General features: G+C 37.3%; 1 protein-coding gene across 1 annotated transcript; it reads left to right on the top strand.

Moving 5' to 3' along the window:
* Positions 1 to 11846: 11846 nt before the first annotated feature.
* CEP128 (centrosomal protein 128) lies at positions 11847 to 154894 on the top strand. The gene is made up of 24 exons (XM_074824860.1): positions 11847 to 11958; positions 16806 to 16966; positions 18383 to 18469; positions 21867 to 21993; positions 22955 to 23076; positions 25486 to 25577; positions 26316 to 26388; positions 32746 to 32862; positions 43341 to 43427; positions 44895 to 44969; positions 46171 to 46303; positions 48101 to 48261; positions 59303 to 59653; positions 63040 to 63690; positions 67915 to 68079; positions 72149 to 72325; positions 75540 to 75599; positions 77130 to 77322; positions 112231 to 112280; positions 119635 to 119658; positions 134460 to 134537; positions 136554 to 136667; positions 140347 to 140455; positions 145320 to 154894. The coding sequence occupies exons 2-24, from the start codon at positions 16820 to 16822 to the stop codon at positions 145412 to 145414; spliced, it is 3288 nt and encodes a 1095-aa protein (XP_074680961.1). The 5' UTR covers positions 11847 to 11958; positions 16806 to 16819; the 3' UTR covers positions 145415 to 154894.
* The last annotated feature ends 78745 nt before the right edge of the window (positions 154895 to 233639 follow it).

The raw sequence follows: 233639 nt of genomic DNA, 5'->3' as shown, positions 1-233639 counted from the left end.
CCTGTAAAGGCAGTGAAGGTACAACAGATATATACACCGAGTAAAAACTCACTGACTGCAAAGCAGATGCGCACTAAATGTAAAGCAGTTTGAAAAAAGCACAGAGAAATCAAAAGAGTGATTTTGAAAATCACATGATAAAAGAGAGCAAAATGAAGAGGAATAGTAACATTTTCCACGTTATCAGAAAAGATAAAATCCTTTCGCCAAAGATAAAACGGAGAAAAAAAAATCTAACCTTGAGAGTAATAAGGTGGAATTATTGTCACTTGAAGTAGCAATCTACTCCGGTCACTGTTAGGAACATAGGTTTACAATGGACATGGGTTCTCACACTGAAGCAGCCATATCTGTGTCTGACAGACATACTAAAAGCCGAAAAAATCTGGTTAGTGCTCATTTAATTCTGGGTTTCTTCATAAACAAGAGAGACTCTTGCTAAAAACAAATATTTAAAGTAGTGAGAGAAAAAAATGATATATTAGTGTTTAATTCAATGAGGCAGTAAAGAAAGTTCTTTAACACTTTGCCTCAGTTCCTTTAGCTCTTTTTTTTTTTTTTTCCCAACTAAATGTTTTCTCCTTCATGTAGATTTTGTGCAGGTGTAGGTACACAACAAAAAAAAAAATGTCAACAAAATGTCAGCAAAAATGTTTGTAACCTTGGGAGGAGGAAACTTGAAAAAGTAATCTTCTCAGTAAAAAAATGGACTATCACAGTAAAACATTGGATACAGTTCCCCTCTAGCTAGATCAAAGTTATCCAAAAGTTATGAGTGCAACACATGAGATATTATTTTGATATAACTCTTTAAAAGTAACTTAAGTCAGCTCATTAGTATGTGTTTCCGAAATATAATTAATGCCCTCAACATATCTTTTTAAGGTGAGCAAATAATACTATGTCTATAAATACAATACAAATCCTGATCTTGCAGACATGGGTTAGTGGTTAGATCTTGCATAAGTAAGTGAGGAATCCCACCAGAAACATTTATCCTGTTTAGGATAGGGGTATCTTAGGGGTGTCCCAATGAGGGGACAAGCTGAAGCACCTACCACAGAGTGCCCTAGGTAACACCACACTGCACTGCATGGAATTCCCTCGGGGATGCTGGCTGTCCTGTGCCCCACTCAGTCATGTCCTTCTGGCACACTGCTCATATCTGTAAGCATCTGTGGCAGCCCTAAGAGCCACCACCCACCACCACTTTCTGGTGTCCATACCAATCTGACTAAATAAAAATGAAGCTCTAGGCAGATCACTGAATTTCAAGGCCAATGAGCAAAGGACTTGCACACTCCACTGAGTCACAGGCATGGGAAAAGGTGTGACTCAGTGTTGTTAAGTCAGACATGGAGCTCTGTAACTGTTCACCCTTTGGTCAGTGCTAAGGGAGACTCCAGTACCGTGTAAACCAGACCAAGTTGCTGGAGGCTGCTCCCAATGTGTTCAGGCTTGCCTTCTCTGAGAGGTGGGATCATATTCTTTCCCAGCCAAGGACTAATGACAAATTTCATGAAGAAGAAAGCCACACACTAGTGCAGGTTCTGAGGGTGGAAGCACACCTATTTCTGGGCTGCTATCCCATGCTGTCCTGTCCAGTCCCATCCTGTCCCCTGTGGAAGCTAGTCACACTATAACCTGTGTGGCAGTCAGGGTCAGCAAGTGCAACTTTATCACAGTTGCTACAATCCAGAAAACAACCTATTGGTTAGTCTACCCCCTCACTGCTGTCCAAGACATCCAGGGTAATATTTCCTGGCATTCATGAGGTATGGTCTGTCTTCCTGTTTTGGGGACCATAGACAAGACACACATTCTCATCCATCCATCATATCAGTTGTGGGACACAACTGTATCATTTCATAATACTCTTATTAATCTCTGAGGGCAACTCATAAGAATGGGGGCCAAGGTTGTGGTGCAAGCTCAGGGTTCCTTACTGTATGCTCCATACAATCCCACTGATCCTTCCCAGATCTGGAAACAACACCTCAATGCCCACCCATCCTGCAGGGAGGCACTTGCCACGTTCTTCAGGACTTGCCTCCTTATTTCCTCTCATGCTGTTTTGGTTTCCATGATTTATATGGCTATAGCCACATGGCCATAATTTTTAAAAATCAAATGCAGATACATCAGAGACCAAACAAAAACAAAAGTTTAGTGGACATAGGCTTGCCCAAAGGGAGTAATCAGCCACATAATGAACTTCACCTAATGTCCTATGTGTTACAAAATTCAGACAGTGCTACCGCTGCCTACAGGGTTTTCCCAGGATATCAAAATTCTCCACTGGTTTTCTTGTTCTTACTGTCAAAGTTTCCAGTTTGTCCTGGGGACACTGTATGTTGTATCAGCAATAGGACATTAAAATCTCAGTGGCAAAGAAATATTTTGGTTGATACAGGCTGACACAGAGACATACAAAGCCATCTAGCAAAACAAATGTCTCACCAAAGGAATCTCTGTCTTCTTTTGGATCAAGACTCTTAGCTGTCATGAGTCTATTCTACACCTGATTTCCAGGCAATGGGTACAAGCCATACTTGTTTCATCCAGCAAACAACATTGCCTGACACTGTCCAGAGGCAGTTTGTCAACTTTGAGCAGCAGCATTAAAATTCTCTTCCAGCTTAATCTCAGTTTTCTGACAACCAGTCTTGATGACATAATACGACTCGGGAGCACAACAGAGGAGTTTTTACTTTTCACGACATGGCCTGGTTAGCAGGAAAAGACTAGGGATCTCTTCTTTAACAACAGTGCTGCTGGGGTGACTTGTTGCAACCTCTTGTGTGTACTCTCTTGCAATGTCCCTCTCCTCTACTTGTATTCCAACTTCAGCATTACTTTTTATGTATCACTGTGTGTGGACTAAGCAAAGGAATAATAGTTTTATTGATGGGCTGATAAGTAGTCCCAAGATTTGAGGCATTTCAGTGGGTTTTCATAAATCAAATTATATGCATTCTTGTGGTGTACTAAAGGTATCCTTATGTTACTTTACTAATAGACTACCTGCATTAGCTACTCCATAGTAATTGTGTTTCAGGCTCTTAAACTAGAGGAAGGGTAATTTGTTTCATTGCTCTTTTACTGAGGGCAAAGCATTTTGAATTACCTTTTATTTGGTAGGAAAAAGAACATGCACTTAGATATTGGCATTAGCTTTGGCATGTCAACTGCTTTGTGGCAGCAGTGGTAGTCTAGAAAGTGTTAATGGAAGGAATAAATACCTTCCCAGCTATTTCTAAGGGATCAAAAATGGCAACTATAAAAGATTGAAGACTGAAGAAATGGCAAGGCTGATACTGAATTTGCAGATGTTCTGAGCAGAATTAAAAATAAATAAGAACTGCTCAATATATGGTTTCTGGGCTTGAACTCTTAATGAGAGAAGCAAGGGACTCCTCTCATTCAAGGCCTGATAGCCTTGAAGTAAACAGGACAGAACATGTGACTTCAGCCTGGGAAGAGCTCCAGGTCTGGATGCACTGCCTCCTGGGCTTTGAGACTTGGCTTGCATGTTCTGAGCCAGGAACATCAACAGAAAGAGTTTGGGGAGAAGGAGTCTTGCTAATCCATGGCGGCACCGGCTTCACTCTGAAAAGTTACGCTCTAAGCAAGATGATGCTGTTTACATTGTAGTTTCTAGCATGATTAAGGAATTTGCTGGCTAGAAGTCTGCAATCATAGTTTAGTTGTTTCAGTCTGTCCTGGCCAACCTGCCCACCCCAGCACCATGCATCCTCTGCCACAGCTCTGTAGCTCTGGGTCAGCTCAGGCCTGAGCACCCAAACCCATCCTGAGCTATTTAAAAGTTGAATCCATTCCCAGCCTGATTCCTGCAGCCCTGTCTTGCCAACTGGTTTTCCTGGGTAGACTCTGGACCTACGTGGAAGATAGAATGTCTCTGGTCTTTCCAGTCCTGCCTTCTTGATAGACCTTGGACCTACAGTGTAGTCTTGTCTCCATGTGTCCCTTGCTCTTCCTGTCTGGACCCTGGACCTGATTTGATACCTTGCCTTGCTGGAACTGTCAATATCACCAACCCAATCCTGCTGCGATGCTGCAGGACTGTGCTGTTGGCAAGGTCACTGTCTGTGCTGTGGCCGTGCTTGGCTCCCAGCTTGGTGTTCCTCCTAGAGCAGCCTGTCAGGGCTGAGGGCACTGATGAGCCTGACTGCCCCTGCCTGGCCTCCTCTAGGATGTCTCCCACCCTGCCCACAGCCCAGGACCCCAGGTCAGCCCCCAGGGCCATCAGTCCATGCCCCAGCGCTGTCACACTGGGGCTGGTCTCCAGCTCTCCACAACCCTGCCCTGCCTGGCCATGGGGCCTGCTAAGCCAGACCTGACATCCAGGCGGACATCCTGGCTCAGTCTTGGTTGGTCACAATCCCCTGGGAGGTGCCCTGGAGGTAGGGTTGCCCCAGAGCCTCCTGCCTGCCTGGCTCCTGACTGGGCTGGCAGGATGGAATGGGCTGCCAGGCCCTGCCTGCTGCTCCAGAGAGATCCCCTGTGGCTCCATGTGCCTGGCTCTGAGGGAGCCGCTAGCCTTTGGTGCCATGCTCTGGCTTCTCCTAGACACCTTCTGGTCCTTCTGTTCAACATTTTCCGGAACAGGCAGGCAGATGGTGGAACAAAAAGTACATTTGTAAAGCTGCAGATAACCCCAGGCTAGGGAGGTCTGTGAACTCTAGATCAGAATTTGAATTCAGAAGAGAAAAATACAAGTAGCTACATGCAAAAAGACACACCCTGCACAGCAGAAAAATGGGAATATTGTGCAATTATGCCACTTTACTTTGCATTTCTAGAGTTGTCTGGACTACTTTATCTGTCAAGAAAGTAGACAAACTGAGGATTAATCACAGAATAGTAAGGAAAACAGGAGCTTTAGAAACATGACCCGTATTGAAGGAACAATGGAACACAGTTGCTTAGCTTAGTCAAGACCACAAGTATTTTAGGCTGTAAAAAAAGAATAATCAGTAGTTCTGACTACATCATTCTGAAAAGTGATGGCATCTAGCAGCTTAGATGACTGGCAACTTTGTATCCCATGTAGAATATTAATAAACGTTCCTTTTTTATATACTAAAAAATGTTAATGCATTAAAAGTATCACCAACATGTACATCCACAATTATAAACATAATCCTAAGAACAGACATTCAACATCCTGTATGCCGAGGATAGAGAAATGAAGCAGTTTAATCAATTAATATGGCTTATGCTCTGATCGTAATAAATAGGAAAGAAAAATCACTCATAAATCTGCAGTATATTGAAGATTTTTTTTTCCCTTGATGTTTTGTCAAAGACCCTGCAGGTTCCTATTAATTTAAACACGGCAAAAATTGGCAAGCATATTTTTCCACTGTTACAGACACTCCCTCTAGCGACAGCCATGGTCACTCATTTAGTACCTATCATCTCAAGCACAGCAAGGCTCAGAATTCCATTGTTTTGGGGAGGTTTTTTAAAAAGTAGCATTATTCTCATCTGCCAGATTTGATATGGTATCTCGGGTACCTTTGCAACGCTTATATGGTTTATACACAAATCAAATAAACCACAACAGGTTCTAACAAAGAAGCAATTAGCTCTAATTGATGTTCCACATAAACTCCTCAAGGGATTACTAGATATCAACAGTTAAATCTTGTAATAGCTGTATGAGGAGGTGTTCAAACTGGGAAAAACAATTCACTGAAGAGTAGAATAAATACTTGGGTTTTTTTCTGGTTAATCAACATGTTTAGCCATCCTAGACACTGGTAAAATATGCCAGTTCCTACCTGTTTCTATTTCAGTATATGAAATAATCTCCAGTCTGTCAGAAAAAAAATACATTAGACATGCTGTTTTGACACAGTACCACTCATCAGACCAAGTGTTTAAATAGTTACATGAAAGAATGTTATTCTTGGTTATTGAAGATTCATGTCTATATAATCAATTTATCTTTGACTTCAAGAATAGGTAGTTATGGAGTTTTATGGTTATGGGATCTTAAGGAACTCTTGTGCTTCTCCTTTTGCTCTATTTCATGAAAAAGCCATGAAAAAGCTGTGAAAATTGAAATACTCAGTTGGCTGAAGACTAAGTAGGTGGTACTGCTGTGTAAAGCCTTGTAAAGCCCGAGGCTGTCAATTCTCCCTGTGCTCAGGGAGAACAGAAGATGAAACTATGCCTTGGACTTAAGCAATTAGTTAAGAACTATGAAAGCTGTTTTCAAGCACGTATGTTTGTACCCAGAAAGGATTACAGAATCACAGAGTCACAGAATTGTTGAGAATGGAAGGGACCCCTGGAATTCATCTGGCCCAAGCTCTTGATCAAGCAGGGTCACCTAAAGCCAGTTGCCCAGGACTGTGTCCAGATGGCTTTTGATTGTTTCCAAGGATGGAGATTCCACAATATTTTTGTGCAACCTGTGCCAGTGCTTGGTCACCCTCACAACTAAAAAGTGTTTCCTTATGTTCAGATCAAAGTTCCTGTTCAGCTTGTGCTCACTGCCTCTTGTTCTGTCACTGGACACCATCTTCTTTAAACCCTCCCTTCAGGTATTTATATATGTTGATGAGATGCCCCAAGCCTTTTCTTCTCCAGGCTAGACAGCCCCAGCTGTCTCAGCTTTTCCTCATGGGAGAGATTCACCAGTCCCTTAATCATCTTAGTGCCCCTCAGCATGTTAGTAGCTCCCTCAGCATGCATCCCACCAGGGCCCACAGACTTATGCATGTTCAGTTTATTTAAGTATTCTCTAAACCAATCCCCTTCACTAAGGGTGTCTTCCTTTCCTCAGACTTCTTCTGGGGTTTTCTTGCTTCAGACTCTCCCCCTGATCTGTGAGGCTTTGGATTCCTAAAGGCCACTCTTGCAAGCAAAGACTGAGGCAGAGAAGGCATTCAGTACTTCAGACTTTTGCACGCCCTCTGTCACCAGACCCTCTGCTCCCATTTAAGCAGTGGGTCCACATTTTTGCCAGTCTTCCTTTTGCTATTTATGTATAAGTCCTTATAGACTTATACTTACATATAAGTCCCTATAGAAGTCCTTCTTATTGCCATTGACATCCCTTGCCAGATTGGGGCACAGAATAGAAGATAGCTCCTTTATTTATAACTACAAGACCTTTTCTTCCTGTCTACATTTATCCTAAAAAAGCTCTCAGTTTTTTTTTTTTTTTTTTTCCCTCAGGCCTGTGCCTCTTCATCTAAAGGCAGCTTTCTAGTTATCTTTGTATGATTTCATTCTGCTCTGCCTGCACCTCTTGCATAGGCATCTATGCTCAGAAATGACATCCAGCAAAAACTTATCTGCCCTCATAATTCAGATTTCAGACACATCTTGCACTTTTCTTTGACTTGGGTCATGGCACATACCTGCTTTGATATGGAGACCAGTATGTTTAGTAGAGGAGCTTGACTGTTTATTACAACTCATAAATCAAAACTGGCTTTTAAGCTCACTGACTTAGATGACAAGTCATCTAGCCCACAGTGCTTCTCCTTCTTGTGCGTTTATGATACCTGTTCATAAAAGAATCTTTAAGCCAGTTATTTATTTAGGGTTGTCTTATCTTTTCTTTTTGATAGCCTTCTGATAGAAATACCTAACCAATCTCCTGAAAGCCACAAGAATGATGACTTGTCATGGATGGCATGAAAAGATACCACTAGTGACAAATCCAAGAATTAAAAAATTTCAATTTAAACCTAAAAAAAGGAAATATTTAAAAAAAATGTTGTAGTCCTTCTGGATTTTCCACCCTTAAGGTCTGTGTCCTCAGGCTCCCTAGACAATTATTTATATATATAGTAATGTAATGGCTCATAATAATATTTCCTATTTTTAAAAAAACAATGATCTTCCTTAAGTGTATGAGTCAAGGGATACAATAGCATTAATCAAGCAGCATTAGCCTCAAGTAGAAAGACCATGTTGGCCTCTCTAAATGCAAGCACTGTCAAGTGATTGTGTCAACACAGCACTTTAGATAACAGAATGCTGGGGTATATATTTTTGATTTCATATAATAACATGAAAGTGTTTGTAAAGTTAAACAACTTCTTTAGAAGTATGTCTAGTATAGCAGTTTATTATGCATAGTTAAATCATTGATTTCTCATGCATACTCATTCCAAACTGAAGAGATGTTCTGTAGCAATCCTATGCACTTACGTTTAATAACCTTATGACAAAAATACACATAAAGAATTCATCACAATACTGTTCAGCTTCAAAAAAGAGAATTATAGAAATATGAAGATACTTATTAAAAATGCTAAAAGAGGCAGACAAGGGAGTTACTTTGCATGCCTCATGGTGACTATTTAAGGACACCAAACTGCAAGTGCGTACCTAGTAAACAAGGCTTCAGGAAGGGCATAAGAAAGACAGCATTCTTATGGTATGTAAGGTCAGTTATTAAAAGCAAGAAATCATCCTTCAAAAAGTTAATGTCATGTTTTAGGGTAGAACACAAAGTTTTCTTTCAAATGCTAGCAGGCTAAATGTAAAATACAGTAAAATGAGCTTAAAAGCAGTTGAGGGACAACTTGTGAAAAACAAAACCTGATAATCCCTTTTCAAATACAACAAAATAAGGAATGCTGCTAGAGTCTATAAGACTGGTAGATTAATTAACATATAAAAGGAGTATGTAGAGGACATAAATCCATAACCCAAAATGGAATGATGTTTGTTTCTATGCTTACTGCAGAAGAGCTCAGAGAAATTCTCAGTCTGATATTTCTTTGTGGACTGATAAATTCAACTTCAGAAAAATAACCAGTCAAAATCTTATTTACTTGGATGTTGGAATAGCAGAACTAGTGACTGTGGTGTACTTCTCAACCAACACCCTTTTTGTACCAGAAGACTAATTAATATTATGCTAATTTTTAACAGAGGTTCTAAGAAAAATAAAGGAATTTCAGATTCAGAGAATACAGATTACAGATTATAGAATCCAGAACACAGAATGATATAATCCAGAATCAAAGAATACAATTTCAGCTCTGACAGCTGTAGTGGGTACATTAGTAGAAACTATAATAAAGAATAAAATTAATGGATGCATGTATAAATAAGGTCTTTGGAGGAAGAGTCAAACCAGCTTTTTTGAAACTCAGATGTTCCTCATATATTTTGGAAGTCTTCTGAAGCTGTCAACAGAACTTTAGATACAGTTTACTTAGATTCTCAATCAGCCTTTAGCACAGCCTTCAGCAAAGCTCCCTACATTATGCAGCCATAGAGTAGAAAGCAAGCAATTTTTCACACATCCAGAGTAAACTTCCAGAAATTATTGCCAGGAGGTTTGGGAGGCAGACAGGATTATACAAATTTAGGGCCTACAGGCTTGTAAACAGATATCAAAGGGAATAGTCCTCTCACAAATGTTCTCTGACATGACAAATGTGGATGCTGGAGGAAACTACAGAAAGGGTTAGATCACAGAAAGCAGCCAGGTTCACGTGCTCTCTCTAAATATCATCTCCTGCTGTCACTGTTGAATACGGTATGCTGTGCCAAATGGACCAGCAGCGCATTTTTTATGTTCCTATCTAAACATAGTGACAAATACATGCATGCAAATCTTAGCCCTCTTCCTGCTCAAAATGAAAGGTGCAGCTAAAAAACCCGAATGCATCCATCTAGTCTGAAAATCAACATGCACAAGTACCAGGAACAGACTTTACTGAGGTGACAGTTTGTCACACTGGTAAATTAGCAACACACATCAACAACCCTATCACACTTACATGTTCCCTCTCTCATTCCTTGAATTTTGAAGGGAACAGAGGACACCAGAAGTTTGCACTAAATATATTGTGCAAACCCCAGTGAGCTTCAAGTAATTTGTTACCTTACATGGGTGTTCACTGAATCAACTGCGTCTGAAAACATCACTGGCCTGCTGCTTTATTCTCTGTTGGAAGTGGTGGGATCTTGATGGTTTGGATCTTTTTCAACAAAGATATACACAGTCCAGGAGTCTTGGCGTACATGCCTGCCTACATGTTTTCTGTAACAGCCTTCAGTATTTCACTTTTTATACCGAGCAAGCCTCAGCTTGATGAGGATGGGAAAACTATGTATTAGTCAGTGGCATAACCCTTATTTCATATGCATATGTGAAAGTTACAATGACTGTGGTAATGCTGCAGCTGACAATGTAGCTGTGTGCAAAAATTGCTGTATGAAGTTCTGGAAGCATCCGGTTCCTTCTGTTACAACATTAGGCCAATATATACATAAATAGCAAGTACTGTTGGCTGACTAGCTACTTTCACATTCGATATATGCATGGTTAGCATGGTCTTTAGGACCAGCCGTTGTGCCCGGTTTGGCAGTTGCAGGCTTTGGCACCAGCTTCCACTGGAACATTGTGTTGATAGCAAGCCAGATGTGCTCACAGTCAGCATAGATGCAAATACACTTCTCGTATATGCACCAGCCACATCCAGGACACACTCGTTACTCTTCATTCCTTCTGTGATGGCCTGAGAGAGGCTGCTAGGGCAGGAAGAGAAATCTGCTCATGGATGAATTCTGGGAGTCTACAGAGGAGGAGAGGAAATCCCTCAGAGAGCTCAGGAAGATTCAGGGCTTGTCTCCCAGAGATCACCATAAGCAGCCTTATGAGACTGAGCAGAAGCCCTGACTCTCACCCTGCATTTAGACCTGCCAGCACAACCTACCCATGCTGCAGTTTGCAGAGGAAAGGCTGGGGCAATGGTCATCCATTGGAAGACAAGGAAGAATTATTTATTCGCTAATTATTCACTAATGCTTCAGCTCACAGTGACATAAATGATATCATTACATTCCTGTTCTGTGCCTCACCTGCCTTCAGCTCAGATGGGGGTAATGCCTCTTGAGCACGACCACAAATCAAAGACAGCAGCAGAGGCTAGCAGCCATTGCCTGGGCTGTTGCTGAATGCTGCCAGTACGGGGGCCTGGCTCGCTCCTAAAGTGTGGTGTGGTCCTATGGCATGCAAGCATGCCTGCTGCACTAGAGACTTGTGGGTGAGTAAGTGAAACAGGCCTGCGGGTTTGGAACGAAGTAGGCGGTATGGATTGTGAGCCATGCTTTATTACTGCGCTCAAAGGCCAATGACCACTCCCTGGAGTGGACCCCAGAGGCGATACAGACATATCTGTATTAAAAAATACAACCTGCTGTGTTAACCTTGGGCTTGAGTGCTCACTGACAGGTGATTGTCAAGTATTCCAGTGATTTTAGGACTACTGCAAGTTCTGCCCATGTTTCAGAGGCGCAGGTGACATTTCCTGCGCTTGCTGACGGCACTCTTCATCCCTTTTCTCTCTTCATGGCCAGTCAGTGTAGCAGACTGTAATATCTGGACGTTTTCACTGCACACAAAGGCAACAGATACAGTTGTGAAACAGGAATGGAGATGTCTCCCTTGTAAGAAACAACTGCTTAAAGCGCCTCACACACTCCTTTTCCCAGCGGATCCGCCCGGTGCCCCGTCTCCTCAGAACACGTGCTTTGCCAGGGCAACCGCTTTTGTTTCTGCTCTTCACGTTTACTTATCTGTAGTGTTTATAAACGCCAACGTGTATTTTGTGAGGGTTTACCTTTTACAAGCTTTTATAAAGAGCAGCGTAAGTAGGCAACTCACCCCCGCCGCCGTGGCCTCCGCCAGACCAACGGCTGCGGGGCGGGGCGGGGCGGGGTTTGCCGTTACCGATCCTGCGGGCGGGCGCGCACGGGGCTCGGCTCGACTCGGCTCGGCCTCGCCGCCGCAAAGTCTCTTGGGAGTTGAAGTCCTCCTGCGTGCTTTCCCGCGGCGGGCCTGCCGCCGGCGGACTACCTGTCCCGCAGAGCCTTGCGGGGGAGCCCGGCGCCCGGAAGGCGGCTGGGGCAGCTGGTGGCAGGGCGGCTAGTTCAAGTTGCCATAGCGGCGGGGTGAGGAGTGCGGGGGGCTGTTGGGCGTGCCCGGGGAGGGGGTCGGCTTCGCCCCGGGGAGGTGGGGCGTCCTCCCGCGGCTGCTCTGCGGGGAGGGCTGCGGCCGGAGCGGCGTGCGGGAAGGGGCTGCGCTGCCGCTCGGAGCTGGCTGGGTGCGGGGCGCCGCGGGAGGGCGGGCGCTGAGGTGAACGGCGCTGGGTGGCGCGGGCTGCGGCGGCCGCGGGGCTCCTCGCGAACCGCGGCGGCAGCCGGGGCGGCCCGCGGGCCTGGCGGAGGCCCGGCCGTCGGCGTGCTCGGCCCATTTCGGGGGTTGTCCCGCTGCCCCGGGGCTTTCAGGGTCCTGTCCTGGACAAAAGATCCCGGAGGCCCTGAGAGGTGTTAGTAAGCGTCGATACGTGCGCGGCGGGAGGAGGATTCGCAGAGGGCATGAGTTGAGCTTACTTGCTGCGAACAGTAGGAAGGACCGTTTTCTGTGTCGTGGTGCTGAAGAGTGCTGGGAACACGGTGTCACAAGTTGACAATAAAATGTAGTACTGGTGCCTGAAAGCATGATGGTTAAACGTCACTGTGTTGGATCACCTTCCTGGCTTTTTGAAAATTAGAAGCACTGAAGGAAAGGGCCTTTCAGGTGTCACGTTGTTCCTTTCTGGAATGGCTATAGAATTTTTTTATCATGCACAGCCTTAACTGAAAGGCTTCAAACGTGCCTTTAGTACTAAGTTAGTTACCTAGTGATGGATCAGTCTGCATGGAGCTAAACAAATAAAAATACTTGAGAAGTAACCAGCTTGTGTGTACTGAATTCATCTTTTGCTTACTTGAGCTGGAGAACTTGCTGTTGACACTGTCAGCTGTACTTCATGTTTGCTTTACTCTGCAGATCTCTTAACAGGATAGTCATCAGTGAAACTGAAATGCCCTGTTTTCTACAGGGAAGGAAAATACGGAGCATTAATGTCTTTCCTCAGTGCAAGAAAGGTTATAATCTGTTTAGGTAGACTAAAAAGCAGTAAAAGACAAATGATTCTCACTGTCAAGTAGGTTGTGTGATCATGTGCAGAAATCAGACTAAGTTTTTGGAAAAAGTGATAGTAGCTTTTCTTTTTTGTTTAAATTAATAGGCAAATGTGCATACAGAATATTTGTACAAATTTCTCCTTCTTTGTGTTTTTTTTTTTATTAATCTAAAGTGAAACTTCTGTAATTCCTTTAAAGATGAGGATGTTGCTTTATATGAAACAAAACTTCAACTTAAAAGTGCTTATGGTTTCTCTTAGGCAGCTCCTGAGAACAAAGAGGAACTACTTAGCCATAAATAGAAGGGTTTCTTCAGTCAAAATGCCCTCCTTTTGTCTAGCATTTTCTTTTATGCTTACCTTGTTATGAGCCTTTCTTCAGTGCTTTGGCCAATATTTATCTTAATAAGTCTATTTTTGGAGAGCTGAAAACAAACTCATTAATCTTTTCTGCTGAAAATCTTAATTTCCCTTTTGTTTTCTCCAGTGCCATAGCTTTTCAGTAGTTTGGATTGAGACACTTCTCAAGACGATGTTTTCAGCACATAAGTCAACTGCCGTTTTTCATTAATTTCTATCAGTGCCTATCTCTTTTTGTGACATTACAAGTTGCCGTACTTGTTTAACTAGAGGTATATGTAGGGCCATATTCAGGGGCCCACTCTCAAAAGAGTTTGAGAATTTTTTAAGAATTTAGTTCCCAGCAGCTTAGATGCAATAACTAACCTTTGGAATTCTGCTGGTTTATGCCATTTCGTCTGGAAATGAGTTAAAACACTTTCTATTTGAATGTTCTTACATGTCTCATTGTTCTTAATTTCTCTGTCTACTCATGCATCCTCAGAAAGCCCTCTTTCACTAATGTGAAACTGATAATGTCATGATGTTATTTTTAGGCTCTCAACTTCTAGAAAGAAATGTGAATTAAGAATTAAGAGTTAATCCTAATCTTTCACTTGGAGCTGTTTGACTCTCAGACAAGCTATATGAATTGCATAATGTAAGGTTAGTTTTCTAGCTCTCATTGGGTACTTCTGTGCAGTATTCTACATATAGAGTAAATCTAACATATTTTTCTGCCCAGTTTGGAAGGAAAAGATAATTCTCTTCCTATGAAACTGTGAATGGAGTTCTGAAGAATCTAAATTGTCAAAACAACATTTACTATGACTTGTGATTGTTTACTGTGCATTGTGACTGTAAGAATGACAACAGACAAAATATGCTGGTCCATGATTAGATGAGGACTAGATTCCTGTGGATTATCATCTTAGGGCTGAGTTTCTGATCCCTAATAAGGCTGATCTTGTGCTTAATTCTTAGTATGGCCATTAATAGGGTGTTCCCTTTACTTAGTGTCTTAAAGGTATTTTCACAAAATGCTTTGAAACTGAAAACCCTTGTTAAGCTTGGAGGAAATTGATCACTGAATCAGTTGCATATTAGGTTTTGAGTGATTGTGCTTCTTGTCCTGCTTGGTAAGATCAGAAACGTCTTAGCTCAGAGAACTGACACTGCAGTTATAGAAGGAATTCAAAATTACTCTAGAACAGGTGGTGCCAAACTTGTTTGAGAAGTCTCATTTCATGCTTATCAGTGACACCTGTAGTCTGTGTGCTGGAATATGGATGTTGCTGATGTCCATATGAGGTTCTAGTAAAGATCAAGGGGAAAATACAGCTTGATGTAGTAATGTGCAGGACAGAGTAGGCTGTTTGTTTTTTGGTGGGTTTTTTTTGTACTGAATTATGGCAAAAATGAATATTATTCCATGTTGCTGTTTCTACCGGTGTTTTATTTATTTTATTTTTCTCTGCCTTTGAAAATATCCTATATTTCCTCTTTCCCAGTGCGCAGTGTTTATGTTTTCTCAGTCTCATTTAGACTTCATTTCAGCTGACTAGAGTGAGGGGCACTGGAATAGTGAATTCTGGTCCTGGCAATAAAAATGTGTTTTAGTGAGATAAGGGGATTCTGATCACTTCAGAAAATGTAAAGAATATTGGTGCACTTGAGCACAGACTGGGTATGTTGATTTGTTCTTCTTTCGTGTTTGAAAGGTTTCTATCCAAGTCTGGGGGATGCAAATTTACAACCTTTTAAAAATTAAATGTAAGGTTCTGGAAAAACATCAAGTTTCCTCTCTGTAAAATACAATATAAGAATTGAACCTCATCCATGGTTTCTTTGGGAAACTTCAGCTCTAATGGCTAGAAGAATGACAGCTTTACTGTGGCTTTTTTTGTGTTGACTACAGGACCAAAGGGACTTCAAGAGTTTGCCAATCTATTTCCTCTTCCCCATAGCAGGCTCAGACTGTCTCTCCCAACAGGTGCTGTTAACACAGATCTTAATGTGGTGATTCTGTGACTTTTAGGCAAACTGCTGCAGTGTGTAATAGTTTAAGAAAAAATTTCTATCTAACCTTAGAGGGTTGTAATTTTAGTCAGTGACTGTGTGACTTTACTACACTGGTCATAGCTGTCTGTAGCTTTTAATAATTTCTTTTCCCACGTCTGATAATTGTTACCCTATTTTCCCTCTTCTACCTTGCCATTCTTGAGACTCAGCAATCCCCATTTTTTTTTCTTGCAAGCCCTATTTCTTCTGCCTCAAGTAATTTTTGAAATCTAGTCAAGTGAATTGCCCCAGCATCAACATAGTCATCTGGGTTATGACGATAAAAGAAATAATATTTCACAATTTACAATATTACCCTTATTTTTACACCTCGTATGATGTTAGCTTTTTCTTTCTAGAACATGACATTGTTGAATCATATTCTTTCTCTTAACAACTTCTGTTTTCCTTGCTGTATTTGTCCAGTTGGACCAGCAGTGTCAGCTGCGAGCTTAATAAACATATTATATTATGTTATCAGGTCATTTAATGAAAATATACAGTGGATTCACTCTAGGTTCTCACTTGATACCTCTCTCCAATTTGACACAATTTCTGTTAATGGCTCTATGAGTTCTGATACTCAGTTTTGCTTCCATTTTAGGAAAGCTTAATATAGTTAATGTTCCTTTAGATTACTTTTGTGAATGTTGTGTGTGCAAGGTTAAAAAAAAAAAAGTGACCTTTACTGCTTCTGTGGACAAATTTAACTATCTAAAAAATTTAGTTGCTCATTACCAGGTCAATTGATTTGATATCAATGAATACATTGCTTGCTTTTTTTTTTGAGAACAGATCTTTTGTTGGAAACTTCAAATAGTCTATTTCATTTTTTTCCACATATTTAAATTGATTAGTCTATAATGTCTTGGCCACAGCTTTCTTTCCTTTCTCTTCTTTTAAAGACACTGTATTTACCATCTTCCATAATATCTTCAATTCTCCTTGAATCATTAAGATACTGATTCTTAGACTTGCTTCAGACAGTTAAGTATTCTTGGGTTATTTGTCATAGTTGGCCCTGGCCAATCTGAATATAGCTTAGCAGCTGGCGTGAGGCAAAGGGGAATGGTTTGCAGACCAGAACACTTGATAAAGCTCTGATGTCCCTGCTGTTTTGGAGGGGGGAGACTTTGCTCTGGGTTATGGTCCTGAACATTTAGAAGTAGTGAGTGTGCATCTTTTGATTAGTTCTCTCGTAATGGGCTTTGCCTCTTGTGTCTTGGCACTGCTTCATGTGAACAAACATAGTAACTGAGGAGCACCTGGAAGATCTGCTTCAAAAGTACATCCTGCTGACCTGAACCAGGAAGGCTAATGTAAACCTAGTCTGAGTCCATGAAGTTGCTTTGGGAATGTGGTGGAAGTCAGAGACTGTTCAGTTGCAATTAGGATTTAACATTCATTACTTTTTCTGGTCTTCCTGCCTAGGTTTCAAGATACTAATGGCAGATACATCCAGTGATTCAGACAACTTTCTTAGGGGTCAAATAGGAAGGCGGCCACCTTTGAGAGCATCCCACAACAGAGCTTGGAACTATGGTGCTGAAGAAGTTACAGAGAAGATCCATACTTTAGCAAGCACTTTACAGGTTGTTTACAAAATATGGTTTTAAAGTATTTATAGACTCTGCATTTCTGTAACGTGGGGTCAAATTTTCATTTCTGAAGTTGTGGAAAACACTGTACTGATGGGAAACATTGCTTTCTGTGCAAACCAAAAAGGTTTTGTGAAATTGATCATATTACCTTTGATCTGAAAGTATGTGGCTTGTTACACTTTTATACAGCCATTACTTCAGACAGTAATATAATGTTGTTAGAAACAATTATGTGTTTGGTAATACTGTTTATAAAGTTAGCAAACTGAATAATGACAAATAAACATTGTCAGATTCTCACAAGAGGCGTTACATTTTGTAGCACAAAGTTCCAGCCCCATCTTTGTTGTTTTGTACTGTGTAAAATTTCCTAATTCCTGATAAAGTAAATATGTAGGCAGTCAATTCTCTCATGATAGAACTTACAATTAAGATATTTTTCTAGGTGTGAAACAGTACAGTGAGAAGCAGTATTTGTAAACTTGTAAGAGATCCATACCCAAGCAGGAAGAAGTGTTCATCTAATTCCTGCTGCCTCAGTGGAGGCAGTGGAGGAAATCTCTGAATCTGTTTTGCAAGTGAGAGGAGACATTTAGCTATCCTGACACCATTTATTCCTTGAGAAGTCATTCCCATTCTTCTCTAGCTGACAGTTCTGAACGCCTAGAGTGGGTGGGTTTACACATTATCATTTGTGTTGAAGTATTGTTTGGCCAGCAATATTATTTTTTTCTTTTTAATATGTGAGAAGAGAAAAATCTATATGGAAAGCTGAATTTAAGCTTCAAAACTTCTCAGCTGGAAAATAGTCATCAAGCTAGAAAAGAGATGAGTTAAGAATGTAATCTGATTATTTTTTAAAAGGGGTTCCTTGGTATTGTCCTGTTTCTGTCTAACCTCTTCCTAGTTGCTCTTCTGAAATTCTGATTTTAAACTAATTTCTTTTGGCGGACTGCTTTTCAGCAGCTCTGCCATCTGATCCAGCTCTTCATCTGGTCAGAGAGTGCTTGTGCGGAGATCTGACCTGATGTATTGATCTTCAAAAATTTGTTATTCCTCAGTTAACTTAATTCTTTTTAACAGGAAGGTAATGATAAGATTTTTGGATTAAAAACAATTTTCTGCAGAGTGGCAGAAACTTCTAAAACTTTTTATTTGAAGCTGAGGCCTTACTGTTGTACTGTAAATGATAGCGTGTGTTTTTGTGTTTGCTTTTTTTTTTTTTCCTCCTTCCCTATACCTCTTCAGATTCTGGCTACTTGAATACGATTTTGAATACTTAGACGCTTTAAAAAGCACTTGTGTTATCAATTTGCTCTTACAAACCAAGAATAATAAAGACAAGAGTAACGTTTCATTGGGGAGGTTTCTGTTTTGACTTTTCTTCTTCTCAAAATTTTTTTTAAGGATACCAACAGAAATCTAAGACATGTTGACCACTTGCTAGGACAATACAGAGAGTACAACAAGGAACAAACCGAAGCGATAACAACTGTGAGCAACTTTCAGTTTATCTTAACTTCTTAAATCTTTTCTGCTAATAGCATTCATAGCTGAAAACTTGGTAGTAATCGACTGAATATATCAAGAGTTAACTAGATGTCAACAGAAACTTTTCGTATTTATTTGAGCAATCTAAATCAAACTATAGTAATATGTTATATAATGAAACTCTGTCAGGTTTTGTAACTTTGTTACTTTATACTGTTTATAAGCATCAAATAGATTGTTGTATTATGATACTATGCCAAGTACAAGGTGCATAGCTGAAACAGAGTATTGGGGAACATGTTCCTTTTGCATGAATTAAGCGATAAGATAAAAGCTGAATTACAGCAGGGAATGAGACTAATCATATTGGTGTAGGGTTTTTTTCTTGTCATTCTATAACAGTTTCTGAATCTGTTGACCAGCTTTCTCTAAATTACAGAAAGGGTGAAATTCTCATAAATATCAAGCTTCTACAAGTTTGAAAACAGGTCACTAGACAGAGAAAGTAAAACAAATTAGTGCTGGTAGGACAAGAGAGGTTTATAACTTGGTAACAAACAAACTGCAGTCAGTGCTGCCTTGAAACATGCATTTGAGATGTAGGAATATTGCATGTGAGGGTAGAGAGAAAGAGGTAAAACAAATATGTAGCAGGCTTGTTTTCTTCAGGCAGCTTGCTTTCTAAAACAGTATGCACAAGCTCTGTATGGAAGTAATTGGGGATGTTATATGCCTCAATTATTTTTTTTTTTTCTGTTTGAATGCTGTTTCTGTCTTTATAAGCTCTACTTAGGTATTGAATTTGTGGAACCATTTAAGGTTGTCTGTTTTTAACAAATGCTGATAGTAGTTCAACATCATTGTTCTGGAAAGATTTTCTGTTAGGAAACATCAAGGTGAGTGAGACATTACTCAAATTTAGTTTTGACTTAATGTCCATTTTTAGTCATGCTAGGTGGCTTTTGATTATGGTTCAAGTGGAGAAGAAATGTAGAGACTAACCATCTCCTGCTTGAGCTTTAAGTAGTAAAGTCCGCCTTATTAGTAAAGATAGCATGTTTTTCTGAGTTCCTGTTCCCTTTCTGAAGCAGAAGTTTACACTTGCATAGAATACATGTTGTATGTATTTGGTATGTGGGAAGAAGCAGCTGGGATCAGGAAGTAGTGAATCTGTTTTCCTTCTATAATATTTAAGAAAAACTTGAATAAATTTCTCATTTGGATGGTGATGTGATGGTGTTTTTTTCACAATGATAGTCAAGTGTTTCTACCATATTAAAGATTGTTTATCTAAGAATATTTTGCTCCAAATGGGACATGTGTTTAGGTTCTGTCAGTTATGCTGAATATTGTAACATCCAACTTGAATTCTTTGTGATCTTTTCCTTAAAGTCTTTCTTCAGACCATTGTATAACATTTGCATTTATTAATTGGTGACTATTGGACTGCTGAGGAGCTGTTTTCCACTCTAATTTATAAATTAGTCTCACTACCGCACTTTGAGGTGCCTGGTGTCTGCTTGAGAATTAGTGCAAAACTTGCTACATAACTTACAGGGTGAGAAAGTTTTGCTACTCAGAACATTTTCACTGTTGCTAGTGGTGGGAACATTGTATTCTCTTTGTGCTCCAGACCAAGGTTATTCTCCTGTTCCGCTGCTGACTTCATGATTGGGCTGCGTGGTGGGTTTTTTTGTTGTTGTTTTTTTTTGTTTGTTTGTTTTCTCCTCCTGGAGGACAAGAATAGTAGAGAAAGGGTTCCATTCTGCATTTTGGTGTGGGGAGAAGGGAGAGAGAGGGAGGCGAGAATGTTTTGGCGTGGTTTTTTTGCTCATGTGAGTCTTTGGAGAGGTTTAAAAGTAATTAGCCTTTGAGAGAGGGGTTTTTAATTTATTTTTTTCTGATGGCACTGATATTTTTCTCTTTAAATAAATTAAAAAATAAAAATAAAAACAAAAGAAAGAAGAAATGGGAAAGCACCAAAACACTAGGCACTGTTCTGATGGGATTTAAACACCTTATAGATGAGATGTTGAGGAATGGAATTCAGATTGGTGAATATTAAGGGTATTCTATTCAAAGCTGTGTTTTTTAATATCTCTGTTCTAGTGTCACTAGCCTTTCTTCATTCTTTTAATAACTGAATTGTTTTTTAAGAGAATACAAATACCTTAAAATATAAAAATGTTGATAATGTACATTATAACTCAAAAATTTTAAACAACATTTTGGCCATTGTTCTGTTCTAAAGAAACAGACTGAAGTGTAAGGTTGTTAATTCTGGACACTGTCATGGTTCTTTGTTTAAAAAAAACAAAAAAACCAACGCAGTTGTCTGGTTTCATGTAGAAAAGATGAAAATGTGTGCTGTGTAGCTTGGTTTGGCTTTTCTTGCCCTATTAAAGATGCAAGATAAGTCTTTGACAGAGTCAAGTTAGATTTGAAAATTGAGTTATTGCTCTTCTTTCTTTGATCCACTGGCATTTTCATTATTTTTTTTAAGTCTTAGCTTTTTTAATACAAAAGTGATATTTTGTTACATACATGCATTATTGTATCTTTTTCCTTCAAGTAGCCTCTGTCTTTTTGAGAAAGCATTAAGAAATCCTTAAGGTTTTTGGTTTGAGAGTTTCTTAGTGATAATGAAGTTGTTTTAATAATACCATATAATGAAAACATAATACTTTAAAAAGAAACTAAACAAGCATTGAAAGATTCATAAAAGATTTAAAGTAGTGTTTTCTGCTTTGAGAAGAAAATGCTGCCCAAAGATCCAATACAGTGTGTATAATTCTGCAAGAATAAAGCAGCAATTTAATCATTGTGTACAAACTTCTGTTAGGGAGAGGAAAGGTCAACCTTTAGAAACTTATGTTTTGTGGATTGTCAAATAAAGATTTGAGAAAAGCAAGTGGCTAAGAACCAAAGTTAGCAAATGCAATCTACTACTAAAGGTAGGGCTTGATGTAAAGCTGCTTAGTGAAATATGATAGCTGTATGTCAAATTGAGTCCAGGTAGGGCTGGTAAAGAAATTCCAATTAAAAAAATATTTCAAGTTTGTTTTCTGGATTTTGCAGAGCTGCTATTGACCATTGCTGGCAAATAGATCTTATTTTGGCTGTAGGAGACATACTTTTCTTTTGAGTTTTCCTGCTTTGTTGCACCACAGTTTCAAGAGACTTGATATTTGAAGCTGCCAATGTTGGAAACATGTTTTACTATAGTTATGGGAATACGACATACAAGTTATTGAGGAAAAACTGTTATTAATTCATAGCTATACTTGGTTTAAAAATAGTTTTGATTTTCTTAATGACTTTTTAAAAAAAATATTTTACATGCACGTATTTTTTTAATCAGTCTGTGTTCATATTTCAGTAAACTGTAATTTTTCTGCAGTTAAAAGAAACACTGGAACAATCTATAGGTCAGTTAAGGAGCCAACGATTAACCCGAAACTCTGGAATAAGAAGTGCTTCTCTCTCCAGCTTATACCCTAGTGATCTGGATGGTGAAGGAGTGTCAGGTAAAATACTTAAGGTGCCTGAGTATGCTTAAATTATATGATAGAGCTGTTGTACAGAAAAAGGAAATTAAGAAGAATAATGTGTAAAGAGAGTGGTGTGAAAAGTTGGCACTGATTATTTAAAATAAATTAAATTTAGAAATTTGGGAGACCTGCGTTAAGTTATGCGGTTGTTTATTTGGTAAATTCTTACAGCCTTCTGTTACATAGTCTTTTCTGCTGATATACTGAGACATCTAAAGGAAACATGGATTCTTTCAGTAGAGAAAATTCCTTGTCCACTACATGAGTTGTAGGCACATACAAGTTAAAGCTAAATCCAAAAGATATTGTAGCTTCTGAAGCTTGCTTTACAGCAAAAAGGAAAGTTAAATTTTAAATGCATAAGGTTATGTGTGTGTGGATGAAATTATGTAAGGTTTAGTGGAAAAGGAAAAACTGAACCAATGTATAACCTACGGAAAAGTAGTTTTCTCTTGTACATCTCTCTGAAAATTCATTATATTTTGGGAAAAAGTGTATTTGGAAGGAGTATTCCTCCTACAAGTACCAGTTAATGTATTTTAGTAGAAAACTCCAAAACTTTAATTTTTCTAATGTAAAAGCTGTGAAGTACAGTAGTTTGAAGCTATAATAGATCCAGGTGGAGGAAAAACTGTTGCTTGGGCAAATAAAATTTGAGGAAAAAACTACCTATTCCTTGGAGGAACAAAGGGAACCTCTTTCTTACCCATCACATATGTGTATTCCAGAAATATTTAAATTGACGAACAACCCTGGGAAGAGCTAAACAAGAAGTATACCTGTGCATTTTATGTAACTTTAGTAATTGTTTTGTCTGTAATGTGGCCTATAAGGATATCGACAAGATGAAACACTTGCTTTTCATGAAGCAAAATGAAAAATTTCCCATACGAAGTTTTGTCTTCCTACTTATTTTTTTATCTCTTATCTCATAAAGGGAACCGCCACTTCCTGCCTACTTCTCCTCTCAGGGATTATGGAGACTCACAGGGCAATAAACATCGAAGGTCTAGATCTGCAAGTGTTCGATTTGTCAATGAGGCAGATAATTTGGACCAGGTACAGAGCACTAATGGGAGTTGCTTCCCCAAATAGGCAATATGTGGTCACCAGGCTCTTCGCTTTAATATCAAATAAGGTTATTCTGATGATGCAGCTAAGAATGTTTCAGCTATGAAGTGTGCTTTCGGTATTATGTGCCATTCTTCATTAGGCAGTCACCTCAGTGTCACGAAATTTTACGCAAATCTGTCATTATAGAGAAAAAGATGTAGTGATATCAAAAGGAATGTATGAAAATAATCTCAGTACTTTTTAGGCTGTGTATGAGAAAAATAATCTCTGAATAGGTGATTAATGTTCACCTACGTGATGGAATCCAGTGTGGCTATAAAGGGGATTGTTCTGCTTTAGTTAATGGCACGGGGTGTTAGTGGTTTTGCTGTTTACTTCAGTGTAGCCTGGCTTGATTTTGAGTCAGCTAGTTCTCCATCTTAATTCTAGGTCTGACCTGTGAGTGGGATAATTTGACCCCATACCTCAGGCAGATGATGTGAGGAGGAGAGGATGTGTATGGCACTGGTAATTTTCATACCCTTTAACTTGTAGACTCTTCAGAAAAAATAAATTACTTCAATGGATAAGATCATAGGCTTTCTATATCCTACAGATAGAGAGGAGATTTCAGTACCTGTTTTTGCTCTTTCAGAGTGGCTAGACCTGCTTGAGTGAATCCTTCTGTGTGGACTAGTTTGTCCAGGACAGTGACTAATATTAAAGCAGCTGATTGTAAGGTGTTCATGTTGACTTTATTAAATCAGTCCCAATTTCCAAATAATTAATTTTAAACTTAACCACAATACATTCTCTCAGTTGACTTTTTGGGAAGTCTGAGTGCTACAGAAATTCCTGTTTAACCCTGTTTCATTGTCCTTTTGGTCTACTTCTCCCCCCCATTCCTTCATCCCGCAAGGTTAGTGTGGAACATAATCCTCGGAAGGAAATAGTGTTATAGGGAAATCTTTCCTCCTAAGCTTCCAAAAAGTTTGGAACTATTTTAGACTACTTCTAAATATTCTAGAAATATGTTAGAAATTTTATTCAAGTGAGTTTCTGCAATTCCTAGTTTATATTAAGTAACTATGTAAGCAAATAGCTTTTTTCCTAATTTGATTATAATTGCTGGTTTATTCCTTATTCTTGGTTTTCAGTGAATGAAATATGGCTTTACTCAATCATTAACTATTTTGTAAGAAGAGTGTAGTGCTTTGAGGAATGATGAACTAGAAGTAGTCATTGATCATGACCATAGGTAGAAATTGGGGCAGAGATAAAACAGTACTGCTTAACTAAAGCTGTGGCTTTTTCTGCTTTCTGTAACCACAGTCCCTTTATTCCCATTCTGGCTGCTTCTAGCTAAAGGTAATTTTCCAGCTGAATGGGCTTTTAACACATTTGAGTCTCTCTCCTTAGACTGATACATTCTGAAAATATGCTGTGTTTTTCAAAGTCTCTTGGGTCAGGTTGAAAATTCTGGTTAGTCACACAGGGGAGATGGTAGTGTCTGTGTCTGAATGTTGAGGGCAGTCAGCTGGCCTGTGGAAGATCCAGGTTTAAGTCTTGGGCATAGAGCAAAGGGATATTATAAACCAGAGTTTTTCATTATGATGGTCCTGGCCACTGAGCTGTTGACAGCAGTAGGTTGGATTAGAATGGATTAATGGTCAGTTTTTATCCCATGAGGAATAAATGATCTATTACTTTTTTTTATTTGCTCCCTTAAAAACTTTGACTATAAATTAGGGGCCTGATGAATGGGGAAAATGGGAGGTTTTACAGAATAAAATAGATGTGTGTTTTGTTTTTGATCGTTCAGTTATTGTTTTTTTTTTTTTCCCCAAGCTCTGAAAAAAGCATTCTAGTAGAGTATGTGAAGTCTTGGGCAAGGTAAAATAGCTTTCCTCAGTGCTTTGGTAGTTCTTCAATACGTCATAGTGTTCTGCTTGGTCACTTCCAATTTCACATGCCATCTTTTTATAGTAATATATATAGCTGGGCAGAACTTTGTTTCGTTTATACTAGCATTTATTAGCAGAAAATGTGTCTCTCCTGACTTCATCTGTGCAGGTCTTTCAGCTTGCTTTGCATTAGATTAAAAAGATGGTGCAGTGTCAGGTAATTGCTATGAATCATAGAAAAAAACTCATAGTTGGGAAACTTGATTTAGTAAATAATATACTGAAAATTAAACTTCAGTGAGCAAGTGTTGTGAAGGGTTGATTGAAATAGAAGCATGCAAGCCTTGTCCACTCATCCAGGCTCATCTGCAATTCATGGAATTTTTTTGTAGGTTATTTTTATCTGCTTTATTTTAAAAAGTGTGTATGTATATGTATATACATATTTTTGGAATATCACAGAAAAAAGGATTCTTAAGCCTTGGCTTAATTTGTGTACTTTAATTTACAGCTGCATTCTTTCCATCAGTCTCTTCGAGATCTCAGTAGTGAACAAGTTCGCCTAGGAGATGACATCAGTCGGGAGCTTTCAAGAAGAAATCGGTACAAACAGAATATAACTCCATGTGAAGAATAGCGTGAAAAATAATTGTTATGCTTCTAAATAATTCTTAAACTCCTTTATTGTATTTAAAAAAAATTTTTGGGGAGAGTGGGGGATTGCACATCATGTAGATGAAAGTAGTGTTATGAACGTCTTGTTCCATGTCATCTTGTGCAGTATTTATACATGTAAATAACACCCATCAATTCTGATCTGTATAGTACCTGTGTCTTTTCCCCACTTTTTTTAATATATGGAAAAAATGACAAGGACTTGTGAATTTCTTTTATTACAACTTTGCTCCTTATTTGTTCTTGGTACTGGAGTCTTTTGAGGGCAAGCTCTCATGCAGGCCATAATGTTTTTTTAAAGTACATACTGTCTCAACGTATGGTGCTTTGTCTAATAGCAATAGCAGGAATTAATCTGCTAATTCCTAGTAGGAACAAGTAGTGTTCAAAAGGACTGTGTAGATGTGTTCATAATTTTGTACTTGTTGACCTGATACCTAGCCTTTCAAACTAGATGCTCTGTTATCTTCACTTGAGGAAAGGAAATGCTTTTTATCATGAATTTTCCACTTGAGGCTGGTCTCTAATTATGCTAGGAATTTAGAGGCTGTAGAACAAATTGAAGTAGGATAAAAATCCAGGAGAATGTTTCTGGTTAAAATTATCACAGTTGATATTTAGTTTTTGCACTGTAGAATATTGTCTTACCTGTATTTTTCTTTGAAGGACTGATGCTGAATTAAGAAGGACTCTAGAAGAATTGTCTCAAAAGCTCACCGAGTCCCAAAGACAAGAAACGGTGAGTGTGACTAACATGAAAAGATGATTTATATTTAGTAATCTAAGCAGCATGTGGGTTTTTAGTTTAGCGTGTGTGTCGGTAATCAGTACTACATATTAGTACGTATATCTGAACATGATCTTATCTAGGCTACTGTAGGTTGTTATAATGTTACCCTTCCACAGTGAAATCGGCAAGACAAGTTTTTATTTCAGGTACTTGTTTAAACTAAAAATGAGTGTTTTACAGGTGTGTATGTAGTGAATTTTTCTGTTTCAAAATTCAGTCTTGGAGAAAGCTGCTTTTTAACTTTGAACATTGGTTTGAATGCTATCATACTTGAATACTTTTTGAAAGGTTTTCCCATGTTATGATGATGAATGATACTGTTTCCTCTTCCTTCCTGCCTCCCTGTGCTTTTCAGTCCTTACCATCTGTGCAGCATAAAGGGAGGAGTCTCTTTGGGCTGCACTCTTCTCTGAAGGTTTTGTGACAAATGTAACAAAGGAGGCAGGACAGCTATGGTAGTCTTTTTTTGCCTCCTGTATCTGCTGGAAGCAGACTAACTACAGTCTATAACACTTAAATATGAAAGAGATCTGCTGTTGAGATGGAAGTCAAACAGCGTATTGCTGTAGGAACAAGAGAAGTTGAGAATCTCCCCATTAGTTAGGAGGTGAAAATCCTGTAGGTAGTTCTTGATGCATAAGACTTGAGTGTATGCTTCATGTAAGTATTAATGTGGTATTAGTAGCAATGCTGACTTTTCAGAGCGGGTGTTATGTGTCCTTATTTTCCCATAGGTGATTCATCTTGCTCTAAAATTGCATGAATTGGTACTAAATGCTCTGTCAAGAGCTTTAGTGATGTGTTTGTCACCAATAACAATATTGTTGGCACAGACAACTCATTGTCACCAGCAGACAGTGTAAGTTCCTGACTCTAGATGAAGTTGGACAGGAATTCAAGAGACTATAATCTATCAGTACCAGTTATATGCTTGATATGATAGAGTCCATCAGTGGAAGAAGACTTGCCTTGTCAGCCTTTCTACAAAAATATAACAGGCTGTCTTGTTAGAAAGTTAGGTCTGCTTCCTCCTAATAGCCTGGTAGGAAGTTTATCTGATAGAATTCTTGATACTTGCAAAACTTGTTTTTTTTTCTTGCTGTGGCCTGCTTCTCAGTATACTTATTTCTTTTCCTTTTTCACGTACCAGAAAATTAGCAAACTCACTAAGTTTTTACCAATATGGTTCTCAAAAAAAAAAAAAAAAAAAAATAGCTGCTACAGCTGGCAACACTACAACTGTTCAGTGCCTTTGAATGAGAGAAACAAACCTTCCTCCTCAATCCTCCAAAATGCTGGCATCCACTGTCTTTTCATTAATGAAAGAAATAACTAGCTCTCTGTGACCTCCTATAGTAGGATTTCAAGATTTGAAATTGAATGTTACAACTTTTGACCTAAGAGAAACAAAAACTGGGAGATGTGAAATGTAACAAGGAAGCCTTCTGTAGTCTGTTAATGGTAAGGGGAATACCAGAAGAATAAGTCTCTTAGCTGGGAGACAAAATTATCATCCAATAAAGCTATGAAAGCTGAAGTATTTAATGACATTCTTTTAGTGCAAGACACAAATGCTGCAGGAAGCTGCAATGAGATAATTTTCATGTATAGGACTAGTAAGACTTCAGCTGGAATATTCTGCTCATTGCTGATTATTATCTTTAGGAAGAACATTGACCAAATAAAGAGAAGACTGGGAAGAGGAGAGGAAAAAAAGAAAAGGGGGGAGAATAAAGAAAGGCCTCTCATTCAAAGTCTTCCTTGAAAGGTTAAAACAATTGCTGGGGTTCAACTTGCAGAATAAATATGTAGTTAGGAAAGGTCTAGCCATGTATGATGAATGGTCAAAAAGTGAATGTTTAGTGAACAATATTAGAATAGAAAGGCATCTAATGATAATTCTGCACAATACTAGGCTAATCACTTGTGGCTTGAGAGCTTCTTGGTCTGGAATTGATCTCTGTACTTTCTGTACATAGTAATCCCTCTGTGGATTTCTTTTCTGAAACTTTCCTTTCTGAAACTATAACTCTTTGTTATAATTTGCATATCTTTATCATCTTGTCCTACAGCAAGAAGGTCTCCACATTACATGTTGTGAGAGGAGCTGCCACTTTTGTGGTGGTTTGTTATTTTCAGTTGTGGGGAGTGTGTGTGTGTGTGTTTGGTATGTTTTGGTTGGTGTGCTTGGTTGCTTTCTTGTCGTTGCCTTTTTTTTTTTATTGTTGCTTTTTCATCCCTAATTTTCATTGGAGGAGGTTGTTCTGTTTCTTCAGAGGCTTTTCAGAGGATTCCCTTTCTCTTCAGGCTGAAGAATTCTGACATACTTAATCACGCATTGTATCCAGGCAATTCTGCACTACTGAAAAAGCTTAGCAGTAGCAACGTTCTGCACTGCTGCTTTACATGTGCTTTCTGATAGTAGGTGTGGATTCTTTGCCCCTGTTCAACACCTAATGAACTACTGTTATGCTGATGACGCTGGCAGAATGGGTGAGATAAGGTAAATTCAAAAGAGGGGAATTTAGTATGGATGTTAAGAATAAAAATAACTCCAATGGTGAGCATAGCAAAGCATGGGATTAGAGTGCACGTAGAAACTATGGTCTGTTATTGTAAATTTTTGAGATCCTTTAGTACCTGTGTTTAGGAATTCTTCTAATGAGATTATTTAATTTGGAATTGAGTTCTCATTGGTGGAAGTGAGTTGGGTAGGAGGAAATACTTTTTTTCCCTCACAACCTTCTTATGGACAATTGTGCAGGAACTTTTGTCCTTAGTGCCTTTATCACTTTGTTTGGAGTGTTTGTCACCTCCAACATTGCCGTCATTGTATTTGTATTCTATTGTATGATTATTGATGATAAACTGTGAGCTTGAAATTTTAATAATTTGACAAGATGAGTTCATGGTAGAAATATTCTTTTCAGTTCGGTGTCCTTAAGCCTTCATTTCTGTAGGGACATACATCTAAATTCTTACAGCTGTACTGTTCAGTATATTCAGTGCTGTTTGAAAATTGCCTCTATATAGATGTGTGGTGATAAAGGTCTAGTCACTAAGGTGTTCTGACACACTAGTTTAGAATTTATTTTTATTAGAGGTTATGATTCTTAGAGCCTTTTTAATGCTGAATCTGAATAAGAGCCACACAACACAATCAATGCATATTAATTTTACCTTTAAAGGGAGCCTTTTCCAGCTCAGTATAAAAACCAGAGGACATGTGAGGTGCTGACACAGGCACAGTTGGATGCCTGTTTCAAATCAAGCAGAATTCATGGTCTTGTACTTGAGAGTCTATGTGTGGTTTTGGTATGAAGACTGCAGGTTCTACAACTCTATCAGAATATCTTTTTTTATCTAGATGTTTTGTGAGATTTCTTTTATCTTGAAAAGAGTTTGGATGTTTGCTAGAGGAATGTCCATACAGACCTATAAAGAATTGAAAGAATGTTTACTTACTTTATGGTTATATAAGATAGCCCTCTTGGATAGTTTGTGATCTCCTGGTACAGAAGCATGTTCCAAATAGCACATGAAGCTGATCTTTATGCATAAAAAGCAACTACACTGAAGCACAGATTTGTTCAAATTAAGTTGATGCTTAATTGAGATGGTGCCATTAGAAGGTTAGTGTAGGCTGTGTCTGTGGAAAAAGACAGCAGTATCAAGTGAAATGGGTCTCACATGGAGTTAACGTGGTTACGATATCTGAGAGCTAAGGTTATTGTCTGATAAGGAACTGTCCTTCAGAAGATCTGATATAGGGATTTTTAGCACTGCACAGGTGACTTGTAATATATATATCACAGATTATTGTTTGTCATGAGGGAAAAGTTTAGCAATATTTAAAGTCGCATCTGCGAGAAGTTTGCTGTTTTTGTGATTTTAATACTCCTGTTTCAAGTCTGCATTGATAAAATAGGTCATAACAAGAAAGGCAACAAAAATCTGTTGAAGTAGATTTCAGTCAGTAGGACTTGTGCGCTGGAAGTGACAGTGGAAAGCTGAAACACAGGAGAGAAATTCAAGAAGTAGGGTGTTACTTTTTGTAGATTAAGCATCCAGCATCTTCCACAAGATTATATTTAGCTGCATGATTTAAGCCTCACCCTGGTTTTAAACAAGACATTCTATTCTTTGTGTTTAACTGGTGGTGGTGGTGGGGGGAGTTTTTTGATATCCTAATCCATTCTTAGATTTTCCTGCTACCTGAAAGCCATATGCAGAAACACAGCTCTTAGTGTCATGATTATCATTCAGGTAGTCTGTGTTGCTCAAAATGCATCCTTGAAATCACATTCTAATGTGCTGTGAATGCAATAATTTAGTGCTAGCGTTTCATGTCATTATGTAGAACCTCCGTATGCTTTGCACTGTTCTTCAGTGAATCACTTGACTACACTAAGGCTTTTGATAAGATCCAGAGGACAAGATACATACTCTTATGGTAGAAATGTTGTCCTGAGTCAGGATGATAAAGGAAGAGAAGTGAGTTTCAGAGTTTCTTCTGCATGCACTAATTAATGAGTTAACGCTTAATTATTTATAATTTTTCTTTCTTTTTTTTAATCCCCAATGTTGTGTGTCACAGGCTCTGTGACAAACTGAGGAAGGTCAGAAAGGCTATAAAACCAGGGAACATAATTCTTGTGGGAGATGATGTTTACACCAGCGTAGACTGGGTAAATGTTATGTTGGGGGAACTATGTTTTTAGGTGGTGCATTAATTACTTTGTGGAGCAAATAACTTTTTTTTTCTTCTGGAACATTTCTGGTTATTTGTGCATGAATTTTCATCTGTGAAATATTCACCTTGTAACAATGGCCAGAACAAACCTGTGTACTTTAGATATATCTGGAGGAAGGGATGAGAGATATTTCCCAGTTTTCAGCAAAGATATAACAAGTTTAATGACAAAGTGTTATTTTCTTTTCCTGCTACATAATATTGTTGTTTCTGTTAGCTGGAGTATTTTGTGAATTATTAGAAGTAATACTAAGTAGTAGTTGTCAAACCAAATACAAGCATTGTGATATGGTCCTTATTTTTTTATACATTAGTTTTTAGTAAGTAATTATTCTGGATTATGACTGCAGAGTTTTCATAACTTACATGAAAGAGCAAGTTTTGCAGTATGTTTTTGGAACATCTCCTGATGGTTTTAAGAGAAAATACAGAATTCCAAATTGTAAGCTGACTATTCATCTGGCTGTGCAAACAAGAAGTGTTTTCAAACTGATGTATTCTGTTCTTAAAGAAAAAGACTGTTTCATTCTTTAAACTTGATGTACTTGTGAAGCCCGAATATAAATGTAACCTTAATTATGTTTCTCTTGTTACACAACTGTGTTGCTCACGTTAAAATTTTCTATCTGCACATATGCCTAGTGCTAGTAGAAGCGTGCTGAATGGTGAAAATACAAATTGGAACTTGTTTCCCTCCACATACATCAGAAACTAGTAGTTGAATGGTGTTTTAAGTCTTTCTCTTTTTATCTAAATACCATTCAGTAATAGATATATTGCTTTCTAGTGATAGCTTAAAACAATTAGTTTTAAGATTGGGAGGAGGTGATCATTTTCCTTGATAATCTCCAACTGTAACATAAATTTAATTTGCTGACCACAAGAGGGTGCTGTCTGCTAGCAGCTTGAAATGCAAAAATATTCTGATGTTGTAGTGTAAGGTTGAATTGTGTTTAAAATCCAAATTGCTTTAACAAATAACTAGTGTTATTTTTATTAGTTTGTACATGGATTTACAAAATATTAGGGAAGAGTCTTAAACTGATGTGATTATTTTTTGCTATTACAGTCATTCTCATGTACTTAGCTCTTGTTTACTACTTTTCACTTGCAGATTTCTGAGTATGGAAGCGGCAAACGTTGGTCTGTTTTACAGACTGGAGATGTGAAAGAAATGACTCTCCAGAGGTTAATCAGGCCTGTGGCAGAGAAGCTAAGATTTTTGTATTGCAAAATTGTGGTTTCAGGTTAGGCTGCACCAAGCTTGATGTTGAGATATTTAGCAGTTGAGTAGAACCACCACTGTAGAGAAAAATACGCATATACCTAAGGGAAGATGTTACTAGCAAGACAGTCAATTCCCTGCTTGAGTACTTCTGGAGTACTTGCTGCTATAACTCTAGTTATTTTCTATACCATTCTACATCTTAATAAAATAAAAGTTCTCTCTTCTTTCTTCCCTGTACTCTATTTACCTTTTTTGCCGTTGTTATCTTAATATGTGGTAAAAGATGGATTAATTCCCTGCAGGGTGTTTTTTTTTCCTTTTGAAGGTATCAGAACGGGTAGAGAGAAGACTTCAGGAGATAGAACAAGAAATGCGTGCTGAAAGACAGCTTGTAGAAAGGCGTCAGGACCAACTGGGACATATGTCTCTTCAATTACAAGAGGTATGCAAATTAAAACTTCCTGTGTGTTCAGGATTAAGTTAGGAATGTGCTGCATTTGTGACCCTGTACCTGTCAACTGGCAAAAGTGCTCGTATCTTTGGCACATTGTTTTAACTATATCAGTCCAGTTCTTCTTGTTTTGGTGACCAGATGATAACAAGTACAGTCTCTGTTCTTCATGATATTGTCTTGTCTATATTTAGACCTTTTTGGTAACTGGCACAAATATTCTTCAAAAGAACCCACCCCCTATGCCCTCCCTCAAACCCCAAACAAACAAAAACAAGTCATTAGCTGTTTTGTCTCAACTAAAACATTTTGTTTCCTAAAATGTAAACTTTGCTTGCAGTGAGCAGTTTATTTTTAAGTTATTTCAACAAGCAATCAAATGCACTGTAGTGGCCAGAGAGCTTTTCATTCCTTTTCAAAGAGTTTCATTCAACAGTATCTGATGAAGTATAAAATATTGTTTAGGAGACAAATACAAATATTTATATTATGAATTAAAATTGGAGACAGCTAGCAGCTTTTTTTCTGCTTGTTATAAGAAATGTATGACAAATACATCTCTGTTTCTGATTTTACTGCTATTTGGGAAATCTGTGTCTTAACATAGTGTAACACTTTATTTCACTCCCTTTAAGATATGATTTGCAGTGTTATTTCTAACTATGCAATAGAGTACTATAGTTGAGAAGAAATGTGCAATTCCTTATTCTTCACTTTTAATATTGGTGACAGTATACATGCTTTTTGGAAGGCAGTTGTTTTATACTGTGCAGTGATATTGAGGAACCTTAATTTCGATTGACGCTTTGTATTTCATGTAAGGCTAGAGACTCTTCAAAGAGGTCATATTCAAGAAAATGCTTTTTTGATACAGATAAAAAATAATGTTTATCAAAATGCTTGTAGTGCTTCTGTAGTGGTGTCTCTAGGAAGTTTTTTGCTCTGCTCATTCTAAACTTGTAAATGAAACGACAGGGTAAGTCACTGATTTGAGTGTTGTGATCAAAAGAAGGAACCAGGAGATAAGGGAGTCAGTTACTCCAACTTTGTATAAACAATGCACGTCTGGTTAATACTAAAAAGATTGGTAGGAGGGGAACATCCTACCCCAGGAGGCACCACAAGATAGTTGATAGAGAAGAAAATCGGCAGTAAATGGGGAAAAGATAAAGGCGGTGGGGTGATGGGGGGAAGGCTGCGACCACTGACTCATTTTAAGGTGAGGATGATGTGCCCTCCCCCTCTCCTTCAGTTTGTGCAGAAGAATTAAAAGGCACTGTAACTTCTAAATCAAGACATGTTAATCAATGAAGGGCAAAGTGTTAAGAAACTAACATTACAGTAAATGTCTATTTGTGTAGTCTGAAGTGTATAAATACATTGAAGTTCTTTTGTGCAGTGTGCCAGCTTTGTGGAATTACCACCTAGCACCCCACTCTGTCCTGACGTGGAACAAATAAGTACCTCTGCTCTGTGTGTATACTGGTGTATTGCACGCTGGGTAAACGACCCCACTTGTGGGACAACACTAGTATTTCAGAAAGAATTAGTGTTTCGCTTTCCCCCCTGTTGATGTCCGAGTGGGTGAAAAGAACTAGAGTGCTTTATTACAGTTTTCATTGCCCTTTAATATGCCTACGTCCATTTCTAGATTCTTCAGTTGTGCCATTAGTCCAGTAGAGGGATGCTTAATGAAATGAGTTGGTGTCATTTGATAGTCTTATCTGCAGATTGGAACAATCTTTTTTTTTTTATCCTTTTAAAGGGATAATGACTTGGATCTGTAAAGATACATTGACACTGCCATGGTTTCCTTAGAAGGATAACTTGAATTAAACTGAATTAATTCAAATGTATTTCAGAGACTTTCATATGATTAGCTATGTGATCATGAGCCCTCAAGCTGGATACCTTTTTTTCTACTAGCTCATCTCTTGAATTTCTTGCAAAATGAATATGAAACACTAAGTACATCCCTGACCTTTCATTTCCCTAAGATGTCCAGCTGTAGATGAAGACATTTTAATCCTTTCTCTTGCAAATTCTATTTTATTCCATGCATATTTTTGTATATTATTTTCCTGAGGACCCCCTTTCTATTTAAAGGATTTTTAGACACCACTATTCAAACCTTCAAAACTCCTCATTCTTAGTTTGCAGGAAAGCTGAACACCTGTTAGTCTGCTTAGTAAATTTTTACTATTAGGAATTTGCCCAAGCCGAGATTCAGAGCCAGTCCTGACTGGAACAGTCTTATTCTACACGCCATACATTCATAGCTGCTGGTGCTTAGAGGAGAATCGCATTCTTGGTGATTATCTTGACTCTCTCAAGCAGTGGCTCATATCTCCAAATCATCCTTCTGGGTGGCTGATCTCAGTCATGACTCTGGATTTCTTGGACTGGACTCTTGTCACTGTATTTGGAAATTCTAATAAAACATAGATTACCACTATTGCAACGAATTATGGATTTTTCAGGAGCTTCTAATGTTTAACATGAAAAATAGAACCTTATGGTGTCAGATGACAAGTGTAGAAGGGAGCTTCTTTCAATAGGTGTTAGGCAATCTTTCTTTGATTACAGAGGAATATGAAGACAGTATCGCCCTTGAAACACCCTTACACTCCCAGTAGCAACAAACAGTATGTCCTCTTCCTTCTGCTTCTCTCATAGCTGTCTTAACAGCTTGGAGAACATCTTTGTGACAGAGTTGCAACTTTCTACATGCCAGATGTCTTTTTAGACTAATATTGCTAAGGTCCTTAGATCTCAGATTCTTTATTACAAGCTGCTATCCAGCTGTCCCACCTTCCTTCCCCACTGAACATTCATGTTAATTTTTTTTCTTCTCTAGGTAGAAAATGGTCTTGCTTCTGGATGGTGTTTGTATATATCAGGAATGGTTCAAAATCTCTTGAACAGTTGGCTGAGCACTTTAGCTCTCACACAGGCAAAGTGTATCACCTTGTGCCCTACCTTTTGAAAAACACTTGTTTTTGAGAACAAAATAGTCTGGATTCTGTACACGCTGCCTCTTTGTGCACTATCATCCTGAGAGGTTGCGGTGTGGGAAGGCTTTGTGAGGAAAATTACATTGTTATGGAATATAAATTATAGAATAAATAGGAATATGAGAATATCTAAGGAGGCAAAAAGTTTAGAACGGATCTAATCTCAAATTGATAGCAAACAGGAAAAAATGACAACACCAAAACAGTCTGAGAATTGGGTATGGCAGATTTAAGTTTTTGAGCTCCTGACTTTTGATTTTTCATATTTTCTTCTTTGTATGTGGTGTTACAGATGAATGGATTTAGTATGGCAAACCAAATAGAGTGAATAATGTAATTTATGGCTATGAAGTATTTGAAATTTATGAATAGTTTAAAAAGGTTGTTATTTCAACAATGTATTTTCAAGCTGAGTAGTAGTTGGCTTCTTGTTGATTTGTTCATTACTTGTGTTAGTGTAACTGATGTATTTTGCCAAGGTGTTTTTTCTTTTTCTGTACTATAGACAAAATTAAATCTGGCTTTAAAGGTCTTTGAGCAAAGTTGTTAGAAAAACTTAATAGTTTACACCATTTTTTATGATTTTTTAAAAAATATCCTATATTTTAAGTAGGCAATTTCAGCAAAACCTACAAGGTAATTATTTAAAAAAAGAAAAGAAATAAAATTCCTGATAAGAATAATTGGATTTTGTGTAAAATATCTGATGTCATCTAACTTTTTTTCTTACTGATCACCCATCACTTGATGGTAGCATTTGTCGCAAAGATTGCTTGATAAGTGAGAGAATTTTTGAGAACAGAGATTCTCAGAGACTCCAGTGTGGAAGCTTACTTATTTCTTGACTGTTTTACAGTTGAAGTGTGACTATATTGTATATTAAGAACAGCAACCTAAACCCAATATATGACATTGCTGGTTTTCTTCCTTATTGTGAAATATGTTCTTTCATGCTGCATGATACTCAGCTATTGCAGATGCTATTGTCAAGTCTGCAAGAGCTTCATCAGTGCCCTCCTTTGATCTCTCATGGGATATACAGAATGATGCTGGACTGGCTATTGAAAAAGGTGGATCTCTTCATTCAGTACATCCATACAAGTGTGTAGTCACTCAAAGATTCTTAGGGAACATTGTAGATGAAAATACTCTTAATGAACACAAGCAACATAGGGAGAGTTTAGCTGCCTTTTTCTGTAGCTTGGGTTTTTAATCAGCTGTTCTTCTTGTGGTGGATTGATTACGTTTGGCCTGAAGGATCAGGAGTATCAGAAGAAGCAGACAAGATGCTTTCCAGTAAATGAGATGTCCTCCACTGCTGAAGCAGAAACACATTAAGGGGTAAACCTGAGTCAGTAAACTCTAATAAATATCTGTGCTGGTTTTTCTGCGAGAAGGCTTGGAACTGATGATAGCAATTGAGGTTTGATTTTTCTAATTTTCTTTAACGGCACTTGTCTGCAATAATACTACTAACCTCAACAGTGATGGTCTTGTAATTTTTGTGGTCTCCACTCCATTTAGAGGGGAGTGCTTGGGTTCACCCATGTAAATATGCATATGGGCAGTCCCTTAACAACAAAATGTTGCTTGCTTATCATTAACCTGAATTTCTTTGAGGAGTGAGAGCCATTTGCCTAGTTGCCCTTTGTCTTCCATTGCCCATCATCTTCTGTTGTCCTTTTCTTTTAATAATTCTGGGATTTGAGGACTGTGGACATGGTCCTCCATTTATACAAATGCAACATGTTGAACAAGAGGAAAGGGTAGAAATGCCTCCTGCAGATACTGATTAGGAGAGAAAGCTTTTCATCTGAGAGCTTGAAGTGCGTGTGGACAGTATGTACTGAGGAACGTATTGAGAAGTAGTCTTTTAATGTATAATGTTCCTAGGGCATGGTGTGTATCTCTGTAACTTAAGTTGTATGTTAGAAAGAATGTACTTGAATTGCTTTGTGTACTTTTGCATACCCTAGTGAGAATAAAGTAAATAACTAAGTATTTTTCTGCAATTGTTATTTGGATGAAGCATGTTTCTACCTAATTTTTAAGAGCAGCTTTTTACTTTGTTATTGTGTTTCTTGTCCTTTGTAATTTGAATTATGAGTTAGATGGACTCTTAGCTCTGTCAGTAGCCTCAGTCTTGTGGTGATCATTGTGTGTATGTAATGTTCTACTGAAGTGTTTGTCCTCTTATATTTCTCCAAGATGCTTCCCAAGTAATGTTACTGGAACGGAGGGTAAGGTTTCGACTGAGTTCTGAAATCCTGTCACTTAATGTGTCTCTACTGATTTACGAAGAAATGCTATTTAAAGCATTTGTGGCTATTTAATGAGACACTTTTTTCATTAGTTTGCCTGTTATACATTTCAAATCAAACAAAATAAAATTTGACTTTTGGATTTGATCAGCAGTTGCTTTTAGTTAAGAAATCTAGTGAAGCTTAAATGTTACTAGATACTTTTAAGGAAAGTGCAATGCCCATAACTGACCACTACTTGTCAGTGTTTTACCATTTTAAGAGAATCATCTTCCTAAATCTCAATTATTAACTTTTATATTTTCAGGGTCTAACTGAACATGACAATACATTTGTTTCAGTCTCTCTTGCCTGTCTTGTATTTCTGTCTGTCTTTTGTATGATGTCTAAACTTTGTATTGCACTATTATTATAATCATAGACTGATTATTAACCAAGATGATATGTAGTTGTATACTGACCATGAAGAAAGTTTGACATACAAAATTTTGCATCTTTAACATCTAAGTTTGCATTATTATTTTGAGTCTATAGTCTGTATGTGCTGCATGTATGTGGGTAAAAATTATTTTCTTTATATTTTTATGTATCTTTTAACAGTGTGTATTGGTGTGTTTAAACAGCAGTTACTGCAAATTAGAAAACTGCAATTAGCAAACAGAAATTAATGTAAATCCTACATCTTCACTTTCTTGTATATTCCTGATACAAACATGTTTCTAATTAGAAAGCAGAACAAATATGCTCATCTTGCCAGTGCTACTGACATGTATATATGGGTTGCTTTAACAAAATACATTTGTTGTGTAAACTAAAACTATTTTGAGATTCCTCAGTACTTTATTTCGAACATGAAGACACCATCACCTTGTACTGTTTGTTTGCATTTATGCATCCATTTTCTAAAACAAGATCAAGTATCATTCTTAAATGGGCTTTAAACAGCTTTTATATGCATTGGATGGCTTTACTAATTCCTGTGCTTGGCTTCCTGGGTTTTGTTGAAATGAGTCCATGTGATAATGCTTTGCACACTTTAGGTGAACAGAATCATCTTTATAGAACACTTTGAACCCACTGACTGTGGTAAGGCAATGACTATATTTCTGTCTTAAGCTAATAATTTGGGTAGGCCGGAAGCATTTTTTTCCTTTGTGCAACTGGATACTTAGAATATTTGCATTCCACTGCACATGCTGTGAAGTGCAAGAGGCTGGTGGACTTTCAACAGAGTGGGGTAGACTGACGGTCAAAAGCATTATTGAAAATTCTCTTTTTGCATGTCTTTATCTCTGATCTTTTTAGACAAACATAAACTTGATCTGTGCTCTGAGCCATCTGGATGTTTAATGCATCGTTGATACTTGCTCCTTGGCTCTGTGCTATGCCACCTGTGGCTAATGGTTTCTGTTTTGATTGTAGTTTGACTCTGTGTTGGAACATGATCAAGTCTCATACATATCTGTCACTGAAATAGCTAGGCAGTCTGTCTTTAAATGCCTGGCTGATGTGTCTAGGTAGCATACTTGGGCCCATGCTAGCTGCTAATGTAGCAAGTTAGGGAAAGACTTTTCATTCAGATTAGAATGTGGTACACTTCTGCCTTGTTTTAAAATAGAGCATGGGGCTGGTTTGCTTGTGTATTTCTGCTAGTATGAATATAATTCACTGATCAGTCTTGCTTTGAAAGAGCAAATTTCAGTTTGTGGTCTGTGCCTTACTTTCAAATAATCTGGTTTTATTTAAAAAACCAAAACCTAACAAACACCAGAACCCAAACCCTAACAAAAGTTAGTAGGCTTAAATTGCAGTAAAAGTTATGATTTGCTATTGGAAGATTTTCGTAAGTTGGAAAGATTGAGAACTGTTGTTACAGAGGCCTCCGCATAGTTTTCCCCATATATAAGAAAAAATGTCTGTCCAGCAGGGAGTGAATTATTTTAGCTATTTGAAGTTCTGAGGTTCAGTACACTGTATATGGATGAGGTATGTTGAGCCGGGGTATACCAGGTATATTAGTATTCTAATATTGTTTTATGCTAGTGAACTCTAAAAAGGCCTGTAAGAATTGCTCTGCTGGGTTAAATCAAAAGTTTGACCTGTCAGGGACCAGAGCCTGTTTCTGACCACCTATGCAGGCAGTGTAACATCTAGCTGGTGCCCCCCAAAACTGTGCTGTGAACACCTCTTTACATGGAAGTTCTCTGTTTCCTTGTGGCCTCCTCCATGCCTGTCCCCTCCGAGGCCTCATCAGCCTCCTTGTCAGCTTTCTCCTGGCCAACCTGGAGATTAATACTTTCAAGAGGAGGATCTTGGTGGGGGAATCCTAATGACTGTAGGCCTTTTCCTGTTCCTTGGTGCTTCAGCATTGCCAGGTAGAGCTCTCCTGGGCAGCGTCTGCCTGCTGCTTGGGAGACATGAGGGAGGAGCGTGTGTTGGAACTGTTGTCCTTAGTATCCCTTTCCTAGTTCCCATTTTTGACATTTGACTCCCCCAACCCCTTCTTTGGAGACAACAAATGTAATCAAAGAATCAGTTAGATCTTTACTTTTTTTTAAAATTTTCCTTTAACCCTTCCTTTCCCTAGAGAAGCCTTTAGTGGAGGAAAAAAACCCAAGAGTGGCATAAGCTAGTGAGAAAGAATTATTTTAAAAGGAGTACAAGAAGGAGGGAGAATGTAGAATTAACATTCTAGCTGATGTTTGTCTGTGGATGACCAGATGTTTCTGTTACTTAATGACATTTTGAATGGTTAACTGATTGCCTACCTAGCACTTACTGGAAAAATGCATGTTTCTCAGTTGAAGCAGTGCTCATGAGCTATGATTAATTCATTATAACATTGCATTCTTTTTGCAGTATTTTAACTCAGATATATATATATATATATGAACTGGTTTTTTTCTTAGAAATTAAATGGTTATGGGCTATGTTCAAAATATGTGGAAAATAAATCCGAACATCTTATCTGTAGTATTAGTGATAGTAAGGGCTGCCTTTTTATATGAAGTTATTGGTATTTAATAGCCCAAATATCATTCAGTGATCCTGATAAGTTGAAATGGCATATTAATTTCTGTAGTTTCTTCTGAGAATTAGGGATGTAGTACCGAGGCAGAGACATACTTTTTGCTTTCAGTAAGGGAAATATTTGAAAATTTTCCTAGTATTTCTGATTCTAGCCTAGCTTTAACATTTTCCTTATGATGCTGACATCTCTAGCAAAATCTACCCATGAAAACTTGCATTTTTGGTCCTCTATTAATTATTAATTTAGTACCAAATATAAGGTTGGCATAGAGGTGACTGTATATAACAGAGCTTATAATTTTGCTAGTAAAAATGCAGCTCAATTGCAGTTAGTACACCTTATATAGCCTTCGTAGACTGTTCTAAACTGGTACTTCTAGTTATTAAAGAAAACCCAACTTGTGCAGCAATGGCATTAGCTGAAGTGATGATCTTTGATTTTTGTTCACACAGCTTTTTGGGAGTTCTCCCTAGAGTATTTTTGAGTAAAATGGGAGTGTGTCAGGTCTGTGTGCAGTGAGTTTTATAGTTGTCTGGAATAATGGATTTGAATCTGTGCTGAATACTTAGAGAAATATCTTAAATATGTTACGGTCTTACAGTATCTGAATATGAATCAGTAAGATTAAAAGTGTAATTCATTAGGTAGCATAATATTTTCAGTGGCATAGTTATGACAAATATCTTCTACAATCTCAGTTTTTAGTGTAAACTGTTCGAGCAGGAAAGTAGTCCAAGCTATACCAAAATGATTATGTTTCCTGCGTTGAGAATAGAAGACTGAGATAAGTATATAAATCCATTTATTTTCTCCACAAAGCTACTTTTAGAAGCAAAACTTGTAAAGCTGAATGCCTGGCTTCACTGAGCTTGATTAATACCTTGCTTCTGTTTTCATACAGTGAAATCATTCCCCATTATGCAGTGAAGGAAAAATGTTCAAAAACTGAATGAAATTGCACTATTTATAGGGGCAAATTTCAGGGATATTTTTTTAAGGAAATACTCCTTTAAAATACAAAATGAAAATGCTGCTCAGGAAGAAAAGACTGGGAAAAAGACACTTCTTTCTGGACAGGCTATGTGTTTCTGTTCTGTTGTAGTTTTAGCAAGTAATGGTGGAAGGAATAGATGTACTTATGTTTCATGATACTGGGTGAAAGGTGTGTGCTAAGGTCTCTAACTGGCTTGTTGCTAGTATGAAAACCGCTTTGTCATGTTGTGCAGCAAAGAAACAAGATTTATTAACACAGTTACTCAAAATGAAAACCAAAAATTCTATCAGTATGGCTAGTGATCTCTCTCAGCTGGTGTTTCTAAGTGATATTTAAGATGAACCAATGTCATTGTTATGGTTTGAGATACACAACCCAAGTTTGGTTATGTTGCAAATTGTATGTGTCATTAATGTCTGTGATGTCTAATGCATTCCTTTGCCTGTGATTGGCTATATTCTGCAAATGGTGTTGCAGAGGGAAAAGATTTTTGGAATTAATATTCAAGGCAATTTCATTTTTGTAAAATGCTTTAGAAAATGTGTGTTTTTAGATACTTCAGTATCTAAATCCATATGGATTTCTTTTTTTTTTTCAAAGCAGGGCACATTAGTGTCAGTAACTTTTGATCAGGAAAATTTCAATTGATTCTGTCTTAATACTGTGATTCTAAGCATCTGTCCAGATTCAGATAAAAATAACTTTTTCCCTTTTTTGGCTTCCAACACAACCTTATGGTAATGTTTTCCTTACTACAGTGCACTGTATTTCATATCATGCATATTTTATATTAGAGAATATATTCTTTTCATCTGATATGTTCACAGTTTATCTGTAGGGGATTTCTTGAGCTTCTCAGTCCTTCATCTCAAAGTGTTTGGAGTCAGCCTTGAGTGTCGGGAGCTCTATACATCGGAAGGATGTTAGTGCTAGTTTTGACTGTATTTGGCCCTGTTCTGTGCATGGGTGTGTTTATGTATGCGCGGACTTATATTTATTTTTTCATAACAATATACATTGGTTCCACATGAGAATATTAGACATAGACAGAAAGCATTTGTCTAGATCATCTTAAATATATCAGCAGATTCTTTCATTTTAACAGACATACAAAGAAGACTTCTGTAACTTTTATAATGAAGTTCACAATATGTCTTTCCCCTCTAAAGGCTTTAAGGAAGCAAGATGCTAAAGCAGATGAAACAGAAGAACTCATGAAAAATAAACTCGTGAAATATCAAAGTGAAAAGAACCAAGTAAGACTTAATTTTCTTCTTTCTTGTTTGGTTTTAAATAAGTGTGTGGTGTCGTATATTACAGTATATGCTTCCTTTTCAGAGAAACCAGCAGGATGAAGCTTTCTTTACTCTTGTTATCACAAGTGGTTTTTCTGCATCAGAGACAGTGTGAATACAGCTGTGTTGAACTTCTGCCTTTCCTTTAAAGTTCTTTAGTTGTAGTGTTCCTTCTAATGACTCTTCCATCCTGCCAGGCAGACAAGCTTATAACTTTGGGGATTATCCTTGATTTCTTTCTCCGATTTCTCTCTGAATCTATACATAGTCTGCTGTTGCGTATTTGCAGCAGCTCAAAGACGCAGCTTTTCTTCATTCCTACAACTAACACGTGCTAGTTTTGTTGCACCATGGTAATTATTCATTGCTCTTATTGAAATATCTGTTGTGATGTTGCTCTCTTCCTTTTCACAAAAACCAAGATTTCTTACATTTCTGTTCCGGCAGGATGCTAGGGCTGTATTACACTTTCTAGCTTTTTTTCCCTTTTATATTGAGTTTAGCCTTTTTGGCAATACTTTCAAAGTTATACACCTTTATGCTAAACCATTTATGTAGTGTTTTATGTTATGTTACTCTCTCCATTCCATTAATGCTGGTCCTGTTTACTTTGCCCATTTGCCAGTCTCTCAACATCCTCTTTGAGATTATCTCTGCAATAACAATTTCCGCTGTCAAAAACTATATTTATTTCCATGTGGATCCTTGTGATCTTTGAACTATTTATGGCAGAGGTCAGAAAATATTTTGTAGCTTTTGTTTTCTGTTTTTTTCTGAATGGTCATCGGTTTGCTGACTATTTCTGATTAAACATTTTTAAATTCCCTTAATATTATATTTTTAGGAAAAATCCTAGTTGTATGAAATTCTGGGCACTTAAATTTCTCAGTCATCTTGTTTCCAGAGTAATTCAAATATATCTTCTTGCGCAAACAACATAGAAAAAATGTAGAATTTGCCAATTACCAGTTCTACCAATGCATGTCATCTTTAACACTTTTATGAATGAAGTATGGAACAAAGGTGACTTCAGATGTTAAGTCATTGTTAATTTTAATTTGAGTTTAAAAGTATGTTTCAAATCCAGTCTTATCTTCCTTTTAACCTAGAAAAAACTTGCTTTTGTGCTTTTTTGTTTTGGATTATGTATATCACTTTGTATCTTCATGTGATATGGAATACTGTACAAAGTTTGTAGACTGTAAGTTAAATTTTCTTTATGTAATTTAAACAAATATAGCAGGGATTTAGGGCAAATGAAAGTTTGCTTTAGAATTTTGGACAGATAAGAATAATGTGTATATTATACCTTGTTTTAAGTAGATGCTTATGTTGATTAACTTGTGCCAGAACTAAATAGTTAAAATACACTTTTGTACTATGATGCATACATTGCTTTTCTTCCTTCATCATCTTCGGTAACGAAAGCTTGAGCAGGAGTTGGAGCAGTCCCGGAAAAAGTTGAATGAATCAGAAGGCAGTAGAGAAGCTCTTTTGCATCAGGTAACTGCTTTGGTGTGGCATAAATCCTGAAGTCTTCATATTAGGCTATGTCTGAGTCTTTTTGCTTAATCTTCCTATCTCATACTTGGATAACACTGTTTTGGGAAGGGAAGGAGGAGGTACGGAAACACTGGTTTAAGAGTCTAAAATATGTGGACCGAGCCTTGATATACTTCTGCTTTCCAAACTTCTATGTATGTATGTTCATATATAATAATTATACTAGTGGTAGTAGTTATGGTACTTTTTAAGAACATAAACACATTATTTGTAACTGCCCTTCACAGTATGCTTTAGAACAACTTCTATATTAGTAATTATTGTTATACATAGTATTTGCTGTATTGTATATTAACATGTGATAAAAATATATAAAAAACACCTGAAAATCTGTCTGAAGTGTGCTCTAAACAATACCTATTGATGCACATATGATTAGATCTAGAAATTGCAGGAACTAGGATTATAGCTTTAGAAAAGTGTCCTTTCTCCTAAACATTTCTAATCATTCCTTCTTTCGGAGGAGCTGGGGAAAAAGATTGAAATAAATAGGGATGAGGCAATTGGCATACCTTACCTGTTAGCATTAGTTGTTTGACTTCTGTATCTAGTAGAAGTTTGAGTTGTCTGTATTACTGTTCCAAATTTAACTCATTGTGCATAAAATATAGTGCTATATCACATAGTGGTAATAGGAGTTAGAGCTGTTTTCATGCAGTTCAATTTTAGCATGTCATATTAATTTTCCTGTACATAATGTCATCTTTGAAAGTGCTAGACTGTATGTGATAGGAAAAACATAAAAAGCCCCTATGTTTCTTAAGAATAAGTACATTGTATTTTTAATGACTAGAATTTAAATAAAATATTGCTTATTAAATTTGTTTAGATGTTTTCACTAGCAATGCAAAAAGACAATTGCAACATATAAAATGGTAGCATTTTGTTTGGTCTAGAGAAATTAATGCTTGTCTGTGGTCAACATAACAAATGTTTCCATTAATTTTGAATAATCACTTTGTGGCCTATAGTTGGGAAGTAATTTGTCTTTCTGTTTACCATCTGCAGTGCTCTTGAGATTTATTTATAAATATTACTTGTGTATAGTCTTTTTTCTTTTTTTGTAGCATTTAATAAAAGTATGCTATTTACTGTTTCATTCTCTTTCATTAAACATTTGATACTTGTACATGCATTTTAGGTTGAGGATCTTCGTTCTCAACTTTTGAGAGCAGAAGAAGACCGTGTAGAGTTGCAACACCAAATTTCACATGTTGCTATGCACCGCCAGAGCTACCAGGATGTACAAGATGATGACAGGAGAATTAGAACAGGTACAACTCTCATGTTTTGCGCTAGAGGCCTGCAAATTAGTTAGCCTGGACATTAATTCTGTCTTTGAGTTTCGGTCCAGTTATTCTACTGTTTCAACAAAAACATCCATTTAACTCCTCAGCTTTAAGTTGATAAGTACAATAAGTACTGGCATTTATTAAAAAATAAATAACAATGAGAGTTAAAATTTAAAGTACCATCATTTGCATGGTTAAAACAACTGAAGATTATTAGAGACAATTTCAGCGAAGTGGATAGTGTTTCTACAGAAGAAAAACATTTGAAATATTTTTAAATAATAACTTTTCCGAAATACTACACTTCGCTCCATTTGCAGTTTAAATTCTGCCATGTTGAAAATCATAGCAAAAGTCATTTACGTAGCTGGTTAATAAGACTGATGAATTTCTGGTAGAATTTCTAAGGAGTAACAATAAGTTCCAGCGAGGTTAAGAAAATTTTCCAGTATGATGCAGTCAGGGCTTCTTTTTGCAGCATATTAGAATTTTAGAGGTGTAACAATGATATTTAGAAGAAAAATACTTTAAAGAATTTCAAGATGTAATTGCGTATTAAATTACCACTTTAGCAAGGTCTTTGCTACGTTGTTAGTTATCTATCTGTATTTAAACTTTTCAAACGTAATAAGGAGAAAGATAAAGACTTTCTCTAATGCCTTTTTGATTAACACAGAAATGTATTACTCAAGATAATAGAGGAATAGTGGTTCCAAGTCCAGTGTCTCCGTGAATGTTTAATTGGTTTGGTTAATAACGTATTTTTGTATTTTCATACTTCAGCTACTGAATTATCTTGGTTATTAAAATCGGACTCTGACTCCCTGTTTTACAAATCTCATACAGAGCACTGGAAAATGGCTAGATTTTTTATGTGTCTTAGCTTCAGAAATGTAACACAAAAGAGTAATTTTAATAGTTTTTTCTCCAGTCATGCTAATGTATCTGCTTCAAAGTGAATTTATTTGAAACAATGTCTTTCATGTTAATGAAAGCATATTTTAATTTTTCCATTTGTTTTATAATTATAAATCAAAATTGCTGTAAAAATATGAAGAAAATAAAAAATGTACTGGAGCTATTATAGATAATATTTAATTATGATATAATATTATTATATATCACATTATGATATATAATATGTAATAATAATAAGCATGTATATTATTAGATATCATATATAATTTATGCAGTTGTGTTTCTCCTTATTGTGTTTTTTCTGTTTCTTCAAAGATGCATGGGAAGATTACAAATGGAGATTTTCTTTGCCTCTAGTAGTTGTTTATGACTAAAGACCATTGAATTTCTGGCTGAGGAAATTTACAGTTTGCTCTCATCAAGAACTTCTATTGTAGTTGTAGGATTCAGACATAAAACTCTCATAGTGACTTCCAAATCAGGAGGTATTACTCTAGTGGGATAAAATCTTGGCCTTGAAGTTTGTGGCCAAGTTCCATTTACACCAGAACTTCCTCATTGTTTAATCCATCCTATTTTATTTTATTGGGTTTTGGATTCCTCAAAAAAAAAAAAAAAACCCCAACCAAAAAAAAGAGGGGAAAACCCCTGTAAAATGACTAGATAAACAGAAATACTGTCTCATTCAGTGAAAGATTGCTATAGCTATAGCCATTTTTCACAGATACTTTGATCAAAATCGATAGTTGTAGAATAGTCTGAAGTAGAGAAGAAAATTTCTGAAAGAGAAATAAGAATAAAATAATTACCACAAGTTGGTGTTTCCACTGGGCCTATTGTTCTGTTCTTACTATTTCATAGTAGCTGAAAGATATGAGAGAGAGAAGCAAGAACTGGAGAAACATATTTTGGAACTTAAAGCAAAGCTGAGTCATAATGCTGTAATGTCAGAGGTAGAAGAACTGAAGAGATGCATAGAGACTAAGGACAAGGAGAAAGCACAGCTTGTAATGCACATACAGGTAAGTCGGGGGTTTTGGTTTTTGTTTGTTTTGTGTTGTTTTTAATAATTTCCCATATGTTTAAGGTAGGTCATATGCCAGATTAAGGAGTAACCTTTAAAACTAAGATTAACTGTCATGCTATTACTTTATTCTATAAATAACTTTGAAAGGTGATTTGAGTTTGCAGAGGTTTTTCTCTCCCATCTTTTTAATAAACCAAAAAAGATATCTACTGTTGCCCATGGTTTGGATTACTACTTTCCCATGTGCAGAGAAAAAGTGATCTGATTTTATCAACAGTTACCATTAATAATGGTTTCTGGAATTGATTCTATAAATTAGTATTTACTTCCTTATTCCCCATTCCGTCATGCTTCATAACTAAAGTTTAACTCTTAAACAAACTGGGATACCTTGTTCTGTGAGACAGTGCAGTAGAGTAACAAAAATAGATCATAACTGCTCTTTTTTCAGCAATTCGATGCAATATAATAATTATTATATTAATAAGTATTAGTATTCTTATTTCTAGTAAACACTATTTAAAGTGATTCTCTGAGAAGAATAACAGTAATCTCTGACACTGGAATTTTAATTAGAAGACTTTTACCTTGAACATGAAATGAGATCTAAGGAGGCAGTAGTCTTTTTATTTAAGACAGGAGACTCCTGTATTTTTGGATCTTGTCTAGGTTTGTCATTGCTAGTAAGATCCCTGAACAGTAACTGGTTTTTACTGTCTTTCATGAATTTCAGGAGAAATCAGGATATTTTCAAAACCCTGTGTGGGATTTCAGTAGTCAAGTACTTAACACTTGTTTTACTTGTATTGGTGTTTTCAGTAAGCCAGGGGTTTTGCATTTCACATGTATTTTTCTAATGAATGTACTTTTCTTTGAAATGGTCTTGTATCACTTTGGAAATTCAAAAGTAGGAATTTTTTTTGGTCTTTTCATGTATTTACAGGACTATACTGTTCAGTTTACTTCTGCTGCCCTTTTTCCTTGTCAACTTCTGTGCTGATTTAAATCAAACAAATACATCAACTTACATTTGGAAAAAAAAAAAGTCTCAAAATAAGTTCCTACATGCTTTATGAAAATTGGTCATTTGAACAGGTTTGAAAAGACCTAGCGTGCTTCTACAGAGAGTAAGGCAAACAGAACTCATTTCCTGATGCCCATCAGCATTTGTGTTCTAGCTGGCCAATACAACTCCAGACTAATGTGAAACATGCTGGATTTTTTGTTTTGGGGGGCCTGAGAAATTCTAATTACTTCGATGGCAGGAGTTAATGGGATAAAAACCCATAGAAAACCATTTTTTTTTTTTTAAGCTTCTGCTTGTAGAACATGCTTTCTTGAGGGTCAGAATGATGATTCTACTACTAATTTCCTGCTCTGTGAAAATACTGATGGAAGAGTGCTCAGCCGGGGTCATTGTCATTGCTCTGAATTAGAAATCTTTGACTTCCCTGATTATCTGAACAGAAAATACTTTGTACTTCTTATCTGCTTCCCACTGCCATTCTCCTACAGAGGCAGTAACAGGAAAATAGCTACTGTGTTTTTCTTTTAATGAGACATCAAGGAATGCAAGGATGTGAATTTCTAAACTTATGTACTAACAAAGCATTTTGTCAAGCCTGTTCTGACAGCTGCTCCTACCAGATAGTCTGATTCTCAGTTGGAAGTGACCAGTCATGTTTGACTTGAGTGTAATTTATCTTTGGTTAGGGGGGAGGATGTAACTGCACATGCCTCTGGCGTACATGTGATATTAGAAATTCCTTTTGATTTATTTAAATGTCATTGTTTTCAACAATTTGAGTTGTGTGTGGTGAACATGTAGTCCCTGACAGTTGCAGTAAACTCACAATATGATGTAAATTGGAGAGGATGAAAAAGATTATGATCACATTCTTAAACTCATGTTTAGATTTGAGTTCAACCTTAAATTAATTTTTAAATTTAATAGAGAAAATTTGTATTTCAGTTGCTGTACTTTACCTTGGGATGCTTCTGTAAGATCTTGAAATGTATACAACTATCTTTAAATATCTTTTTCTGCATGGAACTATATAGATATGGGGCTGTTATGGCTGACTATTATGACCTGAGAATTGTGGCTAAGAAATAAACAAAGTACACAAATCATAAAGATGCAGTACCCTAGTTTCTCCATAAGCATTTTTAGACTCATGCTTGTGAAATTGTTTGATTTACTAATTACTTCTCATTCTAATTACGTCAAAGTAGTCTTACAGTGCTGTCCAGTAGCATGTACCAGCAGACAATCAGTTTGCTAGAATATTTCAGATTTTCTGAGGGAAAGTTACTGATTTGTTTATTTAAGATTAGAATTCTTCAGTAATATAAGTTTTTCAGTCTTATCCTCATTAAAATTAATTTTATGGGTTTTTCATCCTCTAGAGATGAAACTGTTAGTCAATTATTTTCATTATATGAGCCAATTAAGATATCTGAAAATCAATAAGTAACACTTTTCTAAATTTAAAGAGATCCTCTTACAAAATAAGAGAAAGCAATACCTTTGCAGACCAGCCTATCATCATGTCAGTAGAGTTCAAATGCTGAAATAGTGGTACAGATAGATTTAAAATGTACAGATGCTATTCACTTTGATAAAGCTTCTATCTAAAATCACATATCAACCTGGGAAGAAAAAGGTGTTTTGCTGTATCTTATATTTACATAAAACATTACTTGTCAGAACGAGTAGCAGTTCAAGCTTTGGAAAAATATGGAGGAGGCGTCACTTTACGAAATTGATTTTGTGCAATATACCTTATACTGAATGAATATACTTCTTGACTGATTGACTGCATCTTCGATTATTCAATTCACAGAATTTATGCTTGCATGAAAAATCTAAGCATTCCAGATTTTTGGCAAGAGATGCAGATCAGATTGTGATGAATAAATTTGAGGTCTGCATTCAGGAAAAATTAATAAGAGAAATAATTAGGTGCATAATTTGGATAGCATTGTTGAAAACATTATCAATGACAAGCAGTATTAGAATCTGGTGACTGTGCTGCTGAGACACAGTGCAGAAGAAAGAGAGGAAGGAGAAAAATACATATAGATACACTTTAGGTGGCTAATATAATTAGTGTGGTGGGGTGAAATGTGGCTTTCTGTATTCTTATCAGTATAGAATGTTTGCACATAACTGATATAAGACACTAGTTCTGTAAATTGTAGTACATGAGTGATCCTCACTTGCATTTTAAATGTTCAGAAAAGTTTTAAAGAATGTTGCACTGAAACACTGTGTTTTCTATACCTAGAATAAATTTGCTTACAGTTTGTGGTGATTTTATTTTTAAATTAGGTGTTGAAAATGCAGGTCAAAAGTATGATATGTGTAGTCAAGCTAGGGACTAGAAGTCCAAACTACGTGAGTTACTAGAACTACGTGGCACTCGTGTGTTTAGTGCTTGTGGTGATTAGTTTACACTTCAGATAAATAACTGGGCTCTAACTGGAAACTGTTGGCCTCCTTCTCTGCCTCCATTTTTTTATGAAAGTTGAAAGCTAGATTACATATTGGGATTTTGGATATGTAGAAAACTAGATGCACAACTGTTTTTACTTGGGGCAAATGTTGCATCTGGTTTTGAGTTTGTTAATCACCTCTGTTCTGTGTCACCTCTAGGCAGAGTCTGTCAATTGAAATGTCTGTGGTGGTGTTGCAGTCTGAGTGTTGATACAAACTTTAATCAGTTTTGAAAATAATACTTGCTTTCAGATCTCTAGAGCATTAATATGCTGTACACCAGGATTTAGTAACTAAATGACATTTTTAAGTGTTCTGCAAACATAATTATCTTCTATAAAAATCATCAGATATTAAAGCCAGGAGGAGAGTATTTGATGTTATGTTGGTGGTGAATGAGTCAACATGAGTATTCCGATACCTTTCCCTTGGTTCTGTTAGCAGTGGAACTATGAAAATGCTCAATAAAATCAGTTTAGGAAAAATTGAGACCTAGAATTGTCTTATGTAAAGACTGAGAAGAGACAACGTACCACAATCAAGATTTTCTATAGTAACAGCAGTGCAAAACATCCTAACAATTGCTGTACATATATATACAACATATTTTTAACAGTGAACTGTTCTGAATATCCTGGGTTGCTTCTGTAAGGAGAACCTCCATACTGTTGTATGTCACAGAATATCATCATGCTTCTATTGCATCCAGAGCAGCTCACTGAGTTCTCTGGGTGACTGGCCTTCAGTCACCAAAGGCACTAGATGCTCCTTGGAATCTGGAGTCTTAATCTATGAAGGCACCATTTCTGATCTGCATAGAAATTTTCTTGTAATCACAAGTACTTAGTAATTTGCTATTTGGAAGAGAGACTCAGATGTCCCAGGTATGTGATTTCCCGCTCTCCCCCCCGCCCCCCCCCCCCCAAGTGCAGTCTCCTGGCATTGCTTGTCCTTTCTCTTAGATTATCTCACTCTTGTTTACTACAGTCTCAGCTGAGAAGGAGAAAATTGGATGAATATTTAGGAAAAAAAACCTACAAACAAAACAACAAAAAAGCCTCACATCTCTAAAAATCTCTAAATTTCACATCTCTATATTCCTGTCTCATAGAAATCCTTAAAATATTTACATTTTGAATTACCTAGAAAGATAATTTCAAGACAGGAATGTGAAAATTAGGGTATATTCTGCAAGGTCTAAAATAAGAATCACTCTGCCAAATTCTGCCATAGTAAAAGGGCAACCTGCAAGGCTCAGGAGACAGCCGTATCTGGTGGAACCCCAGTCAATATGTGCACCAACATGGTTGTGACATCGAGCTCATTGTCCAGGCTTCAGTATTACAGAACTGAAGAGGATATCTTCAGACACATTCCACTGGACATGGGCCTGCTGGCAAATTTAAGCACTAAGTTTAAACATGTTCCCAAAACAAAGATGGAGACTGAGATCTGTGATAATTCCAACTTCTCTAGCGCTAGCAGGGCTCGGGGCACTGTAAATCTAAACAGACCCAGGAGCTGGATTAAGGTGTAGTCTGTGGTAAGGACTGATGTTTCTCTTTGACAAGTTCTTTCAAATTCCACAACTCTGGAGACCGAGAGCAACCTTACATGTGTTGTGTTAGGTTTTTCATTTATTTTTCTTTTAGTGACATTTTCTTTTTCTTCTGTTCGTTATGACATTCTAATGAAGGGCAACTTCATTCTCACAGGTAGCACAGTATTTCACCCTCAGTGCTAATGAAGAAAACCCAACTAACCTCCCAAACAAACCAACCAACCAACCAAAAAAAAAAAAATCATGAAAACCCTGTGGTACAACACTTGATTATAATACCAGAATAGATCCTCTCAGTGTCTGACCCAACCCTTATTTGAGTTTCAGCCTGTGCTGAACTCTTTTTCAGTACTGTTCTGGCCATGGCTGCAGTGCATACAAACAGCTTTGCAAAGGAAAACAGTCAAGCTATGTGCCTTACATTAATGATAACATTTTGTGATGTATTGTCTGCATGTGTATTTAATGCCCTTTACAACTGAGATTCTGTGGCTGAGATGAAAACGAGGACTAAAAGGCTGAAGGAAAACTGAGGGTTGAGACTCCTACAAATGTCTGTATACAAATGATATAAAGTATGATGGGGAAACAGGGGAACCTACTTACTCCAGGTGTCATTTTTTTAATATTCAAGACTGACCATATGTGCATTCATAGTAGGATGCAGGTATAAACATTCTATGAAAGATACTTTGTTATTTTAAGAGAAAATAAGTGGCTTTCAAGACTGGAGGTCTTGACAAACTTATGAACAATAGGCACATGGTATTTATGAAAATTTTATATATTAAATCTAATGTTTTTTGAAAATATGCTCAAACTGAAAAATGTGGTGTTGTGAATCTAGCTTAATTATCAATTATTTTTAGTTGTAAAAATTGTTTAGAAAGAAAAATCAAAGCTCAAGTTTATAAGATCATCATTATGAAATGAAACCACAGGGTCATACTTTCACAGACTACCACTGCCAAATACAATGTTCTTCCAAGGACATCAGTATATTTGTATAATTATTTCTTACTATCAAAACAGTCTTAATTCTCATAAGATCAAAATTAGGCATTAAAAATATATAGTAGTGTAACTCGCTTAATGGAGATTTATGTGTTGTATTAACTATTTACTATCTGCTAACAGAACAGTTCCACAAAAACTAGTAATCAGTCATTTTCTGAGCAGTGTTTGTCTGAAGACAGTATCATATTTAGCAAAGTATGGTCTATTGACCCTGCTGATTGTTATTTCCAATCATTAAATGAAAACTGTCCTTTAAGATGGTTCTGATGACCTCTAGATGTTCATTGTTATAAAGGGTTGCTTCAAATCAACCACAGTGTTGGCATGTGTGCAGGCAAGTAATGGCAAATGGCAAAGAGATTACTTGCCTGTAACTGTTCTGTTAGAAATGTTATTTTAAAAATTGTAAACAACCAGCCAGCCTCCTTTTTTCACAGAATGCCTAGAAATTAGGATTGTATGTTGGGATTTTCCAAGGAACCAAAAGGCAAGACCATAATCTTTGGCTTTTTATAGATACTTAAGCTTTGTACATGAACAGGGAGGTTTGAGGTGTGGTCTTAATGATACTGAAGCAAAAAAATGTCTAGCAAATAGTGCTTGTGTATGTCTGTTCCCCCCCCCGTGAATGTATATGCCATACCTAGAAAGAGACTTTCTTCTTTCTGGGAAACCTATCTCTAGGTGTGTAGATGATAAATATGATTTCATACCAGATTTTTTTATTTCTTTATTTTTATGACAACCCATACCTGAGAAGTTGCTTATTTAATGTTTTAAATACCTGTAGAGGAAGCCCTTATAGATCAGACAGAATTTTGACAACTGCATACATGTTAACACACAGATACACATATGTTTATCCTATGTCAAATAGGAATTCAAAAGTATAGGTCAGTACACTTGGGACCCCTGTTATAATGATATAAAAACAGAGAGTATGGAGATCCATTGTTTCTCTATTCCCTTGCTTTACAGGGAAAGCTGCATGAAATGTTGATATGCTGAGCTGCTGTTTTCCAGCTGACTTCAACTGTTTTGGGTCTGTGCTTGCTTAACTTTTCTAAGCAAAGTGCAAGTTATTTGCAAAGATCTCCGATTTTCACAAATTGTAAAAATAAAACAAAAATTCACATTTATATTGGTACATCCATGTCAGAGTTCATTTTTCCTTCTCATGCTAATAGCTTGTGTTGATAAATTAGTTATGCTTCAAGATGAACGTCTAAAATATTCATTTTTTTCATTTTACTGTAAACCAGTAAATTGGAGATTAAGATTTGCTTTTACAAAGTGAAATTAATGTTTACAATTACTTGAACATTGTTTTCTGTGTTTAAGCTTAGACTCCTGTTTCATTAAAACATCTGTGGGAATTGTGTTAATGAAGTGTGTTCTCTGGGGGAATTATACATTTTTTTTAAATGATGCAGAGTTGAATAGTACATCAGTTTAGACTGACATCCTCTATGGTGTCTCCATAAAGACATGAAATGGGAAGTCATAATAGCATGTATAATCATGACTCTGAAGAAATGATAACCCATTTTAGAAAATCTGTGGAAGGGTAAATGTAACATCTCACTGTATTTTATCAGGCTATTTTTGACTTCTGTTACATTCAGAATTTAAATCTTTACCTTTAAAGAAGTAATATAATCTGTTTTCATTTGAATTTAAGCTAATTTTGATAAAATGTTGCTAGTTGCAGCTTGTGAGGTTTTTTGGTTGGTTTTGTCTTATGAATAAAACTTTTTACAAGGTTAGTCCTGGTTGTTTTACCGGATGAGCTTGAAAATGCATGTTTAAATAACAGTGAAGCAGAATATATGTGGGTTTTTTCTAATGTATAGAACTGTAAATCTAGAAAGACTTTCCTGTGTTCTTTTTGCCACCTGTGTAAGATATACTCCTGACTATTCCATAATGTGTTTACCTTTTGTTTTATTATCTATATCTCAGTTGTGCCTAGAGCAGGAATATTCATCCTACAGGTGAGCAACTGATTGTCCAGTGGATAACCCTACTCCTGTTTTGCGTCATGGGTACAAGTAGCAATCTGGACTGATTGTTCTTGTCTGTAGCATCAGTCCGTTCCTGTCTGTATTTTCTGTCAGTACCATGATCTGTCACATGTGTTACAACCTGGACTTGGGAGCCCAGAGTCGTAAAGATTCTGTGATTGCCTTGGGTTAAATTAAGGTGAAACTGTTGTCCCTCAAGTGGAGTCATTTACCTGTTGTGCAATACACCAGTATACACACAGAGCAGAGGTACTTATTTATTCCATGTCTGCACAGAGTGGGGTGCTAGGTGATAATTCCACAAAGCTGGCACACTGCAGAAAAGAACTTCAATGTATTTATACACTTCAGACTACACAAATAGACATTTACTGTAATGACCATTGGTTAGTTTCTTAACACTTTGCCCTTCATTAGTTAACAACATGCCTTGTCTCAATTTAAAGTTGCAGTGTCTTTTAATTAATCTGCGCAAACTCAAGGAGGAGGGACACATCTTCTTGATCTTAAATTGAGTTGGTGGTTGTGGTCTCCCCACCCCTTTGTGCCCTTATCTTTTCCCCAGATACTGTCGATTTTCTTCTCAGACAGCCATCCATCTTGTGGTGCCTCCTGGGGCAGAATGACTCCTATCAGTCTTTTTAAGGTTCACCAGACATGCATTGTTTATACAAAGTTGGAGTAACTTACTCCCTTATCTCCTGGTTCCTTCTTTTGATCACAACCCTTTTAAATCAGTGACTTACCCTGTCATTGTTCTAATTATAAGTTTAGAATGAACAGAGTAGAAATTTTCCCAGAGACATCGAAATGACACCAAACGACCGGTTAAAATGTTTTACTTGAGGTAGAAACAGCTTAAACCTGGAAAAGGGTAATAAGCAATGTGGTCTCTTATAAATCTATAAGAAAGAAAGGAAAGGAAAGAAAAAAAAAGAAGAGAAAGAGAGTCAAAGAAATATGGTCACCAGCCCTGGATCCAGTGTTGTCTCAGATCTGGTAGTCTTGGGTGGTGGGTGCACACACAGCAAAGTCACCTTTTAAGTTCATCTCATCAGCTGATTAGCATAGTAGACAGAGAGGTAGATTTTCCTTGACAGATGAGGAAAGAGGTGGTGTATGGGTTCTGCGGATGCATTGAGGGGGAATGGGGTGCACCAACCCCCTTGTCCAGTTGAGTCGGTAGTTATGCTCACCCTGCTGCCTTTCACTTCTACCCCAGTTCCCACAGATTTTTGTTGACTTCCTGCTTCTTGAGCAATCATCCCAGAAATGCTCACCTTTTATCAGGCCTTATCACCTCTTCAATGGCAAAGTCCTGAAGTCATTAGCAAGGCCTTCATGGTGTCAGGCTACACAATGGAGTCAGAGATTAGTGGTCCTTGTGCTTGATGAGAGACATTTGGTTTCACTCAGTCCAAGTTTTCCCCCCTTTGAGGCTTATCTAAGGAGTTTGACAATACAACCATAAGGGAGTGGGGATGGGCATCATCCGGTATCAGCGCTTCCTTGGGTGGTGGTCTTTAGACTAATCACAAAGGCCACAGCTTGTCCTTGGGGTTTTCTGTGTCGATGAATGTTTGAGACATTACTTTCCTCAGTTCCTTACTACATGCAAGAGTGCACGTGCAGTTGTCTTTCCAGGACAACAATTGCTATCCTGAAAAGTCTGGTACAATCTATTGACTCCCAGGAGGTAATGGTCAGGTTTGGAGGGGGAAAAAAAAAAACCCAACAAACCCACAAAGAAAAACGCAAACAATAAACCCAAGCTACACCCCCCACTCCCACCCCCCTGCAACCTTGTGGAAGGACCTTTGTCTAAACAGTCATTTTATGTGCATCTGTAAAGTCACTTATTCTTTCATAGGCAAAGTATTTTTCTCTTGTCCCTTCTGAATGGCACCCTGTTTATTTCAGACTACACCTCCAATTTGTTTCAGTTGTTCTGAAATCTAATCCTCTTCTCGAAAGTATTTCCATCCCTTGAAGCCTGATAATATCTTTGACTATAGAGCAAGCCTATTAAAATAGTTATTAATAAAAATACTGAATGGTATGAAATCAGTCTTAAATAGGCCTGAAATACAGAATACTAATGTAAAATTCTACATGGTGATCTTAATAAAAATCAGTTTTGCTAGTGAGGGTTCAATACCTGATTTCCAAATATGCCCTTGCAGAAGATAAATGGAGAACATTTTTCCTGACTTGCTTATGAGACTGTCCTGAGAAATATCATCAAATTTGAGATGGGCAGTGCTTGCTATTTTTAAAATATATGGTTTCAGTTTCATTCAGTATTGAAATGCTAACTAATGTTGGCTCTAATAGTTTCAAATATCTTTGCACTTTGTTCTAGAAACATCTACCAAGCTGCTGTATTCTTTATATTCATCGGTGCTTTTCAGAATACCTTTATTCAGCATGTTGCTTCCATGAAAGCAACCAGCATATAAAACTGGGTAACAACTAGCTCATATACTGTAGATTACTTTTGCTATGGCGAATGCTATTCTTTCCTTGCCAATTTTCTTCTTCCTCTCACCTGTTTATATTTACCTCCTTACATCTTCCTATTTGCTTTATTCCATATTTGTTTAGTGGGTAACATATGAGAATCCTGGTCAATGACTCTTCCTCAAACTTAAAATGTAAAAAATAACAAGAACAACCAGAAGAGGAACAAATGCAGAAAGTAAAATAGGTGATAGAGTAACCATGTATTTTATATCTTGTGGTGAAATTCTTTACCACTGCAGAGGGGGAGATTCTCTTGGGCTAACAGGGCTTTCCCTGATAGTCAAGGAGATCTTTTATGCTATTAATATTTTAGACAGAAATGTGATTTAACATCACTGTATGTTGTTTTATAAGGCTTCACATTGTATATCTTTAGAATTGGAATTTTCATATTTTGCTATGATGATTCCAGGTGTTAACATCTGACCTGGAAAACAGGGAGAAGCAGCAGGAAAAAATGCTGAACCAACTAAAGGAGATACAGAGTTGCTACAAGGCTTGTGAGAATGGACGTAGACAAACTGAACTCCAGTCTGCTGAGTTAGCTCAACAGGTTGAAGAGAGTACTAAGGAAGCAGAACGCTACCTCACTGAATTCAAGCATTCAGAGGCACTCAGGCTGGAGGTTGAGAAAAAAAGAGAAGATTTGAAGGTGAGAGCACAGGAAGCCATCCGCCAGTGGAAGCTGAAGTGTAAGAAACTAGATCGTGAGGTGGAGAAACAAAATGAAACGATCAATCAACTGATGGACAAGAACAGTCAGGTAAGATTGACTGGGTGTGGTTTTTTTTGTACTCTTTCCATTTGTTTTGGAAATGAAGATAAGGAGTTTGTTTATGCAAATTGTGACTTAAACCACATTCTGCCTTAAGTTCTGAACCAAATTTTCTGGTGAACTATAACACAGCTAATAGATGGCAATATTTCTTAGCTATTAGAGTTCTGCATTCTCTTCTTTATCCATCATTTATTCCAGTCTCTTCACTTAATCAAAGCTTTCTTCTTGTAAGGAAGAAAGTTTCTCTATGAATGTTGCTTTTACTTTATCTTTTCAATTAACAGTTAACACAACTCAGTTTATTTGTAGTTAATTTTTAAGGGAATAATATGATGTAAAAAATTTTGTAAAATATTTTAGTCACATTAAGTAATAACCCATGTTCAAGTTATGCATTCTCTCATGCAGTGGACAGTGGTCACATCTTTGAAAGTAGGTAGTTACTTTCACCATGTATGTCAGATTGCTAGCAGACCGTAATGCTATATGGACTTTGACATAACTAGCGTATTTTTAATTCCATTCTGTATTTAAGCTTTTCTCAAACTCTAGGCTTAGTAATGCCATCTTGTATTGCCAATAAAAAGACTACAGGTTCTGAAATATTGTAAGGACTGCAACTCAGTTTGGATTTGGTGTTTGGAGACAGAAAAGTAGATTTTTTTTGTTTGAGAATGTGCAGAGATTTTAGCAAAATCTGGAGATTTTAGCAAAAAAGGCACACTCGCCTGCATTTGGGATGAACATGCTGCTAATGCCTACCATGCAGTTCCTAGGTTTGTCCATTCATCTGGATAGAGAATCTGTGTTCCTTATATTTTTGTAACTTCTCTTTTTTAATGCTTTTCATGTATTTTTTTTTCAGCCTCTTCCTTGATTTTTTTCAAGGAAAAAGTTCTGAAAATACAATTTGAAAGCTAATCATGTAACTTTTCTGGGCTTTTCATTTGTCTTTGTCAGTGTGGCAAAATACTTACTCCTTTCTTCCTCCTCCTATAAAGTTTCTCAGGAAAAAACTTTGTGCCTTTTTTTTTTTTTTTTTTGACTTAGGAGAATTCCTTGACTTTTTCTAGTCCCGACACTGCTTTAAAGACAAGCATTCACATCAGCGGTAATGTTGATATTCCCATCTTGGAATAGCAGTAGAAATCATCATTCTGTTTGTAATGAGTCTGTGGGTCCTTGTATTTTCCAGTGGCTGGGTAAGAAGGTGCCTGCTCCTACAGTGGCTGGCTTTTATCTTAAATTGCATTGTCTGCTGGTACAGTCTATCATATTGTATGGCCTACTTTTGTTCTTACAGAGCTTCCCTCACCTCTCTTCACTTATTTCCTAGTGACGTGCATCCAATTTACATTACTAAGTCTGATGGGCTTGGGATGGCTCCATGCCATCCTGTGCTTTGTCCTGCTCAAAGATTGTAGTTTTCAAGGGGAATATGATGTGAAGTATGGAATATCTGTATTCATCCTATGTTGTTCCTGATGCAGTAACCTCTTCTGAGACTGGTAGGAGCACTGCTGAATGTATGAGCATGGTCAGAGCACAGGAGAAGCCACAATGGGTCTAATACCAAGTTGAAATTAATAAACTCTAGCACATATAAGTTGTGATTTCTGGGACTGCTGTTTCTCTCCTGACCTACCTAGCATATTCCTTATTTTTTTATTATTATTTGCTCTATCCATGCTCTAACAATTCATTCCATAGTAATAATCTTGTATTGGTTAGTCCTAGAAGTTGTCTGAGGAAGTAAGTTTTGCAAACATTTAAGACGTTGGTCATCTTTTGCCTAAGTAAATGGAGGTGTTAAGGAAAGGAAGAAAACCTGAATCATTTAGAAATCATGTGTGACTCATAATAGACAAATGAGAAGCAAAAAGTAGAGGAGAGTGAGTTGTGAATAACAAGCAGGAGGAGCCTCAGAAGGCTCTAAAATCACTGTTCATGTAAATGCTGGACAGGTCTTTGTAATGGCAATTGATAGTGCTGTCCACATTGAAATTTTTTCTGTTACGTGAGAGTCCTTGATCTGGATTTTACTTCTTTTTATGTAAGAAATGCATAAAAATGCTAAATGTAGTCACTTTGGTTTAAGCTCTATTTAAGAAATGGTGCCAGTATTTGTTCTTATTTTTAAAATCATCAGCATCTTGCCAACAAGTTCGAGGTAAGTATCCTCCAATAAAGAGATTTTCTTCAGGAGTGACATGGGATATCAAATAAACTGTGTGTTGTTGTGGAGGAGAAATAATGCAAACAATATTTCACATTCTCAGTATAAAGTCATAGACAGTTTCCATATGAAGATATAATCAATCTAGATACAGCATTTGTGATAAGCTTAAGGGAACTAGATGAACATAATTTAACCATCTTTGAAATATACAGATAATTAACATCTGAGACAAAGCTCTATAAAAATAAATAAAGAAAAAGGAGAAATGGCAGTCTGTTGTCTTTGTTTTCTGTTATAGGACTTAAAAGGGTTGATGGCAAATTTTCAAAATTGGATTACAATCATAGCTTGCAATTTTGAGATGTTCCAAATATTTGCAGACATTGAGTGAGCTATAGAAAGACTGCTTAGGTTTCATTCTTTTGGAGTTATTGGAATATTGGACTTTGTGAAAGTCTTGCCTATGTGGTTATCCGTGATATTGGTTGACAGTTGGAATCTCTAACATCTTCTGTCTCTTGGAACTTATTTTTTTTCTATGTATGGGATGTAGAAAACACGTTATACTCAAAGCAAGTTACTTATGATGTTACTTTTTTTTTTTTTTAGCCAAATCATGCAACTAGAATGACAAGACAGTTTTAGGGAGGTTGAAATACTGATATTTTTGGGTACCCCATATCTTTGATTTGTTATTTTTGTATTCTGTTTTGCACTGCTTTTTCTTCATGTAATTACAATTTTTTAAAATTGTTTTTAACCTGCACGCTGTCAACCTTAATTGCCTTTTTGTTTTGGATTATTTCAAGTAATTTTGTTATATCTATAAGAAATGTGTACAGTCTGTGGAATTAGTGGAAACAGTAAAATTCAGTGTAAAATTTATTTAAGCCAATTTAAAGAAACCGGTATTTTATGTGATACATCAGGAAAATCTCGTGTTGTCCCTTTATCATTGTTTTTTTCCTGTAGTAAAAGTTGTCTGTGACTTATAGGTGTACTGTAAGGGCCTTCTTGTTTTAAACAGAATGTTAAAAAATTAAATTATTACTTGAGATAAGTAAGAATCCAGAATGGTGTGTGTAACATGAGTTTAATGAAATGTAGTATTCACAGGCCAAAGTGTGCTAATTGTTCCTTAGACGTTAGGAATGTCTAAGGACATCCTTCCAACCATTTTGTTCTTCCCTAGGCCCTCAAAGAAAAGGATGACCTCAGAAGTCAACTTCTCTCTGCTATACACCAAATAGAAAACCTTCGGAAAGAGCTGAATGATGTGCTTACAAAGAGAGCCCAGCAGGAAGAACTCCTCCACTGCAAGGAGGTAAAGCTGAATGAAATGAAGTCTCACCAGGTATCTCTTGAAGAAGAGATCAAAGAAGTTCAAGGTACTGTAAATAAATTGGAGAATGAGTTGAAAAAGCAAGTCTTTCTACAAAATCAAATGCAAGCTGAAAAAGAACACTTGGAGACAGAACTTGCAACTATTAACTTGATCCATAAAAAAGACCAAGAAAGGCTCTTAGAAATGCAAGCAGATGTAAAAAACTTAAGCTCTGTACGCGCGGAACTAACAAACAGAATAGCAGAAGAGGAGAAAGTAAAAAAGGAATTACATAAGAGCCTCTCAGATCTCCAGAAACAGCAGGAATCTAAGTGCGAAGAGATGACTTCAGCTAACAGGCAGCTGAAGATTGAAAGAGAAGTTCACCAACAGGAGCTGGCAGATCTTAGATCAGAGTTACAAAACGTTAAAAGCAAACATGAACGAAATGTTCAAGAGCTGATGAAACTGCTTAAACAAGAAAAGGATGATGCAGAGGCTCAGATTAGAATGCTGAAGGTACTTATTCTGAAGAATTTCAGTCTCAGACTTCCCCTGCCCACCCTGCCTCCCCCTGCTGCCCCCCCCCCCCCCCCCCCCCCCCCCCATTGTGTGATGAAGGTAATAATGCATGGACTTTAAAACATTTAACACACATTTTATTGCAGGTCATCATAAAAGTTTAAAGTCAGGGTAAGAAAGGTAACAATTTTAGGTCAAAAGCCTTTTTTAGTTCAAAAATAATGAAATAGTTATGCCTGTGATCAGAACAGAAGGAGATCTATGAGGCTGTAGTGTTTTAATATGATTTGATCCTTTCTTCTTCAGCTGTTATTTTTACAATTTTTACAACAGCCCTATTAAAGAACTTGCAGTATTTCAGGGATGATGCATTTTTGTAAATGTTTAAATTGCATGATGTTAAATTGCATGATGGAAATACTGTCATTGTATCTGGAAACATTTTCAGAATGTGAATAATGGTAATGTATAACACTTGTTAAGGTTCATTTTGATAGTACTTTCTATTTCAAGGAGTTTTTAGAATTTCTAATTTCTGTACAATTTCCCAGAAAAGTGACTATATTCATATAGTAAATGATGAAATAGCATTGTATTCATGAAGAAACAAGTTAATGTCTTTAGTTTACATAATTTGCTCCTGATTCAAGGCTACTGCATTGGAAAGAAAATGAGCATTTTAGTGGCTTTAAGTGGCCTGAATAAAATTGAAAAGATAAGTTGAAGTGGTCTAAATTGTACAATTAACTGTCAGTAGTTGTATAAGCTATACGTTGCACTTACATTGAAGTGATTTTGATTACATGGTTAAATATATATGTAAGATAGTATTTTGTATGTCCTAATAATACTAATTTGTATATTCTTATTAATGAATGCAGTAGTTTTCCAGTTAGGCTGTAAATTACCAACATATTTTGAGTGCACTTCTGAAGCACTATAAATATGCTTTCTACTTCAGTCCCATCAAATTAAAAATTTGCTCATGTCAAAATTCTACCAATTTAACCATAAAAAGCTGTAAAATCCTTAATCAAAGCTCAAGTGATTCATGAGGTCTTTCATCATAAGTAATATGAGCATCTTTTTTTCCTCTTTTCTCACAAGTATGCAACTAGTTAAAAATGCATATTTTTCCACACTTGCAGTCATGAATTGATGTTACTTAGAAAAGGATGGTTAGTTATTTAATATATCATTCATGACATAATAATTGAGAATATTTCTTAAGCACTGGAAAACATAGAAAGCATTTAATGAAAATAACAATAAAAAAAATCTAGATGGTTGTTAGTGGAAGGATCATTAAAAATATTTTGGCAGCAGTGCTTAACAATGGGGGCTTAACTTGTAATGTGTCTAACATTATTTAAATGATCTATCCAAATACGTGTTTTCTCTTTGACAATGACATTGAAATTAAGACTGTACATTTAGCATAAAGAGGTGAGGAGGAAAGTGTATTCTGGATGGTAGTAATAAAAAAATGAGTTGATTGTGACTGTGTTCCTTCTATGGAAAGGTCAATTTTACAGTAAGGGCCTCAATATTGGTACTGATTGTTGTACCTAAACAGAATATTTACAAAATTCACTTCCTTCTTTTATTTACAGTGCCATGACTTTTCCAGAATCCTTAATCTAGATACTTTTTTTTACAGCTTTGTGTCTCTGAAACAGAGAAGAGCAAAAGGCTTGAGGGAGATGAATTTTGTAAGATATTAGGTTAGGAAACTTTTTTTAGAAGTACACAGAATGCTAATACACAACATTCTCTTGATTCAAAGACTGTAAGTGCAACAAAATAGATAATCGTATCCATCTGTAGGAAGATCTGATGAGAACATGTCATTGTGCAGGTGATTTGGTTACTTTTTATCTGAACTCATCATTACGTTGCAATTGGGTTTCACTTTTATGGACATACTTTTCTTCCAAATTAAGGTAAACTTCGCATGCATTTTATCAAATTGTATTTAAATATTGTGGCTTTAGGATAGAGTTTAAGGAAATCCAACAGAAAGGGTTTTTTTTTTACCTACTATCGTTTTTTTTCAGGCTGGTAAGTTTTTGTGCCCAGTAACCAATTGTCTTTTACTGTTACAGTAATAATCTTGACCTTATTTATGCCTCAGCCTCATCCAACCTTTGTAACTGCTTTTGGGAAAGAATATACATAACCCTGTCCAAAGGCTGTTAATGTTAAAGTCTTAAAAATATCCGTTGGGAGAGACTCAGGGAGTAAAGGGAAATTTAACTTTAATTTTCTTAAGACCCAGAGCCTTAAAATTAACTAGAGGAGCAATTTTGATGAATTATGTTCAGGAAATCAAGGGTGTGGAGCCCTGTGTTTGCAGAACCAACTGCTTTATAGATTGTAAAAAGTTACTTTTGATCCTTATTGTTCTTCCTTCTCTTGCCTCCTCTGTATGATACTTTCTGCTTCACTCTTGTCTGGCTTTCTGTAGTGCTGCACTGGATTGGAAAATTATAAGGTAGTTAAGGATTTTTTGAGGTAGTAGGGGAGGTACCATAGGAATATTGTAGAGCTACAGTAGAACTCCAGTAGTACTGGAGAAGAATGTAGAATTTTGTACAAGATGTCAGTGTTGCGAAGGATCTTACTGTCTCAGTACTGAGATTCTGGTGCTTAAGCTTTTAATTCTGTTTCTGCTAGAACATCCTAAAGGATTCCCAACCAGTGTCTCAATGTCTTTTTTTTTTTTTTTTTTTGTTATTACTTAAAATGATAGATAAACTAGGCATAGGAAATTAAGTGATTCACTTAGTGGTCTCTAATCAGCTAAGCATTCAGAAGCTCTGAATCTGTCCCCTAATTTTACTACATGCTCTCATTTGCTTTAAAAACATCCTTGTTCTCTTAGAATAATTAAACACAAAATGTCCTCGTGCCTGACAGAATTTTCAAGTATTAATCTTTAATATAAGATTATATAGATATGTATCTATAATATAAAATTGTGTATATATGTGTATTTCTTCTTGAATTGTTTTCTATACATATACCAAGTGGGTGTTCTTGTTTTCCTGAAGATTATCAGATGTGGAAAATGGGTTCAATCCAGATCAGTTAAATTATGGTCACATCTGCCTTATCCATACTGGAAATTAATAAAAATTAACTTTCTCCATTGTGTCTCAAAGGTAATATAAGTGAGGAATTTGGTTTTTGGACTCTCTCGATCTGCATAGACATTATAATATAGTTACCTTTAGCAGGAACTGAAGAGTTGATTTTATAGAATATAGAACTGAATAGTTGATTTTATTCATCGAAAATGTTTTAGGTATTGCAAGCTTGTCCTTGTGTCCATAAGTGCCCTGTGGGTTTAGACCAAAGTTGTTTCTTGGAATTGTTCTTTGGAAGCGTTTTGTACTCTGTTAGCTCTGGTGTCTAAATTGACTTGTAAAACTTCTCTCCTCACCCTTCTTCCCCATAAAAGTTATATTTATAGTGTAATTTGGATAATAGAATTTTTGCTTTTACTGAGGAAGGAATTTACTCTGCAGGTTTATTTTTCTGTGTAACTGCATCCCAGAATTCATCTAATATGAAGCTGGTTTTGAGTAATATGTGTGAAATTTCCTCCTTTGTGTATTTTTTTACATTTTCTATATATTCTAGAGAATTTCTCAAATCTATCAGTTTCAGTCAGTTATCTTTTCCACTGGAAACTGATGTACTTCATTCACTCACCTATTTAGGGCTTTCAAGGCCCTTAAATGTGGGGGTTTTTTTTGTTTTCTCTGCAATGTTTCTGTGAATATAATTAAAACCACACAGTTCTAGAAATTAAAAATACCCAATGTTTGCAGTTATTTCCTTGCAGATATCAATTTAATATTAGGTCCTGAAATGAAATGGTAGTTTTAGACTTTCTAATTCCAAATTATTTCAGTCATGGAAAAGTGGCATAAATACTAGGCTTCTTAAGGTGATGTAAGCTGATGAGTGTAGCAGAGTTGAAATGCAGAATCTGAGACTTACATTTACTGCTTTTAAAATACTGTATGGTTCTACGACTCCGTGATACGTTTTCCATGTTCAGATAAGCGATTGCACTTAATATAACTTAAATGTAAAAAATTAAATAGAATTATCTTTCTGTAATAGTGTTCCACAGATTTGAAAATCTACAGTCTGGAAATGTTTTAAAATAACTCATATAGTGACTGTAATCTATTTTCCCATTACCATCAGGTGGAACTTTTAGAAGAGAAAAACATAGTCAAGACTCAGTGTCGACAACTAGAGAAGATAAAAATTGAGTGTGATAAATTGACAGAAGAATTAACCCAAAATGAAGAAGAAAATATAAAACTCAGGCGGAAATGTGAGTTTGTAAAACAAGAACTGGAGAAAAAGGTAAACTTACATGGTCTTAACCATGATTCATCAGTGTCTCTTGCTGATAAATACCTAAAATAAACAATGAATTATAGGAATAGATGGTGAACTTAAAATACAAAAATATATGTGCGTATTAAGGAATGTACATAGTCATACTGTAGAACACAGTTTCTATATAAATCACAGAAGGCAAAAGTGCTTTGGCTGAGTCATTAATTGTATCCCTCCGAAGATTTGCTAATACTACCTAGGAGCAGAAATATGAATCCTGTTGCCTGCCCTATTTCTAATATAGGTAACTAACAAATATTTAACCAAACATTTCTAGTTTTCTTCACATTTTCTTAAAGTTGCAGTGCAGTTATGAATAATTTGGAGCTAATTTGAAGTAGATAAGCAATGTAAGCACAGTAAAAGAAATTCTAAATAACTTCATGAAAACTATTTTCGGCTTGTATACTTAAAACATGGCAAGTTTTTAAAGACATTCACATCCCTTTTTTGTATTTCTAGAGATGGATGCTGTCTGCCAGCCATTCTCATTGCCTGGTGTTCTGGTTATTAATATTTACTATCAAATATTAATTTTCAGTCTCACAACCTGGAGTTGTCAGCATTTCTTTTCAACAACTCTATTTATCACTACATTTTTGAAGAATTTTATTTGTAACTCCTCTTTCTGATTTCCTGAGTTCTACTTTTCCCACGATTGGTTCTACAGCATTTCTTTTTAATATGTTTTTCTTAACATGAATGTATTTTACATTGTGGTTGTTTTATATCTTAAATTATCTTCCTGCAACATTGTGATTTCAGATAAGTATTTCTGTATGTGGGTGAAGTTCTACATTCTCTAGTGTAAAGCACATATCTGTCAGTACTTAATTCATATTAACATTGAAAATGTTTGTTTCTAATCTTTGACAAACTTGATTTCCTACATTAAAATTCAAGAAAACAAACAAAAAGAATTTATTCATCCTGTGGGAAATGGCCTATAAATTTTTCATGATATGCTCATTTTAAAATATTGGATATTCTAGTCTCTAGCTGGAAGGTTCTTGCTCTTCTATGTCAATTTAGTAATTTCTCATCCTTGTGTAAAGAAAATTTTTGATATAGGCATTTATATTAACACGATACAAGAGGTTTGTTCATTCACTTCACATGGACCACTGAATACTCATCAGATAATTTTTCATTAACTCAGTAGTTTCAAGCTATTTAAATCTGATAAGAGGCCCATGGATATTGTGGATCCTTTGTGGCTTTTCAGGTTTTTTCAATTTAATTTTCAACTTGTATTTTGTTGTTATAAATGAAGTTCACATCACTTAGGTATTGAGCTTAAAATGGCCTTATTTTGAATGTAGGAAAGTAAAGTGATTGTTTAGAAATGCTGTTAGCTGCTTTTGTCATATTGCTTATATTTTCAGCATATACTGTCAGTATGTTTTTAGTCCGAGCCCTGAGAGAAGAATGTTGTGGTGGGTTTTTTGGGTGTTTTGTTTTGTTTTTTTCAAAGTATGAAATGAGAAAATCTTAAACATGGTATTTATCTTAGCTTGTTAAACTAACAGGAAGTGCTTGAAAAGCTCAACTTGTCAGACTAAGAAAAAGTACCTGAAATGAAAATTCAAAATGCATTTTTTCTAGGTTGGGATTTTAGTGCTATAATATCTATTATTAAGGAAATGTGCTTGTAGGAGTGTACATAGTCTTCTGCACTCACTTGTAACTAGCTCCAACCTTACCTAATACTGGGAAGACAGAGTTTTTAGACCAAGATAATCTTTTATTGCTAAGCTGAGAAAGAATGGAGAAGCTTTTAAGGACATGATCCTGTGTTCTCAAGCTTTGAAGGTAAATGCAGATGGAGAGTTCCACTTGATTGTGTTAATCAGTTAACTTAAGAGAATATTTACTATTGTGGTTTTATTGTAGATTGTCAGAAGGGGTGTTAGGATGGGGGAAATGATAATATTACATCTTGAGAAATCTCATACTAGCTGTCATATTGTGATACTGCAGAAGCCTATTGTGTTACAAAAGAATTATCTGTTTCTCTTCCATGTTTTTTTATACTTTTAATGTCAATCTGCCCTTAGTGCAAATACTAATTCAAAGAAATGTAAGTATTAGAGATAGCTTGGATTTTTTTTCATGAAATGTTAAGGTGCAGAGAATAATGGTAAAATTTACTGATTCTTGTCTTTGTTCTGTGCACTTCTGAGTATTAGTGACTTAATTTCTCATGTAGGCTCTGAAAGTAGAATATTGAGGAATTATGGCACATAGAAAATCAAGCAGATGAAAATACTGAGTTATATACTCTTTTAGTCATGGTCTTTGGGAGTGAACTTCAGCATGTGATGGATTGCGTTCAGTGAATAATGAGACAGCATAGAATACTGACACTGGAAGCATATATGTTTCAATCTTATTACCTTCAGAATACTGCTCTAGATCAGAGCTGATATTTCAACTCCTATATGAGTAGTGCAGAAATACTGGAACCTGTGCATATTAAAAATTCTTGTGATTCCTTCAGTTTGAAATAGCTACTGTCTAACTCAAGTATTTTTGTATGAATTAAATGAAAAAATCAGGCTGCTTATCAGCTATGGCTATTTCACATTTGAAGGTCACCTGTATTAAAAAACACCTATATTGCTAATAGATATAACACCTATACATATATATGTATACAACCTCCTGAAAACTTTTCTGTCAGTTTTTCTCTCAAGTAGCAAGTGATAAGACAAGAGGAAATGGCCTCAAGTTGCACCAGGGAGTTTAGATTGGGTATTAGGAAAAATTTCTTCACCAAAAGTGTTCTCAAACATTGGAACAGGTTGCCCAGGGAAGTGGTTGAATCAACATCCCTGCAGGAATTTAAAAGATGTGTAAACATGGCACTTAGGGACATGGTTTAGTGGTGGGCTTGGCAGTGTTAGGTTTATGGTTGGACTCTATGATCACAAGGGTCTTTTCCAACCTAAATGATTCTATGGTTCCATATGTATCCCATTCATAGAACTTGTATGTTAGAAATTACCTAGCTCCACAGTGGTGTCTCATGAGAGCAGTGTATGAAGATTACCAATAAATACAATTAAAACAGTTGTACCGTGTCATTGCAGAGGTCCATAATTAATAAATTTTCAAAATTATTATTCTTGCTTTTCTCACCATTTTCAGTGCATTTGCACATACTAAAATGTGCCTGTTAAAATGTTTAGCTCTGCTGCATTGCATCCTCCTGATCTCAGCAGCAGACAGGTGTGAACCAATTTCACTTCTAACAAGATAGTTTTGTTATATTAATTACAGTGCATAGTTCAATATATTGTATAACAAAACTGCTGCCAGGTTCCATTATATCTATCCCTAGATGTGTTTAAGGGTCGTTTAGATGAGATTTGGGGGTATATGGTATAGGGGAGAAGTTTGTAGAGTAGGGCTGATGGTTGGACTCGATGATCCCAAGGGTCTTTTCCAACCTGAATGATTCTATGATCATAGATGTAAAGGAAGAGAATCTGAATTTTAAAAGGATACATGACATATTTAATGATCTTTCTGACATTGGATGACATAAAATGCTTTCCTCAGTGCTAGTCACTGTCCTATGAGGTATTCTTTGAACACTTTTCCTTTGAGAACACACTGACTGCCAATACAGGTTTCCTTCAGGGATCTCTCTTTGTGATGAGAGAGCAGATGCCTGTAACTGGGTCAGGGAAAAGATAATAAGGGGAGTATTTGTTGTGGGCTCTCTCTCTACTCATGGAAAAGGTTCGTAATAGAATGTCTGGTTTTGACTCTGCAAATAGGCTCTTTGATTGTTGGGTTTGGATTTGGTAGCAGTTTCTTCATAACTGATTTACAGGAGAATAAGGAGAAGCAAGAGAGAAATTTAGGAGTACTATTAGAAGGTATAATTTTCCATGTCAAGGAACTGAATTCAGTGCATGAGTGAGTATAGCGTGATTATAAAATTGAAAGAGATATTGCTAATGATTTATGTTATATTATTAATGCAATAACTTCTCTTTGTTTTGTTTTTCATCTTTCACTCCAGGATAAACAGATAAGCAATGAGGAAGATAATTTGAGAAGGATGGATGAGGCCAGATTGCAGTTTAAAGATCAGCTGCATCACTTAGAAATGGAACAGGAATCCATTCTCACTGTGATAGGAAGCGAAATTGATGCTGCTTGTGAAATTTTTTCTCGGGACTCCATGGAGAAATTCAAAGTAATTCTAAGTTTTATGTATGCTGCATATTTTGTTATTTTATTAATGAATGTTTGTAGCAGAATTCGTATACATTGTTGTCACCTATCACTTAACTGGTGTAGATAACTTATGGGCAGTAGGATTATGGATATTTAGCTGGTACAGATGTACATTATTAGGTATTAGAATGGGATACTGTGAAGATCTGCTCATGTGTTAATTGTTACTGCTTTCTTCTGTCAATTTTTATTGTGAGAAATAGTTCTCCTCTTGTTTGTCTGTGTGAAAGGACCTTACATCAGCCAGAATTTTGAGGCAGGTTTTCCTATGCCTTTGAGGTGGGAAGTCCCCAAGGAAGACCTAAAAGGCTTTTTAAACCTGGGGAAAAATGAAAGAAAGGTTTTAATAAATTTTTAAGTAGAGAAGGAAATGCTAAAAGTGAAAAGAGTTTGTAACCTCCTCTTTTCTGGAGCAGGTCCTTGTACCCAGAAAATTCAAATTCAGTTTTAGGAAACTTGTAGCTTGCTGTAACTTTTTTTCCCACTCTTTTTCTACTACTCCTGCAACTCTTGTCTCCCATTAGCTTTTTCTCCTGAGCATTCTCATTTGCTTCCCAGGGACAGCACCCTCTCTTTCTTGCTCCAGATGATTTTGCATGACTAATCCTCTTAAATAGACATCGTACGCAGCTGAGAAGAAAACAGGCAGTCCAACTCAGCTTGTCTCCATACTCACTGACATTATGGGTATTTATATCACAAGTGTTTGACCTGGTGGCTTTTTAGCCTTAGCTGTAACCATAGAGTACACTCAGATTATGCCTTTTTTGTCTTGCTATTTAAACAGAGCCTGCTTTCTACTCTACAGTTCCTGGTCACTTAACTGGGCTGGGCTGCTCTTGAAATAGAAATTTTTCAGCCTTGACACTGAAAATCCGTTAACATTTTTTCTTTGTTTTATTTTCTATTTTAAGTTTATCTCCTCACCTGTTTTGTTTGAAGGTGTGGAGAGAAGTCACTGTGTTTCAGCCTTATAGTATGGTTGTGCCTTTTTCTCCACTTACCTATGGATATGGAGTTGGGATGTTGCAGCACACAAACGTATGAAAATTCTAAGAAAATCTATTTGACAAACAAGCTTCCTCCTCTGTATCCTTACAGATAAGTCTTTTTTTTTTTAATCAAGACTTTGATCTACTATAGTTGCCAGATTCTTGATCATCGAACCATGCCTTCTTAGACTTACTTTCCACATCCTGAAGACTTCTTGTCTTCTGGATAAAGCTTTGCTGATCCCTGTTTTCACAATTCTCCTTATTTATCCCCTTTAACTGTTTATCACTGGAAAACTTAAAACAGATTTGAATCTGAATTTTTGACTAGACAGCTAATGTGAAAACAAATGTTACACAGTTTTGTGGTGCCTGGTCTGAATTTTTTTTTTAAAAAAGGTAAGAATTTTTCTTTGTTGTATTGTTCCTCAGCCCAGTACTTTAGGTATTTCCAAAGTTTCTAAAAGGTTTCAGCCAAGTTCTTTACGTCAAGAAGTTGTTGCTGCTGCAACGGAGGTGAGCAATGAGGAATTTAATGGGCAAATACTTGTGTTCAGAGAACTTAAATAGGAGGCTTAATCTTCCCTGATGAAAGATGTACTGGATTTGTTATAATCACCGTGTACTGGTGTTCTCAGCACAGAATTCTACATATATTGTTCTGATTTATTTTTCCAATCAGTCCTTTGTTGTAAGAAGTCTTATGCTTGCAATAACTACACTAGTCATGCTTAAACTATAAGCTGAATACTGCCACCTTTGAATGTGGTTGCACAGAATGACGTTTTCTGCCATGGAAGTCACAACTGTCAGGTATGCATTGTTTTGTGAAGTCATGGTCAACATGCCTACTAAAACATTTCTTTTCAGCTGAGTCCTTACGTGATCATATTTTTCATGTAAAACATATGTATGTACATAATTAGATGGTGCTGTTTAGGCACCTTTGGTCTCAGTGTAGTTAATAAAGCCCATATAGTTACCTCTTAAAGCAATATGCTAGGTACAAAAATTATTGGACCAGGACTAAAAGTACATAAAGACTTGCTGAATTGCAAAATGTGGTAAATTCAAAACAAACAAGCTAACAAAGCCCCCACAAACCCTTTAAATTAGAGAAAGGCACAATGTAGTAATCATGAGATAGAACCATATGAGATAAAGGATGAGCTGGACATGAGGTTAATAGTTTACTTGATTTTAAATAGATTTCAGTTGAGAGAGCTGTGTATGAGACTTTTACTTCTGCTTGTGTATCAACTCATAAAGTGGGGGGAAAAAAAGATCCATTATCACTAAGTTTTTAATAAGCAATGTAGAAAACATGTATAGAAGTAATTACAAGCAAGTTTATCATAGTTCAGTTTAAATGCAGAAAAAAGACATATCACGTTGTATGAAGTATTAATGAGGCATTTCAGCAAGAATTTATCTTCTTTTTATCCACTTCGTGAAGATTACAATTGTCTTTTTATGCCTATCAGATATTCAAAGCAAGTGATTTGTCTTTTTCATGAAAACACTGAGACCATCATTGTGAAACATAATTTAAAGTTTCTGGAGATTTATCCTTTTTTACTTTTTGATAAGACATTTATCATGTTACACCTAACATTTCTGTAGATACGCTGATAGCGGTTCAGCGAGTAACAATTGGTTCTGCTAATTCTGGTTTATGTTCATTCACTGTTGTTCTGCAGAATGGAGGAAAAACCAGTTGAATAACTTTAAAATTGGCCTTTTATTAAGAAATAGTAATTTTAAAGTAGAGTCTGATTGTATTATTTGGAAATATTATGATATTTTCAAAAAAGGGCATAGCGTTTCAAACAATATGCACCTTGATGCAGATATATGTTCTGAGGATGTTTGAAACACATCATTTTAGTGATTCTTAGGAGAAAACTATACAGATTCAGAATCCAATTTACTGTAGTTGCAACTTAAGTAAGTTGCACCTTTAAACAAAATTTGTATCAGTGAGTTTGCATAATTTTGCTTTTAGATGTGACTAATTTATGGTTAAATAATTCAATTAAACCATTTACAGATACGATTTCCAAGCTGGATTTTTAGCGAAGAATATTTATTTTATGAATTTCCAGTAAGTGAGAAAGACTTTCCTTTCTGTGTCTAATTCCCGGTTTTATGCCTATTTCTTTCTCCCCTACTATTCCATAGGCAATATCACTTACACCAATGGTGCTGAATGATCCTCATCGCTGGTTAGCAGAAACAAAGGTAATAGTCAAACCTACTGAAATTTTACTGAATAAGCTAATATGCAACATTTATAATCATTCAGTTGAAAGTGTATTTGAAAGACAAAAGGGAAAAAGAAAAATACAAAAGCATTCCTTTGGCAATAATTCTGATATTCCCAGACTGTTATTTCAACTGATGGAATAATTTTCCACATTTTGCTATCAACAAGAAATAGCTGTCTCCATAGCAAAATAAATAACAATGCTGTTTTTACAAAAAATGCATTGAAGTAACTGCAGTGATAGCCTTCAGATCTGGTTCCATTATTTTCAGACAAGAAAAACAGGAGAACTTATTCAGCAGATTAAGTTTTTCTTACAGGGTTATACCAAGGCAAGAAGTTATTTTAAATAGCGATATTGGATTGGATTCTTGGAAAATGAACTATTTTCCTTCCCCCTTTGTCTGAAGCTTTTGAATCCTATAACGTAGGTGCAGACATCCTTGAAAACATCTTCAAAGTGATGACTGGTAACTTTTAACCCTTGTCTTTCATTTTGCAGCTTTCCTCTGACTCATGCACATAAACACATTTCTCATCCAATATCTTTTAAAAGGAGTTTCTCATGATCAAAGTAAATCATGAGAAACTGTGGAAGACGCATTTTTTTCCTGCTCCATGTAAAAAGGTCAAAGCCACAGCAGCACTGACTTAAGGAAAAGATACAGTTGTTTGCCTGTAAGATAATTTAAGGTTATTGATGATTTATGGTCTATGTAAGACTTGTAGACCAAGAAAGACTGTCAGTATAGATAGCTGACACAAGATTGGAATCAAAGGAGAAATGTTACGCAGGAAGTACTGTCTTCATTTAAAAAAGTGATACTGGCATGTTATTAAAAAGACGATTCAAAGAGCATCTAATAACCATTTGTATACATTTCTCACCTAAGTTTCTTTAGCTACTAGAGGGCAGTCTAGAATGAATGACTACTTAAAATCCCCTGCTGTTTTTTCTTTTAAATATGCAATGTAAAAGTAATCCTTTTTATCACTTCTAGATTTACTGTATTGACCATGACTAATCTTATCTATGAACTCTTTTGTTTTTCCTCTGCATGAACCTTAAATATTAACTTTTGCTGACCAGAAAGGATTGACGTTACTTTTTTTAGAATGGTTAAATGCTTTCAAATCTGTCAACATAGAATAGAGAGAGAAAGGTATGCTGAAAGGAAGGAATATCTCTTGGTGTCTGTGTATACGCTAATTTCCATACCTACCCCAGCAAATTCATGCTCCTGAATTAAAAAAAAAAATAAAAAAAATCTGTGTATTACTACTTCACATAAAATTATCAGTTAAAATATACCTGTCTTTTGAGACTCTTTGAAGGTCAATGTATGTCCTCTTAATATATCTGAATGTCCCCTTTTACTATTATTCACTAATAGGTACAAATGAGTAATATGTGACTCCAAAGATAATTTGATCAGTTATCATTTATGTCCTCTTATTTTCATTAGAATTCTTTATTTTTTGTTGTTCCATTGTTTTTAACATAGACTAAGCTTCAGTGGCTGTGCGAGGAAGTAAAGGAGAGAGAAAGTAAGGAAAAAAAGCTGCGATGCTACTTACTGCAGAGCCGAGAACAGCTCAAGCACTTTACACAGATGAAGGAGGCTGAACATCAGTCTCTCTTTAAACAGATAAAAAAGCAAGAAAAACTTCTGGAAGAAGTTCACAGAGAAAAAAGAGGTATGTTGCTGGTTCCATTTTTGTTCATCAAACGGAGGAAGAATTTTAAAATTCTACTAATTATAATTCCTATGGCACATTCAGATGTATTTTGTCAGCTAGTCATTACAAGCTCTAATTTAGTAATGTGCTAGTGATAACCAAGAAAAGTATTTTTGTTTTCCCTTGCTGTCAAAAAAGGCAAATGTAATAGACTGTGTTTCAACCCAGTACAATGGCTGAGTAACACATGAGTTTGCAACATAGGCAGTGGATATAGAAGTTATTTTTCAACTGTACCATCTGAGACATTCCACGACCCGAGCAAAGAGGAATTATACAACAGTCTGAGGCAGCACTGGTATGGCTGCTTTTTTCTGTCAAAATGAAAGTGCCTAAAGCAGTCCCAAGTCCTGTGCAGTTACTCCATTTTGCTTAAATTGTATGTACAAAGAACTTTGAGTTTTCTTCTCAACCCTTTTTCTGTATTGCAAAATGGAGTAAGACAAGCTTTGGTTCTAGTTAAAATTAATGACATTATATATGGAATACCACATAAGCATTGTTTTCTCCCTCTCTTGACATGTAATTCTCACTCTGGTGTGTGATGTGCCAGGCTTGGTGCTAGCATTCATACCATCTGTGTTTGTCATGAAGGGGAAATACTAATCAGATTTCACTGAATGGTGTTAAGTGTTCTGGTAGGAATGGCCCTCGTTGTCCCCAGCCAAAAGCCATTTTTTAGTCTCAACTCAGATACTTGTAGCTTAGTATTTTATAGTTTCTTGAAGACTGACTTTGAGCAGAATGCTTTTAAGAATAGAGAAACATGCTTTTATCATGAGCTTATTCTAGAGTCTCTGGAAGACAGGAAGATCTCAGTCTTCCGTCATTCTGCTTTTCATCTGTGTACAGGCTCATTTATACTGTTACTTGTAACTTAATTAAAAACATTATTTCAATGAAGTGTGTTTTTATAGTAAAACCAGAGCATTATAGCAACCTTGGAACAAAACCAATTTATAGTGCATCTTTATTTTCATCCTTAAAACCAGAGTTTTTTCTGCTGTCAGAAAAAATTACTTTAGTTGTTATAAACAATGTGAGAGTGGATCCTTGTTAAATCCAAACTTAGGTGAAGTGTAAAATTTTGAAGTGTAGGCTTGGTCTTGGTCAGGAGGACTCCATGCATGTTGTTGGTTTGAATCGAGTCACTAACTCTTACAGTCAGTTCATAATTTATTTGTGAAGTTTTATTTTCAAAGGTGTTTCTTATTTACTGTCATTACTTCTTTTAGAAGACAACTTTGCATCTTTACCTTTCTGATGCTTAGAAGCTTCCTTTAATTTCTGAGAGGGGTTTTTTATTAAGTGTAATTGTGCACTGTATACTGACCCATACATGATGGATCTGAGCAAAACCAGAATTGAGTTATCAATGCATGCCTTTGACATGGTTCCGCACAACATCTTTCTCTCAAAATTCAAGAGATATGGATTTGATGGATGGACTATTTGGTGTATAAGGAATTGGCTGGATGGTCACATCCAGAGAGTAGTGGTCGATGGCTCAATGTCCAGATGGAGATCAGTGACGAGTGCTGTCCCTCAGGGGTCTGTATTGGGACCAGTACTGTTTAATATCTTGATCAGTGACATAGACAGTGGGATTGAGTGCACCCTCAGCAGATTTGCAGTCAACACCAAGCTGAGCGGTGCAATTGACACACCTGAGGGACAGGATGCCATCCAGAGGGACCTGGACAAGCTCCAGAAGTGGGCCCATGTGAACCTCATGAGGTTCAACAAGGCCAAGCATATAGTCCTGCACCTGGGGCAATCCCCAGTATCAATACAGGCTGGGGGATGAGGGGATTGAGAGCAGCCTTGCAGAGAAGGATTGGGGGTACTGATGGATAGAAAACTGAATGTGATTCAGCAATGTGCTCTTGCACCCCAGAAAGCCAATCGTATCCTAGGCCGCATCAAAAGAAGTGTGGGCAGGAGACTGAGGGAGCTGTTTCTGCCCCTCTACTCTGCTCTGGTGTGACCCCACCTGGAGTACTGCATCCAGCTCTGAAGCCCTCAGCACAAGAAAGACATGGATCTGTTGAAGCAAGTCCGGGAGGACCACAAAAATGATCAGAGGTCTGGAACAGTTCTCCTGTGAGGACAGGCTGAGAGACTTGGGGTTGTTCATCCTGGAGAAGAGAAGGTTTCAGGAGACCTTATTGAGGCCTTTCAATGCTTAAAAGGGGCTTATAAGACAGATGGGGACAGCCTTTTAGTAGGGCCTGTAACTATAGGACAAGGGGTAATGGTTTTAAACTAAAAGAGGGTAGAATCAGACTAGATACAAGGAAGAAATTTTTTATGAAGAAGGTGGTAAAACACTGGAACAGGTTGCCTGGAGAGATGGTAGATGCCCCATCCCTGGAAACATTCAAGGTCAGGCTGGACGGGGCTCTGAGCAACCTGATCTAGTTGAAGATGTCCCTGCTTGTTGCAGGAGGGTTGGACTAGATGACCTTTAAAGGACCCTTCCAACTCAAACCATTCTATGATATCCCTGTAATAATTGGTGATAACCTTCTGTTCCTAGGTATCATTGTCTAAAAGCATAATGGTGGAATAAAAAGCATAATATAGCTAATGTCGAGAATTCTATAACCAAAAGAACTGGAGCTGGAAGTTTTTATATGAGAGGAGAGGAGGGAGGAAATATTGTATGAGCTTAACTCTTGACATTAAGTCTTAACATTATCTCAAGACCTGCACTGAATGTTTTGAGAACGTTACTTCTCCAGTGCATGCACACATGTGTATGCTTGCTTGTACTCTCCCTCTAAGGTACTGTCCCAGCAAATGAGCAAGTTTCTGAACACATCAGGAAAATGTGGATAGCTGGGAATCATTGAGGTAGAGCTAGAAGGACTGCGATCAAAGGGAAAAGAGATGAAGTCAGTGCATGAGAATGATCACTGAGAAAACAGACTGATTGACTCAGGGTCCAGGAATCAGAATTTCCATATTGAAATAGATTCTTTGTTTCCAACTTTCATATAAAATTTTGTTGGAGTATCTAACTAAGCCTGAAAAAATGCAAGGCTGTGTGGTGAGGAGATTGTATTTTGACATCTATAAATGACTGATGCTAACCTGACCTATGGAGGAGAATAAAGTGCTTCTACTGAAAGTTTGAATGTAGGTAAACCTTGAGAACTATTAACATGCCTTGTGGCTTGATGTAGTCTTATAAATAGGGCTGACTTGTCACCTGGTTTGCATCTTTTTACGTAATATGTTAGACTACTATTTGCATACCTCACTGTGCATTGGTATGATCTTTTGTTTTATTCTATTACCTCAGTTTCCAAAGGAAGGTGTCACCTCACCCATTTTCTTTTCATGTGTTTTCTTTAAAAACTTTGTTCTGGCCTTCATTCAGGACTCAATACTGATAATGAGGAGCTAATTTTTTGTCAGACAGAATAAGTACTCTCTTTAATTGTTTTGTTAGCAATCATTTTGTATTTAGATTGATATAGGCTCTGATTAGATGAGAGCAAACTTTTAAGTAAGTGTAGTTATAGATTCTGGTAGATGAGTTAATTACTGTTGAAAATGGTTTGTGAAATATTGTAAGAAAAGTAATAGCAAAACAACAATAACAAGCAAAAGTGTTCTTGTAAATATTTTATAGAACAATGCAGGTTATTTGCTTTACAAGAATAGTAAGATCCTGTCAAGATTTTCTTACTCCACTTAACTTTGAAAGAGAATATGCTTTGATCTTTCAAGCTTGAATGTTTCTATTGTTAGCCTTCATTTGTTTAAAATGATAGAGCCAAGACCCTGATATAATATTAGTAGTGGTTTAGTGTTCTTATATTTGAATAATTATCTGTTAAGATGATCTCCCTGAGGCCTTATTTGCCTTTTTCAATTTAAGTGCTTAGGAATAAAGCAAACCTTATTTAGTTTTTAGTTCTATTGTACCTAATTTGGTTTAGGCTTTGTGGAAAAATTCACAGCCTGCATTTTAAATTTAAAGCTATAGGCGATGTTATCATGGGAGATTATTAAACTGTAAAGAGTGGTAAAAATTAATGCTATTCACTGAGCACAAAAAGTAGTATGTAATCTCATACCTTCTATTTATAAGAGCCATTCTTTTGTTCCCTATAAATATGCTCAGTTCCATTTGTTACTCAACATACTACAATTTCTGTAATTCTACGTAAATTGTATTCTCTTCTGTCTATTTCTAGAGGCAGATGCTTGTTAAAAGTAGGTAAGAAAAAGGAAATAACAGTTAAATAGTTGCTGAAGTTTTGTATTGTAACACAAAACAGTAAACATGCTTTAAAATTCCACCAAATACAGGAGGAGAAATAGGACTTACAAAAAGATGACAGGATGCTGACAGTGCAGGCCAGTGTTATGTTTAAGGCCTGAGGTCAGGAAAAACGCACATGCTGAGGATCCAGAGCCACATAAGTGTGAATATAGCAGCAGATGAAGATAGGTAACTTACTGCTGTTGGTGGATTTTCCCAAAATATCCTCCTTGCTGTCTTCACTTACAAGTATTCATAAAAGATGAATTTTAATTTTTTTTTTCTGATGTAAACTATTAATGGTAATGGACTTTACTGTTTTATAGGGAAATAGGGAGTCAGGAGTGTTCATAGGTAACTATCAAGCACCTTATTGGCTATTTACACTCCACCTTTTGTTTAATGACATATAATTTGAAACCCAGTCATGTAAGGTGGTGGGGTTTGGGGTTTTTTTTTCTTCTTGGATTTTTGGACACTGCCACTAAAACAGTGTTGGAGGAGAGAAGCAGATACTTCCATTTACAAAGCCAATTAATTATGTACATAATTAAGAGTAGTCTTTGTGTGTGCAAATTTATGATTCACTTCATCACATTCTAATCTGGTTAGATCTGATAGTCAACAGATTTTGTGGATACAGATTGAAGTTATGATTTGGCCTAGTACCAGTGTGTGTATTTAGCTTTAGCTGCTGTGGTGTCAGACGCCTTCCAGCAGGAGGTCCTCTACTCTTAATAGTATTCAAGACTTTAGAACAAGCATTTACTGATTGAGTAATTAGAAAGAGGGAAATAAAATACAACTGATAATTACCACAGGTGATCTGAGCCCAACTTCCTGGTACTTCATTTGGTAAGATAGCTGGTAGTTACCAAATAACTGAAGGATGTAACAAAACACATAATACGGCTGTCATCCGTATAGCAACCAACACGGGACTATGTAGGAAATGACTAATGTAAACATGATGATTAAATATAAGAACTATAAATTAGAGTAAGGAATGTGCTACTCTGAGTGACAAAGGGGTAGATATTGAAAGGGATAGTACTGTTTCATAGATGTTGGTCTGTAGACTCACTTTTCTTCATGAATGAACTTAGTATGAAGAGTATGAATATGATATTCATACTTAGAAAATTTGGTGGCTACTTTGGTGCACAGAGGAAGTGAAATAGCCTTGTGATCATTTAATTTAATTTACTTGATGCCAAGGAAGGGAATTTTATGTATTATTTATTTTTAGCACTTTTAATACCAATTTATAATTTCAAGCCAAAACAGAAATTCATAATAATGTTCACAAACAGCAAACAAAATTTTGAGATCTTTTTATTAATGCACTAAGAAATAGTCAGGTTGACTTGGAATTCAATACCATTCTCTCGTGCCACTGATTTAAATGACAGTGCATGTGACAGTATATGCAAGAATAATGGACTTAAAATCTACCTGTGAATTTAATTGGTTTGTTTCACAGTCATGTCAACATAGATTGTTTTTTAGTTTGAAAAGTATGACATTCATTACACCAAATCAGTTATTTTTTGTAAGCTGGTAAAAGGTAGAGGAGTAATAGACTACATGTCTGTTAATGGGAGTTCTGAGTACTATTATTCACAAAATGATATATTTAAATATTTATAAAGGGATTTTTTATTAAAAAAAAATATTACAAGACAAATTATGGATATTTACAGTTCTTGGACAAATACTCTTACATACTGAATGAATACCCCAGATTTAATTATGATGTAACTAGTAGAATGTAAAAATGTAAATACTTCAATGAATAAATGACTTGGACGTGAAAACTGGAAAAGCTACTTTCCCAAAGGAAAAAAGAAAACATGGCTAATAGCATAAAAGAGGTGTTAAGCCAAAAGGAGAAAGCAATGTATCAAAGTGATAGAAAATTTAAGGAGACAGAATGGTGGTTGGCTTTTGTTACTTAAATGTAAAAAATGGAAGAAGTACTTACAGAATACTACGACACTCAGTAATGAAATTATGGACAAAACCCAGGAATAAAACAAATGAATGCAGAATGGATTTACTGTAATTGGTAAAGAGACCCTTCACTCTTTTATTTTTTTAATGCCAAAGTATACTTGACAATATTACTTAATAAAATGGATTTTCAGTCAAATTTGATGCCAATGGATGAAAGTATTTTCTGTTGCATTTGGAATGATGCAGATTTTAGATGGAACATTTTATCAGAAAGACTGATTCTGTGAATATGCATGGATGTGGTTGACTGTTTCCACCAACACAAGCCACTTGTCTGAGTACTTAGTATAGTCTAAAGATACTCTGTTAATTTAAGTTTGCATAAATCAGGAATTATAAAAACAAAACAGAGAAATTCTTTTTGTTGATTTCAATTTGTTGGATCTGATATTATAGTTCATGGGGTTTTTTGGGAAAGAATAAAAATAGAGACTTATGGTAGATATGCTGAAAGTACATAGAATAAATATTTAAACAGCTTTATTGATGAACATGTTTCAGGAAGTTTTATAGGCTTAAATAGGTCTACTAAAACTCTTAACTATGTAGGTTTTTTGTCTTTTCCCTTCTTCACTGAAGCTTTTGTAAATATCTAGGATATTGTAGGCTTTTGGATCTTCCTTATGAATTTCTGTAGATGTGTTAACATTATCACAGTCTCACCTGTGGTGGTAAACTGGCTGTCTACGTGGTATAATCCTGACAAATACAAGTAAGCTAACATAAAGATTCATGGATGAGAGAATAGTGCAAGAAGGAAAATATGGTAGTGTGGTATAGAGTTTCAGGATTGTTTATAGCATAGCAGAAGTTTCATAGCTCTCTGGTGATGCATCAAGATTGGCTGCGGTTGTCTTCCCTTCTTGATAAGTTGAGAAATATAGAAGTCTAGTAATATTTATAAATACCTAAGAAGAACTGAAGAGGATGTGGGTTCTGATTTCAGGTTTGCAGATTTGTACTTTAGATACAGTTCTCTACTTAACAAGTTATTTATCTATCATGCCACCAAATGGGATATTTCAGTAAGTAAAAACTTAGATAAAAATTTCTTAGATTTCTCCTCTTGAAGTGATTTTTGATCTCATAATCTAATTGATTTTTAACAGCATTGCAGTAAGTATTCAATATTTTAACCCAGTGGACAAAGACCTGAGGAAAGTCTATCTCCGGGCTCTAGAGCCTATCTGAGCTAGTTTCTCTTACCGTCCTCCACAAGTAGACCTGTCCCAGAGAGGGGAAAAGGATCTTGGGGCAGGAGTTAGCTGGGCTCATTGAGAGAGCTTTAAACTAGATTTGAAGGGAGAAGGGGGGAAAACACCAGCCCATCTGAAGTGCATGTATACCAATGCACACAGCATGGGTAACAAACAGGAGGACCTTGAAACCATGATGAAACAGGAAAATTATGATGTTGTGGCTATTACAGAAACATGGTGGGATGTCTCCCATGACTGGAGTGCGCCTGTTGAGGGCTACAAGCTCTTTAGAAGGGACAGACAAGGAAGGAGAGGTGGTGGGGTGGTGCTGTATGTTAGGGACTGTTATGATTGCCTTGAGCACAAGTGTAGCGAAGACAGGGTGGAGTGTCTTTGTGTTAGAATCAGGGGGAAGGCCAACAGGGCAGATGTTGTAGTAGGAGTCTACTATAGGCCACCCACCCAGCACAGAGAGGTGGATGAGATATTCTATAGGTATTTAGGAGAAATTTCACGATCGCTTGCCCTTGTTCTTGTGGGAGACTTTAACTTCCCAGACATCTGCTGGAAATCCAGCACAGCAGAGCGAGACCAGTCCTGGAGATTCCTGGAATGTGTGGGAGATAACATCCTGACACAGCTGGTGAGTGAACCGACCAGAGAAGGTGCCCTGCTGGATCTCCTCTTTGTGAACAGAGAAGGACTGGTGGATGATGTGGCGATCGGAGGACAACTAGGGCACAGCGATCATGAAATAATAGAGTTCTCTCTTCTTAGAGAGGCCAGGAGAGGGCTAAGCAGAACTGACATCCTGGACTTCAAAAGGGCTGACTTTGTCTTGTTTAGGCACCTGCTTGAAAGGATCCCTTGGGAGACGATCCTGAAGGGTATAGGGGTCCAGGAAGGCTGGGCGCTCTTCAAGAAGGAAGTCTTAATGGCTCAGGAACAGGCAGTCCCCAGGTGCTGTAAGAGAAGCCGGCGACAGAGAAGACCCCCCTGGCTGAACAGGGAGCTTTGGCTGCAACTCAGGGAGAAAAGGAAAGTTTACAGCCTTTGGAAGAAGGGACTAGCCACTCACAGTGATTACAAAGAGGCTGTGAGGCTATGCAGGGCAGAAATCAGGAGGTCCAAAGTCCAGCTGGAAATTGATCTGGCTTCAGCAATCAAGGATAACAATAAATGTTTCTATAAGTATGTCAACAGCAAAAGAAAGACCAGGGAGAGTATCCATACCCTGCTGGATGCGGGAGTAAACATGGTAACAAGTGATGAGGAGAAGGCTGAGGTGCTTAATGCCTTCTTTGCCTCAGTCTTTAATAACAAGACTAGTTGTATTGAGGGAATCCAGCCTCCTCAGCCAGAGGACAGAGACTGGGAGAACGACCCCCCCACAATCCAGGAGGAGACAGTTAGTGACCTACTGCATCACATAGACACACACAAGTCTAGGGGACCGGATGGGATACACCCGAGGGTGCTGAAGGAGCTGGCTGGGGTGCTCGCCAAGCCGCTTTCCATCATTTACCAGCAGTCCTGGCTGACCGGGGAGGTCCCGACAGATTGGAAATTGGCCAATGTGACGCCCATCTATAAGAAGGGTTGGAAGGATGATCCAGGAAATTACAGGCCTGTCAGCTTGACGTCGGTGCCTGGGAAGCTGATGGAGCAGCTCATCCTGAGTACCATCATGCAACACATGCGGGACAACCAGATGATCAGGCGCAGTCAGCATGGGTTTATGAAAGGCAGGTCCTGCTTGACAAACCTGATCTCCTTCTACAACAGGGTGACCTGCTTATTGGATGAGGGAAAGGCTGTGGATGTAGTTTACCTCGACTTCAGTAAGGCCTTTGACACCGTTTCCCACAGTATTCTCCTGGCAAAACTGTCTGCTCGAGGCTTGGATGATCGCACGCTTTGCTGGGTAAAAAACTGGCTGGATGGCCGGGCCCAAAGAGTTGTGGTGAACGGAGTTAAATCCAGTTGGCGGCCGGTCACGAGTGGTGTCCCCCAGGGCTCGGTTTTGGGGCCACTCCTGTTTAACATCTTTATTGATGATCTGGACGAGGGGATCGAGTGCACCCTCAGTAAGTTTGCAGACGACACCAAGTTGGGTGGGAGTGTTGATCTGCTCGAGGGTAGGGAGGCTCTGCAGAGAGACCTGGACAGGCTGGAGCGATGGGCTAAGGCCAACTGCAGGAGTTTCAATAAGGCCAAATACCAGGTGCTGCACTTGGGCCACAACAACCCCCAGCAGCGCTACAGGCTTGGGGAGGAGTGGCTGGAGAGCTGCCAGTCAGAGAGGGACCTGGGGGTGTTGATTGACAGCCGGCTGAACATGAGCCAGCAGTGAGCCCAGATGGCCAAGAAGGCCAATGGCATCCTGGCTTGTATCAGAAATAGTGTGGCCAGCAGGGACAGGGAAGTGATCTTACCCCTGTACTCGGCACTGGTGAGGCTGCACCTCGATTACTGTGTTCAGTTTTGGGCCCCTCACTACAAAAAGGACATTGAATTACTCGAGCGTGTCCAAAGAAGGGCAACGAAGCTGGTGAAGGGTCTGGAGCACATGTCGTACGAGGAGCGGCTGAGGGAACTGGGGTTGTTTAGTCTGGAGAAGAGGAGGCTGAGGGGAGATCTCATCGCCCTCTACAACTACCTGCAAGGAGGTTGCAGAGAGCTGGGGATGAGTCTCTTTAACCAAGTAACAAGCGATAGGACAAGAGGTAATGGCCTCAAGTTGTGCCAGGGAAGGTTTAGACTGGATATTAGGAAGCATTTCTTTACAGAACGGGTTGTTAGGCGTTGGAATGGGCTGCCCAGGGCAGTGGTGGAGTCCCCATCCCTGGAGGTGTTTAAGAGTCACATTGACATAGCACTTAGGGATATGGTGTAGTTGGTAACTGTCAACGTTAGGTTAAAGGTTGGACTAGATGATCTTCAAGGTCCTTTCCAACCTAGATGATTCTGTGATTCTGTGAAATAAAAGGTATAGATTCCATCTGGAATCTGCATTCTGGAATCACTGAGCATGCCAAGGTGTTCTTACAGATCTCTTTCCAAATTAGTTTGGATCACAAGGATATTGTTGTTGTTGTTGTTGTTGTTGTTACAGAGAAATGTTTGAAGGTAGGAAAAATACATCTTCCTGAACTACACCCAAAACCTGGCCTAAATTTCTTTCATTTATCCAATTTTGTATGGTCTAGCTAGATTGGGTAGCCTGAAAAGCTTATTATGCAAATCAGTGAAAGTCTATATTTGATCCTGGGAGCACCCATTGGCCTTACAGACCTAGGTTTGCTTTAGTTGCTGTTTGGTTAGGTCAAAACAAAGTATCAGCTCTGTCTCTTCATCAAGAGTAGAACATCAGCCATTTTGGAAAACATTGGTCAAGATGCTTGCTACAATTTCATTATTTTTTTCTTTTTCACAAGGAAAAAATTTCCATTCATATCTAAATCCCTTAAATCTCTTACCATGTCGACTCCCTCTACATTTTGTAATCAAACAGTGTCTCATGCATAAATAATAGTAATTTGTTTTCTCTTTGCTATACGTCTGAGTTCTTAAGTTCTAATCACAAATGTTTTTAGCATTTTATTTTGCCAGCCTTAACTCAGGAGGATAGATTAAACTACTTGGGAGCTATTACCTTGAGACATACCATGTTTATTTCAAAAATATACGTTAACTAGGTGAATAGCATTGACTGTTGAGCTCAGGCCCTGGCCTTATTTATCTGTGTGTTCCTTTCTTGATCTTTCCATCTTTGTATTTGTGAGATTTCACTAGCTTTGGCGGTATTTATCAGTGTGCCAGGGTATTTATAATCTTGAATTTAGTTGTGAAGACAGCTAATTCTGTGTATATATAGTGCAGTTAGAGTAGTGGGTTAAAAGAAAAAGCAACATTAAGCTGTAACAATCTTGTTTATTTGGTTGGTTTTGGTTAAATCCCTTTTATAATATTACAGGTACTGTAATTTTGTTATACTTTTTAGTTGAAGGTGTCAAGAGTGTGGTTTTAGGTAACAGATACTAAATGCTTTAATATTTATCTTCTATACAAAAGTATATTTTTTTCTTTTACGTTAAGGCTCACTTATACTCTGGAAATGAGTAGAAAGAGGAAACTTAGTATAAATAGACTCTGGAACATAGCTCTTCCAAGGAAACCTTTCCTGGAATATATTGAAATGTATAGAAGTTAGACATGGTGTTGTTTAGCAGTGAGACATGGAGTCTGCACAGTTTTTTTGTTTCAGGATAATATACTGCTACTTCAGAGAAGACATGGATAGTCAACAAAGAAATGTTGTTTAGCAAAATAAGACCTGATGTGTTTGTCAAGGCCACATCTATTCTTTTTTTATAAAGCTATGTTAGTAAGGCTACAGTGATGTAAGAAGAGCAGGTGCGTTGCTCTGATATACAGACCTTACACTGATTTCATTTATCTCAAAGATATAATATTCTGCAAACACTGTTTTACGTAAAGTCCTGGGTGATGCAAGCCATATTCTGTACCACTTCTCAGCATGTACATGCTATAATCACACTTAAATTATTAAATTGTTAGAATTGCTCTGATGTAGATTGTACTACTAAGTAAGGCTTTAGAAGGTAATTATTCTAGTCCTGATCTACGATAGATGCTTTTGTCACAATCACAAAGCTGTGCTGGGCAAGTCTGTGGTGTTATGCTTTATGCATTAAGTTTGTCATGCATTCTGTTCTCATTCTAATTACATTCATTGTAATCAGGAGTCAGAAGAGAAAAATATTTTTTGTGCATTATTTTAGATTTGAGGATAGAAAATTGAATTTTGGAAGACTTGGATTTTTAGTTGCTTTTAATGATGTTGTCATCTCTGTTAATCATATGGTTTCATCACATGTGAAGGTAGATCAAGGATATTTTTACAAAGATTTTGTTAAGTGATCTCTGGAACAAGACATCCACTTATTTTAATTTGGGGGGATTTTTTTTGTGTTAGGTTCAGTCAGGATTTTTTGTTTAACTGCTGTGGAAAATGTGGATTCAAAGAGCCTGTTATATTGAAGTAGATTTGAAATGTAGATAATATTTTGGCAAAGCAAATTCTATCTTCCAAATTATATTCCTTTTTTTTTTTTGTAAAGCCAGTAAGTCTAATTTTCGTTTGAGCTAGGAGCACTAAAGCAGAAAGTGTAAAAGTTCAAAATACAGAGACAGTGCAGTACGTTGAGTGCAAATACACTGACACTGAGCAATTTCTGTTGCTTAAATTGAGGAAAAAAGGAAGTAGAAAATTGGGAACCAGTGAAAATAAAAATATTGCAAAATCTTTCTATTATGAACTATTATGTTTAAGTGAAGTATATATACTTTTCTGAATATAACTTTAAGTTTTTTTCTGCCCTTTCAGCTTTGTTACTTTCTTTCCCATGTGTTTTCTTTTTTCGTATATTACCTCATATTGTCTTTGAATGACCACACAGTCCTTTCTGTGGCAGCAAGGAACATCCCAAGGTATTTTAAGGTCATCTCTTATTGAACAGTGAATGGGAACGTCAAGTAGAGTAAATTCTTTTTAAGCATACATAAAGCAAGGAATCTGAAGGGTTTGAAAGAAACTCTCCATAATACTTGTTTTTGATGGTGAACTCCAAAATGCATAAAGCTGAAATATAATTACTATTCAGATAATTAATTTCTTCTTAAGAGTGTTCTTGCCCTTTAAATAGTGTCTGGTTTTTTTAATGTGATGGGGGAAGGAGGAGGGAGGACTTCTATGTTATTTTAAACTTTGCCAAAATGAACCTGCATTCAGAGTCTTGGAGGAATGGAAATAAGCCTAAATCATTTGGAAATCTTACCCTGTGGGTTTTTTTTTTTTGTGTTGGAAAACTGGAAATATCAGTCTGGACATGCATTGCTCTAATTATCTAGTATTTTATGCAACTATTTTTGTTTGCCATTATCTTCTTATGCACTCATAAAAATATGGCTTCCATTGTGAAAAAGTGAAGGTAAGAGATGGGAATAAAATGTAGCTAAGATGTTTTTAAGACTTCCTTTGATTTTTATTTTTTCTTTCTTTCTGAATCACATACTTTAAATGCTTATCTGAAACTTATGGACAGATTTATAGTTTAGAAAGCATGATGTGTCCTTTAAATATTAAATTGCTGAGTTTATAGTGCACACTAACAGTAAGAGACTAAATTTATTAGTTTTACCTCTTGGTTTACCTACACATACTAGAAACTAAATCAAAATTAATAAAAGTAACTTGAGGGATGGGGATTTAAAGTGTGTTAAATACTTAGAATCTATTATTTAATCTTTTCTTCCTGTTGTGAATTAGGACTTTTTTTCTTATACCAGCTCTTTAGCTTGGTATATCTAGGAACTATTGGGTTCTGTTTTTTTTACAGCTGTTGAAGTGATGGCATAGGAGTGTGTATATAATCACAGTTGTACCTTAACAAAGCTCTAACACTGCATAATAAAGAGAATCTTGTAAGCATCTGTACAACTTTATCAGAACTCCTTGACTTATCATGGAAGGCGTTGTCGTGCTTTCAGGTTATATAGTGTTATATAGTGTTTCCATACCAAATTAGTATCACTGATTTACAGCTATTAAAGAACCCCAAACAACAAAAAAATCCAAACCAATACAAGCACTTTAAAGCTTGTGTCCTGAATGTAATACTTTCCCTAGAAGTACATAAAAGACACATGCTATCTGTCACTCAGTCTTCATTAGGTAGAAATAACATTCCCAGGAAACTTTTAATGTTTTAATTTAAGATGCCTGTGTAATTAAATAATATGCTGTCTTAGAAGAAATGAAATTGAACCAAGGGGTCTATGGTCCTCCCACCTATTGCCATAGTCAAACTCATTTTAGTCTAAAATACAGAGGAATCATATTGGGAATTTAAGCAGAATTGAAAAGAAACCTACTATCTAAGATTTTTAATAAAGCTCATGAAATTAGAAATCTTGCATATTGCTATATTATATATTCAGTATTTTTTTTAAATTAGAGCTAATGTTATGTTTTTGACTAAGATTTGTCAGGCTGTATTAGAATATGTATTTCAGTGTAGTTCATTGATATGTTAACAACCTTTATATCCTTTCGGCTGACATGCTATTTAAACTTTTTTTTTCTAAAGTGAGTGCTACTGATAGTGTGTTTGGAGAATTGAAATTTAAGTTCTATTTCACTATCAAAAAATTTCTCACTTTGAGAAGACCTTCAGTCACCAGTAAAACCAACTCTTAATGTTGACTGTATACAACAAAATAGTTTTAAATATATAATAGCCATTACAAGTGAATCCTTGAGAAAAGGAAAACAAGCTGTTGGTTTTTTCTATATAAAGATTAAATTAACTAAATGGTTAATCTGTTTGCATTGTTTTCCTTTTAATGGTTTAAATATAACAAATTACAAGGTTCTAACAAATGTAATAAACATACTATTCTGATTAGCATATTCAGGGTAACAACTGTCTGTATCTGAAATTCAGCTTTTGTTTCCTTTACTACTTTGAGTCTCCTTGGTTTTACTTTTACAAAACAGGAACTGTGATTGGTACTTTCAAGTGCTCTAGAGGTTTTGTAATTAAAAACATTTTTAAGGATTTTGCCTTTTGAGTCAAGCAAGGCAAGCAAATTAACTATATAGTTCATACAGTATCTGTGATTTAGAACAATAACCTATAAATTGTTTTTTCCAAATGACAAATCTGTCTCTAATTTATTAAAAATCCACTTATAATAATGGACACGTATATTTGAATCTTCTTTATTGTGGGCAAAGAGAGTCACAGTATCTTTCTTGTCTGGGTCTATTATGTCTTTAATATAAGGCCATAACATAGTCTTGGGCATGATTTGGATATTTTTGCCTATTTTATAAAGGACTTCAGTTGCCGGTTGTTAAGTACTGTTATTAAACACTGTTGCTGTAAAATATTGTTTTCTTGCTGGACAGACACAATATATGAGTCATAGAGATAATGTGCTTGCTCCTGGTTATGTAAAAATTACAAAAAAAAATTTTTAAAAGTGACCTAAGGATAAAGGTGTGTCTCCTATTTCTCAGTCTAATTTCTTAATTCTAGACTAGCTTTCTATTCTGAGGTATTTTTTTAAAAATACATTCATACTGCAGTACTTATTTTCCAGTATTTGACCAGAACCTTTGTGCAATACTGTATACAGCTAGTATGTAAATCTGTTTAAGAAAAAATATTTAAATGAAAAATTTATTCATTGTGTTAATTCTTGTTTCACAATTCTAACACTTTTAAGTATGATTTTGTTATGGGTTTTTTTGTTTGGTTTTAGTATATCTGGTAAATTGAGATACCTACCACTAGAGGAAGAAACAAAGTACAAAACCAAGAAAACACATTCATGGAAATGTATATTAATGCATACGTATATACTGCTGCCTGGACAAAAAGTTTGTCTTTCTGATTTTAATTACAGTTGATGACTCGGCCGTAAAACATGTACTTTCTTGATTAATTTGTAGCTCTAGGAACAGCATTTTCTGAAAAGAATGTTTCAATGTTGTATGTATGGAAAAATATTTCCATTTGCAAACTCAAATGACCAGACAGTATGACATTTCTTGCAATACACTAAATCAACTGGAAAATCTCAATGAAAGCATTTTATTCTAACGCAATGTGCTTAGAATCCATGGAACGCATTTTTATTACAGAAGAGTTCAAAGGACAGAATTAGCTTAGCCCAATAATGCAAAGATATAACACAAAGATTGTAAAGTTGTCAAAATATTGTTTCAGAATCAGAAACTGAAGGAGTTGACGTTTTAAAAAATGGAAACTTTTTGTCCCTCTGTAGTAATGTATGCTATGAACAACAGTAGCACTTTGTACAGTTGTAGTTATGCCTTTGAAACACATTCTTCAGCACAGTATTTTGGCTCCTATTACCTTGTTAAGAAATGCTGTGACTTTCAAGGAGGTTGAATTTAGAATGTTTCTCTTATATCCATCTTGAGGTGGGACAAAACTAAGTAGGCATTATCATGGACAGTCAACTATATAGTTTGCAAATAAAAGCTTAATTTTGATTCACTTCTTGGGGAAGGCACTGTGGTGGCTTTTAGCTCAACAACGATGGTTTCCAGAGATCTTGAGTGGAAGCACTGTTCTGTAAAGAACTCCATGGCAAGGATGCTGTCAGTAAAATTATGCTTTATACTTTTTAACTATTGCTTAGTGATGAGATGTCTGAAGTAGTATCCCATGAATGTGAAACTTTAAGATCCAAAGGCTGTACTGCTTAGTCTGAATAGAATTCAGTGGAATAGAATCATTATTCTGAATTTTGCCCATCTATCTTCTTCCCTTAGGTTGATTTTTCCTTTTGTTTTGAGGCATTATAAAGATTTATTCCATGTTGAAAAGTGAGATTATCAATTTAAAGAGTTTGTGCCTGAGTTCATTACCACTTTACAATATCATTCCATATTAATTTCTTCTGTTGATTGAGATTGTTAAGAAGTGGAAATAATCTAAAAGAGTAATTCTAAAATTCAAACAATTTTGAAGGAAAAAAATCTACCTTTACTTTTTTTGTTTACAGAAGCAAGCTTAACACTCAGTTTACAGGAAAAAATGTAGGTAATACTTTAGAATATGTAGACTTTATTATTGAATTTGTCTATCAGTCTGCTGTGAATCAATACAAGCATTTAATTTCATGAAGAACTGTTAAACTGAATAGTTTCATTTAGGTCTCTGTCCTTCTATTTTGAGTTTTTGAACACTACCAAGGGTACGTTACCAAATACATCCACAGAATCTAAGAAAAAGGCATAGTGGTAATAGTGTTAGTTAATTAAGAGAAGAGATTGGGGATATTTTGACATAAGTAGGAGAAAAGAATATTTCCTTCAAAAAATAATCTTATTGCCCAAAGAAACTTTTTCATAATTATCACTGGTTTAGAATTTATCAAGAGGAGAAATAGTAAAAAGTCTATAAAACTCACTGTCAGAGGCTAAGAAAGTCTTTTGCCTTTCAAGTCCTTGAATACATGCCCAGATCAAGCTTAAGGAAGGAAGTGGGTTCTGTCATGATCTTACAGCTTTTTGGTGATCCACAGTTTCCCTATCAAGTTCCTAATGAATACTACAAATTGCTGGTTTTACCAGGAGCAGATTTAAATTGACAGAGAACTTAGTTTTTTAAATGCCTTGCTTCTGTCAATGCATGAGATGTGTGATGGAACTTGAAGGAAGTTTGTGTTGCATAGCTTCATGTCATCCTTGTTTTTGAGGAAGAAGGAACTTCCTTCTCCAAGGCTGTTGAGCTGATGCTTTTCAAGTATATTAAAGGGATTATAAGTATGTTGGGCTATGTTTTATTACTAAGGTGGTTTCTCAAGTAAGAGTGGAATGTAAGTATTCTACTATATGCATTCTCATTCTTCTTAAAAGTTGGAGAAATATTAATACTTCATTCTTGGACAGTAAGACTTATGTACACAAACTAGTGATATTCTACCAATGACTTCTCATGTATTGCAGTGAAACACATGCTGCTAGGAAACAACAGAGTAGGATTAAGGTCTGACCTTTAAGGTTGGAATGTTTCTAGCTTATTGCAAAAATATTTCAAGTTTGAAAGGATCAAAATATATCCTTCCCGATATATGTATTTTGTATACAGTATGTATATAGCATAACATCTCCAGGCTGACTTCTGACATTGTGGAAGATTTCATTGTGAGAGGAATAAAAACTGGAAGCCTCCTAAGATTTCTTTTTGGGCTGTTTTAAAAATGGCTGTATTTTAAAATCTGGTAGGTTTACCATACACTGCAACTGGAACTCTTCTTTTGAAGTCTTAAAACACTTCAGATTCTGATTTCTAAAATAGCTTGATTAAATAAAAATAATTCCTTTACAGTCTTGCTGTAATCAACAGATTGTGCATGTTATATGGAAAGAAGTTTTGATTTCCAAAGAGTTGTTTACAATAAAACCAGTCTTATTAGTAATGATGAAAATCTTCATCCTTACTGTGATTAAGAATCAATGGTATGACTGTAGAGGTCATTCAGCTATACGATTATGCATTTTTCACATGCTAACCTGTTGTTATTATCATAAGAATGTGAGTTACTGTAAAATATTTTTAGTTCACAAAGTTAGAATTTCTTATTTCCTTAAACAATACTCTATGGAAATATGATTTAATTTGAACATTTTATTTGTTGTTACTCATCTTGTATAGTTTTTGAAATTAATTTCTCTTTGTTGATTAGGAATTAAATACTGCAAGTTAATAATTATTTGCTAGCTTGTAATAATAAAACTTACATGAGTAATACCATTACAGTAATGGACAGATCCAGGAACCACTCATGCTACATCTGGGTTTGGAAGAAATGTCATTAATCATAGTGTTAGTTCACTGATACAGGTACCAGCTATAATCAGGGCATTTTTACAGAGCTGTATAAGAAGTGTGTGGTCATCAGAAGCTGTGTAGCTTCTTCATCCATCTAAATCACCACTGTGACTGCACAATTTTGTCTCCAGGTCAAGACAAAGCAATGTCAGGTCTCATGTACTTTAAATTTTGTTGTGTGTGTTCTGTTCTCTTCTGATATAGTGCATTTGTAGACTGTCCGCAAGTTGCACATCTGACATTATTCTTTTTCCTGAGCCTTGCTCATAGTCTGGGGCCTGTAAGAGACAACTCTGTTTTCTTGAATGAAGTAAATTAGTTTATAGACTTTGTTTGCACTGTTTCAGCAGAGCAAACAAGATCCAGCTGAAACAGTTTATTCCAGAAGAAGTTCTAATACTGTTGTCCTTCAGCCTAAGTATATCAGTTTGTTAGTACACAAAATACACATCAAGACAGCAGCAGGAGAGATATTTACAAGATACAATAGAATTTCTTTTTCAATGAGAAAAAATCTCAATAATTGATAGAGTTAGTCCCTTGGGAGAAATGAACTTTGGGATTCAAATGTGTATAGGAGAAGCACAGTTGTGTGTTGCACTGTGACATTATACTATGTGTAAAGAATAGGGTTGGAAGAGATGGTGTTAGAAAGCTGGGTATAGTCAAGAGAAATTTAGCATGATTAATTTCAAAGATTAATTTGAAACTGAAAGTTGTCTATGATTTATATTTTATTTTCATTGTTAATTCTGTAGATTGTCATACAGAAAAAAATCTGGTCTTATGTTGACTAAAAGACCTTTTGAAATAAATATGCCAGCAGCAAAAATACAATGCTGCAGCAAAGTGAAATTATACTAGACAAAGGGGAAAAAATTACAGAATCCACAGAAAAGGATACAAACTCTTGAGTAAGAGGCATCCAACAGTTTCTGAAAAGCAAAACCAAATCTTCGGTTATTTCTTGTTTTCTAAAAAAAGTTTAGAACCATATTTTCACAGTGCAAAACATTATTTTAGCACTAGGGCTTAAACCTTTACTTGTAGGCTCAGGACCTTTAGATGCTGTCATTGTGTTTTGTCTTATGCAACATAAACACAAGGGAAGAGAAATTTAGCCATTTATTAAGATTGCTAAAGCGTATAAAAATCTTACATAAATAGTATGAATTTTCAACACTGAGCATACATTCTGAGACTCATTTTCTATAGACAGTTCTCAAGAGGCATGAGCAGATCAATGCACATTTTAACCTATGTCTCATAAAAGTTATACCCTTCAGGGGCATATTCAGTGAAGCACATCTATTTGCTTGGTACCTCTCTGACACTGTTGAGAATTCATTTCCAACCTAGGAGATGATGCCCCAGCCATTAAAAACACTTTCTGGGTTTCTGTTTGTCAATATACTTGATAAGTGTGCTATAAGAGGCATTTTTCATAAAAATCATATCCAACATTTTATCAGCTTTGCAAACTTCAGTTCGTTCCTAATATTTCATTGACTAAACAGACATGCAACTATGATGTAGATAGGTACAAGAATTAGGTGTGTAGGATATACAATGTATTCTCCCATTCACAGTGGCATTTCTGTGGGATTGACAGAGTCATTTTGCCATTTCTTTGCTAAACATTAACTGAATGTCCCTACCTGTAGAAATTATGTAGTGTTGGGGGAATGGGATAAGCAATTCTATAATAAACATAACTCATTTGCAGCTCTTGTAAATCTTATTACGATGTTGGCAATGTCTGTCTGTAACAAATAAAATTTTGTAATACATTTATTATACTGTTCATACTGGATATTAATTTCTTCATGTAATCTCCATTTTGAGACTAATACCCTCTTACCTTTTTACTCAGTGAAAACAACAGTGTAAATTTGGTTTTGTTGTGATCAGTCTCTAGGAATTAGATTGATCAGAAATAAAAAGTCAAGTGTCAGTTCAAAATGACATATACACCACTGCACAAGAGAGCTCCGATGTTGCTATTCAATTTGTTAAATTAGGGAAAATAAATCACAATTTATGCTTATATCCCACGTGCATTAGAAGCAATGGCTAACTTAAATGTTTAATATCACTCTCCTCTTAATATTCTTTTCTATTTTAAACTATAGGAGATACTTTTTCCTCAAAAAAAATGTTTTTCTCTGAAAAAATTACTAGGATCATTATACTGTAGATTTTTGCACATGGCTACAGAGAAGGAATAATAAGTTATTGCATTTAGATATTAGAATTTTCAGAACAGAGTTTTAGATGTTAAGTGAAATGTTGCCAGCCACGGAAAGTTAAAGTTGGTAAGTCTCATTTGTATATCATCAGTTACCATGGGACAGTACAACAACAGGACTGTCCCACCAGAGAAGAAACTCAAAGCCAAACTACAGCTGAGAAAATTAGAAATAAGAGTTACTATTATAGCTTTTTTCATAATTGCCAGCTTACTGTTTCTTGCATATTCCTCTAAAGCATGCGTGGGGAGATGAGGTGCTATATAACTGCTAGTTGCATTATATTGTGGTTTCTAATACTTGTCTAGTTACAAAGAAGGAACTTCTGTAAATTTGGGGAAGTTCTCTGTTTTGCAATGAGACACACGGACTTCTGTGTGCGTGTATGCTTGAAGTAAATGTTTTTTTTGGAAGCTCTTTGGGCCTTGGTGATCCATAGGGCTGCCTAGTAGAATTAAAAGCTCTCTTACAGCATTTATCAAGGACTGAATCCCACAGAGCTATAACTGTTTTGTGTGATTTACTCTTCTGACAGTTTATTAAAATGGCCAAGCTGCTAAAAGATCCCTTTTTTCTGAGATTGGTAGGGAAACTTAATTTCAGGACTAGTATCTTTTAGCTTCATATGTTAGCTGCTGTCCTTTGCTGCAGACTTTGCAAATGGATTGTTTAGCTCTGATCTTCAAACAGCCCAATTAGGAAATACACTTCTAAGCTCCAAAGAATTAATTATCTCAAGTAACAAGTGTCCTTGGCTAGAAAAGCTTTCTCTTTTGCAGCTGATGGCCCCCTTCTGTTTGCCCAGTTACTTCAATTCAAAATGAGTTGTACTAGCTGCTTCAAAAAACTTGGTACCCTTAATCTTTGACCCTTCCTTAGCTGTTAGGTCCAAGATCAGTTCTGTGTATTTTTGTATTAAGATACGCAGCTGCCTTTCAGATGTAGCCAAAAGGAAATTTGCTGATATGCATAAGTATGGTTGGGATGATAAACATCAAAAAAAGAAAAGCCTAGGATATTAAGACAGAGAACTCACTGAAGAAAGTGGCATTCAATTTCCTGTTTTGTCATTTATATATGCCGTACCATAATTTTTACATAGCTGCTATGCCCATAAACATATCAACATAATTTTCTAAAACAAGAAATGACAAATTATCTTTTCGAGCTTGTACTTGGTGAATGAAAACAAATTAAGTTTCAATTTCTTTCTGTGTACTCCTGGAAGATTGTATTTATCATCAGAAAGGAAATGTTTCCCCATTCAGGAGAGAATTGTAACAATTATATATTGTATGCAGTGACAAGACAGAATGTTCAACTGTATTTTTTTGTCTAAAATGTCAACTATTCTGAAGACCTCACTTTGAGAACATTTCTTACTATAATTTGGTTTATATAATGCTGATCTTTATTTTTTTTTCTCTTTCCAGGTTATTTAATGGGGCCTCTAATCAAAACTGGGAGAAAAAGCCATTGGTCAGTTAGCTTGGGTAGATCTGTGCTATAGAGGTGTGATTATAGCTCCATCACACAAATCTAAAATAATGAGTTAGTGGGTCAGATTACAGTTTCCCATTCAATGGAGCCAATTAATGTCACTGCAGACAAAAGGCTAAATTCTTGGTTCTATTTCTCTCCTATATGTGTTACTTGCTCCTTCCCTTGTTTCATGTCTGCTCCTTGTTGCACCCCTCTATAACCAAATTTTACTCAGTATTAGCCACATAGGACTATCTGTGTTTTTTGCCAGGTTCTCATTGTAATGAACTAAATTGTCCCTTGTGGAGGTCCAGGGCCAACATTTTTGCCAGGACAAGTGCACAACCAGAAGCAGGGAGCAGAGATACCTCCATGCCTTTTAACAAATGCAATCTGCAAATGCAGCCTATGATGTGATCTGACATCTGGTGGAACTGGAGCACTTAGTGCTAGCACCATTTCAGCTGGGGTTGCACTAGCTTCTGCATGTGCATGAAGTAGGAGTAGTTGCACAGTCATTAGTACCCAAACTAACTTATTTAAAGGTAACTCCTTTAAGTAAAGAACTTCAGTGTAGTATAGATGTACTGTTAGGGTAAAAGTTTGCTGGCTTCTCAGCCTCTTGTAAAATTTGAAGTGTTTATTCACTAGCAGTGTAGGTTAGACTTTTCTAAAAAGGGAAAAAAAAATCTCTTCTCAAGATTTGTAATAGGAACATTTTTGTGTGCATTTCAGCACTAGTTGTCAATGTTACTGATGCATGAGTAGTCAACACCTATATACATGATAACAGTTGCATCTGGTAGTACAATCAAGTCATTATTGAAACACCATTTAAGGCCTTAGAAGCATGCTTAGTGGTAGTAATTCAGCAAGGATATGGTATCTTCACCTACTTACAACTGAGTGATTCACAGGTCAACAACAGGTTGCTAGATGGCAAGGCAAAAGCTTGAAATACGTTTATTCACATCCCCTGGTCTGGACCTTTATGTGGTGTATAGAAGATCATATTTACCCTGTCACAGATGATAGAATTCTGTACAAACTGTGATTAAATCTATTTAAATAACAGTGGCTACACCTACCCAAAGAGAAGTGTGAAATCATTATGATTGATGCTCTTCAAGATAGTACCAAACCCAAGTATAAGATATGGACTTCCTTTGAAGTGCTGTTGTTTATCTTGACTGATATTTTTCATCTAGGGGAGATTCTGCTTCTCACATGCTGTCAAATTCACATTCATGCAAACCTGTAGAATAAAACTAGTTACCTATCAGACTGTTTTAGAGATGATGTCAATATGGTTTCTAATAATTATTTACTAACTGGATTTACAGCATTTTCAGCTATCACACTTTTGAAACAACGAACATATTCTTTTTAAACCTTTGCAGGAACAGAAATCATGAGTGAGATCAGACTTCCATGAACCAACTGTGTGCTGACCCAAAAAATGTTGTTTAAAAAAAGCTGAAAAAGCCACAGAACCCAAAATGACTAGTAACTGCTGTTTGCTGTTGCAAGTTACTATTCTTCTCTCCTATGCAGTAAACCTGGTAGACCATTGTCAAAGGTCTCTCTTTTAGCACAATGTATTCTATTTGGCCTTTTGTTCAATTATTGCAGCCAATGACTTATTTGTATATTTCAGTTGCCAATGAAGCAGGTTGCTTCCCATTCACACCACCATTTTCATTTTGACTTGTGTTTTCTTTGAGTTTCTTGAATGTCAAAATAATTTCTAAATTCAGTGAATCTCAATGATCTCCTCAATTTTCTTTATTTTTAGGGGTTTTAATCTTATTTTTTTCCTCATAAGAAACTGCATAGTTATAACTGAAAAGACTTCTGTGATTGTAGTCAAGCTGTGCCAGTCTAAGGATAGTGTAAAAGAAGAGTTGGAGTCTTTATATTTTGATAGATAATTCAGCAAATAGTAGCCAAAAGAAAAGCATGGCAATGTGCTCCAAATCAAGTATTTCTTTTCAAATACCAAGTATATGTGTGTTAATGAGTTCTCTTTGGAATATGCATCTTTGATAATAAGCAAGATGAAGTTTGAAACCCCTTTCTCTGGTACTGAAATTCAAATAATGTTTTAATTACTTCATTTAATGGTACTAAGAATTTTGTTTGCTCTGAAGAAAGTTCATCTTGCACTTAAAAAAATTTCTGTCTAAAAGTACTGTGATCCAGAAGCAACAATGACTAGAAGAATTTTACAGTTGTTATTGTTTGATATTTGGATTTTGTGTTGATTGGAACTGTTGAAGTGCAGTTACAGGACAATGTTCCTTAGCTTACATAGGAGGAGGATGTAGGCAGTAACAATGCTGGCTTTTCCCACTATATTCTGTCCGTTTTTCGTCTTTAATTTGAGCATGTTAAATGGAAAAAAAAATACGATATTGACACTTTAGCCTTCTGGTTTATTTAATCACTAGCATCTTTATTTTGACATATATAATTTTACACAGGACATAAAGGTTTCAAGATGCAAGTGTCTCACAATTCTTAGGGGGTTTTTTTTTGTGTTGTTTAAATCATTGATTTGAGGATAGATTCAACCAATGACTGTACGACTTGTTTCTAATCTTCACAGCAACCTTCTAGTTACTGTGGATTTATGGATGTAGTTTTTATAAGAAGATATTTAATTTTTAATCAGGAAATGACAGCATTCTGAAACTTAAAACTGTTTTCAAAACAGCCAAGACTTTAATTAAAAATAATTGAAAAAAAATTAAATTCTGGCAACTGCATTCTTGGTATCTGGTGCATCCCATTACAGTTTTCATGGCAGAAGCCATGCCTTTCAGATAAACTTTTGCTTTACTGGATTAATTTTCCATGTTTTTGTTAAGGTTTTGTTTGTTTTTTTATTATGCCATTCTTTACATCCATAGTTCTTGTTTTCAGATAAGAAAGTTCTTTCTGATTAAATTATTAATTTATTGTGAAATATACGTATTAAAGCAAAATTTTAAGAAATCATTAGTTAGAGGCATATAGAGAACTTTAGCCCATAGTGGTTTTCTCTGTCAGTAGAATCATGGTTTAGTAAAGGCTTCAAATAAGAAAAACTATGGTGGTGTCATCCTGCAGATGAAGCAGATTGAAGTCCATACTGCAAGGACACTCTCTCACATAGGAGATTTAATGCTTCCTGTTGAGGAAAAGTGGCTGCTCAGGATCAAGACAAGTTGGTTGATTAATGAGGCTGCCAAAACCAGAAATACAGGTGGTCTGACTTTATACGTTTTTACTCTTCAGGGAAGAGTTGAGCAAATAATGTTCGGCAAACAGGTTTTCTGTAGCTCTGCAGTTGTGCCTCACCAATTTCTTAGTGCTTCTGTGAGTTAATAGCTACATGCTGCTGTCCCAGCTGTGTTGATTTTGATGTACCATCTCATTAGATTCTAGAGGAGACCCTTGATTCTGTTGTGGCTGGAATTCATCTTACTTATTTGGACACTACTTCAGAGAACAAACAATACCTGGGATACCATCTCTAAATTTATAATAGGGGCAGCTGTGTAGAGAAGACATTCATAGCTCTAGATGACAAGTCTCCATTAAGATTTGCTTTGCCATACAGACAGTTCCTCTTCCAGATACAAAGATGTGTTAGGAAGTCTTCATAAAGATAAGCTAGTACGCATCACTAATGCCTGAAGTGCCACAGTAAGGTCTCTGGATATGATCCACTGCTCCTAGGAGAGCCTCTCTTCAAATAATATGCCATACATACTCGTGTCCCTCTACTGTAAATTCATCTAGCCCTTTCTCCTCTTCCTCATTCTTCCCACCCTGTTTCTCTTCTTATAAATATCCTTCTCATTTGACCTTGCTTTTACTTGAACTTTGTGGTTTTTTCTCTCAATTTATATGCCATGAAGTGTGCAGCTTGACATAAAAGGAGAAAGAATTTTGGAGTAACAGAGGACAATAAAACATTTCAGATTTAAGAAAATTGAATGCCTGTATTGAAAAAATTAAAATTCTGAATGCTGTCAGCCATAGTCTGCTCATTCCAGAAGTGAGATTGTTCTGTGGCTCTTAATATAGAGCACTAGTCTCCAAACTTTTTTGATCACATACCCCTATCAGTAAAAAAATTTGAGGCATGCACCCCTAATATGTGTATTTATTGATTGATAATAAATACACATATAATAAATATACATATATATTGATAATAAATAAATATACACACCTTTTGGAGTGCAATCCTACTGAGCTACAAGACCATTATTCTGTGCCTTGTCACATATTCATAGTGGAACCATCTTTGATTCAGAATAAGACAATGTTTTTATATCACTTCAAGGTTAGCCTTCTGATATGTCCATGTCACTAAGTGTTTCTTACTGAAACTTACAGGAACTTACTAAAGCATTTAGGAAGTTGTTCTTCAGCCATTATTTAACTAGAAACCCTCAGCTGTTTGTAATCCTCTACAGCGTGTCTGCTGGTACACAAGAACATTCAAAGAAAAGCAACGGATTGATTACTTATAGCTGTTCTTAAAGATATGTTAACTATGTATATATTCACAACCCTCCCTCCTACTCCTCCTACAGTAGCTTTCAATTGAGAATCAATACGGTCCAAATATGGCAGACATAGTTTAACATCTCTCTCCCAGCTCATAAGTTAGGCAACTACTAAAACATTATGAAATTTTGTGCTGTTATCACTTTTGCGTTCATAATAATATCTTCTGCATGGATTTCAGTGCACTTTAAGCCTCACATCAGCTCTGTGAAGATGTGGAAATATTTTCTTTAGCCATTTTTAAATGAAGCACAGAAAATTTCCTCAGAAGATACTATCGTGGGTGGCAGAGCCAGGAGTAGAACTAAAAAGTCTTTTTGGAAAAAAAAAAATCTCATTCTTTTGATAAAGGTCTCTCTTTAAAATGTGTAAGCAGCATATTGGAACCTAATAATTTTTTGTTTGGTAATCTTGTGTTTAATCTCATATTCAGACAAACTATTCCTCAAGCATATTTGGACTGTAGAAGGGGTTATAGCAACTCTGCATAGTATCTTGTATTCTTAAACTGTGTATGTGAAATATACACGTATCCAGTCTTGCACTTTTGAATTCAGTGTAAGGTAGATACTGTAATAGTTTTACAGAACAGCTTATTAGGCGTTGGAATGGGCTGCCCAGGGCAGTGGTGGAGTCCCCATCCCTGGAGGTGTTTGAGTTCTGTTGACATAGCACTTGGGGATATGGTGTAGTTGAGAATGGTCAGTGTTAGGTTAATGGTTGGACTAGATGATCTCCAAGGTCTTTTCCAACCTAGATGATTCTGTGAGTTCAGGTAATGGTAAGTACAGAGGGGGTTATAGAACTGATGATGAGAATTTAGGACAGCTTCTTAGGAAAAATGAAAAGTTAGAAAAGGTTTTCTAAATGAAGTGTGGGAGATAGTTCACTTCTGTGTATCTGCATCACATACAAATTGAAGTGAAAAGGAAATAAGAGAAATAATGGTGTGAAACATAAGGAAGAATTATTGAAGTAAGTAAATTAGAAGCAAGACTTATACATTTAAGGAAGTCTGACAGTCCAGAGATGTTTAAAACAAAAGGAAGCATTTTTTTTTACACAGTATATGCTTCAATTATAGAAACTCATTGTTGCAAAATGTTCTGGCATCCGAAACAACAAATAGGTTCAATGAAGAAATAATTAAGTTCATGGAAGTCTGATGGATCATGGATGCTCCAGATGCAGTCCTTGTTTTTTTGGGTTTTTTTGGGGTTTTTTAGGAATTGCCTCAGCTGCTCAATGCTGTAAGCTACCATTAGAGTAAATAACACTACCTTTTTTCTATCCTCGTGTCTTAATATCCACTCATGCTTACTGTCTGAAGCGGGATGTAGTACCCAATGATTTTTAGGTCTCACCCAGTAAGATGCCGCTAATTTGTAAAAGTCATGAGCATGAGTATGACTTGAATAGAAAATTATCTGCGAATCTTAAGTTGCACTTATCTGTCATCCCTCACACCCCCAAAGAAGTACATTTCCCTTCTATATATTATCCTTTTCCCAGAAGTGATTAACTTCTTTGCAAATAAGGAAATACAGATCAGGCCAGCACTGGAAATGTGAACATTTAAAAATTGCGCTACAAAACATCAAACCTACCTAAGCCTCACGGAATAGAAAGAAGACACAGTATGTTCTGTTTCCTGCATAGCAATAAGTCTCTTAGGGAATCTGAACAGTGAACTCTTTCCTTCTCTCTTAGCTTCAGATGCCTTTTTTCTATTCTCTGTTATGATTGTGGGTGCTGCTTCAGGTTAATGCAAATAAATGCACCACCCTGGGTTTAAGAATCTGCTTTGAAGTATCAAGAGAATTAATTCATTCTAAAAAAATCAAAATTTTATGTAAAGTATATTCTTTTGAAATATTGACTATGTTACTAACTAATAAATTGCCTGAATTCATAAAGGCAAAGAATACGGTAAAAGGGAATCTCTTTTTAAATGGTATTCCTTTGAGTTTGGATGTCTTTTTACATGTGGATGAGAAAACTATTGATTTAGATACAGATAAACAGCTGTTTCAGTCTTGGTGGTGATGAGCACTGCATTGACTGCAGTAGTGGAAGCTTTAAAGATAGTGGAATGTGCTCAATGTTAATATAGTCATTTGCTAATGGACTAGAAAGCTATAATCAGTATTAAAAATCACTTGAGACTTTTTATGTTTAGCAGAAGCTTCAAATAATAATAATAATAATAATAAAAAAGTAGTGGCTATTGAGTTTGGCCATGAAAACTACTAACCATCTGAATACAATTCCAAAAAACCCCCAACTTTTGAGATTTCTCCTGGCTTTATCTATCACTAAACCTATGAATAGGGTGGGGAGGAGAACTAGCAGGATAGAAATATTCTATATCTTAGAGATACTACATGTTGTGTTCAAGTCAAACAGTATCACCTTTGTCTTCAGAGATTTATTGATTTTTTTTTTTGCTTGGTAATACATAAACACATTCTGAAATGCTCATAGTTTATGGGTCTTGTTCTGCACTAGCAAAAATTAAGGTTATAAGAAATACCTATTTCTCTAGAGCTCTTTTAAGATAATAACATGTTTATGTAGAAATTCCCTTAATAGTTTACATGTGTGGCAAGTACTTTTTCAATTAGAGTAGTTTGAATCCGGTCCCTGTACTGTTTTGCATCTCAATTGTTTTAGTGCCAGGGTGATTTGTGGTGTCTGGCCTGACTGTACAAAGGTCCAGTCTCATTGAAACATCTTTTAGTATTGACTGTTTCTGGACTGTGACTGCTGTCACAGTACTGTGAGGCCATTCACCAAAATCATGCTAATACAGGTACAGGCTGAAATCGCAGTTGTTCTGTCTTTACTAGCCAGGAATATATCTATTCTGAAACATTTTGCTTAAACTGGTTCAGTTAGAAACAGCTTATTTCACGCCCCAAAATAGGGCCTTCATGTCAGATTCATTGCATGAAGGGAAAAACTTCTAAGTGGTATAACATGATCAAACTTTGCTTTGTAGGCATGTGCAAGATAAGTAATTTCTAGCTGAAACTAGTTTATTCAGCTGCTTGAAAATTCCTTCAGACTTGATGGAAACTGGCTTGGCTGCCCTGTGCATTTAAAGGAATGCTGCAGTATCTGTTCAGCAGCTTTGTGGGAAACACATCCAAATGGTGATTGAAAGCCGTGGGATGAGTATTTGAAGTGAGAATGATAGGAAAGACTTGAAATAAATATACTGCAAGTTTTGATCAAAGGAAATTTAAAGATAAGATGATCAGGGTGTCCAATTAAGTGATTGATTTCTCAAGAGTTTGCCAGATACTTGTGTAACATAAAAACTAAATTTCTAGGGTTGCAAACTTTGGGAAATCAGAAATAGTTTTGCTAAGGTAGAACTGAAAGACCTGACTTGGGTTTTGGAGAAGAACTGTTCTTAGCTTGATGCAAAAAATATGTTGACACTTTCCTCCAAACTGTCATTCTTTTTTGGCTTTTAATAACCTGGATTTCTTGTTTTAATGCCACATAGTAGCAGTATTTTGTGTGCTGTGCGAGTTGCTACATAGTTTCCTGTGTGATCAGCAGCTGCTTTGGAGGGGCGAGAGTCTTGAGTCAAATCTGCTGGCAGTTTACAGGTATCTTGGATAGTTTACAGCATATTAGCTATGTATGCAGAACTGAATTGAAGTGCAAATGTCAACTTCAGAGTAATCTGAATCACATTTTAGGGGTTTTGACTACATGACTAGGTATCTGTGACTATAAGAACTGATTTTGTGTAGAGTTCTGTATTTGTGCATTCCCCTATGCTAGAAGTTGTGAATTAGCAGGTACCAAATTTAAGTTCTTAGTGGTGAACATACAAATCTGGTATTGATCCAATTTGTTGCCTTTTCTCTGGCACTTCAGTCTTCCCAGAGAATGTGAAGCAGATCGTGGTCTATCATTATCTTCAGTGTCTTAAAATGGGAGGTCATGCAGTGTTTAAAATCCAGTTCCTACTTAATAATGAATGAAGGTTGTTCAGTGTTCTTTCTGAAATAAATCTTGATTTTTAATTCAAATTCCGGGGAACTTCCTTGCTCCAGGTAATATAAAGTCAGTGTCCTGTTTCCCAGCTTTGTTACTCCCAGCACAGAGGTAAAGGATTTGGACTGCTTTTTAACATTCTAGCTGTTGTTACGTTAATAGATCAGCTAGGATGAATAAGGTAGTACAGTTGTGTTTTACTCATTCCAATCAATAAATATCAGCTCCTAAATCTCTTTTCTGATACTTTTCACCAGCAGTGAAAATTACAACTGGTGTTTGTGTGTGTAGAAAGTCTATGTGAATAACTGCATACATTTTTTCCTGACTTATCTGAGAGTTTGATGGAATAGAAAATCTTCATCTCCAGGTTAATATTTCACTATTTTTCAACATACTATGTTGTTTCAGTTTCGGGCAAACTCCAAAAGATAATGATTCTTATGGAATATTTTAAATCATAACCTGTATAGATCCTGGAAGTTTGATCAGATAAGTCTAAGCCACTGTGGTATAACTGCAAGGACACTCAGTTGGTGTTCACTGATGCATAGCTAAATAAGATATAAACCTTAGACGATTTGGAGTTTAACCACTGTAAATAAATTATTTTTTTTAAACTACACAAAAGTATGATCCCTAGTTTTGCAGACATTCTGAACTTGCTGTTTATTTTGAATGGTATTAAACAACTCAAACATATTTGATTTTTTTTTGAATAGTTTTAACTTATAGCTCATTATAGGATTGCAAGCTTCATATGGAGCTAAAAATAAAAAAAGGAAATATGTTGATGAATATATTTCTAAAAGTAATTTATCTTGTCTTTTTCTATGTATTATTCATCTTTTGGGAAGAGCCATCAATGCCTGAAGGTGCATTTATGGTGTTTTTTCATTAATGCTGATTCTTCTAGACAATGTGTAAATTGATGTGTTCTGTAACCCATGAGAATAATGATATATTACTTTGAAAAAAACCCAAGAACCCTGTGGTTACATTAGGCCTGAAAGATGATCATAGCAGGATTGTTCACAAATGTAGAAACTCATGCCACTGTGCAACTTCCTTTTGGAAAGAAAAGTTATAATCAGAGAAACTCGGACGCTGTTTACAGGATGAAAGGAGCCTCCACTAGGCCTAGTGATCATCTTTACTGTGTTACAGACACAATGCATTCTCTATCTTAAATTTATTATAACACTATTTTCTGGCACTGAATATATAAAGCATGCTTGCACAAGAACTTAAATATGGGAAGTGTTTTACAAATTATAAAACAAATCAACAGAACTTTTTGGACCAAGTAAGCAAAGTTATTCTGGCATTATAAATAGCAATGTTTAAAAGAATAATGCAATATGCTGTATTTTTATGGGACTTCTTGTATAGCTGTTTAGTATGTATTGCTTTAATATTCTTTTTCTTTGGAGAAAACATGCTATTATTTATAGATGGAGTACTAAATGGAATCATCAGTTTAAATGCAGAACTTCTTTCTTTAATATATGATCATAGAGGATGTCTCTGTAAAGTAGGTATATATTGTCAGTTAAATAACAGCAATACCTACCTGCCCTTCTGCGGACACAGTTTTATGAAGCATCCTGCAGCGCAGCCAATTTAGGTAGTGGTACAATAAAGTAAATGGATTCTAGATATTCCTAATTTCAGATGCAGAACTTTCAAATCTGGAGACTGTTAGCAGAAATTAGCTCAACTTACCTTACATTTATAAAAGGCCTTTGAATAGAACCTTGTAACAACTTCCTTTTCACTTAGACCAATCATGTCTACAACCGAATCTCAAATATTGCATTAGAATGAAAATAGAGTGAAGTATAAGAATCATTTTTTGTCAGATGGAACATGGGGAAGAATCTTTCATTTCCCATCCCTTTCTCATAGATTTATTCCTCTTTCCTCGTTTTGTTTTTTTTTTTTTTTTTTATATAAGCTAGGATTACAATACAAATTTTTACCAACTCAGTTACAATAGTGGAATATACCCAAAGAAAACATACAGGGCAGCCACTTTCCAAACCTAAATTCTTACACTAACTAATGTTGATGGCAGCATATTTAGCTACCATAATTTATGTGGCAGTTGAGTCAACATACTGGAAAGTATACGAAAGAATAGTCCTGAAAAACATGAATGTGTGAAAAGAAAATGAAGAAACAGTCATTTTATTAATTTTAAGAAAGGATTTGAAAAACTGCGTAGAAGATAGGAAGAAAGAACAGCAAGTCAATCTCTTTGCTTATGAAAGAAATAAGTAAAATTTTGTACATGTTACCTACATCAATTTTAAAGGACTCGTTCCTGAAAATAAGTCTCAAATAGTCTCCATGCAGTCAGAAATAGATAATGAACTATGAGAAAAGAGGTAACAGGTTAGGGTGCTCACAAGGAGGCTTCATAAGTAGAGAAAGAAAAGTAAAGCATTAGAGAAATAAAGGAAAGAAGGCAAATTCATATCAGTAGAATATTTTAAGTAGTTTCTATTGTAAATCACTGAAGCTAATCTTTAATCACTGAACTATGCATTTGTCAGTAATCTTTATTTCTTAAGGTACTTTTAGTTAGCTGTGCTGTACTTGGAGAATTAACAGTCAGAATTCAGTCCTGTGAGGTTGTCAAGGCAACTTCATAATCTCATAACTCTCCTAATTGCTAGCAATCTGGAGCATATCTGGATTCAAAGTTGGTCTCTGGCTTAGTTAAAGCAGTGCTTTTCTCATGCAAAACTCATGAGTGAAGTCCTGATAGTTAAAATGGTAATAAGACTGCAGCATGTGTTCTGTTTTTCCTGCTCTCTGTGAGGTTATAACTTTAAGGTTTTACAGAATTCTGAATATGATGCAATTGATCAAAAACATAATTTTAATCATTAAAATATGTGAATGAAATAAAATTTAAAAGCAACTCATGTGACATAGTCCAGAGAACTCAAATAGAAATTAATTTCTAACATGAAATGTTACATATGTGCATGTATGTGCCAATGTATATAATTGTCACACAAGTGAATACAATATATTAGGATTTTATAGTGTAAAGACTATAAAAAATCTTTTCTAATGTATTTGTTACAATGAACTGGCTATTTCTGTTACCAAAATGGTTCAATTATAGTGACAGAAGGCAGTTCTTGTGATAATAGTCAAAATTCTCTGCATTCATTTCCCCAGGTTACTAGGTTGTTAAAAAAATAACCCTCAGTAACTTTTCATATATAATTGCATAGCTTTGATGATCTACTTCTGTTTTAATCAATTTTCAGAGTGAAACACTTTTTTTTTCATTTAATTCTAAAAATGCACAAAAAGATTGATTTTAAGCATGGGCAAGTTTTTCTGTAAATTTGAATGCTTTTTTTCCCTTCATTCAAACTGTTTCCTTGTGGCTGTTCTTCAGTCACCTCAACAGCCCATGCTTGGAAACAATCATATCACTGACAAATTTCATCAATTACTTTAATCAGCTGAAAAGGAATGTTGTGAAAGCTGTAAAACAAAAAACTCACTTGACTGTTTTATACAGTACTACTTCCATCAGACCATGAGACAGGAAGTTGAATTTACAAGTTCTATTTTTCATTTTACAGAGCTACTAGAGAAGACCCTCAGAAGAGAGGAAGAAATGGGAGCTCTCCAGGTATACTTTCTATTTAATTAACTAGATACACTTTTTGTCACCCTTAAAATTACTAAGTTGTATTACAACATTACAATTTTCTGAATTCCCTGGTATCTTAAATTCAGCTTTGGAAATACAGGCAAATACAGATCTGCTAGCTAGTAATATTCACTGTTGAGTTTCTGCCCACCAATTAAGTTGCACATTAGAGAAGATTAAAGTAGTCAGTGTTCTCATATGAGTCCATCAGTGAAAAGAATGCTGCTTTTAAGTCACACTATATACTGAAGTTGTTCTGTTATGTTATACTGCTGGCTTCACTGTAACAGTATGTGAATAGGGGCAGGGCAAATCTGCACTCAGAACTGCAAAAATGTTTTATATTCTACTTCATTGGTTGGGATAGATTTTTCTGGGCTGTGTTGCTTTCTTCTGTATCTCCAAATAAAACTAAAAGTAAAATATTTTAAGTATGTATTTTAAATCTCTGAAACATTAAATGTCCGTAATCACCTTCCTGAAGAAGAAGAGACCAGTTGATGTATGCTAGGACTCGATACAATACAGTAAATCCTCATTGTATGTCATCTAGCAGTAAAGCTGTTTGTGCTAAGCACTTTAAATTTGCACTTAGAAAGTAAGATTTACCCTAGGCTCAATTCTGGAATAGTATTTAAGCATTACAGTCAAAGAAAACATACTCCTTTGAAAAGAAAATGGATAGGAAAGCAAAACCAAGCGGGAATGTCTAAATTGTAAGGCTTGGGAGTTTATTAGGGCGGATAGTGTATGTATTCTTTAGAATACAAAAGGGAAAAAAAGAAAATTTTATCTATAAATTACATCAAACAATACCAAACATGAATATAAAAAAGTTTATACAATATGAAGAGTGTATCAATGAAGCGACATTCTATAAGTGTACTGGAATCAGAACATTTATGAGGGAATTCCTTCTGGAAACTGTGATAAGGTACATGGAAAATAAGGAGGTGATTGGTGACAGCCAACATGGCTTCACTAAGGACAAATCATGCCTGACAAATTTGGTGGCCTTCTGCAATGGGGTTATAACACTGGTGAATAAGGGAGGAGCAACTGACATCATCTACCTGGACGTGAGCAAAGCTTTTGACACTGTCCTGCGTGACATCCTTGTCTCTAAATTGAAGAGACAAGGATTTGACACATGGACCACTCAGTGGATAAGGAATTGGCTGGATGGTCACACTCAAAGAGTTGTGGTCAACAGCTCAATGTTGAAGTGGAGAGCAGTGATGAGTGGTGTTCCTCAGGGGTTGGTGTTGGGACCGACGCTGTTTAACATCTTTATTGGTGACATGGGCAGTGGGATTGAATGCGCTTTTGGCAAGTTTGCTGATGACACCAAAGTGTGTGGTGCAGTTGACACACTGGAGGGAAGGGATGTGCCATCCAGAGGGACCCTGACAGGCTGGAGAGGTGGGCCTGTGCAAACCTCATGAAATTCAACAAGGCCAAGTGCAAGGTCCTGCACATGGGTCAGGGCAATCCCATGTACAAATACAGGCTGGGCGAAGAGTGGATTGAGAGCAGCCCTGCAGAGAAGGACTTGGGATTAGTAGTGGATGGAAAACTGAATATAAGCTGGCAATGTGTGCCAGTCCAGAAGGCCAACTGTATCCTGGGCTGCACCAAGAGAAGTGTGGCCAGCAGGACAAGGGAAGTGATTCTTCCCCTCTACTCTGCTCTTGTGAGACCCCACCTGCAGTGCTGTGTTCAGCTCTGGGGCTCCCAACATAAGAAGGACATGGACCTGTTGGAGCAGGTCCAGAGAAGGGCCACGAAGATGATCGGGGGCTGGAGCACCTCCCTCATGAGAACAGTCTGAGAGAGTTGGGGCTGTTCAGCCTAGAGAAGAGAAGGCTCTGGGGAGACCTTATAGTGGCCTTCCAGTACTTAAAGGGGGCTACAAGAAAGATGGGGAGGGACACTTTATCAGGGAGTGTAGTGATACGACGAGGGGCAATGGTTTTAAACTGAAAGAGGGTAGATTTAGATTAGATATAGGGAAGAATTTCTTCACTGTGAAGGTGGTGACACACTGGAACAGGTTGCCCAGAGGGGTTGTGGATGTCCCCTCCCTGGAAGTGTTTGAAGCCAGGTTGGACGGGGCTTTGAGCAACCTGGTCTAGTGGAAGGTGTCCCTACCCATAGCAGGGGGGTTGGAGCTAGATGATCTTTAAGGTCCTTTCCAACCCAAACCGTTCTATGATTCTGTGAATTAATGAAGATAAGGCTGTTAAGGAAAATAAGATTATGTATTGACCTGAGTTTTGACCATAGGAGTTTGAAGATAAGCCTTCTCTTTTCATATAGTAAATAGAAGGCATTTTGAGGGCTAGAGGTATCAAAGAGTTAGTGTAGAAACAGTTTGATCCATTAAGGATAGACAAATTGCAAGACCCAAAAGTTACACAACACACCAATCCAGCTGTTTCCTGTTCAAACAAAAATCTTGGCCTAGCTTTCTGGCAGCTCAAGTTCAACAAGGCTGAGAGCTTGTCTGCGCAAGCAGTTTACACAGGTGCATATCTAGTTACATCAATGTAAAAAGATCTCCTTTCATGTGAAGCAATTCTGCATCTGCTTTCATGTGAAGCTCTGTAGTTGACAAATTGTTGTAATGATGTTACTTCTGATTGAATGAGGAGTGGTTTTGTACTGCAGAAAGTTGCATCATAATGGTGTCTTGTGTACATATGTGCTTGCCTGTATTTCTGATGGTCTGTCGAGTTCCTGACTGAAATGCTTTATGCCCTTCCCTAAGTGGTGGTTCTGATCAAGTGTGTGACTTGTAGTGATGTGACTGTTATTTTTGTATTCAAATGCTTGATAGCAGTTTTTTGCTCCTTCAGATGCCCATGGCTTCAGTCAAAGTACTCAGCAAAAACATCTATTATTTTTCTAGATAGTATTATATCCAGCTTAGTCAGTAAGTCAATGTTTCAAAATGTTCCCAGTCTGGGATCCTCTGTTCTTGTAACATTGTATTCCAAACTTGCAGTGGCTGAATATGTACAGCTTTGTTAGCAAATAGATATAAAAACAAACTCGTGTCATCATGACTGAATCTCCCTAAGCTGTCACATCTCAACATATAAAGCATAGGAAGTAAGAGGAAAGTGAGTTCCTTTAAATATGACATTTCCCAGAGCTGAAACTGGCACTCCTATCCTTTTGTTAACCAGGTGACATGGAATATTTGTTTCTTCTCAGCCCCAGTTCAGCAAAGCATGTGTATAGTTGGTTAAAGTATGAATACTTTTGTTGAAGTAGATTCCTAGAAGGTAATTGTTTGTCAAATTAAGGATCACTAGCAAATAAAATAGTACTCTTTGCCCCCAAGGCCTACAGTCCTTGGATAGGATTCCTCTGATATTAAGTCCTACTCAGTCCTTGGTTCAGTAGACAATAGGTCATGTTGATTGTTGTTACTTTTTGTCTACAATTCCTGGGGTCCTGTTTTGGTAAGTATCTTCATATATACAGAAAATTATGTGTGGTAAGTCAACCCTTGATGCGTTTTGTTTGCAGTCTAAACACACCGTATGTGTAAAGTATATTCAGCAAACAAGCAGATAGAAATATTGTACATTTTAGACTATGGACAGACAATTGAAAGCAATCAAGTTGTTATGGCTGAAGGAGTTATTTCTTGTTACTTGAGCCGTGAACACTAACCATAGTCTTAGAAAAGCTGGAGACATGAAGAAATCTTCTGTGAGAAATCAGTGTACTGCTGTGGGCAAATGATGACTGGGGATACCATGAGGTTCTTTGCCATGTCTCTGCATCAAGTAACAAGAATATTCCCCAGAGCTAAGGATGTATGTTTTATTATGCTTTTAGTTTTCTCATTTTTTGAGGGGAGACAAAGAGCACCTTTTGTTAAAAATAATTTGAATGAAGTACAATTAGTGCTTCTACAATGCTGTCAGCTGAAAACCACAAAGGACAGAAAGAAAAAAACAGTTTTATGAGGATTGTTCCTGGAAATACTGGGCTAGTAGTTTTCATGTGTTCCTCTGGTCAGGGAATGTGTTGGACTGCAACTAGCATGACAAAGACAAAATAATACTTTAAGTAGACAGCGGGCATCCTTATAGCTACATCGTTCTATGTGAATCTGACTCAGGATGGAAACTGTATGTACTATACGCAGTTCCTTGATACAGGGTGTTTTGGGAGCTAGGAGGCTGATGCTTTGGGTGACATCACTGTATTCTTGGTTTTTCATTTTGAACTTGTTGCATACTTTTGACTAGAGTTTCTATGTTATACATAAATTTATATATGAAAGTTTTAGATATGTTCTAGATAATATCTATGTTCTCATTACACATACACTTGTTTTTGGTTGTTACATGTGCGCTCATACTCATTGTAAGACAATTTTAGCTTGTGCGGAGTCTAGATCACATATATATATATATATAACCTCACTTCTTAATCCTTTGGAAGAAAAAAGGCTCTGATTATAAGGTTTTCACCTTGCCTTTTGTGAAAACTGTTCCATGGTACAAAAGATTCCATTCATGAAAATAATATGCTATGCATGATAATTGCAATATTCAACTGTATGGATGTTCTCTGGGAAAACATTTGCAAGCCATTTTCCTTTGCTTTGAAATTAGTGACATGCTAATATAAATTTAAAAATTAAGTATAAAATACAGAATCTTAATTTGAAAGTATAAATATATTGATAATGTATAAATTATCCATGGTAAATTTCCTAATACATTACATGCTAGTCTTCAGAAAATTATGTGCTGAGACTGTAAAAGCTTATTCAGAGTTTAGAATTTGACAACTAGATCATGTGCCTTCTTTAATACATGAGTCATTTTGAAGAAATTTATATCTGAATTGCTGTTCACTATCACCACACATTTGAGATGTGTAAATCCCATCTTTTTTTATAGCAATGAGTTTGGGGTTTGTTGCAGAATCTCTACATAAATATGAGTGTTTGTAACAGCCACTGCAATTTTGTGGAGGAAGAAGCATCTCAAAAGAAATATTTTTGAGTTTTTCATTTTTTGTCATAAGTTTGTTCTGAAGTACTAAAATACTTAGTCTGTATCTCAGACCTGCTTCCAAGAAAGAATACTACAGTATTTAATACACTACCTTTCTGAGAAAAAAGTTTTAGTGAAATTCAGTAAACTCTTGCTTTTGCAATGTTGTAGTTGGAATCTCCAACTACCATGCATTGTGATGGGCACTAAGCAAGCCTATCTTCATAGACAAGTCAAAGTTAAATTTTCTAGAACCTCATATTCTAGATTTACTGATAAGAAACTAAAACAGATGAAATAAATCTATAGGAAATCTGAGACATGTATCTGAGTTTCTTGATTCCCCACTCAGGGATAAAATCATCCTCCATTTAAAAAAAAAAAAGTTTACATTTTTGTCTATTTTTTTAAAAACCCGCTACTTTGAAAGAGTCCTGTAAATGAAAGTGATGAGTGCATTTTTTTTCCTCTCTATACATTTGTTTTATTATTTTTCATTGGTTTATACACAGGAAGTTTTGAACCACTGTGTGTGCAGTTCCAACATCAGCCAGTTTAGTGACATCCACTACTGGCAGTATATTAGCATTTTTTTAAACAGTTGTATTTTGATAGTGTACTAGATTTACATCAGACTTGTTTATGTGTGCATTCCTGATTTCACTTTGAATATTTCCTTGTACATACTTTCCTGAACAATCTTGCTTGGTTTTTCTGTACATCTTCAAAACCAATTAGTCTGTTCCATTCTGTACATCTTCAAAACCAATTAGTCTGTTCCAGATGCTATTTTATTTATTTTTTTTAGCTTCAACTGATGTAGTTATTTTTCCTACAGTATATTGTCTCACTTTCTGCCAGTGGTTTAGAATTGTAATCAAAGGTGCAACTATTGTAAGCAACTGATGAAAGCTAACATTTGCACCCCAAACATCACTCAGTGAATGAGCTTTAAACATTTCACTAGGGTGAACTGTATTTTCTTCAAAAGGTTATACGAATAAAAGTTAGCCCTTTAGTAATCCAAGGGACACTGGTTTTCACAAATATGTAAATACACACACTATGTAAATACTGGTTTTACACAGATACAAACACCTGTTCAGTCAGTAAACATAACCATAATTTTAAAGTTTTTTTAAGACTGTAATAAGTCTAGAAGAATCTTTGTAACTCATTTCTCCCTGGTCTTAAAAAAAAAAAAGAAAAATACTTTTGCATTCTTGCAAATGGCAAGAGCTGTTTCTGGCTCCCAAATTCTTCCATTGGTCTAAGAAATTTTTGTTGTACCTGTTGCTTCAAAAATAGTGAAGTCAGTTCAGATTTGTCTAACTGTCTTTGGATGCTACAGGAATAAATCCAGATTATTACAATCATTTTTACCTGTTGGAGGGGATAGAACTGGAAAAGTATAAGGATTCTTAGGGAAAAAAACCCCCAAACAATCAACAACAAACATACCACCTCTCTCCCATACTTTTAAAAACATAGTATCTGAGCAAGGTAAAAGTTCCTGTAGTGTCTTAATGGTCAGGTACTCTAAATGTGGGCTCACCTAAACACTTAAATGTGTGTTTTTTCAGATTACTTAAAATTATCATACCTAGTCAAGACATAGTGCCAGAGTGTACATGATCTTTATTTTACTAGCTTAATATTTTTCTTAAAGATACTTTTAAATGGAAATGGAATGTTAAAATATATACACTAATTTTATAAATTCTGGGTTCTCTATTTTGTACTGGATTAAAACTGATACAGGCTAATTTTATTTGCATTTTATTTTTGTCTGACATTAGACTTTGATGTCATCTTGTTATTAATAAAACATTCTTCAGAGCTATTTCTGGATAACAGAAGAATGATATGGAATTTACTTTTTAGTTGTCTAATACCTAAAAGAAAACTAAACCAGATGCTAATGTGACACGAACTCCAAAACATGCTAAATTTACAGGCACAGATGATCAAAACAAAAACCGAAGAACTTTGGGATACATAGAGGTAAAATCAATAATATTGAAATCTAATGGTATTATTTGAAAAAAAATCAGGGAGTAAATTTTTTCAAATCCTTTCTTACCTTGTTACTGGGAAGTTTCTTTTCTTTGGAACAAATTTCTAAGTGAGACAGTATGATAAATGGGTCAGAGGTCCAGTTAAGTACAGCAGTTCTTATTCAGTGAGATTTTTACAAAATACCATACGTACGACCAAAAAAAGCCAAAATTAATCCTTTTCATCATTGTTCAACTTACGCTGCATTTATATTCTTTACTTTCTAATGGCATCTTGTATCTTATTTTTAGGAACGTATTATGGCCTTAGAAGTGGTAAGTTTCTTAAATTATTTTCCAAACGAATCACAATGACACTGCTGATAATTTTTCTAAATTATGAAAAATATTATTTTTATGTGTTTTTATAAAAAAGGTTGTAGTTCTGAATTTTTAACTGCCGTTTTACTTTTAAGAGAAGATGTGATAATTTTACACTGCACTTTCTGTGTAGGTTTTTGCTACAGTATTTGATCACCAGTTATATGAAATACAGTGTGATGTTGGAGTTTTTCTGGACAGTTCAATCCTCATCCTATCCCTGGGAAGAGAAATGTTGTAAATTTGAGCCATACAAAGGATGTTATTTTTCTACTGCTAACACTTCTAATGGTCGAGTTCCACATGCTAGATCTAATCATTTCAGTGACTGTTACATGTGCTTTTTACATGCTTACACAGGGAGGTGCAGACAGAATCAGTTCATCTGCCTACATCAACACTGCAACTAAAAGCATGAAGGAATACCATTTTAATGATTAATTATACATCATTTAATAAGATACAAAGTTGGAAGGATGAAAGCCTTCATGCATGTACATGCCATGAATGCAGCTGGATTATCCAGATGTCCCAAGCTAGTAGATGTATCAGGTGGAATGGCTGGGATGGATCTCAACTTGCCCTAGCATTTCTGAACCATGCTTCTTTCCTTTTATGTAAGAATGTCCAGTAGCACATCACACAATAGTATGTATCAGGCCCATGGTTTCTATTCACTGGAAATCCAGAAAATTTCACTTAAAGAAACCAATACTGAGACAATATCAAGGCCTCAAATAAATTTTTTTTAAATTTGCTTGTGCAAATTATTATTTTATCCTTCCTGATTGTCTGTGCATCTCTGAAAACAGCTTCCGCTTTCAAAAAATATATTTAAAATATATTCAATATGTTTTAAAAAGCTTGCATTCACATATAAAAGGCCCTTTATAGATCAGAGTGCAGTGCTGGAACTCCTGCCTTGTGGGAGTAGGGAGCTAATGCTCAAATTCAGTGTCCTGGCACTTCCCATAGTGCTGTGTGAGTGTAAAATGTTGCCAGAACATTAGTTCTGTTCAGGAGCATCTCTTATTCATGGTTTGCTTGCATGACAACCAGTCAGGCATGTATCCACTGCCATCCTTTTCTCACAAACCATGTGTTAAACTGCCTGCAAATGCCTTGTCCTTTATGCTCCCAGAGCCATTTGACACAGGCAGAGGGTAATTGCTTGCAAATAGCACGTCATGCAAATTCAATCCATATTTTGCGACAACGTTTGTGTCCAGCTTTTCTGGAGCCTTTATATTTTTAATCTTTTCTACTTTAAGAAGGAAGATTTGCAAGTTATTGTTCAGGTAGAAGAGGAAGATGATTATTATCATCAATAAAATACAATTTTCTTTCTTAATGCAAGTTGGGAGGTAACACCTGAAAGCAAATTTGTGATGCCGAATCCTAGAGCTTGAAATCAATCACTGCTTTTGTTATTGCTGACATTGGAATATGTGTAATGTTAAGCCCTGAGGTTGCAGGCGAGAAAAGTATAGTCATCACTAAGGCTGTCAAATGCTCCCAAGGTGCTCATTTTACTTTTGCCATAAAGTTCCTCTACAATGTCAGGCAAATCACTTAAACTAATCTTTTCACATACTGTTAGTAACTTTGCGTTCCTCACTTTCTGGGTATCTGAATTTGTGACTTTTGAGGCCTGATTTTCAGAAATGCAAAGTTTTAGTAATAGCTAAATTCAGTGGAAGCTTCAGCTATATATATTGCTAAGTGTAGTCAAAAGTCCGATGTTAGGTAGCTGATAGTGAATACTTTAAAATAATAAGTGGTTTTGACCTTTATATCTCTGCTCCAGTTCCGAGGATGATAGTGTTCTTTCTCCTCCCCCTCTTCTTAAAAAGAAAATACGCACAGAGTAATACACGGTGTGAATATGTCAGGATGATAGAAAAGCCCTTGAGGAAAAGAATGAATAAGGCTTGCTGTTTAAGGGATCCTTAAGAATCCTTATATTTATGGAGTGTATGTCTAGATAGCTGTATATCTATGCAGCTTTTGTAACAATGAGGACATAATAGTTATGGTACTCATATATTTGTACATTCATCATCTGTTATTTGAGTGCTCAGAGTGCAACATCAGGAAAGTACAACCAGTCACGTAGTTTGTGATTTGTGTCAGGTTATAGAGAATGAAAATGGAATAGAGACATAAGGTATTAAATTCAAATTCAAACAGAATCCTTAGAGAAAAAAAAATGTAAGTTGTGTAGAAAAATCATTTTCTTAGGAGAATATTGGAAGAAAGGTGTCATTTCATGAGATTTGCAAAGGGCAAGATACAGAAAGGGGCAAGAGAAGGAAAAGCCAGAACACAAACATATACAAGCTATACAAAATACATAGGAAAGCATCAAGTCTCCAGAGCTGTTTTTAAACTGTGAGACCATGGGATGGCTGGGTTAGGAATCTCATCTGCATTTTCTTCCACAGCATTCTTATTCTGCTTAATACTAGGAAGAAATTGCTCTGCACAGGAATAGGTGAAGTTTAGTGCAGAACTGTATGAGATTTAACACAGGTGTGAAGCCTCTTGCAGCCACTTTTTAAATTGTTTCTACCCTGCGCATACCTTTTTAAGCAACAGAAAAGACATGTACATCTAACAGTAAATGCATTTTTAAAATTTTTAGATTAAGATTTCGACCTAAACAAACCATTTTATGCAATGACCTGAAAAATGTGTACATGTATATATTTGAGAGATATATTTGGTAGCCCACTCTCCTCCCTTTCTCTATAATCTACTAACTTCTGCCTCCTACACTTGCCAGTAAAATTGTAGTAGCCATGTGATGAACTTGGGAACTTAGGCAAAAAAAAAAAAAAAAGGGAAAGAAATGTTACAGGAACCTAGCATATTCTTTTCAGAGCTCTGAGTAAATAAACTTTCCAGGCCTAGCTTAATCTAGCTCAGTGATTTGTGAGTTTCAGCAAACTAGGGAGGTCTCTTGCATCATCTTTGAGCCCTATTAGCTCCTTCTCCTTAAAAGGAGCTGAAGAACCAAGGTGTATTCTGGAATAATCCTTCAACTCGTGGGAAGTGCCAGGGGAGTAACAAGTACAGGCAAAACTAAGGTTTTGAGTGCCTAGAGATTATGTGTTTTGTTTGGCTCTGTTTTTGGTTTAATACTGTTTAATAAAGTGAATTTAATTATTATATAGCTATTAACAAGTAGTTTTCCCGATTACTTTATTAATCAATTATGTAGTCTGAAGTTTTGCCAGAATTAATACAATTTATCTATAAATAAGGTGAGTTAGTTTATACTTGAGTGTAGCTTAGTTCTTACATACAGGATTTGACTTTATATTATTTAGAGAAAGGTGTATGATTTTCTTGGGAAAAAGTCTATCATTCTCAGATATAGCTACAGGGGGAAGTGTATCCAATTCTCATGAAGATGTCAGGGTGCATTTATAAGCGTACACTGCTATGATGCCGTGCTTGTGACTTTAGTGGGCTTCTATAAACTACATCACATTCTTTGTGAGCATAAACCGCAAGTCAGATTCCTCTGCTTTAGTAGTACTAGATTGACATAAAAGGCTGGGAATTTTAATTTGAAATCAGCCACGTCCTGAAGCTGTTCTAGTGAACATATGCATTCTCTATCCTTTGATCAATAAGACAGCTTGCTGCTTTCAGTAGAGAACCCAGAATTGAGGTTAGCACTTGTTTAGAATACTTGGATCAGACTTTTCTGGACATGATTCAACTTTTTGTTACAATGTCATAAATCTAGGTTAACTCCAGTAATGCTGTAAGTATTCTGCAAAATTGTTATTTAATATGAATTTCCTTTCCACTATGAACACTTAAGTATTTTCTTGTAACTCATATTTTATGTTAATGAAAGTAAGGTTCTGAATACCAGTAAAACAAATACCTGTCTGCACACAGACAACAATGTAAAAGCTGTTAGATTCTTCTACTGTAGTAGCAGGCTCAAATTTGCATAGATTTTATGATTTGTCACCCATTTTAAAGGAAGAATTGGAAGGGTGACAATGCCCCATGCATTTCAGAGAAAGATTATGTGCATCCATTTTAGGGTGCGCTCGCTGTCTGTGTCTCCCAATGTGCTTTCTATCAATAAGTAAATTTTGCTGTTAGCTTTTGAGATTATTTAATGATTGTCATACTTTGTATGTATGAATGTTTAGGAAATCCTGAATCTAAGGGTTAATGCTTTCTTCTACCCTTGGTTTGCTTCTGTAGTATCTTGCCAAAACTACCATTACATCAAAGGCCTTCTGGTCCTCCCAGAACACAGCCATTCTTTGATCTTCTAAAAATGACCGGGAGAGGAGCAGCAGTCTGAGATCCTCTGTCCTGCCTGCCTCGCCCTTTCCTTTCCTTTCATCCGTGAGCCAGTGTGTCACTTCCCTTCACTGGGGGTGGAGAACTTTCCCAAGGTTCTCCAAGTCCTTTCTCTGCTCAATCCCACCAAGTAACTTCTGCCACCTGATGGTGCTTGCAGCCAGCTGTTTTGTTTTCTCATGAAGCTCACCTCCTCTTCACTTCTTCCTTGATGTTGTCTTCTGCCTCTACATATATATTGCTCTTGTTGAATACCCTGCTACTTATACATCCTCTGCCCCCTACTATTTGGTGCTTTACTACTACTTTTAGTTTTTTGTTACTACAGCCACTTCTAGTTTTCTTCCACCAACATTTTGATGTTTTTCTCTGTTAAGAGAATGATTTTTTTTTTTAAACAATTGCCTTTCTCTCCCATTCATACTTATTTCTCACTTCCTGGCTAATTGTGGGGTTTAGAGTGGGAACCAAAAATTCTGAAATAAACAGATTTATAAGATTCTACACAACTTTTCTAATTTATGGATTTCATTTAAGGCTTTGTACTTGCACAAAGTCCACAAACTAAACATACATTTACTAAACATACATTTTTACTGGCAGATGAAAGTCAACAAAGAACCTCAGGCCTCTTAAGTAGAACCACACCCTGTGTAAAAGAAGAGCATATGATGTGTTAATCTAGTGCTGGTGGTAGAAGTGGACAATGCATAGTTTTACAGATGTTAACAGGTGACATTTCTAATGTCACCTCTTTAATCCCCCTTCCCATAAAAACTGTTATATAACATTATTTTTAAATTGCTCTCTATTAAAAATGTTCTTCACTATTTTGTAAAAATGAGTTACTAAATTAATGTAAGAAATAAAATAACATATTGTTACAAGAAAATATATACTTGCATTGAGACTTTGAATACTAAATTTGCAGATAAGCGTGATCAAGAATATCTTATTATGTATTTGTTAAAGCATATTTAAAATATTGGCCTGAGAATTTATTGCCTGTAAATGACAGGTTACAAAATGTAGGTAACTCTGTAAACTTTATTAACCTGCTCTTTGTTTGGCGGTCAGGATGGCAGTTTATATTTATTTTTTGACAAAGAATCATGATCCATGTCTAATGACTTGGTCTAATAACCTCATAGTTTCTCCAACAGTGATATCAGTAATATGATACATTACAGAATGACAAAATGGTTGAGGTTGGAAGGGACCTCTACAGGTCATCTGGTCCAACCCCCCTGGCTCAAGCAGGGTCACCTAGAGCCAGTTGCCCAGGACTGTGTCCAGAGGGCTTTTGGATATTTCAAAGGATGAGAATTCCACAACCTTCTTGGGCAACCTGTGCCAGTGCCTAGTCACCCTCACAGTGAAAAAGTGTTTCCTATGTTCAGATGGAACCTCCAGTGTTTCAGTCGGTGCATTGCCACTTGTCCTGGCACTGAGCACCACTGGAAAGAGCCTGGCTCCCTCTTCTTTACGCTCTTCAGGTATTTTTACACATTGATGAGATCTCCTTGAGCCTTCTTGCCTTCAGGCTAAACAATCCCAGCTCTCTCAGTCTTTCCTCACGGGACAGATGCTCCAGTCTTTTAAAGAATGTTAGTTGCCCTTTGCTGGACTGTATCCCATATGTGTCTCTTGTGCTGGGGAACCCAGAACTGGACCCAGGACTCCAGATGTGTCTCACCAGGGCTGACTAGGGGAGAAGGATCACCTCCCTTGACCTGCTGGTAACACTCCTTCTAATGCAACCCTTACATTAGCTAAGTAGAAAGCTCCTTTCAGTATTGTGAAGATGTGTTCCACATGTTGCAAATATTGAACATTTTTGCCAGATTTTAATAAACCAAAATCCTCTCAGTTTTCCATTAGAGAAAGTAAAAATCTCAGGATAAATCTTTATTACAAAACACTGTAACTCTTTAGATATCTTAAGTTATTGCTCTTAGTTTAACTAGAAGTAGTAATATACGGTGGTCTTCACTTTCATTTTTTTGAACATAGTATGTATATGTATGTAAATATGATTTTAAAGAGAGATCCTATGTGTTCCAGCCACAAGATTCTCGTTAGAAATGTTGGCCTTTCATCTGTGGAATGTGTATTTGAGTTCTTCCACAAAACAGATGATGCTTATAACTTGATAAGTAAGACATAGATACATGTGGTATAGCATGCTTTTCTTGTTTGCTTTATATATCACAAAACAAGTTAAAATTATGTTTGACGGCAGACTATTGACTAAAATGTTTCTACTGTGCTGCTAGGACCTTCATTATATTTAAATATTTTATATTTGATCAAATTATAACCTTAGGAACACAGACATCAGTTACACCTATTGATGCTACCATAGATTACTTCCTTTCCTCTCACAGTTGTGCATCTTTTGATTAAAATGGGGAAATCTGTAGGCCAAGTTCCTAATTTTTTTCCTACTCCGACACTGATTTGCTGTGAATCCTTGGTTAAATCACATCTCTTTGTATTTAAATTTTTCTCAGCTGTAAAACTGAATAATATTTTTTCTTTCCCATGTGAAGGCTGGGTTAATTGAATTTTCGTAATGCTTTCTGGAAGTCTTGATGAAATACTGTTAGCATACAAAACATTAACATAAGTTACATGTCAAGACTTTTAGCCAGGAAAGCTCCAGAAAGTTGTAGATAGCATTCATGAATGAATGACAAGGAAGCCTTTATACCTTTTAAGAATGTGTGCCCACTGACATTGCTGTACTGTACACACTCTGCCTCTTATTTTTTTTTAGTTTTCAGTAATTATGTCTGGATGTTATTGATCAAAATCTTAGTGAGCAATATAGACTCTCAAAAACTAGTCCTGTGGACCCCCAATAGTACTCGGGCCACTAGCTGATGATTCACAGAGAGCTGGCTTGTCAAAAGACCGCACTGTCTCCTCCACATTTCCAGCTGCTAGTATGAATCAAACAACTAAACATTCATTAAATACTTTCCTAATATTTTTCCGTGTCAATTACCGTAGTTACCACAGGGATGTTATGTGTTCATGAATGAGAGAAGAGATGGTCCATGTCATTGCAAACAGGAAAGGAAGCATCAATGAAGCTTTCAAGTAAAATGTGGTCCACCCCATGCAAAAACGTCTGGAGTCTAAATTAAAAGTTCATTTGTTTTGATATTGGCAATGTTTTATTAACAAAGGTCTTTTGTTTTTTGTTAGTATAAGTGTAGTTTGTGCTCAAAAAACTGTCTTACTAGTTAAAACTGTTGAAACAATGTAGTATAGAAAAAAAGGCAATTGAACTTGCATGTTGTGTAGCTTGATAAATTTATATGTGTCGCCTATCTTTGTAAAGGTAAATTGATTTTTGATGTGCTGAAATCAAACAATGGTGTAGTTGGAGTAATGGTATACATGGAATACAAAGATACAAAATACATTCTTTGTTTTCTCTTAAAGTTCCCTCTATACATACAACGTTCTAGGTCACAGAATGTCCTGGCTATCATGGAATTTGCCTGGCAGATGAAAGTCAACAAAGAACCTCAGGCCTCTTAAGTAGAACCACACCCTGTGTAAAAGAAGAGCATATGATGTGTTAATCTAGTGCTGGTGGTAGAAGTGGACAATGCATAGTTTTACAGATGTTAACAGGGAAAGCAAAGGATACCTTTATATATGCTGGGTGCATCCTATTCTTGCTATTTAAGTATTCAACACGCTAAGGCCATTTAAAAATAAGTCATCATAGGTCACCTTTATCATTACATCTTTCATCTGAATTGTGAGTAACTGCCTGCTGACATGCATTGCAGTGAGTTAAAACTACAGTTGCATTTAATCTTTTTATGGGTATTCTTTGGGGATTAGCTAACTGTTACTTAAGTCAGCTCTAATTTTCAAAAATATCTGTGCAATATAGGTAGCCATTTGTTTTTACCTACCTCAGAAAAGAAAGGAGCACTGTACTTGAAAGTCAATTAAGTTTGGTTTCTGGTTTATGTTTATGTGTTTTCAGTATATCAACTATAAAGGCAAATGTTAGGAGGACTATATACAAACCTGCTTTGATTTATTTGCATTTAGCATTGCAGCTTTGAGACTAAAAATAAAATGTGTATCTGATTTTGATTTGGATCTGTCCCTTGAGATAAGTGTGAAACTGCCTATCACCAAGAATAGATCAATATAGGAAGATTAACTGTTCACATGCAGTTTAAACATCAAAGTGTTTGTATGAAGTCATGGAAAATGAGTAATTTGTTTTATCATTCTCTGTGAAAACATAGAACACCCCTTTTCAAAGTAAATAATCTTTATTTTAAAAACAGAAAGATTAATAGCACTCACTCTATGGAAGAGACTGCTGTTAAGTAAAATACTAGTTGTACTGACTGAAGCAGTGTTAATGGTGCTTCTCCTTATCAGTACCATCAGTGCACTGTATCAGTACCTTCTGTTCCCTGTTAAACAATGAGCAGACAGATGTGATTGCTCTTTTTAGGATTATTTGTATGCATTATGGCATACAGCTTTCTGATTTCTGGGAAAAAAGTTAACAGTACTTAATTGCCCTCTATGTCAGGTGCTTCTATCATCCTTTTTCACGTTTTATCTGTGCAGCTAAATCCATCTCTTTTAATAGAATAGAGTGTAGTCATTAATGATACAAGTATAACATTTGATCAACACTGAGGAAGTTGCTGTACATTTCATTAAATTACCAGACCAATTCTGTGGGCCATCACCTTTCCCTCCCATTCTTCAACCTATTCTTTTGTTGCTGCCTTCTTTATGGAATTTCCCCTAACAAACTTGGCTTTTTTCTTTTCCTGTTTTTATTTGCACATCACTACCATTCTTTTCATTGCTTTTATGAAAAAGGCATACATTTCTGTCCCTGAAAATGTTAGCGTGTGAGTTATCCTATTCAAATGACCTCACAGACTGCTCAGAAGGCTGTGAGAATTTTAGAATATAAAAGGAACCATTCTGGTTAAGACCAAAGGTCAATCTAGCCTGGCTATAGACATCACAACAATGGCCAAAATAAAATGCTTTGGGAAGAGTGTATGAACAGGACTGACGTATATTTTGTTTCCCACTCATTCATTCTGATTCCAGCTATTCAAATCTCTGAAACTTCCAGACTTAGATGTAGTTTCTACAAATTTGGAACCCTTCCATGGTCTTTCTCATTCATAAACTTGCACAGTTTCCTGCTTAAACCCATATAAAATTTTCTGTCTTTGTGACTTCTGATTTTGGGTAAATTGGTCATTTCTTCCCTCAGGCATCTGTCTTCCTAGCTGAAGAGTTCTGTTTTTTTCGAGTCACTGTATTTAATAATTTCTCACGTGGAAACAGCGCTCCATGACTTTAATCATTCTTCTTGCTCTTCTCTGACCTTTCCCTGTTTCTGTTCTGAAAGAGGTCCACAGCTGCACTCAGTAGTCAAGATGCAAGCATGCTGTGAATTCATACTTGGGAATAATTATGTTCTCTGGCTTTTTTTTTTCCTTTGCTGATTATATCCAGCCTTGATTTTGCTTTTCTGATTGATATTGAGCACTGAGTTAGCAAGTTCTTGGAAATATGTATCATTACCCTATGGTCTACTTCCTGAGCAGTAATGGTTAGCTTAGAGCCCATCATTTTGTGTGTGAAGTTAGGTTTAAATTTCAGAAATCCAAGTAGCCTATATCATCCTTTATCCACATGATTCTCAGTGAAACCAAAAAGCCAAAGACTGAGTATGTGTATAACCTGACCCTTGAGGAGAACAGATGATGAGCATCTTCCTTTACACCATTTACAGACAGTGATGACATAAGGTCTTGGCACTGAAATTTAGAGAAAGAATTGAAAAATGGAATGGCTTAAAGCATGGGCTTACACTTAGGGCCTGAGTTCCTTTTATACTGAGAACAGATCACAGGTAGTCTTTATTAAAATGAGGAAAAGAAAAGCAGAAATCTTTGTAGTTGGAAAAAAAAAATGCTGTTAAGTTAAATATACTTTAGAGCATGCTGAAGAACCACTACATTAAATGTGTCCTGTAACCCAGGCAACTTTATTTCAACTCTGTGTGACATCTCAAATGTACATTTTTCTGCAGTTCATAAGTAGAATACCTTAGCAAAATTTGTTAGGTAATATATAATATAAGCTTAAAATATTTATGGTTTAATTTGGTGGTGGACCAAGAAGAGAGATTGAGGGCTGTTACAGTTTTGGGGTTATTTCCTGTGAGGAAGGATTTTATTTCTGAAGGAGTAGGGAAGTTGTTGGTGTTCAAAGTAAAAAACTTCGTGGACATGTCCATCAGATCTGTGTGATATTAGGATGACTGCTCAACATTAGGATTTAGTATTTTATTTCACATATAGTCAAATTTGGATTGCTTAGGGTCTCTTGTCTCATTTCCCAGCCTTAGAATATATTTCCCAGCCTTAGAAATGCACATGCAGGCTAGTACCAAGGGCTACTCTGGGAAGAAGCAGGAAACGCTGCATCGCATCATAAATTAATGGAGTGGAAAATCAATGCTTTGATGAACATAAGGCCATTGTAAATGAAGCCTGAAATATGAATGAATACTGCTTTATTGTGGTAAAAGTGAAATGGTTGATTCTTACAAGAGGAAAATATTAGAGATTGATAGATACCTCTAGGCAATTTTACTTTCCAGTGGAGATGTATAGTACCATTTGAAAAAGAAAAAGAAGGTATTTTATAGCTATAAAAACATTTCTATATTATGATCTGTGAAAAAAGCTTTAAACGCAATATGTAGGTTTCCTGCCTGATTGAATCCTGAAAGTATGAAGAAGAATCCATTTTACACGTTCATTATTAATATATGACTGCAGGTTCTAGAATTCTTTTCTGGTAAAGAACCAGATATGTTAGGAAGAATAATTTTTTTTTCTCCTTATAAAATCTTTTTAGGTGAATTTTGAAAGTAAAAAAACCTGCTTGCAATTAAGTTATACATTAAAATACGAGACTTCTTATGAAGATAATACAATAAATTTAGTTTTGGTCCAAACACAGCTAGCTAAGTGTGAAGCTTACTTAAATTCCTTTCTCATGCAACAGGTGAGAAATAAAGAAGTACTGTATTCTTGTTAGAAGAAATAACCTCTGTTAATTCTTATTTTGAGGTTTGCAAATCTGATTTGCCCTACTTTATTCACTGGAAGACAGCACAAGTATGCACCTTTCTGCCCTTCCAGGCTTTTTCCAGCATTTGCTGTGGTCAGTTGTCAACATCGCAGTTAAGGACTTTTTTATACTGGGTGTCCTCAGTGCTGCCCATTTCAGGAAATGATTTACCTATCTTTCAGACATAACTTCATATATTTAGTCTTGTATAATTCCTGTACATTTTAAGAAATGCAAACAAAATTCTTTGTTTTACTCTATTTCGCTTTTGACAGTTCTTCCTGTACTTCTTGAAATCTAAAATATCCTTCCTTGCTGGTCAATCCTTTTACCCCATTTTATAGTCTTCTTACTCTTTTTGTTGTTCTTGAAGCAACAATTCATCCAACCCTCCCACAAAATTCTTTCCCCCTACCTGTGATGATGGAGTTGTTACTGTTCTAGCACCTTTGACTGTGATGTTCTCTGCTGTGTGAAGAGTAGAAATTACCCTGGAAAAAAGGGTCAGATTAGGAATTCCAGAATATTTTTCCCCTACTGCATCTTGCATTCCTACTACAGAATGTAACAGTGGGATGAGCATGCCCTTTTTTAGCTAAGCATGTACTCTAAGGGTAAAAGTTTATTCCTAGAGGGTGGGAGATATTGTTTGAACCTCATTAGTCTCAGAAGGAAAAAGAACGCACATATCTGGAAAACTGATTTAACCAGGTGGTTGTTTTATAGAAATAGGTCCTGATATCATCAGCATATTAACTGTCAGTACAAATTTTTCCTGATTAGAGAAATACTTTTACATACATAATATTTTTGTATACATATCATTACAGAAACAGAAAAAACAGTCTCACATCCACTACCTAATTTATTTTATTGGGACTGAATATTGGTTACAAGTTCAGTCCTGTGAGATGCAAATGAATCCCATTATTTATGAAACTTGACCTTCATTTGTTAGGGAAAGCATATTTGTTACAGTCTTAAAAACTGAATGTTTGGAACTGCTAGGAAAGAAGCAGACAACAAGACAGACATCATTACTTCTAAATTGGTGGTGTGTCTGCACTTAAGCTACTCTGTTCAGTTCTGGCTCTCCACTCCTCACTTCTCCATTTTAAGAAACACAGAACTAGAGAGGCTACACAAGACATGAGAATGATCAAAAGCATGAAACTTCTTCCATGTGAGGAACAACTAAATACACTAAGACTCTTCATCCTGAAAAAGATCTGAATGGGAAAGATTGCAAGAGGTCTGTAAAATGAGAAGTTGCAGAGAGAAGATGAATAGAGATTGGTTGTACACTCTCTCTTATAGTAAAACAATGAGAGAGCATGTAATTAAGTTAGGAAGTGGTTCATTCACAGCTTTTCATATATTATGTTACTGTAATCTTTTCATATATTATTGTAATTTGCAATATTGCTTATAAATTATAGGAGCAATGGCTTGTTTAGTTCATTGGGCAGGTAACTGCTTGTCTATATAATTAATAGCAGCATGTAGGAAAAAAGATCTGTGGTCACTAGATAGTTGTAGCCATATAAACAGTAATTTTAATAATACTGCTGTTAATGTATGATAATATATAAATATGTAATCTTTGTATATTGCTTTATATACACTATATATTTCCTATAATGCTGTTTAATATATTTCTAAGTTAATGTACCTAGTACATTGATATACAATATATAATATCCATTCTATTTGTAATGTGATCAATATTATTTAAAAATATTAATATAACAATATTGATATTATCTAAGCTGCCTGCTCACATGAGTGTTTATTTCATTGCTGTCTCTCCCATTTAATTTTTTAATAAAGTTTTATGTGATTGATTTTTAACTAAAGAAGTATACTTATGAGCTACACTGTTAAAGAATCGCATTTTTCTCTAAAGAATGAGCTTACATGGATATACGCTTGTTTTATAACAATGAAGCCTGTAGACAGTTCCTTCAGTGCTAATCATTGGTAAAGTATTTTTGTAGTTTGTGAATACTAATGATGTTTCATGGTTTATTATACCCAGCATAGTATACCATTATAGTCTTGACTCATTGGGTTGCTTTTGAAGATTGTCAGGGAGTTTTATGTGATACAAAACACAGCTTTTCGGAGTAGACTGCCCTTGTGCTGAGAGGTTCCCACTGATTTTTCTTATCCTGGAGTGATTGAGTTTTAGTCTTCTCAGGTCTTAAGTCTGGGATCTAAATGGGATGTTTTTCATGTTGGTCAGATCGAGACTTTCCAAGACTAGAAACAGAGCTTTTCTCGTTAAGGGCAAGTTAACTCAGTTTGCACAGATTTTACAGCATAACAATATTTGACTTCAGGATTGATTAATTTTATTTGTTGTATAGATTTTTTCTTTAAAGTGCCAGGGCAGTAATATGGTTAATGAAGCCATCATTGGTAGATTGCATAATTAGGCTAACAGCATCTTATCCAAGGAAGTGTGATTTATAGAATTGTGGAAGGAATACCAACTGTTCAGAAAGTACAAACAGTACTGTTTCTGCTTGCTCTTCAGCAAATAATAGAAGGGCAGCATTTGAGAAGCTACAGGGGCATCTGGCTTATGGGGCGTGACTACTCTTTGTGCATAACCAACCAACTTCACCTGTGCACAAAACCCCAAGCATGATACCTATTTTCTTCTGTTCTTTGCATCTTGCTATAGACTACATTTTTTGTGTCATGGGTGTGGATCTGAAATCTTGTTGTTGACTCCAACCCTAACTCTCCCTAGAGTGGTAATTCATTTTTTCAGCAGTACATACCATATGTCTAAGCCAAAAATATGAAATTTGATTGCTCTATATTTAACTAAGTACTAACTGCACATATTTGTATTTAAAAAAAAAAAAAAGGATGTTTCTGTTATGTGTTTAACTACAAAGATATAAACATTGAGTACAGATTTATGTTTTTGTTAAATGCACTTTACTCTCTGAAGTGCAATAAAGGAAAATTTCATTCTGAAGGCTACATAAACTCTAAAATTGTAAATAAGTACTGTTCTGCTCAATAGATTGGTAACTATTCATGGAGATTCAAATTAAGGAAACTGTGCTGTGTGTTTTATTTTATCCTCCTTTTTCCTTAACAGCCTGTTTACTGTTGACCTGTTTAATTTACAAACACATACATACCTCTAAACCTGTTTCCATAGATGTAATAGGTTTTTAATGTTTGAGGGGGCTGAAAGAATTGATTATTTTTTATGTTTTATCTTGTGTTCTGTTCTTTAGAGTACTCGAGTAGCTTTAGACCATCTGGAGTCTGTTCCTGAGAAACTGGGCCTTTTAGAAGATTTCAAAGATACTGGAGTGAGAAAGATTTCATTTGACTCTTTCAGTAGTTCTAAAATATTTTGGTTAACTACTGTCCTCTCCATATGTATAGATAAATTCGTTAATAAGATATTTAAAATTACACGTGTACATATTATACAGACAAAAACATACAGAAGTTTGATTTCATGTTTATACAGTTTTTTTTTTAAGGTTATAAATTTAGTCCTAATTAGTAACACTGCTGAGGTCCTCCATAATGTAAACAAACATTGATAACTGGGCATAATAGGTCAAGTCCTAATTACTGGTTCGGTATATTTGTATTGAGTGGTGTATTCTGATATTACTTGTTAAAAAATGAAATTTTTGTAATGAAATAAATTAGGCCAGTTATTTTAATGTTTAAAGTAATGAGTGAAAATAAGTGTGCTTTACAGCTTTTTGTTGTTGTTTTGACAGAATGCCAATAATTGTCACTTATTTTCCCAGTATCACTATGAAATCAAGGTGTGTTTGTTTGGACTTAGAGTGACATATTGACAGTAGTGGTGGAGTACTGTCAAGAGTGATAAACCTCAAATTATCTTATCAAAATCTTCAGTGGCTAAGTAGCTAAACCACTATGTTGTTATTACTTTCCATACGTGAAGTTGGTGATTTACTAAAAAAGAATTTTGAACCTCATTGCACAATATAAATTTTAAATCAGTATTAAATCACAGCTCAACATATGCGTAATAATTTGCATTTTATTTGCTATATAGAATTTCTCATCCTGAGGTAATCATAAACATTTCAAAGCATACTTGTTTGGGACATTATTTATTCTTAAGTGTTCTTGCATGACATCATGTGTTAATAATTGTATACTGTTTTATTGCTGTCATCATCAACAGAGTTAGGCACACAAACGCTGATTGAAATGTTTCGGTTTTTTAAAGAAAAATGTTGTTGAGATGTATAGTTTTAATTTCACATTCGAAGTATCCCCAGAAGAGCTTTTTGCTCTGACAATGGTTGACATTTGCCTTCTGTTTCTGATGCTTCTGCACTGCTAAAGGAAAAATTCTGCTCTCAGCTAGGGAAAGCAGAAGCTTGAATGTGGGGTTTCTATAATCACCTTCACACTTGCAGTCTCTTGCTTAATATTGCTATGAAATGACATTGCCATTTTCTGCTTTGCTGTAGTTATCACTTAAGCAGCATTTGTGAGATTGGAACCCAAATTCTTTGGTTTAATTTGAGCTCTGTGCTTCTCCCTGATGCTTTGTTTTTTAAAGACTGTTTTCTTAAGATGAGTCCCTACCAACAACTGTGTGTTGTTCAGTAAATAATTTATTATTCAAGACAGCTAAGCTTTATACCTTAGTTGTGAGAATGATGTCAGTTTGGAGTTTCATTAATTCTTCTATTTGAAAATAATACATTGGAATTTTTTGTACTCCAGCATAATTTACTCTCAAGTGGTATGCATGAATGAAGTATTTCAAAGCCTTTCATTGCTTTCCACTGCTAGCAAGTTCTATCCTCAATGTTTTCATAGGAAGGGAGAAGGAAAGAGAAAGTAAATCTTTGATAATGCCTCACAAGTTGTCTCATAGTTGTATTCATTCAAGTGAATCTTTAGCTAGTTCAGTGAGAAGTGTTACATTTTCTTATTTGAAAATATTTAGTCCATATCCTTAGAACACTTTTCTTTCCAAGTGCTTGTTTCTACAGTATTGTAATTAATTTTTCATCATTACAGAGTTTCTTTGTTAGAAGGTATGATATCACTGAATTTTGGAAAGAGTTAGAAGAAATCGTTCATCAGTTAAGGATGAGGCCATTCACATTTTAACCTATTTTCATTTTAACATTACTTTTCTGTACAGAATATTCTACTTTCATATGGCCCTTGTATTTCAACCTCTGAAAGTTAGTGATTATTCATTCTTGCTGTACTGAAAATCCTTGATGTGATGATAGCTGTGTTTACAATAGCCAGCCAACATTTATTAACTGATTTTCACATTACGAAATCGTTTAGATCTTTCAATGCATTTCTAGGAGTCCCATTGCCGAAGGGAGATGATTGAGGAAAGGTATACAAAGTATAAAGAAATAGTGAGTTCTCTACAACAACAGCTGGAAAATTCAAAACAAAGAGTCCAACAATTCAAGGTATGTGTGTGTACTGCACTTTTGTTTCCTGATTACTTTCAGTCAGCAACATGAGCTTGTTTGATGTATTAACTCTTAGTACAACCACAGACTAAAATCACACATGAATGGTTCTGTTTTATGTAGCTGCCATGGCTGATGTAAAATTTGATGACAGAAGTATTGTCTTCATTATAAACTGCCATGGATACTTTCCAAAAATCTTTAAAATTTCACAGAAAAGTGTCTAACCATGTCTTACTACTCTGAAGTGTTTACCAGTTTTGTCAAATTGCTGTCTACAGCATTTTTTTGATTGCTTTGCTCAATTTTCCCTTGTCCTTTCATGTAAAAGATAAATATAGAAACCTGTTTCTTCTGTTAAAAGGATGATTAATTTGTAGATGGTATCTAGTGATTTTTCAGTAGTTGATCTTTGCATTCTTTACAAAAGATACTGTATGATGTCTATTTCATACATAAACGAAATCCAAGCAAACAGAGGGGAAGTGATTTGCTAAAGGTCACTCAGCAGACTGATAGCAGTGCTAAGCATAATTTCCTAACTCCCTGCAATACAAATACAATGCTCTTGTTTAGAAACATTGCCTGTAATGAGTTCACTTTTCCAATTGTTAACACACTTACTTTCTCTTCATATTAACTTGTTCATTGTCATTTCACTTCTCACTGCACATGTCATTGTGATAGCAGCTTATTTTGGCAGAACTACAATTTCTTATGGATGTGGTTGAAGTAAGTGAAATAAATGATCAGAACTGAAAAATTCTGCTACTTATCACAATCAAATCAAGATTCTTTGGCACTGAATCTTACCAGTGTCTCTAAGCAGTTGAGCTCAAAATCTAGGATCGTATACCATGTATCAAAATACTTTAAGCTGTTTGTGTTCCCCACCTCCTCCACAGAGGTATTCCTCCTGTAAAATGAGGACATGCTTACCAGTAGGTCTTTTAAAAAGTGGAAAAAGTAAAATAAATAGAGTATTTTAGCTTAGTAAGTTGCTGTTGTAAGTAGGCAGCATTAAACTACTTAAAAAAGCTATCTTGCTCTTCTGTAAGAAAGAATTGAAAGGAAGAAACAGGGCAGGTTCACTTTCAGTCTGTTGCTAACGATAATCTTCAGTTTTCTGAATTTCTCTGGCCTTCATACAAGAGTTACTAATTCAGTAGCCATAGAAATTTGGAAAACATTGAAAAGCTAAGTGGAATGCAATCAGCTGACAGTAGAATATAATATTGCACTAAGCTGACTGAACTTACAGAGCTCGCATGATTTGAACTCTATATTCAGAATCCAGTATAAAGCTGATTCCAAAACAATATTTCCTCTTTCTTTAGACAACAGAGAGCATTTAATGGCTTCCATTTAGTCAGGCCTAATTGGGTTTTTGCATGACATACAGTACTTTTTTCTGTCACAGCTGTTACAAATAGAACAGAATGTTCGAAAACAAGTAACAGACGGGTGCTAATCTGATTTCAGTGATCAGGCTAGCTTAGTCTAAAAAAACCTTTTCTAATGCTTGCCTTTCTTACCCTCCCTTGGAACTAACTCAAATGCATTGTTGTTTAATTTTTTTTTATTTTACTATTTGTCAGTTGGGAATCTCTAAATTGATGGCTGGAAGAGCGTAGGCTTGAGGACATCAAAGTCCATTCTTTATGATAGTTTTGATTCTTGCTCTGTACACAACATAGTGCTTCTTCTATACAAAGTAGACAGATATTTGGTAGGTGATAAGCAAATGCATGTTTTAAAAAAGGGAGTTCTGGTAAATTTTTTACAAAGATCATTTTAGATAGACTAATTCCAAAAGTAATTTTTTCTCCTCTGTTATGCTCTTCTTTCTAGCCTTTCTTGTAATAGACTTTTTTTCAGTTTGCTTGCCAACATTAATCTCAGACAGGCATTATCTAATCCTGTGTCCTAGCCTCTTTTCATTTTAAGGAGCAAAACTGAAATAACAGTTGAATGTTCCCCTAGAAACAGTTAATTTTCTTCCTTTCTTATGATTTCATTTGTCCCCACTGAATCTTCCTACTCCTCTGTAGTCTTGCAAGATGACTGTAAAATACCTGTTGCTTAGAAGTCCTGGAAAATCATACTTGCTATTTGTATGTGCTAAAATGTAAGATTTCCGGTAATGAAGGAGGCCAGAGGCTGGCAGAATACCATCAAGTACAACAGTTGCAATTTTTCAACTAAGAAAGGGGTGAGGCATAGTAGATAAAGAAAAAAATGGGGAAAAGAAGGTAAATATAATGTATAAAAGTAAAATAAATAACAGATAAATACCAACCAAAGCAAAACCAAGAGAGAAAGCTAGAGGAAAATTAATGATAAATATTATGACGGATAGATACAAATATTTTAGGACAGTTTCCCTGCCACAAACAACGGACCATCTAATCAAACACAGCATACAGATGTGATTGTAAATGATGCACATGAGAAAAGTTAAAATTCCTGTAAAGTGAAAATAATTTTGTATTGCAGATGCTTGTAGAAGCACCTTGCTTGTTTAAAAGCTCTGTTCTAAGGGCGCATTTCTGAAAGCAGACTGAAAAGGCTAAAACTTTTTTTATTCTTTAGAAGTTGTTATTGTGCTATGTACACTTTCTATATTAAGTCTCTCATCATCACATAAAGGGATTGATATGTATAATTCCCATTAGTCTTAATAGAAGTAAATCCCTCTTCATTGATGGGACAAAAGCTCATTGTATCTCAAAATGAATGTTGAATTTTTGTTTTCTGTTTAGTTTCCAAATCTTAGTATCAGCATGAATGATAAATTGCACAATGTTTTAACAAAATTCACTGGGGATGTTTATGATAAGAATTCAGGAGCAAAATTTAGTGTTTTATGAACTGATGCATTTGTGCATTATTATGTCTTATCATTTCAAGAAACTGAGTAATTTGGATACCAAGCCAAGCTTTTAATCTTATTTTAGAAGGTATTGCAACTGGGGACTACTTGCTGCAGTGCTAATAAAAATTTATCGAGATTTTTAAATGGCCCTTTTCATCAAGCCTTTTTAAAATTATTATCCTTTTTTAACTTATAGACCAAATGACTTTACTCACCCAAAAGCTACACTGTATAGGTCTAGCCATAAATAGTAACATTGTACTTCAGACTTTATTTAATGGTTTAACAAAAAAAATGGAAAAGCAACTTCAGGTATTTTGATATGTGAATCAATGAAGTTTGAGTTTCCTCAGTGGCAGGGAAAGTGGATTTTTTTTATTACTACTTACTTGTGGAGATTCAGTGAATTAATGTGGACCATTCATTGATGAGGAATTCATCATTCACTGATATCTGCCCTGCCACTATGCTTTATCCTGAACTATGGATGTGATGGAAACAAGAAAGGGAGCATTTTTACAACTTATTGTAGTGACAGAAACTTGCAAATCTCCCAGTGCTTTTCTGAAGGAAAAGCAGATTTTGCAGAGATTTTGTAATGATGAAATGGGCATGAAATTCATAAGTAAATTAATTTGAATCTAACTGCAACAGTGAGAATTCTGAGAACTCAAATCAGTATTTTTCAGCATGTGTGAAATGACAGCATATACCTGTATGTGTGCTACTGTATGTTTTGTGTTAAAGTTTACAGCTGCTTGATATTAACAGATACACATTATTTTTATTTGTCTGCCATAGGATGTGAAAATGGATACTGAAATTTCTGATATAGAATTGACTGTTCCCTCTTCTAGTTGGCGAACTCAGAACAGCTTTCTGTCCAGCTCACTGCTCTCAGATTCAGGTTGTAAGTATTGTTTCACAGAAAAAATCTACAAGTAATGTATTTTCCTCTTTCAAAGCTGTTTTACTTGGGAGAGCAAGACACTACTTTTTGACAAAAACAATGCTAGAACCATCTTAAGAGTCCTCCTGTGTTTTAGTTTTAGATACTGGATGGATGCCTTTGTCTAGGAAGTACTTCATTACATCCCACTGATAGTTGTTTGGGTTTTTTTAACTGGGACATAAAATATATTCTGTTTGTCATCCAAACTTACGCCAAAAAGAAAGTGCTGCACTTGGATTCTGAGTCTCTGCATGAAGAATCTGAGCTGTGTAAAAGCTGTGTATCTTTCCAGGGACCAGAGAGACGTCCTCAGTCAAGGATTCTTTCCCAGATCTTTCATTTGTACCAATTAGTCTCATGCTTGTGTAGCAGTTCAACAGTGGAAGTTGAATTCACTAATTCTGCTTTTACTTCAATAGTTGTTTTTAATTATTCTTTCTATCCCTTAGTGCATATATAACTTGTGGTCATGCAAAGTCACAGGATTTCTGATACAGCTAGGAACTGCTCAGTAAAGGATAGGACATATTAGATCTTTATCTGGTACAGTCACACCTTTGCATGAGTGTCAAAACTAATGAAGTTTTTTAAGGGTTTTTTTTTAGCATATCAGCACGTGGGTATCAGAATACTTTTCTTCAGAAGAATATCACCTTCCATTTCTTTTCAATAGCCCGTTTGTGTACTAGGAACATATTCAGTAAGTTGCATTCTGTGTAATGGAAAGTCCTATTTCAGGCTTCATTGCACTTTCAAACCTTTGCATCTTAGAATGAGTGCTGCAGTACATTACTGCTCACCAGTAAGTCCTGAGCTGATCTGATGAGGTTAAAGATAATTGGTTTCTTTTTCTTTCAGAATCTGTGGGTTGTGATTAACATCTTTTTGCAGAGCATACTGAATAACAATAGTGGGAATAAAGCATAAGAGCAAATGCCCCCATCTCATCTGTATTTCAGGAACAGTTTCCCCTGACTCAGAGTTCTTTTTCCATTTTCCCTAACCTCATCCCTGTCAGTGTCTTTCAAGTCAAAGTACGGCTCAGCCTGTTGGGGTATAGAAAAGAAATAACCTATACCTTGGAGGCATGTTGGACTACATGACCTCCAGTGGTCCCTTCCAACCTCAACAACTCTGTGATTCCACTGCAAAAACTTGCTGAAATTTAAAGATGCAGCATAAATGTTCCTAAAATATTACAATATATTTATATTGCTTAGCCTGAATGGAACTTGCTAGGACTTTGTTACTTTAGTACTTTTTAATCAATTTTAGGCAGTTGTCAGAGAAATAGGATCCATGTAATCTGAATACCAATCTGATGAACTAGTTCTGGGTATTTATTCTCTGATTCAACCGGTTTTTACCAGCACTAAGCTTTCTGGAGGTAAAAAAAATAAGTGATGAATGAAAGATGTTGATTCACTGTTGATAATTATGAAATATCTGCAAAGTTTTCAGCATTTGAGGAAGGCTCCTTTTGAAATCATGTTCAGGCATGGCTGACGGGCTTCTTTTGTTTTTCTTGCTTAAAACTTTTAGAAAGGTATTTTCCACATCATAAATTAAGCTGATCTTCATATTTTCCAAATCCCAGAATGGTTCTGAGGGTTTTTTTAGTTTTGTTCTTTTGCCCAGATGGTAAAGAGCTATTTTTAAAAATATTTTTTTTAAAAAGGCAAAAAAATAAGAAAACAGTGAATTTTTTTCACTTTTTCCTATTTGTTTTTAAGGGAAAGGAACTGGATACAAAAGTCTTTAGAGTTTTAGTTTCTTACTTGTATTCTATGAAAATCCGTTAGTTAAATTTTCTGAGGCTAAAACAGAGAAGTAGGCAAAGAATATTTTTCCAATCCTTGCTTTGATTTGACTCTGATAGAATGAAGGTGGTGTTCTTAATGTCTCACTTTGCTGTTTCTTTTCCCCTAAGAGTTAGTGCTATTATATGTTCTTTATGCTTAGTAAGCAAGTACGAGAGCAAGTCAGGTGCCTGTTGAAGATGCCTGATGTCATTTTAGATGGCCTAGAATATGCTTCTAGCTGTCATTCCAGGAAGGCACAGGTCTCCCATCGGTCCTATCACATCTTTCGCTGCCCTTTGCAGATGTCTGTGGTAGCTTATGGCACTAAGGCGTGTGAATTACTCCATAGACCTTGGTTAGTGACTGAATGTTTTACTCTTATGTTGAACTTAATCTCCACCAGTCAAATGTGTATTTTGAAGTTGTTGCTATAGTTCTCAAGGACAGTAAAAATTCTGCAGCGGTATTAACAGTAAGGAGTTTTTCTTGTAATTGCCAGTGAGTGGCAGATCAGCGACTTCAGTCATGTTAGTCACATAAATGCCATGAACTTTTAATTTCAGTAGTGATATCAATTAGTTATAATTTGAGACTTTGACAGCAAGGTATGATTTGAGGTCTTTTGCTCCCAAATCTCCTGTAGCTTTTAATAAATCTACCTATAAATGTCATCACCTATTTTGTGTGATTAATTTATCTCATTACTTCTTCAAAAACAGAAGAATGGACTTTCTTTTTCATTTACCTTTTGAGCAATTTGCAAGCCTTTGTGATTTAATGTTTCCCCATTCCATCACTCTTAAATTCCCAAAACTTTATAGATTATAGAGTCAATAAGTAGTACTAGAAGGTCTCTTCCCAATATGGGGGTCTTAGACTTGTAGAGAGCACCAGGGTGGAGAGCAGACATGTTGTTATATCACAAATTTTATCAAATAATTTAATTTATCTGCAAGGGGGATCCTGGGATTCAAGTTTAAAATTAGTTGAAGAAAGAGGAGAAAAAATTATGAAAAAAATAAATACGGGAACAACAGTCTGCTTCAATATATATATATTTAGTAAAAAGTTGCCAATTGCAGCGGTCAGTTAAAAGGAAAGGTAATTAATATTAACATTATTCTTTTATGTCTGGTCTTCATGCTTCTGATATAATTTCTACAATTAGCTTTTCCATAGCAAACTATTTTAAAGATGCTGTAGGAATTAGCTTTTATTTTGGTACCCATTTTCTTAGAAGAAGTTTAAGTGAGAAAATATATATGAGAAAGCATTCATTAGACATGGTTTCCAGTCTGTATTATTATCAGACCAAAACAGTTGGTCTAAAAAGTCACTACTGGTTGTTATCTAAAGAATAATCCTCAGAAATTGTTTTTCATGGTGACTGTATTTTTCTTTAATTCTGTATTACAAAGGTCCCTAGAGTTACACATGCTTTGCATTAGCTTTGTGAATTGGGTCTTGCCTTTCTCTTTGTACAGTTCATCACTTCAAGGTTTTAACGTGGATGGGGTCCCAGAAGCCATATGGCTTTCAGGCTTTCTATTGTTGTTGGGAATTTATGTTCCAGGGCTTCATAAGCTGTGACTTTATGGAGAAGAAAATAGCCACCATTTTTTGCAACTTCTGTAGCTAGGATCACAGTCTTCCCCGGCCGTTTGTCTCTGGTGATACACAACACTCTTGTGTCAACATGGTATACAGTAGGAATGATATAACAGTTAAATAAAAATAAGTTGTCCTGAATGTTGATTTTATTGTCATAACAATTAACTCCTGCAATGTATGCTGATGTCTGTCTTTATCCCTCTATGTATAGTTTTTCATAAGTTCTAAGACTGTTTGTATTGACATTTATAAATAATTAAAAGTAAAAAGATATTGTAACATCATGATGCTGTGGGACACCATTCTAGAACAAAACCTTCTAAGGCTGCTCAGGGATAGGACCATGGAATGATTGGAAACTTGACATCATCACTTTGAAAAATGCAAATTGATTTAGTTTAGCAATGAATTTTCTTTATGATTTTTCACTTTACTTTGAATACTGACCACAGGAGGTACTACTGAAATAGCATACAATGGCATAGTTTTGGACCAAACTTTATGCTGAAAAAATGATAACTCACTGCTTTACTAATGTCCCAAACGCAGTGATTTCATTCTCCTTCTGAAAGTGAAAACATCTCACTTCTCCTAATCAGACTGTGAAGACTTGCTTCCTATTAAATAACTTTTGATTGTATACTGCCACAATTTTAGTAGACTATTAAAAAATTGCACTCCGGGTATTTATTACAAACAATCAGGAAGGACCACTTTTCTTACACACATAAGATATAAGGAAGACCATTAGAAGAAGGGTGTGTTGTATAAGCCGATATCCACTTTCTTCCCCTTAATTTCTGCCTTTTGTTGATTAATTGCTAGATGTTTGGATATTTAGATTTTTTTCCTCCAGCACTTTGTCATAAGATGTTCTGTCAATTCATATTGTCTAGATTTTGATGCAATATAATGCATTTAGAAATTAGTGTTATGTATGCACCCTGCTGTGAAGATATATACACAGTATGGCATCCTATGAACACCTGTTCAGTGTCACTTGTTGACTTTAGTCCATGCTATTGGTAAAGATATTCCTTGGGGAATTTTCTGAGTGGTTTGTTTTGTCTTACTTAAACAAAAATACTGGGAAACTATGGAAAAAAATGGAAAATAAATGTTAGTGGAATTATCAAATTTTTTAAAATGCAGTTTGCATTTCTTCTGTATAAGAAAGGTCTTGACTATGCCTGTATTATATAGTATTAAAATTTGTTTCTTTAGAAAAATAAGTCAGTTTTTCAATTCATAGCGTTATGAATATTGAATATTTGTTAATATCATATTGCTTCCTGTGTAAACTATGTTTCATTGATAAACATTGTTCATAAACATTGATGGTCAGTCAGCAAAATGTATGTGTTTCTCTGAAGGTGTTTAATTACTTTTTTTGTCTGACTTATTTCTAGCACTTACGAAAAGAATGGTTCCTTTTGATACAAGTGCCACCAAGGAAGATTCCATTAGTGAAATGAAGCTGCAAGCAGAAAGTGGGAAGCAGTAACATTTTACAAAAACACACCAGTTTTCTCTGTGGTAAATTCCATTCCCCTCCTTTTCAGGTTTGAACAGTAGTAATTCCATCTACTATAGGAGTGATGCAACCTTAGTGATTCAGCTATTGCCAAACACGTAAATGAAAGAGCACCAAGAGTGAGTCTAGTGAACTCTTGTGATAATTTCTGTAATCTGTACACCAAAGGTTTTCTGGCATTATGCTGTTCTCTTGTATTGGTTTCTGCAGTCCTCCTAAACTAATTTTATGGTATTCCTGAAATATTATGAAATGAAAAACCAATGACATTAATCTTTGCTATGAGTATATTTACCCGTGTACAGGAATTGTTCTAACATTTGGGTTTTTATAACATTTAGTAACATTATTAATAATGAAAAAGTATTCAGAAATTACCTTTGTATTAATATTTATTATGAGAGTCATTATACAGTGTTGTGCAGGCACATTTGTGATTTTAGGTTCTTCAGTTTGCAACAATCTTTTAAGAAAAAAGTGATAAATATTAAACAAAACCAAATTTCCTCAAAATTAGTGGAAATTCATATAATGATTTCAGGTTCAGTATATATCTGTTATAAGCTGTTCAGAATTATTCTTCTGGCCAGAAAGTTTTATCAGATGACCTCTGGTAAGGCCCTTAATGGCACCTGAATCTCACCCATCTCTATTAAGCATGTTGAAGGGCACTGCTATGTGGCTGTGAAAAGTTTAATAGCAGGGTTTCATGATCATTTATTTATTCTGTTTTGTTCTCTATTAGAAGAGATGTGTCATATTGATTTTAAAATGTTATGGAAATACAATATTGCACAGGTATATTTGTTCAGGTATCTGTATTCTAAACAAATTGGATACAATTCTGTGTTACTGTGGTCTCAAACAGCACATCACAGCAGAATTTTCTGCTGTCAAAAGAAATACAAGTGTTTCTGGTTCTTGTTTTGTTCTCCTCTCTAGTGCTTCTGGTTGAATCACTACTAACGTGCCTTAAAAAAACCTGCCAAATCTATCAGAGTACTGTAGCAACATGAACACCATTGAAACCATTTTGTTTTGTAGGCTCCTTTCATATTTAGGAAGCCTACTTCTCCGAAACAGTCCTTTTTTATCACTCTAGGTGTCTCAGGCATAATTTGCAAGTCACTATGTGCCACCTGAAAATGGGACCTTTTCTTTTTTCTTTTTTTCTTCATTTTTTAAATTTTCTGAAGTGTTCTGCAGTCCCAGTAGGTTCTCTGGACCTACTTGACAATGCCCTTGTATTCATCCTGTTTCAAACAATACTTCTTTCTGAGAACATCAAAATCAGACAAGGAAATGAGAAAAATTTTGAATTCATTTTTCTTTCATTTTCTATACACTTATATTACTTAAAATTGTAAAAATTTCTAATTTGGTTTAAAAAGTTTTCTTTACCTTTTGTATATGTATAATGTTATGCATTGTAGTACTGGCATTGGCTTTTTGCAGACTTCTGGCACATCTACTCATTCAGAAGGTCAAGAAAGCAAAACAGGCACATCCATCTCGTGATCTCAACAGCAGTGACAGGGCCAAGACAAAAACAAATTAACTTCTACTCTGGAGAAGGCAGGACAAATAGAAACCTGTTTGTTTCATGGTCTACAAAGAGTGTGGATGTCATGAAGCAATGTTTAGCTCAAGCCACAGTTATTATAAACTAAACTTACTTTAAGTGTATCCAACATTTGTAATTTATTTTTTTAATTAGATCAGAGCACAGCTGGAAATATGGTGTTTAAAATATTTTAGCTAGTTTGCCTGGTGAAACATTAAAAAATTGGAAAATAAAATGTCAACAGCTTGCAGACTTTATGGTACCTACAAATTATGGCTAAAAGTATGGAAATGTCATTTTAAAATATATTACAAATCGGTAAATCATGCTCCCAAAACACCTCATGTTGTAATGAGGTCTGATGCATGGATTGCTGATGGATAAATATATGCCCAACCCACTTTACTGAAGTTAAAACCATTTTTGAGATAAAGTGCCTGTTGGTAAATGAATGGAGCTTTAAGAATCTCAGCTGAGAAGTAATACACAGAAAAATAATATCCTCTCTTTTTCCTAAGGAATTTGTAAAAATCAGAAATCTGGTATGTTTCCTTAAAACAGCATCCCTACTGCTTTATAGTGTTAGAAAGCTAAGGATAAGCAGTCTGAACTCCCTCATTATTACATCAAGTATTGAATCCATTTTTGTACAATGCAGGACAGAAATGTCTACTAGATGAATAATTTTGGCTTTAAGTCTTTAAATATGCTCAGTGCTTAGTATATTTGCCTTTGGCCATGTGACTGAGGTTTCAGCAGAGTTTTATATCCTTTTTAAAAATTTTCTAAAAAGGCTGGAAGAACAGAAGGGAAGAAGTCAAACCACAAAAAAAGAGAGGAATTTTTAATGAGTAGGCTTACAGACTCCAAAGCCAGGAAATTCTTTCTTAAATTTACCCTCTTGGCATGGCAGTCCAGATAGCATGTAATATTTGTCTGTCTTCCACCTTTGATAGAGGTTCATATTACAAAGTGAATTTTATTTCGTTTTTACTGAGGGCTAAAGTTCCGTTCATGACATTATGTGAAACTGTCCCTTTGTGGTTAAAGAAATAATATTTTTTCCATATTGGCCTGAAATAATATTCCTCTGACCAGTTTCAGTTTTTAAAGTAGAAAAACAGATAATTTTTTAATAAAACATTTTGTATATTTCAGATCTTAAAAATTGCTGTCCCTTCTGGCAATCAGATTTTTTTAATACTTTAACTCTTTAATGACCTGTTCTTCAATTCTTGCCCAAAGCAGTAGTTTTCAATAACCAAAAAATGTGGTATCACACCTGAAAATGGTGGTTTGTTTCTTTGTTCTGTTCAGCATCTGGTAAATCAGGCAACTTTGTATGTATGTACTAAGTGCGTACACATTTAACAAGCTAATATCAGGTGTCCATGTTTTTTTAATGCTGTCCTGAAATAGTCATTCAATATTGTGTTTTCAGAAATGCACCGGCCCTTTATTTCAGCATCAAATAATTGTCACTTGAATAACCTTTAAATTATATTGCCCTTCAGTTCCTTAATGTTTTACAGCAGACTTAAGAGTACTTATTTTTAATGACTTTTGAGATGGTATTTACTAAATATTCAAAATAATTTATTTTTATTATGTAATTATGTCAACCTAAGAAGAAACGTTAATATAAAAATAAAACTTAGACCAGGATAAAAAAATAAATTTTACAGTGTAAAACAAAGCAATTTTCTTACATTTACTTCTCTAATTTTTGATGGAAGCCAGTTTTCAGTGATGGTGAAAGTACTTCTTGGATATTCAAACCTCAGCCACATTTTTACTAGCTATCCCACCAAAATAAATAAAGAAGATATATTAAAATTCCTTAGAACAAAGAAAATACTATTTAAAAATCCACCTTTGAGCTAAGGAATCTGCATATCGGTTCATCTCTGGCTTACAAGGCATATTCTGTGCACTGAATGGATTTTTCATGAATGAAAGTGCCAATATTACCCCGAAAGTAAACAAGTAGGTATTTTTGTAACACTGATACCGTTTTTATGGCTAAAAATTAGTAGTATGAAACCTGAATACATTCTCATATCTACAACATGCAGAAAAATTTATTAATGAGTTTATGTGGCACTCACTGCTTGTTACAGTCGAATTTTACCATGGCTCTGTTAAACTCTTCTTGTTCAAAGTGTTAGTAATATATTTATCACTCTCTAAACCCTGTCGTCACCTCACGGAAGTAATTGATACTGAAGTTAATGTGAGCTGCACGCCAATATCTGGGGATGCAGCCTTGTCAAAAATGGATGTGCAGGAGGACATCACACAAAATCCTGTATTTTTGATCTAGTTGTAGAGTTTAGAAGCAGATGTAGAGAAAAACTAGAAGGAATGGAAATCTGCTCATGCTTAAATTAAAATTCCAAACCACTTTTATTCTTGGTGTCTTAATTTAAAAACTGCTTTAGAGCTAGTATTTACATCTAATAAAAGTGATCCCTAAATAAGATTCCATCTTGGATAATTTTTTTTTTCACATGTTAACATACTTTCTACTCTAGCACAACTCATCTCAACTCTTTGCTGTAAGCATGCCTAGGCTGTTGTATGAACGGTTTTGTTTTTCTATGTAAAGAACTAAATTAGATTTTAGATCTGAAGAACATTTTAGTGCTGTATACAGAAGTACAGCAGAGCAGATCTGATAACCTCAGTCTTTCAGAAATCTGTAAACCAATGCCTCTGTTGACAACAATGTTGACAACAAAAATGAGATTGCTGTGGTTAAAATACAGCAGCATCCAACGTTTATCATTTGTGCTAACAACAATAGCTCTCATGTTGCTAAAGCTAAAGTTGCACATCTGCCATTTCTCAGGCTATAAGGATGAGATTTTGTTTTCTCTTGCCTTGATAGTGGCAAAATCTGCAATATCATGAGCGTTAAGAAAATACGCAGTGATGATATTTTTAAAATTTCTAGTAATTTTAATTAGGTACCTACTTGGTGCTATTTGGAACTAAATATTTTTGGAACCTGATTGTTAACATGTTTTCATTAAAGTATTACATTTAAATACAAGAGCTGCATAAAGATCTCTTTTAGGATAATTCTGCTATCATTATTTAGGGACATGGCTCCTTAATAGGTGTTTTGCTTGAATAAGTACAGCAATTGTTGCTGAGTTGTCTGTTATTTTCATCTGTCTTCAGACCAGAGTTGTTTTGCTCTTAGACTGCTTTTCTCATCTGGCATCTACAGTGCTGTAGTATGTCAGAAGCCATACCATCATTTCTTCACTTAGCAATGTTAATAATTTTGGTAGTTGATATGCCTAGGGAATGACATTAATTTTGAAGGCAGTTGTTTCTTGTAACATAATCTCTTTTCATATAAATTCTGCCACTCTTATTTGCTTACTAAAATAAAACCTACTTGATAAACTGACTAATATCAGAACACATGCTGCCTAATTTTAAAGGTTATCCCACAGGCAAAAGTAAATGTGTCTTACTACATTTGTCTAGATTTTCTAAATGCTACCATTCATTCTACTATCAGTTTGTAGAGGAAAATAGTAAAGGATAGACTTTGCTGTAATAACCCTGAAATATTATTGATTCCAGACGGAAGAAGAGACTACAACTAATTTAGGAGATATAAGTAAGTGCTTAGTCTAGAACCTAAGACACCTCGTATTGCAAAGTATATTTCTTCAGTATGTCAATATCCAGTTGCCCTCAGTAGAAACAGTTGCTGACATCTAAAATATTTCTGGGAAGTGATATTGAAATTTGCTAAAGAAAATCATGGAATCATAGAATCATTTAGTTTGGAAAAGAACTTTAAGATCATCAAGTCCAACCAATCACACAGTATCATTCTGCAAATGCGGATTTCTGTGTCACTCATTATTAAAGAAGCATTGAACTGGGAAGTCAGCCCAATTTACGTTCTGGCATTAGGCTCTTCACAGAAACCACCAGTGACCCAGTTTTGTACTTAGTGTGGAAAACGATGAAGATGAGCTGTGTTTTACTGCTGGCTAAGAGAACAGTTTGCATCTGTGGCATAAGCTATTTTGTGTATGGAGCTCAATGAGTGCACCGTTTCTAATGAGGCTTTCACTGCTGGGTGCACCACTGACAACACAATCTCATCCAAACAGCTGCAACCATGAAGACATCATGTAGCTGGCAGAATTTTTGTTACATAGAATGTCAGTAAGTCCATCAGAAACCATGGAGTTTTTTGTTTTGTTTTCACTAGAGAGGTCTCCAGTGCAGTCAAAAAGCTAGAGAATGCAGAAACCTTAGTCAGTGAGTTATATCAGCAGTGAGGCTCTCTAGCCACACAATGTGAATGTTAGCCTGTTGTCCATTGATTGATTAGAGGTCTGTAAGTTAACAAAAGACTAATCAACAAAGTTTTTAAAAAGTGGGACAAATTAATCTTATTTGGTAGACAAAAAATCTCTGTGAAAATGGAAAAATTAAGTATCAGAGTCATGAAAAACTTCATTTTTCCAGAATACGAGTAATTTCTTAAACTTCACTAGAGTGACAGCCTCTTACAGACTGTTTTTGAAGGCCCTGAATATATTAATCAACAGACATCAATCCCACTTCATGTCATCTCTTATTGTGAGAGACTTGCTTGCTTTGATTTGACTTAACTGTGTCCCATACTTTGGGAAATTCTGTTATGTGCACTGAATCTCAGACTTGTAATACTTCCACTGGTGATAGCTGATGTGCTACGTATGGAGTGCTGGCTGGTACAATGTATTTTAACAAATAGATCAGATGTTCAAATTTCAGCCTTGCTATCACATTATCAGAAGAAAGTGACAAATAGATAAGTATTTAGACTGTAGGTAAGAGTGTCCATTCAGTGTATTACTGTGATTTTGCAGGTGAATCACTTCTGAAGCTGAAATTTCTATATGCAATTATCAGCAAATGCTGATTTTTTAAAATTTTTTCTTTCCCTGGAGAGTGTGAGAAAAAATATGTTAGTCACACTTGAGTTCTGGCACATGTTTTGTCATTTATGCTGCCAGTTTCTATTTAATTCGGGGATAACTAAAAAAGCAGCTAATTCTGATAACTCATTACAAGCACTCCTAATTTAGTTAGTTGATGAATAAGTCATTTGCCTCCAGAACTTTTGTTTTCATGTAATTTGAATAAAATACAGTGGTTTTTACATTTAGTATTCTAAAACTGGAACAAAGTCAGTCTTGAGATCTAGCATTTAGGTTGGAAAATTCTAAAACTAAGATTGCCCAGGTGTCTTATCCGTGTGACACTGAACATATTACATAACATCTCCTGGTCAACTATTGCCACTGCAGTACATTGTAAAGTGACCTTAAAGAATCTGCAGAATTTCAATGAATTACACAGATGCAGGATGTCTCTGCACTGGTGTGAAGTCTGAAATGTCGGTTTAATACCTGTAAACCTTGTTGTACCTGTTAATGTAATGGAAATAGCCATACTGGAATGAAATTCCTCAATGTGCAATTATTTCCTGACATAAAGTCCTTGAAAGACCTTTGCCAGTAGTTAAGAAGGAGTCCAGCTCCTGATTTAATATAAAAGGCTGCCTGACCACATTCCCATATAAGCTCAACTCTCAGCAGGTTATTAGGGACATCTGTGTGAAAAAATGTGTGTCTTTTCTTTGTTACATTTTCATCTTATTTATCCTTTCTCACGAGTTTGATTCTGTGTCTAGGTATAGACATGCTGTTACTTTTCATTCCTGTAAAATGCACCAGGGAAGGCAGCGTGTTGAAGCTGACATTGCTGTAGTAACCAAAACTATTGAAATTTCCTTCAAACTTGATTTCTGAAATGTAAAGGTGTGTTCAGACTTTTAATAGATATGTAGATGTCATGTATAGTCCTGTTCACATAATTACATATCTTTCTTGTAGACATAGACGTGCATAAACATGTTCGTCCACTGTAAAACTTCACTGGTCAAAAAGAAAATTAATCCTTTGTGCTTGGAAATTCTGACTATGCTAAAGCTAACAGAAGCCTTGTCTCTGATATTGGTGGAGTTACAATTTCATGATGAATTTGAGAAAAGGAGAGAGAAGTATTTTCTCAACCTACTTTTTCATTGCATTTTGGAGGTGTGCAAGTCTACAATATGTGCTGGTCTGGTAAGCAAGTAATACTGAAAAATCCATGATCTTATAAAAATAATTTCATAGCAAACTGTAAACATTTGGAATAATTTGGGACTATGGCATTTTTCTATTTCAGGATTTTGAGTTCATTTGGACTCTTGTATAAGTACTTTTATTTTTCAAAAAGACTAAAATAAATTTAGTTATATAATGAAAACCACTGTACTTCTAAATGCCATCAATACAAGCTTAGGAAATTTGCAAAATTTGGAAATATTACAGCTCTTTGTTCCACTCTAATGTGGGCTGTTGTGGCTTTTTCAAAATAATTAAACCTTCTCAAAGGAGAGATACTTCATCTGTTAAAGTGTATCAATTGTGTTTCACACTCACCACTAAATGTTTTGTTTCACATCAGTTTTTCAGCAAAATCTAGCAAGTCATTAAGTACATAAAATGGGAATTTTCTTATGTGTAGGCAGAAGCTAATTATACCTTACATCTAAATACCATCACTATTAATAATTTTTTTAAAAAACCCAAAAACCTCACAAAATAAAACCAGTTTTGACTATATGTTAGCCATTCTCTGATAAATCTTTATTTTTGTCCTATGATATTTTTTGTTCCAAGATAGCTTCCCAAGGTGTTTGCTTTCCAGTTTTTCCGTTATCTGTGGGGGGAAAAAACCCAACTTAGCCATCTTGAGAATTACATAATGAATTAAAAAAAATACAGAATCATAAAATCATAAAATCATTTAGGTTGGAAAAGACCCTTAAGATCATCAAGTTCAACCAAACTACTGCTTGACTTATTACTTACTGTGAATTGCATGGATGCACATAAAACTAAGTCTCCAGTTTGCATTTTCAGAACACCTCTTGCAGGTTTAGGAACAAAGCATTGTAGAAGTATAACAGAAACAGCTTGTTACCATGTTATTCCAAAGCACAGATCCTCATCAACCTGTGAAGTCTGTGGAACTCACTTACACACATGAGGTCTCACTCATGCGTCACACCAGCACACCAGTTTTATTGTTGTATGGCTGCATTGACTTCAGAATGCCTATGCCTGATTTATACCAGTATGAAGCCAGAATCAAATCTCATGTATTAAGCATAAGTACCAATCAGAATATGAAGTACTGAGATCGTGCCAAAGTGTATGAAAGCTGTCTGTTGTGCTATGAGTATGTTGCTGCAAACTGATAGCTTCACACAGAATCAGCAGGTATGTTTAAGTCTGGTTAAGGGTCTACCTGGAAAGTTCATATGTTAATTTAATGTCAACATTTGTACCAACTTTCTGTAATCAGAACATAAAATGTTAGCCAATGAGGCAGTACTAAAATATCAAACTTCATTATTTTTTGCTGGCTTGGGACTTACTCCAAGCTATTCCTGAAAGCAAGGTCTCAAGTGTTTATCACATCTCAGGAGACAGTACCTTTGCAGGATCAAAGTTGCTAGCTGTACTCATAATTTAAAGTGTAACTTGAAACGTTGTCATTTTTGTAAGCTAACAAAATAAATTATTTTTCCAAGCAGTGAATAGCATCTGTATTCATTTGTCTAACACTGCCAAACTTTTGTAAAGACCTGTTTTATGTAATTGATCTTTTTGTTTTGTGTGAAATATAGGTGTGTGATGTGGATTTATGTTGTCCAATTTTGCTTGTAACTTGCCTCTAAGAACAACAATATGATCTCAGATTTTTTCTTTGTTTTCTTTCTTCTACTATAAAGTTTCTTTAAAAATTAAGACGATAGTTTTGTGGTGAGAATCAGTAATTATCTTTGAAAATGTGTGTTTAAAACACTTATTTAGGTAAAAGATTTGTTTACCACTGTGGACCAAAGAATAAATCTGGCAAGGTACTGTAGTGTTAAAATATAGGGGTGGGTCTTTACATTGGCTATACATCACTGAGTGTTTCCAGAGGTGTCCTTCAATGGGATAAGGCTGTTGTGCCTATAGCCTTTTATAGGGTGTGAACGAGATTCATTTGTCTGAACTTGGGTTTGGACAGAACACATGCCTCCATCTAAATGAACCTTCCTCTGTAGTCAACAGAGTACCTGGGATCTGTGGCATCATTCATCTCACCCCAAAGCAAACACCCAGAGTTTCATCAAATGAATTACAGCAAACCACTCTAACTATATTGACTAGATCTCCACTGACTAAAATGGGAAACCAGACAGCTACCTTAGATGCATATGCCAGCATTATAGGCACAACTCAGGTGGAGTTCACCATGTCCACCCGCAGGGTGGGGTCTGTCCATGTCTGCATCATCTGGATTCCAGGGTAAGTTCTTTATGACCTTAAATAAAAGACACCACTGGAGTCTGTGGAACAGGATGCAGTTAAACATGCAAAGAGATTGAGCCATCACAGTATTTAATGGAACAAAAATCATTGTTGCTGGAAAGTTCAACAGAGCTAAACTTCTGTGGAAGCATTTCATGGAAAAGCAAAGCCTTGCACTATTTTTTAAAATACAAAGTGATAAAAAAAAAAAAATATGCATTGCATTGCTCCATATAAAGAAGTTTTCTTCTGGTTTCTCACGACGAGATGGCCAAACTACAGTTTCTTTCTATTCTGAGAAATAATAATGTAATAATTCTACTAATTCAGTTCTCCTCAATTATGTATTCCCTTGCCTTTTGGCATTAAGAAGTTTTGCACATCTCTTACATAGTTTTGTGATCTGCAGTTGTTTTATGACAAGCATCTTTTTCCCTTCTCAGACCACTTTTTCCCTGACCTTAGTGTCTGCAGAGTTGTTTCTCTCACATATTCTCACTCCTCTCTTCCAGCTGCTGTTGCTCAGCAGTTTTTTCCCTTTCTTAAATATGTTATCCCAGAGACACTACCACCATCGCTGATGGGCTCAGCCTTGGCCAGCAGTGGGTCCATCTTGGAGCCAGCTCGCATTGGCTCTATGGGATGTGGGGGAAGCTTCTAGCAGTTTCTTACAGAAGCCACCCCTGTGGCACCCTCGCTACCAAAACCTTGCCATGCAAACCCAATGCACATCAGTATGTTGGTTCTAATTTTAACTGTAAAACTAAGGTCAGTAAGGTTGAAAAAACAGCTGATACCTGACAGTATCCTGTAGCTATGTCAACAGAAATCATGAACTTAGAAATTTTCATACGCACAAGCAGTACGTGAATATGAGTAGTCACTGATCCCACAGCATCGGGGACAAATTTTACTGTGAATGTTTTATATTTTATTGGAGCAGATATTTTACAGAAATATATTTTGAATATGTTCTTGCATTAAAGACATTTGAAAGGAACATTTAGTAACTGACATTAACTAATTATATCTTTTCATTGGATATAAAAAAGTGATCTTTGGCTCCAGCTACTGCTAGCCCACTGGTATTCCCATTTTCTGGGCTTTTAAGGGTGGTCTAAAATATATTAAGTTTTAGTAAGTAATAGCTCTCAGCAGGGATTATTTAAAAAAAAAAAAAAAAACAAAAAAAAAGCATAAGGGTTTTGGCCATCACTTTTCTTGATAACTTCTCAAAAGTTTTTGCCAGCTTCCATGATTTAACCTGGAAGTTCTGGCCAAATTCCAATTTAATTTGTTACATACACTTTTTCTACCCTCTGTCATTTCACTGGAATATGGAATTTTTTCTTCATATCAGTGTTGCATTTTTTGCACAACTGTTCTCTGTGGGAGGAAGGATAAATTAGTCCAAAAGTGATCAGGGCAGGGAAATGCAGCAGGAACCTGAGCGATATGCACTTACAGCTGTCCTACAGTCTATACACCTGACATAGGAATGTAACTTTCCTGTGTCTCTCAGAACTGATTTCTGAAGCACAGGGCTCTTGATGTGCTTGTAAATCTATAATTTTAATATAACAATATAATATACACAATCTCAAAATCTATAATTGTATCTTTTGGTCCACATTTTTAAATAACATTGCTTATGTATAAATTATATGGTCTTAACAGAGATAACAATGTGGAGAAGGAGCTTGAGGGTATTCATGGAATCATAAAAGAGTTTGGGTTGGAAGGGACCTTTAAATGTCATCCAGTCAGCTCCAGTGTAGGTAAGCCCGCACTGGGGGGGAATCGCGGCAAAAGGGACCGGCAAGGAGCTTTTCTGGGGGGCTTTTGAATCTTTTGGAGCCAGGAAGGCAGCCAGCCGGCTCTAAGGAGGCTGGCAGGCCGGTGGGGGCAGCTGAGGCAGCGGGGCGGAGGGCGGAGCCAAGGGCCGGTGGCGCCAGTTCTGAACGAGCTGTCACCACACCGGCGGTCACTGCCGAGGAGCCCAGCTCACACCCGCCCTCGGTAACGAGCGGGGTGGGCTCTGCCGGGATAGCGTGGGCGGAACCAGCACCACCCACCCTTGGTCAGGTGATAAGAACCCTGTGGGAGGGCAGCGACTGCTCACAGAGCTCAGGGTGGTCGGGTAGTGCTGGGCTGTGGGTGCCCCGAGGCAGTGTGAAGGGCAGGGGCTGAGCCTCTGCCACGGCACAAGGTACGTTCGGTCCCTTCAAGCCCAAGTGCTGGAGAGAGGGGAGGGAAGGAACAGCACTGCAGGCACGTGAGAGCACAGTGTGTGGGAAACAGCACACAGGGATTGGTTCCCCTCTGGCCAGAGAGAAGAGCATGGTCACAACATGGCTGAGAGGCAGAGTGGTGAGGCATGTGGGAACCTAGAGAGAGGTCCCACACAAACAGGCGGCCGTGCAGGTCTCTGCCTGCCGAGAGTGCCTGAGCCTGGCACTGGAACCGGAGGGAGTCAGAGACACCGTTTGTGTGCGGGATTATCAAGTAAACGATCTGCTCAGGCAGGTGGTTGAACTGAGGGAGGAGGTAGAAAGGTTGAGAACAATCAGAGAGTGTGAAAACGAGATTGACTGGTGGAGCCACACTCAGAGCAAAGGCAGCAGGTAGAGGCCACACAAGAAATACATGACTCCCTCCCCTCCTCTCACCAGGCAGAAGGAGGGCATGTGGGGGACAGGGGGTAATGGAGTCAGGTCCTTCCTTGGAAAGGCAAGCGAAAACCTTCTTGGCCCCCCTCACCTTCCCAGTTGTCATTATACAATAGGTATGAGGCTTTGGAACTAGACAGTCAGCCAAATGAAGGTGGAAATGAGGACCCATCTGGTGAGTCATCCACAGCTTGTCCCTCAGCCCCACGACTTGCGACTTCTTCAAGTAAGGAGAGTAATTGTAGTGGGTGACTCTGTTCTGAGGGGTACGGAGAGGCCCACATGTCGACCAGACCCATACCATAGAGAGGTCTCCTGCCTCCCTGGGGCTTGGGTTAGAGATATTAAAAGGAAGGTCACTGCTCTGGTGCGGCCCTGTGATTACTACCCCTTGGTGGTTATCCAGGCAGGTAACGATGAGGTGGTAGAGAGAAATCTTAAGTCATTCAAAAAGGACTTCAAGGCACTGGGGTGGCTACTTGAAGGCTCAGGAGCTCAGGTCGTGTTTTCATCAATCCCTCAAGTGGAAGGGAAAACCACTGAAAGAGGGTGGAAAACATATCTGATTAACATGTGCCACTGTCAGAATTTTGGGTTCTTTGATCATGGCAAGGTTTATAAGGCACCTGGTCTGCTGGTGACAAATGAGACAGGTGGGATGCAGCTGTCCCAGAGGGGGGAAAGCATTCTGGGGCAGGAGTTAGCAGGGCTTATTGACAGGGCTTTAAACTAGATATGAGGGGGGAGGGAGTGATAACTGGGCCTGTTAGGAACAAGCTCGAGGGAAGCATGCCAAAGCTTGAAGGATGGTGGACTGGTGAGGGCTCTCCTTCTGCCACTTCATTTGAGAGAAGGGAAAGATGTTTAGGAACTGTGGAAGCACCTGAGAAGGGTCTGGTAGGAAATAGGGCCCACACTCACAAAAAGGTGTTGGATTCATTAGCTCATCTCAAGTGCATCTATACCAATGCACACAGTATGAAGCTTTCTATAAACAGTTGGGAGAAATCTCACGGTCACTTGCCATTGTTCTTGTGGGGAATTTAACCTCCCGGGTATCTGCTGGGATCACAGCACAGCAGAGAGGGAACAATCCAGGAGGTTCCTGGAATGTGTGGAGGATAACTTCCTCACACAGCTGGTGAGTGAGCTGACCAGGGAAGGTGCCCTCCTGGATCTGCTTCTGGTGAACAGGGAAGAGCTTGTGGGGGAAGTAAAGGTTGGAGACTGTCTAGGGTGCAGTGATCATGAGATGATTGAGTTTTCGATCCTTGGAGAAACAAAGAGAGGGGTTAGTAAAACTGCCACCTTAGACTTCTGGGGGGCAAACTTTGACCTGTTCCAAAGACTGATTAACAAAATCCCTTGTGAGGCTGCCTTGAAGGATATGGGAGTCCAGGAAGGCTGGACATACTTCAAGAGAGAAGTCGTAAAGGCACAGGAGCAGGCTGTTCCCGCATGTCAAAAAACAAGCAGGCGGGGAAGGAGACCGGCCTGGCTAAACAGGGACCTTTGGCTGGATCTCAAGAACAAAAGGAGAATCTATTGCCTTTGGAAGAGGGGCCAGGTCTCTCATGAAGACTATAAAGATGTAGTGAAGTTATGCAGGGAGAGCATTAGGAGAGCCAAAGCGCAGCTAGAGCTCAACTTGGCTACAGCTGTTAAGGATAATAAAAAATGTTTCTATAAATTTGTTAACAGCAAAAGGAGGATTAGGGAAAATCTCCCTCCTTTACTGGATGCAGAGGGAAACATGGTAACTAAGGATGAGGAAAAGGCTGAGGTGCTCAACGCCTACTTTGCCTCAGTCTTTAGCAGTGGAACTGGCTGTTCCCTGGACACCCAGTCTCTTGAGCTGGGAGATGGGGAGGGGAAGCAGATTGAGGTCAGCACAGTTGAAGAGGAGGTGGTCAGAGACCTGCTACACCACTTGGATGCACACAAGTCTGTGGGACCGGATGGGTTACACCCAAGGGTGCTGAAAGAGTTGGCAGATGTGCTCGCCAAGCCGCTTTCCATGATTTACCTGAAGTCATGGCTAACTGGGGAGGTCCCATTGGACTGGAGGGTGGCAAATGTGACACCCATCTACAAGAAAGGCAGAAAGGAGCATCCAGGAAACTATAGACCTGTCAGTCTGACCTCGGTGCCAGGGAAGGTCATGGAGCAGGTCATCTCGGGTGCCATTACAAGTCATATAATGGACAACCAGGGGATCAGGCCTAGTCAGCATGGGTTTATGAAAGGCAGGTCCTGCCTGACAAACCTGATCTCCTTCTACGACAGGGTGACCCGCTTATTGGATGAGGGAAAGGCTGTGGATGTTGTTTACCTTGACTTTAGCAAGGCCTTTGACACCATTTCCCTCAACATTCTCCTGGTGAAACTGGCTGCTCATGCCTTGGATGGGCACACGCTTTGCTGGGTAAAAAACTGTCTGGATGGCCGGGCCCAAAGAGTTGTGGTGAACGGAGTTAAATCCGGTTGGTGGCCGGTCACAAGTGGTGTCCCCCAGGGCTTGGTTTTGGGGCCACTCCTGTTTAACATCTTTATTGATGATCTAGACGAGGGGACTGAGTGCACCCTCAGTAAGTTGCAGATGACACCAAGTTGAGTGGGAGTGTTGATCTGCTCGAGGGTAGGGAGGCTCTGCAGAGAGACCTGGACAGGCTGGAGCGATGGGCTAAGGCCAACTGTAGGAGTTTCAATAAGGCCAAATGCCAGGTGCTGCACTTGGGCCACAACAACCCCCAGCAGCGCTACAGGCTGGGGGAGGAGTGGCTGGAGAGCTGCCAGTCAGAAAGGGACCTGGTAGTGTTGATTGACAGCTGGCTGAACACGAGTCAGCAGTGTGCCCAGGTGGCCAAGAAGGCAAATGGTGTCCTGGCTTGTATCAGAAATAGTGTGGCCAGCAGGGACAGGGAAGTGATCTTACCCCTGTACTCGGCACTGGTGAGGCCGCACCTTGATTACTGTGTTCAGTTTTGGGCCCCTCACTACAAAAAGGACATTGAATTACTCGAGCGTGTCCAGAGAAGGGCAACGAAGCTGGTGAAGGATCTGGAGCACATGTTGTACGAGGAGCGGCTGAGGGAACTGGGGTTGTTTAGTCTGGAGAAGAGGAGGCTGAGGGGAGACCTCATCACCCTCTACAACTACCTGAAGGGAGGTTGCAGAGAGCTGGGGATGAGTCTCTTTAACCAAGTAACAAGCGATAGGGCAAGAGGTAATGGCCTCAAGTTGTGCCAGGGAAGGTTTAGATTGGATATTAGGAAGTCCATTAGGAATGGGCTGCCCAGGGCAGTGGTGGAGTCCCCATCCCTGGAGGTGTTTAAGAGGGTTGACATAGCGCTGAGGGATATGGTGTAGTTGAGAACGGTCAGTGTTAGGTTAATGGTTGGCCTAGATGATCTTCAAGGTCTTTTCCAACCTAGATGATTCTGTGTGATTCTGTGATAGTCCAACCCTCCCCTGCAATGAGCAGGGACATCTTCAGCTAGATCAGGTTTCTCAGAGCCCCGTCCAGCCTGACCTTGAATGTTTCCAGGGATGAGGCATCTACCATCCCTCTGGGCAACATGTTACAGTGTTTTACTGCCCTTATTGTAAAAAATTTCTTCCTTATATCTAGTCTGAATGTATCCTCTTTCAGTTTAAAACCATTACCCCTCATCCTATTGTTACAGGCCCTACTAAAAAGTCCCTCCCCATCTTTCCTGTAGCCCCCTTTAGGTACTGGAAGGCTGCTATAAGGTCTCCCCAGAGTCTTCTCCAGGCTGAACAACCCCATCTCTCTCAGCCTGTCCTCACAGGAGAGGTGCTCCAGACCTCTGATCATTTTCATGGCCTCCTCTGGACTTGCTCCAACAGGTTCCTGTGCTGAGAGCATCAGAGCTGGACACAGTACTCCAGGTTAGGTCTCACCAGAGCAGAGCAGAGGAACAGAATTAGCTCCCTCAACCTGCTGGCCACGCTTCTTTTGATGCAGCCCAGGTTGCAGTTGGCTTTCTGTGGTGCAAGTGTACACTGCTGACTCACATTCAGTTTTCCATCCACTAGTATCAAGTCCTTCTCCACAGGGCTGCTCTCAATCCATTCATCACCCAGCCTCTATTTGTATGTGGGATTGCCTTGACCCATGTGCAGGACCTTGCACTTGGCCTTGTTGAGCCTCATGATGTTCACATGGGCCCACTTCTGGAGCTTGTCCACGTCCCTCTGAATGGCATCCTGTCCCTCAGGTGTGTCAACTGCACCACACAGCTTGGTGTTGTCTGCAAATTTGCTGAGGGTGCACTCGATCCCACTGTCCATGTAATTCATGAAGTTATTAAACAGTACCGGTCCCAATATGGACCCCTGAGGGGCACCACTTGTCACTGATCTCCATCTGGACATCGAGCCATTGACCACTACCCCCTGGATGTGATCATCCAACCAATTCCTCATCCACCGAATCCATCCATCAAATCCATATCTCTCCAATTTTGAGGGAAGTATGTTGTGGGGGACCATGTCAGAGGCTTTACAGAAGTCCAGATAGATGACAATCTGTAGATTGTCCACTGATGTTGTCTCTCCATCATAGAAGGCCACTTGGTTAGTCAGGCAAGACTTTCCTTTGGTGAAGCCATGCTGGATGTCTCAAATCATGTCCCTCTCCTTCACGTGCCTTAGCATAGCTTCTAGGAGGATTTGCTCCATGATCTTCCCAGGCACCCAGAGGTAAGGCTGACAGGTTGATAGTTCCCAGGGTCCTCCTTTCTACCCTCATTAAAAATGGGTGCAATGTTTTCCTTTTTCCAATCATCGGGGACTTCACCTGACTGTCATGACTTTTCAAATATCATGGAGAGTGTCTTGGCATCTACATCAGCCAATTCCCTCAGGACTCCGGGATGCATCTTGTCCCTCAGACTTACATATGTTTAGGTTCCTCAGGTGGTCACAAACCTGATCTTCTCTTATAGTGTGAGGGACTTTTCTCCCCCAGTCCCTGTCTTGCTGTCCATCTACTCGAGAGGTGTGGGAAGAGAGGCTGTCAGTGAAGACTGAGGCAAAAAAGTTGTTGAGTACCTAGCCTTCTCCTTGTCTGTTGTTACCAGTTTGCCAGCTGTGTTCATCAGGGAGGTACACTTTCTTTGACCTTCCTTTTCTAGCTAACATACTTGTAGAAGCCCTTCTTATTTTATTTTGCATCCCTTGCCAAGTTCAGTTCCAGCTGCACCTTGCTCTTCCTGACCCCATCCCTACACAACTGGGCAACATCCCTGTACTCTTTCCAGGATACTTGTCCCTGCTTCCACTGCCTGTCCATTTTCTTCTTGCTCTGTAGTTTGACCAGCAGGTCTTGGCTTATCCATGCCAGTCTCTTGCCTTCCCCTCCTGATTTCTTACACATGGGGATTGAGAGCTCTTGCGCTCTATGGAAAGTGTCCTTAGAGATCTGCCAGCTCTGTTCTGCTCCCTTGTCCCTGATGGCAGTTTCCCAGAGAGTCCTATTGACTAACTCCTTGAACAGCTAGAATTTTGCTTTCCTAGAATTCAGGGTCCTGACTTTACTCTTTGCTTGACCATGTCCCTCAGGACTGCAAACTCCACCAGTGCATGATCACTGCAGCCCAGGCTGCCTCCTATCTTGATGTCTCTGATTAGCTCACTTGCGTTGGTGGCCAACAGGTCAACTAATGCATTCCCTCTATTAGGACTGTCTATTACCTGGTTTAAGAAGTTATTCTCAATTAATTCCAAAAGTCTCCTAGATTTTTTCCAGCAGGTGTTGGGGTGGTTGAAGTCCCCCAGCAAGATGAGAGCCTGTAAGCACAATGCCTCCTGTAGCTGGAGTAAGAAGGCTTCATCAATAGGCTGCCCTTAATCCGGCAGCCTGTAGTAGATACCAACCACAAGGTTCCCTTTGTTGTCTTAGTCTCTAATTCTTACCCATAGGCTTTCAACCTGCTCATGGCTATTCTTCAGAGACAACTCTTTACATTCTATCCATTTCTTGATTTTTAGAGGTGTCACCTTAATTCCTTTGAGATATTTCACTGGTGTTTCCTTGTTGGCTCCTATTACCTCAGGACACCCTGGCTCATCTCTGTAAGATTTCAGGTGTGTTCTAGCGTACCCAGCATGCCTCAGAGCAACAGACTGAGGGCCCTTGCTAGCACCCTGTCCCTCAAACCTTGGTGTGTCATCCCATGGCTTGTCACAGGTGAGGCCAATATTATCCCCTTCCTCCTTCAAGTCTAGTTTAAAGTTCTGTCAATCATCCCCGCTAGCTCACAAGCAAAGACCCTCTTCCCCCTTTGAGAAAGATGAATCCCATCCAATGCCATACTTACCATGTAGACCACCCCATTATCAAAAAAACACAAATTCTGGCAGTGACATCAGCCACAGAATATTGCAGTTCCATTGTAAGGCACAGAGCCATAGGAAACCTGGCTTCATTAATTCCAGACCTGCTTGGATTTCTTACACCATTTTCCCTAAGATGAATTTGTAGTTGGTAATGTGTGAGTATGAACATGTTTTCAAGTGGTTCTAAAGAGTCAGAAAAAACCACTACCCAAATGAACTATTATTTTCAAAATCTTCCCACTGCTTCTGGGAGTCAAATTTCAAGTACAAATCCATTTTGCTTTGGTTTGGTTTTTTTGTTCGTTTGATGTAATGTATGTTGGCTGGTATTTTTACCTTGCAGTGGAACAAAGAGCTGCTTCAACTCTAAGATACTGGGTTTTTCCAGATTTTTTTGAAGAAGTAAAAATAATTTTAAGAAACTTGTTATATGTGTCTCCTATATACACTGTAACTTCTAAAATATTGTACATTTACTTTGCTTTTATAATTTTCTTAGTGATATTTATTTCCAATGTTTTTTATTTCCATCTGCAGCTTCCACTCAACATGGTGAAAGCAAAGCAGTTACATTAAATTTTAAAATGTTTTTTAAGGTCAGCGCTTAGTTGAAGTCACAGGTACTCCAGAGAGAACATGATGGAATTTTGCTGGCACTTTTATAATAAAGAGTTACAGAAAGAATAATAGTCTTAGGAATTGACAGTAAAAAAAAATGCCAGGAACATCCTATTATATGGGGTTTACATTACTAAACTACTTAGGAGCTGGGATTCCATTGTACTAAATATCACAAAAAGAAGAAAACTTACTGCAGGTGCCTTTAAAAAGCTTTAAAAAGTAGAAATGTATATGCAAACTTTGTATGAGTTTGTTTCAACTCATCTTTCCTAAAGAATGGTTATAGAATTCTCCCTCAAGTCAATAGGTATGGAAGAAAGGTATTTCAGAGCTACTGGAAATTTTGTATGGGGATCAGCATTAATTGGGGCAGTCTTGTATTGGTGTCCTGTAGCATGGTGTTATGGCCTAGTGCACTGCCCCAAAGTAATGAGGCATCTCTTCGTTGCTTTTGAAGGAGGTACCAGTCTACAGCTGCTAATGGAGACTTCAGCTTGAGCTGCATCCTCTGACAATAGAGCTCTCATGATGGAAGACAGTACACTACAGGCTCCTTCACAAGCGAAAACAGTAAGTTTATTCTAGTCTACTTTTGGATACCTTGAGAATATGTGATCTTAAGGTAGAATCGAAAAAGAGGTATGGAAAAGGCTGCCTGAAGATCACTGCTGGAAGCACTGATGGATCTCCAGGATGGCTATAAGGACAAGTCAATCAACATCTCTGATGCACTTGGCTATGAACCCTGTTACAGCTCAAACAGGATTTTTCAGTGCGTGAGGAAGGTAGGTTGTGTGTGGGTGGGAAAATTGGTTTCACGGGGATTTTAGTGGTAGTCTCAGGAAAATGCATTTGTTGTGTCCTCAGATAGAAGTTCCAGCTGACCCTAGGTCAGTAATGTGGACCTCACCTTGTGCTTGTTTTATAAGTCAGGAACCCACTGAACTGTAAAGTGGTGTTTCTTCCTGGCCTGGCCCTGTGTACCTCCCAGTGCCTTCAATTCAAATAGGTACTAAACCAGAGTACAAGATTGGGTCTACAAAAGAGTCCCAAGAACTGTGGAATAAGAACAATAGTCAATGCTGAAAATTAAAATTTGGATTTTATCTCAGGAGCTGAGAATTCTGAAACAGTCTGTCTACAGCAATGCACAAGCCAGTTAATAGTCAAATTTATGGTAACTTCCAAACAGGCAATGATATATATATATAGCGCTGAATCTAGCATAGACTGCTGCAACCAACAACAGTGATAGAGATGAGTGCTACTTATGATTTCCTTACAGTCCCTTGGAACAAACTATACTTTGCTGAGATGGTTCCAAAAATTCTCCCCATATCTACCCTGTCTAGAAAAGCAGTGTTATTTCTTTTAATTTACTGTAAACTCCATTTTGTGGTAGAGATAGAATAAACTCATCCTTTAGGACATCTACTGAATACAGACATAACAAAATTTACCAGGATAAATCAAGTCAGGAGAATAGGTTTTTCAGATTTTATGGCCAGGTTTTTGGTAATTTTTTCAGAGTTCCTGAGAGTTGCTCTCTTGGCATCTCATCTGTTGATCTTACCCTCAGGGCACATGCAACTTTCCATTTCCTAAATCTTTTTGCCTTGTAAACCCCATGCAATGGGTCACATTTGCTTTATTTGTTTGAGTTTATACGTCATGTTTCTTTAAAAAGAGATTGATGGGGTCAGGAACCTTTGGAGAAAGGCAGGAAGATGACTTCTCCCCAAGGAGTAGCTGAATGTGCTTAGGCAGAGAAGTTTTCAGTATGTGGAGTGGGGCACATGGAGTGGGAGAGCTCAGCAAGAGGTGAAAATAGCACATTGCAGAGAGAAGGAGGGAACAGACACACAGCCAAGCCTGAGAGATGATGGAAAGAAACATTCCAGGGGAGTTAGGAGGGACTGTGTATCATTTGCTGCATCTCAGAAAACCACCATGTTGCTGGTCTGAGACCAGTCCTGGAAGAAAGGACTCATTTGTGGGCAGGAGGACATTTTAGAGATGCTTTTAATTTTACTCTGTTTTACCTAAATATTTTAATATTTCCCTTTTTTTGGAAAGGATAATTATTCTAACCTGTGTTCTGACAGTGCCTGTTTTTTCCTACTTAAAATCTTTGTAGTCTTGGAGGGGGAATTTACTCTAGGTTGATCGTTTATTATGATCCACTTTCCATCTCTTGTTGAGTCAAGGCCCCATCAAGCTCTTTCTTTTTCAGAATTCCATCTCTTTTCAGAGCAGGCCAAATACTGGAGCTGTACTGCTCGTTACTGTTTACCTCAGGATCTCAGTACACAAGTCTCCTGCTCAGCAGGATTGTTTACATGAACCTGTCCATCTTCATTCATTTGCTTGTTCCTGTTCTCTGCCAGCCATTCTAATCTGTCCCCTAATTCTTCCTGCCTCCTGTCCTCAGCTCCAGCCTCTGTCCTTGGAGGAGCCAGCTACTCCTCTTCCACCAGAAGGCAATTAACTAATCACAAGCTGATAGAGAGTATTTTTCTTCTTGATATCAATCACATCATTACCTAACATGCACATAATCCCTCCATTGAGGAACCTTCTTGATAATCTGGGAAAGTTATATATTCCAGCTCCTCTGGGATCTTTCTGATTAGATTCATGAAGGAAAACTTTCTTGCTCAGTTCAGGCTATTCCACATGTTCCATCACTGCCAGCATGAAGTATCTTGATACTATGGCTACAGCTGGCACTGGCTAGCAATAAAGCCTGAGAAAACCCTGATTTAGCCAATTTTCATCATACATTTATTGGCAAGAACTGAGTTCAGAGCAAACTGCCCAAGATTCAAATTCTCTGTTATAAAGTACCTGAATGCAAAGTAAGGCAATACTCTTTTGGGAATGTAAACCCCAAGAACAGCGCTACCATTTCAAACATAGTTTCATCTAATCTAGAATCCAGATATCAAGGAAGAATATTGAGAAGTTTGTAAATATATTGTGCTTTTTAAAGGGCATTTTCCTAGCATCTAACAATTTTTGTTTCATGGAGTTCCTGAACCTGTGGTGATAGTCTTGTATTTAATAATAGCCTTGAGATTTCTTTTTTGTTTCCATGAATTTGTGCTGACACTTTTTGAACCTGTATGAACTTCCAGCATCTGTAAGATCCTTCAGCAATGAGTTCTGCTACTTAACCATGCAGTGTGGGTGTAATCACTCATTTGAATATGCCTCCTGCAAGTTTCTAAGTCAAGTCACTTAATCTTACTATAGTAAAAGAGAATTTGTCTCCTGAAGGCCTTTCTTTTACCACAAAATGTGCTCTTCTAAAATGAGTGTAGAAAATAAAAGATTCAAGTTGTTTCCTTCCTGGTCAGTCTCTGCTGTGGCTGCCTGATATGTTGCAAGTGCTTCAGCAGCAAGGATCCCATCTGGATGGGAATTTTTTAACAGGGAAGAAAGAATTGTTGGAGTTGTTAGTTACTGGAGAGAGGCTGGACCCTTCTGGCTTTATTCTGTGGCACTTGGAAGACAACATGTGAAGCAGAGATCTCATGACCTCTGATGGAGGATCTGTCCCTTAGACACATCCTAGTCTCAAGAGAACACCTTTTTTTCTGAGGAACCAGGGCTATTCTGCTGAACAGATAAGATCAGCTAATAAAATAAATGAGACTAGCTCCTTTAGATGCTTGAAGGAAATTAATAGACAGAAGACACCCGGGGCCTAGCAAAACTGCTTTCTTCAAAATGGAGTTTCTGAATGAAGTTGGGGAGGAGCAGGGATGTTCCCTGTTCCCTCAAGTAGCCTAGACTAATCAGATACGTAACTGCAACTGCATCTTTTTATCAAATAGTAGAGGATTGCTGTTTCATGTTGGATTGTTGTTTTATACTGGAATTCAAAACCCATGTAATCCTTGTTGGATCTCTACAAACTGTTCTAACATGGAAGGAATTACCCTTTGTGAGATACTACAGTGTGCAGGCAAACCTAGAATACATCCACAGTTTTTTTCAAGCACGCACAAAATATCATCTGCAGAATACCGGCTGCTGCTGCACACAACTGGGCTCTTAAATTAGATCTCATCTCTGTCTGTCGGGAAGTGTTTTCATCCTTGTCTGATCCTAAAGAATCCAAGTTTTTTCAAACTTAGCAGTTCTGGGGGAAGTTCATTGTTTTGTGAAATATAGGAGTGTTTTTCCTTAACAATTGCTATGACCACTGGAGTCTTGGCCTACTGCTAGGAGTGTCTATGCTACAGGCAGTAGAGAGGGTATTGCAGGGAGAGGCCGTTCTTCACTAAGTCAGTGCTGACAGCGGTATCCTCCATGGTGCCAGAAGGACTGATGTGGGTGACTCAAGAGGGGTTGCTCTTCCATCTGTTTCAGTACCAAAACAATGTCCCAGCAGGGTGCTGGAAGCTAGACGGGGGATGAGATGTAAAAGCCTACTTTTCAATGCTCCATTACTCTGTTTAGTGTTTGCTTGTCTTCTCTATTATATATTTGATGAAGTTTTAATTATTATTTATTGTATTTTTAATACTACATGCCAAATACTGTGGATGCAATGAAGATGGTTGATAAACAGAATAATCAGTATTATGCACAAGAATAATTTTGTAAATATTGTCCCCTCGCATAGTGAGTAACATCAGTGAGCTGGGACTTCTGCAAAACATTTTACTGCTTACACTGTTTCTGTAGCCTTTCCTCCTACATGCCAAACCTGTAATTAAATCTGCCTTCTTGTTTCTCGTGGTAGGTAAGGAGTGATACCTACTTTTAACTTTCATCTTAATTTCTAGGTATATAAAATGCCTTGGCCAAAGTAAAGCTGCAAGCTTGTAGCTAAACCAGGAAGAGTCCTGGTCCCAAATCTTGCTTTAACTGTGAGACTGCAGTAATCCACTTAAAGAACTTTGCCAATAAATACCTTATCTGCACTAAAAATGACATTAAACAGTGTAACAAGTTGCCTTTGTCGGTAGGCTAAGCAGAAAGAAAGAGTGCAGGGACACCTTTTTCATCAGAAAATGTAAGATATCTTTCTACTGTCCAATTTTGAATATTTAAAGAGAACTGTCAAGAAGCTTGAATTACCTCTGTACATTTTGCGTTGCTAATTTTAAGTCTGTGTAAGTGAGCAATTGCGGAGCACAGCCATGCCAAGCACAGAGGAGAATTAGATATCGGATAGGGGAACTAGGAGTAAATCAACACAGGAAGTCCTTGAAAGAAAATGCACAAGTCACAGAAGGAAAAAAATACTTCAAAAGGCAGGAGTCTGACTGGTTACAGCTGTCAGGAAACATCAGTCCTGCTCCCAATCTTCTTCGCTATTTAAGGAAAGGAAAGAAATCTGAAGAATTTAATTTTAATTATATAAAATAACACGCTGGGGAAGTTGAGCATGCCAGTGCCTACCCTGTTATCTAATGTTTCACATAATTTGCCTGCTGCCCTGACTGGGAGCTCCTATACATGCCTGTCATGTGAACTGCAGTTTCCCAAGGCTTTGGGATTATTCTGATTTTGTGCCATAACACTCTGTTCCTGTTACTTTAAACCTGAGTAATGAATCTGAAGTTGGGTTAATTTAGTATTTCAGGTACCAGCATAAAATTAATGATTGCAATAACTTTCTCAGATCCTATTGCCTTATTCTCCCTGTTATCTTTGAAGAAAGGTGGAGAAGAACGACGGGTTAAATTTCAATATAACTTTGTTTCATTAAGCTCTGGAAACTCAGATACAAATGAGGGGGATGGAAATTGGGTGTAAGTTATCCCTCACAATAAAGTCTCCAGGCACTGTTAGAGTAGGTACATTAGTTGCAAAGACATGCAAAATAGCTTCTAAACTTTTGTCACCTTCCAGTTAGGAAAATGTTCTCTACACCCTTAACAACAACAACAAAAAACCAACCACCCCCCCAAAAAATCAAGGGAATGACCAAGGTCTGCCCAAGTAAGAGCAAATACCTTTCTTATCCTCCTTGGTGCTGCTTGGCATGACGGCAGTTAGATGTCCCGCTACTCTGGCAGGAGTTCAGAGCATAATCCACAGTACAGCCTGGGAACAGGAAGGGGACCTGGGGAGGCAGCACACCCCTGCTGCTATGCCAAAGCACCACAGAGCCTTACTGTGTTTGCTGTGCCCCCAGCTCAAAGAGAAAGTTTCGTTTCATCTGTTCTGGCAACTTCACAATTCCCCTTCTAAGCCTCTGAACTGAGCTGTGGTTGTGTCACATGAGATGCACAGTGCAAGAAAAAATGGGTTGGAATTAACAGCACAAAAATCCCAAAACACGAGTGAAGTTAAGCACTACCAAGAGTTTAAATGCTGCCCTTTGCATAGGAGCAGCAGATAAAATCAACAGTTGGGGAAGAAAAGCTCCTCCAAGAGCACCAAAATTGTGCCATTGGGACAGATTACCAAGAAGCTCATCTGTCTCCTCTTGGGAGAGCTGTCCATGCCTAGATTTACCCTACAATGATGGATGCAAAGATAAGAAAGTACCAAGCTACTTCCTCTGGAAATCAAACATGCTTTTCTAACCCTTTCCACTCCTGACACTCCCTGCTGATGAAAGGAAAAGGCAACAAAGTGTAAAGTTCATTGTGGTGCAAACTGATAAACTGGTGCTATATATATTAATAGATCAGACTGTATTTTGAATTTTCAAGAACAATATTATGGATTTTAAGGTCTCAGGTTCCTGACAGCACAGTATTAATATGTTCTAAATCCTAGGTTTGTCATGCAGATTTAGTACATCTGCTGAATGGAAATCACACTAACTAAACAAACCCAAATAAGCCCAGGGCTCAGCTTCAGATGTTTCAAACTTCGGCTGTTCGTTTCCTTTAATGCTAGTCTCCAAAGGTCTGCAGTTCAAAGGGGAAAAAAAGCTGAACGTTTGTGCTTAAATAACACCATGTACTGTTTATTCTATTAGTGACGGTGATCCAGGCACTCATATCATTCTTTGTATCAGACTTTGACACTTGGATGTCTATCATTGCATTGGCTGTTAGTTACAAAAGGCTGTTGCTTCAGTCATTTCTTGAAACACTGGAACGAAGCCTGGGCCTCTTGGACATTTTAAGTAGCTGGTTTATTTGTCTTTCCAAAGCAATTTATCTAAATAGGCCAACACAATCATATTACATGGGATTCTAAATACATTCCACTACCCAGTCTGACGTCTTAATTAGAACTTTTAAAAACTAATGATTACCTTTCGACTCCCAAAATTTCAGAAGCGTTTCTTAAAAATTGGCCAGTGAATATCACTAACAGCCACACAAAGCTATTTGTTTTTTAAAGTTGATCAGACTTTCCATTGGCACATATCCTGGCAAAAAAAAAAAAAAAAGTTGCAAGAAGGAATACAATTTATGCTAGTTCAAAAACACAAAAGCAGAGAATCACTGATAGTTCCAGTTATAAACTTTATTTTGCATAAAACCTTTCTTATCCATCTTTGTCTAAAATAGTGCCTTATAAAAACATTTATTTTCCAATAGAGTGTAACCTAATTGGGTTACACAATACTGTGAGTAATTTAAAATACCATGATGATTGTATTGCCTTTTCCACACTGCTTCCAACTGAGCTTTGTTTCCACAGGGACTGTGTAAATGGAGTTATTGCTGTTAAATGTAATTTTGACTTTTTTTGTATTCATATATAAATTGCCTCATGTGCCTCGAAGTGGACTATCATATGTGAATGAATGAGGATATTCCATGCTACTCAGAAATGGAAGACTTTGGGGTGTGTCAAAGACAAACAGCATCAAAATTAAGGGATGAGGAATTAACAAGATGATAACTAGCATTGTTAATTACCTTGGTTTTCTGTGGGTCGTTAAAGTAAAGTAAGTTTTAGACACCTTAAAAACCTCTCAGATGTATAGCCAGATAATTTGCACCAATCTTTAAAAATAAAAACCTCAGAATTTCAGTATAGTTGTCAGAATTGCAAATGGTTCTTTTAATATTTTGTTTCAAATGTGCTTGTTTGAGGGTCTAGATACTGAGTTTGAAAGATGGACATTTTCTTTTAAGATAGTTGTATCTGACCACAAAATATATCAAAGCTCCATTGCTCAAGATACAGTGAGTACAATTTGCTAGAGATTTAAGTTTTGTTAAATATTAGTTCAGCTTGCAGTTTTCGTGTATAAGAACAAGTCTCCATCCAGTGGAAATTAAATTAGAAGTTTCACTCCAGCATGACAAATGCACAGCAGACCCCAGGAAACACCAGCACCGAGAACTGGGCCTTCAGACAACTTTAAATTCATTACTCCTTTCATTCTAGGTGATCAAACTGAACCTAGTCTGGCACAATATCCCTTGAAAACAGACAGCTGAGATGGAGGAGTCTCAGAACCTACTGCTTTGATCTACAGATCCTCTTGTATTTCTTGCTAATGTAGATGTAGCCTTTATGACTTTGGGAAGTTTCAGCTGCTCTGTCTGTGAGCAGTTCTTCATTTAAAGTAGTTGGCAATATTTACCTTTTTCTTGAATACCACTTTCACCTTCACAGATATGTGGTACTGTTTGATTACAAACTATCTCAATGAAAATAATGAGCACCAGAAGTTTGATGCTGTGTGCGTAGAGACCATAATACAAATCAGTTCCTATATTCCTTATCTGCTTCTTTCAATTCTGTGGTCATGCTTCTTTTATTGCACCAAAGATTCATATTCAGTTTCTATTATCACAGCTAGAGTAATGCCCAGTATTTTCCATTAAAGTTTCAGATTATTTTACAGCATAAGCCAGTATCATTTGGATCTTATGACAAATTAAAAAATATACAGAAGAAAAAAGGTCAGTACTATGTATTTCTGGGATTTCTGCCTTGTAGTTTAGTTGACCCTAAAAAAAAAGATAAGCATAGCTGTCGCTGGTTTTGGCTAGAACGTATTCTCATCCTGCCCTATCCAACACAGTTTCATCTGCTTGTCTGTCTCTGTATGGAGAGAGTAGAGGGCTGCTGTCAAAACCAAGGGAATCTGCCATCCTCAAGCCATTGCTGGTAAAGTGCGAGCAAAAATTGACAATGGGATGGATGGATGGATGGATGGATGGATGGATGGATGGATGGATGGATGTCCAGCAAACAGGATAAAACTATCAAACACTGAGGAATGCATATAGGAACCTGTATGAAACAGAACAGAAAGAATGAGTAGAGTCAGCGACTTGTGAGCAGCAGACAGAACTGTTGGAGAGATGGCAGCAAAAGAATGGTTGAGGAGACTATGAAATCACAATTCATCAAATGCAGAGTGAGAAAATGACGCCAAATGAGAGAATACAGAGAATGTGGCAGGATAGTTGCCACTGCAGAAATTCAGCTTGGTCACCTAAGAACGATGTCTGTTCTGCGTATGTACATCATCTTGTATTTGTGTAGTAGATCTAGTAGCTGTTTTGCTTGCTAAGGATATAATAGCTCTAGGAGAGAAATTTAGAGATGGTAACGATATCAAAGTAAGAAGTCCTTGCTAATGCCAATAACAAATATGTGAGACAACAGGTAGGAAAAATTTCACATTATCAATGATGGAAGAAGAGAATAAGAGTATCAGAGCTAAGAAAAATACCAGTGAAAATTGAAGTTGAATAAGATACAGAGGAAAAAGATGGAAGAGTTTAAGATATAATACAATATATGATCCAAGACAACATTATCTCAAAGACCTAACAGAACATGCTGAAAACTCTGAGATGATTTAAGGAAGAAATACTGATTTTATTGGGAAGAGGAAGAAGAACAATTAGATTCTTATTTGCCTTCCTAAAAGGGTGAAAGGACAAATAGGTTGAGATATATAAAAAAAAAACCTACTGTAAACATAATTTTGTTTACTGGAAAACAGGTAAGTGATAATGCAATTTTATGACTAATAGGTCAAAACCATTTGCAGGCTGTTCATGGAAGTCTTTGTGAGAAACAAAGTTGTCCCTTCCCTTTATGAAGGACAGGCAGGGGAGACGAGGTGGGTATGTCGCCCTCTCACCCTCTATGTCAATGACCAGCTGGAGTGCAGGGAGCTCTGCCTGGGGATGCATGAGGAGCTGACCAAGAGCTTATGGGTCAGGATTAAGGAGAAGGCAGGGACAGATGTTATAGTGGGGGTCTGCTACAGGTCACCCAGCCAGGAAGACTGAGTGGATGAGGGCCTCTACAGACATATAGGAGCAGCCCCATCCATGTTCATAAGCCCTGGTCCTCATGGGGGACTTCAAGCACACTGATATCCGCTGGAGAGATAACACAGCAGGGCATAAGCAATCCAGGAGATTCCTGGAATGGATTGATGACAACTTCCTTCTCCAAGTGATAGAGAAACCAATGAGGAGAGGTGCTATGCTGGACTTTGTTCACATCAACAAGGAGAAGCTGTTGGGGAGTGTGAAGCTCAAGGGCAGCCTTGACTGCAGTGACCATGAAACAGTGGAGTTCAAGATCCTTAGGGCAGTGAGGAGGGTGCACAGCAAGCTCACTACCTTGGACTTCAGGAGAGCAGACTTTGGCCTCTTCAGGGATCTGCTTGTCAGAGTAGCATGGGATAAAGCCCCGGAGGGAAGAGGGTCCCAAGAAAGCTGGGTAATATTCAGGGATCACCTCCTCCAAGCTCAGGAGCAATGCATCCTGACAAAGAGGAAGTCAGGCAGAACACCAGGAGGCCTGCATGGATGAACAAGGAGCTCCTGGACAAGCTCAAACACAAAAAAGAAGTCTACAGAGGGTGGAAGCAAGGACAGACAGTCTGGGAGGAATACAGAGAAACTATCTGAGCAGCCAGGGATCAGGTTAGGAAGGCCAAAGCCCTAAAAGAATTCAGTCTGGCCAGGGATGTCAAGAGTAACAAAAAAAGCTTCTATAGGTACATTGATGATAAAAGAAAGACTAGGGAAAATGTGGGCCCTCTCCAGAAGGAAAAGGGAGACTTGATTACCCAGATATGGAGAAGGCTGAGGTACTCAACAACCTTTTTGCCTCAGTCTTCACCAGCAAGGGCTCCAGCCACTGGAGACACAGAAGGCAAAGGCAGGAACTGGGAGAATGAAGAACCGCCCACTGTAGGAGAAGATCAGGTTCAAGACCATCTAAGGAATCTGAAAGTGCACAAGTCCATTGGACCTGATGAGATGCATCCATGGGTCCTGAGGGAACTGGCGGATGAAGTGGCTAAGCCACTGTCCATCGTATTTGAGAAGTCATGGCAGTCCAGCAAAGTTCCCACTGACTGGAAAAGGGAAATATATTCCCCATTTTTAAAAAGGGAGAAAAAGAGGTCCTGGGGAACTACAGGCCTGGTAAGATCATAGAGCAGATCCTGCTGGAAACTATGCTAGGACACATGTAAAATCAGGAGGTGAGACAGCCAACATGGCTTCACTAAAGGAAAATCATGTCTAAAATTTTGGTGGCCTTCTATGATGGGGTTACAGCGTTCATGGATAAGGGGAGAGCAACTGACATCATCTACCTGGACTTGTGCAAAGTTTTTGACACTGCCCCACATGACATCCTTGTCTCTACATTGGAGACATGGATTTGACAGATGGACTACTCAGTGAATAAGGAATTAGCTGGATGGTCACACTCAAAGATTGCGGTCAATGGCTTGATGTCCAAGTGGAGAGCAGTGATGAGTGGCATTCCTCAGGGGTTGGTGTTGGGACCAGTGCTGTTTAGCATCTTTGTCAGTGACATGGACAGTGGGATTGAATGCACCCTCAGCAAGTTTGTCAATGCAAAGACACCAAGCTGTATGGTGCGGTCGACATGCTGGAGGGAAGGGATGTGCCATCCAGAGGGACCTTGACAGGCTGGAGAGATGGGCCTGTGCAAACCTCATGAAGTTCAACAAGGCCAAGTGCAAGGTCCTGCACATGGGTCAAGGCAATCCCATGTACAAATAGAGGCTGGGTGAGGAGTGGATTGAGAGCAGCCCTGCAGAGAAGGATTTTGGATTAATAGTGGATGGAAAACTGACTATGAACCAGCAATGTGTGCTCACAGCCCAGAAAGCCAACTGCATCCTGAGCTGCATCAAGAGAAGCGTGGCCAGCAGGACAAGGGAAGTGATTCTCCCCCTCTACTCTACTCTTGTGAGACCCCACCTGGAGTACTGTGTCCAGCTCTGGGGCCCCCAGCATAAGAAGTACATGGACCTGCTGGAGAGAGTCCAGAGGAGGCCACAAACCTGATCAAGGGGCTGGAACACCTCCCTTAGGAGGACAGGCTGAGAGAGTTGGGGCTGTTCAGCCTAGAGAAGAGAAGAGAAGGCTCCAGGGAGACCTTATAGCGGCCTTCCAGTACTTAAAGGGGGCCTACAGGAAAGATGGGAAGGAACTCTTTATCAGGGAGTGTAGTGATAGGATGAGTGATCTTTAAACTGAAAGAGGATAGACTTGAATTAGATGTAAGGAAGAAATTCTTCAGTATGAGGATGGTGAGGCACTGGGTTTCCCAGAGAAGTTGTGGATGTTGCCTCCTTGGAAGTGTTCAAGGCCAGGCTGGATGGGGCTTTTAGCAACCTGGTCTAGTGGAAGGTATGGTAGGGGGAGTGGAACTAGATGATCTTTAAACTCCCTTCCAACCAAATCGTTCTATGATTCTAGGAAATTAAAACTTCACTATTGTGCATATTAAAATACCTTCTCTCATGCTCCTTAAACAAGCCAGACTTCTTCAGATATACTCTAAATAAAAGAAAAAGACAGTGCTTTGCTAGCCTACATGACATGACTTTCAATCTATCCAGGATATATAGCCTGTCAAGATCCATACTTCCACAGCAGGACTGCCTCCTGAGCAGGTTAACTTAAAGCTTGTCTGAGTTTCCTTTTGAGTAGGATAGTCTTGTCCATACTATTGAGTTGCTGGTAAAAGAAGTGTAACTTTTATTCATTGAATTGTTCATCTTAAATGGCACACATTAAAGAAAAAATGAGACTTGGTCAAAGTCTCAGTGACAATAGAAGAATACCAATTTCAACAGGTGAGAATCTGAAACTGAAGAAAACAGGATCCTTCCAAGCATTAAAGATTTTGGATTTTTTTAACATTTTCTTTGGGAATGCCAAATACCTTTGAAAGTTTGTCAGCTTAGTCTAACCAAGCAGTGGGTGCTTGCACAGGTACTGAACAAACACTGCTGTAGACATATGTACATTACGTTCAGACACCAGTAAACAGAAAGAGTTGCCAAGCTGAGCAAATGTTAGTTTTTCAGTTGAATGAACAAAATCTGATGTGCTTAATTCAAACTGATTAGGCAGTGCTTGAGCTTGTACTTTTATGTAACTTCTTTATTAAGGTGTTTCTGTTGGCAAACATTTTAAATACCCACTAGTTTGTTTCTGAGCTGCTGGAAGATAATTCACATTTGAAAAGAAGGGAGAGAAGTCTAACAAATCTAGGTAAGAAGCAGAACTTCCACTCCAGCAGAATTAGTTAGAAATGAGACATCACCTAACTTAACCCTCTGCAATCAAAAGGAGGGCAAGACATCAAGGCATCAAAGTTCAGTTTCTGGATACCATTTATAGACCATGGGTGAAATCTTGTCCCAGTCAAGTACACTGTGAAATTACCATTGATTTCAGGAAGGACAATCAACTAGGATTCTCTTTCTTTATCTTGACTATATCCCCTTTTCTTGTGCCTTCAAGAAGTCTTTCAATCTCCAGTCTTTTGATTCTTGTAAGTCAATAAGTATGGAACCCTGGCAGTGCTCATGTGCAGGATCTAGTGCACAGGATCCTGTGTTTGATCATGCAGGCAGGATTTTGGAAGTCCCACAACAGTAACATGAAATTCAATATTTCATGCTACAACCTAGAATGTATAGTCAAATTACAAGACTTCCAGCTCTTTTCAAATTTTGCCCATCTTAAAAACTTCAGAATGCTTGAACTTGAAAGCTTTAATTCAGACATCATGGTTCCAATTCTTGCAAGTTGCTCTATAATATAAATACGTATATTAGTTTTATGATTTTATAAAATAAAATCATTAAAAAAAAATCACAGCTCTAAGGAGCTAATATCTACAGTGGAGTGGATAATTCATTAGGATGAGTGACTCAGTTTGCAGAATTGGTATAGTTTAGATGCCTTTAGATAAAATTAGCAAAAATTTAATTTATTATTTACAGCTTGAGGTATTCTGAATATTGTTATCAATTCTGTTTTACATTTGTTCCATAGTATAAATGGCAGGGGTTTTTTGCATTATGAAGTAATTAGTTTTGAGGAGGAACCTGAAGGTGGTTGAAAAAATGGCTACATATGGTTTAAATCAGAAACAGCCATCTGAAGGGAGAAGTAATAAGCAAATCAGCCAGCCAGCTAAACAACGGAATACAATTCCTGCTAAGTCTTTGGCACAGAAGTGCCCTTGCAGTGCCCCAAAGCATCTGGGAAATGAGTATGACATTCAAAGCCTGACAGATGGTGAGAGCATCCTGCCTGTACTCAGACCATGCCAACAGAGGATACCTGGTCTTTAATGGTCAGAATTGCCCTTGAATGCAAAATCTTTTCAATTGTCTTAAAATTGAGACCATCTAGATGAATACAATGTCTGGTAAATCTAGTTTTGCTGGTTTTGATGAGAAACAGAACAATGGTTTTGGTATTAGAGCCTTCAGAGTGAAAATTGAAAGCCTCTCTCTGTGAAGCTGGATTGTTTTCAGATCCATACTCTTCCTTAAATGATCTTGGGTTAGAAACTGTGCGTTAGTGAGTTATTAACTCTTTCCCAGATAGATTTTTAGTGGAGGATTCTGCCAGTCCTATTCCTTGTAGAGAATAAACCAGAGCTCCCTTAAGGCAGGCAACATTTAAGTAGAGTTCCAAGAAGTTTGGCTCCACAGAACACAGTCGACTAGGGTAAACAATACATGTCTGTTCTGATCAGCCAAACATCCTTTCAGATGGCTGGCTTTTGCACAAGGTGGGCAGTTTAAGGGGCAGGTATTAGCCCTAGAGCTTGATCTGTAACAGGCAGGATACCCAAACAGTGGCAGTTCATCTTAACTCCACTGTTTGTTAGAAGCTGGAGGAAAAATTGAGTTAATATGTTTCTAAAATATGTTTATCAAAGTGAGTTTTTATTTTGTAGGCATGTTTTCTGAATTATGTGGAGAACTCATATGGCTCTCCACTTATTCCTGTGAATAAAATACATTGCATCTACAAATGTTTGGGGGGAAAGGAGGGGAAAGGATTAGAAAGTTGAGGAATTGAGGTGGCTGGGGTTATGACTACCAGCTGGAGCATGGGTAAAGTAAAAAGATGTTGGGATACTGGAAGCAACGTAAGAGGACTCCCTTTCGCAAGTAGGAGGAGCTGGGAAGTCTTGCCTCTTTGAGGGGTACATTTGATATGCTCTTTTGTCACTCCATGTGTCATCTGAGAGGTATGAATCCTGGGACTTCTGAATGTATCTGTCCCTTAACATGTGATTCAGGAATAGGAGATTTGCATTTATTGCCATGGAAATATCTGAGATATTCTGTCTTTGTGAGCCTTTGTGAACCTAACCCCAAACTTAATAAGTGATAAAATACAGGGTTAAAATATGGCAACTGAGAAACAGTCTCAAGGAATTCCTACTGATAGAGGCTGTCTAGATGGCTCAGGTAAAGCAGCAACAGGAGCAGGACATGGCCATATAGTCCAGGATGAGTGTGTCAAACAAAGCTCACCTGCTACATACTGATGATTCAGGGCTTGGCCCAGTGTAGAGCCTCAGTGGAGAAATACCACATATATTCCTGCTGTCCCTGTTCGTACCTATGTGCACCTAGAATTCCAATGAACAATCAGTCTCTACAACCTGTCTTTAATACCAGTGATCTGACGAATCGCTCATATCCTCCTTCCTCCACCATCCCAGTTGTCATTTTCCAAAGTGCAGAGTCAAGAAGGCCCTACTTGTATGAATGGTCTGTGGATCAGTACTGCTATCCTTCTCTGAAAACATTGCTAGTATATCCTTTCTGAGATGGGGAAACCAGAACCACATCGCCAATTCATATAATAGTGTAAAGAGACTTTCTGTTTTGTTCTTTATTCCTTTTCTAATAATTATTCGTATATCAACTGCTTTTTAGCCACTACTGAATTTTAAGAAGACATTCTCTCAGAAGTATTGGCAGATTGCAAGATCTTTCCTGGATGGAAATAGCTAGTTCAGGTCATATTATTTTATATATGAAGTTGGAATTAATCTTTTTTTCCACCCGTGACACTTCACATTTACACAGATTGCATATCATCTTCTGTTTCTCTAATATGTGAAAATTATAAAGTCCTTCTGCAAGTCCTCTTCAGTACTTGACTAATTTAATGAGCAAACTTTGTAAATTAATTACTTTACTTTTCTGGGTAATTTATGTATATGTTGACCAGCATAGACCATTGTGTAGCTTGACAAGTGATGTTCATTTTTAATGAAAACTCTGTTTCCTATCTTCCAAACATTTTATCTCTCAAAAAAAATCATCTTCTTCTGTCATGGCTACTTATTTTCTTTAAGAGTCTTTGGTGTGGGACCTTGCTGAAAGTCTCTTGGAAATCCAAATAGACTCCAATCAGATCTCTTCCATCCACATGCTTATTGATTTCCTCAAAGAACTCCAGCCTGGTTGGGAGCCATGACTTCCTCTAAAAAAGTAATTCTAGTGTTTCTTCATGATATCAGATTTATCCATGTGTTTATCCAGCTCTATTCTCTGTTACAGACCTTATCAACTCGTCCTTTGCTGATCCTTAGTTCTCCAGTTCTCCACTGGAATACTAGTTAAGAATTGGCATCAAACATGTCAGCTTCCCATTCTTAGGTACCAAGATCATATTAAACAAGAGGCTACACAACATGTGTAGCTATACACATGTTGTAGCTACACAGCGTGTAGCTATTTTACTCCAAGTTTTTTTAGTTTTTTGAAAGTTGTTTCCAAAGCTTATGTCTGCAGCATCATGGTTTTGCATACTATTTTTAAAGTTTTTGCATACTATTTTTAAAGTTAACTCATACAAGTTAATGATATTTTGTTTGGTTTGTTTTGGATAACATTTTAGTTTTCTGAATTTACTAATTATGTATGTCATCTTCCTACTTAGCCATGCTGGTATAATTTTGCTTCTTCATAAGACTTCCTAATAGGTAGTACGCACTCACATGTGCCTCTAGTAGAGCACCTTTAGATAGACACTATTCTGCTTGAAAGGATTTAACTCTCTTAGATGTTCCTCTTAGCTGTTTTTAAAAGAAACATTCTTGTTTTTATCTATTTCTCATTTTTGAAGGTGAATGCAACTGTGTAGGTTTATTGAACTTTTTTTTTTTTTTTTTTCAGTTTTATGGATACTGAATGTAAGCATGTTAAGGCTGATACTACAATTCTTTAATTGAAAGATTTTAAACCTGGTCCTGAGCACTACTCAACAAGAGCTCAAGGGCTACTTCTGCCATGGGGTTGCTAATCACCCACCCCATTAACCATTTGTTGATTGTAGGACCAGTGTCAGAACCCAATGTGATATCCATTCTATATACATGGGGTGTGTTGAAGCGTTGGGGTTGTTCAGGCTGGAGAAGAGAAGGCTCCAGGGAGACCTTATAGCAGCCTTCTAGTACTTAAAGGGGGCCTACAGAAAAGATGGGGAGGGACACTTTATCAGGGAGTGTAGTGATAGGATGAGTGATCTTTAAACTGAAGGACTTAAATTGGATGTAAGGAAGAAATTCTTCAGTATGAGGATGGTGAGGCACTGGGTTTCCCAGAGAAGTTGTGGATGTCGCCTCCCTGGAAGTGTTCAAGGCCAGGCTGGATGGGGCTTTGAGCAACCTGGTCTAGTGGAAGGTATGGTAGGGGGAGTGGAACTAGATGATCTTTAAGGTTCCTTCCAACCCAAACCATTCTGTGATTCTATGAAGTCTACAGCTGGCCCTTGCAAATACAAACAGTTGTTACTGTTGAGGCAGCAGCTGACACTTTTACTTCTTTCAAAAAGCTAAACTGTCATTACAGGTCACAAGAATGATACCACTTCATGTTTATGGAAAACATAAAAAGCTTTACTTTGTAGCTATAGGCACAGAAAATAAAGACTTCCAATATTTCTTTAACCTTGAACAATTTCTTCATTCAACACGAATTCAAAATCCATTCTCACTTCAGTGCTGATGTATAATATCAAACATGATTTAGTTTATAATGTGTACTTTGCCCAATATGTAGTTAAGAAAAACTGGAAAAAGGATACTTTTTTTTAGATCTTCAATGACTTAGCTTTTTTGCCAGGAAAAGAGAGAACTTGACAGAGCTGTCATGAGTTGGAGATTTTTAACTGGATTTCAAGAAAGCTGTTCAACAACTTGTAGTTGAGAAAAAAGATTAAAACCCTGTAGTTTTTGGTGAGCAGTTATATTTTCTATTCCCAACCCACCTTTGGAAGTTTGAGCACTCTATCAGCTTTGCTATTAAAATAATTGTTATGGTTTGCTGTTGAAATCAGGTCACCTTCTGAAGATTTCCTAGACAATGCTGAATATGAAAACATTACAAGTTAAGAAACAAGCATTCCTTTCCATGATCATAATTTTTTATTGGTTAAAATATGCAAATAAGATACATTTCTCTTCTAGTACATGTATCTTTTTTCCTAATTGCATTTTCTTTCTTTACGAGAAGTCCACCAAAAATTTATGGAACTGTTACAGCTTCTAACTAGCTCTGGTTAAAGGCATGTTTTCTCTGTTCATATGTACTTTTCAGCACAAATGTGGGAACTAGAGCTGTTGTCATGGCCAATGACCATGCCTGAGCAAATTATACTCAAAGACCCCAAGTTTCATCAATAGAGCTACTAACAAATTTGAGATGCTGTTGACTGTCTCACAATCAAGTCTGTAGGCTGAATAGGACAATGAAATAAAACATTTGTCATAGAATGAAAAATCATAGCTAGTATCTCTAAATTAAGATGGAGAGTTATTGGTAGGGTGCAAAGATATTTGTTGTTTTATATCCCGTGCAAGATTTATCCTGAGTACTTTAGGTTGTATTACAACAGTACAATCAACTTTAAGATAGGAAAAAAATCACTTCAATAACTTTGTAACAGAAAATCTGAAGAATCAGAGATTTGAGGAGGCTAATATCAGTGTGTCAGAATCTGGATACATTTGTTTGTATTCTTCAGAAGAAACTGTTATTACAGCTTTTGGTGTCCAGCTATATTATTTTTTTTATTTAAGCTGCAAGTGTCTGGAGATCAGTCTTTTCTCTTCATTGTCTTTGTGTGAAGAAGCTTTAAATTACAGTTTGGTTTCTGTAACTTGTAGACCAACCTCCATTACCTTATATACTACCTAAACTCACAGCTGAAACAATAGTTGAAATGAAACTCTGAAGCTGAAAATAGCTTTTACTGTGTAGCTGGTAGAACACATCCTGCTTACAAGCATTGTGTTTAATTTGCATTGTTCTACACCCTGTAATGGAAAGGAGTCCGTAAGATCCTGGAATCTGGACCACAGTGTCTGCTTCCATTGTTGCAGAATTCAGTCCTGCAGAGGCAAATGCAGTTGTCATCTTTGCTTTAGTATTAGCCAGTGCTCCATAATGACATTTCAGAGCTGCAGGCACAGTTTTGAGCTGTGACTGCAAATTGTTACTTGGCTGGTAAAAATCACTAGGGACGTGTTAGAGCCATTGTCTGAAGTTTATTTTTGAATGTCTTCCATCTAAAAGGCAAGATGCCAATTTCCTTTGTGTTCTTTTCTCTGGGTTTCTAATGGAGAACTGTCTTCTGATGATGACAAAAATCTTCAGCATGTCCCTGTTTTGAAGTTTTCACTCTCATTTAAGATATGGTGTAGGCTCTCCAGTGACATGTGAGATTCGCATGTACAATTATGTATTCTGTGGGGAGGGATCTGCTTGTGCTCACTGATGAACTCCTGTTGAGGGAAGAAGAACCTACGCTGAATATCTCAGATTTAGCACATACCTTTAGTATCACTTACCTAAGATGTTACTGATGTTTATCCAGACCTTGACAGGACTGATCAGAGTCTATTCTTGAATATCACTATTCATTTCCTCCTGAATATTCACAGAGAGCAATAGTGCACAGCTGCCCCAGTGGGAGTAATTACTGTTTAAATATGAAGTTCACAAAAATATTTTGTCTGGCTGCTTCTCTGTCTTCTCATCTTCTGTATACTACATACCTTCCTAGGCTGTAACCTTTGTAGTGCAGTACTGTCCTTGCAAAGATCTGTGTAATGTTGTGAATACAGTGAGTCCTGGTACTGGCATAGACAACAGGAAGGTATTGCAATCCATATGCTAAATACTAATATAATAATATTTTAATAGGTGTTAATTATTTTTGCTAATATTTAGACATTAGGAAAAAAAGTACAGATGTGTCCATATTTGGAACTTTTAGGTCTTTTAACTAGGAAACAGGTTTACTTACTAATGCGGTCAGATTGGTTGATAAAGTAATCTTAGCTTCCTTGCTTTCACCTTCACCATGCAGATATTATTATGTTCAGTATGGATCTATCAGCTTAACTGCTCTGTGTGCTAGGAGTGCCCAGTCTAATAAAGCATTAATGACTGACATTTATAATGTCATCCAAGAATTTAAAACTGTGATCTATCAAAGGTTACTTTACTAGCCAATCCATCCTCCACCTCCTTTCCCACTGACAAGGAGTTAAAGACATCAATCAATTACAGAAATGCTAGTGTAAGAACATGTGAACAGCCATTTTTTGTCTGACCAGTGATCCATGTACCTTAGCAGCCTGACTGTGATACTGTCCAGCAGAACAGTAGTAAAGAGGAATGTATTGAAGAACTCTGTATTCAGTTTCCCTTAAGTGGTGGTTTAGAAACTGCGTTCAGAGCACTTTTAGCCATGATAATAGACCTACTTTCTATTACTCTATTTCGTGAGCTCTTTTTGCTTATTTAGTGCTCACATCACGTAGCAATGAATTCCCCATTTTAATAATGTGTTGAGTGAAAAATTCTTCCTTGTTTTTGCCTTAGACCTGCTGCCAGATCACTCATTTTACTTCCCCAGCCTGGAATGCTATGAAGAACAGAACGGGATCTGAAGGATCCTACCCAGATCCAATTAGTAGAAGGACGGAAGGTCAAGACTGAGAATGGCCACGACTACCAGACTTCACATTTAATGCAACAACACTTGTAAGTGTCAAGGCTCCTTTGTGCTAGCAGTGATACAGACTTCTGAGAGTGTGATGCAAAGAATTGATAGTCTAAACAGAAGAAGCCATCAAAGTGGAATAATGAAAAATCAGGATTCTGATCCTTTCTGCGTCCTTGGAAAGAGATAGAAAGTCACAATTACTGCTACTGCTGCCCAGACAGTAAGCTAGGAAATGTCCTTGTGTACTGTGCACTGTGTCCTCCCACTTCTACTCACAACCTTCTTCAGCTACTTTTAGCCATTCCTGCTTGTAGAGGTATTAGCAATTAGCATGTCAAGCACAGCAGCAACTGTAGGAGGCAGTGAGAAGTAGAGTGTAGGGGAAGAAGTTGAGCAGGAGACTGGAGTTAGGGAAGCAGATAGCGATGAATGTCAAAAAAGTCATGCCAAGTCAGACCAAAGGTCCATCTAACCCAATGTCCTAACTCCAGCAGGACTCGTATCAGGAAAAGAAGCAGAAGTTATGCACTGGAGTCATAAGGTGAATGGCCAGTGAGGCAGTGGTTCCCTCACATGGCCTGAGCCTTATTGCACCAGGATTTTTGAGGCAGGAATGTTCATGAAACCAGAAGCTGTTCACCATGTAGGACCACAATAGTGAAGAACATAGACACCAAGGTGACAAGTATTAACTACTGCCCATGGAAGCAAGCAGATGCAATGGGCAGGAGAAGGTAGAAAAGATGTCCCAGATCAAGTATTCTATTAAGATTTATAACTACGACTCCCTGATGCCCACAGTTATTGATATTCCTTTGTACAAAACTGCTGTCAATAAGGGTGTATTTGGGCATTGAGTACCAATATGCAAAAGTATGGAGCTGAGGTAAAATTTGAGGAAAGATTGAGGACTGTAAGAATAAGCAATTCTTCCAGAATCTGCAGTTCTAAATTTGTAGCACGGCTGCATCAATGAATGTCTCAAAACAAAAGCAGAAATTGTGGCCTGTAGAAGGTGGTAAGAGAAGATGTTAAGTACAGGCAAGCTCATACTGATATTTACCCAGAATACTCTCTCAGCAGCCAGGAATCTACACATCCCTTTAACACTTTTGATGGATTTTCCTCCTGTGGATTTGTTCATTCCCTTTTTGAATCTGCATGACCTTTAGCATCCACAAGTTTCTATGGCCAGGAGTTTCGTAGCTAATACGTTTGAATCTAGCCCTGATCATCTTGCTTGCTGTTCTCTAGCTATCATATTGAAAGAGACACTGAACAGTCTTTTACATTCCACTCTTTATCTTTGAAATCATTAGTGTATTTCAGATCAAATGGTCTCTGTTCCAAATTGAAGAATTTTAGTTAGTTTTTCTGGTTTGAGTTCCTTACCTCCAGTAATACTACTTATCCTTCTTTGATATCTTTTCCAATTTTACCTTATTCCTTTAGGGATCAGACCCACTTGCAATTTTCACGATACCAATGTGTCAGGGAGTTATACAGTGGAATAATATTGTCCCCATGATTCCTAACATTTTACAGTCTTTTTTCTGACTGTCACAAAGTGTTGAGATTATGTTTTCATCATACTATTTGTTAAAACCTGAAGATTTTCATCCTGCCTGGTAATAGTCAGCCCAGAACAACAGTTTATATGTAAAGATCAGGTTATTTTCTCCCATATGCATTTATCTAAGCTGAATTTCATCTGCCATTTCTTTGGCAAGTCACTCATTATCATGAGGCTTTTCTGAATCTGTCTCTCTTCTTTATTGCCTTGAATAGTTTAGTGTCATCACCATTCTTTGCCACCTCAGTATTCTCTCCCCTTTAATTAATTTATGAATACACTGAAGACCTCAGGTCCTAGCACAGAACCCTATGGGAGTCCACTGGCTTTTTATTCTTAGACTCTGTTTCTGCTCTTCTAAACAGTTCTTTATCCATCCAAGGATGTTCCCATGTTGTTTAGTTTATTTAAGAGTCTTTGGGTGAGGAACAATACTGAATGCCTTTTGGAAATACAAGTAGACCATATCAAAGGAATGTTCCTTGTCCACATTCTTAATTGCCTCTTCAGAGAATTAAATAAATTTGTGAGGCACAATTTTTCTTTAAAAAAACCCCCAAGAAACAAATTATGTTGACTCTTCCCTATTCATATTTATCCATATGTCCATTAATTTTATTATGTAGAATAACTTTCACTTAACTTGCCCAGAAGGTTCTGTGGTTCATTGGTTGGGTCTTCCTTGGGTTTCTCTGGAACTTCTGAAAAAAGTTTGGCATCATGTTGGCCATCTTCTAGTACCAAAGCAATTTTAGGCAAGGAGTGTACCACAATTAGTGCTTCCCTATTTCATCTTGAGTTCCCTTAGAACTTTGGGGTGAACAGAAGTTGCTGATGGCTTATTAAAAGTTTTTTATGTCTTGCAAGTTTCTTCCCAAAGTTTTATTTGTTTTGTTTTGTTTTGTTTTTTTTTCTTGTTGGCTTGCCTTACTGTGCTTTTTTCACTTAACATGCCAGCACTTGAATTTTCTGAAGGGTGTTTGCTTGTTTAAAAGTTGACTTTATCCTGCTTTTTAGTCATGCTTGCTTTCTTCTGGTCCTTCTTAAGTCTTTCTTTATGTATGGTACTAGTTTGTCCTGAGAATCCAATAAATGGGGACTATTCCAAGCTGTGGGAGGAGGCTGCTGATAGGGAGCGTGGCTGTAGAACAGAACAAAGTAAAAAGAAAGAAGGGGTGCAGAGAAAGGAAGCGTACTTCTAGTGACCAAGCCACTTGATGTGTGTCTATAGGAGAGCAAGGAAGTGTTACCTATACTTCACCAATGCAGTTTGGATGGACTAAGGGTCATGATATTTTGCTAAAAGGCATACAGGATGTTTACTGTAGAGCAGAAAATTGAACTCAGATCTTTAGAGTTCAGGACTGTCACACAGCCAAGGCACCAGATGGATCTCTCTTATTATAAGTGCCATTGCTAGGATGATCTTAGTCCCATTAGCAAGTCAGCATTTTCACTAGCACAGTGGCTTAAATAATATTACAAATGAACTACAAAGAAGGAAAATAAAAAATGAGAGATCAGTGCCAATGGCTTTCAAGAAGCGTCCTTCCTTCTCAAGCAGTTGACTGGTTGCTTCAAGAGGCAGTTGTGGGAAAAGAAGATTAAATATGGGAAATACAAGAAATGCAACTGGGATATGTACGGCTTTTCTTGAGAAAGAAAAGAGTAAAATGTGTGGAATATGGGGAAGAAATAGTACTTTATTCTGCTAGCTTAATATTTTAAGGAAGAAAGACCCATGTCAAAGTTTTTCTTTATTCTGAGGATTTAATTTTGCTAGATGCAAATAGTAGAAAGAGATATAGAATGAAGAGAAGAAAATATCAACATGCCCTTCCTAACAAAAGGCTTTTTTTTTTTTTTTAATGGAACTGAAAAACACTACTTTTATATGTTAAATTATGGTGCATTATAAAAAGTCAGCCAATGAAAATTATTTATTGGCAGATGTATTTGTACAGGCCTGGTTCTTAAATCTGGGTATGATATCTACTGATTAAAAAGAGGGCCACAGAATTTAATACTGTGCTTCTCCTCTTAGCTCAGGCACTGATTTGTTTGTAACCTCTGGCATGTCACTTTACACGTCGGGGCTGTAGAAATAATTGGAAATTATAAGAACAAGAAATAATTTTACAGTAAATGCTTATAAGAAGCTGACCTTTAGATTATTGGTGTCATAAATCCTCAGTATATTCAGCTTTCAATATATGTTGTATCTTTTTATTTTTAGTTTCCTCCTTTTCAGTAGTAATTCTTTATACAGTAAAAAGCTATCTGGACCCACTTTGACATTCATGGTCTATTTCTTCAGGAAGTGGAAACCACCAATTATTTTTTTGGATTCACAGTAGTTTCTTATGTACATTTCTGTTCATTCTGGCATAAATACTATGGGATGTATTTCTACTTTTAAAAATATTTCCTTAAAAATAAATAAAGGGATTTAGAGGTGTGTGCTATTATAAATGTGAAGTTAAATACATTAAACTTTTAGTTTTAATACAGAACATTTGAAAATGTCTTGGATCCATTGTTCAGTTTGGGGTCTAAGGTCTTTGCCTGGAGTCCCAGTGAAGATTAGGGAGCACAGAGTACAGTGTAGGAATGAATAGAAAGCATTGATACAGCTCTCTGACATACAAAATTATCTTTAAACCCTTTCTGCTGTGCCATCTGTGCCTCTGCACAGGACTCGATAGTGGAGAAAGGAATATGGAAGAGAAAAAAATAAGGTACTTCAGGTAGACTGGAGGATATTGAAGATTTATTTCTTATTTCCAATTTTAGAACTAAAATATATGGTGTTTTTGAACTACACTTCTGAATATCGATTTTTAAACTGATACAGTAACTTTAAAATGATTGGTCAGTTGTGAAACACCATTTATTTTGTAATGAAGCCAGCTGAGCTAGTTCTAGTTTTTTGTTTGCAACTTTGAATACAGGTCTCAGAAGCTTTTTCTTTCTTTTTATTAGTTTATTCCTGATTTTGTAGACTTATTTCACCATTTTATGTGCTATCAACTTTAGTGTTATGAATTTGTAGTTGTAATACCCCTTAAAAGATGCCCATCTTCAAGCCATCGGAAGCACAGAAAATAATTTTACAGTACCCAGCAACATAACATTACATACTCAGTTTATTTTCCATAATTTTCTTGTCCTGAACCTTGCAAGTATCTTTCTCTACTCCTTGCTCTATGATGATTTCATACTCGGTCCCATGTTTGTTAAATACGGCCATGGCCTCGTGAAAGTGATAAGCGAGTACTGTGAAACGTTAGGACGTTCCAGCTTTTCCCAGATAAAATATAAGACCTTCAACTCTTTCAATGTTCTGAATATGAGTCTCTTGAATCTATTCCAGTAATGTAAAAATAAATAAAAAATCAAAACTTCCTGGAATCTAGTACAAAGTTTGGAAGAGCAGTGGAGATAAGATAAGCTTCCCGTGTGTGAAATCCTTTCACCTTTGTAAAGGCTTTCCTGTGTCATGAATTTCCAGTGAAAAGATTAGCAGGAACTGATACAATGTTCTGAATTAAATGGAGTAGATTCCATTCCCTATCCTCATTTCACGTGCCACAATAATGGACTGTGCTATTCTGCATACTGAAGACCACTGATAATATGGGAGTTGGAGACAGAGGAAGGCCAGTTGTGCGGCCTTAAAACTCTGGGAGAATACCTACTGCTTCTGACAGGCAAAACACATGAGAGTGTTATTTTTTCTCCAAACCTTCTGACACAAGTTTTATGGATTAGCTAGACAGTGGACCTATTATAATATAGAAACTCTTCAATGGAAGAAAAGGGATACCGTTGAAACAAGTGAAGAGATAGAATAAAACATCTGACATAATGACCATGAGTTGAAAGAGATTTTGCTGCTTGCTTTTTGGATGAGCTCCCAACAGAACAAACTAATATTTAGTCTTGTCTATGGCTATCTGTCAGGAAAATGTGTTGCATCATTTGTGTGCTGCTTCCAGGTGCTTAAAAAAGCTCAGTGGTTGCTCCCACTGAAACTTGAGTGCTGTCCAAATGTTAAAATAAGTTTCTAAAAAGCTCGGTTCATTCTAGAAGGCCATGCCCTATGGGACAAGAACCAAAGCACCCACTGCCCTACTTTGTCGCTATCATTGGCACTTCCCTCTCAGTTTTGCTGGCACAAGTCTGTGGGACCATATAGTAAACTGGATCAAGGGCTGAAAACACCCTTCTTTTCTGCTGTGTTATTTTGAAGCAGGATCATTTCCCTAATTCTGTTTAAAATGTGATACCACAAATAGTTGTGCCAACAGCAGTGAAGGGATACTACACCACTGTCTAGAAACAAGTGGTGGAGATGGGAATATCTCAAGCTGTGTTATTTCTGAATGGAAAACTTTATCTGATCTAGTCCACCTGATTGCTGGTTAAATAAAGTTGTTGTACTACCAAAAGACCCCAGAGGGCATATAGGCACCAATATCCCACATGTATTGAAGTTCATAGCCTAGAAAATTTCCACAGGGAAAGTATGTCTTTAGAAAAGCTGTGCATATTTGTGAACAGTTTGTGTTTCAATTTATTCCATTCCTTTCAGTTTTTGTTGTTTTCCCACATAAGAAGAGTCTTGTTATGTCCTTCCTAATTTCACTTAATCAGTAAATTTTTTTAATTTATTATACAAATAAGACCATTTGATTAAATGGTGGAAAAATAAAATATGGCTTCTAAATATGACAAACCGCAAATACTCTACAAATATGTGAATAGTAGTCCCTTCTCTAAAGACTTTACAATACAATTTGGAAGAAGGCAAAATGAATGCAATAATGAGAAAGAAGAGCACAAAGAAAAGATAGTGTTGTGATCAGATTCTGTTAAACTGTATCAGGTTGTCATATGCATAATCCATCAAAGAAGTCATTCCAAATGAAATAGTATCTTGCAGCTACACGCTATTTAAGTGACTGTTAACTTGTTAACGAGTCATTCTCTTCTGTGTGTTGGTTGTTAGTGGCCACAAATTCAACTATCATCTGACATTGTTGGGAAATGAGCTGGTGGCTATAGTGGATTCCTGGTCAGTAGCAATCCATCTTTCAAGATCACAGTACAGTTACTACGGGATCAGCAGACTCAAATGCAGAAGAATCAGACCCCTGTTTCATCTAATGCAGTATTTTGCCTTAAAGAGAGGAAACAATATCAATACTCTGAAAAGAAGGTGCAAACACCAATCCAGGCCATATGTTGATGATTCTTGCTCAGTTTTGAGAGTTGGTGGTGAAGATGTATGCTGAAAGTCTATATATGCCTTATATTTCTGATTGTGGTTGTTCTTATTTCACAAAATATTCAGTATTCTTCCAGGGCAGGGAGCAGGCCCACTGTCAAGAGGCTGTTGAGGAAGCTTTCAGTTCAGCTTCCTGCACTATACATGTTCTGTGAATAAATAAGACTTCATTCCTTTAGGCTGACAACTTTCACTGGGTGAATTTATTTGAGACTGCTCCTAGTGTTTGTTTTTTTAAGATCTATAGAGCAGATGATGTTGAAGGGAAGTGTTATGAAACAGAACCTGGACTCATCTTGGGAGGGCTGGTCTTTCCCACTTTATCCTCACTTCAATTAGCAGAGCTGGGGTGTGGCACCAAGCAGATAATCCCCCCTCTGGCAGTATGGCTGAATGCTGTTAATCTTTCAAGTAATTGTCTTTATTTTATCACCCTCACTCTTTAGCATTGTCTTATTAGTAAATGGAGTATACCACTAGTGGAAGGAAAGAGTGGTTTTCTTTTCTCAGCTGAGAGAATTGATCCTGGAGAAAAATGTGAAGTTATGATGACACTGATTCATGTACCAGCTGAGGTATGAAATGCAAGAAACTTGGTGGAATATTTTTTCTTCCTTAGTAACCGTTTAAAAAATATTAGGAGCTAACTCAAATTACTGGTGGCTTAAGAATACTGAATGTTGTAAAGTTTTAATCTATCTAGGTCTCATTTATGCTTTAGCTGTCGCTACATGTATAGCAGAGGAACTGGTCTGGTGTACCCATGTGTACCAGAAAAGTGCCTCTTGCATGCAGGCAAACATGCATCTGTAGCAGGGAAATGGATCTGAACAGTAAGTGTGGAGTAGGTATGGTGAACTACTGCACAGTATTTTTTCCTTCTCATTCACCTTTGTCCTTTTCTTCTTTCCCCTTTTTATATGTTGTATAGTGTTTGAGCCAAATCTAAAGTTCAGTAAGTACTCTGATATATCTCAGTGTTGATAATATGTTAAGAATTATGTCTGTAAACTGTAAATGCATCCTGCTCTTGCAACGTGTAGGCAAGTGATGTTCAGTTTTGACAGGTTTCTGGATGTACTGTAAGGGCTAGTTATTTTTGCAGAATAGTTCATTACATTCTGATTCTTCTCAGGGTTTTCTGTTTGTTTTGTTTATTGTGCTCAAGTTCATCTATGCTGAGGTTGGCTCAAAGAGATAGACTTGTCCACTGTTAAAAATGGACTTTTAAGATGAAAGGCTCTTAGTCAGAAATTTCCCAAACCTGAGGTCTTTACCACAGCCGTTCTGCAAAGCTTGCGTCTGATTTCCTTGTACAATAAAACATTTTTGTATCCCTTTAGCTTTTTTAAGATGCTTTAGATGTGAACAAACAAAATTCCTCTCCATAGTCTCTTACTTGTTTGGGTGGCATAATTAGCCTTAGACTCAATGACAGCTTAAACCCTTTATTTGTTTTATAGAATAGACTAAGATGCTACTATTATATTAAAATTTTCACCAAAAATGGAAGCAAGAGAAGAAAATAATACTGATGCAAATGTAACTAACCTTTCCATTGGAATTTCCTGATTTTGAAAGTGGTTTACCAGACTTGGATCAGTTTTTGAAACATTTATGCTTCTGTATAACTTTGTGTATACATGGATAACATTAGTCATTAGATAAATGTCTGCAGGGACATAACAGTGCATTCACTTTACTTTTTCATTTAATTTTCTAGATTTTTTTCTTAAGAAGAAAGAAGTGCTTGAAACTTCTCATAAAAATACTCCAAGTAGTATTGCAAACTGTGAGGGAGGTCATTAGATGGGAGCTTTCTTGAGACCAAAAAAATACCATGGATTGGTGGCACCTGACTGTCCTGCACTTCCCTTGCCCCTCACTCAAGTTTTCTTACCAAGGACTGAATAATGGGATATGGGAGACTAAGAGCCCACAGAAAGAATGATATAAGGGGAGGAGGACTTGTGGCATGGAATGTTAAGTGAAAATGTGTCTGTCCACAGCTTGGTGGTTGTATAGCATGGGAAGTTGAAAAGCTCATTCCAGTGTAACTGGGAGACCTGGACTGCTTGGGAAAAGGATACTCTTTGCTCCTCTTCTGAGGACAACAAAATTCAAGTACCTTTTCTCAAATGGGCTTATCAATTTCATTTAAATTAAAAATAAACTCTTTCATCTTTTTGGCTAAGAATAAACTTTAGGAAAAAGTTAGTCCCTCTCCTGTCTCCACAAAGGAATCCCTCTGGCAAAGACCAGATCATCTGAAGAAGCTGACTAAAGCTGAATGGTTTTACAATTATTTTCATGATGTGCAGCAAAATATATCATAGGCCCGATTTTTTCCAGTAGTGTAAAATGTATTTTGTGACACTCCCTTGTCTCAAAACTTCCTTTAACGAAGTTCTTCCATATATTGGAAGATGTCTCCTCACTCACAGCAAGAATGGTGTAGGAAAGTCCAGTCCCCTTTCCTTTACAACTGCTGAAGCAAGAAAAACTGCATTATTCTTTGCTCTGGGATCCTCAGATGTCAGAATGACCCTTTAGAAACATTAGTAGCAGGTGTTAATTAGAACAATCTTTTGGCTGCTCTGATGCACTCTAGGGGCAGGACGGGGTTTTAAAGCCATATGTACGCATCCACTCCACTCCTGTGTTCTGAGCAGTACAAAATGTTGCTTGGCCACCGCCCAAGATCCAGATCTGAATAATTAAAGCAGAAAGTTTGACTTTTCACATTTCAAGCTTTATCGTGCCTTCCTGTTGCACTGATTTTTAAATGTATGAATGGAGTTTGTGTTAACATTTAGGTATCTCGGCCAGGAGTCATGGTATTCGTTTGCGTCAGGGTATTGCCAATAAGGAACAAAGAATGGTTTCTTTTTCTCTTTTAACTAAGTTTCTTTAAAGCTACTCAAAAAATAAAGCCATCCTCATACATTTATAATAAATCTGTATTTGTGTCTTTTTAGTATAGTTTGGATAAAATGGAATTTACTTGGGCACTTACTTTTTGGAAGGTGTGATTTATTCTTCACTCATTGTGGTTGCCTTGGTAGTTAGTACACAGCTATTAAAAAAAAAAAAAATCCAAATTTCAGTATATTTCACCATACTCTCAGTACCTCCTTACTTGATTCCACTCTCTGACCTTGGATAATCAGCACTTAGTAATTGTATTTGGCCATCCAGCGTCTTTAGCTTTCTCATAAAGATATAAAGGGATGTGTCTTGTACTTCATCCTACAGAGATTGGTGTTTGACTTATTTTTCGATTCTGACAGTAAGTCTTCTGACAGAATGAACAATTTAAAAATATGAAAGTCTGGGCTTGCCTCTTCTACCTCTAAGCTGAACCTTTTAGAAGAAATGTCACTGTGGAGCCTAACCTTTGAGGTGGGCCATGAGATGACTAGTGCTGGAGACTCTTACCCCCATAGGATTTCTAAATATCAATCTTGGGAATCTGATAAGCATCTGTTATTGCTCTAAGGAATAACTGCATACACAGAATACTAGCGGATACATTCCTTTTGTGACCAAACCCAGAAAATTCCCTAAAATAGTTGTTCGGTGACAGTGCATTACATTTGTAATCTTAAAAACCAAAGCCATGTATTAAACCCAGGCAGAGACTTTTCAAGTTCTGTGCAAGTTTTTTCAGGGTGTTTATAGAAAGCTGAGTTGTAGTTTTTCAGCTACTGCCTCACATTTTATCCTGTGTGTAATGGAACTTAAAATGCTTCTGTGTGATTTGAAACCAGCTGGCGGAGTGTCTGCAGATGTAATTCCAGGAATGTTGCTGCACCTTGTAGGCAAGGCACTGGGAATAAAATACCACTGACAAATATTTAGGTGAGGTTACGTTGGCAGTGCTCTAATGATAAAGCAAAATATATCTTAATGCTATATATCAAACATGCCAGAAATGTAGTAATGCAAATGCCTCGGGATGCTGGGCAGCTGAGCGGCTGCTGCATGCTCCTGGTGCAGGGTTCTGACCAGGGAATAGGTGTGAGGAAGTTCTTGTGTGGCTCCCCAGTGTTTGCCAGCACATTTTCTGACATCACCAAACACACAAAGCCCATTGACACACTCTTTGGCTAAGAAAACAGTGGAACAGTTTGTGAATATATTTTAAAGCAGAGATTTTGCTTAAATGCCCCTCCTATTGTAGAATAAGGGTGACAGAAGAAAAATTGTGCTAAAGAGGCTGGACTGTAAGATATCCATAAATACATGTAGTTAAGGTACAGAATTGCTATTTAGCAAATGGTTCCTTCCCCACGTACCATCCCAAGTGAGAAGGGGTGATGTGAGAAGCAATATTGGGCATAGGAGTTCCCATCCAAACTGTGCTACAAATTTAACACATGGAAACGCTGTGAATTGTTAAAATTCCCGCTGTTTCCATTTCTCACGCTGTAAAGGAAGCGGGGGGTGATGACTATTTGTGCTTAAGGGAGTTTATAAACTGAGCAATTCCATAATAATATTTTTTTAAAATAATGTTTTTTCATTTCCTATGAAAATGGTTTTTAACAACAAAACTGAAAAAATTGAAAAAGTAAAGCTTAAATTTTAAAAGCATTTTGCCAAGTTTTTAAAGGTTTGATAATGAACAGTTTTTTTACCAGAAAGCTTTATGGAAATTTTTAGGTTTGTGTGGGTTCTTTGGTGGGTGTTTTTAAATATTTTTTTTTTGAGCAAAACACCAAAAATGCTGACACAAAAGACTACTTCTTGTGAAAATTTAATTTCAGTGGCAAAAATATTTTTTTCATTAAGAATGTTGCCGGTTGTCTTTTAATCTGGGTTTGCTGTAAGCATAAATTCACTACGCTGGATGGGGGTTTTTTGCACAGATATAAACTATCAAATAAGAGCAAGAACTGTTTTCTTCTCCGATATGGTGTTTGGGACTTTCCTGCTTTTTAAAAAAACCCAACATTCTTCTATTGGATAGTTCAGTAAAAGTGTACCAGGCTGTACCGGAGACCAACAGCATATTCAGTACAGCAGCAGACAGCAAAAAAGCAGTAAATCTCCGCAGCTGTTGAATGACCTCAATCTTAACCCTCCCCCACCTTTTTTTTTTTTTCCTCTTTGCCCATCTACTATGAATGTCAACTTTCTGATGGAGTTTATATGGCTGAATACTCTAAAGAAGATGATCTCACAATGAACCACAAGGTTTTTTCTAAGCCCTTGTAATATCCACAACTTTTGATCACTTAGAAAAAGTTGTGACCATTTGATGATAAATCACTTACTGGCATACAAGGGTCCACTGTGCTTTGTTCCCACTCATGGTGTCTTTCATCTTCAGAAACTTTCTGCACAGAAATATTTCTTTCTGACTAAAAGTTCAGCGCCCTTGGTGGCATTTTTTTAAATTTTTTTTTTCCCCTCCTTGTTACAGTATGCGGCTGAGTTGATGATGTAGATTGCAGGGACAATGAGATACAAATCCTGAATGTTATGTGGGTTTGCAGGCTCTGATCTGTAAGCAGGCAACAATGGTTTTACTGTCACTGGGCTTACAAAGTCTTGGCACCTGGTTACCAGAGAAAGGCTTTGCCCATCCTTCCCTGTCCCCCACTTCCAAGGTGATCTTTGGTTTGCAGAGTTGGTGTACCTCATAGCTGCAGTCCAAAACTAGCTTTGAAATATATTCAACCATTTACATTTGTGAAGTTGTGCTGAGATAGCACACGGATTTTTAAAATTTTAGGTCATACTGTGAACTCATGACTCTTATAAATCCTCGGCAACTAAAATCCATAGAGGACAGTGGTGTCCTAAGATTTATGATAACGTTTCATGGGACATGTTCTTGTTAACCCTCAGGGGGCCATTTCTGCAGACTTCTGAGGAAGGACACTGTGAGCTGAAGCTGTGGGTAACAATGAGTACTTCTGGTTTGCACAGAGACTTGGGACTGGTCTCCCTTTCATTTCTGTTTCACTGCTGTTGTGTTAAGAGGAGGGTGCAAAGTGGCCAGGTTTTCCTGGCAGAGTGACTCTTTCTGTGCCATAGCTCTCTGTTACATGTTATCTTCCTACATCGTACACTCTCACAGCCTTACGCATGGAGACTATGGCAGGGGAGAGAGAGAAAGGAACCTGGCTGGGCTGTAGTGCAGCAATTCCTGACTAACATTGGGCTTTGGAGAAGCAGCTGGTATAGATTAGAGCAGCTCTTGGATTGCTTTCATCTATGGAAGGGCTGGGCTGGCAAAGAACTGGCCCCAGGATAAGAGAAATGCATTGGCTTTTTATGGACCTCATCCTCAGCCTCCTCCTTAGTTACATCTAATGAACAATGGCACAGCTGAGAACGAGGCCACACACAGTCTGGAGAGTTTCTTTTTGTAACTAGATCTTGGGAAAGATTTCCCTCCAATACAGAATTTCATGGATTTTCTTTGTGAGAGTTGTGAAAATAAACAAATAAACCTAGTCCTGCAGCTGGAATGTTTCTGACACTGTGAAATGAATTTGATTTCTCTGTGTGGTGGTATCCCAGAGGCACTGCTCATTTTAGAGGGCTTTGTAACAGATACCCTTATGGTATCCAAGCATGCGTAGGTGTGGTTCTTCCAATCAAGTGTAAACTATCTGGAATGAAAGTATATGCTGAGGATGAGATTTTTTAAAAAAATTATTTTATTTTTTTATTTTATTTTTGTTGTATTAATAGGAATTTGGCACCAGAGCTAAATTAGTGCTTCACAGAGTCTGTCTTTAGGAGCTTACCAGCTGTGTACCATGTATTGTCCACAATAGCTGCAACTGCTCAGACTTCATCATGTTTCCCACAGCTTTCCTGAGCTGGCTGGGCCAGTTGTGCAATATTGAAGTGACACTGACAAATGTTATTACTTGATTATTACACCTTGTTCAGGCATGGCAGGTTTTCATATTTGTATTTTTTTCAGTGTTAGCAAGAATTTATTTATGATAATTTCATTTGATGTTCATCCCTTAATTTTCTCTATTTAGAATTACTTTGCCAGCTGGTCTAGCAACACAAATGTAGTATTCTCTTTAGTATGTATAGTATCGAATTGCATGCCCCCACTTTTAGGAGTGACAAAATACTTATGTCCAGAGGAGATGGACAAAAGAAAAAATACAATGTTTTGAATATTTACTAAATGTGAATAGTGTCAAACATAACTCCATCTTTTGTGGTTATGAAGGTTATTCCAGTCAAATAAAATGCCATCAGTAAATAAGAGGGGGGAAAGAGGAAGACGGAGATTTGGGTATAAAGTGTGTAGGAAGGTTAAGCATAAGAATCTATGGGGTTGTCTCTCAGCTTTGCCCCAAGGCCATTCAGCTTTGTATGTTAGAATTTTCTCTCTGTCAAACTGGCACACAGCGGTTTTATGTAACCTGTCTACAGCCAGCAGTAGGGTTATAGGACAAAAAGTATTAAAGAAAATCCCAAGATGAATGTATTTGAAAGAGGAAGGACACAAAAAGGGTTAGTCTTCAGGAGAAGAACAAATGGGGGGAAAAGTGGATACACACACTCATTTTTGAAGTCCACACAATGGACCATCTCTGCAAAACGTCAGACAAGCTCCAGAGAAGAGACAAAGGAGTGGGTGTCATCATGCAGGTGGCAGTAGGGAGTAAAAGGTAGGATCACTTCCTTCAGCACTAGTGCTCCATGAGATCTGCTTAAATATCTAGTGAAATCTCAAGTAAGAGCATGTGAATGCATCACAGACGACTGCATGCCAGTGCAGAGCTCTATTCCTTTTACTGTCCATGTATACCCAGGTCTGGTCACATCTCTTTCCAGAGTGAAAAAACAGCCAGAAACCACAACATTTAATCATGTAATGCCTTTTCAGGATGTCTGACAGAATTTCCAGCTATGATAGCTGTGACTTGACCTTCATCTGTTTTCCATGGCTTAGTAAAAAGCATGATTTTCCAATACTTTCTCATTTTTATTTGTGGTCAGGCCAGCAAAAAGATTGCACCTTCAACTTCCTGTTTTAGAATTATTATTTTTAAATGTTTAGAAGGTGATGTAATGTGGAGAACTGATGTAGAGAACTTTTCTCAAGAATTTGAAAACCATACTGGATACCAAGAATACAACGTGTAAATGAAATACCGGTTTCAGGAGCCACTAGGGAGTACCAGACAACAGAAAAGGATTAGGTTGTTCCTTTGCAGACATGTACATATCACTAGCACAAAGCATGAACTTCAGTGGAACAACTCATTTTAGACCCTAATTTACTTTTACTGCAGTTTGTTGTTATCTAGTCTTAAAGCTGTTGCTGAGAAAATTCAATCACCACTGTGGTTTAAAATTCTTCTACACATGGTAAAAATTAATCCCATATCAATACATAGCCACAAATAAATAGTATATGCTGTAATTCATTCTGTTGCTGACATACTAGTTGCCTGACTTGTTTTGGATGGCTGAGGGGTCCTTCTTTAATGTTTTTAGATTACATGGTATGGATGGCAGCCTCTCCCTGACAATTTCACCATTGCTTATGACTATGTTAGAGATGTTTTAAATGTGCTGGTCACCAAAAAGATGTTCTGATGCCCATACTGAGACCTTTAATAAAGACTAAGTGTGACCACATTGCTGTTTTAGCAGTTAATGTCACACCTGAGTGAAAAGATGAAAGGTGAAAATCCTCATGAAGCCTTATTCTTCTTTTGCTGTTATTGTCAGTGCATCCCTCTGAGACCCACAAAATGCATCATCAGTATAAGTGAATAAAGCCTTTCAACAGCTCTGTGAAGTACCTGGTACCGCTGCCTCTGCATTTCTGATGGAGACTGAACCACTAAGAGGCAAATGGCTTCGTAAACGATGTCTGAGATGCAGACGCTCTCCTGTTTTCTCCTCCTGTGATTTAACCTTGTGGCCTGCATCTACTTTTCCAGTGTGATAGTTGTTGACGGTTTGAGGCAAATCCCATTAAAATCAGCATGAGTCGTTCTGCTGGCTCTTATCAGGCTCTCTGTTCTTTGGTGTTATGGTAACAGTATGACCCATGGTTGACTTGTAATTATACACTTGAGAAGCAAAGAGAGTGGTAGAATGAAGCTGATGTTTTATTCCAGTAATAAGCTGACTGAATAGGGCAGGATTTACTGCAGCTGGCCAGGACTAATGGCTGTGAGTATTGTGGTGACTGTGAGCTTGCTCTCTCTCATTCGAGTGGAAATTCTGAGGAATAACGGACTCCACCAAGACTGAAACATACTTACTAGTGGGAATAAAATGGACCACGTGATATGGGGGTGTCTGTCTCTGGGCTGGGAATGCTTCCAGGCAAAAGATGAGGAGCCAGCTTATTGGAAGTTTGGGTCAGGACACACAAGCTGCTGCTGAAAGGGCTTGTCTACAGTTGTCTTCTGCACATCCAAAGAGGGAATCTCCTCTAAGGGAGAGAGGGTTTTTTTCCCATTCTGTTTCCCATTGCTGGTCTTCCAATTCTTTGATTAAATGAGCAAAATGTGGACCTACTTACATACAATGGTGACTAATACTTTTTAGGTGTTGGGGATCCCCCCTGAAAGCTCCCTACAGCATGGGTGCTGTGTCCTTCCTCTCCCAGCATGCTGTGATACAGGGCTGGCTGCTAGCATATGTACCATCTGCACTTAGCACAGGGAGGAAATTAAATACAAAGATTTTTACCAAGAGTCATGAAAACCTGGGGTGTGGATGGATCCCCCTTTCCTCAGTGTAAAAGCTGCCATTGCCTAAATCCTGGGTGAAGTTCCTTTGTGTAGATGGCTAGATTAACTTAAAAGCTGCCATGAAACTTAATAAAACACTATTAAATGCATAAGCCTCTAGTCTTCCCCTCGGTCCACAGTATGTCCTCTATAACCAACACTGATTATACAATAATGTCTGGATTTCTAGCACTGTGTTTTTTCCTACAGATGAAAATGTTAACTATGCTAAGGCTGTAAACTTCCCTTGTAGATTTTCAAGTAAATTAGTGTGTTTGTGTCTATCCACTTCTTACAGTATTACAGTATCACCTAGTAGTGCCAGGCCTTGTTGTCTGAGGTACTGTACCAACACAAAAGAGGAAGTCTGCTTGCACATTTACAAGTGGTATAATTATTTATATATTTATAGTAGTTTTGCTTGTATTCTAGCTCAGATCAAAAAGTAGCTTCATATTAAAATAGAAGCATCATTCTATTAGTCTTTTGTGAGGGCTGGAGGAGTAAGATACAGAAAAGCACATACATACGCATATGGCAATAAACATCTATGTACCTTGAAAGACCAATACTTTGGAAGTATAACAGTGTAACAGCACTAAATAATCTAGAAAACATTTCTGTTCTCCATGCAGTAGTGTATCTAGGAGGCACATGAATACTTGGAGTACAGCAGTCTCCTCTAGCTGACTTGTTGCTCCCATGGTCATTTTACATAAACTGTAGTCATGCATGTGTGCATGTGCATCATTATGAAAATAAGTACATTCTTCTACTGCCTGAATTCAACAAAAATGAACATTTGTATGAGGGCAGCTTGTATGATTCAGACAACATTCTGAACTTCCACTTTGATTTTTGAAGCTTTCATTGAAAATGGTACTGTGTTATAGTTCCTTCCCATCATCTGAATTCCCCATAAATAAGAACCCTGTTTAAAGCCAAATTCAATGCTCATGAAACTCCAGAGATGAATTTGACTCATCGTACTATAGGCAATTATTGTTATATGGATTTTTAATCTGGTTTCTTCCTCTACATTATTTTTTTTTTGGTTGGGCTTTGTTCTTGGACACACTCTGCTTTATTCTATTGTTATAATTCAGCTCCAGTTACCCTCTTAGAACTGCTTTTGTTTCTTATTCTCATGGATTTAATTCAGAAAAAAAATACAAATATTATGATGACTTTTGTCACTAAACCTATTGGATATTAACTCATACATGCCAGTAATGTCATGAGATAATTTTTAAAAATTGCTACATGCAATATCAAAATTTACATCAGAACCAAGTAGAAAACAATCTCTATAGTCATATAACCCCAGACACTTTTTCATTTTGAAAGCTCAGTAAAAAATCTGGCTTTAATTTTGACTTGTGGTTCTTGTTAGGGCTTGTTAACTTTATTCATCTTTCTTCTTACCCATGCAGTGCTTCCTCATTTTTATATTTAATATTAGTACTTTAATTGCCAATAGCTGAATCAAATAGCTACTGCAGTATGAGTATTCCAGTTAGGATTTCTCTTCTATGTAATCATCTATTCATTTTTAACCTGAAAGAAAGAAAACAAAAATATTGTAGGGGAGTAGCACACTTTTTCTCAGATTCCAACGAGGTAATTTCTTTATTTTTAAAGAAAATCTTCTGATAGAGCTACCAAAGAAGAAACAAATACCTCTTTCAAAGTCATCCTTTGGATGATCTGCTTTCCTCAGTCGTTGTCATCTGTTATGAAGAAAAGTAGTTTAGAAAGATATGGACAGCACTCATTTTATTGGGGTAGAATTTGGTTTTTAATTTGGGACAAGGACCCTCTGTTAGAGAAACAATTATAATAAACATTTTATCATCCCAGTGGACTGTCTTTCACATTGTCTAATCTAATGATGTTACTTCAAGCTTTTCATGGAATCACTTGGAAATTCCAAGGAATTATGTAATTTTGTTTCCTATTTTGCTGCTAACGGATGCAGAATTGACAAACGCTGTGCTTTCTCCCAGAAACTATTTACTTTTCTTTTGTCATTGACCTGATCTAAAAAAAATTAATTTTTTTTTTACACTGAGAGTGAATGGAAAGTTTAACAGCTTAGAAAAAACAGCATCTTGTTTTCTGTTTGATGCTTCTTGCTTAGTCCATTTCTGTGTAACTTCCATTCTCCACATCCTCAGCAAACACACAAAACAACTTTCAACACTAGAGATTTTCCTTGGGACTTGGCTTGCACATATTTTTAACTTCCTTTTTATGTTTTGTAATACACACTCTCCACTGAGGAGGGACATCTATGTCACAAAGGTAACTTGTACAGGAGAGTCTTCCTCCCAAGATATCAATAATCTCTGGAATAACATAGTCTAAATATATTTTTATGGCTTCAACCTTCCTCCAAAGGTAAAACGCTTTCTCTAATCAGCTAGGAGAGATTGATTAGCTGCATCAGCTCCTAATCATGGAGATGGTAATGGCCCTGCAGTTGTATAGTAGTTTCTTCTTCTGTTTCCTTTCATTTTGCAATGATGCCTGCCACTGTTTGAAATAAAGTTAAAGATGTGCTGTAACTTGAGGTAGGCAAGGGAAACCTGTTTGTAGTTTGATCTCCTTGCAGTACTTCATAACATAAGTTATGAACAGTTCATAACAGAACCTAAATTAACAGTTTATCTGGAAATGTGCTAGGAGAATGTATAAAGCTCAACAAGGAACCGATAATTTTTAATTTTTAATTTTAATGCTACATGAGTGCCATTAATTGCAGATCACTAAGTGGATTGCACCTGATATATCGATACAAACTCACAAGAGTAGATAAGAGGGTCAGTCTGTTGATACTCCTGGGCATGCAGGTGCTATGTTACTGTGTCACTGAACTCAATCTCCACTCAGGGCTTTGTTTGGTTTGGAAATGTTATGTCGGAATTGTGCACCTATTTAGGGGAGGTATGTCTTTGTACTAGATACACTGAGGGGAAGAAAGAGAAGCATGTACCTCAATTTACATCTTCCTAGAATTGCTTGGAAATTTTTCTGGACTGGAGCTGTGGCACTAAAATATGTGAAGGCAAATTCACTTTTCCAGCATGTAACTACGCTGAAGCCAATTGCACTAGGGTTGCAAGAATGGTTTTAAGGAGAAAGCTGGGTTGTTATCCCTTGAAAATGATCTCAGGGTGGATCTATAATGTTATTTATTTACCATGCTCCTCAACCAGTAGCAGTAAAGAGAAATTATTTAATGATGAAACGTCATCACTCTTTACATTATATTGTCCGTGTCTGGCTCATGGTATTTGCACCTAGTATGTTTTCTCAGTGTGGTACAGAAACTAAAACTTGTCCTAAGTGTTTACAGAAGACCTAAAGGTGAAAATAAACAGCAAAGATGGTATTTTTGTCGTTCTTTATACATAGCCTTTTTCAGACTAGCATAAGCGCTGGAGTTCAGAATCATTGGCTGTTTAATGCAGTCTAATTCTTTTAAATCCAGTATTTCTCTAAGTCATACTGCAGATTTGTTGCATAATTTCACTTTTTCATAATTAAAATAAGATGATTCTGAAACTTTTTACCATCAAGTAAAATTCTACTGTTTATCCTCCTTTTCAAAACACATGCAATATGATCTTCCTTTCTTCCCACTTATGTTCTGGAGAAGATGTAAGCACCAGTGCTAAAAGGTATTATATAGCAAATAGAGTTGCAGTTATCTTTTAAAGATACACCTTAAGGAGGTGGATAAATTGCCAGGAGTGCAGATTATGTGGCAGAAATGTTTGCCTAAAACAATCAGTGAAAATCTCTGGAGTCTGTTAAAGCTGGGAAACTTCTCACTTGTCAAGGAAATGTCTCACTTGTTAAGACACCTGGTCTGCCCTGGTTTTCTGTCTGCTTCCAGAGAACCTTGTCCCATAGGTACATCTCCCATTACTCCTGGATGAGGCTGTGGTACCTGCTGTCTCTAATCCATCCCTCAGTTCAGTCTTTTTGATCTTCCTGCATGCAGAGGGTCTACTCAGTTTCCTCAGTAGTGCTATACGCTTGAAAACTGTAGCAAACGTGGGGAAAATCTTAGCATGAAAACAAAAAATCCCAAACGGCCATTTGCTTCTCTTAAATCTCCACAAAAAAGAAGACAAGAGTTTCAGGTCCCACCCTTAAACATGATCCAGGCCTCACTAGCAGAGCCAGGCCTCATTTTAAAGATGATTTGGCAAAAGAAACACAGACAGGAAAGTTTCCTGCAGCTAGTTTGTTTGAGTGATGACCTTTATCTTTCTCCAAATGAAAATGAAAACTCTTCCTACGCTGCATGACCTCTGGTGAGATTTAGTCAGTTGCATCATGATGAGACGATGTTATATATCAACATCTGTTTCTACTGTGTCCATTTCCCATATGTATCTTTCCATGTTATGAACTTTTCCTCTCTTTATCTTTTTCTCTCTCATTTTTGCTCCTTCTTAATGCTTTTTTTTTTTTTTTTCTTAATTACACCTTCTCTCACCCAGTAGTGTGACAGTGAGAAGGAAGCTCTATGCACAAGAGAGGAATGAAGACATTTGCTTTTGCTTTTTCCCCAGTTTCATAGTCTTTTGCAGTTTAACTAGTTACCTCTGCTGGAAGGGACCTCTGCGATGACTTTGCCAGACTGCAAGTGTTATAACGGACTCCAAATTAAATGAATTTCTATGCTGGCACCAAAAGCATAGCTTTGCATGTGTTCCTGATAGGAATGGGCCAGGGAAGGACTTTTTAGATGCAGTTGGTAAGAATGTTGGCTGGAAAAATATTAACTCTCCACTGAGAATGAATAAACTCTTAGTACAAAGTAGCATGCCAAATTCAAGTCAGAAATTTTATCTTTTTCCTGCATTCTCTCTCTTAATCTAGGTCTTTAGTTAATTCTTCTTTCCAGTAGCTGTTTCCTTTGGAAAACATTGTGCTTGCAAAGACTTTCTTTGTGTAAAAAGCTCTGATTTCAGCTATTATTTCTCTGATAGCTGACTAGGTTATAAAATCCTCAAAGTTAAACATACCGTGCAGAATACAAGCACAGCATGTATAATTTGAAACCAAATCTTAAATATACAGCTCATGGCAAATACTGAAACTAATGCTTAATGGTAATATCATTGTCACTTACCCTTCGTGATGCTCTAAAAGCTACATATTTAAGAGGGCTCTTAAGTGTATAAGGACTTTTCTGCACTACGGCTCTTCTTTATCTACAAAACTGTTTTCTGTGCAGGTGATTTTTTTTCTTAATTGTCATTTCGATACCTTTTTCTTGCAGATGAGATTCTTTTTTGCTTGTCATGTGGAAGCCTGTAGAGCCTCTGCCTTTGCAACAACAGCTTTTCTTCTAGAATCTGCCCTCCAGTCATGACAAATTTCTGAATTTGTTTCTGAGAAGGCAGAGGAGAGAGATTCCTTTTCTGAACCAGCAGTGCTATTCACTATTATTGACAGAAGAAAGACAAGGACAGTACTTGAGGATACTGTTGCTTTGTTAACCTTTCTGAACAAGGGCTGTCCATCTGCTTGCATAGTGCACAGCACAGTAAAGCCCCAGTTCTGAGAGAGACTTTTTGGCACTAAGATAAGATGAGTGGTTAATAGTAAATCTGCCATGGAGCATGACTCAGCCTTGGTAGTAAGATAAACAGATGGAACAAAATAGGTCTCTTCAGTCTCAGGTTTACATATACTGCAGATTCTAAGCTGAATTCAGCCCTGAAGCATGACATCCAAGCAAGAACATTTCACCAGATCAAAAGATTCATGGATCACATGGAGGCCATATGAAACTGAAGTTAGTATCTAGAAAAATTGCTTTCTAAGGGTCAGAAAGAATCCTGTGAAGCACTGAGGTATATGGACATATGTAACTTAAGGTAGCAGTCAAAAAAAAAATGCTTTTATGATTCCTTAAGTTAGGAAATTTGGGTCTGGTAAGGGTTCCTCTATATGTCTGATGACAGCCAAGAGCATACTACATGTGACAATGAGATTCACAGGAAACAAGCATATGGGAAATGGGATCCCACTGCAGGAGCTAGCTGGAAAAACCTAGAGAGCTCTGCAGAACTGCCACCGCAAGTACACTTAAAATACAAGGTGAACACATTAACTAGTGGCTTCTAGTAGCCTTTAGATTGGCTCTTTATGGTGCTGTAAGAATTGGTTATAACCATTTTAGAAATGAATGTGTATAAAAGCAGCTTTGCCTGTGGAAATGTTTGCTCGTTTCCAAGGCTCTGCAGCAGACAGCACAAGTGGATGTAAGGCGTAAGCCCCCTCTCTCTGCAGCAGTATGTTGACAGAAGAGGAGAAATGTGATACAGACTTATTTCATCCTCTTACATCTTTCTTGTACCTCAGGAACACATTCATGTGCAGTGAGAAGAGCTGAGCACAGAGCTCTAATATGACACACATTTGTTTGAAGATATATGATCATCAGGAAGCCCACTTAAGGGGATCCATTTTGTCCTTTTTCACACCCATTTCCAAGACTGCATCTATCCAGATGAGCAGTGGCGTTAACGTTGCTTAAGCTAATTTGTTTTTTTTTTTTTTTCCAGGAGATGCTCTTATCCACAGTGTGAGTACCTGTGGTTAAGCAGCTGCAAAGAGATAGCAGTCTCAGCATGATGCAACTTTATTCTCACAAAGGCAGAAATGTTGAGTCTTGCTATTCGAAAGGCTGTAAAAGGAAAACTGCTTAATGTAGAAGTAGCAGTGCTAGCAACCTTAGCTGTGCTTTTATTAATACATGTACTCCTACTTTTGGTGGAGACTACACTGCATTTAAAAACTGCTTGAAGATGCTTTTTAGGGGATCTAAACCTGTCTATGTGGGTGGGTTATTTTAAACAGCAGCAGCAGATTTTAATCATGCTGCAGATTTCACACTTGAAAGTATTCACAAGATGTCCCATCCTCAGCCTGCTGAAGAGCTAGAAAATGTTAGGCTTAACTAGTTTAGTGTTGGTGAACATATAGAAGGATTTCCATCTAGCAAGCAGATGAAGGTACATCAGAATGAAAAGAAAATTCACATCTAAGGAAGAATTGGAAAAAAATGTAGTATTCATCTCATCTTTTCAAATTAGGCCTTGGGTGAGAGCCTAAAAATTTTGTTTCTAGAAAGATTAGGAAGTAAATGTCTTCACTTTTCAGTGTCCCTATTACAAGATTATATCAGAGTTCATGATGAGTTGTTAGGGTGAAGAAATACCCAAAGTTCAAGGCACTGAACTTCTGCTGATGCCTATATTTGGTAGTTGCTAATCTAGCTTCTTATAGTGGACTTAGAAAAATGAACTGTTCTGACTTAATCCTTTCTCCTTGGAATGGCCAGCAATTCATATATATATATATATATATGGTACCCGTTTATCTCTCTCATTAGCTCAGTATCATCTTTCCATTTTTTCTTCCCATATGCCCACTTGTCTGTGACAAAGAAATCAATAAAGAATTAATGCTGTCTCTCTTCTCCCATCCCACTCAGTACAGTTTTGCATCTTACTCAATCCCAATGATTGTGAAATTTCAAACAATGATCCATCAAGTTCTTTCTGAATGCCTGAGGCTTCAGAGAAAGGCAGTACCCATGTCACATCTCCGTGCCTTTGGTCCACAGTTTAGTATTGTGTCTTCTTTGGAACACAAAACTGGATTTCATCCCTGATCTTTGGCGATCTGCTGAAAGAACAATGCGTGAGATGTTACTAACCCTCTCTTAATGTGTAGAATTATAGAAGGTGGTGTCATGAAAGTTTTCTTTCCAGTCCTTACAGTAATCCATCTCAGGTACTTTCCAATATGTACCTGAAACAACATATTGAACAACTGGGTGTATTATCTGTTGGGAAAAACTTCTCCTTTGCCCCACCTCAGTATTTCACATGCTCTTTTCAGTAAGGAAGTTTTTAAATTAACAATTTCACAGAGAGAAAGGAGTAAGAGATGCTGCAAGGTGAGAGCTGATCTCATTTAGATTTCTTAACAGACAACTTGCAAAACTCATGTTCCTAGTGCAATACTACTGCTCCTGTCCAATTCATCCCTGTGTGCCTCAGATTTTGGGCAGGAGGAGGCAAAGATGGGCCATAACAAGGCTTTTCAAACACCAGTGGTTGTAGTGCCTTGGTAGAGGTGTGGGTGAGAGACGGGACATGACAAAATGACCTTCAATTCTCTCCATCTGAAAACTTGTTTTGGAGACTTGTTCCATCAGGGATCCAATATGAGGGCCAACCCTGTGACCTGCTTAGACTGCTTGAAGAGGTCCAGCTGACCTCTTAACCCTCTTTCACCTGAGGGCTGTTCCAGTTTTATTCCCCTTCTCTAATATTTTTTTTCTATTTTATGTAAATCAGGATGTCCTCTTTAGTCATATGTACATTGCCCCCAGTTCTAAATCCTAGAAATCTCATTATATGTTATAACCGTGAGCTCCATAGATGTTATTTGAGACAACTTGGCACAAAATTATTTTCCTACTCTTTGTGAGACATGAAATTGCACACTCCAGGGCATGCTGATGAGATAAATATCTTCTTTGCTTTGTGTTAAATTTCTTGAATTCTAGTCCCTTAATGCAACTATATTTGATGCAAAGCAGTGCAGGAATGAGAATCAATACACTCTATCCTTAGTGCTCTTAAGGGTACTACAGTTATGTGTTTGAAAGATTTCCTGGAAATTTCTGTCCCTCAGATATTTTCTCTCTTTGTCAGTTTGTCAAACCCAGCCACAACATAAAAAGAGTGATTGGAGACAATATAGTTTTCCTTTTGGCTTTTTATTTGGCCATATGACTCAGCAAGAATTGTTAACTTGAACTCCAGATAAATGGTATTAATAGATGTTTAGAAATGTGCAGGGGTAGCCCAAACTGCATCTCCATTTTGAGAGATTTGTGTGATTCTCCTGATTTTCTGTTGATTGCAGGAAAGCACTATGGGAGAAAGCAAAGCCAGTGAGAAGGTGGTAATAAAAGAGCTGTGATACCTATTTTACAGTAGAACCAATAGGAATAGAATGTTTTATGAAACTGCTTCAACTTCATCTTTTTCCTTTGTCACATTCGTACTTTTCTTCACATTTTCCTATCCCAGAACACACTTTTTCTTTGGCGTGAAAGTTTACTTTGTTCCTCTCTTCAAATCCTTCATTAAAAGCATTTAGGGAAGCTGTTCATATCAAACATTCTCTGTTGGCATCTTCTTTATGTGTCTGGCCAGATGTGAGATGGAATTAGGCTTCATTGGGTTGTAAAGCACTTTTAGAGCTAAAGTTGGGGCTGGGAAGAAGTGCAGTATTTATGCAATGTAAACAAGCAATAGAAGTCAGCAAGGCGGAAAGGATGATTAGGAAGCTGGTCACAGAAGTCTAAACTGGAAGCCTAGGAGAGTGTTTATCAGCTTTTAAATCCAGTCATATTTAGGGCAAGAGCGAAGTATACAAAAGCTGCGGGTTGTGGCAAAGGAAACTTGGATGTATATAGCTTATAGCCCCTGTGAAGGGTACACTCAAAAACCAGCTTAGATCTAGTCAAAGACAACAACCTAGTATAACAAAAGTATAGTTACATTGTCCTTACAATTTTATTGTGAGGTCTATCTTCAGATGTGAGGTTGATTTCTGCTAGATCAAGCCACCTAATCTACCTATGCTTCAGGCTACTTTTCTGTGAAGGAGGTGGTGGTTTATGATTTTTTCTTTTTAAAAATACTTTGAAATTTACAGTGGTGAGGCAAAATTTGCTAGTGATAATTTCAGTAGAGATTTGTTGAACTGTGGTGAAAAACAAAGTATTTTCCAAATATCTGAAGAAATGGAGCACCATGTTCTCACACGGTGTGAACTGGAGAGGCTCCAACTGATGTCACTGGATCTGTGCTGATCTATGCATCAGCTGAGAGTCTGGCCCGCTCTTTATGAAAACCATTTCATAAAAGGGTGGAAGACTAACATACAAGTCCTCTGCCTCTGCCTGTGGTCTTATTGTTGGTCATTGGCTCAGTCCTTTCAGCATAAATTCTCCCTGTTAGAAGCACCTAGTGCTCCAAGTGACAAATGTAATGCTGAAATCATGAAAAAATGGTGCAGTCAGAAGTCTGGCATCTGAGAAGCTGTACTTTTGCAGAATTTTCAGCCAGTTTGTAATAGTGTTTCAGAACTGGCACACTAACAGGCTTAAATGTGCTTTAATCTGCTTATGTAATTTAAGCACCTCTGGGAGTGGTGGGCATTCATTAAATTATTTGTTATGGTGGGAGTTGTATCATATTCAGCCAGATGCTGCTTTCCATGAGCTATGCTATTGTGCCTGGCCCAAACTAAGCTGAATAACTCCATCAAATTCGATTAGGCTATAAAATAAGTCTCTGCTATGTATTAAAATGCATCAGAGCACATCCTTGGCTCTTCTATGCACCTGAAAAGGTTTCCTGAATGTAACTTTATCAGCCATGCTACAGCTGACAGTTTTTCCCCTTCCTTCGATATTACTTTTGACTTTTTCTACATCATTACCCATCCTACAGACAAATGCTCATAACGGCTGATTTAGTTGAGAAGGAGAAACACATTGCTGTGAAATGGCTCAGAGGTCTCCCTTATTACTGTATATTGCAGGAAGGTATCCAAATTAGAGCAAAGTTGATTTTGAAGGAAACAAAGAAAAATTATTCAAGTCCATGTTCTGCATTTGATGTCCATGTTCTCATCATTTGATGAATTAATACACTTGATAGCAACATAGCCCTGCATATTTTGCAAACATGGATCCAGTCCTGTGTTTCTCCCATGCCCAGATTGCCCTTGATCTGAACAGGAGTTTGGAATTTGCTAGGAATGTGAAGGCAAACAATCATATAAGACATGTGCTCTCCTGACATAGGTAAGATAAGACCAGAAGACTCATACATGTAAATAATATACACAACTGCAGTGTCTCTTTTTTTTTTTTTAGTTATTTTCTGAAACATTTTCTCTAGGAGCTCTACTACATTTATTTATAGTTGAAATTGTCAACATCTACTAGATAAGCCTGAAACATGTTTTCCGTCTTAATTTCTCTATTGGCTTCCAAGGAAGGATAGTTGTGTCTATTTGCAGAACACCAAGCACTGCTCCTTTGTGGCTTTGTGCTCTGTAATCTGTGCTTGAACCAGTTCAGTTTGATTCTCTTGAACTGACTGTTTAGATTGCAGCCAGTTCCCAAAGCGTCTATTATAACCCCATCTCCAGTGTAGCCTTTTCTTTGCCTTTTTGCTGTTCTGTTTTTCAGGACCGGCTTGATATTCTACTTCCTGCCACGTTGCCCAAGTGCTGTTTCACCTCTTACAGTCTCTGGGCATGTGGGATTTCATCTGTTACACTCTGCCTACCCAAACTGGGACACTGATATCTCTGTCCCCTAGTTCTTGAAGCTTCTGGATCACATCCCTAGTCACATCCCTAGTGCTGCTTCCCATAGTCCATACGCTGTCATTTATTTAAAAAGTAACATACACAAAAGACAGCATGCCAAGTCAGAAATCATAAAACACAATCACTGCTAAATAATGTGCCCTATAAGAGCTATGTGTAGGTTTCTGTAGGTGTCAGCAGCTGCAAAAAGTGTTGGGTTCAAGTCCTGTAAATCCTTTCTTAAGAGAAACATTTATGGTTTGAGCACAAGCCAGAGCTATATTCTTTCTTTTCCTGAGTCAAAGAAATAAAAGTATAAGTTCATATGTCACATTTCAAAGATTAGTTTTCTCAACTTGCAAACATTCAAGAATCTTTTGGAACATGAAATGATAAAATATTTTTATAGAGTGGGGAAGAAAACAAAAACCCGCAAGAAACATAATAACCATGTATATCATCTGTGCAATAAACTGAAAACTAACAAATGGTTTCACTGGAAATTTGGCCAGCTTCAGAGTTCCCAGCTGCAACTATCTGAAATGAAGCTGAAAACAATCACAGAGCAACCCTGAGCCTCTTAAAATCCACCTGTAAGTCCAGACAGGTTTAGCAAAAGTGAAGACCATGGGGATGTGGTTGTCTACACCATTCTTCTCAAGCTCTGCAGCCAGGCCTTGTTGGATGAGGAGTTCCAGAGTCCAACCCTGGCATAGACACTGCTGAGTCCCACTGACCATGAAGTTTAGCTCTGTGCTGTCATCCTCCGGTTGGGCATGGTGAAATCAGCTCTGGCCACTGCAGTTCTGTTAGGTTCAATTTTAAATTAACTGGGTGCTCTCTGCTCAGTAGCACTTTGCTAGTCTAGACTGGACTACTTCTGAGCAATGTCCAAGCAGAGAACATGGAGGGGAAGCCCACCTCTGGAAGGAGACCAAGCTCCCTGGCACAGTGTCCCAGACCCTGAGAGAGAAAGAGAATGAGCTCTACCTTCCCTTTTGGACCTGTTTTCTAATGGCAGACTGATACGTGTAAAAACAGAAACATGTGCTTAGATCAACACCTATCTTCTGCAGCCCTTCTGACTTTTCCTTGACTGTAGTAGGCACAGCAGCACTCTCATAGTTTATACTGCTGGAATACAAACAAATGTAAAAAGAGCAGCAAATATGGTGTATAGAACATAATGTATAAGGAACATATGGCTGACCTGACATTAGACTTCAGTGGGTCTGTAAATGCAGTAGCTTCATCCACTAGATCATTCTTTGCCTAAACCAAAAAAACTCACACTGCTGGTGAAGTGAGAGGGTCTCATGCCACCCCATGGCCTGTGAATAACAATTTATGCAACACTCATCTAAGGTAACTACTGTGTTGAATACATTCTCTTGGAGTCAAACTTTTAAAACTCACAGAAGTTAAATAAAAGTGTTTATATATACATGGAGTTTTATCACATGCATCTGGAGCCAATCAAACAGTTCCCTAATGAAATGTATAATGGCAATCCAAGGACAAGTTTTAAAAATACACACACGTTTTAGGAAACGTTTTAGATGGAAAGCCAGTTTTCCAACCACTGGAAAATGACAAACATTACCTTGTTATCCTCAAAGGTGTCACATGATTTAGTAAGAAATTTTAAATGGGGTTCATCAGGTCTGAAGGAAATGTTGCCAACAGTGCTACCAGATTTAACAAGGGTGGAAGGGAAGGATGTTACTGAAATGCTTAACTCATTTGGGACTAAGAACAGTTAATGAGCTCCTGACATGGGAGGTCTTGTTCCAAGTAATTTCTCAGAATTCCTGGAGTATATTAACCCTGGTCTGTTCCCAATGGAGTTGAGGAAAATGAGACCACTACTCTGTGTGGGACCAAGGCCGACCCATTATTTACTACCTTATGGTAGCCAAAGAAGACATAGTATTTTGGGTTTCTTGTGTTTATTTTGAGATTGAAGATGGAAAGCTATGGGGTTTGTTTCTATTTTGCTGTTGTTTCTTATGTGTGTACCAAAATACAAACATGGGCAAAATGTAACATCCAAGATAACTCATCACAGATGCTTTTGGCCCACCTAAAAGTAGAAGAAATGTTGTTTTGGCTTTCCTTAACTTCTTTGAACCTGAAAACTGTTGTGATTTCTAAACAATGCTTTAATATTAATAGACTAATCAAATGGAAAATATTCCATTTCAGTGTTGGAAATAGTAGTTGCATATTACCAGCTGGAGTCTGGTTTTTGTCCCATGTATCACGTTCCTTTTGGGTAACCTTGAAGAAATGTGATTATATCGATATGAAAGGAAGCAACAGGACTATGAAGAGACTACAATAGACCTCAGGGTAAATCTTGTTTTCTTGAAAGGTGTTTTATTCTATTAGCACTTCTCACAGTGAATTTCATAGTAGTTACCAGCCCCAATTTGATTTCTCTTGAACAGAAATTCTCTGCAGCTAAAAAGCTATGGCATAATAGTAATGAGGTAGTTTTGTCTTTCTTTGCCAGAGATTTCCTGTTCTCTTCCATGTGTTCAGGTGCTGAATGAAGCACCAGTTTCCACAATGCTGTTATTATTTATCACATCTGTGGAGTTCCTATCTTGAGACATCTTGGAAAGACGTTATTTGGGAAAAGTTGAGTTGCTACCTGATAACCTAAACCAATGTAAATATGTCTTTTGTGGAACACACAAATACTGTCACTGACATCTGCAGATCAGTTTATCCACAGAGGTTAGGTAACTCTCACTGATAAAACAGGTAATAGATAAAAATCAGAAGAAACCTATTATAAAGACTCCTCTTCTACTCCATAGAGAACAGTCTTTCCCACCATAGTTTTGGGGGTTTAATTTGTGTTATTACAAAGCACTGCATATGTTAAAAAATTAAGTGATTACATAAAATAATATAGAAGAGAATTATAGCATAAGAGCCCTAATGCAAATTTGGGTGTGGCTGAGTATCAGAACAGGTGAGTAGATGCTGAGAATTTGGTGTATGCCATTACGGAGCCTGAAGGGAAAAATATTCATTCCTTGCTAAAGCACATATGTGGTAGGAAAATATTTTCATGAAGAAAATATAAAAACTATTTACAGAGTTTATAACTCAAGAAAGACACAGTTGTAATGACAGAATGGAAGGGTACAAATTACCTGAGACAACGCAGTTCTAGTGTAGAACACAATGGGGTCATTTAGGAGTGGTTCTAGCTTCAAAACTACTCCCATCATAGGAAGAACAGCTCAAATGGACCAAAACAGTCATGGATTATGAGGTCTGAATGGCAGACACACCTGCTGACATTTTTCTATCTGCCAATTTTTTATAACCTTATAAACAATCAGCAGGTGGGGCAAACACTACATTTTCTACTTTCACCACCCACAGAAAAAGTTGCTCTGTAGGAAGCTCTGAGACCTAAGAAGCTCTGAGATTCTGGTGAGCTTGGAATGAAATACAAAACTAGAACCCTGACCACTTATGGTTACTGACATTTTCATGGCACTTCTTGTGTGAATAGGAGTGCTGGCATCAGCGGGCTGGCTGGTGCCAGTGGGGGTCAGCACGTTCTGCTGACCTGAAAAGTCTCGGTGCTGTTTCAGTTCTGTGCAATATGCTCATGGATCAGAAGCCCTTAGCTTGTGCTGTGTGCAACTAAACAGCTGGAAAGTTCCATCTTCACGGTGAGTAAAGCAGGGACGGATGTGATTTAAATTTGTTAGGTGCTTACCAAGAAGATACACATCAATGAGATATACAGAAAAACCACAGTGTGGATGTGAAGAACCTCAGAACTATATTGCACCCACAACTTACACAGTCTGCATAGCTCTCTGGATCCCTTTCAACATGAAAAAGTCCAGTATGCCTCTAGAAGGATATTTTGATGTGGATGCTTGCTTTAAGAGGATGGAAGAGGAAAAACGCAATGGAAAGTTGGACTGGCATCCCAGCCCCATTCATGTTAATGGCAAAAATCCCTACGATTTAAATAATTTAGGATATTGTCTTTAATTGGTTCTGGTTACACAATCTTCTATTAATGTCTTTCTTCCCACAGTTTCTCTGAAGGAATGTGCTCTAATGAGAAAATGTTCTGTCCATTTTATTAAGGACAGAGTGCTAGCCATGAAGACAGTTCCCATAAAAATCACCATGCAGAGGTGGATTAAATCACAAACACCAGGGCCAAGGGCTGCAGCTGCTGGAGTCATGTGATTATCACAGTATTCAAGCTTCTGTCTTTTGTTTGGGGAAAAAAAAAAAGACTTTAAAAACACAATTACTCTGTAATTGAGGAAGCAGCATTTGAAAACACAGACAGCCCTGAGAGGTATGAATTGTATCGCAATAGAAAACCGAATCCTGATTCATTGGCTAAGTCAATGCAACAACCTTCTTCATCTCAAAAAGTGCCTTAAAGTGTTTGGCATGCACACATCCCTCCCCTCTCATCTCCCTCTTGCACACCTCAAAAAAAAAAAAAATTTCAAAATTTAACTGAGGTGCTTCAGTTCAGGATATTGGCTCAGAGGTCATGACCAAAGTCCTCAAACTCCATTCTGTTCTGTGGACACAAGTAGCCAAAATTTTACTCCTGACCAAATGCGCCTCCTGATTATGCTTTGTACACCTGAAAGTCAGGCAGACACATGGCAGCTGTCAGTGCTTGTCCCAGGCAATTGGGCTGCCTGCAGAAATCCCTTGCGGTGAGCTCTCCTCCTTCCACACCCCAGTTTTAGAGCCTTGGCTCAGCATGGGCTGTGAGTGAAAGTAATTGCAACCAGCAGTTTTGCAGCAACTGAATCCAAGAGCCTTTTTTTTTTTTTTTTTTTAGGGACTTGTTACTTTAGGATATGTTGTCTTTAATCTCTTCTACTTGCAAAAGGAAGTCTTGTCAGAAATTCACTGTAAAGAGGAATGGGAGAGTCAAATAAATGGTTACACTAGGTTGTCACTGATGGCCCATATGGGCTTAAGACACAATAAAATAGAAGGATTAACCAAAATATGTGTTGCTTCATGTCAGAAGTTGGTTACATCACTTAAGAGTTCATCTATGGGAACAGCCTGACTTGAGTTCTGGTAGGAAAGGGGAAATGACAGTGTCATTTTGAGATGAGGGAAAAGATAGGAACAGCCCCATTGTCTTTCTAGGGAGGGTAGGGGACTGGAACAGAGACCTTTGCCATTACACCTCACTAGGAAAAGAAGACCATGCTGGCCTGGGAGGTACAGTGACACTTTGCCAATATGATTGCAGAAGAGAACAGAGCCTTCTTCTGTGGCTGTGCTAGGACAGCAGGCTGTCTTCTTCCAGCCCTGCTGGGCACTCTTGATTGGCAGTTCTCTTTTCCTTCCCACAGCAAAAGGTTAAAGAATGAGCATGCTCATTTCCCCAATAGGGGAGTGAATCGTGTACCTGTTTCTTGGATGGGAATTTTGTCTGTTGCTTATATCTGTGTACATGTGTCCTTTTGTGTTTATGTAGCATGGCTGACATTTTTCTGTGGAGATTAAAAAGTTAAATACCTGTAGAGGATTTTAGGGTACTTATTTTTAGCCAGGCGCCTCTGCCTTTTCTGCAAACACTGCACACAATAGATTATTGTTAGGTGAACTTTCCACATGAATAATAATTTCAGCAGCTTTCTTCAGCAAGCTGTAGCCACTGCATCTGCTTAATGGATTATTTATTATAAGGGTCCTCAAGATCTCTCTGCAGCCTTTCCCTAGTGCGTTTTGGGATACATCCTCCATGGTCCTTAATGTCAGCCTATTGACATATATACCCTTGGCATGTTATATATGTAAACAGATATGATTTTAAGTCACTCATCTACATTTTCTCATGTACATATAGCCCTAGCAAGGTCTATAAAGGCACGGGTGGCTTTGTGGTGTTGCACCTTCAGAGCAGCAGGTTTATTCTTTTGAACATTTCATCAAGTGAACGTTGTTCTTTAATACTGTTTCTTGAAAATTGAATGTCAGATCACACATTTGTATGTGAAAGTCAGAAATCCTAGCTGACATCTGAGTTCCTGAAAACATGCATTGCAATTTTGCTTTGCACAGCTTAAAAATTTGAATCCACTTAGTTTCTGGTGAAGTGTTATTATGATTTAAGTTTTCTAATTTCCTGATGTATAGGTCAGGAGGGCTCTTACTTTTGAACATACCCTCGTGAGAAGACAGAACGAGTTCTGTTCCCCAGCACTACCTGTGGTTAGAGATCAGTGTGTCAGGTCCTGCAGCACTGCAGTGATTTTCATTTGGAATGGTTTTGTTTGAGGTGACCGTGTGAAATGAGCAGTGGTCCTGCACCAAAGAGGTATGGGGATATGCAGATGTTTTCCTCCTGCTCAGGCTTTCTGTGGTAGAATTTTTTGTGTAAATATAATGAAAGAATGAATGGTCAGTGGTACAGAACATGACTTCAGTATTGATTGATATCACTGTTGCATAACATTTAGGGACCCTGTAAGAAGCAGGGTCAAAAATATCTACATGAGTTTAAATACTCAGAAATAAGGCAGTGGAAAAATTTGGGGAAAAAACAATCAGATCTTACCAGAACTTGATGTTTGTTAAACACTGAGCCAGACCAAACTCCCCTTGTCTTCAATGAAGCCATGATTTTACCAGCTGTTTTAGTCCCAGAGCAGTGATAGCAGATAAACAATGAATATTGAAATCAATCGAAATTCAAGGCACTCTACGTATCAAAATATACTTTACAAATTTAGATGTTCATTTACCAAAATGAATAATCAGGGTCAGTAAAAACCCACATGCTCATGGCTTTTTGATGTCGAAATAGATAGAATCCAAACATTTATATCAATGAGGAAGGTCTCAGATCCTTAAAAATAGATAAATTTATATCATTATGTTGAATATACACATGGGAATATGAGGCACAGAGACCATAAATGCTTTGCCTACATCACCTAGAAAATTAATGAGTAGAAAATTAATGAGCAGAGTGAGCTAGAATCAACCTGCCTTTATTCCTCATCCCAGGGAACTAAGAACAGCCACTGTGAGCAATAAGCAGATACCAGGACACGAGGGCCTTCTGCCTCTCCGTTGTATAAGATTTTTATTACTACATATAACTGTCCCTTCCACTTTGAAGGCTGCGGCCCCTTTATTTTCACCTAAAAATGATCTGTCCCACCCTAAGATACCCTGCTTGATACATACTTTGTTTTTGAAGCTGGTTTTACATGTGAAAGTATAGATTCCCCCTGAGACTATTCTGGAATGACAGCAACTAAAGCTTAAATGTATACTGGCAATATATATGTTATAGACAGCTAGATCAATAAATGAATGGTGGGGGGGACAGTTTAAAGATTGTTTAGTTTAGATCCACACTGGAAATAAGACCACAACATAGGTTCTATTTCTGTATCTAAATGTCCTCAATATTGAACTAGATTCAGATGTAACATTGTGGCCTCAGAGCTGCCTCCCCACATTTTTCATATTTGTATCTGTTTTTCATGGCTTTCTTAATAAGGATGCTTTTTGATCATGCCTATTGGCACATGAAACATTAAGTTTTCTGAGAGAGAGGATGTATTTCTTAAATAGCTGAAATTGTGCTGTTTTAAAATCAGCTTTGAGTCTGGAAAAAGCTGTTTTGTGAGGTTTCCAGAGATTACTGCCAAAATGCCATGAGACCATTATTTCACTTTTGCTTCCAGATTTATCTGGAATCCAGAAGTGCAGACACAACACAGAAAAGCTGGAAGAAACAAGAGTTCATCAACCATTACTGAACTTTCAAAATGAATTATTTCTGGTTCAGTATGAGAAAAACAGAACTTTGAGGAGGGAGGATGTTGACTTTATTTCCTAACACTGCTATTCTAAAGCAAATCCTCTTCAGATTAAAGACCAGTTTGATTAATTAGAAGATAATTATCCATTTGATGACTAAACAATAGTTTCTTCTGTTGAAACTAAACAATTCTTTTTTTTTGTTGAAGTCTATGCTTAAAACATGGTCCTATTCAGAGAAATGACAGAATAATTACCATTGCCTATATTTATCTCTATTTATCTCATATAAAAATACGCTCCATTTCAGAAAATAAGAAGAGGAGACAATACTCGTAAAATAACTAGTATACCAGCGAGCAGGACAACCAAGTGGGTATGTCAGGTTGAGGTTCAAGTGTTTGACTGGAGTCAGACTGAGAAGCAACTGAATATGACTCTTTCTTATGCTGTCTAAAAGCACTCTCCATCAGCCAGGTACCTATTTTGGGTTTGTTCTCTCTCTGGTTTTGATCAAAGTTTTCATTCTGGAGGGAAGCTTTTGTTGAAGCTCCTCTACTTTTAAGAAGAGTTTCAGTTTCAAGAAGTAGACATTTTTAAGACAAAACACTGCTTAAGTGGGAATTTCATAACAAGCTCTATTTGCTTAAAGATTTGCTTTTAGGGAGTAGGATATTTTTTGCCTTCCCTTGCATCATCTTTCATTAAAAATAGAAATAAAAAAGAGTGGTGTTCCTTGGGCCAAAGCCTGCAGAGAATTAAACCTATTCATACTTCAACCGGTCAAATTTTAGCTTAGTCTAACATCCTGGGGTATGTAAGCCACATTATCCAATGGAGGCACACATATCTAAATGAAGCAGAGCACAGCACAGCACAAATTACAGGTCTGACTGAATGGCAAGGGATCATTTTGAAGATAAGTACAAAGTTTTTGTACTGACTACGAAAATTGTTCAGGATCTGGTAAAGGGATCCTGACAAAATGTTGCAATTCATCTGTTTAAATTCCTCTTCAGTATGTAGATAGATACATGTATATATATACAAGTACATGATATATAAATAGGATTTTCTGCCTGTAACTCACTCATCATCTCTCACGTATTGGCAACAGATCTTATGCACATACTGAGAAAAAGGTTTGGTCCCTGCAGGAATGTGTGCATGTGGAGGAAAGAAACACACTCAAGTCTTATTGGAGAAGGGTGATTATAATGCTGTGCACATTACTTCAGGTATGTGCAAGTCAAATACCTACTGACCTGAAGCAGTCATGGTTCAGACAGCCCGGCATGGTTTCCTGCCTGCTGTGACCTGGCATAGCCTAGGACAGCGTGAGGTTTCTTGATGTGTGGCTGGCAGCCACTGCTACCCTAGGAGTGGAAACCCAAAGGCTGGTGATAAAAGGAAAGAAAATTCTGCATTCAGAGTTAGCTTTCTGTATCATGAAATAAGTAGGTTGGTGTCTTCAAATTAGTGCTTTCTGGTAGTGGTCTGCAGGTGAGTGGGGAGCACTTTACTAAGCTGAGGTCCAGATCTCAGTGCTTCTCTAAATGCTGGTCAAAGACCACCCTTACTGTGATGCCAATGCAGTGGAGATACCAAGATGCCACAGAAGAGATGTCTGCTTCTGCCCGCCTCCTTTGGACTTGCTCTGAACTTTGTTCAGGGAGATTTATTATAAGAAAATTTATTTGTGTAAGATAAAATTCATTTTAATTTCTGAACGTGAAGCCAGTTTAGACATACCTTCATTTTTTCCCCCATGTAATTAACTTTTTGTTAGTAGTACAGCAGTAGACAAACCTCATTTTTGGTAAAGCAGAACACAATAGCTTGCCTGCTTTTCCAAACAGCTGCATGCTTCTAAAATTAATTTTTTTGTGTATGCTCAGATATACTAAAAGAAAGCATTTCCTGCAGCATTTTGGTGCTCCTGTTTGGCTCCAGCTGGAACCAAGAAATGTAGAAGCCATTGTAGCATGAAGAATAGTTGTAATAGTTTGTATTTGTAAAGTGATTCAGATACTAACAATAATGGGCCGTGGTTGGAGTGAGCATGGTAAAATGGCTCTGTTACAAGAGCAGTGTTTCAAATGAAGTGGTGAAAAGGAGATAAAGACATTAATTATATTAAGGCTGGTATACTTTGACCAGAGGTGTAGCTGCCTAGAAACTGAAAAGGCTGTTAATTCAATCACTGCAATCATTTAGTACAAAATAATGAAAGTGTGGCAATTTCAAAATAAAGCTAAGAGCCTTTAATTCCCTAGAACTTAGACTTGTTTGTGACTGCAGAAAAGAGAAATGGGTGGCACATCATGTCTTATCTTATCTCATTGTATTTTATACACCAAGATAGGGACAGTCAAAGACAAGTAAAGAATTTAGATAGGTTCCTTTAAGTCATGTAGTGACTTCCTCTTGACAGTTTAACAACTCCTACTGTACTTAGACATATTTCACCCTCAACTACAAAATGATTGAAATTTTCTTTAGTAAGTAAACATGAATACTTTTGTCACTTAATGAATAGAAAGGAAGCAGGGGAAGCCTGGAGATGCTGGCATAATTAACTCTGGAAGATGAACATAGGCCTAGATGCTCATGAAGAGGAACAGATGCTTTCACTTTCATTGAGGACCCTTGACAGCACTTACTGAATTTGATAGTATCTTGGTCCATACATATTCTTGGGCTATATGCTCCATCACATACAATGCATGTCAGTTTGCTGTGCCAAACTTGCAAAAAGTGGTCACTACCCATTCAAAACACATGGTAATCAGACAATTACTGGGGTGACTCCATTGATAGTATCAAAAATAAATACAAATTTATGATAAAAGCAAATGGGAACTCTCTTTCCAGTAACTTCTATTGCATGAGCCCCTGATTAAGACAACCAGGATTGGGTGCTATTGTATTAAGTGTTAAGAATATCAGAGATACAGTTTGTACCTTAAAAACTCTTGCAGGCTCAGAAAGGAAAGTATAAGTTAGTGTTGACTTTTTTAACAGTAATATTATCCTTGCATCCCAGGAAAATCAAACAACAAATCACATTCATGCAGTACTCATAAATCAGTAAAACAAAGCTGAGCTGAACAACATTTACATGACATGAATCACAAACTGTAAAATGCCCAATAAAATTTCACAACATACCTGTGGAACAAGTTTCGCAATGTGCAAATAACACAGATTCCCCATTACCAGGAAGAAAAAAAAAATCTTTCAATGTACACAATACAAATTCTACAGTGTACATGAAAAACAAGTTCTACCATATGTATGAGGGTTTGAAGAATAAATAGAATATCTTAATATTCACTTAAACCTGAAGTGACCCATTGTCTCATGTTGAGTCAGTATTTGTTTTTTGTGGTCTTTTGTTGCCTCAGGGTTTCATTTATGAAGGTGAATTAATCTAAGAACTGGTCTTTTAAATGAATTGTCATATCTGTGACCTGAAATGCCATGAAAAGTCTAGAGCTTGCCTTTTATTGGCCCCATAAATTGACCCCTGACAGATTCGTGAAAGCTTCTGGAAAGCAGAAATGCAAACAGAAAGGAATATAACTAACTGAAGCATAAATACAAATACTCTGTGTTATGTACGTGTGCAATGTACACAGTGCAAACTCATGGCTGAACTCTATGGCAGCTAGAGGAACAAGCTTCCGACAAGGGGAAAGTCAAAATGCACCATAAATATTTACAAAACAAATGATGCAATGAATACCACATATGGGCTTACCTCGCATAATTTTAGGCTCCTAAATCAGCCTTTGCTCCTTACATAGCAGACTCTATGAAGTCTCTGGCTAGCAATATCCCCACCTGATACTCAGGTCCTGTAGTACCTCCAGTTTTTCACTTCTGTCCCAACTTGCATCTGCCAAGTGATCCCATGCTCCTCTCACTGTAGGCTGAGCAAGAGACAGCATCACCTGAGGCTGCTTTGGAGATATGCAGTTAGGGGTCAGCTAGCTGTGTGGGTTGGCTAGCTGTGCTGGTTGGCTAGCTATGTGGATTAGTGCACCATCCTGGCACATCAAACAGAACCGATAGCTATGATGCACACAGAGTAACATTTCCTTCAAGTAGCCTTTAACTTGTCTCTTCCATCTCTCCAGCTGTTGGGTTTTCACAAAATGCATGAAGATCTCCTGTTTCAGAGAGTGGCAATCTGTGGTTGGTTTTGGCTGTAAAAAGTAAATGGATTACAGAAGTTACAGGGAGAGGGAAGGCAGACAGGCAAGCAGTAGCATGGTATTGGAAGGTGTTTCTTCTCAGGAGACCAGATAAAATAACGCTAGAGCAATGAACAGGAGATAAAGATAGGGGTAAACATCCCTAAATGTAGTGACCTAGGCCAAACTAAAAAAAAAAAAATACACACCGAAACCCCAAACTTTAAACACAGCTATAGATAATCAAAATATCTGCAATTTTATAGTCTAAGAAATAGAGTGTATACAAAGGAATTGACACTGCTAGTATCAGTCTATAAGCTAACTACCATTGCCCTTGAGTTAGAAAGATGCACCTCCTCCTTGTTAGTTATTCCTTGTCAAATTTCTTTGAAGTACTTGGCCTTGCAGCTGTGAAGGCACATGAATGTTGCTTTATCCATAGAAGCCTCTGTTCACAGAGAAGTGCCTTGACACAATCCTAATAACAGCAGAAGTGTGCAAGAGCTCAACTTGAATAAAGGAGACATGTATATTTCTTTGCTTTTAACTGAAGCAAAAAGGAGTGATGGAAAAGAGTAGTAAAAAGAGAAGGAAAGGCTGGACATGGAGAGAGAAACTGAAAAGAAAATGATAGGAATAAAGATGTGGAGAAAACAGAAACAAGTATGACTTATGACTCCCAAGCAGTCCTTCAGGGGGACTTTTACAACATGCAGAACTTGATTCTTGTTTAGGAACAAGTGTACAGTGGAGAAATACCCAGTTTCTCTACAGCTGTGAGAAGGGGCATCTGTATTTTTCCATCTCAAACAGTTTCCATGTGACAAGTTACTTGGCCACATATTGGGTAATGGTAAAGTGCCCAAGCTCATGTGATATCCAGATAAACAGTACTGTACGTTAGGCTATAGCAGCTCAGTACCCCAGTAATATTACCACTGACGTACTGCTGTCATTGTCAGTTACAACGATGACAATACTCTCGTGCCTACTGGAAATCCTCAAGATTAGGCCAGAGAAAATTAAGTCCCTATTCTCTATACAAAGTACGGTTTCTCTTTGGAAAAAGGTGAGAATTCATTAAAGAATGAATGATGGGCTTTGTTCTTCTCAGATTTCTGTGAGGTCTAGTCCATCTACATTCAAGAGCCAATAGAAAAGTATTATGTATACGTTATCTTTTCAGTGCTGCTTATTAATGAAGTAATTTGAGAAACTGGTAGTGAATTAATATTCCTAACATGCAATTAAGAATCAGAATCTTGTACCTTATTCCTGCCTTGTCTTTCAGTTTTCCTGTTTGGCCTTAAAGTATACTCTCAGATATATTACTTCCACTCAACAAAGGAGATTCATAATTTTAAAGTAGGGCACCTACTTAAGTGTTTAGTTGGATTAGGGTCCTCCAGAGGATTTCTTAATCTCTGGAAAGAAAGCCAGACTGATTAATTGTTTAAGCATTAGGCCTTCAAGGCCTAGTCTTCCAAGAAATTAAGCTCTGAATCCTGGGCTGGGCTGACTGATGGGAAGACCTAGGACTGTGCAGGGTATTGGCTTCTGAGTGCTAGAGAGAAGGTGAAGACAGGAAGAGGTGAGTGCTAAGTGAGTAAAATGGGATTTAGGGACCAAAAGAAACAGTGAAAGAGAAAGCATACTACTGTTACAGTTTAAAACTTTCTTGGGCCATAGCCATGGAAGAGAAGATATTGTCTGCTTCTGTCTTCTTATTCAATTTTGTCAGACCAACTTTCAAGATAAGAAAAATCAAAGCTGTGCGATGACACTAGATTTTGAGATGCTGCAGTTGACCATGAAGCCTTGACCACATTAGCCATGGTAATACAGTTTCCCAAAAGTGCTGTGCCATGTAAGGTAAAACATAAAGGTAACTTCAGAAAAGTAATGTTTGGAGGAAGAGTCAATGGTATAGTTAATTGGCAAATGCCCATTTTTTTCACCCATCTAAAAAGCATCCATGTTTAATGTGATGACATTTCTGTAACCTGATTAGAAGACTTGAAAACCATCAAACAGTCCCATAGTTGCCCCATTTCCTTGAAGGCCTTTTTGGTCTTCTTACACACTGCATAAAAGATAAAATTACTTTCCTGCCATCTTCCTCATACTTTGGATAATTTTAGCCAGTGATTTGATTTCTCATAACGTAGGCCCTTGAAATGTCTTCTTTTCAGAGTTTGCCAAAGTGTTTATTAGAAATGCTATTTCTTACAAATATCACCTCACTTTGTTCTGACTAAGCCCTCCTGAAATGCTATCTGTTCCACAGAGCATTCCTTCTGCAGCTGTCACATGCCACTGTGTTTGCTCTGTACTTACTGAACTGCATTGTACTCGCATAAGTCTCTCAACTGTTTTTTCAACGGGGAGTTTCTATTCTGTCCTGTATTTTTTTTTCCTTAGTTGTTAATAACTTATGGTACTCTATAAATGACAGAAAAGCTCATAACAATCTTGAGTAGAAGATCAGCCAAGGACAAATCTGAATAATATAGTACTTCTCTGAGTGTTGATATAAACTGAAATGATGGTATGAAATAAGTCAATAAATAATCTTGCAGTGCATTTCAAACACTGTTGTTTGCCACTGTGAGTAAGCACACTTGCTGAGACAGGTCAGACCTGGGATAACATGGGATTTTTCTAAGAACTGAAGGTTTCCCTGATATGTACAAGTACTGTGTAAATTTAACCTGCTATATCCTCCTTCACCCTTACCACCTGTTTCCCCTGCCTCACCACCTTTTAATTGCCTCTTAGCACTGTGTTCATGGAAACACTAGAACAAAGATTACACAGCTCTGAAATTTCAGCCAAGGGGAAACTCTGCCAACAATTTTTACCTGGAAAAAAAAATGCTGTTCAAAAAGAAAACATAAGGAATAGTCTTTGTTTTAATCTAGAATTGCACAAATTAATTGGCCACTCTGAGGCAGAGTTATTTGGCATAACATGTTGCTTTGGGAGCTGTTTCCAGGTACAGTGTGGAGCAAATCAAGCCCTTTCTTGTTTCTGGGAGTTCCCTGTCCTTGCCATGGAATTGCATTAAGCAGTCAGAATGCTGTGGTCAGTGGCATAATTGGGTCCGATCCCGGAAATGATGGGAATTTAGCCAAAGTCTCTGAGGGAGAGAGAAAGGGCTCTGTAAACAGTTGTAATTGGGTCTGACTTTGAAAAAAAATCATTAATGGTGCTGTGTCTTTTAAACTGCTAAAGGTACTCTTACACCCTAACTCACCCTCTAAATGTCCGCATTGTGTGCCTATTGTCACCCCTATCTCTATATGGAAGACACAGGTCCCTTCAATTCCATGTTGGCGACAGGTTGGATCCTTTCTTCCCATACTTTTTTGTCTCCTGCCCCTACTATGAGAGACAGAAATACTGCCAGAAGACAGAAGTGTTAAAGATTACTACTACCCAGTGGGGCAGCTCCCCATATGTAACAGAAGAGCCATTGCAACTCTCCCCGCTCCATGTTGTGGTTGTATGTAACTCTGCTGATAACCAAGTTCCCCACCTGCTGCCTGAACATTCTGCAAATACCTGAATTGTTCTCTGCAGAACATAAAGGACAGCGATAACTGCAGAGAGAGGCAAGATACTCAAAGGAGATCAGTCATGTCAGACAACTCTGTTGTGAAAGAAGTGGGAGACAGGAAGAACAGCTGGGTGGGTGGGAAAACAGCTAACTGTTGGGAAAAGAATTGCAGCTTTGGTGTCTCTTTCAGTAAGACGGGGAAAAAAATATTTTGTGTATATCCATATGCCTTAAAGAAATTCTTGGTGTATGAGAAAACAGGATGAGCAAGGCTCATATTTTTTCATGTGAGGAATTTCATGCTCAAGGCTGAAAAATAGTGCTTAGAGCAAGCATGTTGCTACACCATTCTACAGCTGAGTTTGTGCAGCATTAGGCAGGTTGGCCCACTTGTGCCTCTGTGTTTCTCCAGTTCTATAACATAGGGAAGTGATGTTTGACACATTTTCATCTTTTTGGCCCAGTGGATGGCAGCTGCAGCAACAGGGAATGACTTTCTTGAAATGTCTTTTTTGCCTGTAAGAAATGACTGAATCAGATGAAGTCTACAGTGTGAGAGAGTGAAAAAAGAGGCTTGAAGAATGACTTGTGTGCCTGAAAGCTTGCCTGCTAGTTAGTCTGATAAAATATATTGACTTTGTCTACAGACTTTGTTCTAGATAGAAATAAACAAGAGTCATGATGTAAAATCTAATGTCAAGACAGAGTTTCTTCATATGAAAAACAGTAGCAAACTGAAATGCGAGAACTAGAGTGTAGCCCTACCCTGCCTGTGCTGGCTTACACCCAGCACTGAAGGCACTCCAGAAAGGGGGTCTACTGATGGGATTTAACTAAAAAACTTGTGTTAGTCTTGATGTGTAATATATTTAATGATCTGGAAAGAGTAAGTTGGATATTCTCCCTGTGGGCATGGACCTGGACAGAGAAAGACACTTATATTTTTCAGAAGTCAAGATTATTGCTCAGCTTTCACGCAATCTATGCACATTAAAACTGACAGAATAGTTAGAGAACTGTTGAAGAATGGCAAAAAACAATGGAGGTGGGGAATTAGTGAAATCATGTAATACTTTTAAAGACAGACCCATCCATATTTAGGAGAAAAAATGCAGTAGCAGCAATGCAATCTGGAAATTATTTTCTGTGTAACCTCGACTTGAGTTCTCATCCTAAAGTTCAGGGATGGACTTGTCTAGGTTTCTACATATCTTTTTGGCCTCACCTCAGCAGCATCTGTATGTTTAATAGTGCTTAGGAATCTTCAAGATGCCTGTGAGGCAGAGAAAGTATTCTTGTTTTCCTTTTGTTTTAAGGAAGAAAAGAAAGGCATGTGAAGTGAATTGCCAAAGGGCATGCAAATATCTGTGCCAGAGTCAGGAATAAGGTGGAAGTTTTCACTGTACTAGCCCAATGCCTGAAACAGCAGATTTTTTTTTTTTTTTCCAGATGTATCTATTTATGCACCACATAAATAGGTAGACATGTCAAGTAAAGATTTCATACTATGTGTTTGCTCACAGCATGGGTGTTTTACATAATTGCTGTGACATTATTGGACCATTCCTTGGTCAAACACACACCAAACTCACTTCCTTGAAGATCGTTCCAGTGCTGTAGTACGCAAGAAGTGGCTCTAATATCTTCCACCTTCTTGGCCATGATTCAGGGTCAAGGGGGTACTTCCAACGGTTGCTTTTTTTCAACAAAGAATGTTCTGAAACCCCAGGCTGTGTGAACTGAATAAGTGCTCAGAACACACACTTCTTTCTATAAGAAGCTTGCTTGCCTGCTAAGCAATTCCCAGCAATGTCTCTGGCTGCTAGCTATTGTTATTTGTTTGTACTGTGGCAATGCCTAGAGGCTCCAGTCATGGATCAGGGCCCCATTGTGCTAGGTATTGTAGAGACACAACAAAAAGGTCTTTGTCATACTCTTAAGGCAAATCTGAGGTGGGTCTGGGAAAAGAACTTTCTTTCCCCGATTCCAAAGTCTCAGGGCCAATTTCTAAACAGTTTACTGCACTCCAGACTTTGGGTTTATCCTTGGTCTTCTCATCTGTATTGTTTATTCAACACAGATAATAAGTGAACTCTGAAAAATGAAAAATACAGAAAATGTATGTAGTTACTTATATTTCTCACCACTCTTTTAAACAAATAGCCAGAGAGTGATTGACAGAGGTGGCTTGGGGACTCTGTTGCCATCTTTGGCTTGCTCCATTCCTCAGAGTGTTTTGTTGTGGTGACTGAAGTGTATCCTGAGGCAGAAATGACACTTGCCAGAAAACACATTTTTTCTGTGGGTATTTCAGATGTGTGTATTTCATTTGCCTCATGCATATGCCACTGCTGGGGGTATCTGCATGACAACAGGGTTTTTGCTTCTTAAGTCATTCATCAGCTGCTATCACTTGAAGTCACATTCCTTTCTGTATCACATCACATTTAGTTGCTGTGGATACTGTTATGATGCCACAAACAGAGGATTAGGGCTTGCTGTAGCCCTTCCTCTCCTAGAACTAAAGGTTCTTCTTCTGAATGTTCTATCTGCAGTACAAGCAAGGGGAGCAAGTGAGGGTCACTGAGAAGGGTTGATGTTGAAGCTCCATAAAATCCCCTAACCTATGCATGTGGCAAGGCTGTGCTTATCTCCCCAGAGAGCCCTGAGTGAGTAGAATAATGGATTAAACTTGTATTGAAACTACTAAAGTGCAAGTACCTATAAAGTCGTATGAGGCCCCCCATCTCCGTCTTAGGAAATACGCTAGCATTGGTTCAGCACTTCGGCTTTTTTTCTTTTCTGGAAGTGCTCCTTACTCTCAGAACTAAGAATGAAAATAAGTTTTTTCAGGTTTTGGAGATACTGCTTATCTGGTATATGGAATAATTGAAGCTACAATCACAGAAAATGGGTCTGGAAAGCCCACGAGGGAACTCTTCAATGGCTGGGGAAACACTGTGTGATGAAAGGAAAGAGAATATGGCCTGTGAATGCATTTTTTTATTTTTCTGACCCTCAAAAACAGCTCTGTAGGAAGTGATCCTATTTCAAAATCCACATTCAGCTAACAGAAATGAAAAAACTGTTATATTTCTGCCAAAATAGTAATATTAAGGATCATGTTAATTCTCAGAATAATCCAGCATTTAACAATCATAAATCTTAGCTATTTTCATTTTCATGCTGATTAATTAAACACCTTTATACCTCATTTTTTAATTAATTTTTCTGAATATTCTTGTGCTTAAAATAAAAATGGAGCTAATAGATTTAGCCATTAGTGGTAGGCTTGTTTCATTATCCTTCTCTGCCATGGATTAAAAATTTTAGAGAACAAACATTTATCAGATGGAATAAAGACTTTTTTTGGTTTCCTTTTTGTCTTCTGAGATGCATTCCAGACTTTCAAAGGAGCCACAATAAAGCTTTTATTTTCTATTTATATGCTCATACATTATTTTCATTCATGTATCTAACCAGATAAACATTCTGTAAATTCACATGGAAGTATAATCACTTTGTTCTTCTTTTGGGATGGTGACTCATAATTAAATACATGCAGCTGAAATACAAAAATGTGGCGTTGAGACTGTACTGCTGCCGTAAAGGGGAAAAAAGATGGGAAGAAAGGTTCTAAAGTGAGCACAGCTGACAGGAATGGGGACTCCAGAAATCAGGTTAATACTCTGGTGCATCCA

Source organism: Strix aluco, chromosome 4 (assembly GCF_031877795.1).
Source record: "Strix aluco isolate bStrAlu1 chromosome 4, bStrAlu1.hap1, whole genome shotgun sequence".
NCBI classification, from domain to species: Eukaryota; Metazoa; Chordata; class Aves; order Strigiformes; family Strigidae; genus Strix; species Strix aluco.
Note: the sequence above shows the minus strand (reverse complement) of the source record. Positions and strands in the feature narration are given on the sequence as shown.

Coding starts and splice junctions, on each gene's coding strand:
- CEP128 (XM_074824860.1), top strand. CDS start 16,820: ATGGCAGATACATCCAGTGATTCAGACAACTTTCTTAGGGGTCAAATA. Junction 43,428..44,894: donor ATCAAAGTGAAAAGAACCAA/GTAAGACTTAAT, acceptor CGGTAACGAAAG/CTTGAGCAGGAGTTGGAGCA. Junction 140,456..145,319: donor ACTGCTCTCAGATTCAGGTT/GTAAGTATTGTT, acceptor ACTTATTTCTAG/CACTTACGAAAAGAATGGTT.